General features: G+C 38.6%; 24 protein-coding genes across 41 annotated transcripts; 16 read left to right on the top strand and 8 right to left on the bottom strand.

Moving 5' to 3' along the window:
• The first annotated feature begins 7218 nt into the window (after positions 1–7218).
• dnaaf1 (dynein axonemal assembly factor 1) lies at positions 7219–11494 on the top strand. Its single transcript, XM_056267356.1, has 10 exons — positions 7219–7419; positions 7783–7882; positions 7988–8079; positions 8186–8407; positions 8509–8675; positions 8788–8909; positions 9457–9623; positions 10158–10630; positions 10784–10840; positions 11040–11494. Exons 1-10 carry the CDS (start codon positions 7293–7295, stop codon positions 11289–11291), a joined length of 1779 nt encoding a protein of 592 aa, XP_056123331.1. The 5' UTR covers positions 7219–7292; the 3' UTR covers positions 11292–11494.
• Positions 11495–11721: 227 nt separating this feature from the next.
• nrn1lb (neuritin 1-like b) lies at positions 11722–14367 on the bottom strand. The gene is made up of 3 exons (XM_056267357.1): positions 13975–14367; positions 12209–12350; positions 11722–12112 (listed from the first exon to the last, which is right to left on the bottom strand). Exons 1-3 carry the CDS (start codon positions 14006–14008, stop codon positions 11818–11820), a joined length of 471 nt encoding a protein of 156 aa, XP_056123332.1. The 5' UTR covers positions 14009–14367; the 3' UTR covers positions 11722–11817.
• An 846-nt stretch (positions 14368–15213) lies between these two features.
• On the top strand, positions 15214–24858 carry cog4 (component of oligomeric golgi complex 4). The gene is made up of 19 exons (XM_056267282.1): positions 15214–15389; positions 15591–15673; positions 15766–15880; positions 15983–16157; positions 16312–16505; positions 16617–16722; positions 16811–16968; positions 17452–17510; positions 17604–17737; positions 18101–18219; positions 20574–20740; positions 20909–21086; positions 21218–21280; positions 22207–22323; positions 22886–22978; positions 23796–23879; positions 23955–24056; positions 24152–24280; positions 24397–24858. Exons 1-19 carry the CDS (start codon positions 15255–15257, stop codon positions 24529–24531), a joined length of 2346 nt encoding a protein of 781 aa, XP_056123257.1. The 5' UTR covers positions 15214–15254; the 3' UTR covers positions 24532–24858.
• Positions 24859–24961: 103 nt separating this feature from the next.
• Positions 24962–26427, bottom strand: thap11 (THAP domain containing 11). The gene has a single exon (XM_056267300.1). The coding sequence runs from the start codon at positions 26224–26226 to the stop codon at positions 25474–25476; it is 753 nt and encodes a 250-aa protein (XP_056123275.1). The 5' UTR covers positions 26227–26427; the 3' UTR covers positions 24962–25473.
• Positions 26428–29719: 3292 nt separating this feature from the next.
• On the top strand, positions 29720–33336 carry gfod2 (glucose-fructose oxidoreductase domain containing 2). Of its 2 annotated transcripts, XM_056267294.1 has the most exons (4): positions 29720–30035; positions 30884–31215; positions 31423–31601; positions 32150–33336. In XM_056267294.1, the coding sequence occupies exons 2-4, from the start codon at positions 30963–30965 to the stop codon at positions 32819–32821; spliced, it is 1104 nt and encodes a 367-aa protein (XP_056123269.1). In that variant the 5' UTR covers positions 29720–30035; positions 30884–30962; the 3' UTR covers positions 32822–33336. The 2 variants fall into 2 exon arrangements, with proteins under 2 accessions (XP_056123269.1, XP_056123268.1); XM_056267293.1 differs by lacking the exon at positions 29720–30035 and having other exon boundaries at positions 30506–31215.
• An 892-nt stretch (positions 33337–34228) lies between these two features.
• Positions 34229–39039, top strand: LOC130101520 (uncharacterized). Its single transcript, XM_056267292.1, is given in 4 exon segments — positions 34229–34295; positions 34298–34528; positions 37372–37893; positions 38206–39039. Coding segments are annotated over 4 exon segments (1200 nt in total). The 3' UTR covers positions 38586–39039.
• Positions 39040–39890: 851 nt separating this feature from the next.
• Positions 39891–49395, top strand: vrk3 (VRK serine/threonine kinase 3). Of its 2 annotated transcripts, XM_056267291.1 has the most exons (16): positions 39891–40148; positions 41294–41395; positions 41479–41583; positions 41805–41906; positions 42129–42224; positions 42371–42505; positions 42679–42734; positions 42813–42879; positions 42990–43071; positions 44027–44129; positions 44237–44329; positions 44412–44544; positions 44628–44745; positions 48522–48580; positions 48667–48803; positions 49167–49395. In XM_056267291.1, the coding sequence occupies exons 1-15, from the start codon at positions 39986–39988 to the stop codon at positions 48801–48803; spliced, it is 1551 nt and encodes a 516-aa protein (XP_056123266.1). In that variant the 5' UTR covers positions 39891–39985; the 3' UTR covers positions 49167–49395. The 2 variants fall into 2 exon arrangements, with proteins under 2 accessions (XP_056123266.1, XP_056123265.1); XM_056267290.1 differs by lacking the exons at positions 39891–40148; positions 41294–41395 and having other exon boundaries at positions 41430–41583; positions 48667–48799.
• A 351-nt stretch (positions 49396–49746) lies between these two features.
• acd (ACD shelterin complex subunit and telomerase recruitment factor) lies at positions 49747–56087 on the top strand. 3 transcript variants are annotated; one of them, XM_056267285.1, is made up of 13 exons: positions 49747–49940; positions 50018–50139; positions 50417–50507; positions 50848–50927; positions 51035–51079; positions 51192–51226; positions 51399–51550; positions 51635–51713; positions 51839–52000; positions 52080–52187; positions 52969–53300; positions 53435–53511; positions 55948–56087. In XM_056267285.1, the coding sequence occupies exons 1-13, from the start codon at positions 49821–49823 to the stop codon at positions 56030–56032; spliced, it is 1488 nt and encodes a 495-aa protein (XP_056123260.1). In that variant the 5' UTR covers positions 49747–49820; the 3' UTR covers positions 56033–56087. The 3 variants fall into 3 exon arrangements, with proteins under 3 accessions (XP_056123260.1, XP_056123259.1, XP_056123261.1); XM_056267284.1 differs by having other exon boundaries at positions 52080–52195; positions 52971–53300; XM_056267286.1 differs by having other exon boundaries at positions 49800–49940; positions 50034–50139; positions 52080–52195; positions 52971–53300.
• Positions 56088–57214: 1127 nt separating this feature from the next.
• ogfod1 (2-oxoglutarate and iron-dependent oxygenase domain containing 1) lies at positions 57215–62812 on the top strand. The gene is made up of 13 exons (XM_056267283.1): positions 57215–57448; positions 57612–57757; positions 57831–57877; positions 57957–58057; positions 58162–58278; positions 58764–58855; positions 58976–59104; positions 59222–59335; positions 61332–61411; positions 61554–61804; positions 61886–62002; positions 62167–62225; positions 62340–62812. The coding sequence occupies exons 1-13, from the start codon at positions 57292–57294 to the stop codon at positions 62496–62498; spliced, it is 1569 nt and encodes a 522-aa protein (XP_056123258.1). The 5' UTR covers positions 57215–57291; the 3' UTR covers positions 62499–62812.
• Positions 62813–63217: 405 nt separating this feature from the next.
• On the bottom strand, positions 63218–65933 carry fbxl8 (F-box and leucine-rich repeat protein 8). The gene is made up of 2 exons (XM_056267295.1): positions 65651–65933; positions 63218–64229 (listed from the first exon to the last, which is right to left on the bottom strand). The coding sequence occupies exons 1-2, from the start codon at positions 65785–65787 to the stop codon at positions 63263–63265; spliced, it is 1104 nt and encodes a 367-aa protein (XP_056123270.1). The 5' UTR covers positions 65788–65933; the 3' UTR covers positions 63218–63262.
• Positions 65934–66080: 147 nt separating this feature from the next.
• On the top strand, positions 66081–70248 carry tradd (tnfrsf1a-associated via death domain). Its single transcript, XM_056267297.1, has 6 exons — positions 66081–66172; positions 66628–66675; positions 66765–66918; positions 67057–67337; positions 69451–69577; positions 69732–70248. The coding sequence occupies exons 2-6, from the start codon at positions 66655–66657 to the stop codon at positions 70028–70030; spliced, it is 882 nt and encodes a 293-aa protein (XP_056123272.1). The 5' UTR covers positions 66081–66172; positions 66628–66654; the 3' UTR covers positions 70031–70248.
• A 3233-nt stretch (positions 70249–73481) lies between these two features.
• Positions 73482–78862, top strand: gnao1b (guanine nucleotide binding protein (G protein), alpha activating activity polypeptide O, b). Its single transcript, XM_056267296.1, has 8 exons — positions 73482–73862; positions 73976–74018; positions 75013–75154; positions 75663–75823; positions 75958–76086; positions 76824–76953; positions 77261–77414; positions 77508–78862. Exons 1-8 carry the CDS (start codon positions 73745–73747, stop codon positions 77693–77695), a joined length of 1065 nt encoding a protein of 354 aa, XP_056123271.1. The 5' UTR covers positions 73482–73744; the 3' UTR covers positions 77696–78862.
• A 428-nt stretch (positions 78863–79290) lies between these two features.
• On the top strand, positions 79291–79862 carry mtbl (metallothionein-B-like). Its single transcript, XM_056267301.1, has 3 exons — positions 79291–79424; positions 79534–79599; positions 79697–79862. The coding sequence occupies exons 1-3, from the start codon at positions 79400–79402 to the stop codon at positions 79798–79800; spliced, it is 195 nt and encodes a 64-aa protein (XP_056123276.1). The 5' UTR covers positions 79291–79399; the 3' UTR covers positions 79801–79862.
• Positions 79863–80684: 822 nt separating this feature from the next.
• Positions 80685–83263, top strand: tmppe (transmembrane protein with metallophosphoesterase domain). Its single transcript, XM_056267289.1, has 5 exons — positions 80685–81816; positions 82219–82329; positions 82428–82593; positions 82694–82833; positions 82961–83263. The coding sequence occupies exons 1-5, from the start codon at positions 81099–81101 to the stop codon at positions 83149–83151; spliced, it is 1326 nt and encodes a 441-aa protein (XP_056123264.1). The 5' UTR covers positions 80685–81098; the 3' UTR covers positions 83152–83263.
• A 269-nt stretch (positions 83264–83532) lies between these two features.
• exosc6 (exosome component 6) lies at positions 83533–84768 on the bottom strand. Its single transcript, XM_056267298.1, has one exon. It carries the CDS (start codon positions 84664–84666, stop codon positions 83854–83856), a length of 813 nt encoding a protein of 270 aa, XP_056123273.1. The 5' UTR covers positions 84667–84768; the 3' UTR covers positions 83533–83853.
• A 547-nt stretch (positions 84769–85315) lies between these two features.
• slc38a8b (solute carrier family 38 member 8b) lies at positions 85316–89171 on the top strand. Its single transcript, XM_056267287.1, has 10 exons — positions 85316–85824; positions 86358–86556; positions 86681–86837; positions 87030–87134; positions 87236–87293; positions 87417–87531; positions 87668–87815; positions 87986–88185; positions 88678–88729; positions 88912–89171. Exons 1-10 carry the CDS (start codon positions 85627–85629, stop codon positions 89012–89014), a joined length of 1335 nt encoding a protein of 444 aa, XP_056123262.1. The 5' UTR covers positions 85316–85626; the 3' UTR covers positions 89015–89171.
• A 468-nt stretch (positions 89172–89639) lies between these two features.
• On the top strand, positions 89640–94310 carry aph1b (APH1B gamma secretase subunit). Its single transcript, XM_056267299.1, has 6 exons — positions 89640–89982; positions 90532–90702; positions 91991–92064; positions 92146–92268; positions 92353–92480; positions 93333–94310. The coding sequence occupies exons 1-6, from the start codon at positions 89870–89872 to the stop codon at positions 93498–93500; spliced, it is 777 nt and encodes a 258-aa protein (XP_056123274.1). The 5' UTR covers positions 89640–89869; the 3' UTR covers positions 93501–94310.
• Positions 94311–97093: 2783 nt separating this feature from the next.
• On the bottom strand, positions 97094–144379 carry herc1 (HECT and RLD domain containing E3 ubiquitin protein ligase family member 1). Of its 9 annotated transcripts, none has more exons than XM_056267329.1 (78): positions 144200–144379; positions 141278–142221; positions 141079–141174; positions 138830–139027; positions 138426–138737; positions 138223–138319; positions 137740–137883; positions 137468–137595; positions 137202–137346; positions 135640–135811; positions 135301–135435; positions 134943–135108; positions 134718–134843; positions 134404–134610; positions 133502–133654; positions 133231–133363; positions 132950–133141; positions 132139–132354; positions 131809–131982; positions 131151–131265; positions 130941–131061; positions 130363–130537; positions 129082–129364; positions 128563–128683; positions 128422–128473; positions 127275–127543; positions 126956–127180; positions 126451–126571; positions 126134–126371; positions 125783–125952; positions 125540–125695; positions 125341–125447; positions 125125–125235; positions 124838–125008; positions 123993–124232; positions 123782–123865; positions 122401–122930; positions 120197–120978; positions 119112–119328; positions 118893–119017; positions 118084–118200; positions 117762–117969; positions 117438–117559; positions 116543–116772; positions 115910–116178; positions 115775–115827; positions 115442–115642; positions 115114–115288; positions 113788–114055; positions 113483–113696; positions 112896–113152; positions 112693–112820; positions 112460–112596; positions 111588–111788; positions 111322–111452; positions 110945–111156; positions 110063–110183; positions 109785–109931; positions 108189–108290; positions 107894–108067; positions 107462–107779; positions 107286–107369; positions 106819–106944; positions 106561–106699; positions 106289–106470; positions 106043–106198; positions 105558–105680; positions 105338–105440; positions 105066–105235; positions 104804–104942; positions 101430–101599; positions 101130–101299; positions 100828–100993; positions 99362–99438; positions 99022–99274; positions 98245–98397; positions 97831–98136; positions 97094–97752 (listed from the first exon to the last, which is right to left on the bottom strand). In XM_056267329.1, the coding sequence occupies exons 2-78, from the start codon at positions 142190–142192 to the stop codon at positions 97567–97569; spliced, it is 14610 nt and encodes a 4869-aa protein (XP_056123304.1). In that variant the 5' UTR covers positions 142193–142221; positions 144200–144379; the 3' UTR covers positions 97094–97566. The 9 variants fall into 9 exon arrangements, with proteins under 9 accessions (XP_056123304.1, XP_056123307.1, XP_056123312.1 ...); XM_056267332.1 differs by having other exon boundaries at positions 107286–107351; XM_056267337.1 differs by having other exon boundaries at positions 112896–113101.
• Positions 144380–150860: 6481 nt separating this feature from the next.
• On the bottom strand, positions 150861–158150 carry dapk2a (death-associated protein kinase 2a). 4 transcript variants are annotated; one of them, XM_056267362.1, is made up of 11 exons: positions 157995–158150; positions 157573–157610; positions 157262–157329; positions 155641–155878; positions 155362–155500; positions 155062–155191; positions 152580–152628; positions 152458–152484; positions 152222–152374; positions 152047–152092; positions 150861–151611 (listed from the first exon to the last, which is right to left on the bottom strand). In XM_056267362.1, exons 3-11 carry the CDS (start codon positions 157284–157286, stop codon positions 150985–150987), a joined length of 1434 nt encoding a protein of 477 aa, XP_056123337.1. In that variant the 5' UTR covers positions 157287–157329; positions 157573–157610; positions 157995–158150; the 3' UTR covers positions 150861–150984. The 4 variants fall into 4 exon arrangements, with proteins under 4 accessions (XP_056123337.1, XP_056123335.1, XP_056123336.1 ...); XM_056267360.1 differs by having other exon boundaries at positions 155641–155862; XM_056267361.1 differs by lacking the exon at positions 157573–157610.
• Positions 158151–171971: 13821 nt separating this feature from the next.
• Positions 171972–175178, top strand: sh2d7 (SH2 domain containing 7). The gene is made up of 6 exons (XM_056267312.1): positions 171972–172422; positions 172551–172640; positions 172897–173080; positions 173869–174060; positions 174187–174828; positions 174929–175178. Exons 1-6 carry the CDS (start codon positions 172217–172219, stop codon positions 174971–174973), a joined length of 1359 nt encoding a protein of 452 aa, XP_056123287.1. The 5' UTR covers positions 171972–172216; the 3' UTR covers positions 174974–175178.
• A 3890-nt stretch (positions 175179–179068) lies between these two features.
• On the top strand, positions 179069–182819 carry rab8b (RAB8B, member RAS oncogene family). Its single transcript, XM_056267313.1, has 8 exons — positions 179069–179350; positions 181008–181068; positions 181407–181467; positions 181547–181624; positions 181721–181810; positions 181968–182033; positions 182160–182210; positions 182441–182819. Exons 1-8 carry the CDS (start codon positions 179227–179229, stop codon positions 182531–182533), a joined length of 624 nt encoding a protein of 207 aa, XP_056123288.1. The 5' UTR covers positions 179069–179226; the 3' UTR covers positions 182534–182819.
• A 2054-nt stretch (positions 182820–184873) lies between these two features.
• Positions 184874–203425, bottom strand: trpm1a (transient receptor potential cation channel, subfamily M, member 1a). 3 transcript variants are annotated; one of them, XM_056267320.1, is made up of 27 exons: positions 203171–203425; positions 199822–199898; positions 199235–199433; positions 198900–199113; positions 198548–198672; positions 198297–198468; positions 197768–197942; positions 197397–197520; positions 195870–195942; positions 195545–195645; positions 195216–195389; positions 193253–193387; positions 192871–192921; positions 192433–192573; positions 192199–192228; positions 191746–192038; positions 190768–190996; positions 190545–190676; positions 189790–189927; positions 189575–189703; positions 189243–189494; positions 188963–189155; positions 187890–187910; positions 187656–187800; positions 187333–187535; positions 187113–187245; positions 184874–186335 (listed from the first exon to the last, which is right to left on the bottom strand). In XM_056267320.1, exons 1-27 carry the CDS (start codon positions 203258–203260, stop codon positions 185132–185134), a joined length of 4953 nt encoding a protein of 1650 aa, XP_056123295.1. In that variant the 5' UTR covers positions 203261–203425; the 3' UTR covers positions 184874–185131. The 3 variants fall into 3 exon arrangements, with proteins under 3 accessions (XP_056123295.1, XP_056123296.1, XP_056123297.1); XM_056267321.1 differs by having other exon boundaries at positions 188981–189155; XM_056267322.1 differs by lacking the exon at positions 187890–187910 and having other exon boundaries at positions 188981–189155; positions 203171–203424.
• Positions 203426–204468: 1043 nt separating this feature from the next.
• Positions 204469–206076, bottom strand: gtf2a2 (general transcription factor IIA, 2). The gene is made up of 4 exons (XM_056267311.1): positions 205884–206076; positions 205184–205288; positions 204907–205033; positions 204469–204805 (listed from the first exon to the last, which is right to left on the bottom strand). Exons 1-4 carry the CDS (start codon positions 205953–205955, stop codon positions 204780–204782), a joined length of 330 nt encoding a protein of 109 aa, XP_056123286.1. The 5' UTR covers positions 205956–206076; the 3' UTR covers positions 204469–204779.
• A 13730-nt stretch (positions 206077–219806) lies between these two features.
• On the top strand, positions 219807–221126 carry foxb1b (forkhead box B1b). Its single transcript, XM_056267323.1, has one exon. It carries the CDS (start codon positions 220169–220171, stop codon positions 221063–221065), a length of 897 nt encoding a protein of 298 aa, XP_056123298.1. The 5' UTR covers positions 219807–220168; the 3' UTR covers positions 221066–221126.
• Positions 221127–246866: the final 25740 nt, after the last annotated feature.

The following is a 246866-nucleotide window of genomic DNA, read 5'->3' as shown; positions in this document are numbered from 1 at the left end:
CCTGTGCTCTCTCAACTATCCATATAAATACAAGTGTCATAAAGGCCAAAAACTAAATAAACGCATCCAAATGTGCAGCTCAAAACAGCAGATGTGCAGTCTCTGTGAATGATCTGATCAAACATTTTGTCTGACACAGAATTCTTTCGGTTGTGTTCTCCAATTGAGCTACAGTCCTGAAGGTTTGACTCCCTGTTGCTTTATACATTTTATACATAAATATTCATTCAGTGTTTGGATTTATTAACTCACGTCATGTATGTACCATTAAAAAGCGCTTTAGCTGATCTGATTGTCATGATTGTACACTTTGATGATAAAAAGAAAGTGGATTTTATCAGGTGCCCTTGCAAACAGTTTAAAAAAGTGTTTGTTTTTATCAGTATATATTTCAACAGTGGCACAGCCCTTTGAAGATAAGCACCTTTTATTTGAACTTCAGTTCTATTTGCCATGTCTAATTATCAGTCAAATCATATAAATACAGCCTTGGTGAGCATGAGAAAATTCTTTCAAAAACAAAAATCTTACCTACCCCAAACTTTTGAGAGGTAGTGTTTGAATTGTAGCTCATTGTAGAAATGTTTCCCTGTATGTCCCTGTTTTGCAGTTTGCACAGTTCATCTTAGTGCTATCCATTAAAAATATATAAAAAGAACATGATTTTTACATGCTGCTGCAAGGTAGAGACCAAATAATAGCGCATACCAGTAATACACACACCAAAATAATTCCTTATGATTTATTATTCTTCCCTATTTAACTAATTTGTTTGCAGGAGATATAATAATTCAACATTCATGTAATCACCCTGAAATGAGTTATATATTTGTACATAAACAGCCAATGGTCCCTGGAGAGAATCTCATTGTGCTTAACAGAACAATCTGTTTGAATTATCAGAGTATCATTTCCATCTCTTTGCAAGACAGAAGCACTACTGTGAAAGTTAATACTGACATGCGAAATGACAGACACAAGGAAATCGTAAACCAAGGAAATACTAAAGATGAAGGCTGTACATGAAATTGTGTGGGAAAAGTGCTAAAGAGTTGTTATACTAAACTTAAATTGCAGTACTCTGTATTTGTAAAAGACCTGTGAACAAGAAGAGTGATAAACATGCTGTTTTGGAGGCTTTGCCAGTTCTTCGGCAGTTTAGATTGACCTCTGAGCATGTTGCCATGAGAAGGAACCCTTTGCATGAGTTTTAATTGCTAAATGACGTGTGTTCTGTATAATTTGTGGTAAAATATTTTGCAGGGTTTTTCTTTTTTCAATAAAACAAAGTTTTATAAAATCGGATGTCATGATGATCCTTTTGATGATGATGATTATTATGATCCCTTTATTCAAGATGTAGGCAGTTATTGATTTTATTTTTTAAACCGTATGCGTTACAGAAAAGTACCAAGCACAGCAAGTAATTTATGTCCTGAAATACTACACAGCCAAGTTAACCAGTTTACCAGCCACTCACCATTATTCACTTTTGTATTCCACAGTTGTCATAATCACATTAGCCAACTCTTTATTAACTAAAATGCAGAACCCATGGAGGATGGATGCTATTAAGCATTAAGAACCCCTCCCTTTCTCTGTAATATTGTTTCTTCATCAGTTACTGCTAACCAAAATCAGCCAACAGCCTATGTGTCAGGTAAAACTTCCATTTCTTCTTTCTTACCCACAAGCTCAGTATTCATGTTTGAAAGGGTTTATTTTCTGAGGATTCATACATGTAGAGTTGTTGTTTTAAATATTATTGTTAATGTTGTTTGGAATATTATCTAACCTTTATGATATTATTATAGTTTTATAGATATTATAAATAGAAAGTCGAGATGTCTTCTGTGGAAAAAACAGATTTGTATTATTATCAAAAAATAAATGCATTGAATATATTATTTTTATTCCATTCTATTTCTGATTTTGGCAAGCAGACTTTTTGCATTTTACACCCAGCATTTCATTTCTGGGTTTAATTTCTAAAGCAGCAACATAGTTACATTTATGAAATTTAGGGTCACGGTTAACCCATGTTTATGAGATTGATTATTGAGGAAAGCATTGTCAATCATTTTCTATAGTGCCTGTTAGTGGATGTTTCTAATAGCACTGTAGCAAATTCTAATCATGTGTTTCAGCACAAAAGGAGTGTCACTTTCACAAAAACTGACGGAGAGCGCTCTACACCACAACATATAATTAAGGTATGCTTATATATTTTATTTAGCATAAAAATAATAAAAATTAAGATATTTAATTCCCAAGTGATTCACTGTACGTGCAAGTGTGTTTTTGTAATTTGCCAAAATTAACTATCAAGTGTCTTACAGATTTTGCCAATGTATGTAATATGTTACATACATGAGGTTACAATACAGCATACAACTTAAATGAATAAAGCCAATTAGATGAGTTTGAATCGAAAACAGATTTGTTTTATTTCAGTTTGAACATCCTAATTTACAGAACATGGCCTACCCTGAAACCTCAACCAAGATGACAATCCAGTTAGAAGTAAACCATTTAAATTGGTTACTGGGGGACTTCAATTGGACATCTGTGAAGAATGTTTTCTGTGTGTCTTCATCTGAAATGGTGGCTATATGGATCATTTTCTCCATTGAGTTTCTTGTCATGTCTCTGGCACTCTACGGATTGTGCTGTCTGCTTAGGTCTGACAATACGGTTCCTATATTTGTCATAAACCTTTTTGTTTGTGATATCATACAGATTTGTGTCAAGCCTGTTGTGCATTTTTGTACACTGAATGTTCTAGTCTTTTTTATCTTTTATTTTTATGTCATGAGCGTAAAAGTTAATATTGGCTTCATGGTCTGTATCTCTATGGAAAGATACATAATGATCAAATACCCTGTTTGGTACAGACTTCATCATACTTGTAAAAAATCAGTTCTGATATGCTTGATAGTTTGGGCAATATCATGTGGATATATGGTGATTGCTGTGATTATTGCATTTAAAGGCCATTTGGAATTTGCGTTTATTCTAAATGTTTTTCTTTTTTTGCTGCCTTATCCACTGGTTGTGTTTTCCTTTGTGGGTTCGTGGAGGGCTCTCTCTCATTCAGTCGCAGTCACCCCTGATGAACAGAAGAGGATTTTGAGGATTCTGGCTCTTGTACTTTTCAATTACACTGTGTTGTTTCTGCCAACAATTGTTCAAAACGCAATTTTCGCAATATCCTTTAAGAGCGGAATAAGTGGTTATTATGATTGTTTTCGTTCAGTGTCAGGAATCATGTTGTATTTAAATCCACTCGCTGACTCTTTGCTCTATGTTTTCATAAGGAAGGATGCTAATAACATGCTTAGATATTTGTGTTGTAAGAAGCTACATGAAAATCAAGTGTAGCCCTTCTATTCTCCAATTCAGAAACTGCCATGTTAAGTTACTGTGTTTTTTGTAGGGATCAAACCAGCAAGTATACAATTGAAATGAAAGCCCTGCATTTTGCTATTAGACCACAAATGGCAATTAACAAAATGTGTATAAAGTTTCATTTGAGTCATTGAACAGTATCAAGGACAGAGCAGGAAGCTATTTATTGCATTTTATCCACTTTACTGAGTCCTCATCATTACTCACATTTGAAATGCAACAACATATCTGTCAATCCCTCTGAGTTTAAGTGATTTCAGGAAATGCTGGTCAAATATTAATCGGATTGCATGAGAAAATGCAGAGCTCCTCCCTCTCTATGCTGTTTCTTCATCAGTTACTTTCCACCATAATCAACCAGCAGCAGCTAGGTAAACCCTTTTCTTTGCTCTTTAGAGTCATTGTTCATTGTCTTGGGAAATATTTGTTAGAATATTAATCTTATTTTGAATTAATTGTGTATTAAAATGTGTTCACATCTAATTTTATCAGGCAATGCTTTTACTTTGTGTTGTAAAAGTATATTAACAGACTAGCATTTGGGAATCTAAATATTTTATGTACTGTCAAGAATGAATGAATGAATGAATGAATGAATGAGATCTGATTCTATAATGAGAATGTATAGCAAAATTCTGTATTTCAGCTCAATAGGAGTGTCACTTTCACAAAAGCTGATAGGACAAAGTGAAATAATCACCATAAAAACCAAGGTATGTTTGGACATATTTCTTGTGCTCTATAAATTTAAATGGCAAGTTTAATTAGCGATTTACAGTGAACTTTAGTTCATGCTTATAATGAGAAGATTCAATGATGAATACATATATCTCTTTGTGCACTTTTATAATGCTGCTGAAGCCTTTTTGTGTTGTTTAGGAATGGAGCTCCTCTAATCTGTTTCACATGTTTTCATTATCAGTAAAATCACTATTGAAAGTGATCTTCATGTAACATGTCTAAAAACTTCCTGTTGTAATTTGCACATTTATTGACTACATTTCTATCAATATTGTCTCTTTCTGACAAAGAACTGAATAATGAAACATGTATAGCTGACAATGATATTTGTAAAGGTGGACTTTGATGGCATTCATCTGTGGACTAGTGTTAATTTCACAAAAAATGCATTTTTCTTAAAAGATCAAATTCAAAATTCACTTGTTATAGATCCAGAGTACATCCGAGACACAGAAAATGGTTTATACTGGAGCATCAACCAATAGTACTTTCCAACTGGAAATAAGCCAATTTCCATGGGAAATTGATGATTTTAAGTGGACATTTCTGGAAAAACAGTTTTGTGTGTCCACAGTTGAAGCTGTGGTAATCTGGATTATTTTCTCCATTGAGTTTCTTGTCATGTCTCTGGCACTCTATGGATTGTTCTGTCTGACCAGACCTAACCGCACTGTTCCCATTTTTGTCATAAACCTCTTCATCTCTGATGGCATAGAGATTTGTGTCAGACCCATCATGAATTTTTGTTCATTCAATGTTATAATTTTACTTATCTTCTACATTTATTCCATGAGCATACTAGCTAATGTTGGCTTCATGGTCTGTATCTCTTTGGAAAGATACATAATGATCAAATACCCTGTTTGGTACAGACTTCATCATACTTGTAAAAATTCAGTTCTGATATGCTTGATAGTTTGGGCAATATCATGTGGATATATGGTGATTGATGTGATTATTGCATTTAAAGGCAATGTGGAATATCTATTTCTTCTAAATGTATTTATTTTTTTGCTGCCTTATCCACTGGTTGTGTTTTCCTTTGTGGGTTCGTGGAGGGCTCTCTCTCATTCAGTCGCAGTCACCCCTGATGAACAGAAGAGGATTTTGAGGATTCTGGCTCTTGTACTTTTCAATTACACTGTGTTGTTTCTGCCATCCATTGTTCAATGCATAATTTTGTCACTATCCTTTGAGCATGGTCTTTATGATAATTTATTCACAGTGTCAGGGATCCTAATATACTTAAATCCTCTCGCTGACTCTTTGCTGTATGTTTTCATAAGGAAAGATGCTAATAGCATGCTTAGATGTTTGTGCTGTAAAAAGCTATGTGAGAATCAGACACAGATAGAAGACTCCTCCAATTCTAGGAGAGAGGTACAAATCAATGTCCAAACATACAGAGAAAATACCATACTCTGAGTGAGTTTCATTAATCAGCAGTTTTGTTGAAACAAATGTAATATGGACTCTTAAAAATGTAACCTAATTTGCTAGGCCTAAATAGATTCTGCACTGGCATACCATCTATATACAATAATAATCTTCTATTATATAGATTTCTCTGTATAAATGGTATCCTTAACCTACTACCCATTGTGTTATAAAAACAATAAGTGAACATTTATATTCCACTCAATTTGTCTTCATTAAAAGTCGATTAAATTTGTGGCTTATTGTGACTAATTGTTAGCATCTGTCTTTTTAAAACGAGAATTAGGCCTAAATTATATTTGGGAAGTGTTATCTTTGAATTATTTTCTGCACTGATCTACTGCGATACAAAACAACGTCTTGTACTATCTGTACTTTGTTAGTCTATAGACCTTATTCAGAGCAGCGCCATGACACAAGCGAGGGATAGTGTTTTCAATGGCAGCCATCTGCTGTAAAAAGCTGTATAGTGCTCCTAGATTATTTTACACCGCTCATTTTGTCTGGGTTTCACGGAAAGATATTTTGCAGTGTCAGCAGAACAATTAAAAAAACACTTTAAATAACAGGGCAACCCACTGAAGAGGTAGCTCTGTCTATCCCTCACAGCCTCGCTGCTGTGAATAAGGTCTAATCTTCCTGCACCTTGTTGCACATAGGCCTACTGCACATAACATTAAAGCACAATATTTTCCCCTGAATAATTTCCTCTCTCTGCTCTGGTTTTGGTAGATAAATCATCATTGCTGAATAAGCTGTGCACCATTAGGCTGACTATATGAGTTAATACTGAATTTCGAAATTCAGTAGGCTGAGAGCAATCATGATTTATTTATTTATTATTTACATGTATATGTTTGCATTAAAAGTACAATTTCGGCAAGGAGAACGATGCAGAGCCAAATGAAGATAAAGATGTGTTCTGGCAACTGGCGTGTTTATTGAACCAATCAGATAATAGTAAAAACGAGAGTCAGCGAGAACCTCATTTGATTGGCTGCATGAAGAAGGTGGACCCGCCCTCCTCTTCACGTGAGACAAGTGCCAAAACTGTAAGCACAGCTAAAAGAAAGACAAATCGGGTTATTTCGGCAACTTTTTTTTACCGCATGTACACAACAAGTAATTTAGCCATTTGCAACAGTTAATTTTTTTACAGAAAGGTTGATTTTACGCAATCAATCTTTTGCAGTTGCTGCCTGTTCACGGGCTTGCAGTGCTTTTGGCCATATTTGTGCGGAAAAAACGTGCCAAAAGTTTAAGGGCGGAAAGCATGAAGCTGCAGTTTCACAATAACGTTACATGCATTAACATTACACTTACGAATAACAGTAAAATGCTGCAAATATTTTTTCTTACACTTGAAAGGCGATTTACACCTTTACAAATCTTTTCTTGCACACGCAAATTTCATTTATGATTGCAATCTTATGTACACTTTCACAAATCTTACCCTGTGCATGCGATTCTTTATGGCATCATATTACTTTCATATGACGAGGCTGACTCCAGCTCCTTTGTCTGCTAGCTGCCTGCCATGCCATCTGCCAACGGAAGATTCAACTGCCGCTCTTGCACGACCAAACAAGTGGGTGTCGCGTCCGGTCTCTATGGAAACCAGGCAACCTTCACGAGCTGTTTCAGCATACTAACGTTTACAGTTAGGTCGGTGGGTACGTTCATATATTTCTTTAATTTTGTTTTATATGGTTTATCATTGCGAAATGCAGACAAAAATGATTAAACTATCAACAACACTGAACGCGGAGGAAGGAACATTGGTTGAATCTGAAGAAAAAGACACGAGTGAAGTTGTTTTGTCTTTCGCTCCAGGTACCTTCTCTTAATCAACGACCATAATCAAAATGACAGACTTATCAAAAACAACAACAACAAATATCAACCGTAAATCCTGTTCTCTCCAGGTTATATCCCAACCTCTTTTTTAGTTAACATTACATTTTCATCAAAAATCTAATATTTAACTCTGTCCATCATTTTATACTCAACCCTGTTACTACATTATTTCACATTCCTTAAAATGTTGAACAGGCTAAATATTTCCTGAAGGTTAGGCGCCTCCTTTTACTGATCATTTCTTGAAAGAAAAAAGAAAAAATCTTAAAAAAAATATAATGTCCTAATTTGTATCCTTTTGTGGAAAATATCAAACAGTAATACAATTGTATTTCAAAGGTCAGGAGTCTCAGAGTGGAGATGCTGATGGGACAAAGGTTAATGGTGATACAATAGAGACCAAAGCGTCAGAGAGCAGAATGATGTCTTCAGGTCCCAGGTGATGAAGTCCAAATGACCTAACTTATATGATATTTGCTCAGAATGAAATCGATTGTTGTCTGAGAAGAACTAATACTGAATGATTTTACTTGTATCTTTCAAGAATTACCAAAGAGTTTTTAAGGGAGCAATGCAAGAAAAACAAACTGTACCTTACGCCAAGGCTGAATGACACTCTTTATCTTCACTTTAAAGGTTTGAAATGGCTTGTGCAGAAGAGGCTACTTCAATGTTGCATCTTTGTTTTTTGTTGTTGTTGTTTTTTAGCTCTTTATAAAAAGTTTTCAATTCTACATTGTAGGTTTTTCTTGTATTGAGGGTTTGGAGGACTATACCGGCCTGCGCTGCCTATGGCTGGAATCTAATGGCATTCGGAAGATTGAGAATCTTGAGAATCAGACAGAGCTTCGCTGTCTGTTCCTCCATCAAAACCTCATTCATACTCTGGAAAACCTGGAACCACTCAGCAAGCTTTGCACTCTGAATGTCTCAAACAATTATATCAAGGTCATTGAGAACATATGTGAGTACACAAAAGTGAACATGGTAACAAAATGTATTGTTTGTTCTCTGTTCTTTAATATACCTTAAAGTCACTCATAAAGTTCACCTTTGGTTTTTCAGCCTGCTTGAGTGAGCTGTCCACGCTGCAGATCTCCCATAACAGACTGGAGAATGTGTGTGACATGGAGGAGCTGTCACACTGTCCATCCATTAGTGTTCTTGATCTGTCTCACAACTGCATCAGAGATCCAGCTCTCATCAGTGTTCTAGAGAGAATGCCTGACTTGGTAAAAACAGTATATCTCTTCCGTCATATACATGATCAGATATGCCTACTTCTATCTGTGTGGACTGAACTGCTAGGAGTTAATTCTTGTTTTGTTTTTGTTTTTTTGTCAGCGGGTGTTAAATCTAATGGGTAATGAGGTCATCAAAAAAATCCCAAACTACAGGAAGACTCTGATTTTGCATCTAAAGCAGCTGACCTATCTAGATGACCGGCCTGTGTTTCCAAAAGACAGGTTAGCAGCAGTGTTTCCTGTGCTAAAGAGCTATAGCATTAATTGTGTGACAACTGTCAATTTGGAGAGGAATGGGCTTTATGCCGAGCGTCACGTGACCAAACCGGAAAACGGGTCTCATTGCATCCGCTTGTCAGAGAAAGTGTTAACGGCCGTAAGAACTAACTACGATATCTATGGATTTTTAAGGTAATCAGCTAACCTACTAAGTTCACTTTGTTATCGGTGTTTTATGCTATTTAAATATCTAAACGTTAGTGTGAAGAAGAAAAATTTAAAAACTTTTAAATATCAATCTGCACATGCGAGGGACATTGGTTATGCTCATTTTTGCTTGCTCCTTTTAAGTTATCTTGAGTAAAACCGCAAAAAAATTCATGAAGCACATACAAAAGACCTGAATCGGAAGCGATGTGATCTGTTTTCCGGCTTGGTCACGTGACGCTCGGCATAAAGCCTATAGACCCCACAAAGCTAGTCTTTGTTACTATTTAGAGGCTACGGTTGAAACTTTTCTACAATTATTGAAGTTTGCTTTGATTCACAGAGCATGTGCAGAGGCATGGGCTGCTGGTGGTCTGGAAGGTGAACGAAAAGAAAGAGAAATGTGGCAAACGAGAGAAAGAAGGAAGATCCAGGAAGGTTTGGATGCAATGATTGCTATCAAAGAGAACGCACTGAAACGACGGGAGGGTCGAGAGCATTTGGAGAAAGGTAAACACACAATCTGTTCACTTATACACTGGCGTTAAAAAGTTTGGGGTCAGTAAGATTTTTACTTTTTAATACTTTTATTCAGCAAAGATGCATTCAATTGTTCAAAAGTGACAATAAAGACTTTTACATTGTGACAAAAGATCCATCAAAGAATCCTGAAAAAAGTATCCGTTTTCCACAAAAATATTAAGCAGCACAACTGTTCAACCTTGATAATAAAAATAAATGTTACTTGAGGACCAAATCTGCATATTAGAATGATTTCTGAAGGATCATGTGACCCTGAAGACTGGAGTAATGGTGCTGAAAATTTAGCTTTGCTATCACAGAAAAAAACAAACATTTTAAAGATATTTTAAATTGTAATAATATTTCACAATATTTAAATTTGTATAAAAATGATCATAAGTGAGCATAGGAGACTAACCCAACTCCAGACTTTTGAACGATACTATATACAGTAAACACACTCATATTTTCTCGTCTTCTATCTGAGATATAGCATCATTAAAACTTACGGTTTACCCTCAGGAATCATAGAGCCTTCCATTTCTGTTATTGAGGATCAGAGCCCTCAAAACGTAACACCAGCAATTGCACCTGCAGAGAGTGACAATTCAAAAACAGCACAGGAACAAACTGATCCATCAGCATCAGAGACACACCACATTTGCCAGTCTGCATCTGATGAGGAACAGATTATCCAAACAACACTTGATCAAAATCATTCCAACCAGTCAAAATCAGAGAGACAGCAAACAGGTTTAGAACAGATTCTCCATCCATCATTTGACCAGGAACAGACTGGTCAATCAGCAACTTTGGGATTGAAGACTAAAGAGGAGAAGTGCCAGAAAATGCTAGCTCAATACCAAGGCACAAAACCCTCACAGTCACATCACAGCGGTTCAGTTGCAGGTCCTGGTGCTCTCATCACTGAACTGATCTCTGAGGATGAAATAGAGACTATCGTCCTGTCAGAGATACCAGCATTAACAATTGATGTGAGTCCTTACACCATTGCTCACATCATTATAACTTACATTTGTTTTTACAAGAAATTGCATGATTTAGAATTTCTTTGCAATGTATATTTGATTTATACAGAAACGTTCTATAGTGTTTCACTACTAACAACATTTTCTGCTTCTCCCAAGGATCTTCCAGATCTTGAAGATGAAGAAACTAGCCTGATACTCCAAGCAACATCACAGGTAAGAACAGGGTAAAAAAAAAAAAAAAAAAAAAACTATATTCAATGTCAATGATACTATGAAATGAAATGATACAATGAAATTAACACTGGATGAGAGAGCATATATAATTAGCATGTTATTTAAAGCGTTGTGATGAAAAATCACATTTTATTGGAAAGTTGTGGAGATTAACATTTTTAAATGTTACATTTTTCAGGGTGTCGTCCGTCCAAAGATTCAGGTCATGTCTGACGATGAAACAGAATCAGAAGCTGTTACAAGTTTGTATCACTGGCCTCAGTTAGATGCTGTGGCCCCTGACCAATCGCAGCTGCTTATTAGTGTCTCCACTAAAAGAACCTCAGTCAAGCAGCAGAGCCCTGATTGTATAAGTCGACTAGAGGCAGGGGATAACTTCCCCAAGACAGCAAAAACTAGAAAGATGATTCTAATTGAGGAACTGGACTGAGTCTTTAAGGTTGAACTAATGGATGAAACTATATTGTATAGTGTGTCCCAACCCTTCAGTCCCTTTAGCACAAATCTTGGATGTGAATTTGAATTGGATGTCTACCTGATATATAAAAGGTGTTTAACTTTAAATGACAAAATCACATGAATAATTTCATTTAAAATAATAAAAAATAAAATATAAAGTCATTTTGCTTTGAACTTTATTGCAGATATTATAAATGTATTTTGTTAAAACTTTCCAAATTCCAGAATTCTTTTTTTTTTTTTTTTTACACAACCTACATATATTAAATGATGTTCAAAACCATTAGATTTGAGTACAGAACTTTACTGATTGCTATAGAAAAAATAGTTGTAAGAACCAGACCTATATTTTTGTCATCGTTTTTAAACAAGCGAATATATCATTTGTCATGAATATCTCACCAAAGAGCTTACATATTAAATTCTGCATGAAGTCTATGCAGATATGTGCCTGTAGCGCTGTCATTGGCATCAGTTCAGGTATGTAAATGGATAGGTTACATCCGAAGCAGCAGGAGAAGAAAGAAACATGTCAGGAGCAGCTCTTCACTGACTGAGTGGCTGACAGAACGGGCGAGTCCTCTGAGGGTTTCCTGATTGGTTTGGTCAGTGCTGGGAACCAGAGGTGTGGTTGCAGTCACAGCTTGAGTGCGACTGGCACACGTGTCGTAGAGGTTCCCAGCAAATGCTGTTTTCCGGGACTCTGCCCTCAAAGATTCCCAAATTTCTGCTGCATCGCCACGGCAACCTGACAACACACCACTCACACACATCTGGAAGGCATCCCATGACCTGCAGATGTAAAAAAAAAAAAAAAAAAAGTGTAATGTAATAAGATGAAAAATATTGTAGTTGTATTCAGTGGAGGTGTTTTTGCATGTGTCTCACTTGCAAATGGAGTTGATGTCCTGTGGGTTATCATTCATGGAGCTCACACTGTCACCCAGAGTGACCAGACAGTCAGCAAAGCCCCTGTATACAGCACTACATGAAGGCGTTACTGCTGCACTCAGCACAGAGGAACAGAGACCTGAGGAAAATAAAAGCAACTCTAATGATATGATAAAGAGGACATTTTGGTAGAACTTATGCACTGAAAAAAACCTCAGGCCTGCAATGTTGGAGTAATAAACAATAAAGCCATCTGATTGGGTCTAATCCTCAGATTCATCTCTATGGCGTGATGAATCCGATCTCCAAGCAAAAGGAAGTGAATGAAATATTTGAATGCTACGATTGTGATGCAGCCTGAATCATAGTCACACCGTGTTCATTCGTTCATTGGCTAGAGGAGAACTGGCCCCCAAACTGAGCATGGTTTCACACAAGGTTTTTTTTTCTCTCCATTCTGTCACCTCTTGCTTGCTTAGTTGGGGTGGGTGGGGACACTAAATTTTCAACAATATTATTGATTTGACTGCTCAGACGCTATCGGATGGGAACCGAACTGAGCTGGACTATGATTTCACTGTTTTCTGCAGAACTGCTTTATAGATGAAATGAACTCATTTAATAATTGATGATACTTACAATTGAACTGAATCAACTCTGAACTGACTTCAGATGAACAATGACACTGTTTTTTTTTTTTTTTAGAGCTGCTGTACATCCAAAATGAACTCTGTTTGCATCATTGAATCGTTATTTTCCTGTTGATCACTGTAAAGCTGTTTTGAAACAATCTGTATTGTATAAAGCGCTATATAAATAAAGGTGAGTTGAATTGACATGATTGTAAATGCACAATTATTAGACTGGCATATATTGACAAAATGCTAGACGATGTACAGAGAGTATATGTGGCTACATGGCAACATTCTATTGTGTCATATATTCTATATTATGTTCATGAGTGTCTACGTCTCTATACTGTTAGATGTTACCGTACGTCACATGGATTAATCTGAGGATTAGACCCAGAGCAAAAACAACATTTAATCTCACTACAGAACAGCTCGAAAAGACAAATCTCCTCCATTTTTCCCATTTCTCAACTCTAAACATTTGGTATGTTTATCTTAACAGAAATATAAATTATTCATACATTCAATAGTTAAGAAACATTAGATACAGAAACTAAAGCAATTCCTGAGTCTAAAAAAAGTGTCCAAGTCTTATTCTTTTTATGGTGTGTGTGTGTGTGACTGTGGCCACTAATTTACATGAATTAAAAATAAAAATGGAAGAATTTGAAAAACATAGGCAAAAAAATGTGTTTATGCAGCATGCATGATTTTAGATAAAACTACAATATCATAATATTACATAAAATATAATTTAAAATCATGCATAATGCACAATATATTGTAAAATGTAAAAAATAAAATATTAAAATAATACTTTAAACTACACTGTAGCCTACACTGTTAAACATAAAGATTCTTTATTGGAATCTATAGTTTCACCTTTAACATCCATAGAACCTTCCCATTGCACAAAAGGTTCTTTATAGTGCAAAAAGGTCATTAAAACATTTATAATCTTCTTCACAAAAAAAAGGTTCTTTTAAGAACGAATCAATAAAAGTTTTTTTGGGGAACCCAAAATGGTTCTTCTAAGACATTGCTGCATTTATTTGTAAGAGTGTAAGATAATTGTGAGACACATTATAACGTTATACACACAAACACAAATAAAAATAGACTTTTACTCACTGAGGCAGAACGAAATGAACAGCAGCAGATGCATTCCGTTGAAGAGACAGAATTTTGAACTGAAGACGGCATACACTGGAACACCTTAAGATTTACAGACTTTCACAAATCATCGAAACCTCCTTGAGGTGTCCCATTCACCTTCCTATTTCACAAAAGAGCTGCAACTTTGAAGCCAACTGTTGAGCCTGATGGATAAAGCAGGGTTGTTAAATCTGATTATTAAAAAGGGGGGAAGCTGTTGGATTAAAGATCATTTCCAGCTACAGCGTTCATCATATCAGAAAAGAATAATATAGGCCTACCTCCTATGACAATGGTTTGATATGGCTTGGATTATTAGTCTCTCTCTCTCTCTCTCTCTCTCTCTCTCTCTCTCTCTCTCTCTCTCTCTCTCTCTCTCTCTCTCTCTCTCTCTCTCTCTCTCTGTCTGTCTGTCTGTCTGTCTGTCACACACACACACACACACACACACACACGCACACAAATATACAAACAGATGGAAAAAAATCCCAGTAGGACTGGCTTTTTAATTCCAGCATGGCACTTTCTAATACACACTCAGTGGGCAAGCCTCTATTTGACTGACATGCTTGGATTATGTCATTGCGTAAATCTAAGGGGAGATGAGAATAAACACGGATTAGTACCTCTTATATAAAGCCATTACTATCAACTCTCATTTTCTCTGTTCCTGAACCTGTCCGTGTTTCCTAGTATTCATCTTCCATGTTTTTGGACGTGGAATAATGGTAGTAACTTAGAATTCTTAAAGTAGGCTACTACCGGTATGTAAATTAAATGGTACATGACTACTGTAGGCCTATCATTCATACCATGCAATACACAGCCAAGATAAGTGCAAGGAATTATCATATGATGCCATCACTGTGAAGCAATTCTGTGAAACTGTGATTTTTATATTCGATTGCCTCCTAAACTACGCTGAAACCCAAATTCTTGATTAGGCCTATATTGTAAAAAGCCCCCATGAGCTGGCATTTTTTATCAGGCCCCAAAAGCAACATTATGATGATACATAATTATGAAATATGGTAGAGATAGAACACAATATAATAGAATGCAATAATAGAAGCCTATATTTTGTGTTGGTTACTGTCTGAGAATGAGATGAGTTATTTGTTGTGTTTTGCACACATATGCTTTCTAAATAAATAAAAACTACCATTAGGTGGGAGTAAAGTCGCATACTAACAGTTGAATGCATGACGCACTAGAATCAGCGGAAGTGACGCAGTTTGTGTGGATGTGGGACTGTCATGGATGAAGTTGGTTCACCGGCGCGCCGTCGCGGTGGTCCGGCGGGGCTTTCCGCCGTGCAGTTCGACACCATAGAGGGTCTGACAGAGCTGGAGGATCTGGAGCGAGTGTATGCGCAGCTATGTGCCGAGGAGGTAACGGAAATATTTATTAGTGGAAACACAGGGTTCGTTAGTCCCTTTGAGCTTTATGACTAGGATGGGTAGATAAAGACTTGTCGGCTGTGTTAGTTAATTTATTATGTATAAAAATTGAGTGTGTGCCTGAATGGCGTGTGGATGTGTTGACTGTCCATTGGCATGAATTGAATATAAACAAACGCACCTCCCTGACAGGCGGAAGTGGAGGTGGAGTTGGGCGCTCTTATGGGGCAGCAGAGCAACATAGAAACAAAGATGCTCGCCCTGCAGAGGATGGGGTGAGTGTATGTGTTTTACACCTAACCTATGCTTTTAAATTCAAAGAATAGGATAGTGTGGTGTTAAATTGTGTGTGTGTGTTTTTCCTCAGACCAAACTTGCAGCTGATCGAGGGAGATGCTGTGCAGCTTTCTGGCATGATCAACTTTACATGCAGCCTGGCAGAGAACGTCAGCAGCAAAGTCAGACAGCTGGACCTCACCAAGGTGGCCAACATACACATTCTCATGATGATATGTAGGCCTACGTCTATCAATTAGACCGCATCCACTCAAGCTTTACACCTGGTTTTTGCGGTTCTATTTCAGAAGAGGCTGTACCAAGCAATTCAGCGGGCAGATGATATTCTAGACCTGAAGTTCTGTACAGATGGTGTTCAGACTGCCCTGCGTAACCAGGACTATGAGCAGGCTGCCGCCCATATTCATCGCTATCTTTCTCTTGACCAGTCCGTGATTGAGCTCAGCAAGCAAGGTGGAGAGGGTGAGTACTTTTTGGGCTATTACAAGCAACTATTGCAATGAACAATCTGTTACACACAGTTATGCAAAGCACATATTGCTTAAACCGATATGCACAGATACTTAGAAATCAGATGTTTATTTTACTATCTGTCTGTATGCTATACAACGTGCAGGCAGTGCAGTTGAAGCCAGCCTTGAATTGCTGCAGGAAGCAGAGCGCAATCTGAAGGTGCTGGTTACAACACGACTGGAGGAGGCGGTTGCCACGGGCGACTTGCCTCAAGTGGAGCGCTTTTTCAAGATCCTTCCTTTACTGGGACTCCATGAGCAGGGACTTGCACGCTTTGCTCAGTACCTTTGCAGTCAGGTAGGAGCATGTGTGAATGTCCAGCCTATCAGTGAAATCCGTTGAGAATGCTTTGGTTCGGTTATTGGGGTTCTAGTATTAAGACTTGTGTCTTTTGCTTGCTTCTTTCAGTTGGCCAGTAAAGCAGAGGAGAACTTACTCCTGGCTGTTGGCTCTGATCTTGGTGAACGCAGAGCACCGGTTATCTTTGCTGACACCCTCACTCTGCTGCTTGAAGGTAAGAGCAGATGCATCGCTGTTAACTTGGCAATATTTATAATGTTTAAATGAATCAAGATCAACCAGCCTTTGTCTGTATCTGTTAGGTATTGCACGCATTGTTGAAACCCATCAGCCCATAGTGGAAACATACTATGGACCAGGCCGACTGCACACACTCCTTGCACACCTTCAGAAAGAGTGTGACAAACAGGCTCAGAAAATAGTGGACAAATTCATCCAACAGAGAGATTACAACAACAAGGTGTGTATAGTGTGTCTATACCAGATTGTTTTCATCTTTTAGATGTTACAAACCCCCAAATATGATCATTCTTGTGTGACTGACCCCCTTCCTAAATTTTAAAAGGAATCTATCTGTTATAAGCACCCAATTTATACACTAAAAATGTATTATAAATCTAAAATAATTTTTTTATTTAGTTACATTATTATACTGTATATTTTTTCTACTCACTATTCATTTTTCTATTTCTATTCATTTAATTATTTATTTTAATCTTGTTATTTGTTATATATTCATTTTTTTTTAACAGTTTTACACTTTTTCATGGACCCCCCGTCACTCCGTTGCGGCCCCCTGGGGGACCCCAGTTTAAAAAACCCTGATCTATGTTATGTGCTGTGTCTGTGTTTATTTGCTGCACTTGATGTTTGCATCTTGAATAAAGTGCATATTTATATATATTTTTACACACGTGTACTTTTTACATTTGTTTTGCAATAGTTTCAGGTTGTCCAGAGCAGCATGATGAGGGGCATGACTACAGAAAAGATTGAACCCAGGTGTGGTGCATAGAATAATTTATCATGAAGATTGTATGAGTATCTTGTGAATACAAGGTGTTTTATTTATTGTGTGTTTAATGTTTAATCTAGAGACTTAGATCCTGTGTTATGTGAGGTTACCTTAATGAACTCAAGAGCCGAGCTGTACTTTCGATTCTTGAGGCGGCGTATTGTTGCTGACTTTGAGGTTGCAGATGCAATGGCAGATGAAACCGTTATACAAGGTAACACCTAACTTTTCATGGGATGTGATATGAAATTACTATATAAAAATAATTTCTAAAGCAAGTACATAACTCAAACTGCCATCAGATGTAGCCTAGCAGTTAGCACACATGATGCTACCGCTCATTAAGCCATGGTGCTCATTCAGGCATCACAATTTTATTGCATCTCCCTTCTTGATCCTATTTCTCCCCATCATTGCCTGTTAAGAACAAAATGTATGTAACTAGGGTATACAAATTGAGCATGTAGTTCAGTGTTGATTCAATGTAGTGAGTATGTTGAATATGTTGATTTTTAAAAATGTATACTCATATTCAACATTTGCTTGTATTGTTAATACTTGTTTTGTTGTTTTCTAGAGCATCAGCAGAGTTTAGAACAGTTACTGAAAGATTGTCAGCTGAGCCGCGCTATGCAGGAGCTGATTGGCTATTACATTCCCATGGAGGAGTATTACATGAGAGAGTCCGTCAACAAGGTGCGCCACATATACACTCAATCATTTCATGCTGTCGTGTGTGAATTGTACAGGTACTTTATCATACCTGAATCAGAGATTATTGTCAGGCAGATGCACACTCCTATTCAAAAGTTTGGGGTCTGTAAGATTTTTTTAATGAATTAAATGAATTATTTTATTGAGCAAGGAAGTAGAGCTGCACGATTCTGGATAAATTGAACAAATCTCTTAAAGGTGCTCTATGTAACTTTTCTACTAAAATGAATCCTTTTTTTATTGCCTGTGTGTGAAGGGGTTGTAATCACACATTAAAATGATCCACTTGTCGAGTTTTGCTATTACCTCTGAAGGCCAGTATTCCTATTTCTATGTGAAGTCTCCGGGTCGGATTTACCGCGAAATCCAACGGATGTGACGTGCATGCGCGCTCCCGAGCCTCTCTCCTTATATACAGTCTATTGTAGACGGTCAGGGAGTTACGTCCGGTTAAAGGCGCACGTTTTTCGGCTTATATCTCAGTCAATCTTTGATCAATATTCCCAAGACTCTAATCGTTCGTAGTGCTGGACGGGGCCTTTCGAACGAGCCCATCCCCGAAGTCCAACTCGCCCGGCTCCCCGAGTTATAGCCGTTCGAAATCGGGGGTCCCAGCGAACGGCGATCCGGTAGGGGGCATCCCCGAGGCCCGCCACTCTAGCATTCGGCCAAAAGGGTTCCCCTGGGACCTCCTCCCCCGAATTTGAGCTCTCTGGGTCTTTGCGTTCCAGAGTTACGAGCGATTTTCTTCTGAGAACGTGACGTCACCGGCGTCCGCAATTTTGCAGCGCGCCCGACGGTTTTCTGCTAATATCTCCGCGAAAACACCACCCAAAACTATGGAACTTATATGGTTCTTTTCAGCTCGACTAGATGGCCCCAACGAGCTCGGTGCTCGCCGAATCCGTCTAGTATTCGCCGAGATATTTGCGTAATAGACGGTATTGTCTATGAGTTCGAGCACGAGCGCTCTTGTAAAATTTGGTTGCAATCTGAAATATCACCACTAGAGGCCGCTAAAAGTTACATAGAGCACCTTTAATTGAATGATTCAATGACAAATACATTTTTTACATTCACTTGTCGCTACCTACTGGTGAAATGATGTAATTGATATAATCTTTATTTGAAGCACCAAGTTACTTTTAAAAGGTGATTTACTCTGTTTTGATTGCTACTGTAGACATTAGCGTTTATATCTTAATTATAAACTTTTATCCCAGTACTTCTGTGATTATTTGAATTATTGTAACACAGAATTAATGATACTGTGTGTGGTTGAAAAGACTGTTTGTGAAGCCGTTTCATACCTATACATGGCAGCTGCTATCTCTGGGTCAGTGGAAGCGCGAACACAGATTTGAATGTGATCGTACTTGTCAAAGGATTTGTAGCAGAGGGCGATCCTCCCCAAGATGGCGGCACTGCCCCAGCATGCAACGAAGCGTGACACGTTTTCACATTTTCTATAGACATAGCCGATTCGTTGTCATTTAGGAATAAGATCACGTGGGTGTTTGAATCAAAATCGCGAGATTTTAACGGTTAATCATGCAGCTCTGCATTAAGTTGATCAAAAGTGACTGCAAAGATGTTTACATGGTTACAAAAGATTTATATTTAAAATAAATGCGGTTCTTTTGAACTTTCTATTAATCAAAGAATCCTGAAAAAGTGTGTCATGATTTCCACAGAAATATAAAGCAGCACAACCATTTTCAATGGTGATAATAAATGTTTCTTGAGCACCAAATCAGTGTATTAAAATAGGATCATGTGACACTGAAAACTTTCAGCTTTGCCAACACAGGAATAAATTACATGTTAAAATATATTCAAATAAAAAAGTTATTTTATAAAATGTAATAATGTTTCGCAATATTACTGTTTAACTGTATTTTGGATTAAATGCATGAACCCTTGGTGAGCAAGCATAAGAAACTGTTAAAAACATTTAAAAAATCTTACTCAATACCGACCCCAAACTGTTGAACTGTACATTACTACATTTTCTCATGTTCATCTATCTGTTGTTTTGGTTTTGCCATCAGCTAAATTGCAGATACATTTTTTTGGCAGAATGAATGTCAAGTCACTTTTATAGCGCTTTATACAATATGATATGATTTCTTCAAAGCAGCTTTACGGTGATCAAACAGGAAAAAAAAATGTTTCAATGATGCAAACAGTTCATTCCGCCTGTAAAGCAGCTCTAAAAAGAAAATCGTGTCATTGTTCTACTGAAGTCATTTCAGTGTTGATTCAGTTCTAGTAATGTCATCGTCTAACTCAGTTTAGTTCTCAATACTCATAGGATGATTAATATGACTTTATAGGCAGTTGTCATGGACACTGCTGAGATGGGTCAGCTGAGCTCCAGCATGGTGGACGATGTATTCTACATTGTGAAGAAATGTATCAGCAGAGCTCTCACCAGCAGCAGCTCTGACTGCGTGTGCGCTATGATCAATCATGCAACCAGCGTTCTGGAGACAGACTTCAGGTATACGCACAATTTTGGAATTTAATTATTGTTACTGATAATGACTAACTGCATGTGAAGAATTGTTGTTGAAGATTTAGAAATTCACATCAGAGAATTTCTGGAAACTGCATTGTTATTGAATATCTAATCATCCGCTATACCTTTTGCATCTACTTCCTTGTGCAGAGAGGTGTTAGTAAGTAAGCTGCGAGCTGGATATCCAGTCAGTGCCCTGCAGGACCTGCAGCGTGGGGTCAGCAGTGCCGTCAGTCTGATGCAGAGCAGTCTACAGCAGGGCAAGATAACAAACCTCACACAAACGCTTGGGATTGAGAGCCAAGAGCAGGCGAAGAGTGCCTACTTGGTCAGCATTAAGTCTTTCTATCGCACACTCACTTTATTATCTCACTTTTCCCTCTTGTTTTTCTGTACTTCTCATTAAACATACGTTTTCATGTAGTGTTTAAGTATAATAATGCTTGTTTTTTTTCTCAGGTGACTCTCAATAATGTGGAGGTCTGCAGTGAGAATATCAGAACCCTGAAAAAGAATCTAGAGGTCAGTGTGATGTGATTTCTTTCATCAAGGATTATTTTGTTTCTTCCAGCCAACCACCAGCAACTCTGTCATTTGCTCACCACATGCAACAGACCAATAGGACATTTCTTTCATGTGTCATGTCACTTGTTTCTTGTCTGGTCTTTTGTCTAGTTTGAGTTTCCTGTCACTGTTTTGTAGTTCTGCTCCAGTTTCCTGTTTCCCTCATTACTCCCTGATTATTTGCACCTGTGTCTATTACCCTTTGTGTATAGAAGCCCTGGTGTTTCCTGTGTTCATTGTCAGGTTTTGTTCATCCATGGTTGCATGTCACTCTCAGTTACATTCCTTGTGTTTGGATGTTTTCTTGTTACTTTATCATTAAATACCTTAATCTCCATTTAGATCCTGATCTCCTTCATCTTGCGTTATACCATGGAACACAAAAAGAGAAATTTGGAAATCTTTTCCATGCAATTACAGTTAATGTGGATAGTTGCTTTCAAGACCTATAAACACATCATAAAAGCAGTCCAAATAAACTCACTTTTTGTGTTGCATGGAAGAAAGAATGTCTCTCAAGGTTCGAAGGGCATGAGGGAGAGTGAACTAATACTTGAAATTTTCAGAAATGTTTGGGGAAGCTTTTCATCCAATGGTAGAACTTAACCAACTACCGGTATGCACAATACCTTGCATGGTTTGCTATTTTTGGAAATGAGACATGCCAGTCAAAAACACTTTACTGATTGCATCCCTAGAACATGATGTCAGACCACTCTTACTAGCGAGTTGTTGTAATCATGTGAGAAAATTATATCCACTTTAATGCAAGAAAGAGATCAATAACACTGGAAAAGTTTGAATCCCCTGGTCTTTCTGGCTTATGCTGACATTTGATGTTGTTGTGAGCATTCTGAATTGCTTTCTCTTCCTGTCCATCTCAGAGTGATTGTGCCAAGTTGTTCAGTCAGGGCACAGGCTCAGATCATGCAAAGGCTAAGATTGACAGCTGTCTTTCTGATTTGGTCACCACCTCTAGCAAATTCAAGGACCTCCTCCAGGTCAGTGAGAATCTGTTTACACACTAGCGTTCACAAGTATGGATTTTAAATGTTTTTGAAAGAAGTCTTTTATGCTCACCAAGGCTACATTTGATCAGAAGTACAGTAATATTGTGAAATATTATTGCAATTAAATATAGCTGGTTTCTTTTTTTAATATATTTTAAAATGTAATTTATTCCTTTGATGGCAGGGCTGAATTTTCAGCATCATTACTCCAGTCTTTTGTATTACATGACCCTTCAGAAATCATTCTAATATGCCGATTTGGTGCTCAAGAAACATTTCTTTATTATTATCAATGTTGAAAACAGTCATGCTGCTTAATATTTGTGTTGAAACTGATACATTTTTTTAGGATTTTTTTTTTAAATTAATTGAAAGGTAAAAGAACAACATTTATTTGAAGTAAATATTTTGTACCATTATAAATGTCTTTACTTTTGATCAATTTAATGTATCTTTGCTGAACAAAAGTATTCATTTCTTAAAAAAAGATACAAAACTACTACAAAATCTTGAATGTTTGTGCGGTTTTTCTTACCGGTTTGTGTATGTGCAGGAGGGGCTGCAGGAGCTTAACAACACCTCTATTAGACCACAAGTAAAACCCTGGATCAGCAGCTTCCTGTCTGTTTCACACAATATTGAAGAGGTATGAGATGATAACATCACCATATCTACTACTACTGACAGAGGAAATAAAAATGTCTGCACTTAAGAGTTGACAATTGCCATGTTTCCATCCACCTATTTTTATGCGCATTTTCATAAAATACAAAAAATCACTGGATTTGCGCATAATTTAAAAAATTTGCATAAAAACCGTATATAATAGACATATTATCCAAGAATAGTACATGAGAAAACATGCACATAAACTACGATGGAAACGCATTTACCGAATAAATTCCTCAATGCCGCTCACATCAAAAAAGACATGAATTTACGCGATGGGGAGGCATAACTGGACTAACCAGTGGACCGATCTCAATGCACTGCATCTGAAATGCTGTTTTGGTTGTTCTGAAATGCCTGAGCAAAATCTGTCATCAAAGTGGTTCAGTATAATCACCTCCCAGGACTGTCTTACACGAATACGTTCCCAAACAGTAGAGATCCACCTCTGAAAGCAAGATAACTTTATTTGCGTTTCATCTGCGCGCTCAAGTAATTTATTATATATACGAAAATATTATATACAGTGCCATCTCCTACTGCAGCAACTTCCATTTTTCTTATATTCTTATATTTAGCGCCAGTTAATCAGGAAGTGACTTTTTTTCTTTTCGGCTCTGGATGGAAACATTTGGATGGTTTTATGCGATATTATATTCCAATTTTGCGCATAAGTTAAGTTTGCAGCTTTGGATGGAAACATAGCTAATGATAGGATGGAAAATCAGTTGTATTGCTTAATCTTATGAATTATAAATGTTATCTGAGGATTTACTTTCTTTTGTTGTCTTTAGGAAGAGTTCAGTGAGTATGAAGCCAATGATCCTTGGGTTCAGCAACTCATTGTCCAATTGGAGCAGCTCATGGCTGAGTTTAAAGTAAATTTATTTTAATCTACTTTACACATGCGCGCGCACACACACACACATCCATTCTAAAATGCCTCTCTGTAGGTGGGCCTGTCACCAGTCATCTACGATACTCTAACTAGCCTGATGACCAGTCTCATAGCAATGGAGATGGAGAAGACAGTGTTCAAATGCACCTTCAGCAGGGTGAGATGTAAACACCCTGCACAAATGAGCACAACAGTTACATATTTGATTAAAAACACTGACATCCTAACTGTCCTGTTGATTCTGGGTTGTAGCTTGGTGGATTACAGTTTGATAAGGAGCTGCGTGCTTTGGTTGCATACCTCTCCTCTGTCACCTCCTGGACCATCCGGGATAAGTTTGCTCGACTCACACAGATGGCAACTATTCTCAACTTAGAGAGGGTATGTGGCTTATGTGGCTTGACTAGCATTTAAAAATGTCAATCATTGAAATCTGGTCTATGACTAAGAGGACAGTATCATTTGGAATTTTGTTTGACTGTGTCTTTCTTTTTGAGGTGTCCGAGATCCTGGATTATTGGGGACCCAACTCTGGGCCTTTGACGTGGCGTCTGACCCCTGCTGAAGTTCGGCAGGTCTTGGCTCTAAGGGTCGATTTCCGCAGTGAGGACATTAAAAGATTACGACTCTAACAAAAACACTTCAAAAGTCTCGTGTAGAATTTGAGTTTCGGGTAACCGGAATGAATGTATGTTATCTCTGAACATTTGTGTACACAATTTTTTTTTTCTAAACATACGTAATAAATGCTTTACCAACCAACATTGTGGATCAGATTGTTCTCCAGCTATTCTGAAGCTTACCTTATAATTGAAGGTCAATATCTTCTGGAAACTGGAAAGTTTGGTTAAATTGAGGATGCTTTACTGAGCACAATTCATTAACAAGAAAACAGTTTCCTTGAATAAATGTGATGACACAAGGCTTCAAATAGAAAAGTAGTAGATTTTTTTAGTGCACAATATATCCATAATAACTTGTGTGGTGAAGAATCTTAGAAAAGAAAATCAGAACTTTATTTTTTGCTTAAATGTCATACCATAAAAAAAAGAGTCCCACGAGTTATAGTTCAAAAGCAGTTTACTTCAAACCATTCATCTTTTCTAACTGCATTAACCTGCATGTAAAGAATCGGTTCACCTGGACCAGAAGCTCTGACCTGATGCACTCTGATATTAAAAAACAAACATAAACAAATGATAACCAGTTGTTTGTTTACACACTTATATGAAGCAGTCTCTGTGTGCATGTAACATGATGTGTGACAGTAGGCATATCTTGAATCGGCTTCCTTCAACACACAAACAACACAATCGTGTATCATTAAATATAAAATGAGAAGGACCAGTCTGCTGAACTCATCTCAGTCCCCGTGTAGCGCTGTGCCTGACAGCTCGTGCAAACAGGTTGAACTCATGTATCTGCGCTCTAACACACACAGCCTATCTACCATTTCTGAGTCCTGGAGGAAGCTTAAATGAGAACTACGATGAAACTTAATTGTCGTCGCCTTGTCTTACAGAAGCACAGACCGTCCTATGCGTCTTTAGTCCACCGTATCTTTACGTTGTTTGTCAGAGTTTTCTCTTAATGATGGTGTTGGCGGAGATCAGGCGGTCCCGCTCGCGCAGCTCCTCCTGCAGTCGAGCCTCGTTGACCCGCAGCTGTCGGATGGTGTTCTTCATCTCCTTCATTTTGATCTCCATCAGCGCGATTATGTCCCGCTGCTCGTTCAGTTTCCGAAGCAATTCCGCAGACGTTGTGCCGGTGGTGAGCGAGTACGAGTGATCCGCCCCGCACAGCGCGAGATCGGCCACGGGACACGGCGTGCTGTCCCCGGATAAATCTGAGCCCGAGACCACCGCTGTAAGGCAGGAACCGTCCCCCGAAACGGTGAGGTCCACGGGCGCGATGTACTGGCCGTTCTGATCTATCTGCACCACGGTGGTGTTTTCGGTGTCCCCCTCTTCCTCCACTGGCGCTGACTCGTTAGCCGTGGAAACGACCGAGCTGATGATGGGCACGACCGCGGATACCTTCCTAGTCCTTCCCCGTCTACTCTTCCTCTCGTTCACCCCCCGCAGAGGGAAAAGGGTCGGGACGCGAATGGTGTAGGTTTTCCTGCCGCCGGGGAAGTGGACGCTGCAGACCCGGTGGCCGGTGGTGGGCTGGAAAGTGCTGAAACAGCCGCTCACCCCGGCCCGCGAAATGTTCTTCAGCCATATCTCTCGCTGAGTGGGATCCTTCGGAAAGGTGTAGAATCGCAGATCGCGGTCCCGGTGTGAGTTATTGTAGCAACCGGGCACGCAGCAAGTAAAGCCGGGCATGATTTTGTAGAAGATGCACCAGTAATACTGCAGTCCCTAGAAGTTTCCCTATTTTTGTTTTGTTTGGTTCCTTCGTGTGCTGTTATCCAGACCAGCGGCCTAGAAGCGGAACTACACGTCCCACAATACTTACGACTTCCTGTTTTGGTTTCAAATGCTAGTCGGTAGACTTGCGTCTGCGGCTGCGCAAATATACGCCAGTTTGGCTTCATAATTCAAAACTAGGAGTGTTGTAACAGTGTAACGATTATAACTTGCACCACGAGACCGTTTAGAAATGATATTTATATGCTACAAATGGAACTAGCCTAGATTTATTAAACCCATGCAAAGTACAAAATGCTTTTGTTACAAGCATGGTGCATTGTAGCACTAATTGAAAACGTTTAAAATTTGTGTATCAATTTATTAATAGCCTAATTATGCCATCCCACAACATTTTAATTGGAAATTGTACCATTCATAGCGAGCGAATTTGAAACATTTTAATTCAAAACATAACAAATAAAACAAACATAAAAATACATAAAACATATAGCTTTAAAAATATAACGGCATCATCATGACATACTATAGTGTAACCTTTATATCACTGGCCAGTTTAAGGTAATAAAGAGACTGTCTAGTCTTATTAAATGGAATTACAGTGAGTCTTCAAAACAAACAAATAGACCTATATTGAATTAAACCAAACTATAAAAGTCTTTTATTTCAAAGAATGTGTTATTATCAGGTATATTGCCTTTTAATGTATGAAATATAGCCATCATATCAGTAGCAGCATGATCAACTGAGAATAGATACAAAAATATGATACATCCTATATTTTAACACTTCAAAATGACAACCACTAGCCTAATATTTCTAATCTATGTTTGTACATCATAAATAGAGTCGAAAGCATCTACTCAAAGGTCAATGTAGGGTGCTTATCTTCACGAAAAACCACAAACACTGTATAAATTATCTGTTGTACCTAAAATTAAGAGAATAGAGATTAATAAAAAAAATATTTTTCAACAAATGGTCATATAAACTATAGTTTATTTAGAAATACACCGAGGTGGACAAAGTACACAACTTCCTTACTTGAGTGAAAGTACATACCGGGTCAAATATTACTCCGTTACAAGTACAAGTTGTAAAGACCGATTTTTACTTAACCCTTTACCTACCTCCCCCCCCCCCCCCCCCCCCCCCCCTTTTTGATAATTTACATTAAAATGCACTATACAAACTTAAATGGTTGTAATTCAAGAATGCTTTGGAATATAGACCTAAGTTTGGTCTTGTTTTAAAGAAAACAATCAGCAGATTATTACTAAAGTGAATTCACTTCAAAAAATTAAAGTATGAAAAAGTTATGGCAGTTATAATTTACAGTAAATCAAATATAGTTTATTAATATTTTTTTTAATATAAAATAAATATTTTACAAAATATTTTTTACTATAAAATTACTATAAAATGAAAGCTATATATCTAACCAAGTTGTGTTCCAAATTTAAAGTTGATATCACAAAAATTGAAGTTCCCATGAGATTTTGTTTAGGCGTAGTGCCAAAAATAGCCACCGGGTGCCATTGAATTCCATTGAATTTAATTGTATGCATTCTGCCATAACAAATTAATAAATTTCTATCCAAATATCACTTCTGTCACTAAATATGGAACCTTGAGACTCAGACCTTTCTGACAATATGTGTTTTGTCAAGATTAGAAAAGGTTTTGATAATAAATTATGAAAGATGATGCCCAAACGGGGAGGGGCCTAATAAAAAATACAGTTTCTATGGTAACGCAACGTCCAATTTCAAAACAGTTTTCACAGGATGAATTCTGAGTTCGTAAGCTTTCAAATGATACCTAATTTATGATAACTACTAAAATATGTGATATAATAATAATAAAAAATTATATATATATATATATATATAATATATATTATACTTTTTAGAGGACTTCTTACTTTACTTTTTAAAATATAATTTTATCTTTTTTTATTGACAAATACTAGATTATGTTTTATTATGAACTTTTAGCACTAAAAACCAAAGTTTCAATTATTAAAAGTGTGTGCGTCGACTTTTTGTGACAAAGGTCAGAAACTCCTGTAATGACGTCGATTTTTTGAGGCGCACTCTTGTCATAAATTCATATATTACTGTTCATTCATAATTTGTAAGAAAAAAACAGCGCTAAAATATCTATTTAGGAGTCTTAGACCTTTCCAACGATATATAGTTTGTCATGACTAGATTAGGATTTAATAGTAATATAGTGAAGTAAATTTAGTTTGCCCGTATACGGGCAGGTGACAGTTAAGGGCTAAAAGTACAGAAGTTGTTTTTAAAAGTACCTCAATGGTTTCGGACACCCAAATGGCTGTTCCTTCAAATAGTGCCCTATTAAATTTTTTTTGGCTTTAAGTATGAATGTTAGCCTTACTGTTATCTATAAGCTAGTGTGCTCCAAAACAATGACAATTTTCGCATTAGAAGACCAAACCCAACGTTGAAAATGAAAATCAGGTTGATGTCAGAATCCAACGCCAGATTGACATTAATCTCCAACGTTGGACAGACGTTGTAGTGGTTGGAAATGAAAATCGGGTTGACGTCAGAAACCAACATCAGTCGGTTCTGACGTCAACCCGACTTTCATTTACAATCAAAATCCAACGTCTGTCTGACGTTGGGTTCTGACTGACGTCAATCCGACGTCGGGTTCTGACGTCAACCTGACTTTCATTTCCAACCAAAATGCAACCCCTGCAAGCAAAATCCTGACTTACGTTACTACTTTCTATTCAAGGACCTTTAACAGAATTGTACGTATTGTAAAAAGTACGATATTTGTCTTTCAAATGTATAGTGAAGTTAAAGTAAAAAGTTTATAGTAAAAAAATAAATAATACTCAAGTAAAGTACAGATACTCAAGAAGTGTACTTTGTGTACAAGTAAATGTACTTTGTTACTGTCCACCTCTGGAAATATAAATACAGTTTAAAATATATTTTTTTATAATATTCTAGAAAGGGTACAAATAATGAATCACAATTTTAAGGAATGTAACATAACAAGGTGAAATCATGTGGTAACATGTTGCATGTTTTTAAGATTTTTAGTAGGCCTACATTCTGGCTACTTGAATATCAATTCAATATATATTATGATAAAATCGTGACGTTTTCAGTAGATGTGGTCGAGAAGGTCAAGGGTTCTTGGGTAGGTATTTTGAATAAACGGGTTATATAATTGCTTATTAAACAATCTAATTAAGTTTTACAACAAATACATGTATTGTGGTTTGTGTGGATGGATTGTGCCAAACTGTTCCAATAGTATCCCTGTCTGCAGTCTGCAAGACTTCAAGTTACGCCCCTCTCTTGCAGTCCGCAGACAGACCCATCTCAACTGTTGTGCTGATATGGGCGTGGCAGAAAAAAACACGACAGTTTCGCGCATGCGCACATCATCGAACATCGGCGAAAGATCAGCCCACGGCACACAGCAATGAGCAGCAGCAGTAAGATCAGCAGCAGCGCTGTAGACTTACACATGAAAAAATGTACTGTGATTTTAAGACGGACGAAGAATGCCCCATACGTTGAGAGGGTGGGAGGTGTGACGGGTTTGTCCTGTTTTTCCTCTTGCTGTTGAGATAACATGAGAGCTCCGAGCCCTGACCAGTGTTGATCAGAAAGGGAGGGAGGTGTCCATCGCCACCATCCTCTAGTAGCCATCATCATCATCATCATCATCATTCTCCACAGCACCGCCATCGCATCCCAAGGCTTTGTGTTGCGGTAAGTATGGAACTAACGTTACCGGTAATAACCGAGGCGCGGAACTGGCTCGAGCTCAAAACTCTGCGAGGAAGAATGTGTCTAACGTATTTGTGACTGCAGGGCAGAACTGGTTCGACTAAGCTACAACGTTATGTATCTGTAGTGTAATAGGCATGTTTTTGTTGGAAAGTGTCAAGTTTGTTTGGTTTTTATTGTTCTTATTTTAAATATATATATATAATATATAACACAACTAATGTCTAAACTTTTAAACTCAACAAGGAAGCCTATCCGCCCGTCATCCGGGGATTAGCGCGTGGAAGTGATGCTAATTTTAGTGCCTCTAAAATGGATCATAAAATTGAAATGGTTTACATTTCTTTATTAAAAACATCGTGATTTGTCAAATTCACCATTTCCATGTCAGTTCTTTAAGGATATTCTCGGTGGTCGTACGGTTTGGCTCATCTAAACACTTTCTCGAAGTATTTACTTAAAAATAGGTGTTTGCCAATAAAGATTTACATTTAGCCCAACCAGGAACTACCTTGTGTTTAGTCCAGAGTGGAAAAACAAGTATGCTTTCTCATTTGCCTTTGCTGGGCAGGTGCACTGCCATTGGCATGTAAATTAAATTACAAGCCAGCTGGTAGATCAGCAACGCTTGTATCTGAAGGCTGTCACCCGAGCCACCGATAACAGAGGGTTCTTACAGCTCCTTATCTCTATTGTCTATTGATCGTGATACCCTGAAGTGGCCCTGAGGTTAATTTTAACTTGCTGCTCCATGCACTGTCTGGAGATAATTTTTCATCCCTGTGCAAATGTCAGTCAGTGAACTTTGATGTTTCTCTCTTTTTTCACAGGACGTGCATTTGCAAGAGATTTACAGTCGCATTGTGGAATGAAACACCAAGTGGCGTGTAAGTGTCCTCTGTTAGAATAATGTTGCCAGGCGTGGGTGTATTTGGAACAGGGCAGACAGTACGTGCCCTGGTGCCGTTGCTCCAAAAGGAAGGCTTCCCTGTTCAGGCCGTCTGGGGCCGTACACAAGAGGAAGCAGAGTCACTAGCCAGCGAGTTGGACATTCCCTTTTCCACCAGCCAAACAGATGATGTGCTGCTACATCCGGAGGTCCACCTTGTCTGCATATTGACACCTCCTCCCCACACTCGGCAGATTGCGGTAAAAGCTCTAGGTGAGACTTATGCTCCTTGGCTTCTTATCTTGATTGTCTGTGTTGTCTCAGGGGATTGGGTTGGGTTCCTTCCTGGACTCAACTAGAGTGTTTACTGTGCTACTATTTACTTTACATCTTGGCACAAGCCACTTTGGGCTTTTTTTCATTCAGTTTTTTTCATCATTGTTAACCCAATTTTGTTCTCTGTTGTCTCATTCTCTATAGGTATAGGTAAAAATGTGATCAGTGAGCAGGCAGCTACACTGACAGATGCCTGTAAGATGGTGACAGCGGCAAGATATTACCCACAGCTTATGAGTATCATGGGAAATTCCTTGCGCTTCTTGCCTGCATTTGTCCAGATGAGACGCCTGCTAGGAGAGGGGTATTGTGGGACCTTGCAGGTATTGGAATTTCTCATTTTATTTATATGGCATAATTTCTATAATGATATTAAGAAAATGACTAGACATTTATAATGTTAAGATTTCTATATCCAATAAATGCTATTCTTTTGATATTTCTACTCATAGAAATCCTGAAATTTGTGTTTCTACAAAAAGGTTAAGCAGCACAACTATTTTCCACATTAATAATAGTAAGAAATTATTCTTAATTACCAAATCAGCATATTAGAATGATTTCTGCTAGACCATGTGATACTGAAGACTGGAGTAAAATACATAAAAGCACAAAACATTATTTTAAATGGTTTAAATACAGTTATTTTAAATTGTAATAATATTTCATAATATTACTGTTTTACTGGGTTTTTTTTATCAAATAAATGCAGCCTTGGTGAGCATAAAGCATAAGAGACTTTTTTTCAAAAAGAAAGAAAAAACATTTAATGTTTTTTGAAAGATACTTCTTCATATATTACATTATGACTTATCTCAGACTGGTCAAAATGATAAACTCATTGATGTCACTTTTTTCTCTCTTTTTCAAGGTATGTGAAGCACGAGTATATGGAGGCTCACTGCTCAGCCAATCATATGGCTGGGCGTGGGAGGAGCTTATGGGGGGAGGTGGCCTGCATACAGTGGGCTCCTGCATCATTGACCTCCTGAATCACCTCACGGGACGTCGGGCTATGCGAGTGCATGGAATGCTCCGGACTTTTGTACGTCAAGGTGGCCCAGCGGGAGGGATTCGTTCTGTTACCGCAGATGACTATGCTTGCTTTCAGCTGCTGATGAGCGGAGGTGTGGTCTGCAGCGTTACATTAAACTTCAATCTACCTGGCACAGATGTGCATGAGATCATGCTTGTGGGGTCATCAGGACGTCTCATTGCTCGAGGAACAGAGCTGTATGGCCAACGAACCAGCATGCAAGTAGAGGAGCTTCTTATGACTGATGGTGGAGAAGGTGTAGGGCCATCTGTCAGGGGACTGAATGGCATGGTGACTCAGCTCAGACTCTCTTTTCAGGCACAAGAGGACAGGCGCTCTTGGGTGCGGCATCCTGTTTCCATGGCAGCCTCCTTCGAGGATGGGCTGTATGTACAGACAGTTGTGGATGCCATCAAACGATCAAATCGCACTGGAGAGTGGGAGTCAGTGGAGGTCAAGATTCAGGATGTTGACCCAAACCACAACCACAGGACCCTGCCGAACTAACACTACACACACTGTTACATTCTATATCTCAAGACCAACCCTATTAATATCATTCACCTTCTTTTACAATCAAATAACCATGCTTTCATTTTAAACATGAAGTACCTGAGACTGAATACATAATTTATCTGAGTTTATGCATACTTACTGCAAGTTTTAAGTTATCAGGGGAATTGGGTCGCAAAACACTGGAGATGGCTCACTGGATAGGAATTGTGGTTTCAGGGTTGTTTTGTTGCCTATTTCTTGTAACAAAAAAAGATGTGCAAAACTTATCTGTGAAACTTTGTGCTTTCCTTATTTTTATGTGATCAGTTTAAATTTGAGTCACAGGATATAAGTGTGAGCCCCTCAAGTTTTTATATTTTATATCATGAGTAGTGAATATAAGCTTGTGCTCTGCTGAGGATTTTTTCTGTATATGTGCACATGAGAGAGAGCTTTTATGGCACTGATCAACTTATTATGCTGGACACTAGATATAATATTCTGTAATAAACCTGTTGTGACTTATAGCCTGATGTCCAACGCATTGGACATGTTAATGGTTTTACTAAGCTGCACATAGTTTCTTGAATAATATTTTTATTGCTGAATTTGTATCTGCACTGTTTAAGAGTGAGTGATGTGTTGTTTGGGTTGTGTTTTTATTCATTGTTATAAGTTTAATAATAAACATTTACTTAATTTAATTAAATATTTTTACTGGGTTTTACACAAATGCCTGTTGAAAAACAAATATTTGCCTTATTTTGTTCTTTTTTAAACGTGGATATAACACGAATACCTATTGACATTCTAGAGGGGGCGCTAAAGGCTCGTGTCTGGATGGTAACCCTCGTCTGAACTTCTCGCGAGATTTACATAATAGTTTGATCCTTTGTGAATCCTGCCCCAATAATAAACAGAAAAAAAGAAACTTTATAAAATGTAAGTAATCGTAAAAGCAGAGGATTCTGAAGAAATGTGAAGCTTTGCCCGTTGCTTTTTTAAATTTAGATTTAGGCTACTAATGTACAGTTTTGTCATAAGTGCGTTGGACTTAAAGATTCAATAAATGTTAAAAAAAAAAAAAAAAAAATCTTTTTTTTTACATCAACAAGGTGTTTTATTTATAAAAATATCCGTATTTATTAATGTGTAGTTCTCTCTCTGTTAATCATAAACAGTTTTGACTTAAAAGACATTAACTTAAAACGTGTGAAAACAGACATAGTTTAACATTGCGGATCAAAGGGACACAATAACTAGTCTATTATTTTGTCTTACTATATATTCCATAGCATCATAAAACATAATGTAAAAAAAAAATTAACATCAAGTATTATAAATACATTTAGGATAACATTCGATTTTATGTCTCTTGAATCATTTTGCTCAGTGACCAGAGCATCAGCAACAGAGCGCATGCGCGAGAATTTCACGGAGAGAAGGTTACCATCTAAAATAAGGCAATCAGTATTCAAAGTCGACTCCGTTCGAAAATGGCGGCACGAAAGCGAAGTATAGTCTGGTCATTTTTCCAAGCGGAGGATGAAAGAAGAGTATTGTGTCTTCTCTGTATGAAGACGGTTTTGTATTTTGGTCACACAACAAACATGCTTCGCCATTTACGAACGAAACACCCGTCAGATTTTTCCTCGTTGGACAAAAGGAAGCCCGCGACAGATGCGGTATCCAAACGCAACGACACTGGTTGCGTGGAAGGTATGAAAGGTTAAATTATTGTCTTGCAGTGTTTACTATTATGTACACTGTCATGGTGTAACGTCACTGTGATATGTCTATGATACAACTGGCTGTTTATGGAACTTAGAATCGACACCTCATATATTTTCTTTGGTTTGTGAGGGTTTCCCTTCCATTTTGGCCTAACGTTACTTTGCACGTGCTTATATCTTACCACATGTGAGTCCAGGAGCTAATTTAAAGGCGCTTTGTCGTTCAAAACTGTGCTCGTTGTGATTGTGTGATTCAGTATCGACTCTTAAGTAAGAACGGCTTCGTTTTGCAGAGTCTTGTGTCAAAGTGACGAGAGTTTCGCTTAGGCCATGGTTTTGGGTGGATGTCGTAACGACGCCATGTTGGGTTTTTTCTCAAACAATTGTCTATTATGTCGCTCAATGATAAAAGGCTAATTTAGCACATTTTATATGATCTCAAATCAATTTCCCCGACGGGAATCGATTCGATTCGACTCGTTCAGTCAAACGAATGAATCTTTTGAATCGTGTCGCTGATTTGGATCGGCAATATACGGTGCTTTGACTGAAAGAGCCACCCCGCCCCCTCCCGTTCAGAATAAACGGGACAGAAAACCTTCAACGCGAACGACACCATTCTGTGCGAAATATAAAGTCGTATTATACACAAATTATCAGTGATTAATAAATTATACATAATGTCATTTTCTAACATCTAATTTGTATTTAGCAGTATTTGATCCGAAATTGTCACGTGATGTACCATCTGTCACATCCCCGGATGGGCGCGATTTTTTTTTTTAATTCTAAAACTGGTCATTGACTAAAGCCAAGATTATTTGTTTCTATAAAATTATGTATAAAAATGGATAGTAATGGATAGGAAATGCACAACACCTGTTTATGTCCGTGATCAGCTTCCATATCGAACAACGTTATGTTCCGTAATCAGACACCCCTGGTGATCAACTAACGTTACTAGATATCGCTATACCCAGTTGACTGATTACATTAAGAATTGCAAAAAAAATCTGAAATATTATGTTCAAATATGCTAATGAGACATTGTCTAATTAAATATGTACTAATTTGCTTACAAGAACAGAAATCTGAACATTGGGTAAAGCCAGGTTAAAAAAAAATTTAATTAAAGGTTTTTACAGAGGGGATTTTGGATATCTCTTTTTATCACTCGAAAATACTGTCAACACCCAGAATTATTATTTTTTTCCCACAAATTCTTAGGGAAAAAAATTATATTATCAGGCAAATTATATATGAACAAACCCCTCTTTAAAAACCTTCAGAATATAGATAGGCATAAAACTTAAAATTTTGGTGTATGTAAGTGCTACTGAAATGGAGATTTCTGACTCAAATTAGGAAAAAAACTAATTTTGAGAGAACTGCATTTAAAGATATAAAGATATGTAATTGAAATCTAAAGACACAAGTAGATTAAGTGCTATAAAATATACTTACAAGTGTATTTTTGCTGTTTTCTTTCCACTAGTCTGAAAAACAATATGAAAAGCTAAAAAGCGCAATCTCAAAATTGACAGATGCATGAAAAAACAGGGTTTTTGCTTGTAGTGTCTTTCCTTAATAAACTTGAATATATAGGCTAGAAATTATATAAGGCCATATAGTTGCAACAGTGCACGTTCTTTTAAAAAGTAAAATCAGTCAAAAAGACAAACTGTGTATGCTACTTCACAGCTTTAATGAAAGAACTACAGTCTCATAAAGCATCTTTAATGTTATAGTCCAATTTACAACAATTAGAGATAAGATGTTGATTATATAGAGATACAATATATTTTATGTTTGTTAAAATATGCATAAGAATATTTTAGTTTCAAGTCAACTCATTATATGTTGGGTTGCACGGTGGCTCAGTGGGTATAGCACTGTCGTCTCACAGCAAGGCCTTTCTGTTTGGATGTTCTCCCTGTGTCTGCTGGGGTTTTCTCCGAATGCTCCTGTTTCCCCCACAATCCCAAGACATGCCTCATAGGTCAATTCAAGACACTAAATTGTCCGTAGGTGTGAATGCCGACTTTAAACTCAAAGCTCTAAAAGACCTGCCCAAATCATACACTGCCAAAAGAATAATATGATAGAATTCTATTGTCATGACAACCAAGCTGTACAAGTACAATTTAACTCCTACAAACTAAATAATGATGTCAGGAGAACAATACAACAGGAAAATGTATCGAAATGAGGCATATCCAGTAAAAGAAAATTAGCAGATGAAATTTTTTTTTCTAACCAAACAGGTTGAAACTATTAAAGCATGTCAAATATTTGCAAACGGCAGTTAAGATGTTGCCCACGATGCTGGGTTAGTCCCTGCAACCTTAATAAAGATAAGGCGGTTTGGATAATTCATGGGAGTGGTGCTAAAGTGTTCTTTTGGTGTGATTTGCTTGTTGGATTTCTCTGCAGAATCATGTATAATGTATTTTTTTTTCACTGGGATTTCTGCTGTTGAACACTATTTAAAAAATGTAAAAGTTGATATAATGTGGACTGATAGCTTCAACAAAAAAATATATTCCATTTGATAACCACTTCTTAGCTCAGGGTAGGTCTTTCTTAGTTTGAAGGTTTTTTAAATTATTATTAAAAATCAATTCCCTTATGGAAAAAATTGAATGGGATTTTTACTTTTGGAACCCGACTTTTGCGCTCTAGTTAATTGTTACTTTTGTTGCACAGCAACGTTCTGTTTTGTCATCATCTAGCTGCAGGTGTACAAAGTTTAGTCAAATTTAATTAAGTGATGGGGCATTTTAAATAACCAATGCAACTTCTTTTTTCTTCCTTTTTTTCTGTGCCAAGTTACAGTGTTAATGGACGAGCAGCAGGTAGAGGTGGAGTCTGTGGGAGAAGATGGCGAAATGGATGGCGCCATCAAAGGGATCCTTCGTGCTGCAGCAGGAGAGGGGACAGCTGAAGCAGAGGTGGCTGATGAGGAAGCCGAGGGGCCTGTTGATGAAGGGGATGGGAAAGAAATACAAGAGGATGAGACCCCAGGTAATACTCGCAAGTGGAGCTCCGTGTGGGTGCACTATCGAAAGCTTGGCCAGGAGCCACGAGCCCTGTGCTTGCTCTGCATGGAGAAGATCCAGCACCGGAGTAGCACAAGTAACCTTATTAGACATCTACAGCATAAGCATCCCAATGAGTTTGCACAACTTGAGGATCACCCACAAAAGCGGCCTAGCAAGCGTAAATCAGAAGATCCGAGCCGACTTGCTTCCTCTCCCACATTAGCGGGCGGGACTCCGACCAGATCACACATTGTGCCACCTAAGCGTGATGTCCGTTTACCCTGCAGTACCAGCCTAGACAGATACTCGGGTATAGTTTGCTTTTAACTTCTCATCAATATACATATTTACATTTTGTGGGAAAAGGATGTTGCTTCAGGGTTATTATAGTTAACTAGAACTAAAACCATAAAAAACACTAACTTAACTGAAATAAAATAAGATATACAAACACCTTAAACTTGTACAAATAAAATCTTTTTCATTTTTAGTGTATCTTAATATTCTATAGCGTATAAAATAAAAAGACAAAAACACACCAGACACACACACACACACACACATATATATATATATTTTTTTTTAAAGTTTTAATATCATAAGTGAAATGTTTTCCTCTTAGGAGCTAAGTGGTCTGAGGGTGTGCGTATATTGGAAAGAGAGCGGGAGCTGACAGAGGCGTTGAGGCGTGTCCAGCAGGAAGAGGGGCGGAGCATACAGCTGCAGAAAGAGTTACTGCAGCAGTTCCGTGAAATGGATGCTGAGCGCCGAGTGCTTCAAAATCAGAAATGTGAACAAGAGCAGGAACATGCAAGGTTGCGGAAGGAAAGAGAAGACCTCCAGAAGGAGAAGAATGAACTCCAGGGGGAAAAAGAGGAGATGCAGAAAGAGAGAGAGGAGTTTCTGAAAGAGAAAGAGGAGCTAGAGAAACAGAAACAAGAACTGGACTCCTGGAAAAATGCTCATGCACAGGGACAGACCTCTGGATTTTACAATTGTTGATATACTTCAGTATGTCTGTTTCACAAGGAAACAATGATTTCCTTTTTATGGAAATAGTTATTTCTTTACCCTTTTTATTTTTTACAAGATTGCTTTGGATTTGGGGAATGGGGTTGTGGGGAGTGGGGGAAATGCCAGGGATGTTGTATTTTCTTTAGCTAAATGAAAGTTTACCTTAACCTTCCAGGAATTCAAACACGTACGTACATGCATGCATGCAAATTATAGATTTCCTGCCATCAAATAGAGATTAATAATGAGAAGGCCTTTCATGTCAGATAACTAGAAAATCCGTTTTCATTAGATCTACTCACATGCTGTATATATACATGTATATATGAGTGTTAACACAAAAAAAGTTCATGTTCTCTCTGAAAGCGACCAGTGTGTGAATGTATTCAAGTGTGTTTTTGTACATTTATGCACTGGGAATAAAAAAAAAGCTATCAGCAAATTTTCTTCCTCAGTCATTTGGGCCATGTTTTTGTTATTCCACTTCCACAGTTGACAACTGTTTTATTTTATAACTTTAGAGCAGAGTTTTGTTTAATGTGAAGGCTGACAGGATGGTACAGCATTAATATGTATTGTGAAGAGAAGTTCAAAAGAATTTTTTTAGACACATTTGCATACTGTTGTCATTCTAACCCTGTTTCGTACTTTTTACATACTTTTGAGAGAACAAACGTGAACCTCAAAAACTTGTTCATATTTTTCTTGTTCATAGCTTTCAAAAACATCCCAGTTTGCTTATATGGCAACAAAAGATTAGTGTTAAAGACCGTTTTAGGTAAGAAAGGTCGAGGTAGGAAGGGGGGGGGGGGGGGGGGGGGGGGGGAGCGGTTTTAAGGGATAGTTGGTTCACCCAAAATTTACTCACCTTCATGACTTTTTCTCTCTGTGAAACAAAATGATTTTTTTGTCCATACAGTGGAAGTCAATGGTCACCAAAACTGATTTAAAATATATTTTGTGTTCGGCAGGAGAAAGTCAGTCATATATGTTTGTATGAGCAATATGAACGTGAGTAAACGACCATTTTCATTGTAGTCAAACCAATGTAGGAAATTATTACTGTTTTTTAATTTAGTCTTTGCCTTAGAATGGCTCATTTTCAGCAGCAATAAAATGAGAAATTCCTTTAGCTCATTTTCAGCAGCAATAAATTTAGAGTTTAAATGTATTGCTCCTCGTTCATATTAAAAAGAAAATGTGAAAATCGTGAATTATGGCCCTTGTCACTTGCCGTAAAACGTCAGCTGCTAGCGATCACGTGATTTGTGTCAGTTACAACCAACCACAACGCAACAGTGCGAAAGATGTCTGCAGAAGGTTAATTCGACAGTCACAACATTTTGCCGAGGAGCATTTCCACCCACCGCGTCTAATTTGCCGTCAAGATGCTGAATTTCTGTCCTCAGTGTGGGTCAAAGTTACAGCCTGGGTTCAAATTCTGTCCTTCATGTGGTGGGAGACTCCCAGAAGACGCAACAGAAGCTGTAACTTCACAGCCATCCGAACCATATCCTGACTCTGTGCTTTCGTCTTTGAGCGCCATGGAAGGTAAATATGGGTTTAGTTCAACCCTATTTTAATTAAATTTATTCGGTAGGTTTCTGAAAGGTCTACAATTCGCCGATCAAAGAGGCTGATTAAATATAGTAAAGCAGACAGGCTAAGAAAACCAAATGGTCATAAGTTACCATGCAGTAACGACGTCTTAATTAACGTTAGATTCATGTCGTCGTCGATACTTAAATACGTGCATAACGCAATCTACAATAAAAAAATATTTATTCATGTGAATTCAGGTGACATCATGGTCCAGATTTCCTTATGAACCAATTTGCAGTTGAGTTGAACACTGTTCATCTTAACTGTCAAAGTAGAGTCGTTTAGTAGTAACGTTAATGTTTTCAAAGTGGGTTTGATGTACGTTAATATCAGCATTTAACTGAATGATTGTCTGTCATCTATACACTACATCTTTTATGATATCGGTAAACCAGAGATAAACTGGCTCTCTCAAAGTAATCAATAACCTTGAGATAAAATATAGCTTAATTATATTTTTTTTATCGTGTTTTTTTTTTTTTTTTTTAGTAAGTCCCACGATGGTCTATTTTACTATTAGCAGACGAGTTATTCAGAGCAAGGATGCATTAAATTGATAAATTAAATTGATGGGATTAAAGACATTTATTATATGACAAAATATTTATAGTTCAAATAAATTCAACAGAACACCTTCTATTCTTTAAAGGAACCTGAAAAAATGTGTCCATTTCCACTAAATTATTAAGCTGCTCAACTGATTTGATAATCAGAAATGTTTCTTGAGCTCCAAATCAGCATTAGAATGATTCCTGTGACATTGAAGACTGGAGTAATGACTGCTGAAAGTTAGGCTCTTTCTAAAATACATTTTAAATATAATATGTTAAAATAGAAAAAAAATGTAATTGTTGTAATATTTCACAATATGTTTTTTTATTGTATTTTTCATCAAATAAATGTGGGCTTGGTGAGCATAATAGGCTTAGTTTCAACAACATTAAAAAATCTTCCAACCCCAAACTTTTGGATGGTAGTTTATGCATAATACATGTACATTTATGCATATGTCATCTGACTGAGCCTCCTTTTTTGACCCCAGTTGCTGCTTTTAAAATGCTTAATAGCAACACAGTAATCCACTTTCTTTGTAGTAGTAGATTCTGCTGGAGACTCATCACAATCTGCACTGATTCGCCCAGCTTTGCGTTCGACACGGCGAAAGACCTCGAGTAGCACAGCCATGGACTGTGTAGGTGTGTCTGAGTGTTTCTGTAGTAGAGACAAGGGCTTTGTAGACTTGCTATGATTTTTGTTAAAGACGACTGCTTTATTTCAGATCTGAAGTCTTTGACATCTTCTCGAAAGCGAAAGACATCCCCCCTGGTTAAAGAGGAGAAAGAAGTGACAAAGAAAACATTGTCCATAGTAACTCAAACCCCAGGTAGACACACTATACTGTAAAACGCTAGACTTTATAACATAGTATGTTTTATTATAGCCAAATGTAATTAGAGCAGATATTCATGTTATTTCACAGAGTAAACATAAAAAACGGTCATATTATTATTACTTGTATAGACGTTTTCTGCTAAATGCAAATCAGAAGCGTTATAACATTAAATGTTGTAGGATTTTGTGTGAAAGACTTTTGCTTTATTCCAGGTAAGAAGCCTTTGACATCTCCTGGGAAAGGAAAGGCATCCCCCCAGGTTAAAGAACAAGAGGAGGCGAAGCAAACTTGTTCGGTTACACTACAAACTCCAGGTGAGATGCAGGGAAACTCTGGATGTAGTCTTTAAATTTAGATTTGTTGTCTTTTTATACCTTAGATAATTAAAGCAGATTTTCTTGCTCGGTCATATGGTAAATTGCAAATATGACCACATTATTAATAATTTTACACACTATTGTAAATACATTTTATATTTATATTCACAGATTTTTATTAGTGTGCTGTGAAGTATTTTGTGTGCTGCATTATTTCAGATAAGATGCATTCGATGTCACCTCGAAAATGTAAGGCTTCCCCCCAGGTTAAAGACGAGGCGGCAAAGCAAACGTCTTCAGTTATTCAAAGCCAATGTAAGATGCACTGTATAGAGGGAAAACTGCTACATTTACATGGAAAGATAATACATGATATCTAAAAGTGATTACATCACATTTCTTTATTGTGTTTCATACAAAATGGCCAAATAGCATCATGTTGTTATTATTTGGGTTTTTAGCTAAATGCAAAGGCAAGAAGCGCGTGTGCACTGTGGAGCCGGTCCAGGAGGGTCTGGTGGTGTGTGACCAGTCAAGCAAAAAGTGGAAGCTGGTTGAACTTCTGTGGCAAACAGAATTAGATCTGACATATGCAGGTAAGATATTTGACTATCAAACCCCTACGCTCCACATTAATGGGATGTGGGTCAATGTATCCATCTGTGCATCTTAAATCCTTTAATCATTTTTTCCTCAGATGGTTAAGACAAAGATAACAGCAATGCAATAAATGTGACTTATGCATATAAATATTGTCTGTTTAATCTAGTGTGCCAGGCAAATCAGCACGCAGACTCAAATGAATGCAAGTACATGTTGAGACTGGTGAGTGTTGTGTTCACAAAATGTAGCCTGTGTGTGTTTGTGAGGAGGGCCCTGATAACTTTAGGTTGTCTTCCTCAGGGTGCTAAAGAAGGACACCTGTTCAATGAGCAGAACTTCCATCTGAGAGCAGCCAAACCTGACGCAGGTCAGCCATTTTAGAACTTGCAACGGATATATCAAAAACTAGAGGAAGTATAATGTAACTACGCCACCTTAAAATAGTGTAACCCTTTCTTTCTTTTTCTTTGCCAATAGTGGAAAAATGGATGAAATTGCACAAATTGGACTTCCTTGGGATTCCATCATGTGTAGGATTTGGTCTCCATGAAGCATCTAGGTATGTGGATTTGTATGAATCTGTACAGAAACCTTTATAGAATATTATACTACACTGTCTACCATTAAAAAGTGTTTGAAAAAAAGCAAGGATGCATTAAATTGAACCTTTTATTTATCAAAGAATAAAAATAAATTAAAAAGTGTCACGGTTTCCACAAAAATCTTAAGCAGCACAACGGTTTTTTAACATTGATAATATTAAGAAATGTTTTGAAATAAAAAATGAGCGCCAAATCAGCATATTAGAATGATTTCTGAAGGATCATGTGACACTGAAGACTTTAGTAATGATGCTGAAAATTCAGCTTTGCCATCACAGGAATAAATAACTGTTTTCTATTCGAATATATTTTAAAAGGTATTTTTAAATTGCAATAATATTTCACAATATTACTGTTTCTGTATTTTTGATTAAAGGGATACTTCAGGATTTAGCATTAAGCTTTGTATTAGTAGAAAACCTGTAGTATTTTCAAATTACCGTGCTTTCCACCCTCATATCCCCCTGAGACGAGAGATTTATGAAGATATTTCAAGACATTATGATTACATTGTGGCAGACTAGCAAAAAAATTAATTTGCCATTACAAAAATGGTTTAGAAGCCAATATATTGTTTCTTTTATTTCCATATAATTGAACACAGACTTAACATTGTCCTTTAGCCAACATCAATTCATTTAGCAATCGAGTTGTCAATTTGTCCGATGAAACAGTGGGAGATGTATTCACACACAGCACGTTTCCGCACCCCATCTACTTTTTTTTAATGTTAGTCTATGTACATGTGCAGACTGATGTATTTGGTTGTTGCTTTGCATTTCACTGATTTTCATAGTCTTGTGTCATGAGCGCAGGGCAACGCATTGAAAGATTGTGTGTAAAGATAAAAACAGTTCAATAACAATGACCTCATTGTGGAATCTAATTGTATCCGTAAACACTTCCCTGTAGGTTTTTAGTTTTTCCCAGCATGGGCGAACCACTGCAGACAGCCATAGAGGAAGGCACCGGCTCTCTCTCTGAGAAAGTTGTTCTTCAGCTTGCACTACGACTAGTGAGTGTACCATTGAACGACTTTACTCTCAGATTTGTTGCTAATGCCCTAGCTATGCCATTCTCTATGAAACGGCAATATATATAGGATGTGTATGTGTTTTGTAGTTGGATTCACTTGAATTTGTCCATGAGAAGGAATATGCCCATGCAGACATCCATGCAGGAAATATTTACATCAACACTGACAGTGACACAGAGGTCAGTGAGCATGTCTCTTATGAACTGAATGTGAATGCTTTATATATCATTCAAACATTAAAGTGTTTGTTGTGTTTTGTAGGTTTTCTTGTCTGGCTTTGGTTATGCGTTTAGGTTTTGCCCTGGTGGAAAGCACGTGGAGTACCGACAGGGTAGCCGCACTGCTCACCAGGGTAACATCAACTTCATCAGCGTGGATTCTCACAAGGGGGCTGGTGAGCGTCAGTTGTTCATTGCGTTATTTACATTATCCATGGCAGAAACGAGTCTAATTTGCATGCCTGTGGGTGTTTTGCAGGTCCCTCTTGTCGCAGTGACCTGCAGTCTCTGGGTTACTGTATGCTGTGTTGGCTGACAGGCTCACTACCCTGGAGTCACCTCTCTCACACAAGCTCCGTTGCTGCAGAGAAAGAGAGGTAAGCAAAACCGCAAAATCACCTTGATTAGTGGCCAGTTGTATAAACTGCTTAGACTAGTCTTAAGTTCACAAAATTCACGGTTCGGATCATTTACGGTTTTTGAGCCACAGATCGGATAATTTTTCGGTTCAGCAAAAAAAGTCAGTCAGTAATAAAATAAAAACAAATACACAAATTACAAGCAGAGATGAATACTAAATAACAAAGTTACAAAGTCTAACAGTAGTATTTAGGTTCAGAAATGAATAATTAAGCCTAAATAGAAGAAATTAAATATACCGTATTTTCCGGACTATAAGTCGCACTTTTTTTCATACCTTGGCTGGTCCTGCGACTTATAGTCAGGTGCGACTTATATATCAAAATTACCAAGATTTACTCGTCACAGGATCGCTGACTGCCCCAGATTATTATTTGAGAGTTTTTGATGTATTTGTGGTATGACGTGATTGCATCATTTGCCGAAATTAGGGGTGACATTACCGTCTACAGCCACGAGAGAGCGCTCTAGACTACAGCTAGTTTTACCGCTGAAAAAATGAACTGAAAACAACTGATATTAACTGAAATATTAGACTGAACGCAAACAAAATGCCCCCAAAAAGAAAATCATATTCTGCAGATTACAAACTGCAGGTAATAAAATATGCAGCCGAAAACGGTAATCGAGCAGCAGAAAGAAAGTTTGGAGTGAATGAGAAACTTGTGAGGGACTGGCGAAAAGCAGAGGTTACTCTTAACTGAAATGAAGAAAACAAAGAAAGCTAATCGCGGGCTGAAAGCAAGATGGCCAGAGCTGGAGGAACGAGTCCACAGATGGGTGCTTGAACAACGCGCTGCCGGGAGAGGCTTGTCAACGGTGCAGTGCAGTTGCTTTACCGATAACTGTTGGACTCGCTGTCTTATGTTATTTTATCCTATTCAGCCTCTTAGGTATGTTCTTTATGCTATTGTGTAGCTAAATGTTGATGTGTTACGTTAACAACATACCAGACACATATTCAGCCTGTTGTTCTTTGTGCTATTGTGTGTAGCTGAATAACTTAAATGCCTTCTGTTTTAATGAATTAAAGTCTGTTTAAATAACTTTTTCTTGGTCTTGGATTTTGTTAAATAAATTTCTCAATAAATGCGACTTATAGTCCAGTGCGACTTATATATGTTTTTTTCCTCGTCATGACGCATTTTTGGGCTGATGCGACTTATACTCCGGAGCGACTTATAGTCCGGAAAATACGGTAGTTTCTTTAGTATCTTTGTTAAAGCTGTATTTTGTTGTTTTATTAACATTAATGACACAGACAACGGTAGGAATATTAGGTGTGTGCTGTCACTTTAAGACCAACTGCACTGACCGAAAAACTGACAAACATCCAGTTTCTTTCTCAACTGTTCACTTATGATATAACCGAGAGAAGATATGCCGAGACGGGTATTTAGACATCATTTTGTGTTTGTGTCCATTCAAGGGCAAGGAAACGCAAAAGAGGAATCAATTCTCTCGCTCTCTCTCTCGCTCTCTTCGAGTGTGCGCGAGTCCCGATTTTCACCACCTCTTCTGTGTTTAAAATTGTTTGAATGTGTAAATTGGCAAGACAAAACACGTCCAAATTATAAACTTTCACTCTATGATGGTTAAATTTAGCAGTTAATCCGCGAATCACATGCGTGCCGAACTGTGGGGCCTGGTCCGTACGGATCAACTGCGATCCGTTCCACCCATACTAGTCTTACAAGTTAGTCATCAAATTTATTTTCTTTAAGACTGCTCATAACTTTTTCATAATGTTTTAAGTCAGTTATTTAATGGGGCTATATACTATGTAGCTAAACCCTTGTTATTAACGTACCATTGTTATTTTTGTTCTTTGCTCAGAAGTAAAAGGAAGTTGGAAATAACTTTGCAGCGAAATACTGTTTAGATGAATTGTAAATATGTGCTGCACTTTCCTCTCAAAAACAAAAACGCACAACAAAAATGACAATGGTGAGAAAGCAGCAGTTAAGAAAGCATCAAAAAAGCTGTTGTTCACACATTGGCAATCGGACAAGGGATGAAAATGAAAATTCTTACATAGACCCTTTATAGACCCCTTGGTCAGACCAGTTGTTAAGACAGTCTTAACATAGTGGCTATGTTTATGCAACTGGCTCAAGGAGTGGTGTGGTACAGTGCTTCAAGCTCAGTGCTGGTAACTGCCAACCTCTACCTCTAAGAAAGCATAGTGATATGGATATGTTTGCACCAGCTCTGCAATTCATCAGCCTCATGTCGACAGGTAATTAAAATTACACTGTTATGATGGTTTGATTATAAATTATATTTGAGACTATAGATTTGGCTATGTGAGACTATAGTTTGAATTGATCCCTTTTCTTTGCATGACACATTGACATTACAGTACAGAATGGCTATTTCTGCATTATCCTGAATATTGCATAAGAAATTATTTAATTTGTCATAGAACAAAAGAAAGGCTTTCAGGAGTGTGCGTAACCGTCACATCCTTTGGATTTTCCCGGTGAAACCAGCCCGAGTTCTTCACAAAAAAATCAGTCTTCAGGCTTTCATAGTAGAAGACCTAAGAAGCTGGGGAAGGTCTGATTTGTTTAAGTTTCGTTACAAGCTGTTGTTCACACATTGGCAATCGGACAAGGGATGAAAATTCTTACATAGACCCTTTATAGACCCCTTGGTCAGACCAGTTGTTAAGACAGTCTTAACATAGTGGCTATGTTTATGCAACTGGCTCAAGGAGTGGTGTGGTACAGTGCTTCAAGCTCAGTGCTGGTAACTGCCAACCTCTACTGTGAGCCCTTTACTAAACCAGGGGTTTCCCCCAAATATGATGATCCCCTTCCAAAGGACCACCTTCTTAAAATATAAACGAATGTGAAGTTTTTTTTCTTCAATGAGCCATTTAAAAAATATATATTTTCTTTGAATTTTTCTGTGAACATATTATCCCCTAGTACCAATGATAAAGGCATTGCCTAAAAATAAATTTAAAAAAAAATATTTTTTGAATAATAATAGTAAGAAATAATTTTGGCCCTTCTATACTGCTTCTGCAAATAGGTATATAGATGCCTCATTAGAGGTTCATAAGCCATCCACCATATTGGAACGGTCAAAGCCGGTCTATGAACACTCAAGAGCGACTGTGCGTCTGCAACCTTAGTTATATGCATGTATGAATATATATATATATATATATATATATATATATATATACATATATCTACAACTGACTTAAGCAGATTATTTTGTAAATTGAAGATGATTCTGAAATGTTGACCGTTCCAAGACCCATTTCAAGCTTTTTAATGTGTCATCTACATGCATATCTATGCTTCCTTTAACTTACTCCTGAAACTTGCTTTTGCTGTGCTGTGGATATTGTTGGCTCTTGTATGAAGAATTGCTTGTGATGTTTCTCATTTATAAGTCACTTCGAAATAAAAGCATCTCGGTGACTAAATTAAAAAAGAAGGTTGCTAGTTTGATCCCCACAAGGAAAGAGCCATGAGCTACAGTATCACCGGCTCTGGGCAAGGTGCTTTACTCCAGGTGAACTGTCCCTTCAATGAATGGACCTTTAGACACTTTAAATACAAGCGTCTGATAAATTACTACTTAATCTATATCACGTGCATTTTGAATCATAAAAGGAACACAATTTCCATGAATGAAAACCTAGCGCTTTACAGAGGGAAGGCTGCAGTTATGTCAGTGTTCTTCTATGTGTAATATGTTTTCTGCCTGTCTACAGGTATATTTCGGATATCCCTGGACTTCTGAGTTGCTGCTACAAACAGAAGAAAGCTTCAAGTGAGCATTCATTTTTCTATTTTAATCATCCTCATGTGTTTAATACCAGTGAAGGTTTGTATGTAATATGTTTTTGTGCAATTTAGGTGCATTACAAGAATACCTGTCTACTGTAATGACCCTGCAGTATACAGAGAAACCAGATTATACACTTCTGAAAGCTGGACTTAGTGAGAGCTTACAGAAAATGGGTGGGAGTCTGAAGGAATCACTGAATCTGTAGGTAACATGTATTCCCATATTTAAACAACTACTACAGGATTGTTATGGGTGTCACATTTCAAGTGCTTTGTTGTTGGCATGAATATGAAACGTTTCATTCTTATTTCAAAACTGCAAAAGCTGTAAAAATACAAAAATGATTACAATATTGAAAAATAAATTATCACAACACTGCTGAAATTGTCCTCTTCGCCATGTCAGCAAGTTTTTAGTCCTCATTACTGGGAAGTTTACAGTTGTAATTCCGATTTAAAGATGCATTCATGTTTGTGCAACTTCCAAGTCAGTAACTTGTATTCATGCTGACAGCCAGCTAGGGAGCTGAAATCTCAGTCTGACTTTTTTCTTCCTTCTTTTTTCACAGGTGAAACCATAATGAGAAGAGTTAATAGGTGTGGAATGTGGCTTTAATTATTTTATGGAATGTTTAAGAAAGCTTTTATGTTTTTAAAAGCAACTTTTATTGTGGTTTTACAAACGTATTACAGTGCAAACTTTGCATGCTTGTTTGCTGTCATAGATTGAGTTTTAATCACTGATTTATTTCATCATTGTCTTTTTAACATTTTGAAATAAGAAATAAGCAATGTTTAGTTGTAAGGGTTTTTTATTTTTATTTGATTTTTTATACAAATAATTCCTCCCTGGTCTTGATATACAACCATTGCATTTCAATCCATCTATGTCAAATTTACTTTAGGAAAAGGACATGTTCATGTTAGAAGTGAAATATTTTTCACATTTTTTTTGTCAGGTTTTCATAAATTGTATCGTACCTTGCTAAAAAAAAATAAACATCAGCACCCAAAAACTTGCTTATCTTTTTATTTTTTATCATTGCGCACAAATACCGCAAGGTGGCACCAACGATTCGAATCTACATGATTGTAACGGAACCCAAATCGCCTGGTCTAATTTTCTACACGGGACGAAAATAAAGCGGCGCGAAGAGTTTAACCGTTTGAATTCTTTTATTACATTTACACTAGTGGACAGTTACAGATTCACGAGTTTAGCAATGAATCCACCAAAGATAAAACGTCGCCGAATGGCGGAGCTGGAGCCGTGGATCGAGAAACTCATCCAAAACTACGGCCAAAGCCAGTGTGAAACGACGGTAAAAGCAAACGTTGTCGGCGTAAGTAGTTTTTTTTATGTGTGATCACATATGTAGAATGTCGTGTCAGTACTGAAGTGCGGGTGTGTGTTGGTTAGGTGTGTGATATATCAGACTCGCAGCGGACGGAGCACACAGATGCCTGTATGCTGTTCATGTCCGATGGGAGCGCAGTCATTCCCGCGGTGTTGAGCGAAGCCGCATGGGAGCGTCTGCAGGAGTAAGGGACCTATTAATCCTCTGTTATGACACCACTCACTACACACCTGAGCCCCTGTTTTTATACAACTCATCAACCAATGAAAATCATGCTGAAATAAGCTCAAGTTTAGGGTTCTGATCTTCTGCCTGTTGCATATTAACTGTTGCCTTGAATTTTTGTAAGTGCATAAGTGAATATTAGAGATCAGCAGACACTACTTTAAGTCAGTGTAATGATAGTAATTAAATCCAAATAAAAAATGACACTGTCTGAGTTTTGTTCTCTCTTTCTTCAGCTTGGACGAGATGGAAACCTTTACAGGCCTGCACAATGCTATTGTATATGTACGCAGCTTTGAGCTGAACTTCGACATGAACCCTGATCTGGTATGTTATGTCCATCTTTTGGTTCCAACCTCTAAACATTTTCCTTTTGAGTGCTGATGCTTTGGCATGCTCCAGGCCATGCAGTTCTTGGATAGAGAAACAGCAGGGATATACTGATATATATTGCATAAACATGGCTTATAATATTCATTCCTGTCCGGTCTAGAAAAGTCATGTAAATTAATGCAATATTAAATATGAATGAATAAAGCACATTAAAACAATAACTGATGTTACCAAATTAAGAGTTTTATTGAATGTTGGCTTGTTGATTCCAAATAAAGAAATCAGACATCTTTATGTATTAGATGTTTACATGTTTCCTCTTTTTTTTTTTTAGGCATCTTGCCAGTTTTACTTGAAAGTCAATCAATTGAACACCGTATGCATCGCTTCAAAACGCCAACAACCCCCTAGCTGGCAAGTCACTGATCTCTCTAAGCATGTGCAATGATGTGTCCTAACGGCACTAAATCATTGTCATTTATTTAGCTATTAATCTCTATTAGTCTTTCATTATCTTTCAGTACAACTCTCTCATCAGTCAGAGATCAGATCATAAAGACGTGGAGGTGTGTTGACCTTGTTTATAGCATGCGTGAACAAGTACATGTTACACAGAACTGCAGTGTGTTTTTTAGATTGTGTTTAACAGTTAGTGTTAATTGTATTGCTCTCTGTCAGATCCCACAGGGAGGGTTCTGTAAGTTCATCCTCTGGTAGGTGTCAAACACTTTTTCTCTTTGTCTTTCTTCGAATAGCTTGCATATACACACACCTCTTGCACTGAACTGTAAATGCTTGTAATTTGCATTCTTAATATCATTTATAAAGAAAACATGCTGCTTCACAGAAACGATAATGATGTGCATTATGTACCTAATTTCCCAGGGGTCTCACTCTCGTCTCTATTGGAGGTGTGGCACAATGACATTATAATAAATATTCTGAATGATGCAACGGAGAAAATATCCATGTCTGCAACATACTGTCCAAGTGTGGCGACACCAACTCACTGGCACAGAGAGAGACTTCACTGGAGGGTAAGGCTGCTTCCTTGGCAACTTAAAGGCACCAGCTGTTGACCAGACAAATTTTCATTGCGTGTGTGTGTGTTTTTTTTCCAGGGACAGGAGCAGTTCATTGTCCCTGTGCCTTTTCTTCTCATCCCGGAGGAACAGAGGGAGCTGATAACAGCTGATCCCAGTACTGTCTGCTGCCTAATTAATTGCTTTTTTCATGACAACCCTTTGGGCATTCGACCAGATTTTACCATGCATGTGGCGCACTATGCATATGTGTTTTTGTCTTGTGTACGTGCATGTGCGCAGGTGCAGGTAGTGAGAGTGAGACACCAAATGGCTTGGCCCCGCCCCCTGAAGAATCGCATCCAACCAGCACATCGATTGCAAACCAAACAGTGGTCACTCAGGACAATATAAGTGGCTCATGTCCAGATGACGGACAGTCTACTCTGATACACACAAGACCAGGTGAGATTTTACAAAAGAAAGTCAGTGCTGCTGTTCCAGGTAGATGATGTGTTATTAAACTCATCCCTCCTTCTCCCAGAGGTTTTGTGTGGTACAGGGGAGCTATCTGGGGATGGAGAGAGCCCATGGGATATGTACACACAAGAGCCAGCTCTGTTAGGTAGACGTTCCACTTCAGACTCAAATGGTAATTTCCTCTTTATGCAAATGTTTAACATACACAGAATAACAGGACATCATTTTAATAGTGAAATAACTAACCAGGCCGATAATATCACTGAACGTAAACAACATGCACTCCAGGACTTATTTTGTAATTTTATGTTAAAAACGGCACTTGCGGTATGTAAAATCATACTCATCGCCTTCATTCTACCTTTGAAATCCTTCCATCTGGGCATAGACTCAATATTCCTATGGCTAGAAGAAATATATACTAAAAATCATGTTCCAGTGGTAGTGATTTATTTTAAACTGCACTATTTTTTTTTTTATTAAAGTCAGCATGAAACGGAAGTTGCGATCGTCTTTTTTTGCCTATTGTGACGAATATCTGAGTGAAACAGCTTCTCAAACAAGAAAAATGTAGGGCGGGACTTGATTTCGTCCAACGGGAATTAATTGGATCATTGTGTTTTACTATTGCTGTGATCTCATGTGAGTGACAGGTTGTCCCGCCCTCGTCATCAGAGAAGAGATGACGCTGCATAAGGGAGGGGAAGTTATTTTGTTTAAAGATTATTTGAGCACATGAGATGTGCTTGGATAAATCATTTATAATAAATACTGCAATATTCCATAAAAGATAATTGTCAAATTTAATTTCGTGGTGCTTGTCAAGGAATTATGTAGTTCATTTTATTCAATTCTATTTTTGTGTTAATGTGTACATTTATGTGGATTTATTTATAGATAATACCAGTGTAATTTCTGCTTCACTAACTTAACTTATTTTTGTGCTGATACAGACCCAGAGCTGGAAAGTCAATCGCTTTTAAAGGAAGTCCCCTCGTTGCCTATAGCAACAAGCACCCAAAACCAGTTCTCGAAGCAGAACTCAGGAGGGATGTCAGTAGACGGCATTACGCTCAGTCAGAGACCCAAGCCGACCCAGTTTAGTCCATCCCTCTCGAGTGGTAAGTCCATCAGAGACCCCAGTCAGGAGCATGACAGAGAACGTGCGGTGAGTCCTCCCTCATGGCTCGTCCATAATACAGCCCCACCCTCTGAACAGAGGCCCCTAGTGTCTCCAGACGCCAGCCAAAACCCCTCAGCGTCTCCACCCACCAAAGCCACCAAAGTGAGTGTAAATGGTATTAATGATATTTTGCTGTATTCTTGCATAATATGATATGATTAATGCTTTTAATAATCCCAATTTACTGTGTATTGCATCAGAAATGTTGCTACATTGTTCCAACTTCCCTGTTTCAGGTGCACTCGGATGGAATGCCTTTTTCCTATTTGTATTGTCCACAGCCTCAGGTTACCACAGCCCTCGCCCATTTCCAGTGAGTGTGACATGAGACATAATGATTATAATATGTTTTTTATGTGATGGGCAATGATCTAAGAACTTTGTCTTGCAGTGTAGTACAGTAAAAAAATAAAAAAGTGTGTGTGTGTATATATATATATATATACACACACTCACCGGCCACTTTATTAGGTACCCCATGCTAGTAACGGGTTGGACCCCCTTTTGCCTTCAGAACTGCCTCAATTCTTCGTGGCATAGATTCAACAAGGTGCTGGAAGCATTCCTCAGGGAGTTTGGTCCATATTGACATGATGGCATCACACAGTTGCCGCAGATTTGTCGGCTGCACATCCATGATGCGAATCTCCCGTTCCACCACATCCCAAAGATGCTCTATTGGGTTGAGATCTGGTGACTGTGGAGGCCATTTTAGTACAGTGAACTCATTGTCATGTTCAAGAAACCAATTTGAAATGATTAGAGCTTTGTGACATGGTGGAAGTAGCCATCAGAGGATGGGTACATGGTGGCCATAAAGGGATGGACATGGTCAGAAACAATGCTCAGGTAGGCCGTGGCATTTAAACGATGCCCAATTGGCACTAAGGGGCCTAAAGTGTGCCAGGAAAACATCCCCCACACCATTACACCACCACCACCAGCCTGCACAGTGGTAACAAGGCATGATGGTTCCATGTTCTCATTCTGTTTACGCCAAATTCTGACTCTACCATCTGAATGTCTCAACAGAAATCGAGACTCATCAGACCAGGCAACATTTTTCCAGTCTTCAACTGTTCAATTTTGGTGAGCTCTTGCAAATTGTAGCCTCTTTTTCCTATTTGTAGTGGAGATGAGTGGTACCCGGTGGAGTCTTCTGCTGTTGTAGCCCATCCGCCTCAAGGTTGTGTGTGTTGTGGCTTCACAAATGCTTTGCTGCATACCTCGGTTGTAACGAGTGGTTATTTCAGTCACTGTTGCCCTTCTATCAGCTCGAACCAGTCTGGCCATTCTCCTCTGACCTCTGGCATCAACAAGGCATTTCCGCCCACAGAACTGCCGCTCACTGGATGTTTTTTCTTTTTCGGACCATTCTCTGTAAACCCTAGAGATGGTTGTGCGTGAAAATCCCAGTAGATTAGCAGTTTCTGAAATACTCAGACCAGCCCTTCTGGCACCAACAATCATGCCACGTTCAAAGTCACTCAAATCAACTTTCTTCCCCATACTGATGCTCGGTTTGAACTGCAGGAGATTGTCTTGACCATGTCTACATGCCTAAATGCACTGAGTTGCCGCCATGTGATTGGCTGCTTAGAAATTAAGTGTTAACGAGCAGTTGGACAGGTGTACCTAATAAAGTGGCCGGTGAGTGTATGTATGTGTGTGTGTGTGTGTGTGTGTTAATCGATTAAAACAAATTCTGTGATTAATCGCACCTAACATTAACGTTTTCATATATTTTTATATTTTAATACTTTCACATTGAATCTCCAAAATAATGTAGAAAAAACATACAGTATATTTTAAATACTGATATCTCTATGGATTTGTTTCTCAATTATAGCCATTTATTATTGTCATTCAACATTACAGTATAATCGAAAGCTATCAATTTTAACATTTAATAGGTTTTAAAAATGTATAACAACTTTAGATTTAAGTGAGCTTAAAACAATCTTCACATAAACCCATTGTAATAAATATCACATATTGTTTTTGACCCATGTAACCTTGTAAACAATGTTTTAAGATTTTCATGTAGGTCTAACAGGTAAATATACAGAAATTGAATGATCAAACACTGCACAGCATAAATTATAACTGCATAAATTGAATATTAATTAATCCTTATTAAAGCTACAAAAGTTATATCGTCAAGAGCAGTGAGTGATTATATTTTTTCTTTGTCTTTTGTTCTTTGATTAATATTAATGACACACTTTAAGACCTGCCCCACATGACGCAGATCTGACACACATCACATCCTATTTTATTATAATATATATATATATATATTTATGATTGATATTCATGATTTCTGAAGGATCATGTGACACTGAAGACTGAAGTAATGGCTGCTAAAATTCAGCTTTGTCATCACAGCAATAAATTACATTTTATAATATATTAAAATAGAAAATAGTTCATTTAAATTGTAATAATATTTCACAAATTTACTGTTTTAATGCGTTAAGTATTTGATCTAAAAGTATATGCCTTTAGCTCAAGATTGGGGGAAACAATCTAGTGTTTCGACCTCTTGACCTCTAGTGCACCTGTAGGAAATCTGAACTGAGCATTAGCTAGACAGTGGTTGCAGCAGTACAGTATGCAGAGTAAACCAAACCACCTAGGTTTGGTTTAAAGCTCTAATGTCAGCTTTTTCTTAAGCACTGTTACCCTTGTGATCTAAGATCTATTTGTTGGTTTTTATCTGTGTGTGTGTGTGTGTGTGTGTGTGTAGGATCCCAGGGCATCTCATACAGTGGGCAGTGCGTTATCTGGGGACCTCTGACTGTGCAGATGTCAACGCTAAAGCTGGTTCATAAGCAATTACCAGTTACCTCAAATGACACGATGCTAGTTTTTTTGTTGTTGTACAGCCAAAAAAAAAAGATGTTCCCCCATAAAACCCTTTGTCAATGTATGCTTCTGTCCAAGTGTAAGTGAATTCAGTGGTGTCAATTGTAATAAATGTTAATATTCAAATACTATGATGACCTGTGTCACAGTTTGTTTAATTTAATCACAATTTTACTTATGTAACCATGTTTATCTCTTTTAAGCCATGGTCTTAATGCCTTTTACCAAGCTGAAACTTTGTGGCAGATTTGTCACAAAGAAATTAATGGTGGGCCTGCTGCCAAAACGAAAGACACAAAATTGCAAAATAAAATAAGGATTGTGATTTGTTTTACACAATGATGGTTAAAGGAGCTGTATGTAAGATTGTGGCCAAAACCGGTACTGCAATCACTTTCAAATTACTGTAGAGTGGTGTATCCCCTCCCCCTCCCCCCTGACTCGAGGTTGCCAGATCGGCTGCATTTTTTTATCCGACACGTGTGTAGCTGCAGCTGTGGCAACTAGAGCAGAGCTGGCAACCCGGATGGCGCAACACTACTGACTTCGTGAATGGTCGATAGGTGGAGGGTGGAGCATCAGACCAAAACACAACATGACAACATCAACATCAGTTGAGGGCTGCAACTTCACTTTTTAAATGACAATATCCTGGCCGGACTACTGTTGTCAGTGATATAAGTATTTGAAATTAACATGATTTCTCAATGTCTAGTGACATATCAGGGCCCTTTTATGATTAATTCAAATACATTTCTTACATACAGCTCCTTTAATACTAAATTATTCATCTAAAAAAGATGACCTGTTGGTCATATTTGTGATTACAAATAAATGTCATTACACAAAAAGGATCAATGAATATGCACAACCTACATCTGTGATAGTAATGGTGAATCAATGTGACTGAAAACTGGAAAAGAAAATTTTATTATATCACAGGTAGTCAAACATGCCCTTTTTATTATTACTTATTTTTAAGTGTTTTCATTGTTATAAAGATATGAATGAACATTGAATAACATTTTTGGTAGTCCATGTTGTTAAAAACAAAAAAGCAGCTCGTTTTTTGACATGATAATTTCAGAGGAGCTGTGCCCCTGTTCCACTGCTGACCTGGGGGGCAGTAACGACCCAAAAGCGTCTCTGACTGAATCCGCACGAAGAAGAACAGAGGAAAAGAAAACAAAAGTCCCCCTGTGTTTATTTCCCTCATGGTCTTGTCATGCCACCTAAAAAACGACAGAATGATTCCGAAACGGGTAAAAAGAATAAGAAAGAGAAACGAGGTGAACTGGCGGTAATTAACTCGGATATGAGGGATCACGCTGTCCAGAAATGCATGACAGACGCATGGCAGAGGAAAGAGAGCTACTCTAATGGTATGTATGCCCACCCACGTGACACATTGAGCTTACATTACTTCAACAGTCATTTATATAGTTGTTACTGTGAATAGAATCCATTTGCTTTTTAGAGGTAAAGCAAACTGGTGTGTCTATTTGTCATGTCTGTGAATCCCTCCTTTCGCTGGTCTCTGTCCAGGTAATATCCACCTGGATTGTGAGCCCTTCCCTCACTGTCAGGTCACTCATTTCCTGCAGAATGAGAGCTTTGTGGAGAGTCTGCGGGCAGAGCTTCTGCAGCTGAATTTCAACAGCAAGTCAAATGACTTGTACAAGTTTCAACAGGTATCAGTCTGAACCATACTTATATTTTGTAAAGAAGCTGATGGTCAAGTACTGAAGTCTGTTTCTTCTGCAGTCAGATGATCTGAGAGGGAGAAAAGAACATCATGTATCCCAAATAAGGTGCGTCAGAGTTCAAGTGAGCTTCTGAGTAAGAGTTTCTGTAAGAATATTACTCATGTGTTGTTTGTTGGGATCTCAGGTCTGTAATTTTTGGGGAGTTTCGTGAGTGGTTGTCGGAGGTGCTGCAGGTTGATCTGGAGGCGACTGTTGATATGTCCTGTGCCAAGTACGAGCATACGGGTAAACCATCTAACAACTTCTCAGCCAATCACTGGGGTGTAGAGGTGGAGATGATGTGCAGCCTGGTTTCTTGACGTCTCTCTCTCTCCCTGCTCTTTTTGCAGATGTTTTGCTGTGTCACGATGATGAGCTGGAGGGACGAAGAGTTGCATTTATCCTCTATCTGGTTCCTCCCTGGGACGTGAATGATGGAGGGACACTGGACCTGTTCAGCACTGATGGTGTGTGATTAAAAAAAGAAGCAAAAATAGTGTCATTTTAGCCCCCGCACTGCATAAAAAACTCAGTTTTTTGTCTTGTTTTCCAGTAGAAATATCTAAAGATTATTAAATCAAGACACAATTCATTGAGAAGCAAAACGACTTAATATATACAAAATATTGATCGAAAGTAGGTGAGTTTATGCTTAAACCGAGAAGAAGAAAACTGTCAGTGAGGTAAGAAAAATAATCTTGTTTAAAATAAAGTTTATTTTTCTGACCCCACTTCCAGCAGATAGATTTATTTTTCTTATTTTAAGCATAAACTCACTTTATTTTGATATTTTCAGAAAACAGTCATTTTGATTCTCAAGTAAATGGATCTTGATTTAATTTTTTGATATTTGTAATACTGAGTAAGAATGTTTTGCAATAAAAAATGTGTATTATTCAGCTTAAAATATTTTTTGTTTTGTTTATTAATTATTATTCTGTATGTTTCACAGAACACTGTCAGCCAGTGAATGTTGTCAAGTCTCTGCTTCCTTGCTGGAACTCTCTGGTGTTTTTTGAAGTGTCCCCCGTCTCCTTCCATCAGGTAATCAGTTTATTTTGTTTGTTTTTTTGTTATATTATTATAGTATTTAATTATATTTTGATTGAATGTCCATTCATTAATGATTTACATCGGTTTTAATGAAATGATCTGCAAGCTTAGGTGGCAGAGGTTCTTTCTGAGGAGAAGTGCCGTTTATCTCTGAGTGGATGGTTTCATGGTCCTTCCCTTCCAAGGCCCTCACGGTACATTGAACCCCCAGTTCCCCGTCACACTCATATCCCCAGAGATGTAAGTCAAGTTAGCGTGACAGTGTGTTTTTGTTGTGTGACATGGCCAAATGACCTAGACTCACTCACTCAACTTATATTTCCTCTGTCTGAAGCTCATTGTGCTTATGTTTTATAGGAGAGTTTGCTATTTGAGTGGGTGAATGAGATGTACCTGGATCCGCGCTATCAGGCTCGGGTACAGCAGGAATTCGAAGATAATTCAGAGATTTGCTTGCCTGATTTCTTACAGGTTAGTCATCATCATCATAATTATTAATTACACAAAAATGTTCAATTATATTTAATGAACAGTAGTACACATACAAATGTACATCAGTGAATGGCTATGCACTGGTACATGGTTAGGAATTGTGTGTTTGTGTGTGTGTGTATATATATATATATAAATACACTTATAAATAAACTGTGACAGAAGAGGCTTTTATAAGACCCTTTTTGTCTGTGCTGTTGTGGAGGTCTATGTATAATTGATGGAAATGAGAAATTCCTGTAGATGTGAATTTTAGTGACATCCCACTAGAGACATGTAGGCAAGTAAGTTTTAAATAATTAAGTGTTTAAGTTATTTATTTATAATTTTGCACATGTAAGAGTCACATTTGCAGACACTGCACTGAAGAATATTCCTATATTGTGCCATATGGACTATACCAATAGAGATGGATCTAAATTACAATGAAAATGGTACTATTTTTCATATCCATTAATGGTAACACTTTACAATTCGAGTTCAAGTTGTTAACATTAGCATTTTTAAATTTAAGTTAATGTTAATTTTTTTACATCTACTAATTATTTTTAGTCAACATGAAAAGGAAATTCATCTATTTTCTAAATGCATGTTATTGATCTTACGATAAGGTATTCATCCATACATCCGTTTAATTTTTAAAACATTTTTTGACCTCATAATGTTTAATAAAATTGTCTAAATTCCACATATATGTCGAAGTTTCCATCATTTAGTCCAAAATAAATTTGCCTCTTTCTTACGACCGACTGCAAGCTTGCATTTAGAGCTGCCCCTGTCCAATCAACAACCAATGGGTTGAACCCAAGACCCCGCCCTTCATTTTTCACTCTGATGTACGTCACACAATACAGATGATCTGCCTCTACTTCTGTTACATTGCAACTTTAACATTTATTTATATAAATTATACAAGTATGAACACGAATCTAAATGTTGTTGTTTATTGTTAGTTTAAGACACTTAAAGGGATACTCCACCGTTTTTTCATATTAAACTGTTATTCTCTTATCTAAGACGAGTTGATACATACCTCTCTCGTCTCAGTGCGTGCACTGAATCGCTCTGTCGGGCGGAGAACTTTGAGAGCAGTTAGCTTAGCCCCATTCATTGTATATGGGCCAAACAGAGATGAAGTTAGAAGCGACCAAACACATCCACGTTTTCTCTATTTAAATATAGTTACACGACCAAGTATGGTGACACTAAATAAAATGTGGCGCTTTTTATAAGCGGGTAAAATGGATAACTATAATGTATGGCGGAATAGCACTTATTGGGAGCACTTCGACTCGGCGCTGTAATATCTTCACTCGTGAAAAGTCCTCTCCCTCTCCCTGATACTTCGTCAACTCTGCACAAAAAACTACTACTACTGCAGGCGTGCAGGTCACGTTGGTTCTATTGATGGAAATGACAGGGAGAGGGAGAGGGAGAGGGAGAGGGAGAGGACTTTTCACGAGTGAAGATATTACAGCGCCGAGTCGAAGTGCTCCCAATAAGTGCTATTCCGCCATACATTATAGTTATCCATTTTACCCGCTTATAAAAAGCGCCACATTTTATTTAGTGTCACCATACTTGGTCGTGTAACTACTCGTGTAACTATATTTAAATAGAGAAAACGTGGATGTGTTTGGTCGCTTCTAACTTCATCTCTGTTTGGCCCATATACAATGAATGGGGCTAAGCTAACTGCTCTCAAAGTTCTCCGCCCGACAGAGCGATTCAGTGCACGCACTGAGACGAGAGAGGTATGTATCAACTCGTCTTAGATAAGAGAATAACATAGTTTAATATGAAAAAACGGTGGAGTATCCCTTTAAGGCATCAACTAATGCAAGCTAATTGAATCTTATAGTAAAGTCTGTTCATATTAATGAATATCTGTCTTTATCGGAAACTGTTACATATTTCCACACACTTACATGTATCTATAATGCTAATATCCTGAATTCTGCCTTTTAACTGTCAGGAGGAGAAACTGAGGCAGGTGCGCAGTGCATTGCAGTCGTCTGAAATCCAGTGGGAGAGGAGGGGGCGGCCCAATAAAAGGTGAAATCCAACCCACCCGTCTTTTGTGTGATAATATTTCAACTATTAATTTCTTCCTGTCTCTGCATGTTTTATTTTCTGGTGGTAAGTGTCATGTGATTTGTTTAGATGCCTGTGTACTAATGACTGTCACTGTGTTTAGGTGTTATGGCTGTGCTGATATGCAGAGCTTCCCAACTTGTGTACAGGAGTGCTGGGAACTCCTCTCCTCTGAGCCGTTCTTCATCCTCTTATCCAACCTGACCGGCCTCAGTCTACACTATCTGTGCATCAATGAGGATGAGAGCGAAGATGGAAAGAGCGAGACAGAAAACAGAGATGGAGAGGAAAATACACAAGCAGGGGGTTCCAGTGCTGATGCCGATGCTTCGTCAGCTGAGAAGAAAGACAAAGGTGATCAGTGTGTGCATGTGTTGTTTCTGCAAAGATCAATTTTTACATCTACAGTGATTTACATGTGTTGTATTCATGCAGGACCGCCTACTTGTGTAGGAGAACTGCGTCGCTGGGCACATGGGGACTACACATTGTTACATGACTGTGTCAAAAGAGAGTATGCATTGGATCTGCAGCTTCACATGGGCTGTGCAGGTACGTAATCTTGACGTGTATGTGCGTCTTTACTATTAGTTGATTAGTGTCTTCAGTATGATTCAGTTGTGATTGAGATCAGAATCATATAAAACTGACTGAAGTAAATTAAAAAAAAGTTAAAAAAAAAAGTGCACGAGTCAGAAATCAGTCTGTTTTTTCAGGGTGGAAGTCGGAGTTTGGGGGATTTACATCCTATATTGCAAATGATGAAGATGAGGAGGTAAGTGATGTCACACAATGTCAGTTTGTTTTCATTTGAGCAATTTGTTATAACTTATGCTGATCCAGCAGGACTAGTGCACATTATTTATTCTGTCGACACTGTTTTCTTTAGCTCCTCACAGTATATCCTGAAGATAACTCCCTCGCTCTGGTATACAGAGACAAAGACACCCTCAAGTTCATCAAGCATATCAATAATAACAGCTCCAGCCACCTTTCTTCCCAGAATACCACAGCTTTCTATGACTTCTCTTTTAACTACTATGAATGATGAGAGAAAATCGGATGTTTGACTGGCTGACTGATTGTATGCGAGTTGTGAAAGCAAAGTGCATTGGCTATACATTTCAGATCGATTTGAGTTCAATATACACACAGACATGAGTTTGGTATTCAAGAGGCACATTCATTTTTGAATGTGCAAGTATTTCAATCCCAACGACAAAAATTCTGTTACATTTGATGCTCAAAATGAAATGTAATCATTTACTTGTTAAAAGAGCAACTGTGCTTTAATGTCAATAAATTAATAATAAACATTTGAATAATGACATTTGCGTTCATTTGATTGTGTCCATTTTGTTATACCATTAGTGACCGTTTCCTTTTTTCTTTTCCAATTTAGAGATAGTTTACCAAAAAGAAAACTCACTCTCATTCCTCATGTATGACCGACTTACTTCTGTCCTCATTCTAAACCTGTATGCACTTCTTTATTCTGTGGAACATAAAAGAAGATGTTTTGAGAAATGTCTCAATGTTTTTTGTCCATACAAGTGAAGTCAACAGGCTTCAATGTCAAAATATCATCTTTTGTGTTCCGCAGAAGAAAGTCGTACAAGTTTGGAATGACATGAGGGTGAGTAAATGATGACAGAATTATTATATTTTTGGGTGTAATACCCCTTCAATACAAACAATTTCTGTTGATGACAAAAGAATCTTGTAAAAATCATACACAAGCCAGTAGAGTACATAGTGCTTAGTGTATGAATTACATTATCTAATCATGTGCAAAGAGTGCTAGAGAGAGCATTACTTTAGTTTTGTACAGGTCCAGGGGTGAGCCTCTTTGTGTGTTTTGAGTGTGTATCTGTAGAGATTTGGACAGTTTGTGATGAACGCTGTTATCACTTCTTGTGAGACCACACAATAACAGTGAACCTCTTGGAGCTTGATGCATTGCTTTGCTAAAGCTATCAACACATAGTTTAGTTCAGAAGACGCAGTCGTCTGCAGCTCAAGAAACTCTAGCGTGGTTGCGTAGCTCTGCCCGACTATCCGAACCTCATTCAACAGCAATGTCCAAGTAAGCAGCCGAAGACATCGAACAGGGATGCTGGGCTGCAGTACCCCTGGGACGTGCAATTCAGGTAGGGTGTGGTCAAGCTCAAGTTCCACCCAGAGACGTGGGTGTCTCAGTTTTAACTCTAGCCATATCTGGTCACAGAGAGGCACAGTGTATTTGAGTGAGCGTTCGCAACGGAGCTCTAGTTTCTTTAATGCTGGTCGTTCGGGCAGCATGAGATCTTTAAAGACGTCTTGTGATAGACTAGCCTGAAAAACTCCAAGAATATTGAGTGACCGGCAGGACTTCAGCACTTGCCTTAGAGTCTCCGCGTTGACGCCACACACCAGAGAATGATTGTTGACATAAAGACTTTGCAGAGCAGGGCAAAGCATGGCAACGCTCCTGACGAAGGAGTCGCTGAGGGTGAAGGGCACACCCTTTAGGTCAAGCAGGGTTAGGGACGACCCATTCGTCAGTATGTCCACTAAGCCTTGCTGCAGGTCCTGACCAGCATAAAAGAGGGGTGTGTTCCCCACACAACAGATGGAAAGTCCTTGCAGCCGCCCATCACCCATGGAGATCGCCTGCCGCAGCACCCACAGTGCTGTTTTGCGATTGGCTGGATCGGTCAGACTCATTATCAGTTTTAAATTTCTGACCAGTGACAGAAGAGCAGAATATCTTTCAGGGACACTGGTTCCTGACTCACACCTAAGACAAAGATAAAATATGTAAAACAAAGCAAGGCAGGTATAATTTCTTAATGCGGTTTATTTTTTGTTATTATTACAAGAAGTTTGTGTTGTTGCAGTTCATGTGACAAAATTATTTGACAATATAGTTGTGTATGGCACAAAGCCTTCACTAATAACATACTATGCGGTAACACTTTACTTGAAGGGGTGTGCATAAGACTGACATGACACATGTCATGAATATGAGGGAGGTTTTATGCATGTTTATGACAACTATCATTAAGTGTCATTCGCTCAATTATGACATTTTTAATGCAAATATGACATTGTTTGAGATGAATTTATGACAACTTGACATTATCAAGACAACATAAATATGTCATAAACATTAGATTAATTATCAGGTTTTTTTATTATCAGATTAATTATCAAACTTAAGAAACCACTTAGCTTTATGGGTTAACATTACATTAAACTGTCAGGTGGTTGGTTTTGACATTGGCTGTCATGAGGCCGTTATAACTGTCATGAATATTTTTCTTGACCTCAACTACAGTGGTACAAATTGAATTTGTCATTAAAATGTTATAATGGCCTCATGACAGCCAATGTCAAAACCAACCACATGACAGTTTAATGTAATGTTAACCCATAAAGCTAAGTAGTTTCTCAAGTTTGATAATTAATCTGCTATGTCATGTTTATATAACATATTTATGACAGGTTGTGTTGTCTTAGTAATGTAAAGTTGTCATGACAAAGACACTGACAGGTTATGATGTATTGGTTTATGTCAAGGTGTCATAACAAAGACATCAAACAATGTAATATTTGCATTAAAAATGTCATAATTGAGCGAATGACACTTAATGACAGTTGTCATAAACATGCTGTCATGTCAGTCTTGTGCACACCCCTTCAAGTAAAGTGTTACCTAATGTTTTTATCAGCACATAACCTTTGGTCAAATATGAGGGCATGGAGCATGAAAAAAAATCACAGGAGATATCTTTAATCACTAAATTGTTTCTCCTAGACAGAAAATGAGATTATTATGAGAAATTTAGACACCTGCTTCTCAAATGTTCTCACACCTCAGAAATCTCACATTAGTTTCTAACAATTTTAGAAGATCTCAACAATGTGCTCTGATTTGCCAAGATATCAGTCTGCAACCAAAAGTAAATAAAAAAATTATATAAATTTTAACATTTCTCATCAAATTAAATTTATAATTTAGGGTTGTGTTTCTAGTTATAAAGTCAACTCTGTATGTATTATTATTTCTCCTGAGAATTCTTAGGAGAAACATGAGACAAAGTTGATACTTGCAATATAATTAAGATCTCCATTACGTTTCTCAAGATACAAAAGTGCAACATCTTGGTAATAAAATGTTTCTCTAGGAGGGTTTCCTTGTATGTCATGGATTCTTACCTGACTTCAGTATCTCTCCATGAGCTTGGATGTGTCATGATATTAGACCAAGCCTTACAAACAGTAAATGCGTTGCATTTGTCCTGTAAAGGCAGGAAAGAAAAAATATGTGCAAGGATCTCTTCTGGCAGATCCATTCCATTACCAATCGAGCCCAGTCAGCCGCCAGTTAAAATACGCTTACAAAAAGGTTATTTGATATCATAACAAAAAACACCTCAGATGATTCTGCTGTCTGCATGCATGTCTGTCAGAGACTCCAAAAAAACATATACGTTCTCAAACTTCTGTACTTCCTCCTGCGTCACGAGTTCCGTTGTTAAACACGGCGGTGAACACAGATGTCGAGCTTTTAGCCAATCACCATAGAATGTGCGAGACATTTAGCCAATCAGATCCTTGTATATTTTAGTGGGTGTGTCTTAGTAGCGGTGCATCGACACCTCGAAAGTTTCCTTCGTGTATGTTTACAGGCCTGTTTAGACTTCCTTACCATTCAGACAAAGTTCACCAAATCGTTGTGTAAGTAACATGTAATGTATATAACAAAGCGCAGGTTTTAAATTCGCTATTATGTGAAGTGGAGGTAAGCAGGGTTGTGTTATGTTAAACTTTTGTTCACATGAACAGTAAAATTTATAGAAATAAACGCCACGAGACGTGCGAGCGAGCTTTTGTATATGTTTTATCCATTGACCTCTCAAAAATGTTAAATAATAATTAAAAGTTTGTAATGTGACGCATCACATTACCTGTAAACATGTGCATCGCATATCTGTAGCAATCACCAACGTCTGACCCCATTTATTTAACAGTGTCGACCATCAAACTCGCAACCTTATAAGGAAGTGGTTACATGCTGGAAACACAAAATAATGTTTTTTGTGCTAGTCTAATTAGATCTACAAGGAATTCTGCTTTGTTTTCACAATTTCTTTCTGTGTTTTACTGACTAATTTGTTTGTTCACATTCACAGGACTTGAGACAAGAGTTTGACCAGAAGATGGACAGTATAGACACCAAGGTACATTGTGTTTAATTTTGTATCTGTCCGGTTGATGTTGTTGTATGTGAATTAACAATGTGTGTGAATGATTTCATCTTCATCTGCAGAGGTTAAATGACAGCAACACCAATGATCGTGAATTTTCAGGCTGTGCTGTACTCTTCCTGGGGTGTAGCAGTCCAGAACACAACCTTCTATCACTTTACAAAAACGAACAAGGGAAATTCAGTGTGTTCAAGGTTATTAAACTCACCCTTACAGGTAAGAGTTTATAGTACTGGCCTCCAAGTGCATATCAAGTTATACCGGAATTAAAAGAGTATGGCGTTTTGTGTATACAGTAGATTTAACAACGTATTTGGGTTGCAAATTATGCTATTCTAATTGTCTTCGATCCAGATTCTGTTGGTGGACTGGAGGGGTACGAAATCCTAAAACTGCATGATGCTGATCCCTTCCTTGGGGTGGAACTTAAATTCATGTCCGTGCCTCCCTGTCAGCGATTCCTGGAGAGCTATGCATGTGGTTCACTCGCTCAGTTTCTGTCCCAGCATGCCTCACGTCTTCTTACTCTTCTTGATGGGGTTGTCATGGAAACACAGCTCAAGGCAGGAATGCATAGACTGGACCAAAATCTTCAAGACCTAGAGATCTGTCTGGATCACATACGCCAATCACAGGTACGTGTGTATGATTATGGTGATCTGATCGCCAGGCTTTGTACCGGTCTTTACGAGCAGCTAATTGCATCTTCCATTCTGCATCAAATATTCACAATACTAAAATGCACTTTATTCTTCAGTGCAAACACTGACAATCTCCCTGATAAACCCAAAGAATAACATAGTTTTTAAGTGTGTGAATATTATGTATGTGCATTTATTTTTAAGTCTTGAGTGGGGAATATCCTATGATTCTTTTCTAAAAATAAATTTCAGGATGATTTATATTTAGTTAAAGTTCATATTTAGGCCAAAAGGTCATTAGTGTAAATGGAGCTGGGAATTCCCAGATTCAGGAGGGGCTTTATGAGCCTCTGATTTTGCTATAATTCACAGCTTCAATCAGGACAGCACATAAGAAATGTTAATTGAGCATGTTCTTGACATTTTCAGCTCTGAGAAGAAACTACAGGTTCATAGAACGAAGATAAGTTGATTTGGTCATACAAGCATGTTTCAAACCACTGCCTCCATGTCACGTTTTCTATACTAAATAACATATGTGAATGTTAAAACGTATGTACTGTTCTTAAACCAGTTTACTATGGTTGTGTGGGAAATGTGGTGGTGGAAACAACTGTGTAGTGTAAGCAAGTTAAACAATTTAAATTGTTACAAGTAACAGTATTGTAATATTATGTTTCAATGACAGTGAAAACAACTAAAAAGCTTCATTTTGGTGCAATGATTCTCAGCTGTAGCTTCAGTACCTTGATTTCACTTTGGACATTTTAAGTGGAGATTTAACACAAAACCAGACTGCCATGCAATCAAACATTGAAATGTATTCTTAACATGAATACAACAAAAATATTGGTTGAAATGAATATAACATTTTTAAAATAGACTCAGTTGCCTTCTAAATTGAATGTTTTGACGATAAGCGGATGTCACACAACTGTCAAGCCTAATTTGTGCTGTAGAGTTTAATTGCGTGGACTTGAAGTCATCAACAAAAGGCATGGGAAGCATTTCTCCTTTTTAAATGTCGATAAGCACATTTATTTTTCTATATTGTCAATCTATCTACAATTATGTGGTTGCATTTTTATCATTTGCATTTAGCCTGTTTTTTCTCCTGCCTGCAACCCTGTCAGAACAGAACTATGATTCAGTTTTAGTATTTAAATTGTTGGAGATGTGAAGCTCTTTGATTTAAGTTTTTCAGGCTCACCTGCAAGTAAACATTTGGTTAATTATTCACAAGGGTTTTGTCAAACCTTTTCATTCCCTATTTTACATTTCACTAATGTAAAATCAGAAATGCTTGTTGGCAGACTGAGATTTCAGAGTTTGTTGCTGAAAAAACAAACAAATGGCACTAAAATAAAGCACACCACTGAAATGAATTCAGTTTGCCCTTTGACAAAGTGACTTCTCATGAGCCATCTTATGCCCAAACTAGTCAGGTCTGACATCAGGGGTATAAGCAAAAGGCCTCTGACTGCTTGTATTGTCAAGTCACCTTTATTTATATAGCACATAAAGTTTGTTTTCAAAGCAGCGTTACAGTGTTAAACGGGTAAATAATGATCAATGATGCAAACAGAATTCAGTTCTGCTGTAAAGCAGCTTAGAAAGACAATAGTTCCATTGTTCAGTTGAAATCAGTTCAGTGTTGATTCAGTTCAGTTCAATAACTGTGTTAAGTTCATCACTTATGGAATGAGTTCAGTTCCTCTATAAAGATATGATGTCATCATCCAGCTCAGTCCAGTTCTCATCCGATAGTGTCAGTGCAGTCAAATCAATAATATTGCAGAATATTAAATGTATTGCTCTATAAAGCCGTCCTTCTCTGTCCTGATATCATCATGGACTTTGTGTCTGCAAACATCTTTTTTCTTCAGTAGAAATATGGTGGTATCTGAACCAGTCTGAAGTATCAGTCTTGCTCTGATGAAAACAGTGAGAGAATATCTTTATTGTAAAGCTCCCAGTGGAATTAAGTTAAATCTCTTTTGTTTGAACTAAACAGCTGCTGGGGGAGCCTTACCTTCTAAAAAATAATGGTTCAAACATGTTTTTGAATACTGTGCTTTTAGTTGAATTGACAGATGATGTTTTGTAGGCTGTGCGTTTGCGAGATGATGAGGTCACACAGTTGGAGCAGCAGCTGCAGAACAGCTACGGTCCTCCCAGTCAACCAACGCAGGAGCTCCCCAGGAACTGCTTTCTGTTTCAGAAAAGAGTTTTCGGTGAGTTTTAAGTATTTAAATGTATGTGATGATGCATTACTGGGTGTATAGCTTTTGTTTAAAAAATTTACATTTGTATTATTTCTATGATCACAGATTAGTTTTCATGTTCAAAATGTTTGAAATATTTTTTTCTCCTCCGCCCCTATCTTAGATGATAGACCTTTGACTTCAGCAGACCAGCAACGGTTTGCTGCTCATGTGGGACGGGATTGGAAACGAGTGGGACGGGCTTTACAAAAGAACTGCCGTGCCTTAAAAGGTCCTGCTATCGACAATCTGGCCTATGAGTACGAGAGGGAAGGGCTTTATGAACAGGCCTATCAACTGCTTGGACGTTTCATCCAGTCAGAGGGCAGGAGTGCCAAACTGAGCCGTCTTATCAGTGCACTAGAGGAGACCAAATTGACCAGCATTGCAGAGATCATGTTGGGCATTCAGCCACGAGATTGAGACTGTAAGAGAATGAATGAATGGTGTGTGTGTTGTTTTTGTACGTGTGACTGTTACCAAGACATATAGCTACATTTGAAGAGTGTGCACTCTCATTTTTGTGAATTTTTTTCATCATGACCTTATAATTTCGATCTGTTTCCTACTTGAAATTGTTTCACAATCACCTGTCATCTGCCCAAAATGAAAAGCATTTTAAATAAAGGGTTTTTCATGCATGTTTCCAGATTTTTCCTCCACACTGTCCTGTCTGCATCTTTATCTTAGAGTCATTATGTGCATAAGAGCACCAAACGGGAGAGGCTAAAAACAGCATCACTTTAACTTCAAGAACTTTGAATTGCCCTCAGCATTGAAGGAAGCAGTGTTTTTGTTAGAAGGCACTTAGTGTAGCAGGACCGTTGCTACAGCAGAGCTAATATGGATTGCCTTTTTATCAGTACAATACATGAAATCACTCATACATTAAAGACAACTGGAAACGCAGAGCTTGAAACCACTTTAAAAATTAAATTCTGAGGACCAAATTCCTGTTATGCATATTGAGGATATTACTGAACTATAGATTACTTTCATAATAATGTTTCTAAATCAACTGCTTTCTAGTCCAAAGGCATGCTTAATCTGATTATAAAACTGGTCCTCTGAGTATAGGTCAACTATATTGATCTCATTTTTTAAAAAAGACTAGGAAGGATAAATATGAGATGAGGCATTATTAAAGAACCCCTGTGGAATGTATATTGCTTTTGGAAATTCAATCCTGAAATCAATATTCTGCAGTTCTATAAATAAACACCAACCTTACAATAGGGAATTACTACTTAGTCTTTTGCTGATAAAAATGAAGATTTCCGGGTTTGTTTGTTTTTTTTTATCTAAGAAAAAGGTGTAGGTGTAATAAAGTTGTGTCATTAGTCAAATAATCAGTTGGACAAAAATGAAAAGAGTCAACATCTGGATCTGATTGTGTTCTAATACGATATGAGATGCCATTATTCTTAGAAATTAATTTTAGCTTAATGGTATCTGTTGAGGGCGGTCAGATTAATGAAATGGATGAGGCCTTTCTCCATTAAAGCATTATGCAGACCTGCCATTAAAGTATTACATGGTTAAGAGATCATATTCATTTTAGTTATGGGCGGATTTAGAAGCTCCTAGTCGTTTTCTAGAGTGAAATCTAACATTTTCATTTACGAAAAACCTGGTGATTAAATACCAGAGAAAATGTTACTCAACAAGTTCTGTTGTTACATGCCTGATCGCGTTTTGTTAAATGTTTTATTTAGGATTTCATTTTGCAAAAATATAGAGATTTCCTTAGTTTATTTCACTCAAAATATAAACGCTACTCACATATGATTATGCAATGATATTTCAACGTACTTGTGACGTAATAGCTTATGGAGGAGGGTCTGTGATTTTGTCTCCACCCTGGTAATAAAGATAAAAGCATGTTAAGCAGGCTATGTGGCTCGATATTGCTCTTATCTTAGTAAAGTAATCCATCAGAGTGACCTGTGTGTGTCACTGGTGTGTTCAGAAAGTGAACAGTCCTTTGCAGTTAGGGCTGGGCTTGACATGAATTTAAAACTAAAGTTATGTATTCCATTCTCCCCTCCCCATGGGCACATTTCAAAGAATCAGTCAGATATTCATCTTTACCTAGAGGTCTATGCATTTTTCTGTTATGTGAATTTTCCGAATAAAATTTCAGAATATTAAAATGCACTTTATATTCTTCAGTGCAAATAGTGACAGTCTCCCCAACAAAGCCAAATAATAATACAGTTTCTAAGTGTGAAATGATTATGTATGTGCATGCATTTATTTTGAAGTCATGAGAGAGGATATCCTAAGATTTCCAGAGATTTGCACTACTAGTAGATATTAAAAACTCACAGAGTGATCTCATCTTTCAAAGCATTTCACCCATATAACAGTTGCTGAAGCACAAACTCTTAAAGTATTATCATGTGTTGAAATCCAACATCAGAACATCTGGCTCATATGCCAGGGGTTAGGTATTAGAGAAATCCACAGGAATCTTTTAGAGCTGTAAGACTATGAGTGTGTGGGGAGGATTGGGTTGGGGATGAACATTTTTATTATATATTTGAATATCTGTGCTCCATTGTTGTGGATGCTTTTATATAAATAAAACTGGTAGAACTCATGCAAAACCAAGGTTATGGGTTTGGATCCTAGGGAAAATGTATACTTTTAAAATGCTTATCTTGAATGCACTTTAAGTTGTTTAAAGCATCTTCCAATTACATAAATGTGAATGTAATAGTTAAAAGCATCACTGCACAAAAAAGAAGTTATTGAATGACTGATCAAACTGGTGAGGCATTAGAGAAGATCACAGGAATCTTGAAGGTAATGCAATTCTGCAAGAATAGTTTTTTGTGATATAGACATTTTTGAATGTCTCATACACATAGGCTAAATATAATTATATATGATCTGTCCCATTATTGTGTTGGTGCATTTAAAGGGATAGTTCACCAAAATGAAAATTCTGTCATCATTTACTCCCCCTCAAGTTGTTCCAAACCTGTATGCATTTCTTTCTACTGCTGAACATAAAAGAAGATATTTTGAAGAATGTCGGTAACCAAACAGTTGATGGGCCCCATTGACCTCCATAATATGAAAAAAGAAAACTAACAAACACAGAACTTCTTCAAAATATCTTCCTTTGTGTTCAGCAGAAGAAAGAAATTCATACAGGGTTAGAACAACTTTAAGGGGAGTAAATGATGACAGAATTTTCATTTTTGGGTGAGAGTCACACACACACAAATACATTTATACAACAGTTATGTATTGATATTGACTAACGTTTTTGCATGTTTCAGAGTCCAAGTGATGCACAGACTAAAAGCCGGTCTGGAATGGAATATGTGAGTGGACAAGCAACCCAGAAACCCAGCTCAAAGCCAGTCAAATTAAAGGACTGGACCTTTTCCCAATCTATAGACTGGGAAAAGAACATGATTGTTTTATTAACTATTTTAAATTAAAAGTAATACTAATTGTATTAAATAAATTATTGAATAAATTAAGCCCCTAATAAGAAACACTTCACAAAATTATTGAAAACAAAATTTTTATTTTAGAGATTTTTCTTTTTATTGAAATACAAAATATTAGAAGCATCCAAACATGGCAACCATATCACCATGCTGAAACAGCCACCCAGTGGAGGAAGGCTCTGCACAATGCACAATGCACAATACATAAATAGGCCTGCATGGCTGCTGTAACACCACAAAACATAAAAAGATAAGTAAAATAAATGTGCAAAAACGTGGGAAATATCCAATATGTCTACACATATATCAAGCAAGCTGAGTGCTTTTTATTTCGACTGCCACAAAACAGATGTGGCCGAGCCCTGCTCCTCCTGTGACGTCAGCGCGATGAGAGGGGTTTGCCCCTCGCGCATTAGGAGGGAACTACAGGATGAGACGAGCTCGTGCAGGCTGTCACTGCCGCCGCCCAATAGACACCCTCGATCCGGAGCGCGAGCAGGACGACCTCCTCCCAACCAAGAGGCCGGAGTGTGAGCCTGTTCCTGACCTCAATTCGGCTTGGATGCTTTAGCAACATACGGCAGACTAAGCAAGCGAGAAAGGAGAGATTGTGGGACAGAGACGGATATTTAGGATTCAGCTCTCGCGCGTCCCGACTCCCGGTCTTGCAATGGGATGCACGTTAAGTGCCGAGGAGCGCGCGGCTCTGGACCGGAGCAGAGCGATCGAGAAAAACCTGAAGGAAGACGGATTAAGCGCAGCCAGAGAAGTCAAATTACTGCTGCTGGGTAAGTCGTGAGGTTTCACTGGCCGATTTGCAATGAGTGGATTGATTAAGGATGCTGCAGGTAAGTGTGTGTGTGTGTGTGTGACAGCACTGACACAGCCTGTGTCTCCGCAGGCGGAGGGGAGTCGGGGAAGAGCACCATCGTCAAACAGATGAAGTAAGTGCGTTTTTTTTTAACATACTCAGTGATTTTGGGCCTTTTTTTGGGGCGGTTAAGGGTTGGGAACTGTTTGTCTCGCGCTGTTCATTGTGTGGTAGTGCTGAAACACAACCCCCCAAGAGACAGCGCTGTGAGTGAGGGAGTGAGTGAGTGAGTGTTAGTCTCATGTGTGCAGTGAAGCTTGAGAGTGCGCGTGTGCCTTGCCGTTGTTTTTGCCGTCCTGGGCTCCAAAGTTCCTTAATGTTTCACGTTTTTGTCATTGCATTCAATCTGGGACCGGTTTTCGTGTGTTATTTCATGTTATGCATTAGGGCCTTGTGTTCATTTTGCCCTCTGTGTGTGCTTGAGAGAGAGAGAGAGAGAGCGTTTGTGTGTGTGAGGCATTAGAATCTTTCTCTGTATTAATCTTAATGGGTGGCTTTTAGTGCTTGATCCCTGCAGTCTCGTTTAGCGTTATCCGCCCATTAAACGGATTTACCGGGACTATGCCACCTAACCTTACATTTTCATAACTACAGATGCACATACATATACAATCATCGCATTTTTCACCAAATGCATTGTTTTATTAAATGCCTAGTTAAATAAAATACCATTTTACAGATCATTTTAAATGCACCAGCATCATTGCACAGTTTTTATTTCTAAGCACACACAACTATATCTCAGAGCTTCAATATATTTTGAGGTTATAAATACACTGTTACTAGTTGCAGTTTAACTTTTTTATTACAGTTATACAGTTATTGCATAGTTACAGTTTAACTTGTGGTTTAAAATATTAAAGTGACCAACAACTTGTGCTACGCAACCTGTAGAAGCGCAAAACAGATTATTGCATCATCTCTAATCATACTTATTTTGCCACCACATATCCCAGACCCAGTCATACAGATATATGTGCATTATTGTGTCAGTTCTGTTGACCTGTCGTGTTTGTATGGTGCGTGTGTGTCTATAATGGCTTTTCTCTGTTGTGTGTTTGCGTCAGGATTATCCATGAAGATGGGTTCTCTGGAGATGATGTAAAGCTGTTTAAACCTGTGGTCTTTAGCAACACCCTTCAGAGCCTCGCCTCCATCTTGCGAGCCATGGAAACTCTTGGTATAGAGTACGCAGACAAGGACAGATATGTATGTATACACACATGCAGCACACACTCTTGTGAACTGACTTTAGAACTCATACACTACACAGAGATAATGGAGTGCAAGTGGTGTGATAGAAGAAGATTACCGTAAATATTCAGATGCAATAAATGTTTTATTGTTTGATCCTCAAACATTTTCAAAGCAATTACTGAATCTAAAAGTTGTTCTAACCTCTTTATTCTTAATAATATAATTGTATTGATACAATAATACAAGAAAACAGAACACAACAGTTAATGTACCTACTGTTAATGTAGCTGTGCACGCTTGTTTTGATTTGCAGTGTTCTTTAATGTTTGCATTAGATTTTCCTGGTGATTGACCTCACCTTGTATTACCCAAACCCTCCTTCTCACATGATGCACTGAGTTACAGTGACACCTAGTGCATGAAATTAGGAAAAATCATTGTGGTTGCCAAAGCAGTGCACACTTAGTGCACATTATATGCATTAAACAGGATGTTTTTAACCTTTTGCATATGTTTATAGGCAGATGCTAAGATGGTATTTGATGTGGTCGGTCGAATGGAAGACACAGAGCCATACTCAACAGAACTGCTGGCTGCCATGATACATCTTTGGACTGATGCTGGAACTCAAGCTTGCTTTGGCCGTTCTCGAGAGTATCAGCTTAATGACTCCGCCCAATAGTGAGTCCCTCTGTTATACACACACAAATGTAATGAGATGGTGCAATGAGCATGTCACTGTCAGGTGTAATGTTCAACACCCTATATATCATAACACGTTATTTAAGAATGCACATGGACGCTCTGTGTTTCAGTTACCTAGACAGTTTGCAGCGCATTGGCTCTCCAGATTACCTCCCCACTGAACAGGATATTCTCCGATCCAGAGTCAAAACTACTGGCATCGTTGAGACAAATTTTTCCTTCAAGAACCTTAACTTTAGGTATCTATTAAGTTATGCATTTCTTTTGTGAATTACATGTATTATTTATTGTGAATTTAAAAATAAGATTGTAAGATTTTTCTGCACCTCCTAAAGGCATGTTTGTATTTTTTTGTTTTTTGTTTGTATCATGTTTGTATGATTGTATCTGTAACACTCTCAATATTAGCGATGTTACAATGTTATAGCACCTTATCAAACTCATATCTGCATAATATTAGTAAATATATAGAGCTGAATCTCAGCTGGTTCATCAATATATGTATATTGTCATATCACCCATCTCAAAACTGCTTAGTAAATTATAAGACATTATAAACCTGTTAATATGAGTTTCTGCAAAGCTGCATTGAAACGGTTTATTGTAAAAAAAAAAAAAATGCTATACAAATCTGACTTGACTCATATCTTTAAATTCTAAAAGTTTTTTTTAAACATTTTAATTAAAAAAAAAAAATACTGGGAATATTTTGTTGAATAAAAAATAGCACTCAGATGTTAAGTCTTTATAATTGTCCTCAAAGTCTATTTGTGAAAATGACATAAGGAATTGGAAATTTAAGATTTCTTTTCATTCTCTTTTAGATGGGACAAATCTAAAATCTTTGGTCGACCTATTTTGTTTCTTAACATGCATTATGAGTTTGGACTTGATTTGATAATGTTTTGTGTGTGTGCACACATGCGTGTACATGGCTTCACATGTGTCCTGAAAGTGTGTGATGTTTCGTCCCCAGGCTGTTTGATGTGGGGGGACAGAGATCAGAGAGGAAAAAATGGATTCACTGCTTTGAGGATGTGACAGCCATTATCTTCTGTGTGGCAATGAGTGGATACGACCAAATGCTCCATGAAGACGAGACCACGGTGAACTACTACACTCAGATCATTTAGACAGCTTGCATACTCACATTATGACATTTGTCACATTATTATCACATATGACATAAATTAACTTTATGCAATAAGTTCTCTAAAACAATCCCTTGACGGTCAACCTAAAATTGATTTGAATCACCAAATTATTGAGGAATCCTACTGTTTTTACCAACCATATATTTGTTTTATGAAAAATGTATTTTTAATATAAAATGTATAGATTTTTTTTTGCTAATTATTCAGTTCCAAAAATGCAAATATGTTTGATTCAGTGTCTTCTCTCTCTTCTTTGCAGAACCGTATGCATGAGTCTCTTATGCTCTTTGACTCTATATGTAACAATAAGTTCTTTGTTGACACGTCCATCATCCTTTTCCTCAATAAGAAGGACCTTTTTGAAATAAAGATTGTAAAATCTCCCCTGAATATCTGCTTCCCAGAATACACAGGTACAACAACCATGCACAAATCTATACAAGTATGAAAAAGGCTTGAAAACTCAACATGAGTTTCTTCTCATCATGTCTTCATCTTTCCGACAGGCCCAAATACATTCGAAGCCGCGGCTACGTATATACAAGGTCAGTTTGAAAGCAAGAATCGCTCTCCTAATAAAGAGATCTACTGTCATCTAACCTGCGCTACAGACACAGGAAACATCCAAGTGGTCTTTGATGCTGTTACTGACATCATCATCGCCAATAACCTGCGTGGCTGTGGCCTCTACTGAGCTTCGACTCCACTTGTTGCCCTTCGAAATGGTAACAAGTGACTGAACTGACACCCCTGTGACTTTGGCCAAGGCACTCCCTTATTTCATTTCACTCTGTCAATTTTTGTCTTTTGTTCAGAACATGTATCCCTTATTTTCTTTTGTAGTTTGTCAGTCCATTGCTGGAGTAAATAACGTATGGGTGTGCATGTATAGTGTAAAATGAGTGTTTGGCCGGGCATAGATGCTTTAAGCATGAGTGCATGTGTGTGAGTGTCAGTCACAACGAGTGAGAGTGTTTGTCAGGTGATAACACACAACGGTTCTCTGCTGTGTAAGAGACTTCCAAGTGCTGACATGATCTTAAACTAAACCCTGAAAGGATCTGTGGCTCTTGTAGGCTTTTCTTAAGATCCAGACATGTCTGTGACTGAGAGCAAGATATAAGGTGAATCATTTAGCAGAGCCGAATGTCATTTCAGAAACTGAATGTTGTCCAGGGGCAGCTCTTAAGCCAAAGTTGTTTGAGACCTGGCATCGCCCCTTATTGGGTCTGCTTACTGGCTTCAGGCTGTGACATAAAATGCCTTTCAGCAAATGAAGCCTCTTACAAAGTGTGATGTTGACAACATTCTCACTCAACATGAGCACAAATAGTTCAAAAATGTTCATTTCTGTATAAATTATTCTGTAGTTTATTTATTTATATAATTATAAGCGCATGTATTTACATATTTTGTATCTCCCCACACTTTGTGCACCCTATCAATGTCGGGCTACGAATACAAACGAACTAGCTTGCAGACTTTAGATTGAGAACAGCATAAATATTAAGACTGTAATTCAGACTCATATATAACTGAATTACTGGACGAATGAGCTATCGCTTCTTTTTATCTCTCTCTCTTCAACTGATGACGTAATGACGTGTGAGAGTGTGTACAGATGCGTGTGTGTGATGCATGCACACTCTTTATTCAACCATGACCTGTTACTTAACCCAGATTTCTTTTCCCGTTTCCCTCCTCTTTTTCTCCGCTGTGGATGATTTTTTAGTTTTTTTGTTTGGTGCACTGAATGTTCTCCTTTACTCCCTTGGGGTAATACTGCACTGTACTGCTGGGTTTAGTCTTCTGACCGACCAATGAAATGTTTACATTAAAAAAGAAAACACTTTAGCACCAACTACTGGCTGTGCATTGATTTGTTTGTCCCTCCCTTGACATGGTTAGTGTATTTTAACCTGCAGTTATCAATAATTATAATTACAGTACAGTAGTAACATAAATAGATCAAATAACACCAGTGTGAAAGAGAATAATATTATAATATCTCAGCAAATACAGAACGCTCCCCTAAAGTTCACAATATGGTTCCCATTTAGTTACTTTTGGGAACCAAATATGAACGTCCTGGGGACATTTTTTAGACTCTTTTTGTAACCAAAACCAAGCTTCCCAGAACTTTACAGGGAGGTTTATTTTAACCAAAAACTAACGTTCCCAGAACGGTCTGGTAATCTAAATTGTTTGCTGGGATGCCTGGCTTTCCTTTTATATTTGTCTAATGCCCACATGACTACAGAATGAGATCCCAAGTTCATCCATCAGCGCGCTCACACTCTTCATATGACGCTCACACGTGATTGTGACGCACGAACGAGCGATTCCATTTCCAGACAGATTTTTCCAAGAATACATTCGTTGAAATTAAGGTGGGAAAATGGACCCGTGTGACTGTTCTAAAAGTAAGTACATAATCTAAATATAAATATGTATGTAATTTAAGTAATGATAGCAAGAAATGGGGTGGCGCGCACGCATCTTCTGGAAATGTAAGGCCTCTTTCTTTTGTAGATGGATCTTGTAACTGCGGGCAAAACTGCAAATGCACCAACTGCGCGTGCGCACATAGCAAGAAAAGTGAGTCGAATAACTAACGCTTTGGATAATTAAACATCACTTCACCCAGAGAGAGTTCTGCAGAATTAAATCAATTTTGCCCTTTTCGACCCGGTAGGTTGCGGAACTTGTCCATCTGAATCCAGTAATAAGGGCACGAAGGGCTGCGAGAGCGCGCGCAAGGACAAGGAGAAATCGTGCGACACAAGCTGCTGCAAATGAAAGGCTGTGGTATGCGCTGTGACACTGTGCTTCTTTAACAATAAAAACAATTCTATCGTGTACTCATGCATTTGTTGTGCTTATTTATGAGCTAAAATTGTGTATTTTTAGTCGTTTCTTATCCACACAGGATGCACTCATGAACACTATACACAAGATAGGAAATAATAGCAGGGCTAAATGGTAAGAACAGAGCAGCTTGCAAACCTCAGAAAACGAATTTGAAAAATTCTCACACAGTTCCTTTCTCTTGCATGGTGCTATGCTGCTTACCAACATTTGAATGCATATAAGGTGTGTGCTTTCTGGTTTAGGAACCTAGATCATGGCGGTTCAAACATTTGATGTCAAGGGCCTCCAAAAATGATGAGGGTCCCCATTCCTAAAATTTAAATGCAGTTTTGTATGTATAGGCCTACACTTTCTATTTGACACTGTGTGACAATAAAAAAGTAAAAATACAACCTGACATTTTTATTCCAGGAACATCAACCTTAGATATTTATTAATGATCAATTATTTAAAATTAATTTAATAATAAATCCAAATGAGGATGTTTTGTTGTATCACATTATCGAACTCGTGAGTTTTCTGACCTTACAAATAAATAGCTTCAAAATGTAAATAAAATAATAATGAAAAAAGAATACTGGAACATTTAGTGAATAGTAATTGGAGTGACAGTTGGAAATAAAGGTACAATAAAAAAAAACATTCTTGGGTGATAACGTAAGTAGCCTATGCTGAACAAAAGCATAAACTGAGACAGGAAATTGTGTTTTAATGTAGAAACTTTAAGAACTAACAGGCCTACTAACAGGTTACTCATGTTGTCAGTTAATAACAGTTCGTTTCAGGATTAAGAGCGTCACATTAGCCACGCCTCTGTAATGTGACGAGCCAATGATATTACCGCACACACTTGTCACGCAGAAGAGCTTGAAGAGACGCTGTCAAATGACTGGCGTGTTTATATTTCATTTGTTTACAAGATCGCGAATTATGTTATGGACGCTTTTGTAGTTTGAGTGTGTAGCAAATGTCTGTATGACCTTTCTAGTCGGAAACCACAACAGTATTTTTCATGTTGTCATCATCGCGGCCATCACACGTCTTTGTCTGCGGAAGTAGTTTTGTTCTCCAGTGTCCCAGTTAAGATAATAACGTTTATTTTTACTTGAATGGACCGTGAATTGAAAGGTATGACGAACTCTTTTATCATTATTATACGTTATAGCGTGCCAAGAATGAATGCACCCTGTTTGTAATAGACTGTCCCAGGGTCAGTGACCGAGCACATGCCAGTCAGTATGTTTGGATTTGGACGCCTCTCCGCAGAGGGGAAAATCGGAATCGCGTCGGGAGTTGTTTTTTTCTCAATGCTCATGTCCAGAACATTAATTTCGGAGCGGGTTGACATAGGCACGCGCGCTTCGCTGTTTCGTGTTCAGTTTCTCCTCTTCATCAACTCCCTGCTACTCCTCGGCTCGCTCTACATCTGGAAACGCGTGGGGAGGCGACTGTGCGGAACCAGAGGTGCTCCTTCTGTCCCGCAGAGATGTTGGCGTCTTCTTGTCCTGCTCTTTCTCACTCTCGTGCACGGGAGTTACCTATGCATGTTTTTCCTCGTGGATACTGAGCCACACTGGTTTTCAATTTTGAGTTTTTCCTGTTTGGGGATTTATGTCATCCTACTGTTCTTCCTGTTTGTTTTTGGCTGCCTAAACCGCCTTCGCAGGCTTCTCTCCCGCAGGCGAGGTGAAGAGGATGCGGTCGCGAGCGCATCAGCCAGCCAGACAGTGTTGGCATTGATAGTAACAGCAATACTGGCAGTGTATGGGTTGGTAAATGCAGCCCAACCTCCACGAGTAATTGAGGTGGAGATACCAGTAGAGAAGCTGCCCGAGTCTTTGAACGGGCTCAGGTTGGTGCTTCTGTCCGACATACATCTTGGACCTACAGTAGGCCGCTCCAAACTGCAGCGCATTGTGACTATGGTGAATGAGCTGAACCCAGGTAATTACATCTTGTATCAGATTAATGTTTGAAATATTAAAGGGAGAGCTCACCCAAAAATAAGATCATCAGTTACTCACCCTCATGTTATTACAACCACATATGATTTTCATTCTTCTGTGGAACATAAAATAAGATATTTTGAAGAACGTTGGGAAACAGTTTTGGTTCCTATTGTCTTCCACTGTTTTTTTATTTTTGGTTTATTGATCCATACAATGAAAGTCAATGGGAACCAAAACTATTTGGTTACCAGCATTCTTCAAAATATCTTCATGTTCAACAGAAGACAGATTAGGAATCGGAATGAGGGTGAGCAAATGATGACAGAATTTTTCATTTTTGGGTGGATTATCCCTTTAACATGTACCTGACATTTAATTGTACTCTTTGTTGCTGTAGATGTAGTGGTGATTGTCGGTGATCTGACTGACTCTCAGGTAACTCGATTAAGGAGCGCTGCAGAACCACTGGGACAGATGAGAGCTCGGCTGGGCTCCTATTTTGCTACAGGTCAGTCCTTGTGGCTGAATGACATAAAGGAAAATTATCGTTTATGTAAATAAATGTTTTTGTGCACATTTTCACATGCATTTCTGTGTGACTTTCAGGCAATCATGACTATTACACTGCTGATGTTGAAGGCTGGTTTGAGCTCTTGCGCTCAATGGGGATTGAGTCTCTTCACAACAGCAATGTGAAAGTGTTCCGCCCAGAACGGACTCAAGACTGGATTTGCCTTGCCGGCATTGATGACCTCGAGGCCCGCATGTTACGGTCAGTCCAGTGATATAATCTCAGGCTCATTTGAATGTATGCAAATCTTGTGCATGTGCTTTGCACTGGGCTCATGTCAGTAGTGTTGTTTTGGTTTAAGATACCCAGGCCATGGCATGGATGTTGAGAAAGCTCTTAGTGGCTGCAGTGCAGAGAGCCCTATTATTCTTCTTGCTCATCAGCCTCATGCTGCCAAACAGGCCCTCCAGCAACGGCCAGACATCAGCCTGGTACTCTCAGGTATGTAAATATCAGCTAAAATATTGTGGTAAACAAAATGCCTTTGTTTTTTTTGTTAGTGAAAATTTAGGAGTATACTTCTTATGTCCTCTACTGACCAATAAAATGCAATTTTGCGTTTGTGTAGGTCACACACACGCTGGTCAGCTGTTCCCCCTCACCATCCTGGCATTCCTGATGAATCCATTTTTCTGTGGACTCTACCGTGTCTCTGAACACACCATGGTCTACGTGACCTCTGGAACCGGTTATTATGGCATTCCAATGAGAATTGCAAGCCGTTCAGAAATCACAAACATTATACTGAAACGTGCTTGAGAGCACTCACACAGTGCAGGAATCAAACACATTCTCAACTATACATATTCATTACCTCATAATCCAGCATGCTGTCACACAATTAAACATGCATTGCATAACAATGTATGTATAATTCAGTCACATACAAGTCTGTTCAAGTTTGCGCTGATTTGCTTGAGCACAATCTTATTTACTATTCAATTGACACACTTAGCAAGAGGTTTTAGTTTTGTCATTATTTTAATGGGTGTGGTATTGTAATTTGTTTGCCAAAACATGCTAGAAATTCAAGAACTTTATCATGAGAATATTCACGTTCCAAAGTGGCAGTTTTTTTAAATTACTTTGTATGTATTTGTACTGTTTCACCCTTTTAATTACAGACCATTTCACACACTGCAGCAAAGCATCAGCCTCAGAATTTATCTTTTCTACTTCTTTTATCCAGTAAAAAAAGCCTTCATATTACAAACATGTTTTTATATATTTGCAAATGTACTTACTGAATACAAAACCATCAACACTTGTGCAATGAAAAAAAATAAAAGATAAGAAAATATATTTGTAACCGAAGATACTGTATTTAATTGGTACTACATTGTAACACAAGTGTAGACATTTTGATAAGCAGTGCATGCACAAACAATACATTCACTTTTAGTTTTACAATTTTATTTTCCTCAAAACAAAACAAAAACTTTAAGATCCTGGCAAACAAGTCTATTTCTCAGGTGGAGGAGCTTTTCTCTTCACAGCCCTCGTCAGCGCTTGCTGTACCACCGGATAGAGTTTGTGACAGCCGTCCAGGCAGGTTCTCACAGCATCAGTCAGTGTGTCTTCCCGCATCTCCCCGTCCGCATTCAGACCAGACACTTGATTCAGATTGGGAAGCAGAGCCACGGTGACACATCCCCGATTCTCCCCGTATCCATCCTGCCAGCTCCCACACTCCTCTGAGTGTGATGGGTCAACGAGGCACGTGTTTCCATTCTGCCGCAGCGCACAACCTAACACCACATCATACATTTCAATACCGCCATCCGCCAGGGCCATAGAGGCGCAGGTAATCGCATGTGCAAGAATCGAGCCGTCATTCTCCAGAACGATGACATTAACCTCAATCTGCGAACGTGGGTATCTGTGGAGGCAAACTCCTGGCTGCAAACTCTCGAGCAGAGTCGCGGACAGATCTCGTTCCTCGCTGCCTTGGATCCAGGCACCCCGTTTCATACAGGAAAACGGCGCGAGCCTGAAGTCGCAAACAAGGCGGCCGGTTTTCATGTCTGTTTCGTCCTTACGTTCAATTTCTCTCGGTCCGTACACCGAGCATATGATCTTGGTGTTTCCAGCCTCGAGGTACGCAGAGCCCTTCGCCTGGCTGACCAGCCCACAGCGCGCAAACACTGGCCGCACGTCTCCATTCCCTCGGACGCCCTGCCTGCTGCTGGCCTCGGGAACTTTGTCTGGGGAAAGAAAGAGCAGCGGGGACTGCGACTCCTCCGGTCCACGGATACGTCTCGAGTCAAACGGCATTTTCAATAAACCCACGTGTTTATTGAAACACAACTTTTCAGGAGCGAAACCGTTCAGTTCTTATTCTGTGCATCAAATGTATGGGACAGGACACTGCTGGTTTTGCTCTACCGCCATCTGTCGCATAGGCGTGACATGACGCAAGGCGGAATTTCGAGATAGGGCAGTGGGTTGTTATATTTTGTTTGTTGCACATAATTTACATTTTCAAAAACCGCCTCACACACATATGTAACAACACTGAGTTTGTTTGTGAAGTTCTATTTCTTTGATTTGTTTAAATAGTTTAAATTTGCTTTGTTAGAGCGCCACATCAACAATTTCTATTGATAGCTTCATATTTCTAGATTTTTAAAATCCGAATTATAGTAGGCTATGCAGTGAATACGTGTTATTTAATTTCTTTCAAAAAGAAAGAAATGTAAATAACGCGAAAAAGTATAAGGTCACACAAACAAACTCTGATTTGACCCTTCAAAGAGACACGTGCCTCAAGTGAGCGCTGCAATTGAATATTTGCTCAAAAAGGTTCGAACAGGGTCGCAAGACGAGCACTAATTGAATTTAGCCGCAGTGTTTCTTGTTAGAAAATAACACCGTCCTGACGTGAATTCCCATTGTTTAGACTAAACAAAAGGACTTTGACTAAACGCAGCTCTCGTTTGATAAGGTTGCTGTGGTCGCTCCTGTGTGAAATCAGAAGCACATTCCTCTTAACATGGGTCTGTAGAGGAGCCATCATTTAGACTCGGAACCCAACGTTTCAAACGCTAGCAAGGCTTTACAATATTTCTCACCTTGGGATGACATTTTTAAGGGGTCTTACTTGGGACAGCCTCACTCGCTATAGCCTACTAAACAGTGATTTTACCGCAGACAAGTGCGGATGCATTGGACTCATAACGCTCCATTATTACAGAGAGAAGCTTCTTGCATTGTTTTTGTCTTTACATACTGAGCATGGAGGAACTGGCCCGGGAGAGTATTCGCAGCATCAGTCTGCTATCCAAACCTGCGCGGGGTTCGGACGTCCCGCGGCTGGGCTCATTTGGGGCCATTTTCATCATGCTTAAATCTGCCCTCGGCGCGGGACTCCTTAACTTTCCATGGGCTTTTGAAAAGGCCGGCGGCGTGAGCACAGCCATCAGTGTGGAGATGGTGCGTTGTAACGTTCCGACAAATAAGACTTAGGCTATACTTTAGGGCACTTGCACAGGTATAATCCTAAAAAAAAAACTTGTCAGCTAAACCAACTGAGTGACCAGCTAAGACCAACAAACAAGCTAAGGCTGGTTTGTCATAGTTTTGTCCAGTAAAGAGCAAAGTAGAATTGGTATTTTCATTGTTTCATCTTAATTTTAGATTAAGATTTAATATAAAGATTACTTTATATTAAAGCATGTTACATATCCTTAAATATTTTGAGATGTACAAACGCATAGTTTATATTCTGTCTGTATCTTTCACATTAGAGTGAGAATGTGATGCTGCTATTCACATTGTGCCACTAATGAAATGAAAGGCGGTAGGTATTTTAGAAAAAAAAAACGGCCTTTAATGTTCATGCAACCCTTTAGCAAAGAAACAACCCACGTAAAGCCTTACACGGAAGTGCTAATGTGGATACAGCTGAAAAAGAATGTGTAGATTGTGGGGTTTAAAGCAATTTAACATCTTTCTCCCTTTCTCAGGTGTCTCTGGTATTTCTGATAAGTGGGTTGGTCATTCTTGGCTATGCCTCATCAATCAGTCGGCAGAACACGTATCACGATGTGGTGCGAGAGGTGTGCGGACAGAGGATCGGCCATCTGTGCGAGATCTGCTTTGTTTTCAACCTCTTCATGATCTCTGTGGCCTTTTTGGTGGTTGTGCAGGATCAGCTGGATAAATGTAAGTTGTGTGTGGTTCAATATGAGTCATTATGTTTCAGAGTGAGGAAGTAACAGACAAATGTGTATATATACACATGACAATGAAACAAAGAGATATTTTTCCCCTTGTTTGTGTGTTTCAGTGTGTCTGTCTCTGTATGAGACGGTGACGGGAAACACAGAAGGAGAGATGCCATATCATTGGTACACAGATCACCGTTTTGCACTCTTTCTCATGTGCTTCATTATCATCCTTCCACTCTCTATTCCCAAAGAGATCGGCATCCAGAAATACACCAGGTGCGTTGAATGCTGACACACAAATCTGTGACTCCCTAAATATTTTTATACCATATAATACCATCATCAACCACTGGTCTGAGTGAGAAGGACTGCATAGTTCCTTTGCTCTTCCACTTCTGTCCCACTTAGTAGAGCTGCTGTATCTATCATTATCTCTGATCTCTTAACGTTTCTTTGTTTAATTGCCAGTGTATTGGGAACTCTGGCTGCTACATACCTGAGTGTAGCTATAATTGCAAAGTATTATTTAAAAGATGAGGACACGGCAGACCTCACATCAGTGCACAGTCAAGGGTGAGTTTTAGTTATATGTACATGTTTGTCGTAAAGTTGTGTGCGTGCATGCATACATTGTTCATATCAGTGGTTTATTTTGGTTCTTGTATTTGTAACAGATTGGACTCATTGGCTTCCATGTTCAGTGTGGTTCCTACCATCTGTTTTGGTTTCCAGGTCAGATTCTATTTATTACTTTACATCACTGGTGCACTATTTGCAACTTTCTCTGTTTAGTTGTACTTTTGACCATTAGGATTGCTCAAAGCTCACACACTGTAATCATTATTTATATTACAGTGTCATGAAGCTTCTATTGCAATCTACAGCAGCATGGAAAACAAAAATATTACACATTGGGTTTTCATCTCAGTCACATCTATGATTTTCTGCCTGCTTATTTATACTCTCACAGGTGAGTCAAATCACTATACTCTATGATATGCACATATTTGTAGAGCATTAGTTACCTGTATTATTATTATTATACATTTTTTCCAGTGAGTTTTTGTCTTAAACTGAGAGACTGACACTTAGTTGCAATATGGCAGGTGTGTTCGGTTTTCTTACATTTGGACGGGAAGTAGCCTCAGATATCCTGATGTCATATCCTGGAAATGATGTAGTGATGATTATTGCTAGGCTGCTGTTTGGGATTTCGATCATCACCATCTATCCTATAATTTTGCTTTTGGGAAGGTACTGTAAACTACAAATAAATGTGCATATCTCACTGCACACACACACACACACACACACACACACACACACACACACACACACACACACACACACACACACACACACACACACACACACACACACACACACTGTGTACACACACTCAAGTGTCAATGTCTTGTTCACAGGTCAGTGATTCTAACACAAATATTGCGCTTTTGGGAAAGACGGGCCATAATGACGTCTGTGTTTGAGAGTCGGTGCCGTCTGATACTAACACTTCTCTGGATCATTGTGACTCTTCTCATCGCCATCTGTGTACCAGACATGAGTGAGGTCATCAGCGTAATCGGGGGAATTAGTGCCTTCTTTATATTTATCTTTCCTGGTGAGACACTCAATGGAACAATCACAATCTCACCAACTCACAAGCATGCACACATACTCTACCATTCAAAAGTTTGAGGTTGGTAAAATTTCTTAATGTTTTTGAAATAATGCTCACCAAGGCTGCATTTATTGGATCTAAAATACAGTAAAAACTGTTATATTGTGAAATATTATTACAATTTAAAATAACCTTTCTATTTAAATGTATTTTAAAATCTAATGTGCTCCTGTGATGGCAAAGCTGAATTTTCAGTATCATCACTCTTCAGTGTCTTCAGTGTCATGTGATCCTTCAGAAATCATTCTGATACACTGATTTGTAGCTCAAGAAACATATCTTTATTCTTTATTATCCTCAATGTCAATAATATTAAGGTTATTGAATATTTTTAAGGAAACCACAGATTTTTCGATGAATTTAAAACATGCATTTGAAATAGAAGTCACAAATAGACCATGAAATGGCATTGACCAAGCTGACTTTTTGCAGGACTGTGCCTAATTTTTGCCATGCAGACAGAACCTATAAATCCCAGGATGAGGTGCGTAACATCTATGTTGTCTTATGTGTAAAGAAACCAGAGGAAACAGCCAGGAAAATTAAATTGATGTCACTATATTAATGTCACTAAATTAATTATTTTCATAATACTAAGCATTGATTTAAATCACTTTCTCTTTCTTATACACACTTTCCCTCTATCATTTTGTTTGTTTCTTTCAGAATCTTCTTGACTGGTTGGGGTGTGGTGACTGTCATTACTGGAGCTTTTATCTTTGGCCAGAGCACAACTTTAGCTGTTATGGAGTTGATGCACAAGTTTTAATCTTCTTCATCATCATAATTTGCAATATCATTGCCTCAGAAAAATGTCTACTCTATACGTTTGATTGATGGATGATAAACATTATGATACTTCAAACTGAGGATGAGTGGCAACTACATACTTTTAGAAGAAAATGTCTCCACAGTAGTACTGTTACTGCTCAGCCACAAAAAAAATAATAATAATAAAACTAAGTCAATGCATAGGATGATTTTTGCTTATATATACTGAATTATATTGTGTAGGTTTGGACAAGAATAATTTTTTTAATGCTTTATATGGAATGACTGTAAACTATTTGGTTTAATAATGGAGAGTATGAATGCAAATGTTCAACACAGTAATTCTTTATATTTGTAATAACTTATTAAAGTGAATTAACCTTTTACCTAAATGTGAGTGAAATTGAATAAACTATGAAGATAAAAACACATTTTAAATGTCTCAGGGTGATAGACCTATTGTAGGCTACTGTAATCAAGAGTTTTAAAAAATAGGTCTAAATGTGTGTCAAGTTTCGTAGAACAAAAGGATGGTTAAATAATGGTGGTAAGAAAAGGAATTCAGTGGGTGCGGTAAGAAAACTGATATGATTCCGAAACACATGAGGTCACATGACTAGGAACCGGAAGTAACCTTAGCCGTTGTGCTGAACTGTTTCAAGCGCAGCGTTGAACCCTCTTAACCTATTTCGAAGAAAACGGGTACAATAAATGCCTCGATAATTGTTGATCTATGTTGCTTATACGAACCGATTGACAGCCGTATGACTCTCTCATGGATGACGTGTGTTGATAGCTTCTGAGGGTGAAGTGGTAGTTATTGATTGAATTAGCAGGTTAGCCGAGCCCCATCATGACTGTGGCGGTGTTTTTCGGCTGTACGTTCATCGCTTTCGGCCCGGCCATCAGTTTGTTTCTGTTTACAATCGCCCGGGACCCGCTGCGTGTGATCTTCCTCATAGCAGGGTGAGTATCAGGGCAGATGTGCGACTTAGTGTGGCTGAAAGTCCCGTGATATACAGCACTTCATCTGGGCTGAGAACTGCCCTTCACATCTGCTGCTTTAGTGAAATCACTAACGTTAGGATCTCATGCTCATTTGGAATACTATTAAAACATGACAAACTCACGCAACTTTTAATGAATGAATGAAGAAGTTTTGAAATCTTAAGATATTTAGTGGAATAGTTCACAAAAAATACACTATTGTTCAAAAGTTTGGGGTTTAATTTTTATAGAAATTAATACTTTTATTCAGCATTACATTGCTCCAAATATTTCAGTTTACTGTATTTGTGATAGAATAAATGCATCCTTGTGTTGTGACCATAAGAGACTTCTTACAGAAACATCGTACCGACCCCAAACTTTTGAACGGTAGCATGGGTTCCGAACAACAGGGTGAGAAAATAATGATAAAATTCATTTGTGGCTGTACTGCTCCTTCAAGAGCGCTAACCAGCAATGGAATGGGGAAGCCCTTCAGTGTTTGTAAGATGATTGTGTTTGTTTTAGGGCGTTCTTCTGGCTGGTGTCTTTGCTGCTGTCCTCTCTTGTGTGGTTCATCACAGTTCAGATCAGCAACAAGAACAGTGCCACTCAGCAGAGAGGCCTACTCATTTTTGGAGTCGTGCTCTCTGTTCTGCTTCAGGAGGCTTTCAGATATGGTTACTACAGATTGCTGAAGTAAGAATTAACCATCCATTTTCCTTGTTTGAAAGGAGATGCATAATCAGTAAGCCTAAATATATCGTGTTCTTGAGCATTGTCTGCATTGATATAACATTTAAGTGGCATGGCTGTGTTTTGTGTTTAAGTTTTGATGTCATTTATATGCTAAATACACATTTGAATGTACAGTCTTTCTCTTCTGTGGGAATGGAAGCAAAAATATTGATGACTCATGTTGCACTAGATAGATATTTGTCCAATCAAATGCTCTCTAGAATGAAAGTGTCCCTCCCCTGCAACTGACCAAGGAGTAGTGAATCATGGTTCATGGCTATGACATAACTAAACATAATTGCTTTTCTCGAAAAAATCAAAACCTCCCAAAAAATTAAAATAAAAGACTACCATTCAAAAGTTTGGGGTCAGTAATAAAAAAAAAGGTTTTGAAAGAAGTCTCTTATGCTCACCAAGACTTCATTTGTTTGATCAAAAATGCACTAAAAGAGTGATATTGTGAAATATTATTATGATTTAAAATAACTTAAAAATGCATTTTTACCTGTGATGGCAAAGCTGAGTTTTCAGTAGTCATTACAGTGTGTGCAGAATTATTATGCACGTTGATATTCCGTTCATATTTTTTTGCCAGTCACATTTTACTAATTTAAAACCACATTAATCTTAATAACTACTATGAAATTTGTATTTAATGATTTATAATTGTTCATAAAGGCTAGAAATGAAAAATGCCTTATATTCTGGTGTGCGTAATTAGGTGCGTTTTCTTTTACAGATGAAATAAGCCAAAAAAGAGATTTCACTCAGACTGAAAAGTCAAAAATGATTAAATGCCCATGAGAAGGATGCAATACTAATGCACTACTAGAAATTGCAGTTAAGGCATGACCATTGGACAGTGAAATGCTCATTGGTTCAGCAGAGTCAGACAAAAACAGGCGGAGAAGACACGTTAACTGCAAAAGAATCTTAAGTCTTAAGTGTCACATGATCCTTCAGAAATCATTTTAATATGCTGATTTGATGCTCAAGAAACATTTCTTATTATTATCAATATTTTTGTTGAAACCTGATGCATGTTTTTAGGATAATTTGATTGATAAAATTCAAAAGAACCGTGTTTATTTTGATTTATTAATGAAAGTATTAATTTCTCAAAAAAGTCCTCGTCAGGTTTCATGGAGTCTTTAAATAGCTAAAAGATTACGTCAGTGATTCACATCGGCATTCAGTGTTGGTGTTGTGTAGGAGGGTGGTTGTTAACATCTGTTATTGTATCTCTCAGGAAAGCAAATGAAGGCCTGTTGGCGCTCAGTCAGGAGGACACAATGCCCATCTCCATGCGGCAGCTAGCTTATGGTAAACATCCATCACATGCTTCTCCTAGTAGTGCAATAAACAGCCGATGTTTGTTTAATTGTGTGTGTCACTGGTTTGCAGTATCAGGTCTGGGCTTTGGCTTCATGAGTGGTGCGTTCTCTGTGGTCAACATACTCTCGGACTCCTTGGGTCCAGGAACTGTCGGTATTCATGGTGACCCTCAGCATTACTTCATATCCTCAGGTAATGAGATGCCAGTTTGCGATTAAACCCATAAAATCATATCCAGTGTGACTCAGACGTTCATGGTGTGCTTTTCCTCCTCAGCCTTTATGACACTGGCCATTATCTTGCTGCATATGTTCTGGGGGGTTGTTTTCTTTGAGGCGTGTGAGCGACAGAGATGGTGGGCTCTTGGAGCTGTGGTCATCAGTCATCTTATAGTATCATGCCTGGTAAGTCAACACGTATCATACAATAAACTTTGTCAGCTGAACCCCTATGATGTTAAATATTTACTAGAAGTATCCCCTGAGATTTTAAGTTAAATTTCAATTTAATTATAAAATTATATTTCAATATAATTAACGTCACATTCGCATGTTCATTGTTTGTTTTCTGATGTTGGTTAATGACATGACGTGCATGTAAACATAAGACTTTTTTAGTTAGTGTTGTGTGTGTTATTTTAGTTTTATTATAGTTTAATAATTAATTGGCTTTAATTGTGCTTTTCATGATAATTTTAGTTACATTTTATTTTCATTTATTTTTTATATATTGCCATGTAGGTTCAATTTATGTTTTAGTTTTAGTGACTTTTAGTTTTTAATTATTTCCAGTTAATAATTGTAGTGCTTTAAACTTCAATGTTGCCTTTGCAATAAACTGAAAAGTTTAAGTTTGGTTTAAGTTAACTAATATTTATATGAATATATAGGTGAGAAGCAGCATTTACTGAAGCTGAAAACACTGTAAGCTGTACGTTTAACACAGTGCCACTCTTCAATCTGAAACATGTAGCGCAACAGACTATATACTTATCTAAATCGCAGTCTTTGATTTTATACTCGCACCAAGCTATATCATGATTTCAGTGTATTTCAATTAGTAGCCACATTTACTCTTTAATTTTACATTTGATTTAATTATTAGCTTTTCATCAACTTACGAAACCCCATTTGGGAAACCCTGAACTAGTAATGCATTGTTCAGTGTATACATAGCAACAAACACGACTAATACAGCTGACTATCTGATCACAAGTGCATCATGTGAGACGTTGGTTCTTTTTTTCACCCCCACAGACATTTGTGAACCCACACTATCAAGGCAGTCTGATCCCGACCTACATCATACTGTCTGTCATGGCGGCCTGGGCGTACTTATGTGCTGGAGGATCTTTGAGGAACCTCAAACTCTGCCTTACCTGTAAAGATAAAGACTTCCTGCTGGCCAATCACAGGCCTAGATAACCCATCAACTACAAACAGGACTTTCTCCAAAGACCGGCTCACTGAGCCAGTTGGCCGACGACACGGCCAGCAGCCCTGGACTCTGGCTTATGGTCTAGGTAGTCTGCGTAAGAATGGTTGCCGAGTAACAGGAATTTTATGTCTGCAGATCTTGCACTTTCTGTAATTACCTCCTCTTTTGTTTTCCCTTCTGTACCTCATGTTCTGTGTGTGAGAGAGACACTGAAACCATGTAAAAGACAGAGATTGTGTGTGTGTTTTATACTAAAGAATTATGTCTAGAGCTGCTTTCATATGTGATTCTTTCCTCTGTAGCAGATTTTAAATGAGGTCTTGTATAGGTTTGGCATTTAAATAGTTTATTTGTCAGGGTTTCTCCCTTGTATTTTATGTTTTACTGACCAATTAGGCTCAAATCATCTGCTAATATCATGTCATGAGTCTTAGAACAGATCTCGAATTCTCTGGAGTGTGGCGTTGTGCTGTCCTTTTAATTCTATAATCTTGTCTTTTAAAATATCCTCCTTAACCCTCCCTAGGGCGGCAGTTTAATTTCCCCGCGGCGTGTATCGCCATCCCAGTGGTACTTAAATGCATTTAAACTGCTTGGTTTGAATGAGCAATCCAGTGGCCACTCTTAAATGAAACCACTACTCTGAATCTACAGGAAGCTCGAAGGATTTTAAAACCTAAGTGGGGTCAGTGCAGTGGTTTCTGTTTAGATGTCACTTTTATTAGACTCATATGCTTTTAGTTTCCTTTGTAAGACGTATGACATTTTCATTCATAATAAAGTAGGTTGAGCTTGAATCCATTGTAAGGGTATTCCTTCTTTCATGTGCATTTTGTTCAGAATTGTTTTTTCCCCCCATGCTGGACGACGACGTATTTGTAAAGAAGCTGGGAAATCATTCCTGATATATCAAATCATGATTTAACCCCCAATCTCACACAAGATTGAGTTCTAAAAAGGTTTACAGGTTTTTTTTTTTTCAATTGCTTACACACTAAAATTAAAACTTTCCCACAATTAGCAAAACCTTACACTCAAGGAGCAAAACACTGGCCTAGATTTGCACAACTGTAAGCACAATGTCAGCTTCACACTTTTTCCAAAACATTACACAGTGATTTGCAAAACACTAAACACACTTGTATTTGACACAGAAATTTATCAGGATGTAATTTCCTTGCAATTTCAAAGCAAAGGCTTTCAAATGAACACACTCATGAACCAATTGGTTAAACAGCCACCAGGTGGGCACACACACGCTCGTGCTTAATTGTAGACACACCAATAAGGTAGGTTTAAGCACTATAAAAAGGCAACAGGTAAAGTCAAAAATGGACGGTGTTAGAGGAAGAGGGAGGGGAAGGACCATAGAGGGAAGGACATGCACAAAGAAGAAGACAACCAAATTTGTGTAATGAAATTCGTGCTACAATTGTGGACCATGTAATAAATCACGGACTAACACTGAGGGAGGCTGGACTGAGAGTACAGCTTAAACTAAACCGGTACACGGTGGCATGGCATCAATAGTTCGGACATTTCGTCAAGAGCACAGGTGAGAAACTTATCTTGTCAACAGAAAATCCATAGCTTACTGCATGTACTATATCAACAGTTTTGATATCTATTCCTGTATCATTTTACAGTAAGCTACATCTATTTTGTTTGGACAACATAGGATTAAACGTCGAGAACACCAAGGAGGGAGGGGCTCCATATTCACACAGGAGCAAGAGAGCGAGATCATAAACCTCGGTTTGGCCAAAAATGCAATCAGACTTAGAGAAATTGAAGGCCATATTGTTAATGATCATCCAATTTTCAATAATATCCAACAGGTCTCTCTGTCAACAATAGCCTGCCCGTATGCTTAAAAAAACATCAAGTTCTGATGAAACGACTGTATAAAGTGCCATTTGAAAGAACTTCAGACAGGGTGAAAGTCCTGCGGCGTGACTATCTGGTGGTACGTTTTGTTCACTGACTAGTACTATTGTGTACTGTCTGCACACATAACCTTTTTACTGTTTACAGTATATTGATCTACACAATGTGATCTTTTGCTGTATTTCAGAGAGTTTTGCAAATGGATGCGGAGGAAGTCCCACATGAATTTATATACATTGATGAGGCTGACAACAGTGAGAAGGGGAAGAAACCTCATTGGCCACAGGGCTATTGTCAATGTACCAGGGCAACGTGGGGGTAACATTGCCCTTTGGGCTGCCATTACACAGAATAGGGTCCTCCACCGCCATGCCAACTTGGATCCTTACAACACTGACCTCATTCTGAGATTTTTAGACAGATTACACAATATTATCATAGCAGCAAACCAAAGGGACCAGATGCAATACATTGTCGTCTGGGACAATGTAGCTTTCCATCATTCTGCTCTGGCCCAAAACTGGTTTCATCACCCACAATTTACAGTTCAATATCTTTCACCATACTCCTCCTTCCTAAACCCCATCGAGGAGTTCTTCTCAGCATGGCGGTGGAAGGTTTATGATCTCCAGCCCTATGTCCAGATGCCCCCTCATTCAAGCGATGGAGGAAGCATGTGATCAAATTGAAGCAGCATCCATACAAGGGTGGATTCGTCTTGTTACAGTATTACTGTAAGCTTAGTTCAGTAATACTGTATAAAAACTGGAAAATGTTTTGTTGAAATGTTCGGGATTGACTGACTTGAGTACATGACAAGAAATAAATATTTTCATTAGTCTGAACAATTGGTGTCATGTGGTGTTGGTGAATTTATTTTTACACTTTCTCTGTGTAAATGCTAAAAGTGGTTTAGGCTGAGCACATGAGTGTTTAACTGACTCAAACAGAATCAGACCATATGATGGTTGTTTGTTATGACAACAAAATAAGGTTTTTATAAGACATTGTATAGTTTTGACAAAAGCGCTCTATTTTGCAAATGATCTGAGGTTTTGTGCTACATTGGTGTAGTGTTGTGCTAATTGTGTGCAGGGGATTGAAAAACCAAGCCCAGTTTTCAAAATTGTGCTTAAGCAATTGAAAACCCCCCCCCTGCAATTTGAGTGCTAAATAACAAAATCTGAAATCTACTATTAAAACAAAATACATGAGCTAGAGCGTTTTTACTAAGGCTGCATTTATTTGAATGGGTAAAAAGCGTAATATTGTGAAATATTACAATCTTAAATAACGGTTTTCTATTTTTATATATTTTAATATGGAATTTATTCCTTGTGATGGCAAAGCTGAATCAACCATTACTCCAGTCTTCAATGTCACATGATCCTTCAGATATCATTCTATGCATGCTGATTTGGCGCTCAAGAAACAGTTCTTATGTGTTGGAAATGGTTGTGCTGAATATTTTTGTGGACGAATTTTTTCAAGATTCTTTGATAAATAGAACTCAAAAGAACAGCATTTATATAATATATAATTTAAAAAAACATGTAACAAAAGATTTGTCATGTTTGATCAATTTAATGCATCCTTGTTGAAAAGTATCAAATAAAAAAAAAACCTTACTGACCTTACATTTCCCCCCCCTTATTAATTTCTTTTTAATTTGTGACCAATAATATCAAAAATGCAGTTTCAGATCAAACATTTATTGCATCTGACATAAGAAATCTGGTGTAGGCGATTCAAAAAATTCAAATAAATACAGATACTCATGTAAAACAATTTCCTAATGAAGCATTATACACAATGTACAATATTTTTCTTTTTTGTCATTCTATACATTTTTTTTTTTTTTAAATAAAAACACTTTCATGCAGAATATCCTGAAAAAAAGGCAGAGCCAAAAAATGAATAGTGGCGAAAGACTGTGCTTTAAAGTAAAGAGAAAGAATATACAATCAACACACGTGCGCGTGTGTACATATGTGTAAACAGATTGTGCGGCCCACCCAAGCGTTGCTAAATTGCTAAGAAATAAAAGGTGAAATAAAACCACTTGATGTGTTTAAGATGTATATGTAATCATAAAAATCATAAAAGCCTGCACCGAATACTAAACTGAGTCCTAACAGTGTACACTGTTTATGTGTGCACATAAGGTCAGTAATCTGTGTCAGACCCCTCTGCATTGTCCACATTGCGGGACAGCATGTAGTTGTCCATGTCGATAGAACGGCAGTTGTTAATAGCGTAACGCAGCCGCTCCGCCATGACGGGTTGGCTAGAGTAAGGTGGGAGACGGAGCTGGAAGAAGCACGTCTGAGAGGTGGGAAGACTGTCGTACGGCTGAAAGAGAGCAGAGATAAACATTAGTACATAAACGCAAATGCCTGGTCATCCATAAAAACACGGCAACATTCTTACCCGGTCCACCTTCATGATCTGGAACCTCTGGGATATGTCAGCAGTGTTAGCTGGCAGACGGGAGCGTCCCGAGACGAAGCGCATGAAGAGCACTCTCTCCTCATTGGAGAACTCCTCCAGTGTCTGCCAGAACCACTGGACCAGCTGCTGCTGCTCATCCACCTCCCGGTACCGGACCACCTTCTTCAGAACCTCCACGCTGATCTCCGGCAGCCCGCAGACCATCTGCTCCAGCTGCCGCGCTGTTAGTAAGGAGAGCAAGGGGACAGGCACGATCCAGGACATGCCCTCTCGCACCGCCCCCACCTACCGCGCAAAACAAGAGATGAATAACAGGATCAGCTGACAAGACATGTTCTAGGTGTAGATACACATATATGAGGAAAGGATACACCCGTTTTGACTTTAACACACCTGGCGATCGATTTCATGCAGGCGATACTCAATGGCACGCTCTACATACTCCTTCCTATTAAAAAAGGTCAGTGGTATGCTGTTTCCTCCAGGGATGATGGGAACCATTTTCCCATCAGCACTTTGGCCAACAAATGAATCCAGTGGAATCATCTATTAAAAAAAGGGGGGAAAAAACATTTCATTTATAGAAACTATAAATACTAATATAAATATTACAAACCATATGTATAATAATAATAAAATAAAATTTATTATCATTAAAATTATTAAATTCCATAATTTTGAATAACTGAATGTTCTAATTTTTTATATATTACTGCTGAATTTGTGTGCCTATTCTAGTCATTTGTGTTTAAAGGGTTTTAAAAATATGTTTGCTTACAATTTCGTTCTATCTGATAAAATATATTACTTTCTATATTTATATTCGTTGTAAATATTTCCATGTCTTTGTAAGATTTCAGATATTTTTTTAATGACTTTTCCAGGTCTAAAGATCAGACTTTTATCCAGGTTTTCCAAAAGCTGTGGGAATTCTGGTTCTTAAATAAAAATTACATTTGTTGAGAGAACAAACTAAAATAAGAAATATGATTTTAGCTTACATATGGTTTAAAATAAACTACATGAAATATAAATCAATATTTCGTAGTCATTTTAAGCCATCTTGTGGGGCCTGTCCCCCAGGTTGAGAACCACCGAGTTAGACTGAGCACATGTCCCCTATGAGAAACAAGACTGTAAAAACGAGTCTTTTGTGAGCGTCCACTCCACCTCATGGAAGTTCTGCTCTGTGATGCCGCTGTCCTCCAGGTGCAAGATGCTGTTGAGTGTCTGTACGTAGAGCAGATCCACTTCCTCCAGATCCTCAAGGGTGAGAGGAATACAACACAGCTGCTTCCACACCATTGGAGCGAGATGCAGGTCTAGAGGCTTCTTAGTGCGGATGGCCACTCCCATCATAATACCCAAAAACTTGAACTGCAGCAGGTGCTCTTCCAGACAGGCTGAGGGATTTAACAAGAACCTGAGGACACACAAAGTTCAAGATGACCTGATCAGTCTATTAGTTTAGTGGAATACATTATTCAGACATTGGTCTGTCGCCACTCACCGGTCTCGGTTGTAGCCCACCTCTGCTGAAGCGTTGGGAGAAGGGATAAGAAGGTCCACCACTCCCGTCTCCAGCTCCTATACAGAACAACATGCCACAATGAAACACTATTCAAAATGACAAGCATCATGAAAAATTAAAGAGTGCTGTTGATAGATAAAAAAATAATTATTGCACTTTTGTAATATTTGTTTTATATTGTAGTACACGTTTTCACATTGAACCTTCAAATAATGTAGAAACACCAAAGATATTTAAAATATTTGTTTAATATGGCATCTTTTTACTAAGTACTATGAATAAAGGCCAGTATCACTAGTTCAGTATAATCGCGCTTCCATTACCCTTCAAATTGCGCAAATTGAAAGTGTGAACTGAAAATACATCGTTTTCGCCAAAAATCCCATATAATCGCAAAAAAGTAATGATGCTCGCATGAGGTGGTTTTTCAGGCTATTCGGAAAAGGAATCTTTCGCAAAACTGCAATGGAAACAGTTTTTCACATTTATAGGTCACATGGCATACGCAACAGTTGATCATTCTTTAAAGATGACACTTATGTTTGGATAGAAGACGAAACAAGAGTTCTTTATTAAACTCATAAAAGATAAAAGTATTATGGGAATAAGGGATTCTAAACAACAAAGAAATGCCACAATTTATCAAGACCTTGAAGCAGATAGGAGGGAGAAACACCCAGAAACGCCTCGTACAGCTGCTGCCAAGTATAAGGGACTTTCCTTGGAAAGGATAGTTGGATAATATGCCTACGTCTCCTTCGATTAAAAATAATGGCTAGTGCGGTGGCTGGGATATACGTAAAACTATCAAAATCCGTTGCCATGATTTTTGGAATGACTTATCACGAGAGGAAAAAAATTATGTTTTAGTTGCATAACATCGGTTAATGGAAACGCCTCAAAAGTTTTGCGCAAATCTGTAATGGAAATGCAGCAACTGATACCAATATTGCTACTGATTTCTCTATTAAATGGATTTTCTTTCTTTCTTTTTTTTTGAAAGGAAATGAGTAATTATATCCATTCAACATTAAAATATAATTAACAGTCATCATTTTTAACATTTAATAGGCTTACCCATTGTAATTTCACATTTAGATGTGCCTTCAATATATTGTGTTTTATATAGTGTATATAGTACTTTTATGATGTTTCTGTCTTTGTCAATATCAGCTTCCTCTGTCTAAATTTTTTTTTTTACATTGTAGACCCTCCTCGGTCGGCCGCTCTCTTGATTTGTGGAGCTGTTGAGCAGAACCCAGATAGCGTGAACATATACTGTAACACTAGCCTAAGGATGTGAGGAGACATTAGCATAGCTACTTCAGCAAGGGAAAAAAAGGATGGTGCATTTATTGCATTAAATATGAAATATTAATTGAAGAAATTAACGCATTCTTTTCGACAGCCCTAGTTTATATAGCTCACAATCGGCATCACCCTACCTGGCACATCTCCGTGATGGTGTCATCAAACACCCCTCCAGCATCATCTGCACCCTCCCCCACCAGCTTGACTTTCCAGGCTCGTGACGGCAGCCTCAGATCAGATGCGTTCAATTTCACAACCTGCCTTGCGATCTGCACAAAGATGGGTTTACACTTCCTCCCTCTGAGAAAACAAGAGAAAAAAAAGAACATGTTAAAATTAAGATGTTCTTATATTCTGCCTCTAATGAAAAGTAGGCAAAGATTAGTAATTAAATGTACAGTGTTCTGGCTACAATTCTGCACAAAACATGACTGACCGTGTAGATATTCTTTTGACTGTGATCTGTGGGCCGTAGTTCTTCCCCTGCACCATGGTTTTACCAATGGAGCGCACCATGGGCAGTGTGTAAACTCTAGGGGCCAGCAGGGGCCTCAGCTGACCCTGGACTATACCCCACGTACCTGCATTATAGCGTGACGTGCAGCTCTGAAATCAAAATGAGTCATGATGGCAACATCACAGACAGTGCTCGTGGGGTTTTGTCCAACAGACTCAAAGTAATGCGATAAATCGATGCAAATATAATTTGTTTGTGAGTGTTTGAGTGCGTGTATACCTGGTTGTTGGGGCTGAGGTTTAGCAGTCTCCATGAGGAGTACATGAGGTCAGAGAAGTGGTAGAGAAGGCGCAGTCGGGCTCTCAGAGCCTCCATACTGACCTCTCTTAGGGCACTGTATTGAGGAGGCACACACACGGGCAAGCCCAGCTGCAGAGGCACTGATGAACCTGAACACACAAACCATTCATCTCAACAACTGATGCTTGTTTTATTACATAACCGGGTAAAACTGAATGAATTGTAATTATTGGGTCTAATTATGATTTTTGTATTATTGTACATTTAAATTGCCACCTAAAAGGATTTTTATGTGAATATACAGATTCATGTGAAACTAACAAATTCATGTGAAACTAACAACATGTCACACAGAAAAGGAGTTTTAAAAATTTAGAATGTGGACATAAAAAAGGCATAAAAAAAACAAAGGTTTTCATTTATGTTAAAGTCTCGATGGTTTAACTGGACAGCTTTACAATGCATTTACATTTTATTATTGTTATCATGTTATTTCAGCCCTAACAGATGTTATCTATATATACAGTTGAGGTCAGAATTAATGGCACCCCTGGTAAATATGATCAAAAATGGCTGTAAAAAATAAATCTGCATTGTTTATCCTTTTGATCCTTTCCTTTCATTAAAAAAATTTGCAAAAAAAAAAAAAATCGAACCATCCATACCGTACACACACTTAACCCCTTAAGTGTCCATAGCCATTACATATTTAAAACAGTAATATATCCTATACTAAACCTAAACTAATATTGACAAACTATATATCATTTGAAAGCTTACAATCTTTAGTTTTCATATTTGGTGATTGATTTTCAAAATAAAATACAGAAGAGCCATAATCAATCAATTTGCAACGAGAATATTTTCATACTCCTAAGGCGTGTTAAGACCTTTATTTTGAAATAGTGATGAACATGAAAATCATGAAAGAATGGTAGAAACCTCAGTTTGTTTTAGAAAAAAAGGTCTGAAAATATTTTAAATATAAAGAAAAAAATTATAGATTCACCATTTGTGATGGGGCAGCGAGCTATAACGCACATGCGTGTTATTTTTATGTGATTATTAGAGGTTGAATTCATATCAAAATATGCCAAACTTCCCTTACTACTTCTAAATAGGATGCCTACTTCATAAATTGTATGAAAATTGTGGAAATAATGGTTCAGATCACTCAAAACACACATGGAAATGGAGGCGCCCTTATATGGGCAGTAATGGAGTCTGGTTGTGACCTAAAGAAAAAGTTTGGTACTGCGCCCAAACAAAATCTTACTGAAAGCTCATTTTTTGACCTAAAATTTGAAACAACTTCAGAGTTTTGGCTTTGATTTTCTTGCAGTTTTAGAGTCCACCAGGTTTTGAAAAATATATATTTTAAATAAAATATAATTACATTTTTACATTTTACATTTTCATAAACTTAAACTTTTTTTCTGTTTCACTTTCTTAATTTATTTAACTTCTTCCAAATGTCTTCTATAAAACAAGACCAATCTTACATCTATATTCCAAAGCATTCTTGAATTACAACCATTTAAGACAGCTTAACATCAAGACAGCATCTGAGCTGGTGGCTGAAGAGGCTAACTCGATGCTTGCAAAGTATCCATGGGCTCCGGTGCTTATTATGGGGGACTATAACAGTTGTAGACTAGACACTGTTCTGCCATCATTCCACCAGTATGTTGACACCCCCACCAGAAGGGATAACATTTTGGATTTATGCTACGGTAATATTATCGATGCGTATCGCACACGCTCCTATCCTCCACTTGGACTTGCGGATCACAACATGATCTGTTTACTTCCGGTATACAAACAGAAACTCAAAACACATAAGCCAGAGACATACAGCGCCCCTAAATGGACGGAGGACGCCATTGCGCAACTCCAAGGCTCTCTGGCATGCACTGACTGGGACATTTTCGAGGGGGAACTAGATGACAGGGTCTCCATCATCTCAGATTACATCAATTTCTGTATTCAGACTACCATAACAGTTAAGAAAATAAAAAAATACCCTAACTCTAGACCATGGATTACACATCAGCTAAGAAAAAGCCTGAAGGAGAAACACAGAGCTTTCAAGCTCAAGGACTGGACAGCACTTAATATAGCAAACAGAGCAGTAAAAAATGAGATATTTAAAGCCAAACAACTATACAAGAATAAACTGGAACAAAAATTCAGCTCCATGAACACCAGACAAGCCTTTCAGATGACCAAAACACTGATAGGAAATGCACCCAGACCCAGCACTCCAATCTCACCAGAGCGAGGACATCAGCTGAACATCTTTTTTAACCGGTTCGACTCAGTTGACTACTCAGAGGAGTGCCGCAGTCAGTTGGATGCACTCCCCCTGCTGGACCCAAACGACCCAGCCCCGCTTTCAAAGGAGGACGTCAGGCGGCAACTGAAGAGATGCAAGCCAGGCAAGGCCCCAGGGCCTGATGGGATCCCAGCAAAGGTGCTTAAGACCTGTGCCACTGAACTCTCTGAAATAATCCATCCACTCTTCTGTGAAGTCTATCATCAATGCAAAATCCCTATCCTCTGGAAAACAGCTACAATAATTCCAGTACCCAAAAAAACACGTCCCAAAGATCTCAATGACTTCCGGCCCATTGCCCTTACACCCATCCTGATGAAGTGTCTGGAGTATTTGTTGCTACAAACCATCCTGCCACACGTCCGTCCACATCTAGATCCCCTCCAATTTGCCTATAAGGCCAAGAGAGGCACTGAGGACGCTGTGGCATGCCTGTTTCACCTTGTCCTACAACACCTGGATTCTCCAGGCACGACTGCCAGGATCCTGTTTGCAGATTTCACCTCTGCATTTAACACTATTCAGAGACATCTACTGATCCAGAAACTGCTCCACCTCAATTCCTTGACCTTGAACAAACGTGAACGATGCTCGGGACAGTTGACGAGCCAGCACTGCATAATCACGAAAGTTTAAGATCCTTGCCAATTTAAATATTCAAGTGCAAGAGGATGCGAAAGGGAGCTCATTTCGTTACTCGCTGTGTGGAAAGTTTTGTGTGCGCACACACCTTCAGCACGTGCCCAGAAAGCTGTACACGCTCAGACAGCGTGCAAATACAAAAACTGAACTCTCTTTCACATCTTCTTGCACTTGAGCGGACAAATTCACAAAATGATGTAAAAAAATAGCGAGTATCCCAGTAAACAGTTAGTTATGTCTTAAGTGAACGTAAACAATTTAGAAACTAAACAAGTGTAAAGTATCAGTATATTTGATCTGTGCATTCGTTCTTAAAGTGACATCAGCTTATTTATAAAAAATAAGCCTAAGCAAGCCATTGTTTATGTGTCTGTACCTGGAGCACGTGGCAGTACAGGCGGTGCAGTCCATGCTGCACTGTGGCAGCGGCCTGCAGATATCTGCTGGATGTTTTTGCCTTGTAAAGCACTGAGGAGGGTCGGCTCTCTGACATGATTGGTGTGGCCCAAGCCCAGCTTAAAAAAAAAAAAAAAAAAAAAAAAAAAAAAAAAATTGTTGTTGTTGTTCAGTTATTACATAAAACCAATAGGAAAATTGGAAAGATTACGAGTTTGTTAAGTCCCCTAGTAAACACACACCTGTCCCTCTGAGTTGCTCCCCCAGGCGTAAACCTCTCCAGTTGAAGAGAGTGAAAGTGTGTGCTCGGCTCCAACAGCCACATCCTCTATAAACACGCCTGTTAAAGCTGGGACCTGCTGAGGCCGGTTATGATTTCGTGCTCGACCCTCCGGCAGACCAATCAAACGATCTGTTACATTAAAGCAAAAACATTAGGAAACCCAATGGATTGGATGCTTTGACAGTTTATAGAACTGAGACAAGTATGCATCCATCTCTGCACATGGCTTACCCTGCCCAAACGTGTACACGTTTCCATCTTTGGTTAAAGCAACAGAGAACTGTGTGCCACATGCCACCTTCTTTATTCCAATTCCACACAAAACATCCACTTTCTGTAAAATAACAAACGCACACTTCATTTAGTAAAGACCAAGAGTTTATGACATGTAATATGCTTAACTGTGTATTCTTGTGAGGGTGTTGTCTCATAAATATGTCAGTAGTGGTACCTGTGGGGAAGATTTGGCTGTAGAGTTTCCCAATCCCAGTTTGCCATAGTCTCCATCTCCAAACGCCCAGACGGTCATTCCATCAGCCGATACTGCCAAAGTGTGATTCAGCCCACATGCAACCTACACATACACAATTTTATCTGATGTTCATTTTAACATCGGTGTGTGTATGTGAAGTGCCATACAAAAGTTCACATTCTAGGATTTAAAGTCTAATTTAAACCTACAAATAAACAAAGTTTCAGATTTTAAACGATTTAAAGCAAAAGAGGATAAATGAAATGACAATGAAATTAAATTCCATTAATAAATTATATGATTACTAATATATTATAAATTAATACATTATATTTATAGAATGTATATATGTATGTATATATTTTTTACATAAAAAAATGGAAGTATTTTCACAAGTGAACTCAGACTTAGGCACTATAAAGGATGTATGAAGTGTGTCTGTAGCTATTATTACTCAGTTTTACCTGGCCGACCTGGTGGCCCTCCAGCGCGCTGACTCTTTCTGGTAACTTTTTGTTAGAAGTGTTTCCAAGTCCCAGTCTGCCATAGTCTCCATTACCAAAGGAAAAGAGCTTTCCATCTGCAGTCACCACTGCTGAGTGCTTAAATCCACACGACATCTGCACAGTAACAAACACCATTATTCATCATACAGACCTTAGGTGGGTGTATTAAAGAGTGAGAGTGAATGTGAGAGGTGTGTTTCCGACCTGGACCACCTCCTCTCCCTGCAGCGCTTCTATCTGCCGCGGTCTGCGCTGTCTGTCGCTGTTGCCATGGCCCAGTTTTCCATAATCTCCATCTCCCCAGCTGAACACCTCACCACTCTCAGTTAGAGCCATCGAATGGCCATCAGACCCACAGGACGTTACCAGCTGGGTCACCACAAACCCTGCACAAAAATGCATCACATTACTGTTCCAGGGTATTGTAAACATCTATAATGAAAGTCCTTCAGGGTTTGTGTATGATTGCATCATGCCTTGCAGGGCAGATATAACAGTGAGGACGTGCAGATCGTCTGAATTTCCTTGTCCGAGGCGGCCGTAACTACCCTCTCCACATGCAGACACTGTCCCGTTAGCTTGGATCACAAATGTGCAGTTTTGCCCACACACAACCTGACAATACACAAATGATAAATTACATGAATTAGTATTTATTTAATTTGTACGACAGCATATTATAAATATCAAACTTTTGAAATTTGAAAAAGAAATTTGTGTGTGTACAATCATACCAGTTGGGCCTGAGAAAAAGAGGGAGCAAGAGTTGGCACCATAATGTTTCGCCCAGCCTCTGCAAGCTGCCCATGCCTGCCAGCACCCCATAAAAACACGTCACACTTCCCTCCGAGGTGCCAGTCCTTAAAATTCACAAGAGATATTCAAAGGTTTAGATTTTTTTTTTGCAATTTTAATAATAATAATAACAACATTATATACATGTTGATAAAAATTGAACAATAAATCAGCATATTAGAATGACCATATGACACAAAAAATTAAGTAATCCGCTTTGCCATCACAAGCAGAAATTACATTTTAAAATATAAATTGTAAAATTGTATTTTAAATTGTAATATTTCACAATGTTATTGTTTTTACTGTATTTTTGATCAAACAAATGCAGCCTTGGTGATATATGTAAATCGATTGACATAAATATATATAAATATATATTTCTATCCCTTTTATTTGCTTTCACCTCTGGTCTGGAAGTGGCCCAAGACATGATCTGCTCATCTATCCCAGACAGCCACTTGCTGTTGTCCTGTGTGTGATGAAAAGACTGTGACCATCATCAACAACAGTTTATTTTTCACCATCAAATCATTAAATATGGCAGTCTCACAGGACAAGTGTATGTTTAATCGCCCTCACCATAAGCAATGCCAATTTGTCCTTAGCCACGGGCTCCAGGTCCGGGACGATGAAAGACTCAGGAAAGGTGTGTCCGCGCACAAGGGCCTCGGCCGTTTTGACGGTGGTGGAAAAGCAGTGAAGCCACGCCCACTCACTGCTGGCCCAGGAGCCGGGGAAGGGGGCGGGGGAGGAACCAGGCTCAGGTGGGCAGTGGGCCAGATGAGGTGGGACAGGAGGATGACACAGTAGAGCGTCCAGCTGCAGACCCACCGCCAGAGACGCCAGACACTGCATGTAAGGACTGTGGACGAGCTGCTCCCCACACACCACATGAGGCTGAAACACACCAAAATAAACCAGGTATAAGAAACAGAAATTACCTCAACAACATCTTGCATTTTGCATTTTTCCATGAATAGTATTTGCTAAAATTATATCAGTTTTGTGTACCTTCTCATATGCGTACTGCTCCTGAAGCATGATGGGAAGTCTCTCCAGGAAGGCTCTCATGCATGGAGCCATATTCAGTCCCACAACACCCTGCTTCTTCAGCGCCGTGCGGCAGGTTGCTAATACGTGATTGGTTGCCATAAACTCTGCTGAGCTATTAACGACCAGCACATCCTGCAGAACAAACACGGATTCCAATAAGCAACATCTTTTCTAGATATTTGATAAAAAAAATAAAAAACTCCTCAAAATGAACAAAAATCAACTAAAATTTAAACTTTCAGGATTCTTTTACCTTTGAGCGATTGGAGCAGACAGCTACACCCACGTCAGGGATCCAAACTGTGTTGTGAATCGCTCCAGATCCTGCAACTACTGTTTGCAGCACTGATCCATCCTACACATATAAACATACACACAAACGTATTATCATGAAAACACTATATTGATACTTTCAAGTTTGTGTGTTAGTATTGTAAGTTTAGCCTGTATGCATGGGCGGCGCTAGGGAGGGGCCAGCAGGTGCTTCAGCACCCCCAAGAAAGACCAAAGCACCCCGATAGCACCCCCAAAAATAATTTCTGGAAGCAATTATATTCAGGCTGTATTCTATGGAAGCCCTGAACCACATGGTGAAGAAAAAAGAAAGAAAACATATCTTGTTATTTTGATATATTAACTCGTTATTTCGACATAATATCCTGTTATTTCCACATAATATCTGTTATTTCGACATAATATCTTGTTGTTTCGACATAACTTGTTATTTCGACATAAGGGGACATAATGGTTCTTATAATGGTTTTCTAAAGGCTTAACGTGTAATTAAACACGTTGCGTTCATATACTGGATATTCTGGATTGCGTTCAGATAGTATAGCCTACTTTATTATGATTTTAGTATCATAATGATTAATAAATGCAGGCACAATTATCGAACTTGATAAATGTTGCAGATATGTTTTACTATGCACAAACAAATGCCTTTTAACTTATGTGTGCAAAATTCAGAATTAAATGAATGTGCAGCAATTTGTACAAATAGAGAGTCTGTAGGCCTACTATACATACGTGTTATAGCCATTAAATAAGCGCATTTAGTTTCATATTTGTTAAAATATTATAACGTTATTTTTTTCCATCTATGTTGATTATGAAAAGTGAACAGCATGAGTAAGATAGGATGCGCAATATATCGGGAGACATGGAGTGGGTCAGACATGATTTTGACCACTTCATTCAGTTTTGTTTTGTAGAAAGCCTTTCTTTAAAGTAAATTTCGTTTTGTATAAATTGTATCTTAATTTTAATCAATTTTTCATCAAACAATTGCCTGGATTTAATAAAAAAGAAGCAAATATAGCAGACAATATAATCATGCCATGAAGGCGCCGGCACGATCACTTGCATTGCACGTGAACTGGAGCGCATCTCATCATAAATTAACAGAAATTCAGCGTATGCCTCACAGGCATGATAAATATATCTATAGAAAGCTTGAAATGTCTTTAAACGAAACAATTCAAAACGAAAAGAAATAGGCAACTCTCTGATTATGTAATCATTATGTGTATTTCTCTCTATAGGCGCATTCACTACAGAGACGGCTATAGTCAACTTCATCTTTGCAGCCGACACTGACACAGAAAACACTAGTTTATTAATAACAATCAATGCATGAGTGTCACCGGATTTACAAATGGACATCTTGCTTGTTGCACGCACACATATTATGTTGAAATAACATTATTAATAATAATAAATCTTTAAGAATATTTGATTGAATGCTGAATCGTCAATGATCTAGCACCCCCTCAGCACTTGTGTTAAAAATTCTCTGGCACCGCCCCTGCCTGTATGCGTTTATAAAGTGTACGCGACAGACACTGACCCGTAATGACCAGATGTTCAAAAGTCCACCAACCCCTCCAGACACCAAAGCCAGCCCATCTGGACTGAATGCTACTGTCCGCACAGGACTCATGTGACCCCGGAGCTTGAACACACATACTGCTCCTTCACTCCGCTGAGGGTCTAGCTGTAGAGAGATCAGGGAAGTCACATTAAAAACACACAAACGTACATTCTAAAGGATAGGGAAGAACAGATAGCAAAGTATAATTCAGAATTCAGAGGTTTTTAAATTGCTTAGATGTATGGACACATTACCATCAGTTTGGATTTGGATTCTGATTCCCACCATGCATCAGGGCAGGCAATGCTGGACTGAGAGTATGACGAAGGGTCCTGCGGTACAGTCCACACAGATACCAGGCCGTTCTGACAACATCTGTGAGAGAGTACACATTTTAATTTCCATATTCTTAATTTAGGACATAAATCACAATGCACACATTTTTATGAAATAAAAAAAGTGATTAAAAATACTACAGAAAAATATAATTACATGCTTGTGACTTGTGAAAAAGCCCTTAGAAACATTTCAATTTTGATTTCTGTAATTGGAAAAATAATGTACATTGCAAACTTACCAAAAAAATTAACTAATAACAGTAACATTAATAATAATACAATTAAAAATAATGTTTATTTGCTATATACTGAAATATAATACTGCTAATATATACCAAGCAATGGCACTTTAAATAATAATACTAATTTTTATGCAAACTACCATTAAAAATTTGGGGGTCGGTAAGATTTCTTTTTCAACATGCACACATTAAATTAATCAAAAGTAAAGTGAAAATTTTGCTCTGCCATAACACAAATAAATTACATTTTAAAATATATTAAAACAGAAAACAGCTATTTTTAATTATAATAACATTTCACAAAATTATTGTTTTTATGGTATTTTTAATCAAATAAATGCATTTATTTGATTAAAAATCCTTTTGTAAAAATGACAAAATCTTTTTTTCCATCAATAATCCAAAAGCCAGTGGAAAAATCCTACTGGGTTTTTGATGAGGGAACCAGGGTGATGCTAACTTCCGGGTTACCCTACAAAAATATGTCATCCCTGCACCACTCTATTGGATTTAGCACTCTTATGTATTAGCGTGCACACTGTTTGTCTGGACATACGTGGCAAACATGTTGAGAGGTTTAGGTCCTAGACCAGACAGGCTGCACCAGGCAACAGCATTGACAACAGCAGGGTGGGCGATACTTTGCAGACATGTCCAGCTTTGGCCCAAACCTGTCCCCGACCCCATCCACAGACGCACAATCTCCTCTTTAGCACAGCTTATTAACACTTGCCCACCTGGAGCCCAGCGCAATGAACTGATGCTTTCCTACGGTCACAACACACAAAGAGAGAACAAAGATTTGACTGTCAGTGAATTGATGAAGGCATGTTAAATTGCTTCTTCACACAAGGATTTTTACAGACAAGAATGTGTGAAAGTACTGTGTGTGAATGCTTGTTTATATGTGTGTCAGTTTATGATGACTCTAACCTTATGGGCATCAATAACCACCACAGATCCATTCTCTAAAGGCTCCTTAGAGCCAATCAGAAGCCTTCCATCAGCATATCCAACTGCAAAGGGCCGGTCCTCACTGTACCATGCGATTTGCATTACAACCACTGTAGAAATCAGCACCAAACATGGATACACACATGAAAAAAGTGCCCTAAAGAAATCTTGTTTACAGTGTCACAAAGCTAGAACAAACTGGGTATAATCGCATGCATTAGTATGGATTTTTAAAATGTCAGTACCGTCTTTCCTGAAGCAGTGTTGGAGTTCAGTTGTCTGCATATCCGAATCATCAAGAACCTCGAGAAGTCCCAATGTCCCATCCATGCGACCCACCAATAGCAGCTCTCGAGGCTCCCCACCCCACAGAGACCCCGCCTCCTCCTCTGGCCAAGCTAACGATGATACCCAATGAGGCTGCAGGTCCAATGAGGCCTTCCCACCTTGTGCGCAAACACATCGTGATGCACTGATATTAAAATTCTGGGCAATTCTGATAAGCCAATCAATATTTTCTATATTAAAATATAATTTGTTCCATTTTGTCTAAATAAATGAAAAACAAAACACTGAAAACTACTACAAGTGAATTTAGGCATCACAACATTATAATATACAGTATGGAAAATGGATATTTTGCTAAACATTACATTTAACAGTGTTATTAAATATATATATTTTTAATGTAATCTAAATGTAAAAATAGAGCAAATGAGTAGCACAATTAAATATCCAATATCAACCAATACTGATAAATAAATAAAATCAAAAACTCAAATGTTGGCTGATAACAGGTATGGTACCAATATAAAGTAAAGGACAAAATTCAGCAAGGACACATTAAATTGATGAAAAGTGACATTTATAATGTTACACAAGATTTCTAATTTAAATAATTGAAGTTCTTTTGAACCTTCCATTTATCAATGAATATAAAATTGTATCACGGTTTCCACAAAAATATTAAACAGAGCAACTGTTTTAGACATGATAATAAGAAATGTTTCTTGAGCACCAAATCAGCCTTGGTGAGCATAAAACAAAAAAGTAAAAATCTTATGGGCCCCAAACTTATAAACAGTAGTTTATATGGTGGTGATGGTGAGCAACTTACCATTGACTTGCCAAATGTTCACTATTTTATCCATGGCAGCAGCCAAGTACTTCCCACTGACACTCCAGGCCACTGGAGCTAAGTTTGGATCACCTGGTGACCCCAGATTATTCATACACTCCTCCGAAGTATCATCTCTGAAGACAGACACAGAAGGCCATAAACATCACCTTTCAGACAGTTGTTTCAGTGGGTGAAGAACAGGCCTAATTAGGAGAAAGAGAGGAACTCACACTTTGTTAAAGACACATGTCTGCTGCAGGGTGTACTGGTTTTTGGTCACGCTCCAAACGCGGACCGTCCCATCATTCCCACTTGTAGCCAGAAGTCCTTTTTTACTACACCACCCACATGTGATCACCTACAAGAGATCAAATGGCCATCAAAAACCATCCAGTGCGGTTAAAAGCAGCAAACAGCGCTGTGGGAATCATACCCTGCTCTGGTGGGCCTCGAGTCTGAAAGTAGACCACTTCCGCAGGTCTCCTGCCACGTCGGCAAAGGTCTGCGGGCGGCTCTGATTGTCTCGGTCGTGAGCCGCCAATGTGCGCACCAGCTGCTGCGCAGCCCATTGGCGGTGCTGCGATGAGAGTCGAGACGAGAGGCAGCACGCCGCCAGTGCATTTGCCAGCTCCAATGGGCCTACAGCAAGGGGGGCACAGGAGAGGTGGGCATAGAGAGGCGACATTAGCCCTGTGACGACCGAGCAGAACAAAGCCAGGCCGCGAGTGAGAGAAACAAACACACGTGCACACAGACGGATACACATACACACACACACACAATGAGAAAAAAAGTGAGAAATTAAAATGGTGGTGATTGGCGGCAAAGGCTGTGGTTTTCGAACTGCAACACAACAAAGCTTCATCTAACAACCCCTCTGCTGCAAAAACAAACAAATAAAGCATCAGATTTACAAGATTTAACCTAACAAAACAAAAACAAAAAAATGACTGGGAAAAAACTCAAAACAAGTAAATAATGTGGTGGCAGTCTCAAGCGGCTAGCAAGACGTTAACTAACCTCTCTTTTCCAGTTCAGCCTTGTCATAGCCGTGTCGAAGCCTGGCACCTTTATCGGCAAGCAGGGCAACTAGTGCCTGGGTCACCACAAAATTGGGTGATGTCACAAGCTTGTTCTCTTCTGCCACTCCCCTCAGGAAACTGGGCAGGAACTTCCTCTGGATTGGATCATCTACTGTGGTCAGATTCATCCCGGTGGCAGCTGATATCAGATTCTAGAGGAAAAGAGAGGCAGGATGAGACACAAAATTTACAGTTTTTTATCATCTCTTTGTTTAATAGATATTCATGAGAAGATCTGGCTACCTGTGTGCACAGCTGGACCAGAAGTTTGGCAGCGCTGGGGCTGTTTGATGCCAGACAGCCGACGGCGGTACTGAGGTATGCTAAACAAGAGATGGGTTTGGTAGGCTTACTAGCCCCTCGTGAGCGCTCAGAGGATCCGGGGCCTATTGCAAGGCCTGTGGACAGTCCAGCTCTACCTGCTGCAGCCAAACACATCAGACGCACCAGAGTCCTAATGTCTGTCAAGCCCAGAGACTCCAATCCTGCTGCTAAACTGCAACTAGATCCACTGAAGAGCAGAAATATGAGTTTAGACATGTATAGACATATTTAGAGACCTATATACATCAATTTTCCCCCTACCACTTTTATATATATGAACCGCGATTCTATTTTCTACTGATTTGAATCGATTCACAAATTTCAAAGATTGGTTTTCTAAATGTTTGTTAATAATAACGTGATATTGTTGGAACAAATAAGGCGGCAGTCAACTGCAAGAGTAGTACAGAACCCGGACAGTTTAGAGAGTGCAACAGGGGATGCATTATGAATTAAGCTTACCGTACTTGACCACAACAGTTTCTATATCAAAATCTTAACAATATCCACGTTTCCACCGCAGGAATTTTCCCCAGGAACTAGGGACTTTGGGGTGGTACTCTGTGTGTTTCCACCGCAGGAACCAGGGTCTAAATGAAGTTCCGTGTAAAAATGTCTCCCTCAGAAAGTCCCTGCTTGCGAGGTAGTAAAGTTCAGGAACTTTCGGGGGTGGGACTTGGGCGCTGAACATGCTGATTGGTTGAGTTCATGCCGCATTTTGATTTATTTCATCCACCATTTTTTAAAATCTGTTGCGTTGCGTGCAGTAAGAGTTGTTTGCTATTCGAATCAACAATGGAGTTTAAAAAAATACGACCGATGGAAAAACGACGAGGTTCAGGCTTTATTAAGCTTAAATTCAGAGGATGAAATCCAGCGGGAACTGTAAAGTAGCACGCAGTCATATGTCACCGGACTAATTTGCCTAATCTTCACGGTACTTTAGACCTCGATGGAAACGCAGACACCAACAGGTCTGGGGGAAAAATAGTTCCTGGGACAAATTGTTCCGGTTAATTTCGGTGGAAACGTGGCTTATAGATATGTATAGTTATAGGTACACGTAAAGTTTTTATTGCGATCTTGGCACCTCTTATGTGTACAGGTGCTTTTTACACACAAGAAATGCATTCAATGTGGAAACGAACAATACCTGCTTGTAAGAGTGAATGAACATATCATGTATCTGAGGCTAAATCACTAAGTATTATGAATGCAAATTAAAGCAGCCACATCAACACTTACCTAACTGACAACAGGGACAGTGCTCTCATGACCATTGTTCTGGCCAACAGGACTTGTGCAGCTGCAGTGACTCTTTTCAGAGCCACCAGGCGATCAGCAGACGTCTGGAGACCTGATGCCTGCTCCCCCAAAGACAACCGACCTGATGAACTCTTATCCACTGAGCTCTGGCAACCTATAGACAGAGCATGTTTTACTTAGTCAAATCCATAGAGATACACATAAATACAAACATCTTAGACAATATCTGTAAAATTACAGGCATTTTACTCCATTAATCAATGAGATGCATTTAAGTCACTTAATTGCATTGGTGTTATTATTGTACCTATCTGCAAGAGAGTCTCCTCCATGCTGTTGGTGGCAGTGACCATGGCAACAGAGGCTCCGAGAGGGTCGGTGTCAGGAAAATGGACAGCCTCAGGAACAGGTCTGCGTTCACTAAGGCCCAGCGGAGCAGAGAGCAAATCGAACTCCTCCTCGCCCGTCAGACGCTCTGCATCGTCTACATCCAACATGTCCCAGTCCTCTGCAGGACAAAACCACATGTACTTAGACACATTTACCCTGATACATATCAGTAGTAGTAGTTGTTAATAATTCTAGCAAATTTCTTTTAGTTTTTTCTGGGTATGGTTTTGCTTGTAGACACTTTTAATACCTTCATACACACAGTCTTGCTTTCCCAACAGGTCTGGGGCTTGACCTTTATACCTGAAAAACCGAGATCAGTGAAATACGTCAGATTCTTGTGAATTCGGCTATGATAACGCATGCCTGCAAAAACACTGCTCACCTCTCAGGCAGTGGTCCTTTGATCTTGCTCTTCATGTTGAGGTATTTCTCTCTGCAGCTGCCACAGAGCAGGTAATAGGGATTCCCGCTTCCACACTCCCCTCCGAACCAGCCGTCAACATAGGATCCATTGCTGCGGTAGCCCTGGCGATTGGCACTGCGACCGCAGCCAGGGTGGCTCTTCTTCATGTGCTGATTGAAGCTGGAAACGCTGACCCCACACAACTCACACACGACCACCTCATCGCGGTCCTCCGACTCGCACACATGCTAACACACAAGCAAAATGAACCAAAAAACTGTGGTTAGATGGAAGAGTAAGTTGTGCAACAAACATTTGAAACGAAATGTAAGCCAGTAGAACATGGATCAGGGCTGAAGCATCCCATTATGTATCTGCTGCTTTTGTACTGTGCCAGTAAAGCATGCACCAGCGTTAGTGAGTGTGCGAAAGCTGCTGTGCTTCAGCAGAAGTTTGTCTGTGTCCAATATGAGGGCGTGAGTGAGCAAACTCTATGCAAGTACATTATGTGCATCTCTGAACAAATGTGTAGGGGTGTGTTTGTGTACAGCCGTGCAGGGGTTAAAGGTGAGTAGTAAAGCAGCGGCAGCCCCAGGCTGCTGTCACACACACCCATGTTGGCCAGTCCAGTACCTCCGGGATCCACATTCCCAGAATGTCGGAGTCGGATGCCAGCTCCTGGGTGAACATGGCCTCCATGGCTTCCTGATCCAATTCCAGCTCCAGCTCTTCATCCAGATTGAAGTCGTACAGCGCCCCGAGAGGCCCAGACTCCTGCTGCAGTCCAGAGCCTTCTCGACGGGCTTGAGTTCGATGTGCCTGAACTGAGCGGTACAGTCCAGCTACACAACAAAACGCAATATTAATGTTGAGACAACTGTTACAACTTAATGTTGTAAAATTGTATTATACATACAACCATATATGCAAATGCATCTATTTTCCAAACCGCTTGTCCTCGGTACGGTCAAGGTTATACAGATTATTCATACATTCAAGAAATTAACACATATTTTGTTCAGCAAGGATGCATTAAATTGATCAAAAGTTACAGTAAAGACATTTAAATTAATACAAAATATTCAAATTTCAAATAAATGCTGTTTTTTTAAGCTTTCTATTCATCAAATAATCTTAAAAATGTATACAGATTCAACAAAAATATTAAGCAGCACAACTGTTAATAATAAGAAATGTTTCGTGAGCACCAAATCGTCTGAAGGATCATGTGACACTGAAGACTGGAGTAATGACTGCTGAAAATCAGCTGTACCATCACAGAAATAAATTACATTTTAAAATATATTAAAACTAAACTATATAAAATCTGCAGCCTTTGTGTGTGTCCCTTCTTTCAAAAACATTTAAAAAATCTTACCAACACCAGACTTTTGAACAGTATATATACACAAGTCCTTTCAGGGTCAGTTAAACCAGCCACATTACACAGGGCTTCATTTAGACAAATAGTTGAAAACATGTATATTTGCAGATCCCTAGAGTGTACCTGCACGAGCTAGTAAAGTGCGTGCAGCAAGGTCAAAGCGGTGTTTCCTGCTGGCTGCAGAGCGTCCTCTGGGAGTGGGGCCTGCAGAGGCAGAAGCCGAATCTTGATCAAGACCTTCAGGACTGTAGGAACAGAGAGGTCACAGTGTTCATGTTGTATTGCAAAACATTATTTGGGCCATTTCTCATTCTAAGTACACTGTACCTAACAACACTTTTTTTTATTACATTGTAATAAAAACAAATATTGGGGGTCTTTAATTACTTATGACATTTACTTATTGGGTGTCTTTAATTACTGTAATTCATTCTGTAGGTATTGTACCTGTCACTGAATCCCTCCTCCATCTCTGCAGCGTCAGCATTGGGGATGTCTCCCGGTGAGCGCAGGTAACCCCTCTCTGTGCCCTTACCCCCTCCTGCTGCCCCGGAGCAGGGGTCCGAAGCCTCCTCAGAGTCTGCCGTGCCCGGATGGTCGATCATCCACATTGCAAGCACAGTGATGTTTTGAGCATCTGCCTCAGCACGTGCACCTACAGACCAATACAGAACATACTCTGAATATCTGATATGATATATGAGAAGAAAGAAGAAATTCTGAATCAGACATGACATTTCTATGAGAGGATCTATAAGTATTTGTCTACCTGTTGCTTCCAAAGCTTTCATGATCTGTCTGAGTGAGAATCCCATTTCCAGCAGTGGAACCGCGATGGCAGGAGGAGGTGGAGATGTGGAGAGGCGACTGCTGGGGTCTGATAATGCTTGGAGTGAATAAACATACATTTTCAGAATAAACCTTTTTTTTCCCCCAAATTATATTTTCAGCATAATTTGAAAAGTTTCCTAGTATTTGATTTTTTTAAATAGTTTTTTAGTTTTTTTGAAAGAAGTATGCACAATAAGGCTGCATTTATCTCTCTTTTTTTATCTTACCCGAAACTTTTGAATGGTTGTGTATCGCAACTTCCTAAAAAATATTAAGCAGCAAAATATGTTTCCTCCTTGCCCCCGATACACTCGTCAAATTAGCCGAAGCAACTTAGATATGCAAAGACATGCACAAGCACAGTGACGTATGCGCACAATTTCCTGCGAAAACCATCCTGACAGGTCTAAATATAAACACTTATAACAGGCTTACCCATAGTGAATCAGGGTAAGACAAAAAAAACATGTTTTGGAAGAAGGATTGATGATATATTGTCTTGAACAATATATTATTACATAGCTGTAATTATGTAAAATATTATTACAACTTTTACTGTATTTTTGATTAAATGAATGCAGCCTTGGTAAGCATAAGAGACTTCTTTCAAAAAACAATTTGAAAAACCAAATCCAAAGTATATAATTTAAATTACATTTTGAATGCCATATTTTAGATGTGTTTTCAGACATTTGGACCCCATTTTATTAATTAGGAGAAACATATTGTGAGTGTGTGTATTTGTACCTGTCCTAGTGTTGGTCCTGGCAGGCTGGGACTCCGATGGCGAGGTGGGCAGCGATGAGACGGGAGGGGTCTGAGCTCTACGTGCCGGCAACAGGGTGGTTGTCGGGTAGCTGGAGAACATCTGTCTGCTCAGATATACACATGCAGATCAATTATGACACACATGTTGAAAGATTCAATGTTCACATATTCTAAAAAAGCCATCCGTTGGGTGTGTACCTGAGGAGGCTGAGCGGCATCACTCCGGGTGATTCAGAAGCTGGTGCAGTCTCGGCATCTGTAACAGGTGTGGTTGCTGTGGTAACGGGTGTGGTTGCTGTGGTGGTGTCCTCCAGTGAGGAGCTCATGAAGGAGGTGCTGCTGGAAGCTGAGGGGGAGGTGGTGACCGGAGTCTGAAACTGTTGCTCTCCCTCTAACTCATCACACTCTGTGTCCACTAAAAACACACACACACACATACTTTATGAAGAGAAGTGTGTGTCCTGGGAAAGAGAGTGCAATCTGTAATCTGAAGATGAGAGCATAACTAGTAGCGAACCCCCTTTATTTTGCAGTAAAAAAAAAAAAAAAAAAGATGAAACAAAAAATTCTTTACCCATTAGAGTAAAAATAATGATAAATTCTATTAAATGTTCTAATTCATAGTGCTTACATTTAAAGCCCAAAGTATACTTCAGCCGCCCGCGTTTCGCCACGGTCCGCGGAGTGCACGCACTACAGCATGACGGAATTTTAGTCATCCGCAGGGTCTACAGATGTCCACGCACATTGTCCATGTGCAGCCCAATTTTTGTGCGAGTACAACAGCGCATATGCGAGTGACTTTAGGACTTGAAAACAAAGTCCACTAACGGCCTAAGGAGTATAATTTAAAAGGCAGCGGAACGCAGAAAATGAGGTATGCCTGGGCCTTAACTTCCTTTAAATTATGTGACTTTACAATAATACAAGAATCGTTGTTTGTGCCCATCATGTGTACATTATGTCGAAATTTCTTAAGCACCAAATAAGCATATTAGAATGATCACACAATCATATAACACTGAAGACTAGAGTAATGATGCTGAAAATTCAGCCTTGCCATCAAAACAGAAAACAAATTAAATTGTTAAATTGTAATAATATTTCACAATATTATCACATAAACGTAGCTTTGGTGAACATAAGATTTCAAACTTTTGAAAAGTAGGGATATTAGAAAAGTTATTATTCGAAAGTAGTGTTATTCTAAAACTTTTGAAAAGTAGTTATATATATATATTCGGTTTATGTATATCAGATTTGTTGGACGTTTTCTGATGTACCTGGTTTGGAACTCTGGCCTTCCTGTTCTTCAAGCAGGCTATTGACCACTAGTTTGTAGATCATAGTCTGCGCCCGCTCCAGGTCTGCCAGCCCAAGCGCCCTTTTGATGGGTGACCTCATAACTGCCCGCTTCACCATGTGTCGCATCAGAAACTGCAGAGCTGATCGCAGCTCTGCCTCCTCCTGACACACGCTGACCCCAGGGCTTGCACAATCCGCATTATGGCCGCTATCAGGCATCACTTTGGGGATCAGCAGCAGTTCAGCGTATTTACTACAGCTAAGAAGTACACTCAGGGTCTTCATCGCTCCCAGATACAGATACGAGAGCTGTACCGCATGCACCTCCATCTGTGCAGCCGCCTCCTGTGAGCTTCCCCGTGCCACCACCATCTCCTGCAGTCTGCGGCGTCCCTCCGCTGGAGTCTGCTGTGTGGTGTCCTGTGTGTAGGCAGCCAACTCGCTCTCAGAGCGAGAGTTGGGCGGTGCGCGAGCTCGAACCTCGTCTAAGCTGTGAGATACACGCAGGTCTCCCGTCCCTTCTTTTGGTTTGGTGCGTGTCTCGTTCTCTCGTTCTTCCTGGGGTTCGTGCCGGTGTCTCCGTTCGTGCCGCCGGTTAGAGACGGATTTGGAACTGTCGTCCTGCAGGCTGGCAAGGGTGGTGAGGTCCAGAAGCAGAGCCGCAGTGAGTCCACGGAAACGAGAAACGTCAAAGGGAAGAGGCTCTATCGGCTCCAAGTTGTACAACGGCGTGTCACTGGGCGACCAAAAAGTGGGGAAGCTTCAATAAAAAAGAGTGACAAACCAAACAGAGAGAGAAAGAGACAGAGAAAGAAAGTGAGGGAGCAGGGAGGAGGGCCAGGGAACATGCAACATCATGGAACTAAAGCAAAGGAATAAGTCAAAGAAATGATTAGGGAGGACGAAAATTGGGAAAAGAGTCTAGGGATGACCGAGACTAGTCGACTAAACAATACTGCTGAAACTTACTTGACGACAAAAGACCTTATAACAATATCCTAGAATACCCTTAATAGAATACCCTTAAATAATGTATAGTTGCCAGTACATGTCAAGCTTTTCTTGCGATTTTGCCACCTCTCATGTGAACAGGTACTTTTCATACACGTTTAAGCACGGATGTGCAAGCGGTGGCCGTGGTAACAAACAACAATACTTTGACGTGCTGATTTATGTTAACTAATTTTGATTTGAGGAATTCGTTTCTTAAAATTCAGTTCGTTCTTATTGGTCCTGCAATGCCTATTGATTCAGTTGATTTTAATAAATATGTCTATAATTGGCTAACGTTGAGTGAATGCTTAAAAGGTTAGTTCACCCAAAAATGAAAATTCTGTCATTAATTCCTTACCCTCATGTCGCTCCAAACCCATATTATCATTGATCAGCGAACATATCAGAAGCTCAACCGAACCTGCTTGGCGCGTGAGAACAAACCTCATTGGTTCTTGCGGAAGCTCAAACGTGCTGCGTAACACATGAGAAAGAACCTTATTGGTTCTCGCACATCAAGCAAATATGCTTGAGCTTCCGTTTACCACAACTGATGTGTGCATTGATGAATGTTTATATTTGAAAAACCCTAAATTAAATCTGTTCATCATATAAAGCGATCGTGTCTCTTCGAAAATTTGGACTAAACCGCTCAATTCATATGGTTTAGTTTTACGATCTCTTTATGAACTTTTTGAAGCGTTAAAGTAGTAATTGCGTAGGCTGTCAATGGAGAGACAGAAAGCTCTCAGATTTCATAAAAAATATCTTCATTTGTGTTCCGAAGATGAACAAAAGTCTTTGAAAAATGACATAAGGTTTAAATGACAGAATTTTCATTTTTGAATGAACTATCCCTTTAAATTTAATGTACAATGATCAAAATGCACAGCACATGTATGCTTTTTCAACTGCGTTCAGTATGGGATTCGACTGTTCGATTCTTAAATTAAGTAGGCTATTTTAAATGGATCACTAATACAGTATTCTGGGTGTTTGTTAGACTGGTAGGTTACAAAATGTCCATTTAATCGTTAATGAAATTAGTTGTGACGCACATCCCTTAAAGAAACCAAGAGAGCCCTAGATAGAAAGAAAGAAAAGTTGGAGACCTCTGGGGAGCAGGAAAAAGCCTCAAAATAACATTCAGAGATCAAATATACCATGTAAACAGATACCCATCTCTCACCTGATGGTAATCTCCGCCTCATCCCACTGCACCTTAGCTGATGTGCTCCCCTCCTTCACCACACCCAGCAGAGTGGCGTGTCTCCCCGTCTGCTTGTGCACACACCGTCCCCCCATCCTCAACCCACCATCTACTCCCCCTATCACAGCTAACACCGGCCACACCTGCTGGCACAGCGTCCGCAGGTGCGCCTCCGACAGCTCTGCTGCAGTGTGCCGTCCACTTCTTCCTCTCTCCTCCTCTCGCTCCTCCTCCTTCTCATCCTGCTCCTCTCGGCTCTGTGCCGAGCGGCTCTTGCGCAGTCTGGTGACCCCTGCAGGAGGAGCTCCTTCTCGCAGACAGCCCCTGATCTGCTGGAGGCGCTGGAGGATGCTATGGTTGATGGTTTGGGTCCAGCACTCCGAGCGGTGTAAAATCCGGACCAGCTGGGTAGTGGCTTCCGCAAGTACGGTTGCTACAGGGCTACAGATTGGGTCGCCAGGTAACAGGTCACGTGGTGTGCCCCTCATCTGCATGTCACAGATTTTTACCTGCAGGGTAGGAGACCAGTTAAAACAATAGAGAAAATTGTAGAAATTTGCCAACCAGTATACATTTTTATTGCTGTCAACATTATGGTAGTTTTACATCACTTTCTACAGCGCCACAGTAAAAGAAATCAATCATAGTTTAGTTTTGAATGTGACTTTACAGTCTGAACTGATTATAAGATAAGACAATGTAGTACTAAATAACGGCAAGAAAACTTTTCTATTAAGCTTTGCAGGCTAAATCAAACATCCAATGTGAACGATGTTTTGGTTTAAAAACAAATGACTTTTATGAATTGTTTTTTTATTTTTTAAAGTAATCATTCAAAAAGACTCAAATTTATCAGGGTTATTATCATTATTTAAAACTAATAAGTATATTTTTGTTAATTAAAATAAAATAATAAATTAGAAATGTTCCCTAAGCAACTAAATGAAATAAATTGAAGTACTAAAATTATTAACTGAAAATAAATAAACTAAAAGGTCACTAACAATAAAACTGAAATAAAAATAAATTCAATGTAATATAAAAAAAGACTAATAAAATGACAAAAGCACATAGCAAAATGACAAAAAAATGAACCAAATGGAAAAAATAAATAAAAATAATATATATATTTTGTTTCATTTGTTTCATTGCAATGTATGCCTGTTCAAAAAAACATTTTCTACTTTATATTACAAATATCGTTTCTCTAAGGTTAAGAAATCGAAGCTTAGACTGACCTTATAACAATAATTGTAATGCAGTCTGAACAGTTGAAAATGGTGTGTTTATCAGTGTCATTTTAGACATACAAAAAAAAAGACCAGGTACTGAAATCAACATCAGCATCTCTGCATCTTACCTTCTCCCCTGGGTTGCTGCTGTAGAACATGACACAAGGGTAGAGCTCTGTAGCATCAACATCTTCAAAGGCCAATTTGGGTTCCTGCCACATGGTTTAGCAAAAAAATATTATAAAAGAGAGAGAAATAATGAGTGTTATAGCTCAGCTATTGACACGAGAGTTGGTAAAATGGTTAAATATTTGTCTTCATGACTGGGCTGCACCGCACCTCTCCATTCTTGCCAAAGGACACAGTCCTCGCCTCCATGTCCAGCACACAAGTGATGTAGTCTCCCTGTGTGTAGCTGGACAGCGTGAGGGTCTGTTCTCCATTATGGTAAAGGTTGCCACTGTATGCGCGGTAGAGCCACATGTCTGCTGTTGTGCGGTGGTTAAAATCATGAACGGGCCAGCGTGAAACACCCACGCACGTTCCCTCGTTTCCACGATTCTCCTTCACGATATAGAACTGGAAAAAAATGATGTGCACTTATACTCACATAGCCTGACAGAATGTCCATATTACGCTATCAGCTTGCATGGATGTGTGTGTGTGTATACATAGACTTCCGTTCAAAAGTTTGGGGTAGTTATGTGTTTTTTTTAATGAAATTAATACTTTTATTCTGTACTTAATACTATTAAAATGATCAAAATTGACAGTAAAAGACATTTATAATGTTACAAACGATTTCTATTTCAAATAAATGCTGCTCTTTTGAACTTTCTAATCATTAAACAATCCTGAAAAAAAGTATCACCATTTCCACAAAAATATTAAGCAGCACAATTGTCAACTGTGATGATAATAATAAACTTTTTCTTGAGCACCAAATGAGCATATTAGAATTATTTTTGAAGGATCATATGACAGCAATGATGCTGAAAATTCAGCTTTCCATCACAGGAATAAATTACCATTTAAAATACACAAAAATAGAAAACAGTTATTTAAAAATCTTACAGATTTGGAGATTTTCTTGTTATCTTTCATATTTTTAAAATAAAGATATAGTAAAAAAAAATCTTAACCCCAAACTTTCGAACAGTACTGTAAAAGAAAGTGTGTAGAACCTTCCACTGGTAACAGCCAGAGGAAATGCCAGTGGAGGCCAGGCCATAACCTTTGCCCCCACTGCCATGTGTCAGTCCCTGTCCGCTTTCCACCACACAGCACTGAGCCTTCTCAGGGTCAAAGGTCACTTCCTGGATAGGCAAATTTTCTTCTTCCTCCTCTGTCTCACCCTAAAACAACCAGAAAGGAAATTGAATGGCATCTCAGAAATGTGAAGTTGAGTATGAGCAAATTTTGAAGCAGCAAAACCTTGACAAAAACACTTGACTGACTGTATCTCCCTTACCTGTAGTTTGAGTTCCTGCTCTCTTTCTTTTAGCTGGATGGCATGTTTTGCTTGAGCAACAGGTGCCTCCCACATACAGTCCGAGAGCAGCGAGAACAACCTCTCCACCACCTACCACACAAATTATCAATTTATCACACAAACTGTCAAATTAATTTAGCTCTGCAAACACATATTCAATTAAAAAAAGCACAATACAGGTGTGTGGAGTCAGACCTGGGTCATCTGATGGTCCTCCACACTGCTCTCACAGGCAGGAAGTACAGCTTCCAGAACATGAAGGGCTAACAGCCGTGTCCTCAAATTACCAACCAATGGAATGCCTGAAAAACACACACATTCAACTAATCTAACAACTAGCACACAAGCAAGATGATGTTGATGATGATCGAAGACGAAGATGATGCTGTATTACCTGAACAGCATTTCTGAGCAGCAATGTTGAGAAGGACTTCAGTCCATTTAGGAGATGCCATCTTGGACTGGATCGCTTTGGAAGAGACGACGCGCCGTAGAAACACCAAGAAGTCTCCGAGGTGCAGCTCTGCGGTGTGTGTCTTGCGTAACAATGCTACACCAAAATAAAAGCAATATATAAAACCACAAAATCAATTGACTTAGTGAGCATGTGGCCGTTTTGAGCTCTTTAGTGTCCTACCTCGAAAATCTTTTTTCTGAGCATCTGCACAGTCGTCAGTCTTCTCCTGCAGTTCTGTACTTGCACTGAGTGTGCTTCCAGCAGCCTGAGCCAGCAGAGTCTTCAGCTGACTACACAAAAGATCCAACAGGGACTGGACCACTTTAGGGCTCAACCTGTCTGCATATGTCCTGATGGAAAGATAGGGGAAAGCAACATTTAGAATTTTGGCACTTTGTTTACATGCCAGGTCTGAAGTTCTCTAAAGAAAATTCAGGCACTAGCATCATCATTTAAATCATACAGCATTAAAGGTTCAGATTGACTATGAAAAACCAGGTGTTAACAGTCTGTGAGTGAACTGTTTTGTACCCGGTGCTGATGGCTAGTATCTGTAGCAATCTGGTGCTGGCCACTTTGAGGGCAGTGCTGAGCTGAGAGCCTGCCGGCTTGTGCAGGAGTTGCAGTGTCTGTCCAAGCAGGGTTTCCGTTCCACAAAGCTGTGAGAGAACGTCCAAAAGGCCACTGGAGATAGCTAATGATACATCGACAGGCTGGTATCGCACGCTTAAAGCGAAGACTGTCACCAAAAGAAGCCTCTGCTGGGCCTCTGGAAACACACACAGCATTGTGAATATATGTTCAATTTAATAAAATATGCCACATACAATCACTAGTGTATACATTACCTATGTGGTGCTTGTTAGCTTGCAGGGCTCTCTCTAATGTGACTGACAGCTGCTGATATATCTTATGCACAGCTGTCTGAATGTCCATCTGTAAACATTTCTTGGCTGCTCTGACTCCATCCTACAAGGAAAGACAAAGAACATGCAGATAATAGCATAAATGATAACATACCTTTTTTAGCATGTTATGAGAAGTCATTTCAGTTCTTCCATACCCAGTTTATAGGACAAAATGTGTTAAAGCAAGAAGACCGAACTGCTCACATCCATTCTGATCATCTCTTTTTTTCTCAATAAGGCCTTATGCTTGCATACCCCAGTCTAAATTAGCTTATATTAAGCCAGCATGACCTACAAAGAAGCTCAACTATGTTTAGAATCCGTTGCTTGTTATTCACTGATGGCCATAAATACATTTTGAACGGTATGCCATACCTTAAAAAAATATTTTACCAGTACCTGTAAATCTGAAACAAGTCAAAGTTTAGATCCATGTCACAGTTACCTGGTAATGATGTAGTTGGACATTCTCCCCCTTTGGCCCCCCATTACACACTGCACCCAGGCCGAAACATCCCGACAGGAACTGCAGTCTGACAGATGTTAGCAGAGAGGCAGAGTGAAAACTGAGGCTTGTGCGTCCAGCTCCACCTCCAGAGCCTGCTTGACTGCTTTTCTCCTCCATCCCAGAAATCAAAACCACAATCTGATGAAGGGCCTCGAGACGCAACTATAGAAATAAAAAATAAACATAAAAGCATAAGATGTGTAGGTGGAAGGCATCTGTAGTGACAAAGACAAATAAAAATGCTGAATGCACGTACCTCTGCTCGGCTCTGCTGCTGCTCCATGGCAATAATAATGGCCTGTGGGCTGGTGGACACACTCTCTTCTGGTTCCTTAAACGCAGGAGCATTCCCAACATCTCCACTGATGAAGTTCACAATGTTCTCGATGAGTGCATGGAGCCTGAGTGATTGGCTCAGATCGATGTCTGACTCCTCGTAGGACTGCGGAGAGCTGTACAAACACTCACGGGCCGAGCCTCCCCCAAACCAATCAGCAGAAGAGTCTGGAGAACTGTAGAGAAAACCTTGAAAACACAACACAAAATCTGTTGAACAAATTTATAATAATGGGCAAATAAGAATAATTTAAATACATGTATATTTAAATTGAATTTATATATACTAATTTAAATATGTATAATCTATATTTAAATAATAGTTTATAAATATAGTTAAATTCAAATGATTAAATAAATGATACTTTCAACAGAAAACATTGAGTTTCAAATTCTCAAAACATTCCACAAGTCATCATCCTTTTTTCACATTTCAGTCCTGATTGTAAGAAAAAATCTGGGGAAAGAATTATATGGTAAAATCTGCTTAATGGATCTATTAAGCCATTTATTAGTAGCCAATAGCATCATAAAATTCCCAGGCATAGAGGCAACAGTCGACCAAAAAGATGTGTCCCAGGTGCGGTTTACTGTATAATAAAAAAATGCCAATTAATGTCTCATTTATTTAGCTATGACTGTTAACATACAGAAAAAAAATATATAATGCACAAGCAGCTTAAATGGCATCCTTTAATCTATATAATATAATTTTGGCAGGAAGGGTATGTGCAAAACGAGTGGACAGGAAAGACAGGTAATTGAATTTTACCATAAACTGTGCTTTTCTGCAACCACAGACAGCAGGTCTGAACATGAATTATGAGTATTATGTTTAATTACTATTTTATAGAAGAAATTTGTGTGGCATGTTTTGAATTTTGGAAGAACATGAAGATGCTTTAAATGTATGGACTCATTTAGCCAAGTAGAAGAAAACAGACTGACACAGAGCTGTCAGAGCCACATTACATGTGTACACAGATAGACTTTAGCACAAATATACAGACACCAATACAGTGTGTCCCACTACTGGAGGGTCAAAGTGTTGGGGGAGGGGCTGTTACCTCTTTTTTTAGGAGTGAAAGCTAAATCCAGATCCACATTCCTCCTTGCATTCTGAAAATGGTCACACCGACAGGTTACATAACTGCAAATTAAAAGCAAGAAAAGCAAATAAGGCAGTGTGCATGTGTCACAGATCTCACCAGTGAGTATCCCTCCTCATCAGACTCTGGCTGGGAGAGATCTGACTCACTCCTGGATTTTGTGAGTCTATAGCTGGGACTGCTCTGGATAGACCGACTCTCTGCTGATAAGCTCTCACTCCTAAACACAAAATAAAAATGGGAAATAAATGTTACATTTCCTGTGAGTGGGCAGAACACAATCATGTCAATAAAAATGTGACCTCAATTTCATATTAATAGCACTAATGAACAATGTTTTTCGATTATTGAAATGATAGGTAACTGCTGCTTTTAAGCTAATTGCAATTGGGTCAGCTTATAAAGGTGCTTCAAAAGTAGGTCTCTTGCAACTGGATAATATGAAATCTTAAAAAGTAGGTCAGGCATTCCTGGACCGCACGAGAGCGCTGGAGAGGTAAACAAGTTCAGTGAGACCTTCAGACTCCAAGGATAAGGGTTACCTATGAAAGTTAAGGCACGCTTATGCTTGTTTAACCTGTACTTGTACCTGTACTTTATAACGATGACGTCACTCACCTCGGCATGAACCCGCCTCCGTCCTGGTTGACCCCACCTGTCAGGGGTTGCTGATTGCTGAGTTGAGCGACCGGCGTGCTGACGGCCAGCAGGAGCATTGCACAGCGGTGGATGACGGCATTGCATGCGGTGGTGTAAAGATCCTGTGCTTCCTGAGCAGTTGTGCTGCTTCTGCGCTCGGGACAGGGCTGAGCCGGCTCTTCCTGGACGCTCATGCTTCCGGTTCGATCTCGGTCCCTTCCTCGGGCTGCCTCCCGTGCTGATAGGAAACATTGAAAGATTTCTGTGTCCGCCAAGACATAAGACACAGAGCAGCCGGGTTAGGGAAGCAGCCAAGAAGCATGAGGCTGTTAAAAAGGGCCTATGGTTGGATATTACACAATGTCATGTGTAACAAATGTGTAACAAACAACCATGGATGACAATTTTGGGGGGTTTATTAGTATACATTACTGCTCAAAAGTGTAAGGGAAAGATAATTTTTTTTCAAAGAAATCAATAAGGATGCATTAAAATTGATCTAAAGTGAAAGTAAAGACTTTTACATTGTTGCAAACAAAAAAATCTATTTTAAATAACATGTTTTTTTGCACAACTATTTTCAAAATGTATCATCATTAGCACCAAATCATCAAGACTGGAGTAATGATGCTTAAAATTCAGCTTTGCCATCACAGGAATACATTACATTTTAAATATATTCAAATAGAAAACAATTATTTTCACATATTTAATAATATTTCACAATATTGCCGTTTTCACTGTATTTTTGATCAAATAAATGCAGCCTTGGTGAGCATAAGAGACTTTTTTCAAAAAAAATATAGCAACCCTAAACTTTTGAATGATAGTGTATATTGTGTGGTTTATTATAATACAGTGCAATTTACACTGTCAATCTAATTACTAAATATATCTTTAGAGTAATACATTTAAATGTCATTATTTATTCACCCTCATGTCAATCAAAACCTGTATGCTGTTAATTTTTGAATAATAACTTAAATTTTGGTCTGTTCCTATCAGTCGATAGTTGTGTAAAAAATTGTCTGTTTATTCCACTTAAAATAGCGGCATATGGTTCAGGACTGATAAGAGGGTAAATAAACAATTACAGAACATTTATTTTTAGGTGTAATAACGAAGTTGTCAGACAGGAAAATGTAAAAGTACACAAAGTGTGTGAAATTGTGAATGTGTGACAACTTTCACCATGCCACACAAAGCATCAGCCAACATCAGCAGCACACACACACGCCCTTCAAATGTGTCTAAACTCACTTCCTGCGGTCATGACTTCATGCTCTCTTTCCTCCTCCTCATCTTCCTGCTCCTGGTGTCCTTCCTCCCTTTCCCTCTCTCGGTCTCTCTCCTCCAGTTCAGCCTCCTCATCTATAGTTCGGGTGAAGGAGTGTTCCTGAGGGTCCATCTCCACTGAGTCCACGTTATCAGAGATCTGCACACAAGAGGAGAAATGGCTTTACATATAGTGGGATACAAAAGTCTGCTAAACAGAAACAGAATATATATATATATATATATTTTTTTTTTTTTCATTATTCTTTTATTTTTGTTTTCATAACTGTTTTTTGTTTAAAAGTGTTTAAAAAGAGTCATTAAGACTGCTTTTCCTTCAGTGCACTTCTTATCTACTTTTGTGTTCACAGAAAAAAAAAGAATTTTTTTGGGGGTGTAGAACAACATGATTGTGGTTAAGCTGAGTAAATATCCTTTTAAAACAAAGTCTGTTCCAGTTCGCATGCTTGTCGTCATTAAAGCAAAAGGGGTACACGGCAGATGCTAAAAAAGTTTTTAATCAAACTGTTATGCTGATAATATAATTTGTAACAAAAACATACTCTGCGTTCTCGTGATGATGAGCGGGTCTGGATGAGCTCCATGTTCTTGCAAGCCAAGAGGCGATTCCGCACCTTATACACACTGCGATACACCTCTGCCAAAAGTTTACATGGCTGATATCTGCAGGAAGACGGAAAACGAGAGAGAAATGCTTTAGAAGTGTCCACAGTGTAGCATTCTCCATAGTTATGTAGGATATGATGTCATACCTCCCCTCTCCACATGCCTGTCCCAGCAGCCCAGTGTGTTTCAGCAGGACAGCAAGTACAAAGCGGGACACTGTGTCTAACAGAGCCTCATTCGGCAGTGACGAACTGTCCCAATCTACATAAACGCACACAAAAAAAACCCTAAAGGAACATGTAACGACATCAAAGATGTTCGCTTTCACAAATGCAAGCTGATAATGCTAATGCCAAAAATCAGGATTGTTTTTAACCAATAACTTTATATATTATCCAATAACTTCATAGTTAAGAAGCCATAAAGGTCTGGTTTATGACTGGCTGTAACATAACAGTGGATAAAAGTGTCAATTGCTTTTTTTTATTGTACTGTAACCTCTAGGTAGTAAGTGTGTGAAAATACTGCACCTCATAACAGCAATGTACACTCAAATATTACTTCAATTCTACATTTAGATCACAAAGTTCAAATCAGATGCAAGTGTAGTGAGATTTTGGACCAATGAGATTTTACTGTGGGTGGGTCTACCCAACACCACAGAAATAGAAGCCATTACAAGGTGTGCATAGGTTAATGTGTGACTTCTATGCAAGCACTTACGCAAGTAAGGGTAATCATCAGTGAATCATTTGTAGTAATCTTTCCATAATCCTCAATATATGTTCTGTGTTTGTGTCCTACCCTTGCTGATGGCATAGTCCTGCATGTTTGTCCACAGGCTGTATGTGGGCTCTTTAGTTGATCCAAGGGCCAAATCGACCAGCATACTCATGTCAGCATGCAACTGACAGTCAAACGGTCTTTGTTCCTCATTTCCACACAGAGCCACCTCCAGCAGAGAGCTGATACACGCATCTTAAAAACATATACACACGTTCCACATCAACATGAAATGGCATTCACAACCTTTATAAACTTCCATAATAAGACAAATTTCAAAATAAAACAGGACATTTGATGATAAAAGGTAATTCAATGTGTGTGTGCGCACGTATGTGTGATTGTGCATACCAAGCTGGGGTATTTCAGTCTCTAAGCCGTTACTAAAAAGTGGTGTTTTGAGCCAGTGGGTAGTGTGCTGTTCCTCTGGCGAGGGTGGGGCTCCCTGAAGCATTCCTCCAAGACAACGTCCCACCAGCAGCGCAACGGTACGCTCCAGATCCACCAACCACACCCAGCACTGCGCCGGTCCTGACACGCACAACGGATCAACTAGATCTGGAGTGCCTACAGGGAAAAAAGGAAAGGAAACATTTTCTCAATATAAGATTTGTGAGTGAAAGACAAATAGTCCTAATTCAAAACAATACCACAGATTTAAAGCTAAAGAAGTTCAACACAAATGAGAGATGAGCAGCTCTTGAGTGATAAGTGGTTCTCAAAAACGGGGCCAGGGCCTACCAGGGGGCCTCAGCAAACTCCCAGGGGGCACACAAGACTGTTTAAAATTATTGAAATGTACATCCATACATATATATTAATAATTTAACCATCTATCTAGCTATTCTATCGATGTATGTATAGTAACAAATAACAATGCATGCTATAATTAAAAATAGTTCATTAAAATACTAACATGACGTACAGCATAATTTAAACAAAATTATCTATGTATCATATCTGTACATATACATACATTTAATATCTACAGGTATTTTAATCTATCCATTAAAATCTTTAAAGTTTTTTGGACAAGTGGAGATTAGTGATAGACAGTTGATGAATCGACCCATGTGGGATTTAAACCTACAACCAGCTATCACTTTGAACTGATGCACACATTGATTCTTGCCAACAAGACGTGACGATGTGACAGTCTGACCATGTAGTGGCCACTGCAGCTCCTGTTCCTCAAGAAGTGTGGCAGCAGGCAGGAGTCTGTTGAGACGGTCCAGCGGGGGAAGCAGGTCTAAGAGGTAGCTGAGCAGTGGCCGTGCCACCCAAACAGGCAACAACAGCAAGGATGTCACAATCTGACACAGCATACTGCCCGCTGCAGACATGTAGATCACATCTACCAAATACAAACATAGGCAAAATTAGCAGGTCCATTTACATATAGTTATGAATGAGTTTAGCAAAAACGTGTGTATATTGATATACCTCGTAGCTTCTCACGAACACTGCCGTTTCCAGAGCTTTCTCTCAGAAGAGTTGCAGAGCGATTATAGATATCTGTGGCGTGAGGCAATAATAACTGCAGATGTTTATGGAGGAGCGCAACACTACTGGAGCCCTGAAAAAACATAGATGATTCACATACTGAAGGAAATCAGACTACTCTGACCAAAAAAATACAAGGCCCTTTTGAGATTCTAATATCTCTCCCTCTAATTTTTGTTTGTTCATGATATGCATTCAGTTGTGTAAGTACCTCTGTAACACAGTTGATATGGCAATAGGCCAGTAGTTGCTTCTGTAAAGAGCAGAGCAGTTCATGGAGGTGAGCTGGTTGGCTGCTATCAGATGAAGATGTTCCCTGCAAGATCTTATCACTGTTCTTCTCCAGCTCTCCAAACGCCTGGTCCTGTGAGGTTAAAACACACACAAACAAACAAACACACACACACACAAAAACAGGATGTTGTTGAAAATCGTAGGAAAGAGCAGTTGGTCCACAGTTGAGAAGATGATCATCAGTGAATATGAAAAGGTTGCACTGCAAGTGTAATACACAGATAGAATATTGACACACATCCAATTTATCTTCTTGAATCTTGTTTACATTCACTTAGGACAGTGTTTATATTTTTACCCAGTCAGGATGCACTAGGCTGACAAGAGTACTAGTTGAATTTCATCAAATATGATTTACAATTTTTTGCATGCCCCCGTTCTCAAAAATATGGGTTGACATTAACCACAGCAAAAGAAATATATATTTTTTCCAAATATGAGTTCATCAGTATACAAATATGGTATATGTACTGCAAAATAATGCCTTTCTATTGAGTTTTTTGAAGGTTGCATGCAAAAAAGAGGGAAACAAATGACTTGCAGTGCGAGTTGGTTCATTTAATGAATCATTAAAAAGACTAAAAATAATTACTGATTTGAATTAGTCTGGTGAATCCTTTACTAGATGAACTCACTGAATCCAAGACAGTGGTCACTGAATCAACATCTCAATCACTTTCTGAACTTCATTATTAATTTCAGTGATGCCTGTCTCAAAATGAAGCAAGTTTTGTGTACTAAAAGTTTGTCAAACAAAGTCACCATTATTATCTGCAAATTGTGAGAGAAATAGAGCTAAAATATATGCTAAAGACTGACCGTGTAAAATCCCAGGTTCCTGAGTAAAGTTTTCATGAGGATCTCTGCCAAGTGCGTGTCAGGATGTGTATCAGAGTGAGTGCCAGGCACAGAGTCAGAGGGTGGAACGGAAGGCTCAGAGGTATCTGGAGGACAGCTGTACCCCAGCAGAGATGCCACATGGGTGTGATCCTGCAGACTAGTGAGTATTATGTCCAGCTGCATCCTCTGAGACAGAGAAAGCACACACATTCATAGAAGCATGACTAACAGATGCTTATTTAAGTTAAGCAACTTAAACTGCATTTTATTTTCATACAGGCACACACATGTACCTGTCCTTTTGAGAGGCTCTCCCAGCGGTCTGGTCCTTGAGGAAGGAGCGAGTGCAATAGCTCCATTCTCTCTCTCAGAGGAGGCAGCAGCATTGTGGCTCCCACGGAAAGAGTCTCAATGACAGCCTACAAAACGCAACTTATTTTCACTGATCAGAGAAAAACACAGGCCACAGTAAACCACCACAGCAACAAATATGTGGCAAAACGCATGTAAACACAGACCTCCTGGATTTCATCAGGTACTGATGCATCCATAAGTCTGAAAAGCAGATTGCGGAGTGGCCTCGCTTGCCGTCCCAAGATGCTGGTGGCCACGCCCCCCGCCAGCGCTAGAGCCAAGTGGTTGGACAAGAGCCGTAGACATAGTTTCAAGAAGTTGTGATGCTCCCTGTTGGCCCAAAACAAATTTGCGCAAGAAGACACACTCTCAATATTTAATAACCTTCAGGATGGTTTAGAAAATCAATTGAAACTTAATCTCAACTAAAATCACATTAGCAGCAGTAATCTTCCAGTGAAATTAATGCACTTAAAAACAAAGCCTGGCTCCACTCGTCTATGGTGGTGGCAGAATACACACTTGGAAGATGGGAAAGGCAGCGGTGGGATCTCGTTGTTGATGCCGTCACAGTATCGTTCCAGAAACGAGCGGAGGTGAGAGAAAGTGCTTTCTTCCAGGTCCACACAGTACGGCCTATGCCAGGCCACCACCTGCCTGTATACATACACACAAGATTATTAGCATAGATATTATGCTTAGAAGAAAGAAGAAAAACAGAACACGACAAAAAGGCTTCAACAAACTAAGAATAAAAGGCACAAATGCATTTGAAATATATTGTGTCTTCACATACAAGGTACAACAAATGCATTTATTTTTTAACAGAAGGTTATGAAAGAATTCAACAGGTTTGCTAACCTGTCTCTCGGGAGGGCAGTCCATGCCAGGCTGTGGGACGTGCCAGCAGAGATCTGCTGAATAGCCACTCCATCTAAACCAATCACCTTCTTGGGTTTGGTGATGGGACCAGTGGAATTCCCTTGACCGCACTGACCCATGGAGTTATTCCCCCAGGCATACACTTCATTGTCTTTATCAAAAACATGCACAGAAAAAAAAATTACCTGACCATTTTCCCTAATACACGTGAACCGCACATGTGCTGTTCAAGTACACAGCGTCAAATTGTCTGTGACATCATGTGTGAGGCCCCCAGGCTTCACCTTATCTGAGTCTGAGTCAGCACATACCCTTCTGCTACTAATCTGACCCCTCCCCCCCTCCTCCACTATCTCGAACTACAGTTCACACAACCCAGTACAGCCCTAAAAAAGAAGACTCACAAAACCGACATCACCTAACCACCAGCCACTGATTACTGAGTTTACTATACACTGAAAGTGAAAAGAATATTTGAAGAGGATCACAAACCTAACCAAACTCTGATAATTTACTGTAATTGAAATATCAAATAAATAAATAATATAAAGTACGTCAAAATAAATAGGATATAGTGATAGTGTGCTATCACAACCTACTGAAAACTACTAAACATTTATTCAATATTTAAAATTATAAATGAAAATAAATAAGACCAAAATAAATTAGATCAAATATGTTGCAAAAATGTTGTTGCACAAAGGCTCTCTTTCCAACATCTTGACTCAAGCTGAACTAAACATGCCACAAGCCTAGTGGGGAGTGAGTTTAGGGAGGGGGCTAAAAGCACACGGTTGTAGGGGTGCACTGGTTTTATAACAATAATTTATAAACAAAAAAAGCAAATCATTGTGAAACAGAATGTGGCGCAACAATCGCATCATCTTGATTATCTTTCTTTTTCATAATTGTAGGGTTTCTGCACATTTTAAATCAAACCAGTTTTATGGTGCAAAACTTGTAAGAGAAGAAGCCTTTTTTGGAGTTTTGTTTGTCGTCTTTTGAGATTCAACCACCTTCCTATAGTACCGAAAGTCTTGCGGTATAAATTGCACTTTGCCACATTGCTGTCCGTAGTTGTTGCCAACCATCTCTGAAAACGATCATTTTCGAGCCATTGAGTGTTACATTTTGGCTTCCCCATTTCCCTCGAATTTGCCCGCTGTCTTTTCCCAAGCAACTCCCGCTCCCCCACTCATCTCTGGTGAAGCCTGCACGGTCACGTACATAAAAAAGATGTACATAACAGTCAAGCTGCAACCTGGGTAAAGACTTACACCTCCTAAAATCCTATATTTTTCGATCAGATTTAAGATCTAATGCCTAGCAGAAAAAAAACAAATAATAAAGAAATAATAATTTCAGACTTTTAAGACTTTTTAATGCCCCGCGGGAACCCTGATTGAAAAAAAAAAGTACATTATTTGTCCAGCCCTATACGGAAACATCTCGTTCTCTTTAGGAATGTTGTTGCACTACCAACCACTTAAGCATACCAGATAGGGCCATTTAAATCCAATGGGTTTGCAGTGATCCCTTACCATGTGATAAAGCAAGGCAGTGGCTGTCTCCAATGGAGATGTCTACAACTCTGGTTGTGGCAAGTTCCTCGATCAGCTTTGGCCTTAGAGCTGTGGCCTCGGATGAACCACAGCCAAGACACGCACCACAGCCCCAAGCATACACCTGCACATTACATATACATAATAACTGGTGTTTTTATAAGGAATATTCACTGCATTAGAGTCAATACAGTCAACATGAATTCAAATTGGCCATTAATTTGTGGCTTAGTAATGTGTCATACCTGACCAGTAGAGGTGAGAGCCAGAGATGACTGGCTGCCAGCACATACTTTGCGTAAGAACATTCCCTGGAGCGCCTCTACCACCTTGGGTTTATACACACGATTGGTGTCACCATGACCCAGTTTACCTGCAGATAAATGCCAGCAAGCTCACATAGAATACAATAATTATATGTTGACAAAGAAAAGAATTCAAGAATAAGATTGTCTCAAACAGAACAAGTGGCTGCAGAACAACAGCAGAACAAGTGGCACAGGCTAACTCAACTCACCATTGTCTCCGCCTCCAAAGGACCAGACTGTACGTCCATCTTTAGACAGCGCAATGGTGTGGGAGCTTCCACAGGACACCTCACCTACATTACTGATGTCTTTAACTAGCGTGGGAATGTTCCTACTGTTACTGTCACCATGACCTAAGTGTAGACAAATGTAATCAATGATACATACAAACATACATTTCATTTATTTCCCTGCATTTATTTGACCCAAATACAGTAAAAACAGTAATTGTACAATAATGTTACAATTCTAAATAACTTTTCTATTTATAAGATACGTTCAAATGTAATTTATTCCTGTCATGGTAAAGCTGAATTTCCAGCATCATTACTCCAGTCTTCAGTGTCACATGATCTATTGATCATTCTAATATGCTGATTTGCAGCTCAAGAAACATTTTTTTATTATTATCAATGTTGAAAATAGTTTCTGTGAAAACTGTTTTTTAATATGTATAATAAATATTTATATACCTAATCTGCCAAAATCACCCTCTCCCCAGGTGTAGAGTTCTCCATCCTCACTGACTGCAGCACTGTGTCTATAGCCTGCTGAAACACAAACCACCACCTACAAACAAACACACACACACAGAAAACATAAATCATTTAAACACTCAGGTCCATTTAGAGTGCCCAAATAGCTCAAGTGATGCATAACTGCATGAATTCAGTACCTTTCCTTGTAGAGGGCCCTGTATTAGTTTGGGGTATTTCTGGGTAGAGCTGTTGCCATGACCCAGTTTGCCATAGTCTCCATCACCCCAGCTGAACACCTCCCCCTCAACGGTGAAGGCTAACGTGTGGCCGTCTGAGCCTTTGGATGATGATACTTTCTTAATGGCACGGTGAGGTTCAAATGTCAGCTTTTTAAGAGTGGACTGGTTGTTTGAGTCGCCCAGTCCCAGGCGGCCATAGCTGCCCTTTCCACACGCTCGGACCGAACCATCAGAGGAGATGACGAATGTGCAGTACTGGCCAGCTTCAATCTAAAAGACAGGAGATGTGGTCATCAAATATCCACTGTGGGTAAAAATGAGGATACTAACACAGTATGAATAGTTATTATGAAGATGCTTACTACCGTTTGTGCATCACTGAAGCTGGGAGCTAGCTTGGGCTGGAGGATTTTCTCTTGAGTGCCCTCTACAAGCTGGTGGCTGCTGTTGCTGCCCCACACATAGACCTCACAGGTCTCAGATACCATGGCCGCCTCACCTGCCTGGATGCTGTCTGGACTCGCACAAGTTCTTGAGTAGTCTGAAGCCATGCGACACACCTATAACATCGGGAAACCGATTTGAAACAAAACGAGAGTGACAAATTCCTAGGATAAATTCCTAATATTCTATTTTTAGATACAGCAGGAGAGATTTGTTGTGCAGCATGTTATAGATTGCAGCTTAAAGCAGGAGAAACTCTTTTAATTATGCACTATGGCACTTGAAACTGGATTTTTGGGTGACAAAATGTGAGAGCAAATCACCCACAGCAGTAAAGATATCATGGACAGGTATAAGGAAAATATTTATGTGGATTTCTTTTAAAAGTCTGCACTGAATAATTCACATATGCATTCATACATTAATGTTTTTGACAGAGAAGCAGACCTATAATGAAAATTATGGCAATGTTTGGTTGTAAATGGCCTATTACTGCTAAAGTTGCCCTGCCAAGAGCAGTGAGTGGTTTCTCTTTTTCTTATCAGTGTTGTTATTTGATTTATATTACTTAATTACCACGTTTGGTATGTCAATATAACCTAAAATGACTCTGTAATTATTAATAGCCATTCACTTTAGTTTTCGTTTGTTTTGGTAGTTTGTGAAGTACTTTATGAGGTCAAGTAGCATGTTGTGCATGCTCTCTTCATTGATTCACCAGTAAAGTAAAAACAAGTAAAAAAAAAAATTTAACAAGTAAAAATCCGTGTGATGCTTAAGGTGATGTTTAGTCCAATCCGAAAATGAGTTTGGCTTAGGGGGCGTCATAAAATCAATAGTATATAAAAAAGGGCAGATTTAGCTTCAAAGCATTTATGTTAAAATGATCCCACAACTCCCCATTTATATATTATTGTTTCATTGCTAAATTTATTACAATTTATTTTGGTCCACATTTCCATGTATTGTTATGGTAGTACATTGAGCATTGGCAGCAGCTGCTACCTTATAAGGATGAGACAATTAACAGAAAACAACAAACTCTTTTGTGTTGATGAATTTCATCACCAAACATTACAACCATTTCACTCTATTCTAGGTCATAAACAATTGCTCAATTGGACTCTTGAGAACTTGAAATAAACTGAATGTGTAAAGTCCTTATGAAAGACGTCCAACATTCCCAACAGAATAAGAGTGATAACATTCAAATAGTCTTGTTTTCTTAACCCTATAAAGCCTATATATATATATACTTATTTTATACGCAAATCTAAGGCCTCTAAATTATCAACATAATAAGAATCAACATAAAAGTAACATAACCTAACCTAACTTTGCTTCAGTGTTCATCTTGAAATATTATTAACAATATAGTTAACTTGATCATCCATACATTATTTTTTAGAAAAATGTTCAAATGCGAGTATCAAATATGATGATCTCATTTAAGGAATGTTTATTTGTGCATCTCACAATCATCACTGTATTGTATAAATTGCTCAGTTTAGGCTACAGAATAAAACTGGGTATTTTTTCCTCCTTGAGTATGAGCTCCATATTCTCCGTAAAGACTAAAAAGCCTGATGTATCAAATATGATACTCAATTAAAAAAAAAACATATGCAGTTTTAAAAAAAAACTTTTTGCCTAAAGGTTCAATAAACTGCTATTTCGAAATAGGTGATTTTTATATTTTCTGACTATTATTTCATATGTCAGGCTTTACAGGGTTAAAAGATGGTATATCAAAATACCATTATTTTTCAATGAGTGTTGTAAAAAAGAAAAGAAAAAAGAAAACCTCTCAAATGGCATGACCTCTTCTTGTCTATACTACAAATATATATAAATATATGAATGTGTATGTTACCTCCTCAAACAAACAGAGCGCAGCTTCATATAAAAAAAAAACATATGCAGTTTTTAAAAAAAACTTTTTGCCTAAAGGTTCAATAAACTGCTATTTCGAAATAGGTGATTTTTATATTTTCTGACTATTATTTCATATGTCAGGCTTTACAGGGTTAAAAGATGGTATATCAAAATACCATTATTTTTCAATGAGTGTTGTAAAAAAGAAAAGAAAAAAGAAAACCTCTCAAATGGCATGACCTCTTCTTGTCTATACTACAAATATATATAAATATATGAATGTGTATGTTACCTCCTCAAACAAACAGAGCGCAGCTTCATATAGGGAACAGAGTCCATCAGGCGTGCGTGCTGGTTCCCTCCACTGGCTACGATCAGCAGATGAACCCTACACCACCAGACATCCAGTCATTACACAATATCCAAGACTATAAGAAACACTTGTGAAAACAGTTTGGTGTTAGTGTATGAGAGTTTTAGTGATGACGTACCAGTGAACGTCTCATCTGCATCAAAATGTTCATGAAGCAGTCATATCCCATCAGCCCCTCCTGGCTCTGCTCCAGGCTGCTGACACCGGCTGATGCTGCCAAGGCCATCTCAACCCATTCCAGCAGGTAGCGCAGTGATCCTCGTTGGGCTGCCAAGCCCAGCAGCAGCTCACATGCCAGCCTCCTCCCCACCACATCAGCCCCGGAGTTCCGCATGGTCACCCCTTTCAGAAACGTGGTGACTTGGGCCAGGCAGTCCAAACCCATTGGTGGAATCTTGCTCTCATTGGCCAAGGAGAGTGGTGGAAGAGAGCCCACCACTTCAATGGCTGTGGTGATGACATCGTTGCAGAGGTTGATCCCTGGACCGGCTGGAGGAAGCGTCCAGCTTTGCCTGAGCAAAGCGAACAGCAAGCTAAGACCAGTTCGCACGCCCATCTCGATGAGGGCGTCTGTACTAGAGCGCGGCCTCTCGTTAACTGCTTGTAAGTCTGCAGAACCCAGAGTATTTTCAGTCGAGTGCTGTTGCTGTTTGACCTTGCCCTTGTCATGGTATTTGTTGGAAAGTGCATAAAAAACCCGCTGCAGGACCAGCAGGCGTTTACGTAGGGCAGTGGCGAAGGGCGAGTCCGAGCACACTGTCTTGGCCAGAGCCAGCTGACTGGCCAGCAGCGCGTCAAGATAATGCTCCTGTTCATCGCTGGACAGACACTCTCGCTCAAAGTCCGGCAGCTGAGGGCCCTTCAAACATAGCACCTGCTGAGGGAGAAGAACCACCTCCTTATTGGCCAGCAGCTTGCCATACAGCAGAGCGACGCCTTCACGGGTGGAGATGGACTCGCTATCCTCAGCGATCCAGGAGCTGTTGAGATGCTCCAACCATTTTAGTTTTACAGGTGGTATCATCACAGCCATGGTGCCACCTTACACCCTCACCCTCACATCTGAGGGATAAAGAGGTACAGTGACTTAAGTGACACAGAAACATCAATATTTGATACAGACAAGTCAATAACTATTTTTATGTTATAAATATATTAAAGATTAAGTGGGCGTTAGATGATGGAACAATAGGGGAAATGAGCATGCACAAAAAATTTGATTTTGATATTATACATTATTATATAATGTTGACAGCTAAAAGGGGAAAGGATGCATTTAATTGATAAAAACTAACAGTAAAGATGTTTATAATTTTACAAAATATTTCACCATATTACCGTCTTACTGTAGGCTATTTTGATCAAATAAATGTAGCCTTGCCTTGGGGAGCATAAGAGATTTTTTTTAAAAGATTCAAAAATCATACCGATCTCAAATGTTTAATTGGTAGTGTACAATATTAACTGATAAAGACAAAACAATCTCTAACATTGGTTCAAAACCAATATTTAAACCTTAACTGTTACACACATTACCAGAGAAACCAGTAACTGAAATAATTTTACCTCTATAAGTCTATCTCTCCACATTCTTGTATACCAAGGTCCATAACCAAAGATTAACAATACAAAGTGATGATGATGATGCATTCATCCTAAAACCAGTTTGATTCTGAGAAATGGACTTCAGAACTAGAAAGTTCATCAACTGAAGATGATGCTTTGATGACACATACCTGTCATCTTTCCAATGTTCCTAACGATGCCTGGAATCTTTTCAGCAAGATGACAGGCTCTGCCTACTCAGCATGAACACATGTATAAATGTAGGTCTTGAGTCAACCCATTGATTATTAACTTATTTATCTAGTCAGCAAACTTTCATAAGCAGGTTGACGTTAGACTTTTTTGGGTCTAATCTTCTTTTAACTATGGTCTGTTGAAAACCTGACCAAAAGTATGACACTAATGAAAGAGACAGGTATATCTAATGTATGCATGGTTTACACCCCCTTTTATGTGGTGCTATATAGACAGAATTTTGATTAATCTCCACAAGTACCTGAGGAAATACAAGGAACCTAGGTGTATATTCCAATCTGATCTACCCTTCAGATTGTCAGAAGGATAAAACAGTCTTGCAAGTTCTTACAGCCAGTTATAATAGGCTACTTGACTCTATAAGTTACAGGTTGTCAGCTAAAGCATTAGTAAAACAGCAAAGGAGGTTATTTAAGCCATTCTTCTACTCCAAATATTATCATATCTTACTAATAAGCACTTTGATTGTCTGTGAAAATTTGGGTTACATTTCCACCCAGCTGTTTTCGTTGCGATTAACGGTGTTGGGTTTTGACAACCTTGTGGTTTGCTTATTCATTCAGCTGGCTAACCCATCTTATCACATAGCTTGCCTTGCATAGCCAGCGTTACGTAAAATACATTCTCGAGGAACATCTGTCTACTTAAATCATTATACGACATCTGGAGCATATTTTATATGTATTCAAAAGGAGTGTACTTCTATGCTAACGTCTGTAAGTGAAATGGAACTTATAGGCGTTAGCTTGTTAGCATGAGACCAGCTAACAGAACAGTAGAAGCCAACAAGCTAAGCTAATCCACTACACTGAAATTATTCCCTAACGTCACAGTTTATGTAGTGGGCCTAGATTGAATTATAACATTGATAGAGCCTCAAGTCAAATAACCGACTGTCTTGTGAGTATAGGACTATATAGCACAGGTAGCCCGACGCATTAGCCCGGCTGTAGAGCTGCTTGTCGGTGGTTGCCAGGCTGTGATCAACTCCCTCCGCCACTCACTTTACATGAGTCAGCTCAGCTGCTGATATTTCACATTAAAATCATGCACCCAAACAAACATCTGCCCAATGTACAAGGCATGCATTTGACACAAATGCTGCTACAAAAACAGAGATGCCAATTCAGAAGATTAAACACAATGTCACATTTAAAATGGTTTAAACCTGTCGGCTGTTGTGGTAATAAAGACCTGAAAAGGTGAGGCTGGAGCTTACCATAAACTGCCAAAGGCCTATTCAGTGAATGAACGAAAGTGGCTTTCATGGTGATTAATGATCCCTCGGCACCGGCATGTGACCGTGCATGATAAAAAATACTCGTAATCGCTGGGTTGAGGATCTGGTAAGGCTGAATAATTGAGAGTTGGGAGTGTGCAGAGCAGTGCTCAATCCCTCTCGACTCAGCTACTGTGAAATAAGCAGCAGGCTCAGTGTTCAGTCCCTCCCTATCATTCATTACCCGCTGTACAGAAAAACAGCGCTCACAGCCCTGAGCGACAATAACATACCTGTCCTTTAGAATAAATAAATATTGTGTAATATAAACAATATGCTAGCGGTGTCCGTTATTTGAAATTCACACTACGCTACAGTGAACAATGTTATTTTAGTATTATTTACATACTATAGCATATATGAATATTTAGAATTAGCCTTTATTTGTATATTTTCAGTTTATATTTAAATCTTCATTTAAATGTAGGTTTCTATTTTTTTTTTCGTTTAAAAAAAAATATATTTCTAGCTTGTAACATTTTTTCTTTCAGTTTCAGTAATTGAAGTAGGCCTACTTTAACTTGCAATAATTTCCCTTAGTTGTCAAGGCAGCATTTATACTTTTAGTTGAAGTTTTTCCTTTATTTATTTCCGTTCAAAATACATACATAGGCACTGGCTACATTCAACTAAACCTAAACAGACAATCAATGGTTAAAAAAAATTGGTAACTACTGCACACGTACAGATAAACATTGTCCAGAACTATCTGAGTACACACAGCAGTCTAATAAAAGGTGGATAATGTGGTTGTGACACAGAAGAATTGACACACGTTTTGTTCTTTAATTGCAACAAAACATTCGGTCATCCCTGACCTGTCCATACTTTATAAGGGACAGTAGCTATAACACCATTAGTCACTGCCCTCAGAGTTACCTAACAACAAACACATTATGAGGCCTTTAGATTAAACTAAACCTACTTTTCATGGACGACATGTCTGTGGGTTCCAAAGGAAATAAGATGTAAACGCTGCCCCCTGTCGGACTAAAATAATAATGCAAAAACAAGTTTTTTTCGTGCTGCTTTGTGGTATGCTGTATAGAGAACTGGGGAGCGGGAACCACAAGCATTGTTTCAGCAGAATGTCTTGTGCTGATGTCAGTGGACACTGTACTTTATTACTTTGTCAACGCATTCTCTTGGAGCTGAAAATGACACACTTCCTAGGGTTCTGCCTTTCATGATAAAACCATCCACAAATTGTTATTAAGAGGGTTAACCGCTGCAGCATGTGAATGAAAAGCTCTGTTGCTCAGGAGAAAAAACAAGTCAAAATACCATGACAGTTTCATTTAAAGATCCTGGTCAGTGGTTTAGCTTTACAGTTGCACTTACACAACCGGGTTTGTGTCCTTTCTGTATGACAGCATGTGACAATGACACACAATGGGGGAAAACCCAAATAAAAACACTGCAAAAACTTTTTATTAAAAGAAATTGAACAAAGAAATACTATGTATCCTACAACATACATGCATTTGAATTTATCAGAATATAGCAGTTAGTCCTTAAAAGGATCCTTTGAAGAAACCTTGCAAAGAATGAATGCAACATAACACTGAAAATGACAATGTATCTAACATACTTTATGTATTAGAACAATTATAACAAGATAAGTGCCAACATAATGCTAAAGCTTAAATGCAACTCACCAGTAATGGACACAATGTAGCAGAGTGATCATATGGTAATGGAATAACCTCCTTTAGGAGTTAACAGCTTCTCCCAACAGTTCACTGAGAATCAACATCACTTTCCAGTGGTTCCAATAGTGTAGTCAATTGTTTAAAAGAGTCTGCACTCTGATAGGTCGATGAGTACTTGCTGGAAGGGGCATCATTCCACTAAGCATAGCAACTTATGTCATGCAGACATAACAATCAGTACTTTTTAAACACAATATAAAATCAAACACTCATTCCTCTAAAACGTTACAGTAGACGGCAATTGAAAAAAAGGAATAAAAATGGAATCTGAAACTGAGGCATATTCAATAAATTAGCAGGGTTTAATCAAATAAGCTTGTTTCACTTGCCATTTCAACCTTATTTCATCAGATCTGGTAAACAAATAACCAAAGGCGGACACCGTGCTCTGTGTAAACACAGCCTGAACAAATTACCGCTGATCATTTATTTAAAGAAAAGAAGAACCATGATTTTAAATACGCCTAATACATAACATAAAATCAAAACATAAAATCATAACATTTTGCTTTATGATTTTACAACTTACAAATCAAAAAGATCAGATCTATTTTCTATTTTTAATAGAGAAAAAAAGACAAATTAGTTTTGTGGCACCATTTTTCCCCTTGACTTAATAGCAGTAATCTTAAACTATATATCAGAATCATTATATGAATGGTGTTTCTGATCATTATATACTATTATAGAGTCTTCAGGATGAGAGTCTCCTCAGGGTCATTAACATCTGCCTGGCATCAGCTGGAGAAGGGCATAATCACTGGCTGTACAATCACAGTGGCTCCACTCTTCTCATTGGCCATGAACATGATTATCAAGTCAGCAGAGGTGGAATGTAGAGGTCCCATGTCTAGATATGGTACTCGGCAGCCCCCGTAAGAACATTCATGGACAACCTGATGGTGATGGCAACATCCGTGCCCAGGTGCTGATGGCTCCTCAGAGGGCTGGAAAAGCTTATCTCATGGGCAAGGGTGAGTTTTTAACCAGCCAAGTCCAGATCTCAGGTCCTGAAGAAGGGAAGGGTGGCTGACCAGTTACTCTTTAAGCTGGGAGGGACCCAGATTCCAACGGTGACAGGAAAAAACGGTCAAGAGCCTGGGCAAGATTTTTGACAGCTCCATAAAGGACACAGCTGATTTCAGCAAACCAAGAGCGACCTGACTGCCTGGCTTACAGCGATAGACAAATCGGGGCTTCCAGGAAGTTCAAAGCCTGGATGTACCAACTTGCTGTCCTGCCAAGACTACTCTGGCTCCTGCTAGTGTACGAGGTGCCAATGACAACAGTGAAGGTTCAAGAAAAAAACACCAGTCGGTTTCTCTGGAGGTGGTTGGGGCATGGGGTATGGGCATTCCACCAAACTGCAGCTCCCCATCAGCGGGCTGGTGGAGAAGTTTAAAGTTGCTCGAGCCATGGAGGATATGATGTACCGAGACTCCTCTGACGCTAAAGTTGCAACCGCAGGAATCTTCGTGAAGACTAGAAGGAAGTGGCAGGCCCAGGAAGCTGTCAACAGAGCGGAGGCATGACTGTGGCACAATATTTTGGTGGGCACTGTGGCGGGCAGGACTGGACGGTTTTCCCAAACCTTGCTATGACAAAACCCATGGAAAGGTGAAGCGTCAACTGGTACAGGATGAGATACGAGCAGAGGTGGAGGAAAATCGCAGCACCAAGATGGTTGGTATGTACAAACAAGGAACCTGGACCAGATGAGAGCATGCAGAATCTTGCAAGATCACCAGGTCAGAGCTCTGCTATGCATTCAATTTCACATCCAATCAGTTTATGACGTTCTCCCCAGCCCGGCCAACCTGCATAGCTGGGGAATGGCAAACACTCCAGCGTGCCAACTGTGCAAGAGTAGGGGCACCTTGGAGCACATCCTCAGTTGCTGTTTGAAGGCAAAGTGTGAAGGGCAATATCGCTGGCGCAATACAGTCTTTGGCGGATACAATCAACACAAGATAGCAAGAATCAGCACGGCCCCAAACAGCACAACCCCTTCATCAGAGCTGGGGAGAAGGCACCTCATCGGTCTAGCTCCACGGGAGGGTTTCTAGTCATTGCACGGGACTGGGAGCTCCAGGTCAACCTAGGAAGGCAGCACAAGTTCCCAGAAAACATCGCTACCACTCTTCTCCGCCCAGACATGGTATTTACAACGGAGTCGACAAAGCAAATGGTGTTGCTAGAACTGACTGTCCCCTGGGAAGACTGGATTGAGGAATCCAATGAGCGAGCGCAAGAAGCCTAAATACGCAGACCTTGTCACAGAGTACTGGAGCAATGGTTGGAGCCCGCTGTGAGCCAGTTGAGGTTGGGTTTCGGGGGTTCGCTGGCAAATCATTACATCAAACTCTAAAACTCCTTGGTGTTAAAGGACTGCAGTGCAGAAGAGCCATCAAGAACATCCTGGAGGCTGCTGAAAAGGCCTCGCGGCGGCTGTAGATCCGGAGCTTAGTGCGCATCACCCCCGGCTGGGCTGAGAGAGTGTATGACGATTAAAAACCCGAAACACCCTATGACCCTGGGTTTATCACTGAAGATTTTTTCAATTTTTTTTATGAATGGATATTAAAAAAAAAAAACTTGGTTTAACCACAGAGGCTGTTAATGTTTGTGATATATGGAAGTTTAGGATGGTCCAAGCTCCTTGGAATAAAACCTAATCTCTAGTGCATATTTTAAAATAACAAATAAAAAACTGGTGGCTTTGCAATACCAATAAGAGGTAATCACAAAAAAAAATGAAGGCAAATTTAAAATAGTCAGGCAGCCAAATTTTAATTTTTGTAGCACTTGAGATGGAATGACCCTATTAATTTATTTTTTAAAAACATTAATTAATGAATACAGGGTTCCTACACATTTTCGAATTAAAAAATGTATACTTTTGGAGACTGAAATTTCAAACCTCTCTAGATTTTTCGGACCATATTTAACATAAATTGTTCATACAGCATTATATTTGATATATAGTACAAATATCTGAAAATACTTTCCAAGGTTTTTTTCATTGGTTTTCTCAAAGTGATAGCATGCACTTACATAATGACAAGAAACCTAAAACGCTTTATAACCTGCATATTCGTATTCACCTCTGACAAATCAGTTTGATACTGTAAATGTGGTTTGATGTTGCACGATCACCAAACAGCAAAGTACAGTCTGAATTAAACATTCAGTATAGTATGAATTAAATGATAATTTACTCCTTTATCTGTTGCTGGTTTGAGTGGCACATGCACATTTGTTTACACATTTGTGTGCCTTTAATTCATTCAGTCGTGCTTGACAATCACCAAACTTTAGCCACTCTGCTTGTATGATAAAAATTATTTTGATAAATTATTCAATTTAAAGCTGCAGTCCATAGCTTTTTTTGGGTTAAAAATTATTCAAAATACATATTTGAGAAAATACATAACCAGCCAGTGTTCAAAACTCTCTGCTTGCCTTAGCTCGATTCACAACGGTAAGCTTGTAATAATGTTTTTAATTCCAGTGGTACTGGTGGATTTCCGCGGGAGATTCGAGCATGTCTTTGCGTCATTACGTCACATCTGTACACATAAAGAAGGAGTCTCGGCTAATCGACTATATTGCGTGTGAGGATGCTGGAGGTGGAGATTTATAGCCTTTTTTTTACAGCACTTGATATGATTAAACTTGTCAATTTGATTGTGGATCCAGAAAGGTTCAAACGACAATCACCAGTGACAACAGATTCACCCGCTGTAAAATGCAAAAGACTTCGGAGTGGCTACAGAAATAAAGAGACTGCAACCGGCCCATGGTAAAACAAGGATAATATCGGAAGGACATTACATGTAGTCACGCAATGCTGACGTTGTTAACATTAACAATTTGATAACAAAGTATAATTTGCACGGTTTTGCGTGATGAGATTTAATCAGCGTGATTTACTGCAATGTCAGAACCAGAACAAAAGTGGATGTTTCTTACTTGTTCAGATGACATTTTCCGGTGAAAATTCTTATGTTGGTCATACTTCCAAAAAGAATAATCTGTGATCCTGAATGCCAGTATCCACACCAACACAGTGACTGACAGCCTCACACTCTCCTCAAACATTGTGTTCATCCGCGCTGTGCCGTGTCGAGGGTGTTGAAGTACAACTCACGTAAAGTTGATAATTGCAGTTGCAGATTTCGAACAGAGATGGCGACAAAGAGGAAAACCTGCGGACTGCAGCTTTAAATTTTTAGAAAACTGAATAAGGGAAATAGTCAGGAAAAACATATATTTTTCCATACTTTTCCAGACCTGGAAATTACTCAAATTAAATGTCATACTTTTCCAAACTGCATAGGAAACCTGTTAATATATTACTTTAGTTGAGATTATGTTAGGATGACTGTCTATATCTTTAAACTGTTAACCATAGCCTAAATAATCAGAACAGACGCAATAGTTTTATATTTAAAGGAGCTGTATGTAAGAAATTTATTTCAATTAATCATAAAATGGCCCTGAAATGTCACTAGACATTAAGAAATCATGTACATTTCAAATACTTATATCACTGACAACAGTAGTCTGGCCAGGATATTGTCATTTAAAAAGTGCAGTTGCAGCCCTCAACTGATGTTGATGTTGTCATGTTGTGTTTTGGTCTGATGCTCCACCCTCCACCTATCTACCAATCACAAAGTCAGTAGTGTTGCGGCATCCGGGTTGCCAGCTCTGCTCTAGTTACCACAGCTGCAGCTCGTCACGTTCCTGCTGGATCCTGCAGCTGATCTGGCAACCTCGAGTCAGGGAGGAGGGGGAGGGGATACACCACTCTACAGTAATTTGAAAGTGATTGCAGTACTAGTTTTGGCCACAATCTTACATACAGCTCCTTTAATGTATAGCTCTCTCTGACTGACCATACCTGCTTTTATTCAGATCTAAATGTCCCAGCGCAGTATCTTCAGCATGTTTACCTCGCCAGTGCTTATATAACGATGTGTGATCAGTGGATGGTGGGTTATTAATATGTCATCTCTGCTGGTCCAGGTCGCTGCCGGTCAGCAGGTCTCCTCCACAGGATCTATTCAGCAACTCTTTCAGTGCTTCATTGACATCGGTATTAAACACGCTGCTAAAGCTACAGTTTGGGAAGGTGACCTGGAATGAACCCACCACTTCCTGTACCCACTGCAGCTCAGCACAGAGCTCCTTCTGCAGGGCCTCAAAACGTGTCTGCCTCTCCTTGTATCGCTCGCTCACTCGGCTAACGCTGCCATCCACGCTCCTCATGTCTTCGTGAACGCCCCGTCTCTGGGCTTCGACTTTACGGAACTCATAACGAAGCTGGGACAACTCGTGTCTGATGCTTTCGCTTTCTTCTTTGTACCACATCTCCTTCTCATTGTAAATGGACACTAGTGCATCAATGTCCTCCTGCAAGGAGTCGTGGGCCGAGGCCAGCTGGCAGAAAGTGCCCTCCATTGCTGACACGTCCTCCTCCACCTGTGCGAAGCGTTCAAAGTTGATGTAGGTGTTATTAGGAGGCATGCTGGAGTGGGACTTGATGGTGTACTCTTTAAGACGCTTCGTCTTCAGCTGCCTACGCTCTCTCTTCCTCTCTGGTGCTTTACTGCGCTCGTCCTTATGCTCATTAGACTGCCAATAGACAATGGAGTTAAGATTGAGAGATATATTTAAAGATTAAGAGAGAGAAAGCATGAAATAGAGGGAATATCAAAATGCACTGTACTATGCCTGTTCACACCAAGAATAATAACTATAAAGATGACAATAATGATGACGATATTAGCAACCACACCAACGCACGATAACGTCTGCGACTTTAAATGCTCAAGCTCTTTAAAGCAGTATGGATTCTGATTGGCTGTCAATGTTTTTATCGTTCATTAGTTGGAAAAAAGTGATTCCAATGATATAATTCATCTTTGTCGGAATTGTTATAGTTGTGGTGTGGATGGTGTGATTTTTTTTTTAAAACTACATCTTTATTGTTATCTTTATAGTTATTGTCGTTGGTGTGAACGGGCCTTGAATGCCTTTCAGGTAAACGATCTCAAGCTGATAACATACCTTGATCCAAGGGTGGTTCAAGGCATCTTGAATTGTAAGTCTCTTTCTGAAATATATAATTGAGATGGTAATTTATGCCGTTTTACTTTAAACAAGCATCATATTTTGCTCTCTGTCTCAAGCTCAAAGCTCACACTCAAATACACATGACCTCAGATGATCTCAGCTCACTCACTTGGTGTCTTTTTCCAGCAGTTGTCGTATAAAATTCTTGGCAAGCTCACTGGTGTGGCCAAAGAATTCATCATCAAACTCATAGTTCATGGCTGAGATGTTTCCCAGGGTGTCTTGCTTCGTTTCTCCTAGGAAAGGAGACGCCCCGCTCAACCTGCATTTAGAAAGCATATTAGCAGAACATCGCTAAAATCACACATTTTTATATTTATAGGCTTAAACAAATGGTGTACTTACAGAATATATGTAATAACACCAACACTCCTATAAAAGGAAAGGACTTAATTATTTGAAATAAAAAACAACAATATCAAATTATTGAGATATTTTATTTAATATACATTAAAAAATTATCTTACCACATATCTGCTTCCAGTCCCAGTGGCTCATAATTCACAATTTCTGGAGCTGAAAACAGCAAAAACGATATGTAGTATAAAGAGGAACAAAACAATAAGAATTTAAAAAAGTGTGTTAGGGGTCGTTCACACAGAATGGCCCTCATTTATCATTCTTGCGTAGAAACGGGCGTATATATTGGCGTAAGATTATGCTTGCACTCCTCTCACCGCCTGATTTATGAAGCTGTGCGTACCTTTGAAATCCAGGTGTACGCAATACCTGCCCTTGATAAATCCCGCGGCTGAAAACGATCGTCATTAGAAACACGCCCCTATATATTCAAGTCTCCGCTTCCCCCACGCCCTCATTTTACGCCATGTACACACGGAAGACGGCACAGAAGAGAAACTTCTCTGACGTGGAGCCGAAATGACCTATCACAATGCATTATTTTACAGCACGTCTTTTGAAACAATTAGCATTCAATTTCGAATCACGTCACATGTATTGGGGTGTACAATAGTGATGATGATGATGTGATGTGGAGTACCATTCATTCACATTAATAATTGCATGACAATTTGTAATATTCTTCTTATTATTATGATTTTTATTATTAAAGGCACACTGTGGAACTTTTGGCCACTAGGGTGCGCTCGACCTGTAATTTTCACGTCTAGTGCCCCTAGAGGCCACAAGCGCCGCAGCATTGTTGCAAAAGTCAACAAACAGTCAACCGGTCAACCTCCCGTGTCTTTATGTCTGTGCAGACGGCATTTGATTTATATGTTGGAGAAAGTTAATCGATTCACTACTGACCAAAATATTAATATAAATATAAGATTAATAATATAAATCCTATAAAGAAAACAAACTGAATAAAAGTAGCATACGCAGAAAACAATGTCTGATCAGGTAAGTCGCATTGACAAGGGTTGCCCAATCCTGCTCCTGCCGATCGTCTGTCCTGCACAGTTCATCTCCAACCCTAATCAAACACACCTTAAGCAAACAATTAACGTCTTCAGGATCTCTTTGCAATGGGTTGGAGATGAAATCGAGTAGTCGGGAAATCGTGTAACAAAACTGATATAACTCACTACATATTTCCGTTATTTGTAGTCTTCAGTTTGTTTTTCCTTTTACACAAATACAAACATATGAGCTGAAAAAAAAAAAAAAAAAACATTTACATTTGTATACGGCAGTATGTTGTGACTTATATCAGTTTTGTTACACGAATTCGCAGTAAATATTACATTATATACACTTTTATGCCGATGTTTATTTTAAACTCTCCCTTTTTCTTTTTTTGGTCTCCTCTGACAAAATCTTTGCTTTCTTCGCTTTCTTCCGAGTAGCTGTTGATTCAGCCATGACGACAACATACAGACGCCGGCAATCAAACGCGAGTTGAGCTCTCACGCTAGAATTTGAGGAAGTTGGGGTGGTGGGGGAAGTGACGTATGCCGTAAAGCGGTCGAATTTTGTAGTTCTTTTTGTGCTCGGGTTCCTACCCGAAACCCGAAGTTACATAGTGCTAGTAAAAGCGATACAGACACCTTCAGGCTTCGGCAGACGTGTCATTCAACCTATTGTAAGTCGATGTACCATCTCAATGGGTTTTGGTAATATATTATAAAGGTTGAAAAGTTCCACAGTGTGCCTTTAATGACGCTTATTGTTATTTAGAAGAAGAACGTCGTTATTATTATTTGTATTATTATTATTATTATTTAAAAGAAGAAGAATGTATTTTTTATTATTTTGTCAAGTCTGAATTATTTTTTGGTCATTGAAAGCCTTTCATTACCAAACCCAGTCCGTGCGCACCTGCCGGGCCAAACCCTGAAACGTCAGGGTAAAGCGCACAGGCTCGCAACTGAAGGAATACATATGGCTACAAATCAAATGGTTTGGTAAAGTCACACAAATTAAACATTGAAGTCCATGTTGCACAAAAATAAACACTGAAGTTTATAATTACTATGTTGTTGTTGTTGGTCATAATATATCACATCTTTTAGTTTGTCAGTGCGTTTTGTGGTGTTAGGAATTGTTTTTCTGCGCATTTCCGCACTAACTCAAAACGTGCGTACACCACCTCCTGAGCTGGCGTAGGATTTGAGCGTACCGTACGCCAACGTCCATATTGATAAATCTCAAAGTCACCGTGGTTTTGGGTGTACGCCAGGTGTACGCTGGAAATTTGGTGTACGCACTTTTGATAAATGAGGTCCAATGTGTTTTTGCATTCCACTGTGCTGCTTTTCCATTGTTTTTTCTATGTGAACATGAGCTAGACGGACGTGTTTGACCATTGCGCTGACATCTTCTGTCTTTTTCAGCGTCTTTCGCATTACACAGTGCTCTAAAAATGCAGAACTCAAGTTTATTCAACAAGCCTGCGTCTCAAGTCTTTCAACGTGAAAACATTTTCTGTGTGAATGGCCCCTTGGTGTGCACAGTTAAGGCTGTTAAACAGAATATATATCATACCAACAAACTCTGGCGTTCCAAAGATGTTTTTAAATTCAACCCCTTCAGCGATCTTGTGGGCCAAGCCAAAATCAATGAGTTTGATCCGGGGAAGTGGGGCGTTCTTATCCAGAAGCATGATGTTTTCAGGCTGCGAACCGGAAAATAAATTACACACACAGGAGCACACCCACACTCATATGCACACAAAGACACACTGTTCTACTGACAGAGAATTCTTCAGTGTTCCACATCTGTCAGTGCAAATATGCTGTACTGTAATATCTGGGCAGTGTTATGAGACCAGTAGGTGTACTGTACCTTCAGGTCAAAATGAGCAATATTCCCTGTGTGTAAATAGTGAACGCCCTCTAGAATCTGCTTGATAAACTGTGTGGCTTCCTCCTCACTTAAAGACTCTTTCTGTGCCAGAAAGTCGAAAAGCTCTCCTCCAGACACCCTGCAAAAATACATAATCTCTTCTCAATAAGGATAGCCAGGTGAACTAAAACTAAAATATGCACTTTAAAAAATGATGCAAGCACAAACTCATATAATAATGAAATCATTTGTATTAGCATTAATACAAGCTCTACTCACAGCTCCAAAATCAGCACCACATCTGTCTTGTTCTCAAACACATCATGTAGCATGACAATATTGGGATGCTGTATCTGCTGTAGGATATTGACCTCTCGCTCAATCTCTTCTCGGAGCACACCTCGCCGGCTGGCATTACTCTGCCGTTTCTTTATGAACTTAGCTGCAAAATCCTGACCTGAGCACTTTTCACGACACTGCTTAACAATGGCAAACTGCCCACTGAAAGACACATGAACTGTTATAAAACACACAGACAACAATTTCATATTATAAATATAAATAAAAGGTATTTCTAGAAAAGATTTTCAGATTTGAAACTACACTGTGGAATCACAACCGTCTTAAATTGAGACTTAATACAAGCAAGACACCATAATGCATCTTGTGAGTGTAAAGAAACATGGGACATTAATGTAAATTAGTGCTGTCAGTGTCAAATCGATTAATTGCGATTAATCGCAACTAACATAAAAGTTTTTGTTTACATAATATATGTGTGTGTATATATATATATATATATATATATATATATATTAGCTATATATACTAGGGGTGTAACGATACCCTCATGTCACGATTCGATACATATCACGGATACTGAACTCACGATTTGATATTATTGCGATACTTCAAGACATATGATAAAAGGTTAACAAAAAATGTACTGTTGATTAAAATGGTAACTTTGATATTACATTGTGGGTTTAAATGAATAGGCTTGGACTTGGTGCTTGTAACCCAAGGACAATGGTGACACCTGAATAAAAAATATTCATGATTCTGAAGCTGAAAATACATAATTATTTTAGATGAATATGCTTGCACTCTGTCTCTGGCTAGATATATTTAAAATAATGTCAGCCATTTTTTACTGGTAATATCAGATATTTGGCATTATCACAAATATTCCCCCATTGCATTATTATACATTATAATCAACATTATATAGTCGTTTAATGTAGTACTGACACTAAAACTCTGAAAACTTGAATTTTTTCTCACACAGTAATGTGAAGTGAACTATCTACGATACATATTGTCACTATCCTCTTCCTCGATATGTATTGTTGCATTTTTTTATTGCGATATATTGCGGCACGATTGTTACACCCCTAATAGGTATATTCTGTACACACAGACATATATTTATACATACATAATAATATACACACACACATTATGTAAACAAAAACTTTTATGTTAGATGTGATTAATCGATTTGACAGCACTAATTTATATATTATTTATTATCAATATAATTGATATTAATAATTATTATGAATATTTTATTAAATACTATTAACATAACTTATTGATTAATATTATTAATAATATATTATATATTATTTAATACTATTTTTTTCACACAGGTTGTTATATTCAGTTCATATCAGGATTCAATTACATTGTTGATGTTTTCACACTGTTTAAGCAGTTTTAATCTCTGATTTTCACAAGCACTGTGCTGGGATGAAAGTTTTGGGTGGGGTGAATGACTAAATATTTCCCCCTATACATGGCACCTATGAATGCATCTGTGTAATGTGTATACCATCACGTATTGCAGCAATCAGCAAAGTAAATCAATAAATCACTAAGTAAACAGCAAACTTCTTACCTTCCAAGTTCCTCTCCAATCTCATAGAAATTCTCAACCTGCTGCTGCTTGAACACAGCCATTGTGATCTTATTTGAAACAAAACAAAAACTCTTCTTAGTGGACTCATAACAAATAGTATGCACAAAGACTTACAATTGTTTAAAGAACAATATAAATTATCTGTGCGTGTCAGTCAAAATGGCACTTTATTACTAGGCTACAATAAGCTGATCATACAGTAGGCTATTAGTTTGTTGTGACCTAAATATTTCATTCATGATGGAGGGACAAATTTAGATTAAGTGTGCAACATAACGACGAGGCCTCACCTATATTTAGCCTAAATTTATCCAAGGAAAACGGGTGTCTAGAATGGAAAATGAAAAAACAAACTCACAAAATGAAAATGGGAAAAATCTGTTTTGACAGGTATTTTCTGACTTACAAGATGTGCTTCCCATGCTATTTGATGTAGGCTACATTTTGATGCTATGACAGATGTTAAATGAGCTCATCTTGAGAAAGAAGCGTTTTTAGCTGACATGACAGCTGTATCTAGCCTATAGCAGACCCTGTCTGATCGTGACAACACAGTAGGCTAATGCACTTCATTCGAAAAAATATTTAGAAGGCTACACAAGCACGAGCATACGTTAAAAAAAATTAAACATTTAAGAGCTTAACCAAAGAGTTTGTGTGAAAAAATTGCATATGTTTAAGATCAGTAGTACAAGCACAAGATATATCCTACCTGTCATGACCAACAAATATGTTACGTTCTGAATCCTTTCATGCGTCTTTCATAGAGGAAAGCACACTGGTCGTGATCCCAGCAGCTTGTTTCTAAAAGTGGACACGCCACCTGTTGAACTCATGCCTGAGCGTAAAAACGCCAACACACTGACAGACTTGTGTCCCATGACTGAAAAAAATTACCCAACATAAAGGATTCTTCTGAATTATATCCATGTTGTCACCTGCCCGTTTAGTCGCAATGTTGCTGACTGCAGTTCAGTCAGATTAATCAATGTTGTTCGTTAGTCTCGTACTCCTCTGTTCTCTTTACTGCTGCTGACATGTGCTAAAAATTATCACTTTTAGCATGTGGCAAATAGTTGATTTATTTTTTGTTGAAGTACTGAAACACTTGCAAATAGGCCTACTTTTAAGTAAATATAATAAGATCATGTCATAGGCTAGCCTACTTTTAACCAAGATTTATTTTAATAAGACTTTTAGTTGTAGCCTACAGTAGCCTAAAAGCTTTCAAAAAAATCAAATTAATTCAATAATTTAAATGTTCATCATATAAGAGGTGTATTCAAGTCATTGTTTGTATGATTGCTATAAATTCAAGACTAGTTCCTGTCCTGACCATAACGTGTAGTTTTATGATCTCCTCCATGTTGATTTTCATGTTTATAAAGACTGTTTATTTTGGTTAGGCCTACTCCTTTGTTTCGTCATGCAATTTACACAACCACCGTTACAGAAGAACAAACCTAGATTGCATACATTTTTTTTGTTTTCTTTTTCCCCTCTTCCCCCTCACAATGGACCGACCCGCCATAACTGCTATGCCTGGAGCAGAAAGACCGTTCAGTGGATGACCACACAAGGGACTTTTTAGATCTGGCGTGCCTAACTATCTGAACCGTTTGCTCTGCATGTTTTACCACAACAGTCCAAGGCACACCTGCCAATGAACGGTCCTCTGAATAAAGGATCAGCATTCACCATCTGCCCCTCTGAGGATGACATCACCAGCCCCACTTCAGCTCCAGAGCACATCAGCCACACTCCGCCTCCACCTTGGCTCCTCCCTCCCTCGGCTCCTGGGACTATCGCCCTTAATGCTCTAGCGGGCTCCCTCGTCCCTCCGGCTCCATCTTGGTCAGACGTCACTCTGCCTACACTACGGACTTCCGGGTCTCCGGCTGCACCCTCCGGCTATGCTTTGGTCCCCACTGGCTCCGCTCAGTCCTCTGGCACCTTGGCTCCCCCTCGGACGCTCGTCACTGTGGCGGCGCCTCTGTCGCCTGAGCCTTCAGTGTGGACCTATCAGCTCTCCATCTCCGCATCTTCACCTCCATCGACTCTGTCTCCGTCTGATGTCCAACTGGTTAAACTGGCTCCTTCCTCCGTCGACTCCGCTGTGGGTCTTCATCCTGGCTGTTGTCCCACCTGGCTTCCCCTGCTCCTGGGTCCTCCCTCTGTCATCTCCTCTCATCTCATGTCCTACCCTTCGCCTGCTACACGTGTCCTCCAGAGCTCCCTCCCTCCTCGATTGGACTGTTTACGTCAGTGTTTCTCAACCTCTCCTGCAGGGACCCCCTGACAGGCCATGTTTCTGTTTTAACCCTGAAATGGCACACCTGATTCAAGTCATTAAAGGCTTAATGAGTAGTTGACTAATTGATTAATTGAACTATTCCTACTCTAATTACTCATTAAGCCTTTAATTACTTGAATCAGGTGTGCCATTTCAGAGTTAAAACAAAAACATGGCCTGTCAGGGGGTCCCTGCAGGAGAGGTTGAGAACCACTGGTTTACGTCATGGGGACGTGCCTTTCGGGAGGGGGGACTAATGTAACGTTTAGTTCTGTCTGTTTAGTTTCATTGTGTTTTGATTCTGTTTTCCCTTGTCTTGGATTCCTGAGTTCCCTGTGCTTATTAGTTTCTATAGTTCCTAATTTACGCACCTGTTCTGTTTTCAGTTGAATACTCCGTCTATGTATTTAAGCCTTTGGTTCATTCAGTTCTTTGTTCGGTCTCGTTTACACTTAAGTGGTTTGTGGTTGATAGTTTTTTTCCTGTGATCTCCAGTATGTGGATTTTAATTTGTTAATAAAGACAATTTATTTTGGAGACTCCTTTGTTTCATCGTGCTATTTACACAACCACTGTTACACTGTCATATTCTTTTTAAAATGTAATCTAAAACACTTAGTTAAAATGAATTGCAAATATAGAGTCAATAAATATTTGGTTGAAATGTCTTTATGCTTTGAGGCCAATAATCAATAAAAATTGAAATCGAAATTGGCAAAACATGGCAAAATTGCAGTAAAGTGCACTATTAGTAATATAATTGAGGTTTAAGTTTACACTAATTCGGGTTGTTTCGAACCCCTGCAGACAGTCGATCAGAACTGTGTAATGACATCAAATGTAACGAATTCACTCTGCAGACTCCAAGTCTCGTTGAAAGAGTTTACTGATGATAATTTCAAATGTAACAGGTGTGGTTTTTCTATTCACGCACACTATATTACATCAGTAATGTTCAGATGCTGCCAACAAATGTTCGATAAAGGGGAGTCATCTTGGAACAGCTCGCGTTCATTGCATCTGCTCGGTGCGCCTGCTTTTCCTCTTTTTGCACTTGATCAGTGATGACATTGAAGGGTGCGATTGGTCAAGTAACAGAGGAGCCTTTTGAACAGCCACCCCCGAATTCAATGCTTGAATTCGCACATCTTACAAAAGGGTCTACCCTATAGTAGTTTACTCAGTCAAGTAGAGCTGGAAGTTTGATAAGACGACATACCGGTCGTGGTACTATCAGCCTATCAGTGTGGACCTATCAGCTCTCCATCTCCGCATCTTCACCTCCATCGACTCTGTCTCCGTCTGATGTCCAACTGGTTAAACTGGCTCCTTCCTCCGTCGACTCCGCTGTGGGTCTTCATCCTGGCTGTTGTCCCACCTGGCTTCCCCTGCTCCTGGGTCCTCCCTCTGTCATCTCCTCTCATCTCATGTCCTACCCTTCGCCTGCTACACGTGTCCTCCAGAGCTCCCTCCCTGCTCGATTGGACTGTTTACGTCATGGGGACGTGCCTTTCGGGAGGGGGGACTAATGTAACGTTTAGTTCTGTCTGTTTAGTTTCATTGTGTTTTGATTCTGTTTTCCCTTGTCTTGGATTCCTGAGTTCCCTGTGCTTATTAGTTTCTATAGTTCCTAATTTACGCACCTGTTCTGTTTTCAGTTGAATACTCCGTCTATGTATTTAAGCCTTTGGTTCATTCAGTTCTTTGTTCGGTCTCGTTTACACTTAAGTGGTTTGTGGTTGATAGTTTTTTTCCTGTGATCTCCAGTATGTGGATTTTAATTTGTTAATAAAGACAATTTATTTTGGAGACTCCTTTGTTTCGTCGTGCTATTTACACAACCACTGTTACACTGTCATATTCTTTTTAAAATGTAAGCTAAAACACTTAGTTAAAATGAATTGCAAATATAGAGTCAATAAATATTTGGTTGAAATGTCTTTATGCTTTGAGGCCAATAATCAATAAAAATTGAAATCAATATTGGCAAAACATGGCAAAATTGCAGTAAAGTGCACTATTAGTAATATAATTGAGGTTTAAGTTTACACTAATTCGGGTTGTTTCGAACCCCTGCAGACAGTCGATCAGAACTGTGTAATGACATCAAATGTAACGAATTCACTCTGCAGACTCCAAGTCTCGTTGAAAGAGTTTACTGATGATAATTTCAAATGTAACAGGTGTGGTTTTTCTATTCACGCACACTATATTACATCAGTAATGTTCAGATGCTGCCAACAAACGTTCGATAAAGTGGAGTCATCTTGGAACAGCTCGCGTTCATTGCATCTGCTCGGTGCGCCTGCTTTTCCTCTTTTTGCACGTGATCAGTGATGACATTGAAGGGTGCGATTGGTCAAGTAACAGAGGAGCCTTTTGAACAGCCGCCCCCGAATTCAATGCTTGAATTCGCACATCTTACAAAAGGGTCTACCCTATAGTAGTTTACTCAGTCAAGTAGAGCTGGAAGTTTGATAAGACGAGTTACCGGTCGAGTGTACAGTTTTTTCTTAACCTCTACAGTGGCTGACCTCACCCTGGAGTCTACTCCTGGAAACACTTCTGTGATTTTTCCCACTGGCCACAACGCCCGAGGAAGTTGAGGGTCAACAATCATCACCACTTCGTCTACTTGCAGATTCTCTTTATTTAACCTCCATTTCTGGCGAGCTGGAAGACTAGGCAAGTAATAGTTGATGAAATGTCTCCAAAAATGATCAGCCAGCAGTTGGCTGTGTCTCCAGCGGCGACGGCTCAGCACATCTGATTCCTGATAAACTACCTGTGGCAAGGAGGCATCTCTGCGTCCAATGAGAAAGCAGTTGGGAGTTATTGGGTCAATGTCAGATATATCGGAGGTGTAGCCAAGAGGTTTTGAATTCAGGATCCCTTCAATTTCAGTTAAGACAGTTCTCAAGACTTCTTCCGTCACGGTCTGCGCCCCGATGGTAACTCGGAGAGCTGTTTTAATCGAACGGATCTCCCTCTCCCAGCATCCACCAAAGTGAGGTGCTCCTGGTGGATTGAACACAAACTTGATTTGCTGGGCAGCAAGGTGACGTTGAAGCTCACTGTGTAAGACAGCAAAGGATTCTTTCAGCTCTCGTTCTCCGCCCTTGAAGTTAGTGCCTTGGTCACTTAACAATTCATATGGTTTTCCACGTCGAGAGATGAATCTTCTCAAGGCCATCAGGAATGAGTCTGAATCTATACTGGCTAGGTGATCTATGTACACTGCCCTTGTCGTCAGGCACTTGAATAATATCCCCCATCTCTTCTCATTTCGACGTCCAATCTTGATTGTGTAGGGACCAAAGCAGTCCATGCCAGTTGAGAAGAAGGCAGGTTTAAAGAGCTGTTGTCTTGCAAGTGACAAGTCAGCCATACGGGGAACCTCTAGTTGTCCCTTCCATCTTCGACAGTCTACGCAGTGTCGTTGGTGGCGCCGAACTGCTTCACGTCCTCGCAATACCCAGTAAGTCCTCCTTATCTCTGCGAACACTCGTTCTGGTCCAGGATGGTGCACCCTTTCATCATAATCTTTGATAATGAGTCTGGTCACAGGATGTTGAGGGTCAAGGAGGATAGGATGAATTAAATCCAGATCTGTCTCACTGCGACGTCTCAGACGCCCACCCACACGAATGAGTCCAATGGTAGCGTCAAACTCAGGAGAAAGAGAAGCAAGCTTACTAGTACCTGATACCGGTTTCCCTGACTTCAATTGGGCCATCTCAGCAGTGAATGAGTCTGTCTGAGTTTGACGAAGCACCAATAGCTCTACCTCTCTCCGTGTATCAGCGCATGAGGATTTTGCCGCCCCGTGAAGCTGCTGACTGCATGCCTCAAGGAACTCTGTTAATGTGTCATATTGCTGTGGATTCAGCATGGGTATCACTGTAGTTGATCCACAGAAAGCGGATTGCCTTAGCTCGTTACTTTGCTCATCAGTTGGCAAGGAGGGTTGCTTGGGCCAATTTGCTAGTGGCAGTTTAAGAAAGGAGGGCCCTTGATTCCACTGGCTTCCTTCCACAAGGTCACAGAGGTGTTTGCCTCGTGTTATGTTGTCCGCAGGATTGTCTTCTGATCGTATGTGCTTCCATATTGCAGCTACTGTGAGTTCTTGTATTTCCGCCACCCGCGTCCCCACAAACACCTTGTAACGGCAAGAGCTCAACAACAACCAGGTAAGCACAGTCATGGAATCTGACCAGAGTGTTAATGAACAGATGGGGATAGTGAGTTCGGTGACAAGGACCTTGGAGAGCTGAGCACCACTGAGAGCTGCACATAACTCTAGGCGTGGTATGGACTGCTGCTTTCGGGGTGCAACACGTGACCTAGCTGCTAGGAATACAACTTCAACTTGGCCTTCTTGGTTCTCTGTACGCAAATAGGCTACAGCCCCATAAGCCTTCTCCGAAGCATCACAGAACACGTGTATGTCACGCCTGCTAGAAGGGAGGTCCATTTTTGAGCTGGAATAGCACCTCGGCAGCAGTTCTTCTCCAGATCACTCAACTCTTCCTCCCACAATCTCCATAACCTGAGCAGATCCTCTGGCAGCTGTGGGTCGTCCCCGTCACGCTTTTTATCCCATAAGCGTTGCACCAGTATTTTCGCTCTAGTGGTATATGGGATAATATATCCAAGCGGATCATATTGGCTAGCTAGAACACGATAGATGCTGCGCATAGTTACTTTAGAGCAGTTCACAATCCGATGTTTGTAGTGCAAGGTGTCAGACTGGCACTGCCAGAGAAGTCCAAGTGTGGATTCAGGGGTAACTTGCTGTCCCTGACTAAGCCAGAGCTCACAGCTGTTCGATCTTAATTCGGGTGGCAGGTGAGCTATCACAGATGGGCAATTGCTGGCCCACTGCCGCAATTCAAAGCCTCCCTCAGCTAGGAGGGAACAGAGCTGATCGACAAGTTCTTTAACAGCATCTTTAGTGGTGAGACTGTACAGGCAATTGTCAACATAAAATGACTTCTCGATAACTTCCCTCACCTGGTCACATGGTTGACTGTGGTCTAGCACATGTTTCTGCAGGGCAAACGTGGCACAACAGGGGCTACATGTAGTGCCGAAAGGAAGCACCTGCCACTGGTAAACATCTGGTGCTTGCTCTAATGCCATGTCTCTCCACAGAAACCGAAGTAATGATTTGTCTTCAGGGAGCAGCCTCACCTGATGAAACATCCCTCGGATGTCGCTGCTTATGGCTGTTGAGCGTTCCCGGAAGCGAAGTAACACCGCTAACAGGGTAGGGCTTAGAGTGGGACCTGGAAGAAGCAGCTCGTTCAAATTCTGGCCCTCGTACTGGAATGAGCAGTTGTAAACAACACGATTTTTGCCATTATGTTGGACCATGTGGTGGGGAATGTACCATGATTCTTGTGTGCCATCTACTTCACATGGTTGCAGTTTCTCTACATAGCCAGCATTCTTAAGCCTTTCAACCTCGGTTTTGTAAGCTTGGGCTTGTTCAGGGTACTTTATTAGCTTTCGCTCAATGTTCCTTAGCTGCGGCATTACAGCTTCTTTAGGCATGTGCAAAGTTGGCATGTTCTGGACTCGAAGGAGCGGCGTAGCATACCGCATGACCCCATCCACATTAACTCTTACGGTTCTCTCTTGAAGGAGTTTGATAGCCTCCTGATCAAGCTTTGATCGCATCACTAATTTCTCACTCTGATAAGGGATTACATCCATCTGCCATAGCTTTTCTACTTGAGCAAACAGCTCAGAATTGGGTGAGATAGCAGTAAAGAGGCACTGATGAGAGTTAAGCCCACGTTTGACTTCGTGTGTAGGGCCTTGAAGTGTCCACCCTAACTGAGTTCTAACGGCAGCAGGTCCACCTGGTGGGCCTAGAAGGACAGGCTCAATGGGGGTGACTAGATGTGGGCAGTCTGAGCCAATTAACAGTACAGGCTGTACTCTATCTAGTTGCTGCAGCGGCAATCCCGCTAAATGTCGGTACCTCTTTTGAAGAGATGCAACAGGGTAAGTTTGCTCAGCAAGACCAAGCCTTTCGGCTGTGAAGGCGCATTGAATAGGGAATTTTTTGTGTCGATTAGTGACTGGAGACACAGTAAAAGAGACTGCCGCCCCATGAAGAACCTGTTGGTCTTGCCTCACTGTTCGTAATATAAGGTCCTCAGGCTGTCCCTTAAGATCTAACTGCTGTGCTGCTGTGTGGAGCAATATGGTCCTTTCAGACCCATCGTCTAACACAGCATATGCCTCAATCGATTTGTCACCATTGGTGATAACAACTTTGCTCACTTTGAGGAGAACCTTGCGGCTGTATACCGGGCGATCTACATACAGAATGTCGTTGGTGGTGTTAACCAAGCAGGAGCTTTCTTTTTTGTCTTTCTCCGTTGTATCCTCCACAGACCATTCGTTTACATCATGCAGTATAAATAGATGCTTTCTGTTGCATGTCTTACAGGGGGTTTTCAGGTTGCATTTGGAGGCATAATGACTACGTCCGCAGCACCAGCATCGATTGTTCTTACGAATCCAACTTTCCTTTTGTTCTTTGGATAGCTCCTTGAAATTGGCACATCCATTCAGAAAGTGATTGACGCTGTCACAGTAGGGGCAATATGCTTGTGCTCTTCCTTTAAATCTGGCAAATTTAGATGTTCCCTCTGGGGCAGGTGCACGAGTTTCACTCTTACTCATAGGTTTCTCTGTGCCCAACAGTATAGAGGTTGGTTTCCTAGTGGATCTTGGGTCATGGCGGCCCTCTCTTCTCTTACTGCTGAATTCTGGTGGGAGACTAGTCATCCTGGAGCCCTCATCTTGTATTTGGAGCTCATACTCTAACCAGTTAGAGAAATCAATGAGAGTAGGTATGGTTACTCGTAATGGGTGTATGTATCTCTTGAAACTTGTCCTCAGCTCATGAGGGAGTTTGCATTGAAGTCCTGATACATGCGACCCACAGTCTAATTCAACAGTCCCCTCAGGCCCCAGTTGTTCTAACATGCTCACCAGTGAACGTACACGGAGTGCAAACAGCTTAAAAGCCTTTACGTCTCCAGTTCTGATGTTTGGGCCGTCCATGACTTGAGCGATGTTCTGCAGAACCAGCTTGTGCGGCTGCCCATACATCTTGATAAGGGCTTGCAAAGTATCTGTATATGGGTGTGCTGAATTACCATAAGAATCCGCCACTAGCAGCGCTTCCTCTAACTGCAAATGATCTGTGAGGATCTGATACTTGAATCGTTCGGTGGCGTCAACAGGGAGGAGGTTTTCTAATGCCATGCGCAACCTTGAAAACTCTCTGGGATCTGATGTCGTCAATGTGGGTATAGAAGGCTTGGGTCCCCTGTAGGTCTTCTCTTGGAAACATGACGCTGCGGTTCGTTGTATATGTTCAGATCGCTGTGTAGGATATGACTCACTGACACCCATGTGAGGATGATAGTTGTCTCTAGAAGCCTTTTCATCATAGTGGATGGGTTCAGCATACTGGTATGGCTGAGCATACGACTGCGTACCGAGACTCTGAGTAGGCGTACGGTAGAATGATGTTGCTTGAGGCTGGTAACTTGTACGGGTGAAAGAGTGCAGTCCGTCACCTGCTCAGTTATTTGTCTGATCTGTGCAGAAGAATATTCATGGGAATCTCTGACGTGCTTGGTGAGTACTGGCTGGCTGCGGCTTGTTTCTGGCACATGAAAACGGGGAGCTGGCGATGGGGGCACTGGTTTGCATGAGGTGGCCACGTTTGTGGCTAGATGCTGAATCTCACGTTTCATGATGGCATTCTCTGCTTTCAGACCCTGTAATGCAGATAAAATCTCTGGCAGGTGTTGAATGCAGCTACGAAGCTCATCATTCTCTCTTTGCATCTCCTTCCATGTAGACTGTCTGTTCTGCAGCTCTTCATTCTCTTTGTGTGAGTCTCCCAGTGTATCTTGCCATTCATCTTGTATCACCAGGTCACTGAAGTGTGAATGTTGACTTATTGGGGTAGAGACCCGAGACTCACGTTCTGCAGACAGTGACGCAAGTTCAGCATCATCTTCATCTTCATTGGAATATGCAGGTTGCAGGGATCTTCTCTCAGGTCCAGTGCCCGGTTGCATAAAGTACTTTAAGTTTTTCCCTTAAGTATGATACTTAAGGGGCGATTTACCCTTACCTAAGAGAACAACTTAAGGGTGTTGCATTTAATCTCTTAAACGGTTCTCTTAGGTAAGGGAAACATTTAAGTGTTTCACGACAGCGATCCTGGATTCACGTTATAAAAGTATGTTGTTGCCATAGATACGCAAAACACTAACATGTCGGAATATCACGTGTCAGTCCAGTGACGCTTAGGGATGGGACGATACACTTAAACTCACGATACGATGCACCTCGATATGCCAGGGTCACGATACGATATCAAAAAAGGAAAAAAAAGAAAAAAATATTACTGTATAACAACAACTTATTCATTTGCTTTGGCCGCCAAAGCAAATGTGTGTCCCGCCAAAGCCTTTTTTGATCGGCGAGTGATGTAGAATGAATTGACTGCTGCGCTTGACAGGGCGCATAACGAGCAGAGAGAGAGAGAGCCCCGGCCGCGCACTCTCACGTCTTCAAACAAAACGAGCGCTGTCTTGCTCTCTCTCCCTCGCGCATAATCAAAATCAATTGACACGATAGTAAAAGGTCGGAAGACCGCAGTTTCACGTGGAGCATTTGGAGATTATTAGAGATTAGAGACTCTAGGCTTATGTGGTGGTTACAAAAGTAGATAAGTATTTGTAAATAAATAAGTATATAAATAGTAGTAAATAAATATATGATATGTAAGATGTGACGACAAGAGAATGTATTTCTAATACATGTTTTTTTTGTGATTATTTCTTTGACGATTAATCTTCCCTGCTCAATCGTTCGATTATTTGATTGCTTTTACCTTTTGGGAGTGTTCGCCTGCTTGAGGGAGGGGGCTCACGCGCGCTGCTCAAACAATACAGACTCTGATAAGTGAAGCAGCAGCAGCTCCGTGTCCTGTATTAATTTATACATATATCTCCCCTCATCAGGTATGAATTACATAAAAGCAATGAGAGTATGCTTTTTTGACATGTAAGAGTTTAAGAAATGTTAATTACATTGTTTAAAGTGTGTAAGTTTACTGTTATTACGAACATGTAAAAGTTCGCTGCAAGTCACGTCTGTGTGCGTCACGCGTGCTAGTTATAAATTTCATGCTAGTGATGGAGACCATGCGGTCTCAGAGAGAAGGCGCAATATTAGAGTAAGTCCACAAATAAGATGTGTCTTGGTGAAATAATGCAATGAGTAAGTTGTAAGTGCCAAATGACTTTGAAAATGAGTGTCTGTACTAAAAATGTATCAGGAAGAATAATTCTGGCAAACATGAACACATTTTTAGGATTTATTCACGTGTAAAATGTTATATATGTTATCAGTGAATATTTCATAGTACCTATGCTTAATCTGTGGACACAGTAGTAAAAGAGAAATACCGGTACTGTATATGTAATTCTGTTATATATTGTGATTAGCCTACTCTTGAAGTGATGCACTGTCATTGATTGACATAAGAGTGATTGAACTGTTTTACATTGTATAAAAAACAATACAGACTCTGATAAGTGAAGCAGCAGCAGCTCCGTGTCCTGTATTAATTTATACATATATCTCCCCTCATCAGGCGGTGAGGGTACTACACTTACACTCAATGAACAACATCTCAACACTAAATTATAAAGGCCTGTCTCATATATACTGCACCTGTCTCAAATACAAGCCGGTGCAGTTTCGACGATTTGGGAAAATAAAAGCCCGGGCTATTATTTGAAGTTTTACGGTATATATATACATTTGACTCCATGGTCGGCTGTTTGGGGGCAAGGCAGTTGGTACTGATGCTAATATTTGTTAGCTCGCTGTAGACTGCAGTGTTGTTGTTGCAACATGCGCTGTCTTGACGTGATGACGTACCGCACCGTTCCCCGGATATAATTTTTTTTTTTCCATTTAGTTTTACACTGCTTGATCAGCAGATGGTGCTGCCAGCCTGCCACCATAGACTGTATGTCTGCCCATATACATACACACACACATATAATACACTAAATTATTTATATACTACGCAAGTCATGCAGCAGTGCCATCTATCTTTATTTCGCGATCCATTTTTTTTCGACCTCGATGCGTTTCGTCACGTTTTGTATCGCGATATTTTGTCAAACGATATTTCGTCCCATCCCTAGACGCTATCATGCAACACCGCGTTAGCTCCGAACGTGGCGGCAGTTTGTGTTGTTCACCGTCTCATGCTTTGGCATTTGTTTAGGTTTTGTGAATGCACTTCTGGCTCTGTGTCTCGAAATACAGCTGAGTATATTTCCATAGCATACCTGTTTTCTTCTGTCATGATTCCTTTTAAAACACAGAATCAGCTCGTTCTCCTGTGAATTTTTTGTCGGCCACACACTCTCCGTGCGCGCACTGACTTAACGTTGTGATAGTTTACATGCGAGTCGCGTGTAATTACAGACAGACAGCCGTCTAGTTTGATAGCGATGTCAAATATTGCGCGTCGATCAAATCGGTATTCTTGCAACAATTTTTCATGGCTAAATTGGTCCAAAGGGTTCTCCCTATTCCCTTTGATCTTCAGCTGGTTTCATAAATTCAGCCATGTCGTCTTATTTTTGTCCGCGTTACTCTTAAGGTTACGATTTCCAAACCTTAAGTTATACTTAGGGAAATTACCGTTAAGGGGTTTTATGCAACACTTAACGATTACTCAAGTGAAAAAACAGCATTTAAGGGAAATTCTAAGTGTTTATGACGTTTCACTTAAAAAAAACGTTAAATAACACTTAAGGGTATTTTTCTGCACCCTTAGGTTTAAGGGAAACATAAGGGCGACTTTAAGGGAAAATTAAGGGCGCTTTTCCACTGCATAGTACGGTTCGGTTCGGTACGGCACGCTTTGGCGCTTTTCCACTGCATAGTACGGTACGGTTCGGTTCGGTACGGCACGCTTTGGCGCTTTTCCACTGCATAGTACGGTACGGTTCGGTTCGGTACGGCTCACTTGTGGTGCTTTTCCACTGCATGGTCCGGTACGGTACGGCTCGCTTCGGCTCGCTTTAAATGGTACCTGGTCTGTTGAGGTTCCAAGCGTACCGTACCGGTACTAAAATGTGACGTAAAAACACTGCAGATCACTGATTGGTCAGACAGAATCGTCACTACCAGCGTCATTGGACACTAAACCCGCTAGATTTAAATAACCAGTAGACAACAGCCAACGCGGTAGCATCTGTTTTTTAAACTTTAAAAAGAAATGGCTGAATCGTGGTCAGTGGACGAGGCGCAGACGTTCCTCTCGTTGGTTGCCGAGGCGCGGATCTAGCGAGAGCTGGATGGGGCAAAACGGAATGAAAAAGTGTTCCAAGAAGTAGCTCAGCTCTTAGCCGCACACGGCTATCACCGGACCTACAACAGTGTAGGGACAAAATAACGATCAGTCCCACCCACTTTGAAGAGGTACTAACTGCGTTGGAAAAGCAACCGAGCTAAAGCGAACCGAACCGTGCCGTACCGAGTCGAGTCGTACCACGCAGTGGAAAAGCGAAGCGAGCCGAACCGTTCCGCGCCGAGTCGAACCGTACCGAGCCGTACCAGCAGTGGAAAAGCGCCATTAAGGTGCTTTATGCAACCGGGCACAGGTCTTTGTACTTGGAAGTCTGCCAAGTATGCTGGTGGCTTTAAGTGTCGTCTGGGACGGACAAAAGGAGGCTCTGGACGGAATGTCATTCTTCTGCAGTAATTCGAATCCGGCTCGAAGGACCAATTATAATTGAGGTTTAAGTTTACACTAATTCGGGTTGTTTCGAACCCCTGCAGACAGTCGATCAGAACTGTGTAATGACATCAAATGTAACGAATTCACTCTGCAGAATCCAAGTCTCATTGAAAGAGTTTACTGATGATAATTTCAAATGTAACAGGTGTGGTTTTTCTATTCACGCACACTATATTACATCAGTAATGTTCAGATGCTGCCAACAAACGTTCGATAAAGTGGAGTCATCTTGGAACAGCTCGCGTTCATTGCATCTGCTCGGTGCGCCTGCTTTTCCTCTTTTTGCACGTGATCAGTGATGACGTTGATGGGTGCGATTGGTCAAGTAACAGAGGAGCCTTTTGAACAAGTAAACTATTTCACATTGGTATTGTGAAACACAAATGCCTTATATTAATTATAAGACTCTGAAACTTTTATTTTCCCAGTTGAGTATATTCACTTATGTATTGATGTATAGTCTATGAAAATGTGCAGTGGTTGGCCTAGTTCCTGATCCAATCTAGATTTTTAATCTTTGATATTTATAAGGACGGCAACTCTGGCGGAAGAACCATCCAAAGATAATGCAATGAAATCACATTACCAGTTGTTATTGACTAGGCAGATAAACTCAAACAATAGAACCTTTTATACTCGCAAGATTTACGTATGAGGAAACTAGGCAAATGAAGTGAGCCAGTCTTCCTGTCGCAGTGAATGAGTGATGAATTTTTAAAGATGGATAGTGGGGTTTATTGAATGTGAGCAGTGCACTTGTGAGAAGCTCACAATGGAGCAGATAGAGGCAGCTATGTACCAGAAGATGAAGATTTCTGAGAGATTAAATGAAAAGCAGATGGAACGAATGGAGGGAGATCTCACCATGGAAAGAGGACAGAGGGAGCCCATCCTTAAGTGGTTTGTGGAGACTCAGGCTGTGCTCATCCTGTGTGACGGACGTTTTCCACCCTGGTTCCAGGGCTTCATCTCCAGGCAGTAAGAACTAATGAGAGATAAGAAGTTTGGTAACAGTAACTGTTTCACCATGATCTGTAAAACCATTTTTTGGTTGTTGTATTGAGGCAGTTGCACTGGTGCACTGTGGTAACTGTTGCTGTTTGCAGTGAAGCAGAAGATCAGCTCCGAGACAAGAATGTTGGTTGCTTCCTTATCAGACTCAGTGAAAAAGCCAGTGGATATATTCTTTCATACAAGTAAGAATAAAGATTTCTCTGTAACACTTTACCATAAGATCTAATTTGTTAACATTATTTATGCATTAGCTAACATGAACTGTAGAATATGATTTTACAGCATTTATTCATCTTTTTTAATGTTAGTTTACAAACGAGATTTTGTCATTTTTAGTAAATCCTAAGTATATTATGGCAACAAAAAAAACCCACAATGTACATATTGAAGCTGCTGTGCTTTGAGTCGTTTCATTTCTCTAATGCCTTATTTTCACAGAGGACAGGATCGTTGTCGCCATTTTGTCATAAATCAAACCAAGACTGGCATGTTCATCATTTCTGGTGATTCCACCACTCACAACAGTCTCACAGAGCTGATCAATCACTTTAAAACCACACCAATCCAGCCTTTTGGAGAGTACCTGACTTCAGACAACACAGAGATGGATTCTGTAGGAGAGGTAAAGTATTTTTGCATTCTTTGTAAAGGTGCACTGAGTAATTATTCCTTATTAAAAAAAAACTTTTACCCATAAAGAAATTAATACTTTTAAAAACTGTTTAAAGTCAAGTTGATGCAAATTAGATGAAAATGAACATGTAATCAGTAGCCTATTATAAGCTGTTTTATTTGACATGCAGCCCCAGCTCCATATTAAGACCACTAGCCAAACCTAATCTTTTGTTATTGGACTGTTTTGCTTGTGGAAAAACTAAATCATTGCTAACTGTGAATAAAGCACTTCTATAAAGGCATCAGAAAGGAAAATGTTTGCTTTAACATCTAGGTGTTGGGCATATTGACCAGCACAATATAAACAAAAAATTACTAAGTGCACCTTTAAATACATAACAATAATAATAATAATAATAATAACTTTAATTTGGTATAGCGCTTTTAAAAGTTAATTCTCAGAGCGCTTAACATAGACAATAGATAAAATAAGCATGACATACAAACTATTACAGTACATGCATACAAACAATGTTATAAATCTAAAAAAATTAAAATCAATAAACAAAACATAAGTTAAACAAAACCATAAAATATATTACATGGAGAACCACAACAATCATGTTTCACCCAAAAGCTTCTTTAAAATAATAAGTTTTAAGGGATGACTTAAACAATTTCAGAGATGGAGCACTTCGAATTTGTGAGGGCAGTGAATTCCATACCTTTACAAATAGAATAGCATGTTAAGAATTGTTTTACAATGTATGTACTTTTGTGTTTCTTTTCTTCTAGGATGCCCCAAATGAGCTTTATGATGTGGTTAAAAATAAGCCCTGGGTTAATTCAGGAGTGAGCGTTAAGGCTCTAAGAAGTTTATGGGAACAAACTAACAATGTCCCGCATTGCACGCCTCCCGTTCTGTCTTCTAAAAGTGGACGGAAACTCACAACCTCCACCTCTATTGACAGGAACAGCCTGTCACAGGTAACCATATCAGCTGCTTCCTTGGTTACTATCTATCTGGAAACAACGGCTAATTTTGTGGCGTACATTTTTTTTTATACATATCTGTTAAAATTCATGTATGTACTGTATGACTTCAATCATTAGGGTATGAAAATTCCACCTGTACCAAAGAAAAGCGCACCACTTCGGAATTCCTTAAGCGCTGGTTTTCCAGGTAAAAATCCTTCACATGAACAACTCAGTTTTTCAGAATCAAGGACATCTGGAAGGACAGGTGGAGACGAAAGAGTAAAGAGCAGAAGTGATATCACAGACACTGAGAGCTACAACCCTCAGTTAAAGTGGCCTCTCCACCATGAAAACGACCAGTCTCTAACCTTTAACTCTTGTAATCTTATGCCCTCCACCCCTCAACAACCTCCCTTACTTCCATCCAAAACAGCCTCCTGCTCTTACGCTGTCCTCGAACTTAAAAAACACCATACTGGAGCTGGCCGAGTGCCACAAACTGACAAAGTAGCCCTACAGCCCAATCCACTCTACCAGGCCTTGACTGGGGTTAACTCGGGGCAGAAGGAACAGCCAGGGCTAGTGTATGACAACCGTGCAAAGCCCATCGACAACATCCTTTTAGCAGAAAACCACTATCAAGACATACTTGAACAATGTGACAATAAACACATGCCTGAGAGCAACACCTATGAGGACATTCGAGTGACGGACAGCAATACATATGCAAGTTTGGATGAGATGCAGCCACACATACAAAACATCCTGGGGAAGAAGGTGAGATGAGACCTGACATAATTACAAACAAATATAGGCCTACATCATTTCTGCATTCATTTATCTTGTGAAAAAATGCTGAAACTGTTGTTTTTAACAGAATCATAAGTGGTGGAAACTTCGTCTGGAGAACAAGAAGTTATAGTCATCATATTATTTGAAGAAACACCACACAGGTGAATGCAAAAGCTACACATTTAAGTTTAGAATTATAAAGTCATAATTTTCATGTTAGTGTGTATGCGTAACTTCAATACAGTATGGCTTCCACAGTTACAAAATGCTAAACATTGTTAATGCAAATACCTTGATATTATTACGATGAAACATATTTTGAAAATGTATTTGAATACCTGCTCTGATTATATATATATAGTTATTGTTGCACTCCTGCTGTTTTCTGTTTTCCCAGGACTTTCTCTTTCAGATTATGTGTGGACAGCCTGTCACATTTAAACCAAGAGTTTCTGTAAACCCAATCCAGCAACTCCACACAATAGTTGTATGATACAATAGTCTTTGTCTACACATTTGAACCCATAACACTACACAGCATAACTCAATAAAGCACTGAGATAATATTACAGTAAGTGCTCTGTATGAGGTTAGTATTGAGTAGATTGATTACATTGTGCTTGGATGTGTTCCCCTATTTTATATTCATGCATGGAATAAGCTGTAGAAGTAGAAGCAGTATAGAATATAGACCTATAAAAAACCATGCCTTTCTGGCATGCATATTTTGTGCCCTCCATTATACACCATCCACTGCAATTCGGTTAAAGCTTGTCTAATAGCTGACTTATTGGATATCTTTGAGCCACTGAGCCATTTCGACTGGGTTTGGACTCTAAATACTGATACACTTACAACCTCATGATGGATTGGTGAGCTGCAGAACAGCCTATTATGCTATTTAATAAACTATGCTTGCATTGTTTTAGCCATCAAAATGACCTGCCCTGGGCTTCACTGGCTGTAATAGATTAATGTTTAAAGAGATTTGATGATTAATTTTTATGATAATTACATATGCTTATATTTTAAATTGTACCGTTATATGATGAAATAATTTTACTTGAAGATCATGTTCTCAAAGTCAAGAAGTGAATAGCTTCTCCTTCTCCTTCTCATCTCTCTATCCAAGCCTGCCTCCTTTATTACTGGGCAACCAAGTCTCCACTTCATTTGACTGAGAATGGAGAACATGTACACAGATCATTCAAGATAGAATCAAAATAATCACCCCTTTAAAGTGATTAAGATGGTTAAAAGCAAATTTATACCTTGAGCTCTGGCATGATGGCAATGCGACATGACAGGTTTATATGTGGAGCGTAGAGGTACAAAATTGGCCATAAAAATGACATTTACTTCAGAAATGGTAATGTATACAAATGAATTATCTCAGTCTAAAGCCGCGTTTCCACCGCAGGAACTTTACCCAGGAACTAGGAACTTTGGCCTGGTACTCGGTGTGTTTACACCGCAGGAACCAGGGTCTAAATGAAGTTCCGGGTAGATATTTCCCCCTCCGAAAGTCCCTGCTCGCGAGGTAGTACTTTTTCAAAGTTCAGGAACTTTCGCGGGTGGGGCTTGTGCGCTGAACATGCTGATTGGTTGTGTTCACGCCGCATTATGATTGGATAACTCCGCGCAGCATTTTATTTTAACCGGAATTTTTAGAATCTATTGCAGTTCGTGGCTTCATGCAGTAATGAAGTTCCATGCAGTAAAAGTTGTCTGTCTGCAAATATGGAATTTAATAAAAATAAAAAAGGCAGCTGGACCGACGACGAGATTCAGGCTTTATTAAGCGTATTTGCGGAAGAGAAATTTTCTGCGCGTTCGTCCCAGCCTTCTCACGGTCAATGTCCGCAATAGCTGATAACATACGCTGTCTAATTTTAGATCTAACGTTAGCATTACGAGCTTTCTGAACACGCTTTAGTATCAGTGCTCGTCTCTTTTCTGCCGTTTTGTTAATTACCTGGTTAGTAAACCAATACATCTCAAACAACTGCAGCACAGTGTGAATCTCTTCCATATTTATTATAAATGTGGCGCTCAAAACTGATTACTGTCCTTTACAGTCTACTGTCCGTCACAAGCAAGCAATGAGCAGTCGCGCGCAGTTTACCCGGTACCTTAGACCGCGATGTAAACGCAGAAAGCTACCGGTCTGGGGCAAAAAAAGTTCCTGGGAAAAAAGTTCCTGGGACAAATTGTTCCGGGCAATTGCGGTGGAAACGCGGCTTAAAACAGGACTTTGAGAATAGTAACAAGCATTTGTTTAATAAAATATTAGGTTCACACAATAAAATCCTGCTGGTAAAAAAGTACTAACCTGTAAAAAGAGAATCATTACAGAAATTATCAAGTGATTTCATGTCAGTTATCTGGTTACACACACCAACCTCACTTTCTGAACCAGTGAAACAAACTATAAGTAGACTAGGCCTATAGGCCTATTTTAAAAATCACTGGGCTGGTTTTCCTCAAATTGTTCATCTTTAAAAGTTAATTGTTGTCAAGACAGGCCCATACCAGATGTTCAAATCTGCTGCTACCACTTTTATACATTTCAGGGTAAATGCAAACACGTCCAAAGCACGGACGCAATTCGAGATTGTTTACTTATCGTTGTTGCTCCAGAGAAGTGGACTATCCAACCCTATCTCAGGACTCTACGGCGGTGAAGTACCGGTCTCCCCAAAGCAGGCGGTGACACAACCACAATTCACACTTTATTATTTACAAACCTTTCAGATTTTTTTCCCCAGTAGCCTATCCTAGTTTATCAGTGACAATAAACTTGGTAGCCCTTGTCATTAAAACGTTTTTAAATAAAATGACAAATATATATAAAATTTGGTGCCATAATAATTTTTCTTTTTTTTTTACAATAGTAAGCTAGGCTAGGCTGAAATATGCTACATTTGGTGGAGAATTTAAGCATATGGTGGATTCAAATAAGGGAAATTCGGGATAAACAAATGGTTTGTACCTAACTTAATGACATCATAGCTAAAATTCAGAAACCATGTGGTTATACGACAAAGTAAAATTACACCACAGAATAATTTGAATCAGAAAGTCAGGTATTTCCCCAAATATAGCCTATGTAAAAGTAAAGGCTGTCTGCATAAATTGACGCTGCTTCATTTCCTATCTCGTTCGTCCTAGAGCCCGTGGCCCCGGAAATCGATCAAAGACCTGCACAACGCGAACAGAGGAAACTCCCAACGTATTTAGGAAAAGGAAAAATATACGGTTGTATCGCATGCGGAAGTCTTTTTTGCCGAAATACCCAGGGAAATACCTGACGCACGCATAAATTCACCACCTTTACATCTGGGACAACCATGGGCACAACAGCTTGCAGTTATAGCCTACCTCTGAGTCTGCATACATTTCACATATGCCTACTTTAACGGTGCAGTGCATCGTTTAACTAAACATTAAAAATATATCACTGAACAAATCAGTGAATTGATCATAATAGTGGACGGGTTTAACATCCCCAGCACTAGGCTACAGCTTTTTATCCAATCAAATAATAAGCTAATAAACATGACCATCACTTACATATCAAAATACAAAACTCTGTTGAAAGAAAAAATGGTACAAGATATGAACGAGCTTCACCAAAAGTACCAGTACGTTTTGTTTTACTATTTTTCAAACCAAGTACCTAACTCAAGAATATGGAAGCCTAAATTCATAAATTTAAACATATATATTTTTTAATGAATAATCACATATAGGCTACTAAACGGTCCATTACCTTGTTCCATTAAGATTTATACAAATTGTTTTATTAAGCTCGTTTTTTTACTCATTTAGAATTAAATTATTCATTCAGTTTATTCAATTCAGTTTGATAGAATTTTACTATAGCCTCCAATTGAAATTCTTAAATGTAATAAAAAATTCACATAGGGAAAGAAATCGTAGGGTAAGCAACCAGGAGGTAGGCTAAATAGGAAATAATTATTATTTCAAGTATAAACTTTGATGAACTAAAATAATCATAATTATGACGACAAACGCAGTAGCCTATATTATGACTTTTTATGTCATAATTGTGACTTTTTATCTCATAATTTATATTTCTTTATGGCCATCCACTTCATGGTCGCAGGGACTTTTTAAGTCATCATTATGATGTAAAAAAGCATGACTTTTTTCTTATGTGGGGAAAAGGGACTTCCACACTAGTAGGCTACCTTTCGCGATGGCGTCACGACAGACACGCCCAGTCTTTTCCTCCTCACTGCTGTGTGCAGAAAAGTCAGGAAACACAAGTTCAACCGCATCTTTTATGTACCGTTAGCCGAATACCGTTACTCTGCTACCGATCCAAAGCAAGGTAGCCAGGCAGGAGAAACAGGAAACATGGCGAAAACGTACGACTATCTGTTCAAATTGCTGCTCATCGGAGACAGCGGAGTGGGCAAGACGTGTCTGCTGTTTCGATTCAGTGAGGACGCGTTTAACACCACTTTCATCTCCACTATAGGTCAGTTAAACACTATGACTATTTGAATTGTATGTATAGATTACAGGAATGTTTACTGTGTAGTCCTGCGGGAGGAGAAATAAGCTGTTATAGAGATACATGGAGGTTTACATGCGTGACTGTCTGTTGGAGTGACAGGAAGAGGCCGTGAATGTGACAGCCCGTTTACTGAGCTATTCATCGACTTGTTTTTTATTAGCATTTAAAATGACAAACAACCGATTTTCCATGTCAGGATCAGTTGGCATATACTCTTTTATATGTAATTTGAATCAAACGTGAGAGTATGCTGTGTTTATATAGCTAGCATGATGGCAGCCTGATTAGCTGTTCGCTAGCAGTGTGGGCTGGACTGCACTTTCGTTTCTGTGGTTAGAGACGTTTAGGTGTTTAGATTCACATTTCACCACTAAACAAAATGTCAAGGGGGCCAGAGCGAGCACTTTACTTGGATAAGATTAAAAAGGGGATTTGTGTGCAGTCTCAAGTGGCTTATCTCATATATATATATATATATATATATATATATATATTTTATATTTGAATTGCACTTTAACCTTAAAGTTGGCATGAAAATAATTCAACGTTTTCTAAACTCATGCTATTGATTGTACTGTGAACAATTCATCTGTGCATGTTTCATTTAAAAAAAAAATGTTTTGACCTCAGAATGTCATAACTGGACCTTCCTGTGAAACGACAGACTTTTCTCTGGTGACGTATACGCGACTTCTCCAATAATCATGAAGTCTGCTTAAACTTCGCCCCAGCAGACTGGTGTTCATCGGCCTCCACTATTGACTGCAATGCACACATCTCAAAATCCAATCCCAGACCCCAGAATTAAACCAAGCCCTACATATTTTCTTTTTTTTTTGATAATCTGATTAGTCATAATACAGGAAGATGTGTCACTACTTCCGATTCATTGCAACTTTAACACTATTATTACCTTGAAGCAGTAAACTGTTTAAGTCAGCTGACCTATATTGTTATACCGGAATAGGAACCTCTAAAAATAAGAATGTGCAAAATCATGTCACAAGCAATTGTACACATACATGGACTAGGTCACCAGGCTTATAGTTCTTGAACACGTTATTTGTTGGGATATTTTTGACACAACTTTGGGAAGGCTCGTCTCTACCGTGGACCAATATGTCATTTCCTGTGTGAAACCCGTGTGAGAGTTCCTTGACCTTTTGTCATTGTTATGCCACAGACTTCCCCTATTGCCATGGACAATACTGCTGTGTCACATCCCGTCCCATGTCCTGTCCGAGCTTTCACTGGTGGCAGGATTGTATGCCTCATACACACACTGCCAAGTTTTCTCATAATTGCCATAAGCAGAGGATCACAATCTGTTGCTACCAAATGCAACAGTTTTACATGCATCGTCTGTAAAGCCTTTTGCAACACTGTAGTAATTCAGTTGGTCAGGCATATGTTAAACCATTCTGACCTTTCTACACATTCCATATCCATGGTTACACCATGAAAACGTGCTAATGGGCCGATTCCCTTTTCAGCGGAAAGAGTTGTGATGTGTTCTGAGATGAGTCAGTTTCATAACGTGTCATCATAGGACTCCAATGTGCGAATACAAGGTATTGAGATACAGTGTTTCACTTATTTCTCAACATTATTATTGCAGGAATTGACTTCAAAATCAGAACAATTGAGCTGGATGGGAAGAAGATCAAGCTTCAGATCTGGTGAGAGTACAAGTCTGCGTTATACATTATAAAGCAGAGATGCCCAAACCCGTGGAAAGATTTGGCCTGTCGTGGCGTGGGGAAAAACATGCCATTGAAGCATATCTTCATTTGCTGGATTCATCCACTGGCTTCCTATTATTGTTTGAATGGGGAGAATTTAAGTCAATTTGATTAAAAAACATTTTATAATATAATATTGTTGGAAATTATGCAACATTTTTCGTCCCACAGCCCTCAATCAAGTTTTGATTTATGGCCAATACTGGTATATAAAGTATCATTGTATACACATGCAATATTTAAAATGAAATGTGTGTTTTAAATTTGCCTTAAAGGGATACAGCCGGACAGGAGAGGTTTAGAACCATCACCACTGCATATTATAGAGGAGCAATGGTAAGCTATAATGCCTTATTCTTTTGAGTAAATAATGTGGTTACTATTCATAAGCTATGTGTTTTTTTCACTTTCACAGGGAATTATGCTGGTGTATGATATCACAAATGAGAAATCATTTGACAACATCAGGAACTGGATCAGGAACATTGAGGAGGTGAGAAACTGAGCTAATGTTGGAGAAAATAAGCATGAAGTTTTCATTTCATTTAGCGAGTCTGTCATATGGATTCACTTCTGTCTGTTTTATCAGCACGCATCATCGGATGTGGAAAGGATGGTATTGGGTAACAAATGTGACATGAATGACAAGAGACAAGTTTCAAAAGAAAAAGGGGAAAAGGTATGTACAATTAAAAAAATAATTTATAAATGATTGAGATTACTGAAAAATCTATTTTATAAAACAAATCTTGATCAAAGGAACTGCTTGAACAAGCTGTATGTAAAATGCTGATGTGGTTATTTAAACAGTTCCTTTTTTGTTGTTGTTGCTACAGCTAGCTATTGATTATGGAATCAAGTTCTTGGAAACCAGTGCAAAATCTAGCACAAACGTTGAAGAGGTGGGGGAGAATTGTCTAATGTTGATCTAATTTGATTCATTTGACAGAGCAAGATTTGCATATTTTACAAGGTATCATACCATCTGATCTACAGTAGTGTCATATCTCTGTTTTCTTCAATTCTAGTCCTTTGTCACTCTTGCTAGGGACATCATGACCAGACTAAACAGAAAAATGGTGAGAATGCTGATGTAGAAAATGTTTATAATCTTATCTAAGAAAATTGATACGCTTAGTACTGCTCACTGACTCAAACACAGTAGTATGTTAATGTTATTGAAATGTTCGCAATATATGCGATGTCTTTATTGTGTCAATTCAAGTTATGAAAAAAAAACGTTAAATGTGGCTTTATCTCGGACACTAATGCTGAATGGATTCTTGTTTGCTTGGATCTTTGTGTTTAGAATGAGAATAACCCTTCGGGTGGAGGAGGAGCAGTGAAAATCACAGAGAGTCGGTCTAAGAAGCCAAGCTTCTTCCGCTGCACTCTGCTCTAACCCAGCAACTCAGTGTGTGAATGACTTCAATCATTTCTCTATGTGTGTTTGAGCTCAGTGTGTGTGTGTTTATGCGAGAGTTTACAGTACCACTGGACTTTCAGCTGTTAGCTGCTGCTGAGAGCTCTGGACTTTAGTCTGCCTCATCTAAGGCCTGAAGAAAGTATGCTAGATAAAAGACTCTTGAGCTGTTCCCAAAACATTTCTTTTAAACCAAAATATCCATCCACCTTAACCCTCCCTGGGCCAATCATAATTTAGTGTTGCCTGATTTGAATTTTGAAAACATTTTTTCCCCCTTTAAAATGTCAGTAATCAATTATATATAGACAATTTATATAGTTGCATTGATTTTGAAGTGCTTTGTTAAAGCACAGTTTAATGAAGGAAAGAATATGAAGAGATTACAGATATCAAACATCTGCCATTATGCAGTTTTTGGCAATAAAGACTGGACCTAAACTGAAGCAACTGAAGAACCTGATGGTTTGACAGCTAAATATTGGTCAAACTGAAAGGCATATATATAATTTTTGTTGTCGTTGTATGTTTTTTTATCTTCTTAAATTTGTTTTTAGTTACTGTTCCAAAGCAGCAATAAACTGTGGAATATAAAGCAGCGTTCCACAGGTTGTAGTCTTCCCCCTTTCCCTGACTTTACGTTATTAACCTTAATTGTAACAGAGACCAAAGTAAAAAGAAATCAAAACTGTGATTAATATGAAGTCAAAATTTTTTCTTTTTTGGTTGTAATTTCTCATATATTACATATTGAGCATGAAAAGAGAGCGAAAGAATTTAAAGAGAGGGCTAGGACACTTTTCCTAATGCTTGTTGAAGCAGCAGCCAGCTAGGCCCTGTATATTAGTATATACAGTATTACATTTACTAATGGTATTATATTTTTATACGTAAGCATCTTTTTACTCACCACTTCATATAAAACATGTTAACCCGTGCTTATGTGAGATTTATTTGTTAATACTTATTTTTTAAATGTATTAACTGTCGTCACAGTATTCTTTACATTGTCTTTTTTTAATTCCCTCTTTTATAAGACTCTTATGAGTGTGAAGTCATGTAGTGTTTACAGTAACAACACTGCAACAATATCTTTTTTTAAGTCGTGCACTGTTATCTGTGTGTTTGGGTCTCTCGTAGAGCCTCCTCACTTCATAAACCACTTAAAGTCCTGCTTGTGAAGTCAGCCACTCAAAAAAGAGGGCAAGATTGCACTAGCTTGATTGTGTTCAAGTGTCCTCTGAGCTTATTGGGCTTTTACCAGGCCCAAATGGAACCTGCAGACTCTTATCGCTGATTTTTTTGGGTGAAATCCATTGAAATTCTGCTAAATGGTTTTAAACATGGTCAAATTTGTTAACCAGAGCTGAGAATACTAAACTCTTATTACCTTTGAGCATATCAGACGTTCAATTTCTGCGTAAATCTGCTAATTTTTCCATGTACAGATTCCATGTGGGCCTGTTACAAATTCAAACACAAAATTCAAACTGAAACGCTGAGAATCTTCAAATTTCTGAATTCACAGTCACTTAAGTTACTCAGAATGAATGAATGATTGATTCTACTGTTAATGTTTAAGGGTGTACGATTGCTTGAGTTCCATTGGCTGTTTTGTATCTGTTTGATAGAACCGCTGCTCGGAGGTGTGCCATATCCACTTAAAGGGATAGTCCACCCAAAAATGAAAATTTGGTCATCATTTACTCACCCTCATGTCATTCTAAACCTGTATGTCTTTCTTTGTTCTGTGGAACACAAAAGAAAATATTTTTGGAACAAGAAAATGGGGTGTTGTTTTTTGTCCATACAATGGAAGTCAATGGTAACCAAAACTTTCGTGTTCCGTAGAAGAAAGTCAGTCATACAGGTTTGGAATAACATGAGCATAAGTAAATGATGATATATTTTTCATTTTTGGGTGAGCTATCCCTTTAATGGCCCTGTAGTCATGTTTTGAATATGCATGCAGGCACATTTGCATATTTTTCAATGAAACAGTGACAGCACTCAACCTCCCATATGAGCATAGTCTTACTGACTGTTCAATGCAAGCTTTTATGTCCTATTTTATAACGTCTTCCTTGATTTTCTTGTCTGTTCTATAATATGTCAGAGTGTCTGTTCTATAATATGTCAGAGTTAACTGATTATGTAAAAAAGATTAAAATATCTTTTCTAAGTTATTTACATGTGTTCGATTCATTTTTTTATGGCGCTACCATATAAGATAATATATCATTTATATGATATTTTAATATTTTTCTGCTTTATTTGGAATAGGAATTTGGAAAGTTGTTGAATAATAAACAGCATCACTGAAAGTTAAAGTTCCCTTTATTTTGAAAAATGGGATATTTAAGATCTACAGCACAGAGGTAGACCCTTATTTCCCTTTTCATTACCAGGTTTTATTACGTACCTCATAAATATGTATGAAGTATGCCTTTTAGCTAAGATGTCAGTGCATGAGCATAACCAGTGTTAGTTAAGTGTATTCCATACTGGAAAATAATAAAAAAAAAAAAACTTGATACACTTCTTTAAGCTTGCACTCCTGCGATTATCTTACTAAAATTATGTCTCTCTGGAGGGTCTGTAGTCATTGGCGTTGACTTCAAAGGCCCCAGCCAGGTCTTTCACACTACTGGCTGCTCGAGGTTTATCCAGGATGTCCCCTGCGGCCTTCACCTTTCGTGGATTAGTGTTCAGACTCTTAGATCTGAGTGAGGGGTACATCCTGTCCTCTGCTACATACAAGTGATCTGAATCTGTCAGCTCTTCTCTCTTCTCTTCTCCCCCCTCTGTTTTGATGCTTTCGCTATTTGCCTCCGTCTCATTCTCGTCATTCTTCTTCTCCTCACTTTGCTCTTGTTGGGTTTTTGTCCTCTTGCTCTCCTTAGAAGCTCCTTCCTTATCTCGGTCCTCTATCTGTCTTGATTTCTCTGAAGATGTCTTGGGTGAAAGGCCGAACGGGGAGGGATGAACTTTGTAATCGAAACGTGGAGGCCAGCGACCTAGCGTTGGCGATCTGCTTGCTTGATATTGTAGGCCGTGAGGCTCCGAAGCCCATGTGTTTTCCGAATTGCCCAACCTCGACTGGGCCACCGAGACATACAATGTGCTGCTTTGGGATCTGTTCCCGTACGAAAGTGAGTTACTTTGAGTTTCAGTTGGGTGCTGCCTCAGGGACTGCGCCCTTTCCAGAGGATGTGACATTGCTGCGTCGATCCTAGCTTCTAGCAGAACCTGTGGGTCTTTAGGGAGATGAGCGGAGGTGAGTTTTGAGGATTGAGAACTCTGGCCTCCGCCTTGTGACTCACAGGGCGAGATGAGGATGTCCACACTGGAGCTGGAGCGTGACCTCTGCCGAAGGGGGACCACTTCCAATGTGGGACCGTAGGATGAAACATGTTGAGGATTTAGAAGGAGCTCGCCGCAGCCAATACTGCCACGATTCTCTGTTTGGCCCTTCCTGTCCCCTGACATCTCATCACCACGGTCCTCAGCATCCAAGTGCCAGCGGTACAAACTGTAGCCGTCAGCACTGTTGACACTACCGCGACGAAGCAGGCCGGATTGGTCGACGGCCGCTGTGCTCCCGGATCGAGAGCGGACCAGCTCGCAGCGGTCGATGCCAGCCAGCCGCTCCAGCGCGTGCATCATGCGGCCAGAGAACTCCTCTAGCTGAGCCAAGCGCAAGTCTATTGTCTGAAGAGAGGCTTTCATGGAGTGCTCTCGCTCATTCACCTCCTCCAGGCGCATGGACATGTTCTCGACCCTGCAACAGCAAGAGTTTCAAATGGTTGTTGTCGTTTTAAACTCAATTGTTATTCTAAATGCAGGGCTCAACAATAAGAAGGGCCTGCTTGCCCAAAGCCAGTGTGCGAGAGTTTGGGGCCAGCTGACAGAACTGTCACTGGATCTTTTGGGCCAGTGCTACATTAACGGTGAACATTTTACATTCATTAATTCAGTACATCCATTTTTTTTATGCTTTTTAAACTTAAATGTTTGGATTTCTGTGATATATTCTACATTGTTGTTGCAAATTCTGCTTATTTGTCACCAAAGAAAGTTATCAATCTGGCTAGATGGCAAATCCTGGATTTGGTGAAATTGCAAAAATAATAGTCTTGAAAGCATTAGTATGGGTCTAATGCACAGAATGCATTTTTGCACTCCATTGCATTCTTCTAAAGCGTCTTGTGCATGATGCCGCTCAAGTTAAAAGCTGTTCATGTTTTTAAAAAACACATCTCAGGACCGTGCTTTTTTTTCCTTTCCACTGTTCGCGTCTAGAGTTTTTTCAACGGCCCAAATAGGAAAAAAAAAATTGCAAGGTCTTACATTGTATGCCATAGTTAAAAAACAACAACAATATTCATTAAATGTTTATGAATATATGGAGTTACATTTTAACTGTATAATTTCCAGATTTGAAAAAAAAATTGTAAGAACAATGCTAAAAAATACAAATAGATCATTCTGAACAGCAGAAAAAACTTGTTGAGCCCTGAAATTACATTTGCAGGTGCAGTTGTTTTCCATCCAGTACCTCTGGGAAGTGATTCGGATTCGCTCATCATTGGAAGAATGCGTTTCGTCCTCCTTCTCTCTAAAGTACTCCTCCACACACTGTTCCTCAAACTCATACAGACCCTTCAGTTCCTCCAGACTCAGAGTCAACTCTGAAAAAAAGAAAAAAGATGATAATAGCCCGTTTTAAAATAAGTTGCTATAACATTGATAGACTGAAGCAGTAAAGGAGTAATAACTCAGCCCGCGGTCTCTCTCGTCCAGCTCCCCTTCTTGTTTCTTTCTGCAGCGGCAGCACAGGCGCTTCAACACAATGTACATGTGGCTAAAGATAATGAGAGGAGGAGGAAGCACTGGTCTGTCATGGAATGTCATGATTAGCTGGTAGCGCTGGAACTTCCATATTTGGTTGGAGATGGATTTCACTTCAAAGAACGTGTTACTGTGAAGGGAATGAGTTCTCTTGATGAGTTGATGAATAAATGAGAACATAATACAGTGCTATGGCTCACATCACTGCTTTATGTTACAGGGTAAGCGTTATATTTAGTCTTTGACTCACTTGAATACAGCAATGAGCAGGTTGACCAGTAGGATGTTGGCTACCAGTAGGTAACAGGCCATGATGGCAGGTGTGAGCCAGGCCCCAGGTATACATGGAGGGAGCTTTTTTCCATCTTCATCATACAAATTTTCACCACAGGGTGCTGTCATAAATAACAGAGGTTAAGATTCAACCATGACGTGATTCTAAATACACTGAATTGTGGGTATAGTGGAAGAATTGTACACTCACGATTAATCTCCATCGCATAGACTAAGAGTATGTAGAAAAGAAAGAGAGAGCACAGATAAAAACTGTTTTTATCATTTCACAATCAGCCAACTACATGTTGGCAATATCTTACAGTGCATTATGAAGATTAGTTAAATAAATTTTCAAGTGAAGATAGAAAAGATACACCACTGTTCAAAAGTTTTTGGCCAATAAGATTTTTTTTAAAATAAATGAATACGTTTATTAAGCAAGGATCAAAATATTTCTATTTCAAATAAATACTGTCATTTTGAACTTTCTATTCATCAGAGATTCAGGGGGGGGGGAAATGATCACAAAAATATTAAGCAGCACAATCATTTTCAGCATTGATAATAATAAGAAATGTTTCTTGGGCACCGAATCAGCATATTAGAATGATCTTGTGACACATAATTCAGCTTTGCCATCACAGGAATAAATTACGTTTTAAAATATGTAAAAATTTAAAAAATATTTCACTGTTTTTACTGCATTTGTGATATAAATGCAACCTTGGTGAGCATAAGAGACTTCTTTCAAAAAAGTTTGGACTGACCCCACATTTTTTGAACGGTAGTGTACTCGCACAATAATTTATGTTTTAAATTATTTTATAACAATAATTTCACATATTACTGTACAACTACCATTTTGTACCAAATATGATTTTTTTTAAAACATTTATTCATTTAGCAACTTGCAAATGAGAATATACAAGCAGAATACATGTAATCAAGGGATACAACAATTAGTGCTACCACACATAAATGCCAGAGTAGCAGAATGCTTGAACAGAAATGTAAAAGTGAAAAAAAAAAAGATCAGTCAACAACTATGAACAATTAGAAGACACAGCTACAAACCTAAAACTCACAAGCAGGGTAGGTAAAGACCAGCACTGTCACACACTCAGTCCATCACACATGATTCAGTAGAGGGCGAAAGCCACAGCAGTGTGAACATGATCAGGAGATGAGACACAAATCTTTCTGCAGAGTTCACAGATACAGAAAGGGTGGAATGGAGACTAGACGTATCATCCACACATGAATCAGGAAACAGAATCTTACTATGAACTCTAGTCTTACGGTCTATCGAGTCAGCAAACACTTCTCCATAGATCATCCAGTAGGGCATGTAGAAGATATTCCTCGCCAGACGCCAGGTCGGCTCCTCGTCCGGGTGCAGGATGGCCTGACGTGCCACGCCGAAGCTCATGAGAACCACCAGCATGATCACCACAAAGTACAGCATGTCAATCATCTGCACACACATAAAAAACACCATTATTGTTAGGAAAACAAACAAACAAAAAGTCATTCATATTCAAGTTTTCATGTAGGTTCTCACCATTTTACCAATCATCATGACATACGGTCCCAAATACTTGTTAACTCCAAAGATGTCGAGGACACGAATGTACCAGAAGATGATGTCCACGCAGTAGATGACGCGTCCGTAGCCCAAGTAAGGCTCATTCTGCAAGCGCAGTAAAAGTCCCATAAGGAATGTGGTGATGGCAGCCAGGTCAGTGATATTCCAGTACTCTTCAAGCCATACGTTTATCTTCTGTTTCAGCTTTCCCGGCTCTGACATCAGGATCTACACACAAGCACATGCGTCCAATGAAGGAAACACAAAAATATAACGATCTAGCAACTTCACCTATACCTGTACCTCACCTGTCTAACTTTCTCCAGTCCAAGAGTGATGATGTAGGAGATGACGATCCATTCCTGCAATGATGGCCATCTCTCCATTTTCACCAGGATGATGTAATTATACAGCATCAGGTATACCAGGTAGGCAGTCTGAGTAGATACATAATCATTATATTTTTTCCAGTTTATGATGTTATAAACGTGCTACAACAAAATTTAGTTTTGACTTCACATACCGTATTGAACCAGAACTTGGTATACGGAGCGTTAAAGAAGTAATAAATCTTCTTCCCAACAGGCACTCGTTTCTGTCTCTTTTTACCATCTTCCTCATCACCTTTCTTAGAGGCTGCGTCCATGCTCACAGTGCCATCCTGGCAATAAACATCCATGATGAGTTTTGCTCACTTTCACCTCATAAAGGTCCATAAAATAATACAGATTATATTGTATATACTCTACAGTTCAAAAGCTTGGGGTCGGTAAGGTTTTTTAAAATGTATTTGAAAGTCTCTTATGCTCATCAAGGCTGCATTTATTTAATCAAAAGTAAAAAATAAAATTATAGTAAAACAGAAATATTGTAAAAACAAAATATATATATTACAAGTAAAAATAACTAATAACTTTTATATTGTAATATATTTTAAAATGTAGCTAATTTATGCCTGTGATGTCAAAGCTGAATTTTCAACATCATCACTCCAGTCTTCAGTGTCACATGATCCTTCAGAAATCATTCTAATATGATGATTTACTCAAATACCTTTTTTTATTATTATAAATGTTAAAAACAGTCATGCAGCTTTATTTTTTTGTGATGCATTTAAAAGAGCAGCATTTATTTGAAATAGAAATCTTTTAAAACATTATAAATAGTATTTTTTTATTTATCATTGCTGAATAAAAGTATTTTTTTTTCTTTAAAAAAATTATTTTAAAAAAAAAAGCAAAGAAAAAACAGGCATTATGGTAGTGTACATATATTTACCTTGCCAGATTTGGCATCATCCTCTTTGTCTTTGAGCTCTTCTTTGTCTTTGGAGTTTTGGTAAGACAGATCATCTCCAGTTCGGAAGTCAAGGAGAAGGATGGCTGGAGGAAAAATGATTCCAAGGATCACCTAGGAATGATATGGAATGATACACATGTTGATATATAACACTTAGAGTCTATGGCTTATAAATGTGGTGTGTTTATTTTTTATTGCAGACCTTGAGTCCATTGCTCTTGCCCACCCGCAAGCAGCCCATCCACATGTCAGTGAGCAGCATCTGGCTGCAGGTGTGGGCTATAAAGTCTCTGTGTTTGGCAGCCACAGCCAGTTTCAGACAGGTGGAGTTACTCCAGTTCTTCAACTCATATGTCAACAGCTTCATGGCCACCTGTTCATCATGTTTGTATGACTGATCTAGCAGCTCATAGGCTAACTGTCCAAATTCCCTGAGTGTGAGAGGGAGAAGAGATGTTTTATGTGAGAAGTGACTGTGTGACTGCTTGATTTAGAAATAATAGTGATATTGTATTGTATTGAATTGTATTCTGTCCCATGCAACCTATAGCTACTGTTTTGCCCTTCCTTAATAAAATTATAGATACACTCTATACTATACGCAAGATTTTTTTTAAAGAAATTGATACTTTTACTCAACAATGAAAGTGTCGGTAAAGACATTTAAAATGTTACAAAATATTTCCATTTAAAATAATTTCTGTTCTTTTGAACTTTCTATTCATCAAATAATAATGAAAACATTTATCATGGTTTCCACAAAAATATTAAGCAACAGTTTTCAACATTTCAACAACCAAATCAGCATATAAGAATGATTTCTGAAAGATCATGTTACACTGAAGACTGGAGTAATTATGCTGAAAACTCAGCTTTGCCATTTTAAAATACACTAAAATATATATTTTAATTGTAATTATATTTCACAATATGACTGTTTTACTCTATTTATTTTTATCAAATAAATGTTGCCCTGGTGAGCAGGTGATAGATACAGATAGCCTATTCCAGTTGCTGGTGAAGTATGACCATAAGTTTACTTTAACTTCACAATGGTTTGGACAGTTCACAGTTTATTTAAGAGACTTTTTTTTTTACCAATCATTAAAAAACATAAAAAATCTTACTGGCTCTAAACAATTAATAATATAATATAATAAAATATAATAATATTTCTCACTTTGAATTATTGTCCAGATCTTGTGAGATGTCGTCTACAAGTTCACTCCGTGAGGATTCGTGCGCCATTGCTTTATAGAGTTTACACGCCACCAGCGCCTTCGCCATGGCCTCCTCTCCCCTCTGCCAGAGAAACAGCGCCATCTTCTGGCGTTTCATCAGAACTGCCCACACCATCAGCTCATGGAAGGGGTACTGGAATCGACTGACCTCTGGGTCATCAACGTCAATATCGATTTCTTCCTCTTTCTTCTTCTTCATCTTTTTTTTGCCTTTAGGTCCTGGGTCATCGTCCTGTCCAAAACAGAAAGAATCGGTTGCAAATACAAGTTTTTAGCTATCAGTCACATTTCTTTTGTGTGAGAGTAGGCAACACAGTACTTGCAAACATTCTGAATATATAAAGACAATCTAAAACATAAGGTTTCAGTTTTTAATTTTTTTAGTGGCTTACCTCCATACCCAGAAGTTTCAACGCTTTGGGCTACAAGAGAACAGAAAGTTGGAGTCAGTCAGCCACTTGTTTGAGCTTTTTTGAATTAGACACATTGGAAAATAACATTTTAAATTAGAAATACAAACAATAGAAAATCTTTATGCTAAAAAACCCCTGCATTTTTATGCTTCTGTTAATAATTTGTGATAGACCATAGCAAAGACAGGTATAAGGGGTTTGGTGATAACTCACTCTTTTCAGTCCATAGAGGTTATTATAGAGTGTGCGGAAACTTTTCCTAGTATAGTTACACCGATACGCCCCTCCCATGAGGTACTCCAGAACCAAGCCAATGTCAATCAGAGTGATCTGGTAATCTGGTGGAAGGTTTCCCTGGAAACATTAATGTCATAACGTCATAAAATAACTGGTCCTTCTATTGCTGCACTTCTGGCTTAGCTTATGCTGCTGAAACTACTGAGAGAAAAATAAAACTTGATGGAATGCTGTCACAATTACAAACACAAATTCAAACGCACACTTGCATTCATTCATTCACACACTGTCAAGAAGATTCAAATCTTATTCTTTAGAACAATAGGCCATAAAAGAAAGAAAAAACAATGTGTTGTTTTGATAATCTCAATGACAAGAATGATCATGGCACAAATTATGAATAATAAACTTTACCTTTTTTACATCTCTGACAACAAAATGCAGTGTGTTGATGGGCCCTAACCTCTGAATGACAGAAAAAAAATCATACATAGTTCACTGAAAAGCTCATTTTCTGTAAAACACACAGATGTTTGTGGGCTAAAGTGCTTTCTCCTCAACAACAGATTACATAAAATGATATGATAATGGATAATACTGAACACACGACTGACATTTTCAAATCATATTGCTTAGAAAAAGAGGAGGGGACTGGTGAAATCTCTATGTGGTTCACATTCGTCAATGGTTGCATTATTAAAACATGCATAGAATGCACTCTGTAAAATGGAGAGCACAGTAAAACAGCGGCTACGTGACCCTCTAATATTCCATTAATTGATGATTGTGTGCTAACTGTGTTATAGAGCTCTTCCAGCCGTGGGATTGTCAGGAAATGGTGGATGTTGACGCCATTTTCAATGAGGAGCTTCACAAAATCCACTCTGTCAAGCACGAGTGCGTCCATCATGGCCTGCTCCAGAGAATTAACCTATTTAACACATCAACACACACAGGAAAATATTACATTTAATTCACCAGAAAGAACATACACACATGTATAAACACTTTGTGTATAATGTACAAATTACTTCAATTAAACATACACACACACATCCCTGTTTATTCTGCACTGAGTAAAGCACATGCTTATGAAAGCTTGTTTCCGCCACAGAATAAAAAATAAAAAAGGTAATTGCTACTTTTTAATCTCACATTTTATATATCGCAATTCTGACTTTATAACATGTAATTTTGAGTTTATGTCTGGGTCATTTTGAAATGTGAATTTTTCTGTCCCTAGCCTTTACAGAAATATTGCACTTGAAAAAAATACTTTAGGGTTACAATTTCTTTATATTCTAAAATAAAACAGTATGTTATTTGAACAAGTACACATTCTTGAGCCATCAATGTGGCAATATTTGTTTTTTAATTAATTATATAGAATTCCAAGCACCACAGAAGTGCTCGTCCCCACAGTCAGAGGGGAAATGCTTTATTTTGAGGTCAATTACAGGTTTTTCTACCATTTAAAATACAATAATGTATACATAACTATCAAATATATTATGTAAATCACATAAAAAAAACAAAATGCAGAATAAATATTATAAAATGTATAATGAAAGTAGTGGTCCCCTGGAGTTGTGTCACTGGTTTTACCCTTAAACAAAAATCTCTTATTTTGAAATAAAAATCACACTGGTGACATCACTTGACTTGCTTCTTCCAATTTCAGTTGTCAGAAATTTTCTCATTTATCTCATGATTTCATATGAAGCTTTTAGTTGAACTCACTGGTATGACATACTTTATTTTTAGGCAATTGTAAAAAAAAAAGAAGAAAAAAAAGGTTTAAACTACTTAATTTAGTTAGTAAACCATGAACGACAACATGTGGTTTGATACCTTGCAGCAGCCATTTTGTAAAATACATTTTTCATGAAAATTGTCACTGGTCTTACTGTCACTGGTGTCACCTTTTTTAATGGGTAAAACCAGTAAAAACAGTGACTCCCACAGATAAACTTTATTCAAATGTATTCATTTAGATTGTATGCCTAATGTAACAATATAGTCTAATCTTCTTAGTTATAGTTCAAGAATAAGAATATTTGGTATTATGTATGTCATTGGTGATTCATTGTGTCACCTTTATTACTGTTTTTTTTCTGTCACATTAAATGTCACATGTGACATACCAATTTTACATCCATTTTAATTCTGCTACACTCAAAAGTTAATATTTAAAGGATTGCATCATTACTTGATTTTAACTGGTTTTCAAATATTTTCATTTTTTTAGCAAATACATGATTGCGCAAATGAAATAAAATTATTCAAGCACACTTTTAACAAACCTGATTAAAACAAATAAAACATAATCTCCTTATTTGTTACATTATTTTTTTCTGTAACTCTGACTACATGTGCTGAAAAAACTTAGAAATAATATTTCATAAAAACCTTGCCAATATTGCCAAATAAGTAAGTAGGCCTAAATGCTACATGCCGTCTTTAAATAAATGCACAAAAAAATATTATAATGTGGTCTAAGTTTAAATGTTAGAAAAATAAATAGATTTTAAGACATCTTGCCATACGAAAAGTGGACGTTTCTGTAGAATGACCCATCTCGCAATTCTGACTTTATAAAACGCAATTCTAAGAAATAAAGTCAGAATTGCGAGATGTAGGCCTAAAAAGCGCAATTGTGAGATAAAAAGTCGCAATTATCTTTTAAAATTCTTTATTCTGTGGCGGAACAAGCTTCCATAGGCTATGCTCACTGACTCAATTACTAAAAAATAAATTACCCAGTTAAGCAGCTCTAGTTTTCTGGGGTCTGTCTCCTCTGGAGGCTCATTTTTGGATTTGGCACCTTTGCCCTTCTTGCCCCTGGCAGGTTTACCCTTGCTGGCACGGGTGGCGATGGGGCTCTTTGGTTTATCCTGCTGGCTTGTGGACGAGGTGGGCAGAGACCTAGCAGTCTGGCGAGGTAATATATGAATATGTATTGAAAAAGGCAAATGTATTTTTAAAAATAATTTCATTTTTCTATACTTTCTATCGACGAGTAGGCCTATACTGTAGGAAATCTGTGTGCTATGTGCTCCATAAAACAGCTGTGCATAGCGACACCTACAGGCCAGTGTTGTCCGTGGACGAAGATCTGACTGCGAGCGATATCCACACGGTTCCAGGCCAAAGCCAAACTCAGCTGGTCTGGAGCTGAAGCATTTGTGCCTGATAAACCCAAAGAACAAAATTATCTAGAATTTTAAACCAGAAGTTTAATAGAATAGAGCTTAATAGAATTAGAGAGAAAAAGCTAGAAGAAAATTATGTAAAAAAAAAAAAATATTCTGATACAAAACAAAGTTCTTTTCAGGGATATTTCATGGCTATTTTAATGTTCAGGCTTAGTGCTATTTGTAAACTGTGTGAATGTGGTCTGAACATGATTTCACCTTTCAGCAGAGCAGTTAAGATGGCCATCTCAATATCCTGCTGACCCTCTGAAGCCGTGCGGAAAACTGTGATCTGTTTCAGCACAAAATGTAAAAACTGTGTGGAATGTATATATTAAAATAGTATACCATACATAGTATATCAATATAATTATACGCTAGGCCTACCATTCAAAGTTTGGGGATGGTACGTTTTTTTATGTTTTGAAAAAAGTTGAATTTTCTTTACAAAGGCAAGTTCCTCAAAACCATGTGAGGAACACATTTTAGGGAAACGGAGAAAACACATAACAATAAACATGTAACAATAAGCATGTGCATCTTGGCTGTTCTATGTGGCATTGTAGTGTATCAGATTTTTTAAAAAATTAATTTTTTTAATTAAATTAATTAAAAGAATTAATAAAAGTCAGAACATCACTATGCCAGTGCTCCAAAAAAAAAAAAAAAAAAAAAAAAAAAATCTTACAACATGCTCTACTGCAGGTTCTCACTCCTTTTTTCCTCACTGTGAATGTGTTATATTTAGAAGCCCTGTGCTATACGCAGTGCCCCCTATCAGTCATCAAATCATTATGATTCTGTATTGCTCACATTTTATCCTTCTAATCATTTATTTTCTTTCAACATACATATAAAATTAGATCAAATTCATATTACATTTCTGTCCAACCATGATAAATAAAAATAGCTGTGGGAAAATGAATAAACTATATTTCATGTTTCCATTTGTCAGTATGTATTATGACCATTTAGGCCAGTTTGTGTTTGTCATTCATGAGTTATATAGGCTACCGTTCCAAAGTTTGGGGTCAGTACGCTATAGAAGCTAATACTTAATAGCTAATATTCAGCAAGGATGCATCAAATTGATTACAAAAGTGACAATAAAGACTTCCAAAAAATATTTAATTTCAAATAAATGAATAAATGTTCTTTTTAACCTTCTATTCATTAAAGAATCCTGAAAAAAATGTGTATCACGGTACTATATAAATATTAAGGAGCTCAACATTTATACACTAAATTTCTGGAGCACTAAATCAGCAGATTAGAATGATTTCTGATGCAACATGTGACACTGAGACTTGAGTAATAGTAGCTTTGCCATCACAGAAATTAATTAGATTTTTAAATGCATTCAAATAAAAAAACTGTTTATTAATTTAATATTACAGTTTTTACTGTATTTTTCATCAAATGCAGCCTTGGGGAACATAACTATATTTTTTCTTGAAGGGTGCAATCACTCAATGGGATGACATGCAAATGAATATAATGATGTGAAAGATAGAAAAAAATGAGAATAAGAAAATAAGAACAATGTATGATATGAAAAAAAGCAAATGAGGCTGAATGAATGACAGTCATGTTTATTATCAAATCTGTGAAATATAACAATCAAACAAATATTTTTTTTCATAAATAAACAGTATATTTTACATTGCATCAAAAATCTGGAACAAGCTTGCCTTTAAACCGTTTTCTTGCCATTCCATCTTTTTTTTCTTTTCTTTTTTTACTCACCAGCTCTCTTTTCTTCATGCACTCCATCACCATGAGATAAATCTGCTGTGCCTGATTGCGGTTGTAGTTGAATGTCTTCTGTATGGTTACTAGAAGCTGTTCTCTAACACTGTCATTAACCAACCTACACCAGAACATACATTTTTAGAAACCGTGAGACAGAGGAGGTCAATTGAAAATGGGATTTTAATGTTAAAGGTCACCAATATGTTCCTATTTTTTTTCAACAGCATAATAACCTCTCAGTAAAAACAAATCTTTTCTCCTGCTCTGTAGTGAATATCCTTAAGAAAAAAACAAAACATTTACAGAACTGCACCTTTAAGAATCATTAATAGTCACTAAATTAAACCATCATCATATTTTCTCACCCATCCTCCTCAGAGTACTTGTGAGCGAATGAAATGATATCTGATGCTCGGCCGCTGCCATCGCACACCACCACGGGTACAGGAGGGTCCTCACGCAGACTCTCCAACACAATGGAGATTACATTCGGGCCGCCTTCAAGAATCAGACACACCAAAGGGACCCCCTGACCTAGACCTGTACAAACACACACATAAAACATACTCATGTACAAATACGCACAAAATAAGCAGTGATTAGACATGAAAAGATGCTTTCGAGGATGACTGAGATGGTTGTTTTGACTGCAGTATGGGTCAACGTCTGGACCTCCCTTTGCTGTCCCAGCCTCATCAGGAACTCCAGGCATAGGATGACAAAGGGAAACCCAGGAGGTCACAGACTAGGCCTTTCATCACTAGACCAACATTTATGGACTCCAACAGGGTTTGATTCCCTTTGGACTTGGTGGATTCATTAATATTATTTTACTGTCTTCAAAAAGTTGACTTCACTACTAGTTGTTGTCAGAAAGTTGTTTGAGTGACTTACGTGTGTTGATCTTCTGCAGAGAGATGTGTTTCTCCAGCTGCCTGCGCAGACGGACCTCCGCGCCATACTTTCCGTGAGTGCCGTTGTCAGCCAGAATGAAGTGGGAATGGCTGTTGTTAAGCACAGAAAGTTTGCTGAGGGGGTTGGACATGGTTTGGTAAGGTCGCGTCACCTGGTCAAAGCAAAAACGCATGATACATCACTCAAAAACCGAGTGCATGTATTCCTGTCAAATGACACGAATGGCTTACATCTCGTCCGATCAGATCCTCTTTATTTTCCACAATACCCCATGGTGCAATTCCAATGGCACACACCTTCCCACGGGACTTGGAGGAGTGGTCTTTCAACGCATCTCCTACATGGCGAATCACTCCTGTGTAATGCGACAAAAGGGAAAAAACATTAAATCATTAGTGTGTCATGTGGTGGAGTCATTCGCAGTTTATTGCTCAACAGGAAAGTACATGATTTAGCATCTGAAACAATAACAGATGACCATTTAAGTGAGGTCAGTTAGGTCACACCATGAATTGGTCCTCAATGACCACCTTCTTGTTTTGGTGCCATTTTAATTGCAATTCTCAGTAGTCAAACACCCACCTGTACTAACTCCTCCAGTGAAGATCCAGGCCCCAGTGGTGACCGCTGCTTTTATCAGGCCCTTTCCGAACACTTGCTTGAGTTTGGGCTGCAAGTCAAAGTTCTGCAGGCCGCCATGCACAGAGATGAGCAGGGTGGGCAGCTCGAGCTGCCAGTCTTTCACCATTAGATGCAGAAGGCTATCAGGCTTAGTATCATAGGACACACGGACATACTGATGATGAACAAGGAAGAGGAGAGAAAATTATATGACTTAAGGGTATACAATGTTCAGGACAATTTCTAAGATGACTCCCAAAGTATATGAGCAAATTTTGTAATAAAAAAAAAAATACCATGGCCTTGTTGACATGACCTCCTCCCTGGAATTCAATGATGCCGTATGCGTCAGTGGGCGTGGCTTGTGTGTGCTTAGCAACTGACCATTTCTCTTGTGAAGGCTCATTCTGCACCCCCTGGCCTTCATCTGCGCTCTTATAGGTGGAACCAGGAAGAATAGCCACATGTTGGTTTACCAGTTGACCACAACAGCATCTACAACAGTTAGCAAAAAGGGGAAAAAGCCACATTTAACCACCATAGCACATCTCATTCATTTTTAAAATTTTAAATAACTGCTATTGAGTGCTGAATAAAACATGTTTATAGATTATAACTATCATGTTGCAATAAAAAAAAATTGTAGTAATTAGTTGGTCTAAAGTACTTTGTAAATGTTACAAATAAAGCAAATTAGTTTTATTTTTATATTTTCAGTTTTCATTTGAATATTAGTTTAAGTTTTAGTATTTATGTTATCTTTAATGTTTCTATTTTCTAATTTTAAGTTTTTTATGTTTAAGTTTTTCCATCTAATATTTTAATTTGATTTTTTATATGTATAATTTCAGTTTTAGTTAACAATAATAACACTGTTACTGACTTGTTGGGCTCTTTGCTGGGGAATATATGAATGCACTCCCTTTTTAGAAATGTCCTATCAATCCATGCCTTCTGAGCCTGCAAGACACAAAACAGGAGAATTCAGTAAACTCATACTCAGTCATTTTCATGTCATGTCTAAACATTTCCTAAATCACTTATGTAACTCGTTACTTTCTTTTTTTTCCGGTAGCTACAAAAATCTGTTCTGCAGCTTATCTGTTTATTAAATTATTTCTGACTAATGATGTGGAAAACAATAAAAACAGAACTTGTAAAAAGAATTGTGATTATACATAGGTTATCTGCGTGTACAGTATATTTTCTAGTTTTCATAACAGCTGTAAACCACACTATTAAAATTATGAAATCAACTGAACTGTCACATACATTCACAAAACTTTTCCCACTCTCAATTGTTTACTTCCTTTTCATATTTTTAAGAATTTAAATTGCACTAATGTGTAAGACAATGTGTGAAAAAAAAGGCTTGTGACACATAAAAATATATTTAGCAAAATTACAGAAGACATAGCAGTGAAGAGATGGAACTTTAAATGCAATCAGCTTGATGTTGTTTGTGTAACACAGGGATATTTACAGAAATATGCCTGAACCTCAATACCACAATAATAAACCAAACAGAAAATGAAAATTGATGCTGTGGATACAAAAAATATGTCTTTAATGGAACAAGGTCTTAACAAAGCCCAGACTGGGATGCAAACCGGTTACAGTGACTATCCAATAGCTTGTAAACTCAAACTTTCCCTTTTAATTTACAGACAACATTCAACCAATAAATATGAGGTATCATCATTAACATATCTATTAAGCTCAAACTGACTAGACAGGCACTTACCCTTGAAGTTAAAGAGAGAGAGACAAAGGGCTTACATAATGGCCGGCTTGTTATGAAGTCTTCTTCCAGCTTGCCATGCCTTCAACTGCCTGTGGCCTTCATTTATGGGGCAGTGGTCTTTATTTTGCCCTGGACCACGTGTTGCTGGACCTCAGTCTCAGAGTCTCATGACCACTGCTGAAGATTATCCTGCTGGGACCTCATGACCAATCCACTGGAACACCACAAACTAAAGCCCACTCTGAGGCCGTCTAATCTGCCTCATTGGTCAACATGCTAATCTCACTATTAGCCCCTCCATACCTCTTCTATTAATGCTGTTTGTTAAGGTAAACTGGGAAGGATAAGAATGATGTGAAAGACACCAATGCCTGGAGTCCTTAAAGTCCTGCCATTAATTTAGCATTTATATTGGAAGCAGTAAGTTTTTACCAGCTTCAGAAAGGTAATCTATAAAACTGTTCAATGTTACTGTAGCAGCACCACATTAAAAAATAAATAAACCAATACAGAAATCAAATTAAGCACAAGCACTCTCATTCACAAAGAGCAGTCTCGCTGAAATACAATCTGGCTCTTTCCCAAACACATGTGAGATTTGTGTTTAGACATCTGTCGACAGCTTTTGACATCTTTGGATTTGGGTATTTTAGAGCTTCATTTCTCTCAAATCCTAAATGGTTTGGCCATTGAAACACACATGTGGAATTTCCCAGAGATGAAGCTGGACAGTCACACAAACCATTCTCTCAACCTACTTTGTTATGGGAATTGTCTTTTAGGCAAAATCGTTTTTCATATATATATAAAATTATTATTTTATTTTTTTAAATTGGAGGAGAAATTACCTTATACCTGTAACGTGTATGCTCTGTTTTGGTTTAGTTAGTTCCCGTCCCATTCTCCTGCTATTCTTGTGTTTATTTTGGATTTATTAAAAAATTTTAAGAATTTTTGTTCTTACTCCTTTGTCGTGTGCGTACTACTACAGTCACAGCCGATTGCGACAATGCCTTATAAGAAAGAGCTTTAGTGACACTATTCTATTATTTCTATAGATTATATTTTCCTTGTTTTATCTACGCTACCATCCAAAGACGCATAGATAATGTTGTCCTAGTCCACAAGCTTCCTGAAACAGATTGACTAGTAAATTAAACAGAAAGAGAAAACCAGAAAAATCTGCTCCCGCTGATCCATAATTATAATTTAGTCCCTTAAAGCTCTCACATTAACACATGTCTACCCCGTGAGCAGCTACATAAAGGAGCTCTGTGAGAAGCTCAACTCAGATAATCCTCATCTAAGCAAATCAAGCAAAAAGCAAATCAACTCTGTCTGCCAATAGGAAACAAAGACTTGCATTTCCACAATGTTTACAAGAAAGATAATTTCACAGAAAAATACAATGTATTCTCATTGTGAGTCCCCAAAAACATGATTCTGGGAGTTAATATTAGTCCAACATATGGACTATTGTTGATCATGGTGATTTTTTCATTCCTAAAAACATTCAGGAGTCAGGACTACTATTTTATAATCCTAAGATCTTTAACATTAAATTTTAAAATAGCTTTTTTGTGAACACTGAATTAATAAACATTCTGTTATAACATGTTCAGTTGCAAATGATAACTTAAAAGCATGTATTCATTTGATAAGAGAAAATGGTGTTGGTCAGGATACCTAGTTTACAGAGTTGGAAGGTCATTTGAAAATGACAGTGCTGGAAATTTTAATACAACCTTGAATTTTCATGAACTCAGGACACTGTTTTCCATTCAAGTGCAAACAGAACACAAGCTGATTTGCAATGATTTCATGTGCATTGTAAGCCCATTAAGTTTGTTTCTGTCCACTTGAGTTTGGATTTATTCCACAGAACTCTGCATTAATCACATAAGATTGAGAATTACAGAGAACAGGGGTTTAAGCTACCCGGGCCAGTGCTCTTTACTGGGCCATTATCAGAGATTACAGGACAATGCTGAAAACAGGTTTTGTTCTGGATGTATGCGTGCAAGTGTGTGAGTGCACCCTCAGATATCAAGAGCACCATTGGGAATCAGTGCATTCACCAAATGAGTTTACACATGTATTTGACCATCCAAAATCACTGCCAATATAAAAATATAACAGAAATCCCATTTTTGTTAACATTATACAAGCCTGCAATTTAAACTGCTTGATTTTACAGTCAAGTCTTCAAAAATGTGGCGAATCCTAAACAAATTAAAAATTCATTGCATAAGAGTCAGACAATGTAACTTCGGTTAATTAACCATGCCCAAAGCAACCAAAGCTGGTCGGGTTAAAAGTGGGAACGATTCTACAAGCCCACAATTTAAATGGGACAGAGGGCCCAAAATTCCTAGCTACAGCTCTGATCCCGAACATAATTCAATGTTTCTTAAACAACTCAAGATGACCAAATAAATTGCAGTCGGTGGAGAATAGGGGGAATCCAAAGTTTGTTGGGGTCTCTTACCTTCTGAGATCCAGAGGATGTGCGTTTAATAGATGCACGCTTAAAGGACCCCTCTTTGCCCCTTTTCCCTCCAAATCCCCTGTTATCCATCTTTATAATGAGCTCCTAAAATCCAGCCATCCCAATGTAGCATCACAGTCTCTGTGACCAGAAGACAAAATGTTCAACAACTGAAAATAGTGATGTCCAACATCCCCAGCCAGACTGGTTAATACAGACACAGCGAGATGCAAACAGTATGACGCTGACACAAAGACCCCCTTCCTCGGCTACTGTATATGTGTGTGTGTGTGTGTGTGTTTGTGTAATCAGGCTTAATGGAGTTGCCCTATGAGTGATGCTCTTTAATGCAGGAGATTTAATAAATGGTGATTGAAGGTAAATCTACTTTGGGTAAAAGTCAAATAAAAAATAGCTTATGCTAAATACAAAAATGCATAGATAGGTCATGACATGGGAAGTATTAAGAAACCAAATTGTAGGGCTGTGAATAGGACAGTGCAGCATAATCACTCATGTAGGGTACCGATGTTCAGGTGATGAGATCAGGTGACAGCTGCACACATCTGCTATCAACACAATCATCATCACCATTATCAGATAAAAACTCAAGATTCTCAAATTATAAGAGTTCCCACATAGCTCAAAATGAAAATGCAGCCAACACATACTTGTTCCCCTCCTATAAATGATACAGAGTAATGAATAAGAGTCATTCATTCCACTGATTGATCCTATTCATGCCTGATTTAACGTCCAGAACACTGAACTGTGAGTAGAAATCTTACATGATTCAGCTAAACATCTTAATTTGGTTTTGTTACGTTAGCCCCCGGTTTCACAGACAAGGCTTAAGCTAGTCCTAGACTAAAATGCATGTTTGAGCTGTTTTAACTTGAAGCAACTTGCATCGACCTATCTTAAAACAATATGTCAATGCCATTGCCACAGTTGTTTTTTCTCAAGATGCACACCAGTAGTTTTTATCTAAGGCATATTTAAACAAGCTACTTAAATGTTCTAATTGAACTAAGGCCTAATCCTGGCTTAATCTAAGCCCTGTCTGTGAAACCGGGCCTTAATGTTATTGGTCACAGATAATAAAGATTAAACTGCTCAAAAACATTTGAGGACGTGGCCCTGCACATTCAGTAATGCGTATGCATGGGCAGCCAGAAATCGAAAATGATACAGCTATTTCGTGATACAGCTATTATCTATTATCCTGTTCATTTGAAGGAAAAAAGACCATAAGAAATAGTTTAAAAAAAACATTCTCCACAACAAGAGAAACTAAACACCTTTAAAACAAGTTTATTAGAGAATAAGCTAAATAGTAACAAACTGAAAAGCATCGGCATTTCTATGAAAATTATATATATTTATTTATAAAAAGAAAAATTTCCTGTGACATCCAAGGCCTTTTGTGCTCCATACGTTTGTCAGTCCTCCACTGAGCAGGTTGGTGTATGAAGGCTGGAGAACTGTTTCTTGTAATAAATAATATATACACAGTCCCCTCCGCTGTGTGCCTCGTCTTCAATTCTTGTCATCCTTCCCCACGAGCCAGCAACTCAATTCACTCCATTTCTCTCTCTCCACCTTGATTTCACTCAGCTGCATTAGACCCAGTGTCTATAACAGAGAAACATTCAATTAGGAGGATTGCATCACACCATAAATTATGAAAATATAGCATATAACATCAGCACAGGCGAATCCAACTTGCGTCTTACTTTTGCCATCACACGCTACAATTTTTACTTTGTCCACCTTGACCAGATCAGTCACCTCCCGGAACTCAACGTCATTTAAAACAAACGTCCAGACGTTATCACAGAATCTGTATGTGTTCAGAGATCCCTATGGATAAAACAAAGATCTGTTGTTTTTAGTGTCACAACAGTGTCCAGTTTAAGGTAAAGCTAGTTATCTAAAGATCTTGCATTAGCAGGCAAAACTCTGTAAATACTCTACAATAACCTTAAGAAAAAAGGCATTCACTTGACTTACCCTAAAATTGACCCTGTTGCGGACCCGGTTGGCCAGCGCTGTGTTGATAGCTTTATCAAATTGTAAAAGTACTTGGAGGGCTAATTGTGGTGTGATTTGTTGAGTCTATGAATGGAGGGAAAATATAGTTAAATATTTCCCATTACTGAGATATTTCATAACACACTATTGAGCTTCATTCAATAAGCTTGTAGTTTTATTTTAATTAAAAACTACATTTTCAAAAAACTTTCTGGTTTCATGAGTGGACTAGTTAAAGTATTCATATATTCATACAGAATGAAGTAATAATCAGCAAACTCTGCCTGTATGCTTGTTATTATTAAACACAGACAGGAATTTCTGGTTGTTATGTCCCAAACTGCGGTCATTTGAAAACAAAAAAGTCTAAGAAACCCTATAACAATTATTTATCCCTGACTAGAGCAGTTAACTTATGACTTGTTCTAATAAAGCAGCTAAATTACAAACACAGATGGTGTTAGCTAACACTCATTTTCTAATAAACCAACACATTACTAACCACGATCAGAACAAATGATAGGCTTTAACACTATCATATGATATAATAAACCTCTAAAGGTGGATGACTGGATGTGCAGTTATCGTCTTTATACCATTATGTTTGTTTATCAATTTATCACATCATTCTGCGCTGGCTAGCAATCAGCTACATGACTTCACTTTGATTTAATCTTACCTGAATAAGCTCATCGAGACTCTCCTGTAGACTGTTTCCGAGTGTCGTGTTTCTGTAGAGTTGATATGCCATAGTGTATTTTCTGTGCGAACGCGAATGTACTGTTTAAAATAACCGTAGGATCTTCGCTGATGCTTTGTGATTTACCCGCTGGATGAGCACTTCCTCAATATCCAAATTTAGACCGATCGCGCTACGGAAACACGCGAGGGACATATATCTCCATCCGATCCTGAATCGTACGAGGATACAAAACATCTAAGTTGTAAACAGGGGGTCGTACAACAACAAAAAAAACAAAAACAATGAAGACATATGAGCGATTGTTTAAGTCACAAAAGCATTATTATCCAGGCTTATTTCGTACCACTCTTTGTTTGGTACCCCAAGTAATGATTTGGCAAAGACTTCTGGAAATTTCTTAAACGGACAGTAGATGGCAGCAGATGACAAGTCCAATCATCGCAGGAACACCTCTCATTTCAGGTTTTCTTCTTTTTCTTTTTTTAAATAAAGAATAATAATAAACAAAATATCACAAATAAATCTGTCTTGCAATGTTGAGCCATTCCAATAAATGGGTGCCATTTGCTTCACTTAAAAAAATTATATAATCAATACATTATGACAACATGTTTTTACCATGGTTTTTACATTGCTTTAACTCATCAAAATAAGTTAAGAATTGAACGCTCTTTTTTTCAACACTGAATCTAATAATATACATTTTTAACTATTTAAAATATAGGCTATACTGGTCAATTTCAGGTAACTTTATATTAAAACATTTTTTTACAAGGTTCTAAGCAGAAGATTGGTGATTTTTTTTTTTCAGTCGCTGTTTTCAAAACTCACGCATCTTTTAAAAAGCAAGTTTACAACTTGTTTTAAAGAAATGGTTGGGTACATGTTCAAATATCATGTCTTCATTATCTATTTCCAGCACAACTCTAGGCATTAACTTTCAAAGCCAGTGAAAAGCATGCTTGAGATGAAATTTGAGACGTGGGCAATTTATTAAGCAGTTTATGAATTACAATCAAGTTGTAATTGTGTCAATTTTGCAACAAACGGTTTTGACAATATAATATAGGCTACATATATATATATATATATATATATATATATATATATATAGGCTATTTTTATTTTAAATAAAATGTTAGCATTATATAAATGTGTCTTATAGCACATTTATATAATAAATCGCCCTTTTAATTAAAAAAATATTTAAAGTGTAATTTTAAAGTGTGAAAGATGTGGTGGAAATGTTCATGACTTATGGATTTTTTTTTACAAAAATTACAATTCTTCTGTGTTATTCAAAAGATTCTCTAAACAGATAGCATGCTAATCTTCTGAGCGATCTACAATTCATTAAATGAATTAAAATAAACTATGAAATGATACTTTCTGTGATGCCAAACACTTAAAATAGATGCTATTGCATAGATGTTTCTCGTAATATCTGCACACTGTACATGTGTTTCAAGGTTGTATTTAAAATGTTATTTTTAAGTTTAAAGTTTTAATAAATCATATTTAGTTAGTTAACTAAATTCATTGAAGACTTTTCATTTTTGTAATGGCATAAATAAAGAATATGCTAAAGAGACCCAACCAGAAGCAGAAGCTGAGACAAAATCCAGCTCTTCATTAGTAACACTTTACACAGACAAATGAAGATGCCAGCAGATGCTCGAATAAGCATCTACACAGGGGAAACCACTGATAAATCATAGTTTGGAAGAAATTTGGTCAAATACTCACTGCGCTTTAGCTTCATAAATTGATGTTGATAATGAATGGAAGTGTTTATAGAGATATTTGAAACGACACATCCTTGTAATGATTTCATTTTTAAGAGAATGCAAATAAGGCACCTGGTAAATAGATGAAAAAATGGTAGGCAATTATTTGGATACAATGAGAGAATGTGGGCTCAACACAAACCGAACCATCAACATTGATCAATGGTTCTGTTCACTCTGTGTTGGAATAATGGCATTCGTTTAGCTTATTCATCTCCTCTTGAGCGTGTGTTTGTGTGCAGTGGAGGATGGTGGGGTTTAAACGATGATGGATACAGAGAGGCTGGCAGAAATGGGAGCTGCTTCCTTCATTTAATTACTGTGTCAAACTGAATTACCTTAGAAATCAGGAAACATGACCACTACACCACAGATTTATTCATACTTCATTAATGCTGGACTTTTGCTTTTTCCCTCAGTTTGATGCATTTGTTCAGTTTTTTGTTCTGCAAGGGGTATTTTAACATTTATTTAGTATCACTCACTTTTGCTGGATGATATTGTTTCAACAACTCTTGTTTTGCTGTGTAAAGACTCTCTTTAATGGGACTGCAGCAACATTGTTAAATAAGCAAGATTACGTAAGGCAGATTTATACCTCTCAAGATATTGTTTCAGTAATTGTCTCAGTGGTCAGCAGAGGATACATTTATCAAATAACATTTTTTAAATATTTTCAGATTTCTTTCAGGAAAATCAGAAAAGATTTTCTTTCAGAAATCTTTGCAATGTTTTCAGATTTGGATCTGAACACAAACTGAGAATGAATAAATGTTAAATGAAGATAGACGGACAGACAGACAGACGGATGGATGGATGGATGGACGGACGGACAGACAGACATGTATAGATAGATAGATAGATAGATAGATAGATAGATAGATAGATAGATAGATAGATAGATAGATAGATAGATAGATAGATAGATAGATAGATAGATAGATAGATAGATAGATAGATAGATAGATAGATAGACAGACAAGATAGATAGATAGATAGATAGATAGATAGATAGATAGATAGATAGATAGATAGATAGATAGATAGATAGATAGATATGACAGACAGACATGTATAGATAGATAGATAGATAGATAGATATGACAGACAGACAGACAGACAGACAGACAGACATGTATAGATAGATAGATAGATAGATAGATAGATAGATAGATAGATAGATAGATATGACAGACAGACAGACAGATAGTGTCAACACTGTCCAGCCAGTGTACTGTGTTGAGTTAGGCCTATCCCTATCACTGTTCATGAATCAAAGAGTTAAACTGATTGTCATTAAGAGTCTCTCTCTCATACATCTGATTGCATTTTACAGCACACAGGCTGTTACAGACAGCAGAGCTTATCACCGATCATTACACCATTCATCAGCAGGATTTTCAAGAGTATGCAAATGTGATCAGCAAACAAACAATTACACAAGTCAATGAGAACAATTAACACAACAATGCCCCAGAGACTGGGATAAGCTTAATTAATTTTCCCATTGCCGTATAACAGCATGATCAAGCACAAACTGGATGTTTTCTCAAACAGCTTCAGCATTATAAATGCAAAACGATTCTGAGGCCATTAATTCTAATGAACAAAAATATGTCAGGTGATGTAGAGCAAAATTAACACATACAATCACATTTCATTAAAATCAAAAAGGTAAAATGCTGTCAAACATGTACTGTAAATAAAAAGATTAAATAAGAACGTTGTACTAAAGCATCCTTTCAATGGCTGATGTTATTTTAATATGCCATAGGGGAATACCAGGAGAAAGGCCTTTATTTTATTTGATCTTATCCTGTTCAGTTCAAATGAATCAATATGACTCTTGACAGCTCATTGTCTCTGATGGACAACGTTTTCAGTTATATTTCCCCCTTTCGGCCCACCAGACCAAAGCTCACCCTCAACAGCCACAAACACTGTGATGCTGGTTTTCCCCTAGTTAAACAGTGAAGACGACTGCATCATCCTCCCCCACTGCTGGAGCAGGACAGATTACCTCCCCTCATTCTGCTCCTCTGCCTTCATTCAGTGCCGTGGGTTCATTGTAACCCATTTTGCTATTGTGATGCCATGAGGTTCAAAATAATAGCCTGTTTAGTGACAATGGTTAAGAATTAATTTAGTAATGATAATAACAATTAAACTATCAAATATATAGACATAATAATAATAAACAATCCATTGTTATTAAAAAAATAGTTTATGGCACACGTTTGCAATAGTTATTTTGAAATGTTTGCACTACCGTTCAAAAGTTTGGGGTCAGTACCATTTTTTTAATGTCTTTTTAAATTTTAAATCTTTTGTTCTCATCAAGGCTGAATTTATTTGATCAAAATAAAGTAAAAACAAAACATTAAAAGCTACTTAAATATCCTAATTGAACTAAGCGTTGAGCTCATAATGATCAACCGGTTAGGCTGACCTGAAGGCTTGCATGCATGGTACTCCCGATGTGAGGACCCTGCCATCAAAGAAGAAGACCACCACCACCCACCCACCAATAAAGCAGCTGTCAACTCATACAGGAAATGAAATACTGCCTTCGCATGTTCATTTACACTTACACACCCTTAATCTGGAGGGAGGAGCAAAAATAATAATTTCCTGTGGGAATACTGCCCCCCAAATTAATTACTGCAATTCAGCATTTTTAAATGGACCACTTAATAAAGTGGCAGCATAATTAAATTTCCAGCCCTGTGACCTTGAGAGCACTTCCTAGATAATTAATGATACACGCAGATAATCAATGCAGATAATCCATCTATGCACCAACTACACACACCGTATATACACCACACAATGAAATACTGGCCTACATGTATATAAAAATAAATATGATATGTAAACAAACTAACACAAACAAAAGTGACATCAGAACACAAGTACTCACATTCAAGGTCATGAAAGCTAATAAACATCTAAATACAGTATACTTACGATTCACCCGACTAAAATACAACATACAGGGCTGCTACAACATATAGAAAGAAAAAAAAAACCCAGAAGCCAGTTCCAGAATACATTTATGACCAATCCAAAGACCAATTTAAATCCAGAACCAAGAAAAACATTATTTATATACATATAAAGAATTTTAAAGTTCTGATAATGCCATGATAGACACACTACTTGTGTAGCCTACTACATTTTATCACTTTAACCATCACATTCGTTTTTTAATTCCCATATCAGCTGCCCAAAAATACAAGTTAGAAAAGTTACTGATATCCATTTAATTTACAGTGTGCAGTGTGCAGATCTTATTTTCATAAAGCATTCTGATTATCTCTTGATTCATGACTTGTTCAACCTCTGCTGAACAGAGAACACATTCCATTAGTGTCATTTGGATTATCATTCATCCTAACCCTGCAGAAACTACATTAATGTTTTAATTCACACTGATTATCAGATTAAGCAGAGCATAGACGAATGAAATCCAATATTTTTACAGAACTACACATCGTATGAAGTTGGAGGTACAGTTAAATCATGAGAAGTGGTGTTATTTTACTCATGAGAGATTTCAAATTAGGATTTCACACTTGCGTTCAACCTTGCACTTTAGCACATGAAATTAATTTAAACGCTGTTCAAATTTGACATGTTTGACATCTTAATGGCCTTTGGCACTACATAACTGGCCTTTGTAAAGAAATAACTTGAAAGAGAGCAACCTAAACCTTGTATGTGTGTGCGTTTAAGTGGCACTATACTGATTTATGGTGGGCACAACAGCAAACAATCCATTTACTACACATTTATCCACTTAATCCTCAGCTTAACCGGAATGCCAATACTGTATTGACAAAATGTCAACACATTCGCACCAACAACACCGAATCCAACACAGTCTCATTCATCTCTCCTCAAACATGCAGGCAAGATTACACACACACACACACACACACACACACACACACACACACACACACACACACACACACACACACACACACACACACACACACACACACACACACACACACACACACACACACACACACACACACACACACACACAGACACACACACACGCTTGCATGTGCAAGCAGAGTATACGAATACGGAAGACTGCAACGCACTGCCGTTACAGAACACAGATGCCTGGAGGAAACAAGGCTGAGGAAAAATGACTGCTGTCAGAGTGACTCATGATAAACCATATCTGTACACTAAAAGAGTTATCGATCTCACATTCAAGACTATAGCATACATTCTAGCATACACAAGCACACAATGAACATAGAAAACTCACACAACTTAAATGACAACACACACACACACACACACACACACTTGGGAGGGACCCCCTTCCTAAACCATAAAAGCTAAACTAAATATAAGTCCCATATATTCATGTATAGAGACAAATGTATACCGTGGGAGACAAACAATATTAGACAACATGTTGTTCCTAAAATTAAATGATCAGCTTTTATGTGTCAGTGATAAACCCTAAATAAATAATCAAAATATTACTTTATTGTAGAATTATAATTTTTTATGATTTCTTTGTATGAAATGAATGTAGTATAGTTTTGTACTTATTAAAAGAAAATAAGAGAAACATTTTCAGTTCAAATTAATTTGTGTATTATATTGCATATTTGTATATTTGTATTACAAACGTAATGCAAATGTTGCAATATTTTCGAATACATTTAAAAAAATATATTTTATGTAGGCCTACACATATGCATAAAGTTTTGTGAAATATTTTAAATATTTTTGTGTAAATATATATAAGATTGTGCTTTTGAAAGAAATCTCTCACCAAGGCTTCATTTATTTAATCAGAAATGCAGTAAAAACAGCAATATTGTGAAAAATTATTAAAATTTAAAATAACTTTTCTATTTTAATATATTTTAAAATCTAATTAATTCCTGTGATGGAAAAGCTGAATTTTCAGCATCATCACAGGATCCTTCAGAAATCATTCTAATGTGCTGATTTGCTGCTTAAGAAACTTTTCTTATTATTCGCAATGTTGAAAACAGTTGTGTTGCTTAATATATTTGTGGATACATTTGATGAATCGAAAGTTTCAAAGAACAGCCTTTATTTGAAATAAAGAAATATAGAGATAGAAGTCTTTTGTAACACTATAAATGTCTTTCTGTCATGTTTTTAAAATCAATTTAATGCATTCATGCTAAATAGAAGTTCATTTCTTACTGTCTTCTCTCAAATGTTATATTACCCCATGCATTGTGGCCCCCTGAGGGTCCCCAGATGCCAGTTTGAACACCCCTGCTCTATTAGGTACAAATGCCTGGATGCTTAGGCTTTTCAGGTAGGGAAGTGGCCCAGATAAGCCCCTCTGATTCATCATCTGACTGATTGGACTCTTCATGAGTGGATGTAAGGGTTTAGATATTCTCCTAAAGGCCTGCTGACGACTCGATCTAGACTGAGCCCTCTGAGACCTTTAGGCCGGAAAAATCACACACACCACAAAAGTACTGTCTGACTACCTCCACTCGACTCTGACAGTAGCGGAGGTGACAAATGGCCACGATTATTAAAAGAAGGTTACTTTTAAACACTGTTCCCTGGCAATGAGAGAGAATAGCAGCTGCTAAATCATTGTCAGGGGAACTAATGATAAGATATCATAAGACACGCAAGACACAAGACAAGATGGAGTGGAGCTTCTCCCTCCTTTAATCAGCTTCAGTCTCCACCTCTCGCCACTCTCACGTCTTTATCAAGCACACAAACGCACTTATTCCTGTTCACAGTGGTGTATCCATCACCTTGGCTCTGTGCACTCTCTCTCTATGGCTCGACTGTAGACTGGTTCTGTCGCTCAAGCAATTGCATGCAGACAGACAGCATGATTATGATAAAGAATGTGCTTTTGTAGCAGATAGGCTACAATGTGGTAACAGTTATTTCTGATGAATGTAAAGTTTACGTTGTAGGACAAAAGAAGTGTTTTTTTGCTTAATGTTCTTCAGCTTCAGTTCTTTATCATGATATTTTCTTTCAAATCACTTTTATTTCATGATATTTTCTGTCAAAGACTGACCCTTTAAAAGGTCCAGGTTTGCATAATAAATAGGATGGGTATAGAGGTCATGCTGTGGCACTCATGTCAAAGCCTTAGCAAGGGGACAGATATGTTTCTCTGAGGCATGCAGGGTTAATCACACTCTGAGTAAGGGCCTCTAGATTAATCTAATTAATAAAAGTCATGGTCTGTCCCAGCATATCTAATACTTTAAGCTAATGATGTCATAAATCCACCCTGCTAATATGGCAGGTGGAGAGCGGGTGGTAGTAAGAGTATGTGTGTGTGTGTGTGTGGTGATGATGGAGAGACAGCACAATGTATTTACGTGTGTACTTAAGAAAGTCTGGGTCATCAGTGGCGGGATAAGAATACACAACATCTTGTATTATCCACTCACGGATGCTTGATCATTTAATTCAGATCAATGTATTTATTTATAATATGAATTTTCTGGCAGTTCACTTCAATTGCTAATAATAATAATAATACTTATTATTATTTATATTAAATTTTATTTATTTATGAATAAATATATAAATTATTTATTTATTTTTATTTATTAATTTTAACCTTTAACTTAAGTCATTAAAATCAAACATGCATAATTGTGAGATTTGAAAAAAACAAAAAAAAAACAACAACAACATTCCTATTCAGTAATTATCATGATAACAAAAAGGAAAAAATACACATTGTTTTATTAAATGCAAGCATTGAGATTTATATTATCATACAGAGCATTTACTATTGATCTAAACCAAAAACAGCATAAGCTTCAGAGTCTGACAATGACACAAATGCACATCAAGATAAGTGGTCTAGCTGAGACAGCCCCATAATTAGAGTGGTCCATTTTACAAGTCTTCTAATAAATCTGAAATCTGCTCTGATAAATTTGAATAAATTAACAGGGCATTACCACACCACCACATTCGATTTGCATAGTGCATTTACTGAAATGAATATGCAAGCATAAGTGAAAGGGCTGCTGAATCCTCTTAATTAGAATAGCTCCTCCCAGTATGTTTTCTGAAAGACATATCTTGGTATATTTTTGAGCGAGCATTTTGCCTCCCGACTAAGGCTCTTTGATCAGAGAGATATTGCTTTAACTCTCCTGACATCACAGAATATGGGTACCACCCATAATGTTGCTCATCATTTAATTCACAATGCAATTAGAGTTGTGATGACTCCTGAGGAAAAATTATGTTGCTAATTATTTATTAAATATTCACGATGCCCTCTGAGTGGAAGGGAGGGTGACAATTAAAGAACTCAGAGCGTATGCTGCATTACTTTACTGCATTCACAACTGCTCGTCAGCAGATATGTTTTTTTTACTAGAAGTAAAAAGTCTTGAAAATACATTTGCAGCGATACTGCTAATGAACATCCAGACGCCGTCCATGGTGCTAAGAGAGACGTTTAGATGAATATGTAAATATGTGCTGCAGCACAACAAAAATGACAGCAGTAAGAAAGCAGCAGTTAAGAAAGCATCTGAACATAGCAATGTGCACAAGCTCTGCAATTCACCGGCGCACGAACACGTCACATCCTTTTGATTTTCCTGGGGGGAAAAAAGAAAAAAAGAAAGAAAATCGGCTTTCATAAACAACCTATGAAGTCGGGGAAGGTCTCGTTTTTTTAAAAGTCCCCATGAAATCAAAATTTTAGTTTTTTGGCTTTTAGTATGAATGTTAGCCTTAATGTTATATTGAGCTCCAAAACAATGACAAAATTCATTTAAAACGTACAGTCTCACTTCTGCCAATATGGATCAATAATTTTGATGACATCACTCTGCATTTCAGCTTCTCATCAGCTTTTCTGTCCAATCAAATCTCTAGAATCTAAAGCGTCCCGCCCCCTACATTATAAATAGACGCTAAAGCTGGCAAAAATCGGTCACTTGTTCACACACATTGTTCACACATTACAGGATAGGGAACGATTCAGACTAGTTCTATTGGGGCGAATGGAGTCTGATTAATGCTGTGCTATCATGTCTATGGACCGGAGCAGACTGTGTGTGAGCTGCGGCAGTGACTCGGCGCATACCAGAAAACTTATCGGACCCATTTGAATTCTGCACAGAATGCTCTATTTAAAGCAATATGGAGGAAATTAGGAGGAAACTGCTGCTTCACCGAGCTCAAAGGCTCTGGCTGAGCAGCCGGTCTGTGATATTAAACGAAACCCTATTGGCTATTTTAAAAAAGGGGAGGAGCTGTTCGATATATCCCGCCCTGTCTCCCCATTTCAGTGGAAATTACATCAACACATTGAATAATGCTGCGTGTTTCAAGGCACTTCAGTTTACCTCTAAGTTTCGTTAAGCTGTTCACACAGTTGAAATAAAAAAGCGATTAATACATGAAAATTCATATATATATATAGCCCCTTTAAGTATCACACTTGATATTTTGATGAGCCTTTATTTATATATTTTCAGTTTTCATTTTAAATTTAGTTTAAGTTTTAGTAGTGTTTTGTCATTTTTATTAGTTTTTTTTTGTATTTTTCATTTACTTATTTTTAATTTCAATTTTAGTACATAACTTATTTCAGTTAGTTGCCAAGACAACCTGTCTAATTTTCATTTAATTCATCCTAAGTTTAAATTTTGTTCATCTTACCTTTATATTTTATTTTATTTTATCTCTATTTAATTTTCAATTAATTAAAACTTGAATAGTTTTAGTTAAATACAACAAGGGCATCTGCAACATAATTTTTAACCAAATGACAGAATGTAACATCATAGCAAGGCTATTTGTAATGAAATACCTTTGCATGGTCACACCTTACCACTGCATTTGAGAGGGTTCCCACAGTGGCACAACACTTTCTCTGGTCTTATTACCATCAGAAAGATGTTTTTGCAGCAGGACCAGAGATGGACCACTTACAGCCAGCTTAAGAGGAGGAAGAGCTGCATCCTTGCATTAAACATGCTCATCATAAACCATCGCACTTCAGAGCCACTCACACAGACTTCTATCAGACAGCCTGCAGAGAGCATAATGTATGCGCACACATTCATACATAAACACACACCTCTAAGCAGACACGCTTGAGCATTAATAAACAGGAGGGCAGAAACAAACATCACAGCAGGGAGTGTGTTATGACTCTTGAGAACAACATAAGAGGATGAGAGGTCAATAATCCACTTTACAATCTAATACGATAACTCGGAGCTGCATTCGAAGGAAACTGACCACTCAATGCTTTCAGTCTACAATTTCACTGACAGAGTGTCAGCAAATTTGAAATCGAACTATTTAATCAAAAATCCCATATTTTGGTCTACACAGTACTTTTGGTGTGTGCTACTCTGATTATCTTAAATAAGAATCTATATACTTTGTCAAAAATAGAAACAAAACAGACAAAAGTTATTATCATATTTAAAGAACATAAACAAATCTTATACCGGCTCCAAATTATTTAGAAATGTAGTGTACTTTTACACCTCAGCTAATTATTACAGGAATATTTCGCCTGTACAACACTGTCAGCGCTTTATCAGGACTGTTGTCATTCTTATATGAATTGTTGCCCTATGCTTAGGTGAGGCCTGGTTGCTGTAATGCTGACAGCCACAGGCAGATCCTCGGGTATCTTCATGAACTCTTCATGACCTGTCATAGCTGCCCCATCAAGTTCTATGATATAAAAGTATTGATACTGTAAGTTGTATTAGTATTGAAATTTAAGTTTCGATAACTTTACATTTACCCTGCATTATTATTATTTTAAGCACCTTTTAACATAACTGTCAGATTGAGGAATAAAAAAATAGAGTAAAAGACTAAATACAGTAAAGAACAGAATAAAGTAATATTCAAAACAGAACACAAAAAGCCAGGCTCTGGGCTGGCTAAGGAAGAGACATCATTGTGTCAAGGGCTGTATTTACAGGCCAGTATCATCTATCAGACACAGATGCGTCACGTGTTCTCAATTAGACTAAATATCATTCATCACGGAATACAGCATCAACCTGCTCCCAGTCTTACCCAGTGATAGTGGTCAAGGGTTAACTGCAGCATCTCCACACACACACACACACACACACACACACACACACACACACGGCAGTTAGGTCAGAGAATGTTGGTTCATTCGAGATAATTCATTGCTTCCTTCCTCCAGCTGTATGCCAGTACAAATGGAATGATAACAATAAAAGACAAAAGTAATAATACAGATTAAATATTCACTTAACATCCCATAACAGACACACAACTAGAAAAAATGACAATATGGTGCTGACAAGCCTATATTAGTAAAGCTATATTTAAAAAGCTATTGACCTAATTTTAACTAATGATGTTTCCTTTTTAATGCTAATATGTTAAAAAAAATTATTAGAGACTAGATCGTATTTTAAGTTTATTGTTTTCTTCATATAAAAATTCTATAAATGCATAAAACTATTTATTGTTGTTACTAAGACTGTGTATTAATATGTCTTTTCATATTTTACGAGGTCTTCAGAAACCCCATAGTATATGCCAAATAAAAAGGTCAAAGAACTTGGTCTGTGATTTGGAAGTTCATCCTCCAATCAAAGGCCATTGACGTCACCCCTCCTCAGACCAATTATGACAGTCCTCATCTATTTACAGGAATCAGGATTGAGACACGCAGATTATTCTGTTGTAATGCAGCACTTCCACGACTATCCCACGTTCTTTATTTTCACGGTGAAGCGGTTAATTATTTACAAATTGACACTGATATTAAAATTGCTAACAACTCTCCATATATGCATGGCAATCAAACCATTTTTAACATAGCTTCTCTAAAATAGCTTGGCTATTCTTCATTTTAACTGATGATCTGAACTTAGTCTCTTTTAACCTATGACGTTAACACCTTAGACATAAAACACATTTTCATCTGTTAAACGTCATTACATGAATGTATTAATCACAAAAGATACTTAATTAACGATAAAATAGTTTGCCTATAAAATGTGATCCTCACGCTGATGCTCTAAATGATAAAAATAAAATAAAAATAACGACTACAAAACTTCCCTCTGAGAATCTTTGAGGCATTAGTGGATTTAACTCAAATTCATTTCGATAATAAACACGCCCCATTATTAGAAGGAATATTTCAGCATGTAGCCTAAATTCACTTCTTCAGCAGTGTGAATGGGAATCTGCTTGTGTGTGGTCCTGAGTGACTGTCTAGCTTTACAAGAATAAGAACAAGTTAAGTATCGCACCTGACCTACTGATAAAGACAGACATGCGGTTATATGATTAGGCTATATAGCCTACAAAACATAACACTCATTAAACATTAAAATGAGCGCATTAACTGAAATCTTAAATTAAATCGGTGGCTTAAAGTTTAAATAAAACCCAAACGGTGCCAAAGTAGGAAAGATCTAGCCAACGTTTTAGAATACTAAATTTGATGAATGAATTAAATGAATGAAAAGAACATTTTTACAACACAAACACAGAAATATTTTTTTGTCAGTGTATAGGATAAAGTAGGGTAAATGCAATTTTTAAAATGATTAATTTAGCCTATACAAATATATAAATGAATAAATTATTAAATTATTAGGAGCCCAATTGGATGCCATAGAAGGAAAAACAATATTTTCAAATTACAAATTGCTAGAAATAAAAACAAAATTGGAAAAGATCCGCTTCAGAATTATTTCGAACGGATTTTAATTAGTAGCCTACATATGGTTATAATGGTTGTGGTGGTCAACCTGAGCTTAAACGAAAAGCTAAGGGTTTAAACTATACGCCAGAGCTACTGAGAAGACATTAGGCTTCTCCTCCTTATTAGTTTTCCCCACCTAAATGACTGCCAGTGTGCCATCATGCTGTGTATGTTTACAAAGTTCACGAACAAACTAGCCAGGTGCATTTCACATCCAGCCGCCTCTTGCCGCGCTCTGTCTTCGGGCGGAGATGAATTTTATTGGTTCAGCGGGTCGCGTGAAAGAGGTGTAAATGAAAACTGTTTAGAAGACAGTGCGCGCGCCCCTCCTTTGAGGAAGATTGTCATGTGACAACCTAGAGAGCACTTGAAGAGACACAGAAAAAGGGGGACAGACGCTCAGAGACTTTAGCACACACACAGAGAACTCCGAGTGAGGCCATGAGAGAAGACGTTGAGATTTTAAGTTTTTATTTTTTAATGGACAGCATTTCACAAAATCCTGAAACAAACGAATGAAACGAACTGCATAATTTGCTCAAAACTTTTACAAGAATGGATAGCTAAGTGAGTGTCACCTGAAGCACCTGCATTTATTAAGATGTCTGACTTTTTAGTACTTCGGATCAGTGTGACATTTTCAACAAACTCGGAGTGTTTTGAAGCTATTCGTCATTGACTCGGTGAACTTAAGGTAGGCTAATTCACTTAGGAAAATGCCTCGTCCTGGAAGAAACACGTACAGCGACCAGAAGCCGCCGTATTCGTATATTTCGCTAACCGCAATGGCCATTCAGAGTTGCCCGGAGAAGATGCTCCCTCTCAGCGAAATTTACAAGTTCATCATGGACAGGTTTCCTTATTATCGGGATAACACGCAGCGCTGGCAGAACTCCCTGCGCCACAACCTTTCCTTCAACGACTGCTTCATTAAGATCCCGCGAAGACCGGACCAGCCGGGGAAAGGCAGCTTCTGGGCTCTCCATCCCAGCTGCGGTGACATGTTCGAAAACGGGAGCTTCTTGAGGCGCCGCAAGAGATTCAAAGTGATGATCACCTCCGAGCACCTGCAAAAACCATCAGACGCGGCGCATTACCTCCAGCAACAAGCCAAACTCAGAATGACAACTTTAGGGACACATCTACCTCAGATGACCAGCTACAACTTAAGTGTTTCACAACCCTCCACTTTCAAACACCCCTTTGCCATTGAAAATATAATTGCCAGAGATTACAAAATGCCAGGAAGTCTTGCTTTCTCTACCATGCAGTCCATGTCAACGGGTTATCAAATAGGCCTACACAATCAGTTGACCACGGCTTGGCCCCACATGTATAGCAGTAATGTGATAGACGCTGAGTATACTGCCTATGGAGTACCATTCAAATCCCTGAGTCATGGGGGGCAAAGTTTACCGGCGATCCCAGTGCCAATCAAACCCACCCCGGCTCCGGTTCCGTCCATCTCGATGCTGCAGGCGCGCCTTCCAGCCTTCCTCTCCGGCTCTCCACAGTCCATGAGCCCGACGTCTCCCGGACAGAGCAGCCCTGCCACACCGAGCCCGACCTCGCTGCTCCATTCGGCCGCCGTGCACTGTCAAGAGGTCACTTAAAACTTTAAGTGGGACTTGAAACTTTACATACACACCCACCCGACAAAAAGGCAAGACAAGAAAACTCGCTATATCTCTGAAATAAAAAAAAGTTGACTTGTTTAAATTTTCTCGAAATACAGTGAAATTAAACATTCTGTTAAGTTTGATTATTATCTAAATATTTCAATGACATATGTCATTAGGCTACCTCATTATTAAAGTTTAAGAATCTTATTGGAAAATGCACAATGGACTATGAAAATATTAGAACAGAGCGTAAAGAGTTTAGGAAAGTATGATTATGAATTACAATACATTCTCCAACTTGTAACTTATAATTTTGGGCTGCTTACCCATTAAAGCTCATCGACACCAAGTAAAGGAACTGAAAGGGGATTTAGGATTGCATGTATAAGCACAGATTCTGCAGCTTTTCCTGTGGCAGTGTAGAAAAATAAAAATGGAAACACTACTACAATGCACTTTTGGTGTGACGTTACAAATATCGCAAGAGATATTGTTCCGTGAACAATGCTCAGTCTAATTTATCAGCTTCGTTGAATATAGTGAAAGCTGTTGTATATAAGTTTTCTGTATAATGTTGACATGCTCTTGTGTACTATAGCATGCTGCTTTTCACGTATATCACCTGAAATAAATTATAAACTTTGTCATCAAACCTTATTAAAATATCCTGAGACTTGTCATTTTAATTTGTGTAATGGAGTTGCCCAACATACAGAGTAAGAGATTTGAATCAGCAGCAATAACAATAAAATCATCGAACAGTTTTGTGAACTTTAGTAAGATCGGAGGAGAATTTATTCAATTAAAGAGTGTAGGCCAGTATAACTTAACTGAAATAAACGGGCCGGGATTGCATACTTAGCTTATTTCCTCAATCGATGACTTGTCGCATAGCAATTTTGAATTCTATTTATTACTGACAGTCTTTATATAAAAAATCTACACTACTGGACCCAAAAATATATATATAAAAAAAAGATTTGTACCAACAACAACAAATAATAATAGGCTAATCATTTAATTTAAAATAAATAAATACAATTTAATAAAAATATATGAGTTATTATTTTGGATAACGAAATATCAACCCAAGTGGCATTATGAAACATTTTTCAGGGGAAATATATATATATATTAAACAATAGATACACTCTTGTGGAAACTTTATGGTTTGCTAAACTATTGGAACAACCTGTGCTGAAGTTAAGGGGAAGTGACTTACTACACCGATATTAATTTATATTTTTACAATTGAATCATCTTTACAATTAGATTTATTAGATTTTTATAGACTTTATATTTCTAAGTGTGGCTAAATAATTTCATCCCACGTAAATAAATGTATCTATGAACTACAAAGTCAGAGACTTGCATGCTTTTTTAAACTTTTACTCAACTTAAATATATTTTTATCAGTCAAAATAAAAAGCAGCTGTTTTTTATATACATTAATATTAATATTTTAAATTACTGAAATGACTGAATAATATAATTGTTCTGCTGTCTTTCTGCTGCATTTTAATAAACCATTAACTTCAGCTGTAAAAATAGCAGCACAACATACAATCATATTTGTGTATACAGAATGTAAAGAGCAAATAACATACCATAAATGATCTGTGCATGGTCAGTAGCATAAACTGCTTAGACTTGTCTTAAAAGTTAATCATCTATTGTTTTTCTTCAAGACTGGTCCTATATTTTTAAAGTCTGTTACATAAAATGGTAGTTTGGTCTAATTTGAATTGAAAAATGAAGAATAATTACGTCTTGTCTTGCTGCTAGTTGGTCAAACTCATTAAGACACAGTCTTAGTGGCTATCATGTATTGACGCAGATGAAGGTTAGTCTAGGTTGTTTGTTCGATACAGTATGTCACATTTCATACACTGGCATCCATTTAATTAATATAATGCATTATGGAGAAACATCCAAGGTAATTAGCATGTGTAATTTTTCCATTTATTCATGCATGTGGCCAGTGGCCTGAATAATGAGCCTGCAGCCTTAACCCGGACACAGGAGATGGAATGGACAGGAACCTGTTATTTATAATCACACTAGAAAAACTAATGTCATCAAGCTTGAAATCAACTCACAGAACTTATTTGGTGAGAATTTTTTTCCAGCAGTAAGCTAAATAGCCTTATTTATTTCTCACTGTGGCATTAATAATTTGGGGCGTGCATATTTATGAGCAAAATACCTGAACATGCTCTGGCAAGGGATGGCAAGGATATTTATATGGTCATAAATCAACAAGCTGTGAAGCCTGCAGACTGAAAATCAAACACACAAATGAACGCACACACACTTTGTATGTTCATAAGTCTTCACTCTTCAGTCTTTAATAACCAAATTTTTTTTTTTTTTTTTACTTTTGAAACTAATGTGAAATGAATACAAGTTGGTGTATGCTTTGCATTTCTGATCTGGACATTTTGTTTATTTTTCATTTGTTTATAATTAATAATTGAGGTAATATCAATAAATACCGTGTTTATCCATATAGTTTCCAAGAATCTTTTAAAAATATTATTATTATTTAAAAAAATGTGAAAATTAATATGCCTAAGTATTAAAAAGTACAGCACTTCAGTGAGAAAACAAGCCCTGTTTTGAAATGAAAGTCCAAACAGTGAGATAAGACAACTCTGCAGACAACACGAGGCGTTGTTGTTTGAACAGGAAAAGGTGCCTGATTTCTCTGGATTCTTGTACAGGATTCACAGTGCAAGGATATTTGAGCTAACCCGTAATAATCAGCATGGCTGTAGCTGAAAGCAGCAGCAGGTGCAAAGGGAGACTCTCTGCTTGACCCAGCCAAACGCCTGTGTGTGCATGAAATCACTGTGTCAACATTTAATTCATGCTTCTAAGCAGAGACTGTGAGACAAATTACACCACTGGGAGGGACTGCCAATATTAGCTCAAGCAACAAATGTCATCCACTGACCATTGGGCTTCTGACGTAAAGTAAAATACTCAAAGTTAATACTGTCAAAACTATGTTAAAATATAGATGCCTTATAAAGTTTCTAGAATAAAATTGAATTTTTTAACTAAAATCGACTACCTTATTTCTTTGTCAGCTGAACAGATGACTGATCACAAAACGATTTAAAAGAAAGTGCTGTGAGTAAACATTCTCAAGTTTTTGGAGTAGAGCAAGAGTGCTGAGGACTGTTTGGTCAGCCATAAAACATCACCCGGCAAACACTGGCCAGGACTATTGTGTCCCGTCAATGCACTTCAGGCCTTTCAACATGTTGCCAGGCGACTGGGTCCGTTGACACAGCGATGCTGGTCTGAGTGATCAATCCCCTGCGTGTCTGTGTGTTTGGTGTTGTGAGTGGGCAAATGCAGTTGCTTTGTCTCACTAAGAGACCTCCAGTGAGAAGAACAGCACGCTTTTGTGTGTGTAAGTTTTTGAGTTTACAACGCACAATGTAAAAGTGGCTGATGCCCAAGGCCAAAAACACTAAAAAAGTACAATAGTTAAGAGTTTCTGTCTCTTTCAGAGGTACAATCATTAATAGCACTATGGGCAAATGAACAATCACCTGAAATGATAGACCTTCTTAGCCATCATTTAACATTAAATCGGTTGTACTTTTTGTATCACTCAAAAGTTTGTGATCATTAAGAATTTTTGAAAGAAATTAACAAGGACAATTTATCAAAATGACAGTAAAGACTTTTACATTGTTGCAAAAATTCTGTTTCAAATAAATGCTGTTCTTTTCTATTTTCTTTCTATTAATCAAAGAAACCTGAAAAATGTATCATGATTTCTACAAAAATATTGAGCAGCACAACAGTTTTCAACATTCAAAATATTAAGAAATGTTTCTTGAGCACCAAATCAGAATGATTTCTGAAAGATCACATGATACTGAAGACTAGAATAATGGCTGCTGAAAATTCAGCTTTGCCACCACAGGAATAAATTACATTATAAAATATATATCAAAAGAGAAAACTTATAAAATTTTATATTTTAATATTATTTCTTCTTTGAAAAAAAAAAAAAAAACCTTACTGACTCCAAACTTTCCTTGTTTTGTTGTAGGGCTTAATAAGAAGAAGCCCTGAGGGAGTTCAGTGTCTGAACACTCAATATTACAAAGTCTGGTTCTGATCTGATAAGGTGGCGCCAATGACCCTACCTTCATACAGTAACAGGAGATGACTGACAGTTCCCTAAAGATGACAAGGCCTTAAGGTGCTACTCTTGTGTAATGCTGAAAACACATACCCTGAAAGAAACACTCAACAATATCACTTACTGGGCTCCAGAGGCAACAGCATTAATTGTCAAGGACATTTTTTGTTGTTGAATCAAGTTCAATTAGGGAAATATTGTCACAAATTGGTCCAATTGGTAAAAAGTAAAATTTTAGGTATGAAACTCAACAAACTAATAATCTGTTGTCCCTTGAAACTCTTACATTAGGAACATAAAATCGCTTATCATCAGCTTTTGGCAAGTATAAACAGGTAGCTAAATATTTGACATAACTACACTTTTTACGACGTTACTTTTTCCTAACAACCCATTCACACAAATAACCATTTTCACAATAACAATTCAATTATTAACACCCTACCTTAACTGAATCTCTGGGGCGTCTTCAGGTCTCAGGTGTTGTGATGTTTGAAATGTGCGAGTGTAATGACAGGTTAAGCTCTGCTGTTTCCCCTGCAGCCGCTGACTGACAAGTTGATTTAGGCTGAGCAGGAATCTTCCTTGTTTCTCATAAACTAACACCTCTATGACACTTCAAAGGGTCAGTCGCACCTGAGGTGACAGAGGGCAGCGGGTTTCTGTGCACAGAGTGAGATGGACAGATAAAGGGGTTAGGGTTACGATTTGCTGGGGGTCAGGTGCTGCTTCCAGCTTTGAGGCACATTTTTAAGGAATCCCAGAAGAAACACAATCATACTGATGTTTTTTTTTTTTTTTTTAAACATCAAAATCCTCTGTGGTCACTGAAATCTCTAACCTGTATCTAAAAACATATCAGCTTCTAAACATAAATTTAGACTCAAATGATTGTAATACAACCTAATTTGCAAGTAACAAACTACAGAATTAAATGAACTAACAAAGGCAGCAAATTACTTACAGCTTTGAAACATTTCCTAAAATATCTTCTCCCAATGTTGCATTAACAGGAAGGAAGAGTACATTTTCTGCTTGGCTCATAACAATGGCCTGAGTTTCTTTGATCTGTGTTAAGTCCTTCCCAATGTCAGGAACTAATAACTGACCTTTTGTAATTGGGATTAACTTCTCTGTGCTTTGTTCATGTTAACTTTGTTCTATTGCCAATGTATTTACAAAGTCAATGAGAAGATAATTAGTAATGTAGTACCATGAAATCACTTGCCTTTCAAATCTTTTGTTTTTTTTGGAACAAATCCAAGCAGAACTATATCTTCCATTTTTAAGCTGTGCTGAATGTTTGTTTAAAATGATGCTGATGGGGTTTTACATAACACACTAAGGCCTGGTTTCACAAACAGAGCTTAGATTAAGCCAGGATTAGACCTTAGTTCAATTAGGATCTTTAAAGGGATAGTTCACCCAAAAATGAAAATTACCCCATGATTTACCAACCTCAAGCCATCGTGTATATGACTTTCTTTTTACAGACGAATTCAATCAGAGTTATATTAAAAAATGTCCTGGCTTGTCCAAGCTTTATAATGGCAGTGAATGAGGGTCGAGATTTTGAAGCCCAAAAAGTGCATCCCTCCATTATAAAAGTGCTCCACACGGCTCCGGGATGATTAATAAAGGCCTTATGAAGCGAAGCGATGGGTTTGTGTAAGAAACATATGTATGTGAAACTTTATATACTACTCTTATAAACTATTGTTTGAACCGCTTACGCTATACGCCATACATCGCATCAGGAACCTCCCTGGAGTCGTATGGATTACTTTTATGATGGATGAATGCACTTTTTTGGACTTCAAAATCAGGACTGCCATTCACTACCATTATAAAGCTTGGAAAAGCAATAATATTTTTTTATATAACTCCGATTGTGTTTATAAATGTGCATTAGAAACAAACATCACTGGAGTGCATCTTGAGACAAAACAATGGCACTGACATACACTACCGTTCAAAAGTTTGGGGTCGGTACGATTTTAAATACTTTTAAAAGAATTCTCTTCTGCTAACCATGGCTGCGCTTATTTGATTAAAAATACAACAAAAATCAGTTATAGTATTAAATATTATTCCAGTGTAAATCAGCTGTTTTCTGTGTGAATATATAGTAAAGTGTAATTTATTCCTGTGATCAAAGCTGAATTTTCAGCATCACCAGTGTCAGTGTCTTCAGTGTCAAATGATCCTTCACAAATCAGTATAATATGAGGATTTGATGCTCAAGAAACATTTATTATTATTATCAATGTTGAAACAGTTGTTGGTCTGTCAGTTGTACAGTTTTTTTTTATTATTTTTTATTCTTTGATGAATAGGAAGTTCAAAAGAACAGCATTTGTTTGAAATAGAATCTTTTGTAACATTATAAATGTCTTTACTGTCCTTGATAAATAAAAGTATTGATTTCTTTCCTCCAAAAAATAAAAATAAAATTCTCACTGACCCCAAACTTTTGAACGGTAGTGTATTTTAAAACATATTTCAGTTAAAACAGCTCAAACATGCATTTTAGTCTGGGACTTTTTTCATCCAAAAATTTAAATTCTGTCATCTGAGAGATTTCTCCTCCCCCATTGAAAGTCTATTCAACAAAACCTCTGACACTTCAAAATGTTCATAAAGAGGTTTAATCAAAGTATTCTGAAGAGATGCAATCGCTTTATATAATGAACAGATTTAGGCTTTTATTCACATGTAAACATTGATCAGCGAACATACAGAGCACTCAAATTTGGTGATCTGAAACTCGAGCATGCTTTCAATTGAGCAACAGAAATCTCTCAGATTTTATAAAAAAATGTCTTCATTTGCGTTTCGAACATGCAACGTATGTGTTTGGAGCGACATGAGAGTGTGTAACTGATGACAGAATTGACATTTTGGGGGGAACTGTTTCTTTAACTCTTAAAAACACTTCATGTCTCTGTAGATGTTGTAGTGTGACTTTACATCACACATGAGATGGTATTTGAACACAGAACCATGTAGAGCATTATGATAGTGTGACTGACACCTGGATGGGCAGAGACTGGTGTTTCTATCTTCCACAGGTGCGTGGCCTCAAGAAAGAGGCGGGCTGAATGTGCTGGAAGCAGTTAGTATTCTGTGAGAGTAAATTATTCAAGCCTCCATAAAAGCACTCTTTTTAAATAAGGGTCAATTTGATTGCTCCCCTTTACCCTTCAGCCAATTATCACACAATGGATGGAGGAAACTGACCTGGTCTTCATTCTGAAAAGTCCAATTCTCCCAGCTAGAGCAAAGAAGGATACAGAACTCTAATACAACTGTCACTGTGATATATATTACAATATTAATTTTACAATTAAAAACCAGAATGTTTATTTCATTTAGCAGAAATTATATGCAAAAGCAGCATATGCAAAAATAATATGAAATGCATTAGTTTTCTAATAAATTAAATCAGCTTGAATCAGTTCAGTAGGTAGACAATTAAATTTCACATTTAAATAACATTCTGCAGATTTTGATTTAACTGTTTTATTTATTGTTCGCTGTTCTTGACTGCAGGATATACATTTGGAGTCTATAGATCTGGTTATTTAACTAAATGCAAACAGCAGGCTTCATTTTTCCTAGAAAGTCTGAGAGATACAGATGGACACACACAAAGGGCAACTGTACCTCGATGTGAGCTGTACTATTTAGGTCAAAGCAAATCAAACAGAACAAGCTGAAGCTGCATAGAATGATTTATTCAAGCAGTGGCAGCTGATTGCCGTGACAACAGATTGCCTCCTGGTAAAGTTCCATTACAACAAACAAAGCTCTCAGGAACTCATAAACCGTCTGATTCATGACACAGTGTTTGAATAAAGTTCTGATTGTTTAATTACAGGCTCATTATTAAAGTTTACATTTCAGATCATCAGTGGGAAGTTTGGCCATTGATCAAATCTCAGTTTAAAAGTAAATTGTTTATAAATAAAAACTTTTTTTAACAGTTGCCCAGTTATAGGATGTCATGAATTTAAGTGAAAAATGATGGAACAGTTTTCTCCGTTCATTGTCAAGAAGAAAAACATGTTTGTATAGAATATTTACTTCAAGGAGTCACCATGATGCATAAATAGTGGACACTTAAGTCACACTTAAAAATGGTTGTATTAGATAAAGTATTAAATCATATGACATGCAAAAAGTGATAAAGTGCCATTTTTTCCAATTACTTTCAAACAAACTGATCTCAAAAGTAATTTTTAGTGAAATCAGTTGACGTCAAGAGAAGGTATCAGGTTTATAGGTATCAAAATATCTTCTGTGATTGTTTATTTAAAATCATACAAAATGTGCTCCCCAAAAAGGCCTTTTTGTCCAGTAAAAATTCTGTAATTTCTGGTTCAAAATTAGAGCAAAATGACCATAATTTATATTGAAGGTAAGTATGTTGAAGTTTTATGAACACTGTACTGTGGTCACCATCCTGAAATTGTTGATTTTATATATCTGGGTCACGGTGCCCACTCCTGACTCATTAAAACACCCAGAAAGACCCCAACTCAGGGCAACAAGAGACAGTTACAAGGGTAAAATAAGACTGGAGTAAAGCCTCTTACTGAAAAAGAGAAAGACTCCCACCCTAGAGCTCCACAGGACTGAAGAGGGGGCGGTGTCAACATCACATTGTTTATTGGAGTGGTAATTCAGAGCTTGGTGGTCTAATGCGCTTGTGAAGCACTTTTAATTTTACCAAGTTTGCGTTTGAAAGGAACAACGGGTAGCTTTCATTCACAGGTAGCTTTGAAGTCTATACAAGAGGTTCTGACATAGTCAGTCCCTAAAAGTCTGAAACAGAGAACAAACCTCCCCAGCTTTCCTTGGACTTGCCACCAAGTAGAAAATCCATATAACAATCTTTTTCCAGCTGTAGGTTGGAGTTTAAGAGTGGATCAAAAGCGGGGACAATGATAAAAAATGATACATTTTGAATATGATAAAGTGTTTATTATACCATTACACAAGCACACATATATATAATGATCTTTCTTTGGGCTCAGATTAGGACTATTTGAGCTTTTATTCACTGATAACTATGGTTTTTCTCTCCCTCTAGTGGTCATAATCACTGCTCTTTCAAATTTGGTAATCCTATGCAAAAAAATTACATTAACCGAACAGTGGCTGACAGATGAAATGTTACACCAAAGTAGGGTAGCATAACAGAGGAAGTAAACTATTGACATCAGAACCATGTGACTGCAGATTCATATTTTATAAACCACTGATACATATAAAATATTCAAATACATTCTGTCAACGATACCTGATTTTCTGAGTATCGTTATTATTCAATCTTATGTTTTGATCCGGGTTAAAAAAGAAATTAGGATATAAATGCCCTGAAATTAATTAAATAAGATCTCCTGTATTTTCTTAAATGAGCATTCAAAATCTGAAAGTATTTCATTCCTCTATTTTTGTAGTAAAGAAAACCACTTTGTACTTTCGAGAATCCAGCCTCCAATTGAGGAGAAAATAAATGGGGTGTGTTCTTTACATGCCATAATTCTTTAAAGTTAAACAACCATAAAGGCTAAGAACTCTGACCTTCACCATCTAACTAAGCAAGAAAAGTCAATGATGTGTGAAGGCCCCACTCTCGTCATATACTGATTATGATAAAATATGTCTCAGCCTCACGAAAAATAACCGTATGTCATCCATGACAACACGGGGCCAGATTTCAACGAGACCCAAATTTCTTCACCACTAAAATGTTTTACTGTCGGCTGTAAAGCTCAAACTGATCTGGTCTGGGACTGTATTCATTGGACATTGTTAGACCCTCCATTCTACAACATTTCATGTTAAAAAAAAACATATATGCACATATTTTTATTTTGTAGTGTGTACTACTTTAATCTTATCGCTTTTTCTCCGTCAGGTAACCTAAAAATTAAATGAAGTCAAATGAATAATTGTATAAAATTCAGAAATATTATTTAATATCACAAAATCAACTTGACTACATTAGCTTAACAAATGCTGGTTACATTATCTACAGTGTAGATTATGCTAAATTACATTATTTAAAAATAAACAGAACAGAACATAAAGTGTACTAACAACTCACATTTCATGTTTAGATTCACTAATGAATCGATCACAAATAAAAAAAAGCTCAAGTTATAAAAAAAAGCTCAAATTCACCAATGTTTTTTTTTTTTTTTGCTAGATTAAACCTATTTTACATATTAACATTTGAATATGTATCCAACATTTCTATTTTAGCACCTGCTTGGTTAACAAATAACTGACAGAAGGAAGAAGCCGATAGGTCTGTGGGGCGTCACCGACTGTCTTTGTAGAGGAGCCATGATGCAGAGGGTGCCATGCCTGCCGAGGGCTCCCCGAGGCCATGCCTCCCTCTCCATCACTGCCATATGTTTGCATACTTACACAAACATATGAGCTTTGCACCCTGTTTGGCTCCGTTAGCATGTATCATTACCCGTTTGGCAGGACAAAATATAGAGCGCATGGTGGCCTAATTTAACTGCTTGGTGGATTATGTTTAAATTTTAAGATGTTGCTTTAAAAACAAAACCAAGATTGCTTTTTACTGAGCTAACACTGGAGGTGATGGATGTTTTGTTTGTCGATATGACTTCCACAAAAGTGAAACAGGAAAAAAATCTTTTGTAATGAGAAGTCAAATTGCAATGAGCCATGCTCGAACAATAAACCTGGCTGTGAAGTGCCTGATGTTTTATTCACTCTTACTGCAGGAAACAAAAGGATCTTCTTTCATTATCAAGGGTCATTTACAATACCATAACGCATTCTGACGCTAAGGAAAGCGTCCCATGATAAATTCTTTGCCGTGCCCTTCACAGTTGTCATAGCAGGACCATAAACAGCATTTATAATAATCTAGCAGGGCGGCGCACCCAGCTCGCTGATTAGCATGCAGAAGACGAGGGGATGGGAGAAGTGACAGAGGCCACGGAGCTCATTGATATATCCTCATTGTTCTTCATCAGAAACACCATGAGTGGTGCAGAAAAGAAAACACACATCAGACATTAATACGTTTGGGGATCACTGAGTCTTTTTGGAATTATTCCTCTTGTTTTTGTAGTGTAAAAGATGTAAGATAGGCTGTACCTGAATCTGAATTCAATGATTGTGAAATTATACAGAAAAACCTCTCAGGACTCATGATATGACTGCTTGAAAGAACAGTTATGAACAGTTATGCTGTTAAATGGTAAAGAATTTATATCTAAAATCCAACATTTATCTTCAAAACTTTTGTCACACAGCAGCATATAGAGTCATAACTCTAAAAAGCGATAGTTCACCCCAAAAATGAAAATTTTCATAATTTACCTAATCTTGTTCCAATAATAACTCATAATTATATATCACATCATTTAGATATAATTAACATCCATACAACTGAATCAATGTAAATGAACGTCTCTTCAACACTTTCCTTTTCTTCAATTTCAGCTTCCTAATTTTAGTCACCCATTAGCCCACAAAGTATTAATAAACATGCTTCACCACATTATACTATTATAATAGTCCATTAATATAATACATGATAATGGACTTCAATCTCTTTTCTGTTCAGACGATAGTGCTGACTTGCAGATTTTAAAAAAATGTTGTGCTTTAAGCATCTTAAATTCATTATGTAATTCCTTTCATGGATGGTACAATGTTCACCTAAGCATTTTCTGAGATGTTATTCTGTTTGTTGTGGCAAGACTGTTTCGTAAAGAAAACAAAGGACAAAAAAGTAATTAAGTTCCGTAATAAAATCTCAAGCATCATAACACGCAACATTAAATACCCATCCAACTCCATCAATTACTCTAAGAGCTCGCTCACACACACACACACACACACACACACACACACACACACACACACACACACACACACACACACACACACACACACACGCACACACACACACACACACACACCTCAGATCAGTGCATGCTTCTGTGTGGATGACAGTTCATCTCACTCGCAGATTCAGCACTCTGTTTTAATAAACAATAACATTCAACAAAATTCAGTAAGCTGTACCACCCAAACCTTGAATTGCCATACTAGTTTTAAACGTGTAGATTGAGAGCCTTTAAGCTATTATGCTGAAAGCATTAAGACATGTCTGAATCCAAAGTTTCCTTTCCTTAATAGTCAAGGCAGTAAAGCCTTTGGTTTTGGACACAGCCTAGAAATATACAAAAGTTATGTTAGTGAACACTTTTTTAAACCCTATATTTCCACTTTAGCGAGGGGCTATTCACAATACTTTAGTATGGAGGCACAGACACAGACACAACTTAAAGAAGTATAAATCACATGTCTACAAAGAACAAAGTTTGAGGTAAGTACTATTTTTTTTAAATAATTTTATTCAGCAAGGATGCATTATTTACAAATTGATCAAAAGTGACAGTGAAGACATTTATAATGTTACAAAATATTTTTATTTCAAAGAATTAAAAAAATATTTTTAACTTTTTATTCTTCAAATAATTTAGAAGAAATTGTATCATCACAACTGTTTTCAACATTGACAATAATAAGAAATGTTTCTTGAGCTCCAAATCAGCATATTATAATGATTTCTGAAGGATAATTTGACACTGAAGACTGGAGTAATGATGCTAAAAATTCAGCTTTGTCAATAATTGCATTTTAAAATAAACTTACATAGTTAATTAACAGTTATTTAAATGCAGCCTTGGTGAGCATAAGAGATTTTTTTCAAAAATATTACCAACCCCAAACTTTTGAACGGTAGTGCGTTTACATTATTTTCTATTTGCCAATTATTTATAATACTGCTTTAAAGTACTTCACCTGAAGCACAGGCATTCAAAAATGCAGATCACTGATGTAACTAGAATCAGTCTTTAAGAGGTCGGCTGACACACGAGAAGGACACTGTGCATGGCCTCTGCATAAGTTTACTTTGTTTTGGTTTTGGAAGGAAGCAGGATTGTTCACTGAGGCAGGGCATTTATCTTATATTCATCAAAGGCCGCCCACATAACAAACAGCCGTACTTGTTTGATTTTATAAATAATTGAAGTCTACAGGGAGTCACATTGTTTTAGGCCTAAATCTGTTGTTTACTGATAGTGTGTATGTAACAGCCCCATTGCAGTGAGTGTGTTTGGATAGAGAGAGTGAATGAGAGAGAGAGATAAAAAAAAGGGAAACTCACCCAGGGCGGAAGCGCTTGGCGCGGAAATGAAAGCGTCTCTGTTTGCAGGCTGAGAGAGAGCAGTGCACTCTCTTCATGGCCACGGGGCAAGCGCAAGTCCCCAACGAGCACTCAACACAACGTCTCCTCGTGACAGAGAGGCATCAAACAACCCATCTGAAATGAGAGAGTAAATATAAATGAAACCAGAATGTTTGTTCTAAACATTCTGCATTTATAAATCTCTGTAAGAAGGGTGAAACATGATCTTAATTATCAGTTAGCAAGAAGCAAACTAATCATTTTATCACTTTTGATACATAACCACCTTTTATGATGACAGCTGTGTGACTGAGTGACAGAGGCTTGAGGAGTTTCCTTCATTTGACATCCTCTCATTTTCATTCTGTCATCGTGTACACCTCAGTCAAAATAAGAAATCGAGATATGACAATAAGTTGATTCTATATTCTTTTTGTTCCTTCAAGTGCAAGCTTTCAGAAAGCTGCAGGGCAGAAATGGGGGAAATCATATATTCATCTCTAAGAGCTCTGTGAGTTAATGTTCTTGGCCAGAACAACCTGTGCAGAAGTTTCAGTCTCCAAATCAATTATTAGCACTGAGGTTTTGACACGCTCAAGAGGAATCAACAACTAGCATTAAGAAAACTACAAAGCTGATATAAACAACACCAAATGAACTCAAGGCACCCCATGTCTATAAATTATACATGCAATCTAGCAAAGGGCCGGTGTTCACCAGAATAGGGGTCCATGACAGAATCACAGCATCTATATGTAAAACAGCAGAGGCCAACACAATGTTCTGGCTGCATTGCTTTAAAGTGCACATAATGAGATGCATCTTCCCCCCAGTCTGTCTGCTTTTATCTAAGCAATATTTAATAGACTCCATATAGGTATAAATGCATGCTGCCTTTTATTGTTTGCCTATGGGATTACACTAACTTATTCATTTTTTTTTCTCAGATGAATAGGTCATTTTCACTGACCCCACCACAAAATGAATTTTCTTTTCTTTTTTTTGTTTCACGAAAAAAGTTTTTTTCTTTACAAAAAGAAAATTGGACGGTAACTGGACGGGTTCATGGTAAGAGTCAAGCTTTTTGTAACAATCAGTCCACTGAAGGCGAGTTGAAGGAACCCGTGTGCAGTTTATTTAAATCCAAAATTGATCCAAAACAAAACAATAACTTAAAACAAACATAGCTTGAAACAGACATGACATGACATGACATGGCATAGACATGACACAGATATGAAACAGACATGACATGACACCGGTACGGACACACCGACACAGACACTCCAATTATTCACAAGAATAAATAGCATCTATTTTCACTCAGTGTAAATAGAACCTAGTTACTTACACTTACACAAATAGCCGCTGCATGAAAAACAACAGAGAAGAAAGCTGCCTTATGAATGGAAATGGCGGGCCTGGACCAAGGAGCAGTGGTGGGCCTGGACCGTGGAGCAGTGGTGGGCCTGGACCGTGGAGCAGTGGTGGGCCTGGAGCGTGGAGCAGTGGTGGGCCTGGACCGTGGAGCAGTGGTGGGCCTGGACCGTGGAGCAGTGGTGGGCCTGGACTGTGGAGCAGTGGTGGGCCTGGACCGTGGAGCAGTGGTGGGCCTGGACCGTGGAGCAGTGGTGGGCCTGGACCGTGGAGCAGTGGTGGGCCTGGACCGTGGAGCAGTGGTGGGCCTGGACCGTGGAGCAGTGGTGGGCCTGGACTGTGGAGCAGTGGTGGGCCTGGACTGTGGAGAAGTGGTGGGCCTGGACCGTGGAGAAGTGGTGGCACCGGAACGGAAACAGACACCAGCCCAGACACCGGAACGGACACCAGCCCTTGCACCGGAACGGACAGACACCGCCACGGACACCGGCAGGGACACAGGAACAGACACTGGAATGGAAACGGACACCGGCACCAGCATGGACACCGGCACACAGACATGGACATGTAGTGTGGTTAAAAAGATCAATATGATTTATGCAATACTGAACAATATGGTATGTGAATGTATTATTGTTTTGTTGGTAAAAATGAAGTGTAATTCAGGAAATGTCCACTAGGGGGAAACCAAAGGCTGCAGGCAGTAGCGGACACAAACGATGTTTTGCGTCACAGCCAATACAGCTTGATGCACAGACAACCAGGAGTTCGTGTCGTCTCATTTATTTATGTCTATTTTCCCCTTTTCCAGGTATAGACTATTTATTTAATTCATTTTTGTTGTGAGTTAAAAACTACAGTGTTTATAAGGCTGGTTATTTCTCCTGAACATATGTGGAAATGTGAGGTTTGAGGTTTAATTATCGTGTTTGACATGCTAACCACGAGGAAACTGTGGGTTAAACTGAACGCATCTTATGTCCTTGCCTAACTGTAAAGTAAAAATATTCAATTTATTAACTGAAATGGTTAGGAGCAAATGTTATGTGGAACATAGTCCATGTTGTTTTTCTGTATTTCATGGTTAATCTGTCTAATGATAAGTGACTGCTGAAATAGTGTTTCATTTTATTTTAGTGTCAAAGAAGTTGTAGAAAAGTTGATAAAAGACTGAATGTTAAAAATGCTGGTTTAGTGCTCATTTAAATACACAGTTATAAAAATGAAGTTATAGAAATGTATTTAAATTACGGTTATGGTGACTGTTGTGATACATTGTTATGCATTGCTGATCTCGTCTGCGTATTAATGTGAACTAATGTATTGATGTATACATTCAATTCTCTGTTATATATTGTGTTGGAAAAGAAAGAAAATAGTTCACACAGCCAATACAGCTTGATGCACAGACAACCAGGAGTTCGTGTCGTCTCATTTATTTATGTCTATTTTCCCCTTTTCCAGGGGTGCAACATTTTGGAGGCCCCAGCGAGGATGGATGGTCCATGGTCCTGCCGATCGATGTAGTGCCAGATGACAACAACATTCCACCTTGCAACCACAACCATCATGATAAAAGGTCGGCGGTGTGCAGTATAGTCTCACGACTGGACGGGCAGAAGTGCGGTTAATCTGAGGTTCCTTACGCTAGCCAGGAAAAGCTGCAAGTTCTTCCTGCTCAAGTAGACATTCTGTTTTACACTGACGCTGACCATTTATTCACAACCAACATGGACACGCTAGAGGACTTGAAACTTGAAGTAGTTGGGACACTTTACACTCTGGGTAGTGATCAGTTGATTGCAGTGTGCGACTTTCTACATGTTGTTGGTACTGAACATGAGAATGTATTGGGGAAAAGTCGTTCATTTCTAATTGCACACATTGTGAAGTATATAGAAAGAGATGAGGTAGAGGAACTTGAGGACGGAGGTATGTCTCTCCTCCTTAACCTGAAAGACAAAATTGTTGAAATTCAACTACCAAGACAGCCTGCAATTCATAATTCTGTAGAGCCGCAACAAGTAGCTCAGGTGTCAGAACAGGAAATGCTGCAAAAACAGATTGAAGCACTGCAGTTAGCTTTACAATTATCACTACAGCAAACACAAGGTGAAACAAAACATGAAGTAAAGACAGTGAATCAAACAAACCAAAACAGTAATCCAATAAGAGATCTCACCCAACCATTTGTGTGGCAAAGAGAGTTTAAAATAGCAGGCCAAATTGGAGAACCAGGACAAAAAGATAAACTTAGTTTCTCTAGCCTGGCTCATCAGATTGAAAATGGAATAAAGAAAAACGTCCCTGAACACGAAATAGTACATGCAGTGATCAAAGCAATCGCGCCTGGCATGCAACTACGCAGTTACTTAGAGGGCAAAGGCAATTTAACATTACCTACCTTGAGAAGAATCCTTCGCTCGCATTACCAGGAGAAGGGCGCAACCGAACTGTACAAACAACTCATGTCAGAGGCCCAAGACAGCAAAGAAACCCCTCAGAACTTTCTCATTCGTGCATTAGATTTGAGGCAGAAAATTCTTTTCGCATCACAGGAAGCTGAGTCTAGCCTCAAGTACGACCCTATTCTGGTGCAAAATATGTTTCTCCATACAGTTCTTACAGGTCTGCAAAACGATTACATCAGGGGTGACCTCAAGCCATACCTGCAACAAACAGACGTGAGTGATGAACTGTTGTTAGAGAAATTGAATATTGCATGCATGACCGAGGCAGAGAGACAAAGTAAAAAGAAAACTGCAGTTCAACATCGGCCGATGGTGCACTCCGTTGAATACACTGATGTTCCAGCACCTGCAGAGAAGAAAGGGAAAATGTTACTTCAGGAAAAGCAGAGTAAACACAGATTTGCTGAAGGAACTCCGAGAAATCAAATCAGACATGGCGCTATTAAAGAACCTTAGTGCTGAAGTGTCACAAATCAGAGAGTCGATTCAACTGCCTCAAGCCAGTGCTGCACAGAATTTGTCTTCACCTGGTTTACAAGACGACATACCGGCTAATCAGTTTAAGTATTCATCTCCTCCGTATTGGCCAAAATACAGCCCAGGACAGAGAGGAAGGACCACTCAGTTTCAACAAGGATTTGCTCCTCAACGTCATTTCATGCAGTCAAGGGGTCATCCTAGGAGATGTTTAAACTGCCAACAGAGTGAAATTGATACTTATTGCACACACTGTTACAGATGTGGAAGCAGTGAGCATTTCATGGCAGGTTGCAGAGCAAGAACAACAAACTCACCCAGAGATGATCGTTTAAACGAGGGAGGGTTACTTCCATGGGACAGGAGGTGACCTGCCAGGTGTTAATGTCCCACCAACAGTGCTCGTGTTGTGGCGTGAAGGGGGATTCCCATTCTTTGAGACTGTGTACATCATGCCATAAGTCTCTTTACTGCTCTAAGTTATGTCAGGCTCATCACTGGAGTGAACATAAGAAAAATTGTAAGCAAAATGAACACCAAGAGGTGCAAGAATTAAGGGTGAAAACGAGAACAAATTCAAACAAAACATTGAGTGTGGCCACTTTAGTGGGAAAACAGTGTCTCATTGACTGTTATATCCATGGAGTAAAAACAACAGCATTGTGGGACACAGGTTCTCAAGTTTGTATCATTGATGAGTGGTGGAAAAATAAGGTATTACCTGATGTGAAGTTGAGGCTTGTCTCCGAGATAATTGATGCATCTGACACGCTTCAGATAGTTGCGGCCAACGGACAGGGTATCCCTTATGTTGGATGGATAGAAGTCACATTTCGTTTGCCAGGAGAAGACAGTGATAGCAGAGATTCCATCATTCCCATTCTAGTAACAGAGGGAAAACACCTCTCCCATCCTATTATTGGTTACAACGCTATTGAGCTCATAGTGACTAACCACTCGGGGGAAAGCACAGATCAAATATGCAGTGAACCGTTAAAGAGAATAGTGAAAATGACATTCCCGAGATTAGAGACAAGCCACATTAAAGCTTTTATAGAACTTGTAAGGGCAGAAAAGTCACAGGAATATGTGGTGAGGACTCCTAGAGAAAAGGTGTTAATTCCCAAGCGTACCTCTCTGCAGGTTGAGTGCCGAATAAAGATGGACCCACTGAAGGAGGACACCACTTTGATGTTTGAACCTGATGTTGATCCAAAATGGGCAGAAGGGCTTGAGTTCCAGGAGACACTTGTGCAAGTGAAGGGGGGTGCCCCACCATACATCGTGGTTGACGCTCGGAACCCAACGGATCATGACATTGTCCTGTTTAGTAAAACAGTCATTGGAACAGCACATGGGGTACAAGCTATTTATCCGCCCACGTCATTTGATCAGTCAAGCCAGCCCATACGTACATCAGTGACTTCCATCCAAACGAGCAGCGTTGAGTCTACCAGTGATGTTTGGGACCCCCCGGTGGATTTGAGTCATCTGAGTCAGCCTGAAAAAGAAATAGCACACAAAATGTTACGAGAGGAATGTCTGTCATTCTCCAAATCAGATGATGATATTGGGTGCATAGAAAATCTAACATTGAAAATATCTCTACAAGACACGATTCCTGTTGCACGCTCGTACATCTCCGTGCCGAAGCCGCTGTATAGGGAAGTAAAAGATTACCTTCATGACCTGATTGCTCAGGGCTGGATATCTAAGTCAACATCATCTTATGCATCACCTGTAGTCTGCGTCAGGAAAAAGGATGGAAGCCTACGCCTTTGTGTGGATTACAGGGAGCTGAATAAGAAGACCCATCCTGATCGTCAGCCAATTCCCAGAGTACAAGATATCCTCGACAACCTAGGCGGGAATTCGTGGTTTTCACTATTAGATCAGGGCAAAGCATATCATCAAGGGTTTATGGCAAAGGAGAGTAGACCCCTGACCGCCTTCATAACTCCATGGGGGTTATATGAGTGGATACGAATTCCCTTTGGCCTGACGAATGCTCCAGCTGCCTTTCAAAGGTGTATGGAGGAATGCTTGGAGAGTTTGAGAGACCGGATATGTGTGCCATATCTTGATGACATACTAGTCTATAGCAAGTCCTTTGAAGACCATGTCCACCATGTGCGGGAGGTACTGCAGCAGCTTAGACGGTATGGAATAAAACTGAAACCAAGTAAATGTGGAATATTCAAAAAAGAAATTCACTATCTTGGAAGGATTGTTTCTGCTGAAGGTAGCAAAGTGGACCCAGCTGATACGGAGGCTGTGCAAGCTTGGAAGGAAAAGAGACCAGGCACCGTCGGGCAGCTGCGAACTGTGATGGGGCTCTTAAGCTACTACCGACAATATATTAAGGATTTCTCAAAGATTGCTGGACCACTATATGACTTACTCAAGGGCACCCCAGGAGAGGAAAAGATGTGCCAAAAATCAAGACAAAGCAGACTGAAAAATAGAGGAGTGCCTTCTAACCAACCAATTGTTTGGAAAGCCGAGCACCAAGAGATTTTGGAGATATTGCTCAACCATCTGGTCAAACCACCTATCCTCGGCTTCCCAGATTTTACGTTGCCCTTTATTCTTCATACGGATGCCTCAAACCAAGGTCTGGGGGCAGTATTATACCAAAAGCAGGATGGTAAGCTCCGTGTGATAGCGTATGGCTCTCGGACACTCACAACTGCCGAACGAAACTACCATCTCCATTCGGGTAAATTAGAGTTTCTAGCACTCAAGTGGTCGGTTACTGAGAAATTCAGAGACTACTTATACTACGCACCGACATTCACAGTCTTCAGCGATAATAATCCCCTCACGTATGTATTATCCAGCGCGAAACTGAATGCAACTGGTTGTAGGTGGGTAGCTGAGCTAGCCGACTTCCATTTTTCAATAAAATATCGCCCTGGTCGAGAGAATGCAGATGCTGACAGCTTATCAAGATTGCCTCTCGACATCGAAGAGATGATGGAACAATATACAGAGGAATTGTCATCAGACTGTATTGCAGCGACTGCTCAAGCAGTGGAAGTACAGGAAGATTCTTCATCATGGGTAGTACCTGATCCTCCATGTCCGTCAGATCGGAGTGTCAATAGTTCTATTCCTGGGAATGAGATCCAACAGGCTCAACGAGAGGATCTGCATATTGGACCTGTAATCAAATGTAAACTGACCAGTGTGAGGCCTCGTGGCCACCAAATTAAGTCTCTTACTGCTAAGAGTAGATGTCTTCTTCGGGAGTGGGAGAAGCTCCATGTAGATGAGGATGGGATCCTGAAGCGGAAAACATCAACAAGGAACCAATTGGTTCTACCTGAAAGATACAAGACAGTTGTAATGAAAGAATTGCACAATGAGATGGGCCACCAAGGCATCGACCGTACAACATCCCTAATCAGAGACCGTTTCTTTTGGCCTCATATGCAACAAGAAATCGAACATTATGTTGCGAAAAGCTGTCCTTGCTTAAAGCAAAAGAAGCCTTGTAGGGAAACCAGGGCCCCTCTCACCAATATCATCACAACGCAGCCCTTTGAACTTGTATCTGTAGACTTCCTGCATTTAGATAAATGTAAGGGGGGATATGAATATATATTAGTGGTAGTCGACCACTTCACACGGTTTGCGCAGGCATACCCTACAACGTCAAAGTCAGCTAAAACGGTAGCCGATCGCCTGTTTAATGACTATGCCCTGCGATTTGGATTTCCAAAACGAATACACCATGACCAAGGTGGTGAATTTGAAAATCAGCTTTTAGCCCAGCTGACAAAGAATTGCGGTGTCCTCAGTTCCAGAACGACGCCATACCACCCGCAAGGGAATGGGCAGACAGAGCGATTTAACAGGACCTTACTTCAAATGCTCAAAACACTGACGGACAAGCAGAAGACGAACTGGAAGGAATCCCTGAATAAACTGATCTTTGCATACAATAGTACTAAATGTGAGGTCACAGGGTTCTCACCTTTCTATCTTCTTTATGGACGACATCCCAGACTGCCAATTGACTTTCTCTTTGGTTTGGAAGAAAGCACTGGTACAGTAAGCCAGCAGGAATATCTGAAGAGATGGAAAGCACAGATGCGGGAAGCATATGAAATATCTAGGGAAAATATGGAAAAGGCAGGAGGACGGAGTAAGAAGTATTACGATAAGAAACTGAGGAGCACAACCTTGTATCCAGGTGACCGCATACTTGTTAGGAACCTGACGCCCAGAGGAGGTACGGGTAAATTGCGTAACCATTGGGAAGAGACCATCCACTCTGTTGTGAGGCAAGTCAAGGAAAATCTCCCAATTTATGAAGTCAAGCCTGAGCTGGGAAAAGGGAGGTCTAGAATCCTACACCGTAATCTCTTGCTTCCATGCGATCACTTGCCGATGGAAGGACAATTCAACAAAGATGCTGACCTAGAGAAAAGGTTGACAAAGGAGAACAAAAAGAGGAGTGACATTGTTGAAACTGATAGAGATGAAGAGGATGAGGATGAATGTTGTCTTTATTACTCACCAAATCAACAGCACGGTGGAGAAGGGTGCGACGAGGATGCTGACGAGTTAGAAAGGGGGGCGAGCAGACTGGCTGAGCAGGTCGAGAGTGTCGCCGAAATCGGAGATCAAGTGGATGCTGTTGGGCTATCAGAGGACGGATGCCCAAGTGAAGAGGACTGTGAGGAGGAACTGATTCAAGCTGAGGATCCCTTTGTAACTGGACAAGAAGGAGAGGAACATGTCGAGAACACATTATCACCTGAGCAATGCAATGATTCGACAACAGTTGAGAGACATTCTAGACCTCAGAGAGAAAGACGAGCCCCTCGACTGTTCACTTATGATCACCTTGGTACTCCCAATTGCCATAATACAAGTTGTAGCCGTGAAGTTTATCAGAATATGCCTTACCTTGGACACCAAACATTTCCATCATGGCCAAGCCCAGGGCCCTTTTATAATCCTTACCCATATCTTGCATACGGATATCAGGGATAGACTGTGGTTTAATACAGGCTCAGATGTAGTAAAAGCAGCATAGTCCCCATAAAACAAAGTCTATTAAGATTGTAATTTCTAAAAGCTTAAGTGAACTGCAAGATGTTGGGACAACATCTAATTGTGAGGGGGAGTGTGTAGTGTGGTTAAAAAGATCAATATGATTTATGCAATACTGAACAATATGGTATGTGTATGTATTATTGTTTTGTTGGTAAAAATGAAGTGTAATTCAGGAAATGTCCACTAGGGGGAAATCAAAGGCTGCAGGCAGTAGCGGACACAAACGATGTTTTGCGTCACAGCCAATACAGCTTGATGCACAGACAACCAGGAGTTCGTGTCGTCTCATTTATTTATGTCTATTTTCCCCTTTTCCAGGTATAGACTATTTAGGGCCCAAGCCCAAAGGGCGAATATCTCTTTTGATATCTCGAACGGTTTGGCCGTGGCGAGGAAACGAATTTATGGCGAGAAACAACAAACAAGAAGTGCGTTATAACTTCTGCATACATTAACTGATCTTGATGAAACTTCAGCAGTGTGATCGCTGTAAGAGGCCGATCACATGGATGTGACTATTGTGAGTCAAAGTTATAGCGCCACCAACTGGCAGCAGGAAGTGTGTCACTTTCTAAATGCTTTTGACAAAAGTGGGGGGGTTAGTTTTATCTACAGTAACAAAACTCGATATGTATATTGTACTCTTCGAGCCGGACAACTTTCTAATTTACCGTAATTAGCTACGACCAACAGGAAGTCAGATATTTTGGTTTGAATGTGGATTTCAGATTCTGAGTTTTTAGCTACTCCTCCTAAGTAGTTTATTTTATTCATGCCAAACTTTTTCAACATGATGAAAATACATTGAAGATGCTAAATTGTGAACAGATATTGAATATCTCAAACGGTTTTGCTATGGTTGAGGGATTCAAGTAATGTCAAAAAAAGAATCAGGGCATGTCTCATATCTTTCTAAAATGTAATTATACACCATTTATTTTTATATAAAATTATACAAATATTAGAACTAAACCCATTTTATTCCTTTTTTTCAATTTAAGAATTATTTTTAAGTTTAAAAACAGCCAGAATGGTTGTTTAGTCAAAAATAATAATAATCCAAATCATATATAGTGCTATACTGCCCTCTTGTGTTCAAAATCAGGTAGGCCTATTGAATTTATAAATATTTATATATTAGGGATGTTACTATGGGAATATTTTCCCACCGGTTAATCAACGTGTGATTGTGTAAACCAATTGTGTAAACCTCCCGCTGGGGGGGGTTTAAAAACACTAACTTGAAAGCGAAAGTATAATATGGACGTCCGCACAGACATTGAAATGGTGGCGCTCGAATGAATTCCTATGGAAGTAGAAATTAAATTGCTTGAATTGTGAGTTCAATAGTCTATTATTTTTCACGGAAAACACAACAATAAAAGAGTACAATGACAGATTCGCTTAAATAGGCGTTTTTACATAAAATAGCCTATTCCGTCATCATCTTTTCAGTCAGCTCTTCACTCTCGTGATTAATGAAATTTGACTCCTGTTGCTGATATTTGCTGCAACTTTCGTTCAGCTCACAATTTAGTAAGCAAACACGTTTCAAATGTGTTTTTATTTTATTTTTGTGTATGTGTGTGTATATGTATGTATATATATAAATATAGCTTATGTTTCAAATATGAGTTAATTAACAATCGTTGGAAAGAATGATACTTTTAAACATAACACTAAACCGTCATTAGGTGTCGCCAGGCGACCGTCTTAATGAGCGAGTCATTGATTCATTCGTTTGAACGACTGAGTCATTCATGAATGAGATAGATGTTTATGGATTGATTGGTCATTGAATCTTTGAGTCAACCGATTCGTTCAAAATGCTGAATCATTCAGTAATGAGAACGCGTTGCTGTGAGATGCGCGATGGTTCTGCTGTGATCTTTGTTTAACTATTTTCGCTGCTGAAACAGAAAAAAAGTCAATATTGCATGTAAAATGTAAGTGATTTGACTTGTGTGTGTGTGTGTGTGATTGTGTGTGTGATTGTGTCTGTTACAGTGATAAGAGTTTAACCCTTGTTAAACTTTAGGCCTTGTCTTTTTGGATATATATCTTTTTATATTAAAAAATAGTCATACAACCCATATATTTTAAATGTATTGTTTGCTTTAAATTACATTAAGATTGTATGTTTGGTAATTGAACCTGAATGAATTTTAAATGAATGTGCTATATTTCAGATCATATATTTGTTTTCCTTAAAATTTGAACTAACACTAACTTTATTCTCATCTGAATGATAGATTATTTATTTCTGTATAAAATAAAAACACATTTGATTTTTCTTTTTTAATCAATGTAGAATGTGTAACTGAAAAAATAAACAGATTAGGGCTCTGTTTGATGACAAGAAATGAAAACCAATGCGATATGATGAATGTCCAAAAGATGGCTCCCACAGACTGTTTTTAAATAGGATTGTTTGATATTTTTTGCTTTTAAACTGTGTGTGTGTGTGTGTGTGTGTAAGAGATTTTGGTTGGGTGACAGTTGTAGTTTACAGTTTGACAAGAGTTTATAGCTTGACAAAAGCACAATGTTGTGTTTTATTGCAAGTGTACACAAATATAAGTAAACACTTTGCAGTTTGAATAATGTCCTGTATGAACAAAAGGACGGAGTATGTTTTTATGTCTACATTGTTCAATTACGCCACACACACACACACACACACAAACACACACACACACACACACACACACACACACACACACACACACACACACACACACACACACACACACAACACTATTTTTCTAATCAGATCAGGCAAGTAATATTCTGTCTTGTCTCTTAAAAAAACAATATATATATATTTATGTATATATATATATATATATATATATGTGTGTGTGTGTGTGTGTGTGTTTGTGTGTGTATATATATAAATATAGCTGCGAGCAGCGATGAAAGGGCCAAAGCCGGCGGCACCGCCACCCCGGTTATAGCGCCACCAACTGGCAGCAGGAA

Source organism: Rhinichthys klamathensis, unplaced genomic scaffold (assembly GCF_029890125.1).
Source record: "Rhinichthys klamathensis goyatoka isolate OS25496 unplaced genomic scaffold, OSU_Roscu_1.1 h1tg000258l_1, whole genome shotgun sequence".
Classification (NCBI taxonomy): domain Eukaryota; kingdom Metazoa; phylum Chordata; class Actinopteri; order Cypriniformes; family Leuciscidae; genus Rhinichthys; species Rhinichthys klamathensis.
The sequence above is the reverse complement of the archived record's forward strand: the minus strand, read 5'-3'. Positions and strand labels throughout refer to the sequence as shown.

What these genes read in the sequence shown, in the direction of transcription:
- rab8b (XM_056267313.1), top strand. Translation starts at nt 179,227, where the DNA reads ATGGCGAAAACGTACGACTATCTGTTCAAATTGCTGCTCATCGGAGAC. An exon ending in AAGATCAAGCTTCAGATCTG is followed by an intron (nt 181,069 to 181,406) that starts GTGAGAGTACAA and finishes TTTGCCTTAAAG; the next exon opens with GGATACAGCCGGACAGGAGA. An exon ending in CATATTATAGAGGAGCAATG is followed by an intron (nt 181,468 to 181,546) that starts GTAAGCTATAAT and finishes TCACTTTCACAG; the next exon opens with GGAATTATGCTGGTGTATGA.
- nrn1lb (XM_056267357.1), bottom strand. Translation starts at nt 14,008, where the DNA reads ATGCATCTGCTGCTGTTCATTTCGTTCTGCCTCA. An exon ending in GTTCATTTCGTTCTGCCTCA is followed by an intron (nt 12,351 to 13,974) that starts GTGAGTAAAAGT and finishes TATTTTCCTCAG; the next exon opens with GTCTCTGTTCCTCTGTGCTG. An exon ending in GACATCAACTCCATTTGCAA is followed by an intron (nt 12,113 to 12,208) that starts GTGAGACACATG and finishes TTACATCTGCAG; the next exon opens with GTCATGGGATGCCTTCCAGA.
- aph1b (XM_056267299.1), top strand. Translation starts at nt 89,870, where the DNA reads ATGACTGTGGCGGTGTTTTTCGGCTGTACGTTCATCGCTTTCGGCCCG. An exon ending in CATGCGGCAGCTAGCTTATG is followed by an intron (nt 92,065 to 92,145) that starts GTAAACATCCAT and finishes ACTGGTTTGCAG; the next exon opens with TATCAGGTCTGGGCTTTGGC. An exon ending in ATCTTATAGTATCATGCCTG is followed by an intron (nt 92,481 to 93,332) that starts GTAAGTCAACAC and finishes TCACCCCCACAG; the next exon opens with ACATTTGTGAACCCACACTA.
- thap11 (XM_056267300.1), bottom strand. Translation starts at nt 26,226, where the DNA reads ATGCCCGGCTTTACTTGCTGCGTGCCCGGTTGCTACAATAACTCACAC.
- ogfod1 (XM_056267283.1), top strand. Translation starts at nt 57,292, where the DNA reads ATGCCACCTAAAAAACGACAGAATGATTCCGAAACGGGTAAAAAGAAT. An exon ending in GGACCTGTTCAGCACTGATG is followed by an intron (nt 58,279 to 58,763) that starts GTGTGTGATTAA and finishes TATGTTTCACAG; the next exon opens with AACACTGTCAGCCAGTGAAT. An exon ending in AGCTGAGAAGAAAGACAAAG is followed by an intron (nt 61,805 to 61,885) that starts GTGATCAGTGTG and finishes GTATTCATGCAG; the next exon opens with GACCGCCTACTTGTGTAGGA.
- tmppe (XM_056267289.1), top strand. Translation starts at nt 81,099, where the DNA reads ATGCCAGTCAGTATGTTTGGATTTGGACGCCTCTCCGCAGAGGGGAAA. An exon ending in CTCGAGGCCCGCATGTTACG is followed by an intron (nt 82,594 to 82,693) that starts GTCAGTCCAGTG and finishes TTTTGGTTTAAG; the next exon opens with ATACCCAGGCCATGGCATGG. An exon ending in CATCAGCCTGGTACTCTCAG is followed by an intron (nt 82,834 to 82,960) that starts GTATGTAAATAT and finishes GCGTTTGTGTAG; the next exon opens with GTCACACACACGCTGGTCAG.
- fbxl8 (XM_056267295.1), bottom strand. Translation starts at nt 65,787, where the DNA reads ATGGATCTGCCAGAAGAGATCCTTGCACATATTTTTTCTTTCCTGCCT. An exon ending in TGGAGAGATACTGAAGTCAG is followed by an intron (nt 64,230 to 65,650) that starts GTAAGAATCCAT and finishes TCTTTGTCTTAG; the next exon opens with GTGTGAGTCAGGAACCAGTG.
- mtbl (XM_056267301.1), top strand. Translation starts at nt 79,400, where the DNA reads ATGGACCCGTGTGACTGTTCTAAAA. An exon ending in CCCGTGTGACTGTTCTAAAA is followed by an intron (nt 79,425 to 79,533) that starts GTAAGTACATAA and finishes TTTCTTTTGTAG; the next exon opens with ATGGATCTTGTAACTGCGGG. An exon ending in GTGCGCACATAGCAAGAAAA is followed by an intron (nt 79,600 to 79,696) that starts GTGAGTCGAATA and finishes TCGACCCGGTAG; the next exon opens with GTTGCGGAACTTGTCCATCT.
- exosc6 (XM_056267298.1), bottom strand. Translation starts at nt 84,666, where the DNA reads ATGCCGTTTGACTCGAGACGTATCCGTGGACCGGAGGAGTCGCAGTCC.
- tradd (XM_056267297.1), top strand. Translation starts at nt 66,655, where the DNA reads ATGGACAGTATAGACACCAAG. An exon ending in TGGACAGTATAGACACCAAG is followed by an intron (nt 66,676 to 66,764) that starts GTACATTGTGTT and finishes CTTCATCTGCAG; the next exon opens with AGGTTAAATGACAGCAACAC. An exon ending in TATTAAACTCACCCTTACAG is followed by an intron (nt 66,919 to 67,056) that starts GTAAGAGTTTAT and finishes TCTTCGATCCAG; the next exon opens with ATTCTGTTGGTGGACTGGAG.
- slc38a8b (XM_056267287.1), top strand. Translation starts at nt 85,627, where the DNA reads ATGGAGGAACTGGCCCGGGAGAGTATTCGCAGCATCAGTCTGCTATCC. An exon ending in ACATCAGTGCACAGTCAAGG is followed by an intron (nt 87,135 to 87,235) that starts GTGAGTTTTAGT and finishes TATTTGTAACAG; the next exon opens with ATTGGACTCATTGGCTTCCA. An exon ending in GCTTATTTATACTCTCACAG is followed by an intron (nt 87,532 to 87,667) that starts GTGAGTCAAATC and finishes GCAATATGGCAG; the next exon opens with GTGTGTTCGGTTTTCTTACA.
- cog4 (XM_056267282.1), top strand. Translation starts at nt 15,255, where the DNA reads ATGGATGAAGTTGGTTCACCGGCGCGCCGTCGCGGTGGTCCGGCGGGG. An exon ending in CAGCAAGCAAGGTGGAGAGG is followed by an intron (nt 16,158 to 16,311) that starts GTGAGTACTTTT and finishes TACAACGTGCAG; the next exon opens with GCAGTGCAGTTGAAGCCAGC. An exon ending in AATTCAAGGACCTCCTCCAG is followed by an intron (nt 22,324 to 22,885) that starts GTCAGTGAGAAT and finishes GTGTATGTGCAG; the next exon opens with GAGGGGCTGCAGGAGCTTAA.
- herc1 (XM_056267329.1), bottom strand. Translation starts at nt 142,192, where the DNA reads ATGGCTGTGATGATACCACCTGTAAAACTAAAATGGTTGGAGCATCTC. An exon ending in CTGCCTTGCTTTATCACATG is followed by an intron (nt 135,812 to 137,201) that starts GTAAGGGATCAC and finishes TTTTTGATAAAG; the next exon opens with ACAATGAAGTGTATGCCTGG. An exon ending in GCAGCAACCCAGGGGAGAAG is followed by an intron (nt 122,931 to 123,781) that starts GTAAGATGCAGA and finishes CCTACCCTGCAG; the next exon opens with GTAAAAATCTGTGACATGCA.
- sh2d7 (XM_056267312.1), top strand. Translation starts at nt 172,217, where the DNA reads ATGGAGCAGATAGAGGCAGCTATGTACCAGAAGATGAAGATTTCTGAG. An exon ending in GGATATATTCTTTCATACAA is followed by an intron (nt 172,641 to 172,896) that starts GTAAGAATAAAG and finishes TTATTTTCACAG; the next exon opens with AGGACAGGATCGTTGTCGCC. An exon ending in AAAACATCCTGGGGAAGAAG is followed by an intron (nt 174,829 to 174,928) that starts GTGAGATGAGAC and finishes TGTTTTTAACAG; the next exon opens with AATCATAAGTGGTGGAAACT.
- vrk3 (XM_056267291.1), top strand. Translation starts at nt 39,986, where the DNA reads ATGCTGAATTTCTGTCCTCAGTGTGGGTCAAAGTTACAGCCTGGGTTC. An exon ending in TTCAGTTATTCAAAGCCAAT is followed by an intron (nt 42,225 to 42,370) that starts GTAAGATGCACT and finishes TTGGGTTTTTAG; the next exon opens with CTAAATGCAAAGGCAAGAAG. An exon ending in CAAACAGAAGAAAGCTTCAA is followed by an intron (nt 48,581 to 48,666) that starts GTGAGCATTCAT and finishes TGTGCAATTTAG; the next exon opens with GTGCATTACAAGAATACCTG.
- dapk2a (XM_056267360.1), bottom strand. Translation starts at nt 157,323, where the DNA reads ATGGCTGTGTTCAAGCAGCAGCAGGTTGAGAATTTCTATGAGATTGGA. An exon ending in TTGCTCATTTTGACCTGAAG is followed by an intron (nt 155,192 to 155,361) that starts GTACAGTACACC and finishes TCCGGTTCGCAG; the next exon opens with CCTGAAAACATCATGCTTCT. An exon ending in GGACTGGAAGCAGATATGTG is followed by an intron (nt 152,485 to 152,579) that starts GTAAGATAATTT and finishes TTCCTTTTATAG; the next exon opens with GAGTGTTGGTGTTATTACAT.
- trpm1a (XM_056267320.1), bottom strand. Translation starts at nt 203,260, where the DNA reads ATGGATAACAGGGGATTTGGAGGGAAAAGGGGCAAAGAGGGGTCCTTT. An exon ending in GCATGAAGAAAAGAGAGCTG is followed by an intron (nt 195,943 to 197,396) that starts GTGAGTAAAAAA and finishes GTGCTGAAACAG; the next exon opens with ATCACAGTTTTCCGCACGGC. An exon ending in CTATGCGATGGAGATTAATC is followed by an intron (nt 187,801 to 187,889) that starts GTGAGTGTACAA and finishes TATTTATGACAG; the next exon opens with CACCCTGTGGTGAAAATTTG.
- acd (XM_056267284.1), top strand. Translation starts at nt 49,821, where the DNA reads ATGAATCCACCAAAGATAAAACGTCGCCGAATGGCGGAGCTGGAGCCG. An exon ending in TAAAAGCAAACGTTGTCGGC is followed by an intron (nt 49,941 to 50,017) that starts GTAAGTAGTTTT and finishes TGTGTTGGTTAG; the next exon opens with GTGTGTGATATATCAGACTC. An exon ending in TCTGATACACACAAGACCAG is followed by an intron (nt 52,001 to 52,079) that starts GTGAGATTTTAC and finishes TCCTTCTCCCAG; the next exon opens with AGGTTTTGTGTGGTACAGGG.
- gnao1b (XM_056267296.1), top strand. Translation starts at nt 73,745, where the DNA reads ATGGGATGCACGTTAAGTGCCGAGGAGCGCGCGGCTCTGGACCGGAGC. An exon ending in ACCATCGTCAAACAGATGAA is followed by an intron (nt 74,019 to 75,012) that starts GTAAGTGCGTTT and finishes TGTTTGCGTCAG; the next exon opens with GATTATCCATGAAGATGGGT. An exon ending in ACGCAGACAAGGACAGATAT is followed by an intron (nt 75,155 to 75,662) that starts GTATGTATACAC and finishes ATATGTTTATAG; the next exon opens with GCAGATGCTAAGATGGTATT.
- gtf2a2 (XM_056267311.1), bottom strand. Translation starts at nt 205,955, where the DNA reads ATGGCATATCAACTCTACAGAAACACGACACTCGGAAACAGTCTACAG. An exon ending in GTCTCGATGAGCTTATTCAG is followed by an intron (nt 205,289 to 205,883) that starts GTAAGATTAAAT and finishes CTCCATTCATAG; the next exon opens with ACTCAACAAATCACACCACA. An exon ending in TGTAGCGTGTGATGGCAAAA is followed by an intron (nt 204,806 to 204,906) that starts GTAAGACGCAAG and finishes TCTCTGTTATAG; the next exon opens with ACACTGGGTCTAATGCAGCT.
- foxb1b (XM_056267323.1), top strand. Translation starts at nt 220,169, where the DNA reads ATGCCTCGTCCTGGAAGAAACACGTACAGCGACCAGAAGCCGCCGTAT.
- gfod2 (XM_056267294.1), top strand. Translation starts at nt 30,963, where the DNA reads ATGTTGCCAGGCGTGGGTGTATTTGGAACAGGGCAGACAGTACGTGCC. An exon ending in GATTGCGGTAAAAGCTCTAG is followed by an intron (nt 31,216 to 31,422) that starts GTGAGACTTATG and finishes CATTCTCTATAG; the next exon opens with GTATAGGTAAAAATGTGATC. An exon ending in GGTATTGTGGGACCTTGCAG is followed by an intron (nt 31,602 to 32,149) that starts GTATTGGAATTT and finishes CTCTTTTTCAAG; the next exon opens with GTATGTGAAGCACGAGTATA.
- dnaaf1 (XM_056267356.1), top strand. Translation starts at nt 7,293, where the DNA reads ATGGTTTATCATTGCGAAATGCAGACAAAAATGATTAAACTATCAACA. An exon ending in TGTTTTGTCTTTCGCTCCAG is followed by an intron (nt 7,420 to 7,782) that starts GTACCTTCTCTT and finishes TGTATTTCAAAG; the next exon opens with GTCAGGAGTCTCAGAGTGGA. An exon ending in CCTGTGTTTCCAAAAGACAG is followed by an intron (nt 8,910 to 9,456) that starts GTTAGCAGCAGT and finishes TTTGATTCACAG; the next exon opens with AGCATGTGCAGAGGCATGGG.